The sequence below is a fragment of the Haliotis rubra genome, unplaced genomic scaffold (assembly GCF_003918875.1).
Source record: "Haliotis rubra isolate DU_JTF1 unplaced genomic scaffold, ASM391887v1 Scf479, whole genome shotgun sequence".
NCBI classification, from domain to species: domain Eukaryota; kingdom Metazoa; phylum Mollusca; class Gastropoda; order Lepetellida; family Haliotidae; genus Haliotis; species Haliotis rubra.
The window spans coordinates 12717-217910 of NW_025767167.1; the positions used below are offsets into that span (position 1 = coordinate 12717).

The following is a 205194-nucleotide window of genomic DNA, read 5'->3' on the forward strand; positions in this document are numbered from 1 at the left end:
AATGTGTATTGCTTGGCGGCCATATTGATTACGTCAGATTCTGATGATACTACCTTATAAACAGCATAACTGGTCAGGTTCTGCACAGAAGGCATTCAAACTTGGCAGTATGCATCAACATAGGATGCTTAACATTTCGTGTTCTTACATGTATTTCAAAAGTGTGATCGTTTGGCAGCCATATGGCATTGAAAATTGCACAAATGCATTATGTGTCCAAAACGGCATAAAACAGCATATAACTCCACCACTATTGCTCCAATCGCTTCCATATTTGGTATGTGACTTGGTCATGAGATGCCGATCATTTTGTCTGGTTGTCCCAGATCGATATCTCTAGCCGTTTGGCCGCCATCTTGGATTAAAGTTTTTCATTTTCAGGTTGCCATAACAACAACAGTTGAAATTTAAATGACTTGACTTTTTACAGCATCGTTAGGCACAGTCAGTGGAATGCTGTGTGCAAAATCTCAACTCTGTACATTTGATAGTTCCGGAGATACTAACTATACAGTATTTTGGCGGACAGACATGCGGACAGACGGCGGACATATTTGTCACTAAATCTGACCAGCGCATATGATACATCGGGTCTGGGCAAAGCAGAAACACTAATTCCTTTTACCCTAGAGGCAATAACAACGGCGTCTTAACTCGCCAAAACGTGTTTTTGTCCTGTGACGGACCGGTCAAATGACCTTGACCCCGTGACCTTGGTGACCTTGACCATTAGAAAGCATTTTGACATACTATCAAGTTCCGGGGTTAAAACCCTGAAAACTCCAAAAATAAGCGACTTTATTAGGCTCCTTGCCATTAGGCAGGAGACCTATTGTAATCGTTCGTGTTTTTTATTATTATTATTATTATTATTATTATTATTATTTATTCTTCCGCCGTATTTTGTAACTGAGCTACAGAGAGCAACTGCTGGACAGAATGCCTTGACAAAATCACCCAGATGCCCACCGAGGGGGCATATATATCGCGCTTTAAAATCTGTAGGCTGTAGGACCAATAGCAAAAGGGCAGATAATTCAAAATTAATTCAAAAATTTCAATTTCAAATGCAAATTTCTCCAAAACTAATGCCCAATGTGTGCAAAGTTCTGGAGCAGATGCGCAATCAAAATGCCTAATTTTCGCCTGGGTGGCTCAAGTCGCTAAAATGCACCGTTTGGCCGCTATTTTGATTGAAGTTTTTGGTGATGTTTTTCAGCAAAATGCTGACTACTTTCCTCCCAAAATGTGCTGCACTGAAACTTCAAGAGCTACGGCTTTCAAACTTTGCATACTTTGTGTCTATGCACCTTACTACACAGTAGCATCGTCAAATGTGGCTATGTGTATTTGATGGCCGCCATGTTTGACGCTACTTCTGGGCAAAAGTTGTCTTCAAAACTTTCACGGGCTTCTTTGCCATTTTGTGCCAAACTAAACTTAGCACATACAACACTTTAAACGCTTGTTCTGAAGTGGCCTTTGGTTGTTGAACATTTTCTGTTCTTGGTCCTATGTCAAAAGTCACGTGATGCGGCGGCCATATTGGATTGAAGATGTTTATCGGAAATGTGCAGATTTTGTAGGGTAGGCATTTTCGCAATCCATAACTCTGAATGTATGAACTGCAGAACGTTGTAAAATGAGCCGATGTACAATGTATACCCTCAAATATTATTGCCCATAAGCTGCAAGCGTTGCGATATCGTGATTAGTTACGGATATCTAGATGTTTGTTTCTGTTGTTTATTTTGTACTAAAATGTATTTTCAAAAATGGCAGCGTCATTACTATTTCAACTATGCAGCTAGAATCTGGCAGTACGAAGTACCTTGGTATGTTGAACATTTTTGTTCTTGGGTTCATGTCAAAATGTATTGCTTGGCGGCCATATATGGATTACGTCAGATTCTGATGATACTACCTTATAAACAGCATAACTGGTCAGGTTCTGCACAGAAGGCATTCAAACTTGGCAGTATGCATCAACATAGGATGCTTAACATTTCGTGTTCTTACATGTATTTCAAAAGTGTGATCGTTTGGCAGCCATATGGCATTGAAAATTGCACAAATGCATTATGTGTCCAAAACGGCATAAAACAGCATATAACTCCACCACTATTGCTCCAATCGCTTCCATATTTGGTATGTGACTTGGCCGCATGAGGATGCCGATCATTTTTGTCTGGTTGTCCCAGATCGATATCTCTAGCCGTTTGGCCGCCATCTTGGATTAAAAGTTTTTCATTTTCAGGTTGCCATAACAACAACAGTTGAAATTTAAATGACTTGACTTTACAGCATCGTTAGGCACAGTCAGTGGAATGCTGTGTGCAAAATCTCAACTCTGTACATTTGATAGTTCCGGAGATACTAACTATACAGTATTTTGGCGGACAGACATGTGGACAGACGGCGGACATATTTGTCACCAAATCTGACCAGCGCATATGATACATCGGGTCTGGGGCAAAGCAGAAACACTAATTCCTTTTACCCTAGAGGCAATAATAACGGCGTCTTAACTCGCCAAAAACGTGTTTTGTCCTGTGACGGACCGGTCAAATGACCTTGACCCCGTGACCTTGGTGACCTTTGACCATTAGAAAGCATTTTGACATACTATCAAGTTCCAAGTTAAAACCCCGAAAAACTCAAAAATAAGCGACTTTATTAGGGCTCCTTGCCATTAGGCAGGAGACCTATTGTAATCGTTCGTGTTTTATTATTATTATTATTATTATTATTATTATTATTATTTATTCTTCCGCCGTATTTTGTAACTGAGCTACAGAGAGCACCGCTGGACAGAATGCCTTGACAAAATCACCCAGATGCCCACCGAGGGGTACATATCGCGCTTTAAAATCTGTAGGCTGTAGGACCAATAGCAAAGGGCAGATAATTCAAAATTAATTCAAAAATTTCAATTTCAAATGCAAATTTCTCCCAAAACTAATGCTCCAATGTGTGCCAAAGTTCTGGAGCAGATGCGCAATCAAAATGCCTACAATTTCGCCTGGGCGGCTCAAGTCGCTAAAATGCACCGTTTGGCCGCTATTTTGGATTGAAGTTTTGGTGATGTTTTTCAGCAAAATGCTGACTACTTTCCTCCCAAAATGTGCTGCACTGAAACTTCAAGAGCTACGGCTTTCAAACTTTGCATACTTTGTGTCTATGCACCTTACTACACAGTAGCATCGTCAAATGTGGCTATGTGTATTTGATGGCCGCCATGTTTGACGCTACTTCTGGGCAAAAGTTGTCTTCAAAACTTTCACGGGCTTCTTTGCCATTTTGTGCCAAACTAAACTTAGCACATACAACACTTTAAACGCTTGTTCTGAAGTGGCCTTTGGTTGTTGAACATTTTCTGTTCTTGGTCCTATGTCAAAAGTCACGTGATGCGGCGGCCATATTGGATTGAAGATGTTTATCGAAATGTGCAGATTTTGTAGGGTAGGCATTTTTCGCAATCCATAACTCTGAATGTATGAACTGCAGAACGCTGTAAAATGAGCCGATGTACAATGTATACCTCAAATATTATTGCCCATAAGCTATGCGTTGCGATATCGTGATTAGTTACGGATATCTAGATGTTTGTTTCTGTTGTTTATTTTGTACTAAAATGTATTTTCAAAAATGGCAGCGTCATTACTATTTCAACTATGCAGCTAGAATCTGGCAGTACGAAGTACCTTGGTATGTTGAACATTTTTTGTTCTTGGGTTCATGTCAAAATGTGTATTGCTTGGCGGCCATATTGGATTACGTCAGATTCTGATGATACTACCTTATAAACAGCATAACTGGTCAGGTTCTGCACAGAAGGCATTCAAACTTGGCAGTATGCATCAACATAGGATGCTTAACATTTCGTGTTCTTACATGTATTTCAAAAGTGTGATCGTTTGGCAGCCATATGGCATTGAAAATTGCACAAATGCATTATGTGTCCAAAACGGCATAAAACAGCATATAACTCCACCACTATTGCTCCAATCGCTTCCATATTTGGTATGTGACTTGGTCATGAGATGCCGATCATTTTGTCTGGTTGTCCCAGATCGATATCTCTAGCCGTTTGGCCGCCATCTTGGATTAAAGTTTTTTCATTTTCAGGTTGCCATAACAACAACAGTTGAAATTTAAATGACTTGACTTTTACAGCATCGTTAGGCACAGTCAGTGGAATGCTGTGTGCAAAATCTCAACTCTGTACATTTGATAGTTCCGGAGATACTAACTATACAGTATTTTGGCGGACAGACATGCGGACAGACGGCGGACATATTTGTCACTAAATCTGACCAGCGCATATGATACATCGGGTCTGGGCAAAGCAGAAACACTAATTCCTTTTACCCTAGAGGCAATAACAACGGCGTCTTAGCTCGCCAAAAAACGTGTTTTTGTCCTGTGACGGACCGGTCAAATGACCTTGACCCCGTGACCTTGGTGACCTTGACCATTAGAAAGCATTTTTGACATACTATCAAGTTCCGGGGTTAAAACCCCGAAAAACTCAAAAATAAGCGACTTTATTAGGGCTCCTTGCCATTAGGCAGGAGACCTATTGTAATCGTTCGTGTTTTTATTATTATTATTATTATTATTATTATTATTATTTATTCTTCCGCCGTATTTTGTAACTGAGCTACAGAGAGCACCGCTGGACAGAATGCCTTGACAAAAATCACCCAGATGCCCACCGAGGGGGTACATATCGCGCTTTTAAAATCTGTAGGCTGTAGGACCAATAGCAAAGGGCAGATAATTCAAAATTAATTCAAAAATTTCAATTTCAAATGCAAATTTCTCCAAAACTAATGCTCCAATGTGTGCCAAAGTTCTGGAGCAGATGCGCAATCAAAATGCCTACAATTTCGCCTGGGCGGCTCAAGTCGCTAAAATGCAACTGTTTGGCCGCTATTTTGGATTGAAGTTTTGGTGATGTTTTCAGCAAAATGCTGACTACTTTCCTCCCAAAATGTGCTGCACTGAAACTTCAAGAGCTACGGCTTTCAAACTTTGCATACTTTGTGTCTATGCACCTTACTACACAGTAGCATCGTCAAATGTGGCTATGTGTATTTGATGGCCGCCATGTTTGACGCTACTTCTGGGCAAAAGTTGTCTTCAAAACTTTCACGGGCTTCTTTGCCATTTTGTGCCAAACTAAACTTAGCACATACAACACTTTAAACGCTTGTTCTGAAGTGGCCTTTGGTTGTTGAACATTTTCTGTTCTTGGTCCTATGTCAAAAGTCACGTGATGCGGCGGCCATATTGGATTGAAGATGTTTATCGGAAATGTGCAGATTTTGTAGGGTAGGCATTTTTCGCAATCCATAACTCTGAATGTATGAACTGCAGAACGCTGTAAATGAGCCGATGTACAATGTATACCTCAAATATTATTGCCCATAAGCTATGTTGCGATATCTTGATTAGTTACGGATATCTAGATGTTTGTTTCTGTTGTTTATTTTGTACTAAAATGTATTTTCAAAAAATGGCAGCGTCATTACTATTTCAACTATGCAGCTAGAATCTGGCAGTACGAAGTAACTTGGTATGTTGAACATTTTTTGTTCTTGGGTTCATGTTTACACTTAGGTCTTTAGGCAGTTTTAAAGATTGTCAGTCCTTGCCATTAGGGCAGGAGACCCATTGTAATCGTTCGTGTTTTTTATTATTATTATTATTATTATTATTATTATTATTTATTCTTCCGCCGTATTTTGTAACTGAGCTACAGAGAGCACCGCTGGACAGAATGCCTTGACAAAAATCACCCAGATGCCCACCGAGGGGTACATATCGCGCTTTAAAATCTGTAGGCTGTAGGACCAATAGCAAAGGGCAGATAATTCAAAATTAATTCAAAAATTTCAATTTCAAATGCAAATTTCTCCAAAACTAATGCTCCAATGTGTGCCAAAGTTCTGGAGCAGATGCGCAATCAAAATGCCTACAATTTCGCCTGGACGGCTCAAGTCGCTAAAATGCACCGTTTGGCCGCTATTTTGATTGAAGTTTTGGTGATGTTTTTCAGCAAAATGCTGACTACTTTCCTCCCAAAATGTGCTGCACTGAAACTTCAAGAGCTACGGCTTTCAAACTTTGCATACTTTGTGTCTATGCACCTTACTACACAGTAGCATCGTCAAATGTGGCTATGTGTATTTGATGGCCGCCATGTTTGACGCTACTTCTGGGCAAAAGTTGTCTTCAAAAACTTTCACGGGCTTCTTTGCCATTTTGTGCCAAACTAAACTTAGCACATACAACACTTTAAACGCTTGTTCTGAAGTGGCCTTTGGTTGTTGAACATTTTCTGTTCTTGGTCCTATGTCAAAGTCACGTGAAGCGCTACGGCGTTCAACATTATCCGTGTGAATACAACGTATGGGAGCTAAAAGGAAAAATACTATTTGAGACGAACCCCAAACGAAAGAAAAAGAGTGCCAAACAAACTGACCCACACCTCCAGGCACACCACGCCAAACATTACGCAAAGAGGCTTCCAACAACGTGCCAGTGATCATAAATAATACTTACAGTAAATACCCCAAAGTTTGGACAGATTTAACAAAATAGGGACTTCTTTTATCACCGACGGCCCAGGGATACATTGCCGAATGTGTCATAAGTTTCATCGACATTTACGGCACGGCAGATTACCCGTGCAAAACATGCGACAGTCTGAAGGAAGGCGCAAGGACGATATCTCCTATAAAGAGACTACCACTGCAAAGCGTGGTCCACGTGCAGATATGGGAGACGATGTAAATTTCAATTGACAATGACGAGCGCTAGCGCTACACAAAAATTAAAATACACTGCAGTAGAGGTGCTATTCCTTCATTGTAATTGAATCTTTGTAAGGGGTATGTCTTTAGGCAGCTTTTAAAGATTGTCAATGATTGAGCGTTCCGGGTCAGGGTAAAAGTTGTAGCTGTGGTCTATGGGGAAACTCTGGTCTAGCTGAAGTAAGCGCTAGTAAAATCGTTCAACGAAGACCAGGCGCCGACTTTGCAATGCCCGAAGAGTAATACGCTTTTGCTAACAATTCGGTGCTGTTTGCATGGATTTTAAAACTTCATAGGTGACCTTTATCGAGCTGTTAGGTGTATTTCCAGTATATATACCTGCTCTCGATTCACTATTCATTTGCAACAGCCCGAGTGTAACAGTGTAATGGATACTAATACAAACTACTGAAGTACCTTCATTGCTGTGAAATTACAAGTTCACTTGCATCAGCGTGAGAGTGAGTGAGTGAGTTTAGTTTTACGCCGGAGTCAGCAATATTCAAGCTATATGGCAGTACTTTACATCACCGAAGGCCCAGGGATACATTGCCGAATGTTTCAAAGAGTTTCTCACACATTTACGACACACGGCACATTACCCGTGCAAAACATGCGACAGTCTGAAGAAAAGCGCGAGGACGATTATAGCCGCTCCTTGAAACGCGCTGTTTGTTATCGATTCCACACAAACGCAGACAAGTTGTGCACGTTTATTCACCGTGTCAGCATGGATAGCACTTGAAAAGTAATAGGTAAGTATGCAGTCATAACATCTACATCTATATCTACATATCAACATGTGCATGGGATACCTTGGCGACTGTTTGTCGGCTTAATTTCCCTCATGATATGTCCAATAAAGAGACTACCACTGCAAAGCGTGGTTCACGTGCAGGTATGGGAGGCGAGAGAAGTGTGTATGGTTGCGAAAGCTATGTAAGTGTGCAAATGCCGCGTTTCTTATCGATCTGCCCTTTCCAAGTTTAGATCCGGTTCTGCACCTCTAAAGTTGGAAACAGGCAGATATTCAAATATGCATGTAAATGAAAGAGTGTGTTTTCAATGTAGTGATAAGATTTAAGTCGAACGTCATGTACTGTTGGCATGTGCGCTGTACGATGATCTACGTGAAAGTTTATATTGCCATATGTGTTTCAGCTATCCCAACTTCTTAGATTTATGTGATAATGAAGAAATGATTTTACTATTTAAAGAACATGTTTATTTTACAGCCAAAACCTGCGTTCTTCAAAGAAGAAAACTTATTTTATGCGGCTAAATCCATAGTGTACCTTTTATCATATATGCCACTTCTGTACTTTTACATGAGGTGAGACTTAAGGAAAATATTTGTCTGTCTTCTCAGGACGTGGACAGACGGGTTTCCTTTGATGTCGTCTGTTTTAAGTAAGGGATTAACTGGTCGGGAAGTGTTAAAATCCTAACTGTTACCGGAATTGTGAAGGTTTCGTGAGTCTGTTCACTCTGGTAGTTCACTCTGGTAAGCGTGGTTAGCATGTGACTATGATAGGTGAGTGAGTTCACCAGAAATCGCTTGTAGTGTTGACTGATTTCATAAAATGTGTTCACTCCGATAAGTGTACACGCTAGGTGAGTAATAATCACTGTCAGGAAATTGTTGCTACAGTTAGATTACAAATTACTTCTGACATTTCGAGGCGGAAGATATTTCTGCGTGAATTGACACCCATACAGAATCCTGAAGAGAAGAAGAAATGACTGGTGTTCGTGGCATCAAGTGTTGTAAATCAACTGTATCTACAGGTAACGACATCCTCTCACAACCACCCCGCTGATCCAAATGAAACTGAGATTTGTCGATGTTTAATAACCGTGGGAACATTAGCGTCATTGCCGACACAGTGTATTATAATTTTATTAAAACTGTAAATAAACCCTTGTTTCGTTTCCTTATAATTACGCAGTCTAGCATTGCCTGAAGTCTTGCAATCACAAACTCTGTCTATTGTCTGGCGTTAATTAGCTTAGTAACCCAAAGTGGACACATTTTTCTAGACTTTGCTTTTACACGACTTAGGATGTCCACGTCCCGAGAATACCCCTACTGGAGTACGTTAGTTGCTGTAAAACCACATGTTCACTTGTGTCAGCGTGAGAGGAACAGTGTTATGGATATTGATAAACGCTACCGAAATACAGAGCACGAGTGCTTCGTGTCGACATGTCTTTTTGGTTGCTGTTGATATTTAGATGGAAATGGTGTCTACCAACAGTGCAGAAAAAATCCGCACTAAACTCGCCAGGTACCTCTATCAGTAGGCAATGCACCATAATAAAGAGCACGAAAATGTCATTCTTTCCGTAAAATGGCACATGAGTTGTGTTTACTGACCGTTAAATGTGAATCACGACTTGTCAGCTACATGTGACGTACATTTAAATTCACATAATGTCAGTCACAGTGAACCTTTCAAATTATTTAGTTCAGGCCACAAAATTTTCTGTTTCTCTGACTGTTTGAACAAAGGGTTCTTCTGTTTTGATATTCATTGTACCTAAGTGATATTATTTAATCTACGAAAATAGGATTTTTGATGAGTATATCGAAATTTAATGACCTCCCCAGTACTTCCAGTCGAAGAGCATTCGACTAGCAGTGATATGATTCATATTAACTAATACCATTACTACTTTCATGAGATATGTGAGAGATGCACAAGGCTCCAAAGAAGTAAAGCCAAGGAGCCCTACATCGCTGCTCGCAGCTATATTGTTCACTATCCGTGTCCTGAATAAAGTACCTATACCCGTGAAGATCCGGGTTAGAATTGGTCTTCAGCAACCCATGCTTGTCGTAAGAGGCGGCTAACGGGATCGGGTGGTCAGGCTCGCTGACTTGATCGACACATGTCATTGTATACCAACAGCGCAATTCGATGTTCATGCTGTTGATCACTGGATTGTCTGATCCAGACTCTGTTATTTAAGAAATACTTCGCTCTACCACCATGTATAGTGTAGTAAAACACACTTTTGCCCTGAACTATTATAGTTAAAGTACTAGGACGCTTTAACGTTATAATAGTTCAGGGCGAAAGTGTGTTTTATTACACTATACATGGTGGTAGGGCGAACTGTATTTCTTTTCTAAGATGCCAAATTTAATACTTTCTAAAGATAATTACGATTAATTTAAGGCAGAAAACAAACGACGGTGTCGGTGACCTAAATTAAGAATCCTCGCACAGGGCTAACTGGCGCGCTGTTCTATTGATGTGTCTGCCCCCTACGTTAAGACGAACGTTACCAGGAAAAACAAATGATAACAGTTTGATGACGGTTTACGTTCGGATTAAATATCTTCTCTGAATTATTTTAATTACATCTGTCATTAACGTAAACCATATGGGGCAATATGAACATTGCATTTCTACTACGAGCATAAGTTTAGATCAGTACATCCAGAGGAAGTTGAGTAGTCAAGCGACATTCCACAATTGCATTGTTGGAATGTAAACATAACGAACGTTACCGTGTCGCTGAAAACTTGTGAGTCGAAATGACACATTTTAACCGTCGTAAAACATAAACGTAATGTTTCTACCAGTGATGTTAGCTGCGTGAAGCAACAGCAAACCAAGAAACCGGATGCAACGGTGTAGTTTACTGTAGGAGGCCGTACGAGGCGATGACAACTGACATGCATCGTAACGTCGCTTACATTGTGACGTAATGTAAAATGGTTCGATTACGAGGGGGGCACACTAGAATGGCGCAGTGACGGGAAAACGTCATTCAATTGTTACGTCATCAAAAAACTATACCTTTATTGTCTGATAATGTTTGTTTTTTTCGATTGTTCTAACCGCTAGGCATCTTAGAATTATACATCGCCGTCATATAGATGGAATATAGAGTTCGACGTTATGCAAGAAACAAGTGAACAAATCATCATCATCATCATCATCGGTAACAGCTGCACTTGCGTCCTATTACACAGCTGTATTAACGACTGTGTGTCGAACGTGCGTGGCTTTGCAAGGTGAAGTAGCCATAATAATCTTACAATAATGGACAATAGTGTAGCATAGCATTTATGCCAATATATTAATTGGTTATGAACAAATTATGAGTGTTAGGGAGTTGTACGCCGCACCCAGCAATACTTCAGCTATATGGCGGCGGTCTGTAAATAATCGAGCCTGGACCAGACAATCCAGTGATCAACAACATGAGCATCGATCTACGCAATTGGGAACCGATGACATTTGTCAACCAAGTCATCGATCCCGTTAGTCGCCTCTTACGACAAGCATAGTCGCCTTTTGTAGCAAGCATGGGTTGCTGAAGACCTATTCTACCCCGGATCTTCACGGGTCACAAATTATGAAGAAAACACATTTGTATGACATAATTTTCGTAAGAAATGAAAAAATGTATCACTTGGTTGTCTGGTATAGACTCGATTATTTACAGACTGCCGCCATATAGCTGGAATATTGCTGACTGACCAACCAACCAACCAGATAATTTTCAAGATATCATTTATGGACAAACTGTATGGAGAACACGTCCTGTATTGTACATTTTATTTATCCTTGTGTTATGGGTTTTCGGACGCATAAGAACATCCGTTGTATGTTTCATTTTAGCATTCATAACGATCTGAAAACATGTCAGTAACATATCAAAGGGATCCGACGATAATAAGCATGCACAGAGTTCTAAATCAAAAGCACTCAATGATCTCCCAGAGACGATTCCCGCTTTGCAAAGAGAATCATGATCATCGTTCACAGACATCGTCTTTTTGGCCTGTACCGGCGGCTAGTACGTTGCGATCATGATGCGAGACGGGGCACAGTACATTCGTGACCCACTCGTGTTATTCCGGGACAAGCCGAATACCGAATAACTTCTTGTAGGTTACGGAAAGGGGCGAGTGGTGACGAATGGGCACAGTAGGATCTCCCGACTAAGTGTATGACGTCACCCTGTGTTTGACGTCACTATGACGTCATACTGCCGTTATGGATAAAATGTCATGTACGACATAAGAAAGGTAGGTTTGGATACTTGCATAATGTTCAATACCACTTATTATTATTGCAAAAATAGGTGAGAATGCATTACACCGGACACGTAAGCCATTTCCATGCCGCTTCGGTCAATGTATTTCATTTATTAAGATTGTTTTGAGGGGTGTAGGGTCATGGTTTATGGTTAGGTTTAGGTTTAGGTTTAGGTTTAGGGACCTAATCCAATATGGTAGGTGTCCGGTGTAATCGGTAAGATTACAGAATACCGGATACCTTCCGCCATCTTTGAAAGCACGCGAGTTTACTTTTGGTTAGGGTTAGGGTAAGGTTTAGGGTTAGGGTTAGGGTAAGGGTTAGGGTAAGGTTTAGGGTTAGGGTAAGGGTAAGGGTTAAGGGTTAGGGTAAGGTTTAGGGTTAGGGTGACGTCACACTAAACAATATGGCTGGTAGGTATCCGGTATTCTGTATGAGCACGAAAAAATATATATAGTTTTAGTATTGCATGATCACACAAACTTTTCTTACGGAGGCGGGACCTGGAATAGCTGCAACATTTCTGATGCGGCTTAAAACAACTTTCACTCATTCACTACGGAGGCAGGCTTGCTTTTGTAAGGGCCTTCTCTACATATACGGAGCAAGGTAATCAAAACAAAAAGCCAGATTATTTACCTCTGAAATTTGTAACGACGTGTTGTTTTTTCAGAGGTCGTTTACCACAAAAGAGCTCTGGCCTGAACCCATCATCATCATCATCATCATTGTTAATGAGGGACTATATTAGACCAAGGCTTACTTTGGTATAGCTGTAGTTTCCAGAGGAGAAGAAATCCCTGATGCCGGAAATTGAAGGAAACCGTGACATCAACCAGCTTAATGACTATGCTGTGGTCAGTCATAGATATTTGTGCTCTCGATAACATTCTCTATCAACATGGGGGCACAGTTGATCAAACTCAGAGTTGCGTCCCTTGGCTACACCAGAATACTGTGATCGTGGGTTGGTCTTCGCCCATAATATATTTCTAGGTTTGTCAATACCATGACCCTGCCCGTGGGGTTTACGTCATATAACTGGAGTACTCAAATCTTTGAAGGGCATTTAGAAGTGGAATGCATAAGAAAAGCAAGATTTATGGATGTCAGCTTCTTTATTCTGAATATCACGACCTTTCGGAGTGTACGCTTGCTACTTTATCATCTTCACATGTTAACACGACGTTTCATCAGGTGATGAAGGAGCAAGCATACACTCCGAAACGTCGTGTTATTCACAATAAAGGAGTTGACATCCATAAATCTCGCTTTTCTCACTGGAATACTGTTGAAAGCAGCGTTAACTCAACTCATTCACTCACTCTTATGAACATGGTTTGGTATATTGATACAAAATATGGCTCTCCATAGATTTCAATCTATGTGCAACCTCTCTACTAAAATACCATAACACACATTGCCGAATATATAGGTAAGATATTGTTCTATGAGAAATCGCGGATATGTCAGAAATCACCTGGGCCTAGATTTTCGAAGCTCTCTTAGCGCTAAGATATTCGTAAGTGTCATACATTAACATTAACTTATATATTACGACTAACTAGGCCCTAGCCCCGATTTCTCGAAACAAACTTAAGTTTTTACTCAATTTCAAACTGAGTTTGACAATTTGAAACAGCTAAATTTAACTGCATTTTTAAAATAGAAAAGCCCATACCAAACAACTTAAGTAATCTATCCACCAAACTCAAATTGTCTACTATGTTTCAGTTTAACAAAACTCAGACTTAAGTTTGTTTCGAGAAATTGGGGCCTGGGGTGGTCATGTTAAAAAACCGACAGCGTCCATAGGCCGAAAAATAATGGCATTTTCGTAAAGCCAAAGCTATCAAAGATTCCGCCTGAAACAGGGTCCGCACTGTATCTGCTTATTTACCGGGTGCAATTGGGGTATTTGTTGTGTTTTTTTCGGAGGGGCGAGAAGATTTGGGGTATTTGGGGTTCTTGTTTTAATGTTTTGTATGGGTTTTATTTCCTTTCTATTTTTTTTTCTTTTTTGCCAGTTTGGTTTGAATGTTTTTGATATACGCGTCTTAGACCTACGACGTCTCGGGTTCTTCTCCCACCTTAAGGTCAACGAGCCGTTATCATGTTGCACCCTGTAACTCACTCACTCACTCACTCGTGTTTCTGTATCCCAGGTGACATTTGAAGATGTTCTCGGCGAGCCGGACAGCGTGAAGTCGTTAAACTGTTCGTGGAAGTGCGCCCGCCATGCATTCACAGAGAGCATGCATTGTTGGTACACGGTGCTCAGTACACTGTTAGGACTTCCGGCTGCCATATTCTGGGGGATGAGCTTCGCCTGTCTGTCATTTCAAGCCATTTGGTGTGGGTCTCCGTGTTTTAAAAGCTTCCTTATCATATGGGACGGATGTCGTAAAATGTATTCTGCGATTGTAAGAGGACTTCTCGACCCTGTCTTTGAATCGTTCAGTATATTGTTCGGCAATATTACCATCCGAAATGTGTGATGCTGATATTCTATCTTGGTCCCGATCCACAAAGCATTCGTGCAGTTACGACATTCGTAAGTTTATGTTAGACTACAGTGTTACGACAGTCCTGGCGCTACGAACACTAAAATATGTCTCAAGCCGCAGGCCTCGCGTAGCCTGTGTACTGTACGGCGCAATCGCTGGATGCAGGGCAACGTTAAAAACAAATGGTCGTATGTACATTGTATACACTTTATTAAGCAGAATAAACCGACATATAAAGAGATAAAAACGTTTGTTATGTAATAGTGATGTGCCTACAGACTTTTCGTTTGTTCTAACTTACTGTGTGGTAGAAGCTCCCTTAAAATGTCTCTACGTTGTGTGTATCTGCAACACGAGAATGATTAGAGTGATCTCCCTTTGACTGGGACATCGCTTGGTGATCTGTTTGTGGGGAAAGAGGATTGCTAAATTTACAAATTGCTGCTAATATATTTGGTGATTTTCTAAGTTTCATACCAAGCACAAGTCTAATCACTGAATTTGAAATGTAATTTACAGTGGTGGATCCAGAGGGAGGGGGAGGGGGGTGTCCCCCCAAGACTCCCCAACACACCCTACACCCCCGAAAATGACTAAAGACCACATTGAAGTTAATGTTTTGCAATGGTGGGGTTCAAGGTGGGGTTCGAACCCTATACCCCCACCACCCACCCCCTGTTTTGGTGAAAATTTCTGGATCCGCCTATGATTCAATCAATCTTCATATAGCTAAACCCCACTACTCCGTAGGTTTGTTTCTTTGCACAATATTCCACCTATGTGGTCTGTATAAATAATCGAGTCTGGACCAGTCAGTCATGTGATCAACAGCATAAGCATCGACCTACGTATTTGGGATACGATGACATGCGTCAACCAAGTCAGTGAACCTGACCCTCCCATCCAGTTAGTCGCCTCTTACGACAAGCATGGGTTACTGAAGGCCAATTCTAACCCGGATCTTCACGGGTGTTACCCCGTGGGGAATCGGGGTCTCAACCAAGCTATACTCCTGTAGGCGTCAATGTAACGGATTGGATGGTCAGGTTTGGTGACGTGATAGCGTAACTTAAACCGGACAAGAGTGTGTGCTCGTAATATCAATCACTCGACTGTCTGTGGTCAAACTTATGTACAGACCGCGGTCATACAGAGGGAACGTTTGCTGCGTGACAAAACCAAAATATCCCGGATGGAATGTTATCATTACTATTGTTATGCTTGTTGGTATATTATGTCTTATCTTACACTCCAAAACATATGCAATAAAGGAATGATATATCTTGCGTTTAAAACATGACGGCAAGAATATCCTGTGTCCAGGTATCAGAACGATGTGTGTAGTTCTCGGGTAGTACTGGCTTTACAAATCAAAGAGGACTCCGTGACAAGTACAGTAATATGCAAAAGTAAGTGGCTATTACTAAATGATAAGAGTCGCTTTGTCAATATTTTTTTATTACATCTGTAACCAGGGATAAAAAAATGTTTCTCACACTTCATTGTGCTTTCTTAATCCCCAACAGTGTTTCGTGTAATTTGTATTTTCTGTTTTCAACACTGAACTATAATCTTGCTTAACTGTTTGAAGCGCCCCAACAATGACTTTACGGGCCAACAGCAAGGACCATTTCACCACGATGGTGAAAGATATAACTTTGAACTCAGTCAATATACGGGATGAGTGACAATGTTTTAATTTTACTTCCAGCTACAAGATATATTAGTAAGCGACTGAATTAAATATGTTTTTCAATCAATGAAACATTAATGTTGAACAATGATGATGTCGATCATCAGAGCCAATGTCCCTATGTTCGCGTGTCTGTGTGGAGACTCCTGTGAGTCTGGATCTTCGATTGCTTGTGTATGTATAAGACGAATGAGTATTGAGTGAATATGGTTCTACGCCGCTTTTAGCAATATTCCAGCAATATCACGGCAGGGGAAACCAGAAATGGGCTTCACACATTGTACCCATGTTGGGAATCGAATCCAGGCCTTCGGCGTGACGAGCCAACGCTTTAACCACTAGGCTACCCCCCCGGCCCGTCATATTTTCTGTGAGATAGGCGAGAATAACAGCTATATATGATCCTGTAGTTTCACATTCATCAGTTCAGAACTCAGACACGCAGCTGTGCGATAAGTTTATTTTCATTATCAGTATAGTTTGCATATATCGTCACGGGTCACTACCACTGCCCGACCTGTGCGCTTTCACATGCAAATTGTCGTAGAGGAAGTTCCTTGATTTTACTACTTTTATCGCATCGCCCTCTGTGGGGCAGGGAATATTATCTTCTGACCCGTTGTCAAGTTGTCCACCCCTCTGACCACATGCCTGTTACAAGGCAATCAGCTGACGAGACTCGCGTTATACAAACGCATGCCCTTCGTTCCATGACACTTTCTCTCACAGAACCCGTCAACATGTATTGGCCACGATTGGACAGTGCACTGATCGATAAAGTGTCACCTTTAAAGGGGAATGTGGATTCCCCTTATAACGCTATTTGGGGTACAAATTATGATAATGAAATTAATTTCACTTATTTCTCATTTGTCTATTACGTAATGATTGGCTTAATGGCCGAGTGAATGAATCTTGTTAGGAATATTCGTAATGAATCTTGTTAGGACCCGTATGTAAAGCGGTGGCCCGTATGTAAAGCCAGTGAAGGATAACATGAGCCCAATAACCAATATTACCAGGGAATGTTGACACACCTGGCCACCCGATATCAAAGCTTGACCCACTGAGACCGGCGTACCTACTGCAGGTGTGGTTGGTACAACTTGCCACCTGATGATTTAGTTTGTTTGTTGCCGCAGTCAGCAATATTCCATCTGTATGGTGGCGGTCTGTAAATAATCGGTTCTGGACCAGACAGTCTAGTGATCAACAGCATGAGCATCACACTACACAATTGGGATACGATGGAACGTGTCAATCAAGTCAGTGAGCCTGACCATCCGATCCCGTTAGTCGCCCCTTGTGACAAGCATGCCATGGGTTACTGAAAATCAATTCTAACCCGGACCTTCACGGGTTAACGGATGATTTAACACCCAGCGCTTCAACATGAGCAAATGTTACACCTTCATTTCTCCAGGTAGCTTGTACTGGTAAAACGGATATAATATGTCTTTTGTGAGTAAATAGAGTGCCTATACCTATTGACTCCATACTCATCATTAATGTGTTCAGCATAATTAATAATGACCTCATAAACCATCATTAACACCGTCGTCATCATTTTACTTCAACATCATCATTGATGATGTCATCGCCATTGATAGTGTCTCAAAATTAGTATTATCATCAGTACTAATACCGTCATCGTCATTAGTACTGTGTCATCATTTGTACCGTCATCGTCAATAGTACTGTGTCATCATCAGTATTAATGCCGTTATAGTATCACACTTTCGACATCATCACTGTTATATTTTAGTACAAACCCAGAATGAATTAATTCTTATAAGAATTTTAACACATAACCTTCATTCTGTTTAACATCATGTTGGGGTTCTTTTAAAGAAAAAGGACATCTATTTTTTTAAAACATTGCTATGTTTGAGTCATCATCTAACGAAAAGGTGTTTTTTTTTAATGAGCATCACAAAGAAAATGCTTTCTTCACTGACATCAAACTTCGACGCCAATACCTAAAAACCCAATCTGGGTTTTGGGGGAGGTGGTGGTTGTGGGGTGAGGCTGTCTCCAGGCACACACAGATTAACACAAGTGTGTCATCGTCTCACTTAATTGAAAAGACGCCAAATTTGACTCTTCCGCAACCTTGGAGTGTAATTTGCTGCCAAACAATTTAAATTTGGTTAATTCCCTTGGCAAGAATTCCAGTTATTAAATATGAAGACCCAACGTTCCACGGGAAATCAAACAGGACGGAGACGCTGGCATACCGTGTGCTGACGACTTCGCCGACGCGCCTCTTGGTCTTGACATTGTGAGGGTTATGTGTATGAATATCTGTTGACCGACGGTCAGTAGGGAGGGCCGAAGGTCAGATATGTTGACAACGTTGTCTTGAACATCGTCCCGACACGCTTCCTCCTCTTAGGTCAATACTTGCTCGTCTTGAGTGACAGGTTTGTAGCATTCTCCGGTGATTGACGCCAGCTAGCCGACAACTGGCTTGCAATTGTCAGATTCCTTTTATATTTAAATGTTAAATATCGTTAACTTTTGAATACATTATTCAAGTACATGATAAGCGTAAACTGTTCCAGAACTAGCTATCGTTATTGTTCTCATATTGTGTATTGTCATCTTTATAATTGTTTTTTATAATTTTTTGGGTGGTATTTATACAATTTTGGAGTACGATCGTCGTGTCACGGATGTCAAGTTTCGTATGACCGTTGACAGGTGAAGGTCTCATTTAAGAAACCGTTTAACTGATAATCTATAACACAGATGATATGTGAAAGTATACAGATATACTAAATACATGCGGTCTGTGTCTGTCCCGAGGCCTAGTGGTTAAAGCGTTCGCTCTTCACGCCGAAAACCCGGGTTCGATTCCCCACATGGGTACAAGGTGTGAAGCCTAGGTCTGGTGTCCCCCCGCCGTGATATTGCTGGAAAAGTGCTAAAATTCAACTACTGTCCCCAAAAGCAATATCCTTGGCAAATTTGAGAAGCATAGCTACGCATGTATTTGTACAGGATAATTTAATCTGGGAAGGCACTCATACATATTCTTTGAGGTGAACAAGACGCCTTGTCGCCCAAGGCACTGCAATTCGCTGTGCAGAGTTATGTCCCTTTGTCTCTCCGGAAACCTATGTTCTTGAGTTCGAATCCTGGTTCGCCTTATTATGCCTCTAGGCCAGTCAGGACCATACCCGCTCTCATGGGTTCTCCTGAGTACATTATTAATTCATAACATGTTTCGTTGTCAAAGACGTGTAGAATTAATAGCCATAGATGTGATGTCGAAGTGTTCCATATATAAGACACAGTAGGCGTAATTGTTTAGCTGTTTTGAGCTATCCACCGTCGGAAGCACAAAGAACAGCGTGGCCGTAGCTGCAGTAACATCAGTAGCATCTTCAGTAGTGGTAGTAGTAGTTGTAGTAGTAGTAGTTGTAATTGTAGTAGTAGTAGTAGTTGTTGTTGTAGTAGTCGTTGTCGTTGTCGTCGTCGTCGTAGTAGTAGTAGTAGTAGTTGTTGTAGTGGTTGTAGTTGCAGTTGTAGTAGTAGTAGTAGTTGTTGTTGTAGTGGTTGCAGTTGTAGTAGTAGTTGTAGTGGTAGTAGTAGTTGTAGTTGTCAGTAGTGGTAGTAGTAGTAGTTGTAGTTGTAGTTGTAGTAGTTGTAGTTGTAGTAGTCGTTGTCGTCGTCGTCGTAGTAGTAGTAGGAGGAGGAAGAGGAAGAATAATGATCCTTGCGCGTAGAAGCAACAATGTGCCTACGCCTCCACTGTACCCACCCTGAACTGTTGTACTGCAACGGCAGTAGAGTGACAAACCACCCCCACCCTCCCCCAGCTGCACTGTACCAAGGTTCACTGACCTCCGCCAAGCACCTGCCGTGTCCACGAGGCACCTCTTGTCGGGACTCAAAAGTCTTCAACATACACAAAAGAACGCAACATTTCCCAAATTCCACAGCTGCTATATTGGACAGTAACCGGTAAACGTTCTCCTTTGTTGACAATACAAGGATAATTGAGACAGATGCCTCTGTAGTGTTATTGCACGAGCACGCTGGGTTGTACAGTCGGGTACAAAACCACGCCATAAGGTTACATGCTTTATTAGAATCCTATGCCGAAGCCAAATGTGCCGATGGTGGAGCATGCTGGGCCGTGTCTCCCGACCAGCAGTATCAGAGACATATAAATCCTTGTATTTCAATGATGTCCCTTTTATAGCAGAACCCGCAATAGACTAACGCTTAGGCTCTGAGGATATATAATTTTGATAGTAACAAACAAAACCATTTAAATTGAAAACGGAGACTAGAGATTTAGAACCTGAGCAAATCTAGACTTGCTTCATGCAGGCCTTTAGCATTGCAGGGAGGGCTTGGCAGTAGGGGAAATAATGTGGTTCAGGGACCTCGAGACAGACAACGCCCGCAACTGAAGCATTCAGTTAACCATGGCCTTGGTATATGAGCAGATTTTTTACCCCCCCCCCTTGACTACTAAACACCCTGCTTAAATAGTCTTATTGTTCCTAAAATACTCTCCTTGTTTTCTTTTGATGTTTAACGCCGCACATAGCACGGTAATGCAGTAAAGTACGGTTGTAACGAACATAAAGGGACCACTCATTTTAGATCGTTATAACCATAGTTCGTTATAAACACAAAAATATGCTGGTCGGGACAAAAAAATAACAGTTCGATATAACCGAGTTCGTTATAACAGTAGTTTCTTGAATATAAAAATCCTGATGAAACTCTTGTGTGTTTCCCTCTTGCACTACGTAATGGAATACACAATATATACAACTCAAAAAGTAAAGAGCCACACAATCCTTTCATATGACTATATATAGTCACATGGCAGACTAACTGTACCGAGTGAGATAAAACGAACCTGAATCCTTGACTATTATAAGCAGTAGCCCCACCAAACATTCATGCTTTGTGAATCACATCCGTTAGCTGTTAATGTACACAGATGTCTTAAAACGACTCGTGCATCATATTTTTTAATTTTTTAAACTAAAATAGAATAATTGTTCCATTGTAGCAAAATGGTCGTTTTTTAGTTTTATACTCAGTGAGTAAGCCGTTAACATGCATCAGAAGTTATTTCAGGAACCTCACCAAGACCCAAGTCTAGCTGGAATTCATTCAACGTTAAAATGCATGGAGTTTCATGGAAGATGTACACATGTACTGCTCGACAGAAGTAAAGAATACCCGTTTTGAAAAATACCTAGTACTGTAATTGGTCTGACAGAATAACTTAAGTCAAATGAGAAAATCGGGCGTGCTTTAACCTTTTTTAGTAGTACAATATTAGGCCTAATCTTGTTCTCGATGTTACAAAAACTTTCATACTCGCGTAACACATTGTGGTCTTTCTAAGTTATGATGGGGCGGTGGGGTAGCCTAGTGGTTAAAGCGTTCGCTCGTCACGCCAGGGTTCGATTCCCCACCTGACTACAATTTGTGGAATACGTCCCCGCCCTCCCCTCGCAGGTGGAATATTGCTAAAAGTAGCGCAAAACCATTCTCACTCACTCACTTTATGATTCTGCTATCATTTTTATTTACTTCAACGATGAACAAACATAGCAATTTTAATGCATTGGTAAAATCCAATCCATATAGGTCCATATAGTATAAGTAAGTGCATATCGGCTAACGCGGTATATCGACGGATCTTCAAAGGAATATAGAACACACACAGGTACAACAGGTCATGTGTCTGTAAGTAAGTAAATATTACAGGTATTTCCCCAGGTGAGTCAGAGCGCCAGGTAGCGGTTACCTGTTTTGCCGGCGACCGTCCAGGTATATACACTACAGCGCTGTGACCCATCAGTCTACACCGGAGTGTTTATGACCTATATGTAACAATAACACCCTGTTTTGAACATTACTTACGCGTTACCTACATATGTAAACGGATATTAATGTTAATTTATGATAAAGAAACACTTGTCGTGACAGGTTTACATTTAGAGGTGAAGTAGGTTTGCTTTCACTGTACAACATGCTGAATGATTGATAGTCAACGGTCTTTCTGTTGATATCTCAACCGAGGCTAACTTGTGTGTACGGGAAAGGGTGATTGCTTTGTACATGTTACGGAAAGAAGCGAATTGGGTATAGTGTTATGATTTGTTTGTTTGTTTGTTGTTTAACGGTGCAATCAGCAATATTCAAGCTATATGGCGGCGGTCTGTAAATAATCGACTCTTGGTCCCGATCCACAAAGCGTTCGTAAAGTTACGACTTGTAACGAGTTTATCGTAGGTTTACAAATGCCGTAGCGCTACGAACGCTTTGAGGATCGAGAACCTTGGCCATACAATCCAGTGTGAAGTTGAAGGGACCTACAAAATACTAGTCGCGTCTGGATCAGACCGTCCAGTGGTCAACAGTATGAACATCGATCTACGCAGTTGAGGGATGATTTATGGTGATACAAATTGGACAGTAGAGACAATATGCACCTTTGTCTATATCAAGTCACCACATTCACATATGTTTCTTCCAAGAAGTTAATGATTACCTAATTCATTAATGCTTATTTTATTAAAATGCCACTGGTGAACTATAATAATATAAAAGAATCGTGTGTCCTTTGAGCAGTATATACAATGCCATGAATTTTCGTTCCCATTCTATAGTATGGTGGCTCATTCGGGCCATCGCTTTATCGCCCTGAAAAATATAGGCGACATCGCGACCATACTATAGCTATATTGCCTTTAAAACATGTTTACGGCGCCAAACTTACTTTGTATGACAGTGCGATCTTAGATCTTTTATTTGTTTTATTCGAAATAATGCTATATACAGCCAAACACCGCTGTGTCGAAGTTGAAGGGACCTGAGAAAATACTTCGACTTATCCGCGGTTCAACACAATCGAGACCCGTGAAGGTCCGGGTTAGAATATTGATCTTCAGTAACCCATGCTTGTCGTAAGAGGCGACTCACGGGATCGGGTGGTCAGGCTCGCTGACTTGGTTGATACTGGATTGTCTGGTCCAGACTCGATTATTTACAGACCGCCGCCATATAGCTGGAAAATTGCTGAGTGCGGCGTAAAACTAAACTCACTCACTCAACACAATCGAAAAAGGATGACTACAATAGGAAAACTCAGGGCCTTTATCTTCGCGACAACCATAAGCAAGACACATCAATGTTTGACTCAACGATGTTTGAGTTGTGTTCGCCAATGTTAAAGGTAAACTGAACACTGAGCGAATGCGAAATGGCGAGGGGTGGTGAGATAGCTTAATGATTAAAGCGCTCGTTACGCCGACGACCCAGGTTCGATTCCCCAGGTACAATGTGTGAAACCCATTTCTGGTTTCCACCGCCGTGATATTGCTGGGAGATTGCTAAAAGCGGGGTAAAACTAAACTCACATGCCACCGTGTATCGAATGGCCCTATTGTACAGTGAGTGAGTGAGTGAGTTTAGTTTTACGCCACTTTCAGCAATATTCCAGCAATATCACGGCGGGGGACATCAGAAATGGGAATCACACATTGTACCCATGTGGGGAATCGAACCCGGATCTTCGGCGTGACGGGCGAACGCCTTAACCACCAGGCTACCCCACCGCCCCCCTATTGTACAGACACACTGGGGTTTCCTATTGGTGATCGAGTCTGGGCCTCACAAACCAGTGGTTGACAGCATGGCAAACAGTCCTAGTAGTAGCATGACACACAATCAGTCACGTCAAGTCCTTGCACTCCAAACGTTGCCATCGATAAGCCACCATCGGATTTGGAGACCAATTCTGTACCAGAAAACAGCTTGGGAAACACCACCTAAGACGCAATGGATCCCGTCAAAATAGAAATAATTGCCCCACTCACTCACTCACTCACTCACTCACTCACTCACTCACTCACTCTCTCACTCTCTCACTCACTCACTCACTCACTCACTCACTCACTCACTGCAATATGTTCTTGGTTTCTTGCTGACATACAGTACCCTGTAAGTGGCAAATGACTAACTTCTTCAAAACGGTGTATAACATAACTCACTCACTCACTATTATGTTAATAATGTGTTTGCCCCACTCCGGAATATTCCAAGATCTGAACCAACAATCTATGGACTTACATGAGCATTGATCCACATACTAAGGATACAAACATGAATCACCCGATCTAAATAACACTGCTTGTTATAACTATGGGTCACGGATACAGTCCTTGTTTTGATGACGACGACGACGATGGTGATGATGTGATTGTGGTGGTGTGGTGACTGTCACCGGTTCTTAAAATCCAGTCAAGTCATGATCTTTGGGTTGTTGTTTTGTTTGTTTATTCCCACACCATATAAATGCCTAATGAGGGCTAGTTGTAAATATTCCAGTCTGGACCAGACAATGAAGTGATTGCCATCATGAGCATCGATCGACACAATTAGCAGCCCGGCCACCACATCCATTCAGAAGAATCTTACGACAAGCATAAACATTGATGGGCATATATTCTTACCCTAGAAATGGGACTCCCGTCAAGGTTGTTGGTGGTTGAGAAGCATGGGTTAGTTAGAAACAACCCATACCAAAATGAAATCACCACTGTCAACCTAATTATCCAAGGTATGTACCACGTGTATATCATCTGCATATTTCCCTGTGTGCCGAGGGTGTCACATAAAACCCTCACGACCGAGGACCCCTCCCTTCATTGTCCTCCCGAGTCTATCGGCGTCCATCTGACCATGTTTAGCAATCGCCCAACCCATAGACGGATTCCCCAAACACGACTCAATAGCTCTTGGAAATCTCTCAATGGAAATATGTTTGACCATGACCCTAGGTGGACACATTTGTTGATATTTTCGTATCGTGAATGTTTTGCTTGTAAATAAACCATCGTCCACTAACGCTAAGTCTGGGTTAGACACCTGGCGTGTGTTTTCACCGGCCCTGTTGTCCTCAGGTATACTTGGCAAACGTTTTGATAGATCTTGTAACCTATTTTGGAAATGAATGTGTAGAATTCTACAATTTTAAACATCTATTTCAATAACATCTCTTTCTTGAGTTTCATTTGAAGTCTTTGTGGAACGTAGACTACAGCAACGACATTAAGAATTTATGAATCATAAACATTGTCTTGAATTTATTGCGTCAACAGTTCCAATAGGCGTATAGTTATGTTATTGGGCGAAAGAAATGTAGAAAAGAAAATTTTAAATTTCACTGTCAAACATCACTGCCTCTTTTAAGCTAAAATCGGTGTAAAAAATGTTGGGTAAACGAACCGCCTTCATTCCCACACAATACATAGGAACCATATGGCACGTCCACCACATTGTATTCATTAAACGAGTTTCATTGTTGTTTTATAAACTGTAAGAGGGATTTTAAATTTTATTTTCGTTGCTTTAAAGTTTAATGCCCTTATAAGTAAGTCAGCCTGTATGTTTCTTTTGAGTACACCTAATTATAAGCTATTAGATATTTGCTGAAACATTAAAAGGCGTATTTCATCGGAATATTTCTGTACCATAAATGAAACCTGCGTATGTTATTCCAGTCGGATATGTGATTATGGAATTGTATTAAATCCTCAATTTTATTGGACCCGTGAATTGATCTTCAGTAACCCATGCTTGTCGAAAGAGGCGACAAACGGGGTCGGATGGTCAGGCTCGCTGACTTGGTTGACACATGTCATCGTATCCCGATTGCGTAGATCGATGTCCATACTGTTGATCACTGGATTGTCTGGTCCAGACCCGATTATTTACCGACCGCCACCATATAGCTGGAATATTGCTGAGTGCGGCGTAAAACTAAACGCACTAAACTCACCAACTCACTGAATGACTCATCCAGAAAATCTTCTCCACGTGTGCCCGCAGCATTCAATGACTTTAGTGAAAGTAATGCATCATCGTGTCTTGTAACGTTTGCTCTTAAACGTCAGTAGAGGTATTTAGGTAAAGACTGATTGATTATTAAGCGTGGTTTGACAGTATTGTTGTGTTAAGAGTGTATGATAAGCTGTAGAACGACTTCGTGTCTGTTAGAGGTGTTCATGAGTCACCGACAGACGCTCGCTTGCTTGAACCTTCGAACACCAATAAGATCAAAAATGCTTGCAGACATTACGCTCTAAGATAGCCTTTACGTGCACAGAGACATCTCCCCTATATGTTTCTCTCTCTGAGATATACCCGATTGTTTTTAAATGTATCACAGTGTTACCGTTATGAGCGACTGACGTTTCCGTTTTGACAATATACTTCTGTTTTGCTCACAAACCGTTATCTGTTACTCTTCCCCGACTTCACGGGGCGGTGGGGTAGCCAAGTGGTTAAAGCGTTCGCTCGTCACGCCGGGTTCGATACCCCACATGGGTACAATGTGTGAAGCCCATTTCTGTTGTCCCCCGCCGTGATATTGCTTGAATATTGCTAAAAGCGGCGTAAAACCATACTCACTCACTCCCCGTCTTCACATCCCATGCAATAGTGTCGAGCAGTATAACTTCCCAAACACCTGGCCGTACCTTGCAAAACACAAACCAATCACGAACACACGAACACACGTTAATGCACCTTAAGCTTGTCTCCTCGCGCCATGTACTCTAATAGTGGACAAATATCAAAATATTGATAGTGCCGCTTGTTTTCGCTACCAATTTGGCAGCAAAATATCCACACTGGATATAGGCATACACCCTCTTTGCACAGTTGTGTAACTGCGACAGGAACGTGACGCGTCGTCATGGCGTACGACGACAGCATTACGGAACATGATGGTGATACGGTTTGATTATTGACCAATGCCTGTCCCGCCTAGTGTTTCATGTTGCAACGACGCACTGTTGTATACACAGCTTATACACCTGGCGGGGCTAACTTTAGATACAGCCACCCACTAGGTATATATGCATTACATTTAACATATTTACAACCGATTGATTTTAAGTTTTCACGTGTATTGTACGATTACAGGAAGAACTAGTGTTTGTATTTCAATTATGTTTTTATTCGAAAGCACATCCCATATACATTGCGGGCAAAGATAATATACACCCATGTTTTACGGAGGTTAAATGAAACAAACAACAACTATTTTTTATGGTAATGTAATAATATGGATGTCATAGCTGTGTATTAAATATGGGTATTAAATACATTGTATTTAATATGGGTATCATAGCTTTGTTTTGGGCCTTAGGTTTTCGTTGTTTTTGCGACTGTTTACAGCATACAACGTTTTGGCTATCGATATCAACAGAAGGCCTGTGTTCGAAATATATACATCGAACTTAAGCGGCATTGATAGCTTGACCGAGGTAGTGAGGGTAATGAAGTTTATTCCCACTCGGCTCATCTCGACGCAGTGAGATGTTGGACGTGCAAATCGTGTGCATAGGGCAATCACGTGGTACAACGAACCTGTCGCAGTCATGAACCCTATATGACCGTTTTGGGTTTTGTGTCTGCCTGTAATCATAGTGGGCTCTTTTACTATAAAACACAGAAAAATGTGTCCTCGAAAACAACTGTCGTGCTTATCGAACAACAACGACGGAATCTTTCATCGTTACATGATTCAGTATCACTACGCGTGTCTGCCCGATGTATCAAGTCGGTAGAGGGACCGAGAGAATCCGAATGCATTCAAGCCGAAGCAGTATCACACCTACTATCAGAGTGTACCTCAGCAAAATTCAGCCTCGGTCTACGTCGCATATTCTGATTTCTTCACTTCTGTTGGGAGCCTTTGAATGTTGGAATATGACTATCGTATTGGCATGAATATTGGAATAAGTACATATCCTATCCTTTTTGGCAAGACTACTGTGCTGACGTATTCCTTTAAGCTCATTGTACCATGGTCTAGTACATACAGCGTTTGCCTGGAGAGCCGAGCTCAGTGCTTGAACCTTCTGGACGCGTCCCACCAGTACACAGTTAAAGACCTACTTATTACACTGTAGAGGGGCGGTTTGGTAGCTTAGTGGTTTCAGCGTCCGCTCGTCACGCTGAAGACCTCGGTTCGATTCCCCACATGGGTACAATGTGTGTAGCCCATTTCTGGTGTCCCTACCGTGATATTGCTGGAACAGCACCAACAGCGGCGTCAAACCTCGGGGAGTGACAATGACCTTGGCCTTGGTTTACGTCAGGAAGTTCCTGTCAGAGCCTTTTTGAAACTGTACATGAAACAAGGGTAGGCTAGATAGATATACTATACAAGTTGGTTTGGCAGTAAACTAAACGGGGTTTGAAAGTGAGTGAGTGAGCTTCGTACCTTGTGTTTTCTTATGGGACATTGTGTTTCTATCCACTGAAGAAATAGCTTTTACTTTTATATTTAACTTAAAATACAAGCCATGTATATTGTCACACTTGTTTAAAATGTTTTAAATGTATGTAGTCCATTTCCACTCAAGCGTGAGTCCACTCACTCACTCACAGATCGGTGTAACACTATTTGGAAAAACCATTGACGTCACCTAAGAATCTCTCCAAGAGGGTTCAGATCCCAACGTTCACAGTACTCCAGCCCTCTCTTCCCCTTTTTTTTAGTAGCCCGTGTCAGGAGGGGTAACAGAGACTCGCGGCAATCCATGAACCAAATTAACGGAATCTCAGACCAGCAATAATGTTTAATTTATTTCTTTTCATTACAGTTTAATCGTTCCGGGGATTTCAAACCCAACATGCGCTGTACCGAACATCAATGGCTTTCACAGCAAATTTGCTCAGCTGATAAAAACAGCAGAATCTTTAACAAAAACACCAGAATCTTAAATCTCAACGTTTATTTTTTACTCCACGTTTCGTCGTTGGACAGACGATGCAGTTTCGAAACATATTTACGGTCTTTCATCAAAGCAGGTTTTCAATGTAGCGAATTTAGTCTCGCAAGTAAATTTATTCAGAGTACGTCAGTAGCTTGAAAGGGAGGCAACACATTGGTGAAATATGTCGGATGGTGTTTACAGAGAAACATGAGTTGGCTGACATTGTCCCCTCCTGGGGGTCACGGTTAGCGGGTTACTTATAGACACTGGTCAGTGTGACCTGATACAAACACTCACCCTTAAAGTGTTCAACCCTAAGAACTGGCGAAATTTACGACCTCAAAAAATCTAAAAGAAAGAAGACAATGGGAATGAGCAAGTGTTGTTTTTAGCCGTTACAGCAAAATTTGAGCAAGATGACCGCGGGTTGATGATATTAATGATGAACATTGAAGTACCACGTATTCTTTAATAATGCTCATGGATGTTGAGACATCGTTCAGGTTTACAAAAATGTAACCAGGTGTTAAAGATTAAAAAATATTCAATACACGTCTGGGCTTGTGCGCTGTCGACATTTGTAAACTCATTCATACAAACGCAAACACACATTTTTCAATAAAACAGAGGACCCAAAAAGCCTGTTTTGAAAGTTAATAGGGACGCATTTCTTTAAACATCAAACAAAAGATACATTTTTGACAATCTACATATATTTACGTATCACCCCCCTTAACAGTTCCCACGAAGTTGAGAATCCCCGTGGTTTGAACACAATGGTTTGTATCGTCCAAATACCTATGTGTTATGCGTGTATGTGTCCACCCATCTACTGCCTTGCTGTTTCATGACCCACAGACGCACACGCCCGATTTGTGTATGCTTGAACCGTAGGACCACAAGTTCAAGTTCGGCTACCACGGCTGGGCGACACGCAAACATGAAGATTATTCTTTAGATTAGGGGCGAATTTCTGAAGAAACTCATCAGTCCATATGCCGCGCCAAGAATTCAAACAATTCCAACAGAGGGGAGAGAAACCAGCAAACAAAGAACCCGACCTGGTGCTGGGAGAGCCGTAATGTCAAACGGAGTCCTAATAGAACTTTGTTATTCGCAGAAAACTGTGAAGTTTCTCGGCGACGTCGATTACGACACGTTTTGTACCATATTGGAAGAGGCAAACACACAGAGTAACAGGAGTGTGTGGCAAGGCAGGGTTTGTTTTCAAGTCAGGGCGCAACCGGTTAGTTTCAAACTTACATGTACACGCGAAAGAAATCCAAACATCATTTATGTGGACATGTGTCCAAATCATTTCCGTCAACAGAAAAGGCCACGTTAATTGTTGGCTCATTGTACAAGCTGTTTGCAGTGTTTTTGTGATAATAATTTAAGCCGACCACAACTACTGGTCACTGAGAATGAGTGCCCCAGAAGCTACTTCTGCATTTTTTCTAACAGTTATAGAAGTTCCTATTTATCTCATGCAAATAGCGTGAGTGAGTGAGTTTAGTTTTACGCCGCACTCAGCAATTTTCCAGCTATATGGAGGCGGTCTGTAAATAATCGAGTCTGGACCAGTCAATCCAGTGATCAACAGCATGAGCATCGATCTGCGCAGTTTGGAACCGATGACATGTGTCAACCAAGTCAGCGAGCCTGACCATCCGATCCCGTTAGTTGCCTCTTACGACAAGCATGGGTTACTGAAGGCACATTCTAATATTCTAACCCGGACCTTCACGGGTCTGAGGCAAATAGAAATTGTATATGGATTCTTTTTTCTTTCTTCTTCTTGCGAATTGATAAGTATTGTTTATCGGTAGATAGTAGAGATTGTGTGATAATAATTAATCTAAGAAACAATCTACGCACATCTAGGATTCGAACTCCCAACTGAACAGTACTTGGAGACGCCTTTAACAACTGTGCCATCCGTGCATCCAGAAACTATTTAGACGTTTATCTCCCAGTTGTGGATATCAGTAATGCATTTTCTATCCCCCAAAATGTTGTTACAAGCATTTCAACACGCGCTGGTGACAAGTTTACCGTCTTGAGTCTCTCGGCCATGATGGGACGCTGGGGTAGCCTAGTAGTTAAAGCGTTCGCTCGTCACGCCGAAGACACGGTTCGATTCCCCACATCGGTAAAATGTGTGAAGCCCATAATTTGCCCCCCGATGTGATATTGCTGGAATATTGCTATAAGCGGCGCAAAACTTTAACTCACTCACTCAGTCTCGGTCATATCACTGTACACAAAGTAGCAAATATCTGTGAGTGAAGATTTTAGTATGGTGATTGACCACTGCATTCGGGTCCGCTCGGCTTATTCCGTTATGTGCATATCGAGAAATGGTTGATAAAAAATGAATAGACAATTTGGTATAACTGAGACAGAGGCTCGACAAGAACCATGTGCCCAAAAACATGTACCGGCCAACTTGGACACATATCGACTAACTTGGACAAGGTTCGACACATATCGACTACCTTGGACAAGGTTCGACACATATCGACTGACTTAGAGAAGGTTCGACACATATCGACTACATTGGACACATATCGACTAACTGGGACACATATCGACTACCTTGGACAAGGTTCGACACATATCGACTAACTTGGACACATATCGACTACCTTGGACAAGGTTCGACACATATCGACTACCTTGGGCAAGGTTCGACACATATCGACTGACTTAGAGAAGGTTCGACACATATCGACTGACTTGGACATATATCGACTACCTTGGACAAGGTTCGACACATATCGACTAACTTAGACACATATCGACTACCTTGGACAAGGTTCGACACATATCGACTACCTTGGGCAAGGTTCGACACATATCGACTGACTTAGAGAAGGTTCGACACATATCGACTGACTTAGAGAAGGTTCGACACATATCGACTACACTGGACACATATCGACTATCTTGGACACATATCGACTACCTTGGACAAGGTTCGACACATATCGACTAACTTGGACACATATCGACTACCTTGGACAAGGTTCGACACATATCGACTACCTTGGGCAAGGTTCGACACATATCGACTACCTTGGACAAGGTTCGACACATATCGACTAACTTGGACACATATCGACTACCTTGGACAAGGTTCGACACATATCGACTAACTTGGACAAGGTTCGACAAAAAACGATAACTAAGACAAGGTTGTTATATCCCATATTAGAAAACGCTCGTGGTGAATCCTCCATTTACACCTACCTCGCCCCACATATATTCCCTAGATTGATGATGCCAAACATTAAGGTAAATGGATAAGACATAAAACAAGAAAAAACGTGGCATTATGAAATATTATCTCTCCATTCCGCATATCCCCAAGCGACGCTCTTACATGACATTATCAATCACATTTTAGGGTCGTTAATCACCAGTGTTCTACTGCACACATGTCTATATATCTATATACGTTGTTTACTGACAATCGACAAAGAGCCATCTGACCACTATAGATGTTAAGTATCAGAGCCTACAGAGCTATTTGTCACAGGAATGTTTACGGTATATGCCTAGGGATTAGTGGCGCAAGGTGCTCTCCAACAATACAGACCTCCTGGTCCAACGATTCCTTTCTTCCTGTTAGATTAGAACTATTTCCTAGCTTTGCTTGTAGCTAAATACAGCTGAATAGCATTTTCCTGCCGATATAGACCTACAATAGCATCTTTTTATACCGGTAAAGCATTTCACTTCTAGCTCTCTAGCTCCATACACCTGAAGGTCAAGGACAGTTCGACATGTTTTTGGTAGGATGATGCGTGTCACCTTCAGACAATTTACGATGTCTTCAAGATCTGTTCCTAGAGAATCAATTTTCAAGGCCCCCGTGCTCTTTTTCTTCGAACAAAATAGAAAAGTGAGTCACAATTTGTTTTGTGCGTAAACATCAGGAAGACGGACTATTTTGCGATTAGATCAGGCAACAAATATGTCTTAGACCATAGAAGACAAAACCTTTTGCAATTCCTATTTCTTTTTTTCAAAGCCCTGCGGCGAAAAGGATAGACGGATATATAACAGAGGTAACTGTGCTGGGGTGATACTTCTTCCAGTGAATGTGTATTGTGATGAATGATGTTTTACGCTGCTTTAGCAATACTTCAGCAACATGGCGGCGGGGCACACCAGAAGTAGTCTTGTAGATTGTACCTACGTGAGGAATCGAACCAGGGTTTTCGGAGTGACGAGCGAACGCTTTAGCTACTAGGCTTTCCGCCGTTCTCGTTTCTCCCAAAAGGACAGCGCATACACATTTACTAAGCTACCCCCTCAACATAAACTGTCGGGGAGAGGGGTGGGTAGAGGGAAGGGGGTATGGGTGAACGAGCTGACGGTAGACTATTTTTAAGCGTACCTATAATAGATTATGCATTCTAAAATTGCAAAGCTTGTCAAATATACCCCAAAAACCATCATATAACAAACACATAATCACCTCATGATATAATTTGAAGGATAACAGAATGCGAATTGCAAAATCACTGTTGACCCCTTTCTTGCTGCGGCGTTTCTCTAGTCTTAAGTCGAGTGTGTGATAAGTTCGAATACACCTTTGCCGTTATCTGTGAAATTACACAACATTTTCAAAAGGATGACACGTGGACAGGGTTCTGGTGACACTGATCAGTGACGTATTAAATAACCAGAGCTACGACAAGCTTCACATGATCTTTACCTTACAAATAATTATTGGGCGACGGATAACGACCCAACTGATTAGCCCGAACCGTGCTGCAGGCGATCGTGTCAGCCCGTATCACGTTTGGCTTATGAACACACACGGCGTTTGGTGTAACGCTTACTTACATTATCAAGGAAGATACCGTGTATGTCCGGCGTCGTATAAGTCATATGTAAACAGATATAATTAAGTTAGACGTTCACTTATAATTTCGTTTAACTAGTGAGAGATACCAGAGTGTGTGACCCGTACATTATAATATTCTGCTAGGCGACGCTTAACCGCATAGAAGGTCAACATATTTGCGTTGGTACATGTATCAAAACAGATTCGAAAATTGAAAATTCAAAGCAGACTTGAACAGTATTTCAGTTACATTTAAAGGGGTATTAGACACGGTAGCGATGCGGGTGTAAGACATTTACCTCTGACGTCATCCACCCGTGAAGATCCGGGTTAGAATTGGTCTTCAGCAACCCAGGGGCGACTAACGGGATCGGGTGGGCAGGCTCGCTGACTTGTTTGACACATGTCATCGTATACTAATTGCGTAGATCGATACTCATGATGTTGATCGCCAGATTGTTCTGTCCAGATTCGATTATTTACGGACTGCTGCCATATAGCTGGTATATTGCTGAGTGCGGCGTTAAACAAACAAACAAACAAACTGCTGAAACACACGAGCACTGGTATAACGGTGATTAAACAATCATAAGTTTGCTCTTTTGTCCAAACATCATATACCTTCAGCAAATTCAGCAAACGGTGTCTTAGAGAGGTGTTAAACGTCCTCAGTCACAAGTTAATACTTATTCTTTACAACTCGTAAATATAAAATACAACGTGCAAGAAGTGGCCAATTTACTGACTTTAACCTTGGAAAATTGGCATTTCAGATTGACATTTTAAATACGTTCTAATTCAAAATAGGTTTTAAGTTAAAAACGCTTAAAACGAGAAAAATATCTGAAACACTTGATAAATCCCGTGGATTTTAACGTAAACTGTGAGTGTAAGCGACCCCGTTCGGGGTGTATTAGCACCTTGAATACAAACCCCTAAAGGTATTCTCGCGATGGAGTTCATCTTTTCATTCTACTGATGTCAAAGATCCTGTGACAATTGTTTTTATATTTCGGTGTGCTTATTTTTTAAAGCAGATATTTCTTGTCGGATTTTGGCAACAACCGAAACCACACATGTGCGCTGTGTTTTGAGATGTAATGCCTTGACGTAGAAAGAGCACCTTGCGCAATGTTGTTTCTGTGACGACTTCGCGGCGTTGTTGTTTTATTTGAACAACGACGATGTTACTACACGTTCATTTTACAATTGGCGCAGTTTGGATTGTTTCCATGTCAGGCAGTAGAATTACTTCCCCTGTCGATGTGTACGGGCTGATTAAGTGGATTATCCTTGTGGTGTTTTTATCCATTTTGTTTTCTTATTTTACACCATTAGGAATGAGCCAAGGACCATTTTCACATAAAAGACTTAACCTTCTTTCTGCTTTAAATGCTGAGCCCGTTTATTCAAGAACGGAGAACCTGGATAGCTGCATTTATGCTGTGCGTCACAACGTTCCGATTCACACTTAGTTTATTGACAGTCAACAGGATTGTAAAAAGTCTCCAAGAAGCCTACTTGATCCCTTCTTTAAAAAAGGACTGATTTAATGCTGCATTACATGCAATCAAAGTGATTTTTTTACAACAATAACTCTCTGTTCAGCGTTACTGTTTGAATTGCCACAGAGACTATTTAGTACGAACGATTTATAGCCGTGTTTAAAGACTGCAATAATGTCAGTGTCATAGTTTCTACGGGAGGTTTAGTGATTATGAGATACCAGAATGTGTTCAATATGTTCATACCCTGAGTAAAAAAAGACAGATAGATTTGATTTTACGTAAAACTCAACTATACGGTATCTTTATGTCTCTGAACCATGGACAGCCTCCGTGGTGTAGTGGTTAGAGCGTCCGCCCGGAGAGCGGAAGGTCGCGGGTTCGATCCCCGACCGCGTCATACCAAAAGACGTTAAAATATGGTACTTGTTGGTCCCTGCCTGGCGCTCGGCATTAATTGGTACAACAAGTACTGGTCGGCTCGGAGTCAGTATACTGTGTCTGAGTGGGGTATTCATGCTTCACTGCGGCATGGTATATCAGAAACCAGCTTCAGTCTGGGCTAGTACAGGCAGCCGCACATACACATACACACGCATGCACGTCGTCATATGAGCGAAATATTCTCAAGCACGACGTAAAACCCAATTTCACCTCACCTCACCTCTGAACCATGATCCACAAAACGTCCGTAGCCCTACGACATTCGTCAAGCAACGACAGATCGTAACGTTACGAACGCGTTGTGGATCGGGACCCCGGCATTTAAACTCTCTCCTTACAATGATGGTGAAAGTTGTTGTTTTATACCCCAAACAATCGTTCAGTGACATTCTTGATGTTACAGGCGGTGGGTTGAAATGTTTATATTTCAGAGGAAAACATTGTATTTGTTGTATCACTGACACACGACATTTTCCATTGCACACAAACATCACGTGACACAATTGAAATGTGGTCCTTCCAACATGTGCACGCATGCTGACGTCACAGCTGCATCTGGGCACTAGTCATCATTACAGGGGAGGAGAGATGGGGGTTCATCGTGTGCGTGTGCGTGTGTGTGCGTATGGCTAGGGGGTGCTATGATGATTTTAAGGGGGTCAACAATTTTGTTCTGGGGAGCTAGGGGGTCATCAATTTTGTACACACGTACTGGGGGCGGGGGGCGTGTCATCAATTTTGTACATAAAAATATGTTTAAAATTATGCTTAGAAATTATGGGAAGGGGAGGGGAGTCATTGATTTTGTACATGACATGCAGGGGGGTGTCACATTCACATTGTACATGCTTCTCTATAAAAATCATCATCATCATCCCCGTAAGCCATAAATTATGAACGGCCCCTTATGCCGGTTTTATCGAAGCCCCAATATTAGATGTCAAGTCATGCATTGTTCACCATGGACACCCCAGTATAGCCAGCCTAGTGGTCACGCCAAAGACCCGGGTTCGACATGTCATCGCAATCCAATTGCACAGGGGGCGATGGGGCAGTCTTGTGGTTAAAGCGTTAGCTCGTCACACCGAAGATTCTCAGCATGGGTACAATGTGTGACGCCCATTTCTTGTATCCCCCGCCGTGATATTGTTAGAATATTTGCTAAAAGTGACGTAAAACCATACTCATTCACCCCAGCATAGATACATTACACTGACCCCGAGGTGGTAAGTCCTTGTTTTGATTGTTTGTTTCTTGTTTAAAGCAGTACTCAGCAATATTCCACCTATATGACGTAAATAATGACGGTCTGTAAATAATCGACAGGATAATCTGGACCAGACAATCCAGTGACTGACATGGGCATCGATCTACGCAATTGGGTTTCGGTGATATAAACCAAGTCACCGATCCCGTTAGTCGCCTCTGAAGCAGAGCATGGTTTGTTAAATTATTATATCAATTCTAACCAGGATCTTCACGATGATGATGATGATGATGATGATGCCGACGACAATATAAACACTCTGTGATTCTGAATGAACACATTGTCGCCAACTGCGATAAGCCTTATAGCAAGCAATAGGCCAAATGACACTACTTGCTATTTGTGTATGCACATACAAACATGTATGTCTTCGGTGAGATGGGGACGTTCGATGTGTACTGATATCGTCCACACAGTCGCCAGTCCCCCGCAACTCAAAACCCCGGCCCTTCACGTCACTGAGGGGAAACGTGTTTACCGGACAATCGAGCCAACATGCCCTGTAAATCACCCCCAGTATACTGCCCTCACATTAACGATTTCGACATCAAATCGTGTACTTAACTCCAGTTGCCACGGACCTGCAAATGTTGTCAGGCTGTCGAGTCTGTTTGGATTCACATGACCACATATCCTTATGTTTTAGATGTGGGCAATTCATAATGAATCCCGTCTAAACACGCTCCACATCGAGACACTGGGTGCAAGGGGTTCCGAGTGACCCTGATTGGTCTTGACTCTGCTATTGGGCCATGGACAGGGTAAAGCAAGCAGTTCGGTCAGGGGGACCCCGAAATAAACACCCCTCGAACCCCCTCTATATCCCCATCTTAAGTCCAGACACTACACTATGGACTGTCCAAATTTGATCAGCGAAACATGGCCCTTGTCTTGACAATGTTTTGGCTACGCATGCGATTTGGATAAACTTTAGACCCTTGTGGTTCAAGTCTGACCAGCGCCCCAGGCTTTAGTTAGTAACCAGGGGATCTGCAGTAAAGGGCAAGTGTTTGAGTTCAACTGACAGCTGTTCAGAACCGATGTTTTTAGTTGGTGTTCTGGCAACGTTTGGAGACTGGCTTTAAGTCGATGCCTGGCCACGGGATCGCATAGAGTACACAGAGGGAGTTGAAACGTCTCATCGGCAGAAATTCAGCCGGTTTAGATCATATGAAAAGCCCGTCCACAAAGGACAGTAAGACCTTACCATGTACTGTGGAGTCGGTTTTGATGCAATTCACACCATCAATCTAGCGACATGTTGGCATGTTAAGTCGATAATCCAAATGCACAAGGCCTAGTATCTCATGTGTGAGTGAGTTTAGTTTTATGCCACTTTTCGGCATAAAACCACTAGGCATATAACCACTAGGCTACCCCGCGAGTTGGGTCTTACGCCTATTTAAGCAATATTCCAGAAATATGACGCCGTGGGACACCAGACATGGGCTTCACACATTGTACCCATGTGGGGAATCGAACCCGGGTCCTCGGCGTGACTAGCGAACGCTTTAACCACTAGGCTACCCCACCGCCCCAAGAGAAAAGGAGAGAGAGAGAGGGGGAAAGAGAGAGAAAGAGGGAGAGGGAGAGATTTAACGTGCATATCTATATCATATACACATTTAAATACATTTATATTTTTAGATATGCCCGCTTGCTATGAATCTCCACTCATAAACGATAAGCTTATTACACCGCATGAGCTTCAGATAAGGTTTCTGCTGAAAAATAAAAACTTAGAATGTACAATCAAGTAAAAAGTACCATTCATCTCCAGGCCAAGTTAAGGTCACATTGAATTGACAACAAACATAATTCACATATTCCAGCAGGAGAAAGACGTGAGTTGTTGGTGTAACGGCGGGTCTCAATACATAACCACAGAATGCCACGTCGAAAGGAACCTAGTACTCTTCGTTGATCTCTGAACGTAACATTTCTGACATAAAACTTTAGCATTTGCTAAATTTTATATCTTATCGTAACCGCTCCATGATAACACGACACACTGTTCTCTGGCGTCAAACCCAGCCAAATATCACGGTTTGCATGGACTGCACGTGCAGCGGACACTATCACGTGCAGCACACAGTATCTGCAGTAGGATTAGTACACACGCACTACTTCCAATTGGCTAGAGCTTTAAAGATTGGGTGAACTGTTAATACTGACTGACTGAGTTTGGTTTGAGGCTACTTTTAGCAATATTCCAGCAATACCACGGCGGGGGACATCCAGAAATGGGCTTCACACATTGTACCCATGTGGGGATTCGAACCTGGATCTTCGACGTGACGAGCCAACGCTTTAACCAATAGGCTACCCCACCGCCCCGAACTGTTCATAACTATTTCAATGTTCAGGTGATACTCTCTGGTGAGGGGCGGTGTGATAGCCTAGTGGTTAAAGCGTTCGCCCGTCACGCCGAAGACCCGGGTTCGAGTCTCCACATGGGTACAATGTGTAAAGACCATTTCTGGTGTCCCCCGCCGTGGTATTGCTGGAATATTGCTAAAAGCAATGAAGTGTGTTCGTGTTCTTATTGCAAATATAATCATACAGGACTGAATCATCTTATCTCCAAAGTCAAAACACATAATTATTTGCCCACTGTATGGCAAGGGAGATTTCTCGCTGGATCAGCACAAACAACGCTGATTTGCGCAGAGTGTTAAATTACTTTTCCAATAACTTTAAGTTCCCACCTCGACAGGCCGACAGCTCAATGAATAGATGGGTTCTGTTTCAAGTTACCGGTGTTTAAATGCACGGCGAACTGGAGCGGCACTTGAAGAAAGTTTCAAAGCAAGTTACGTTTTATCTTAAAAGGACCTCTGTTGATTCTCCAGTTAGTCAAGCAACGATAGTTCTATTTTGCTACTTTCTTTTTGTGGATGTTAATTTTTAACAACGTTAACACTACGGTGATTGTTTGAACGCTGCACCGATTTACACTCTCGTCACCCGCTGGGTGGGTGAATGATATGTATCTTGCTTCTTCAATCACAACCACGTGCCGAAGAAATAAAGAATAAAGTTCACCTTTCCTGTTCAGGATTAGTATAGACGGGCGCGTTGAGATGTTTATTCTCTTACGGCCACCCGGGGTATAGCAACCTTGAAACGCTTGTCCGGTGTCGCGTCACATATGACCCTTTTTGTAAGAAATCAACAAACAGGTTTAGATATCGTCTTAGAACGGCCTTTAAACAAGACAACTGGGGTCTGTTCGTGTAGAAAGAACAGTATGTAATAGATTCTCTGTCGCATAAACTGTCTAGTGAGAACAAACACCTGCTGTTAATGACGGTGGTCTGTCCTGGATCCAATGGTATTTGGTAGGGAAAATGGGACTAGCCTATACTCGAAAAGTGCAAAAAGAAAAAAGAAAAAAGAAAAAAACCCACCTTTCCAGTGTTATAAGGCTTTAGTCGTTTTAGTACATGTGTACTTTACAAATTTGGACGCAGCCAAAAGTACTCACTCACTCATTCAGGAGATCTGTGGATTCCTTAATTTCTGTTATTTCTTCATTGAAAAGAGCATACTTCATATGTAACAGACCCGTGAAGATCCGGGGTATATAAAGTCTTCAGCAACCCATGCTTGCCACAAAAGGCGACTATGCTTGTCGTAAGAGGCGACTCACGGGATCGGGTGGTTAGGCTCGCTGACTTGGTTGAGACATGTCATCGGTTCCCAGTTGCGCAGACCGATGCTCATGCTGTTGATCACTGGATTGTCTGGTCCAGACTCGCTTACTTACAGACCGCCGCCATATAGCTGGAATATTGCTGAGTGCGGCGTAAAGCTAAACTCACTCACTCATATGTAACACTAACAAAGTGTTTGCGGGGTGGGGTGGGGTGTGTGTGTGTGGAAGCAGCGGCGGTGGGGTAGTCTAGTGGTTTAAGCATCTGTTCGTCACGCCGTAGATCCGGGTTCGATTCGCACATGGGTACAATGTGTGAAGCCATTTCTGGTGTCCCCCGCCGTGATATTGCTGGAATATTGCTAAAAGCGGCGTAATACCGTACTGAGTCAGTCAGTGTGGAAGAGTGAGTGAGTGCGTTTAGTTTTACGCCGCACTCAGCAATATTCCAGCTATATGGCGGCGGTCTGTAAATAATCGAGTCTGGACCAGACAATCCAGTGATCAACAGCATGAGCATCGATCTGCGCAATTGGGAACCGATGACATGTGTCAACCAAGTCAGCGAGCCTGACCACTCGATCCCGTTAGTCGCCTCTTACGATTGTCTGGTCCAGACTCGATTATTTACAGACCGCCTGGCACAATGTCAAGGAGACGCCAGTCAGTAGTGAAAGGGCAGCGAAAGCCATGGACAGTAAATTTGATACGGGATTTTCTTGGATTAGACTAAAATAAAAAACCGAAAACATGAAACGGGCCATTGTGAGAGCTGTTTTGACACGACTCTCTGTGTTTACATTACATTTCAAACTTCAAAATATCAACAAAAAATAAGACCTATGATACAAAATGCTGACTGTCAGCACAGTGTCTGCCATTGTGAAGAAGAAGTGGGGGTAGCCGTGAAAGGTGTATTGTTGAGGGTTATCACACAGTAGATCAAATATTACATGCAACATTTAGCAGTCTAGACAACTATAGCGTGTACACACGGGCGAGCTCAACAAGTGGCTGGTTGTAGTTGGGTTATATATACAAGCCCTGGAGTAACTCTTTTGTCATAGCTCGGATGTGTTTTTCCGGTTCTTGTCAAAGGCTTAATGAATGTCGTCGTAAAAACGCACTTGTTTATCTGTGTGTCGCTTTGGGGATTACACAGGCCTTAATTTAAGTTAAATAACGATTGCGATATTTTTTTTCACTGTCATAAATTATATGTGTGGATTGAATAGGATCATAGTTGTATTTGATAAAGCTCATGGTGTTAAATGTTGTCTAAGGTAATTCGTGTGTCCAGTTTGTTTTATGGCCAGAAAAATGCAAACATTTTTATCTTGACTTTGCGGGATGCATTATTCTGATTGGCGTGAGTGAGTGAGTTAGTGAGTTAGTTAAATAGTTAGTTAGTTAGTTAGTTAGGTTTAACGCCACAATCAACAATGTTTTAGCTATACCACAGTGACCCGTAAAAGGGAACGGTTTCACAAAGCGATCATGGCGTTACGACCATATTGTAAGTCTCTGTTAGCGAGTGTGACTTTTTTCAGGGTGTATCACAAAAATCTGTTTATAGAACCAGATGAAGTCTCTGAAAATAAAAAAAAAACCACATAAAAGCACCCAGTTGTTAAATTATCTCAAAAATACGTATCATGAAAAGGAGCCCAGAGATTGGCTTCGTGTTCAGAAAGGTCAGTAATGCATATTATATGTATTGGATATATTTATTTCAGTAATGTATATTATATGTATTGGATATATTTATTTCAGGGCCCATATGATAGACTTGACAAGACTTAGCAGTAGATGTAAGCAAGCGATTATCCACGCCGCTGGGGCAGGGGACTCTTCTTGATCATCCAAGTATCAGAGCATGAGTGAGTGAGTTTAGTTTTACACCGCGTTGACCAATATTCCAGCGATCACAATTGGCGACATTAGAAATTGACTTCACACATTGTGCCCATGTTGGGTATCGAACCAGGGTCTCCGAGAAAACGATCTAACCACTATTCTTAGTAAAGCCTCGGGTGAACATGACCATCGTTTAAGTCGAGTTATGTGTGACCAATTCTAGTATTCATTTGACAAATTCTCGGATTCAAGTACAGCGAAGGGCAAAAGAAAGTATATATCACAAACCGTTATCTGTTACTCTTCCCCGACGTCACGGGGCGGTGGGGTAGCCAAGTGGTTAAAGCGTTCGCTGGTCACGCCGGGTTCGATACCCCACATGGGTACAATGTGTGAAGCCCATTTCTGGTGTCCCCCGCCTTTATATTGCTGGAATATTGCTGGAATATTGCTAAAATCGACGCATAACCTCATCCCAATTATATATAAAGATACCCATGACGCCAATCCCTGGATTGCCTGGTATAACTCGATTATTCACCGAATGGCGTTATATAGCCGGGTTCGATTCCGCACATGGGTGAAAAGTGTAAAATACGTGTCCGGTTAAGATATATTGCTGGAAAATTGCCAAAAAGGCGTAAAGCAATACTCACTCAAGAAAGAGAGTTTTATTGATATCATCTTCTTTATTATCCGGAACACATGGTTTTGGATTACATCCTCACTCCTTCATCAGGTGAATGGATGCTATGAGGCATATGCATGTACAGGTAAGACCAACAGAAGTAATACGATAATGGTTGTTGGGTTTAACATCTATAAAACTCTGCTCCTTAAGTGTATCACTTCTAAGTGCCATTCAAGGGCCTAATACTCACTCAAATACCTTTAGGAAACAAAAACACACACAAAAAAACAACACTTTTGAACATTTTTCAAAAAATCAGGCTCAGATATTTTGGAATGTCTTTATTCCGCCTCTGGGCGTATAACCTACTTTCAGAGCACACACCCACTTATTCCAAATTAGAAGGTGGAAAAAGCTCAAGTGCATCATAAACACTGACCTCAAACCCCGTTGACTTGCACCCGCTATTCGTTATTATACTGTACTTCTATACATTCATCTGACAAAGCATTCACCAAATGTAAATATCTTTCAACAAGCTCAAACCCAGCTCATAATTATGAGCTGTTATAGATGTTTTGCAACCGGATGTTGCTGTGCAAGGTTACCGTGACATATGGTAGGTCACTGTGACCTAGCACACTTTCCGACTCTCCCACAGGAACTTATTACGTGGTATCCTATCACTTTGGAACTATGGTATAATATATGAACATTGTTTTAAAAAATGACCCGTAATTTAACTGAGGCATGCTTTGTACAACTCAAAATTGAGATGGATGATTCATATTCACGTCAATTTTCAATGATTTATTGGGTTTTCGTTTTTAATTCGTGTAATGCATTACGTCAATCCAATATGTTGATTTCAGCATGTCTAAATTTCTTTTATCAACTTTAAAAATATTGTACACATCCATATTTTAGGGCTACTATACATGAAACATACAATGATTAATACCGGTATCAAAGTTGTACTTTGTATCTTAAGCCTGAGTTTCGGAGAATGATTTTATCCTAGTTTTGATAAGGTAAACGCTTGTAATTTCTTGTCAGTGTAGTTTTCAAAGGTATGCATTTTTTTACCTGGCAGTTCCCCGGCAGAGACGGCAATAGAGATGGTATTATTGCTTCTGGTAGAATTTTAATACAAATTCTATAACAAAAGTGGGGTAGCCTAGTGGTTAAAGCGTTGGCTCGTCACACCGAAGACCCGGGTTCGATTCCCCACATGGGGATAATGTATGAAGCTCATTGCTTGTGTTCCCCGACGTGACATTGCTGGAAAATTGCTAAAAAGCGGCGTTAAACTCACTCACTCACCATAACATCATCCCCTTAATGCTGAGCGCCAGGGAAACATCAAGGGCCGCCTTCCAACCTTGTTTGGTATGGCGAGGCCTGGGGATCGAATCACCTTCCACTCACCTGGCAGAAGCTGGATCCCATCCAGGGAACCATGGTGCTAAAGGGCGATGTTAGTGGCATATTCTGTTGGAACGTTCTGAAATTATTTCATGTTTCAATAGAAGTTTAATAAACACACGATTCTCTCGCGTAGCTGGTAGATATTGCGACACAAAGCCTTCCTATTGTGGATGTTCTTTAACTTAACCGTGAAGATCCGGGTTAGACTTGATCTTCAGCCACCCGTGCTTGTCGTTAGAGGGATCGGGTGGTCACATGTCATCGTATTACAATAGCGTGGATTGATGCTCATGCTGCTGCTCACTGGATTGTCTGTTCTAGACTCGCTTATTTACAGACCGCCGCCATATAGCTGGAATATTGCCATATTTTACTACAACTAGTGATCTGAACACAAGTAAGATATCGTTTCAGGCTTCCACAACGCGCTCGCTTCGCACTCACACACATAACCCATTTAGCACGAACTGCGGGGTCCTGTGGAAATCTGTGCATGGTGACACCATCACCCGACCCCTAGGAGCAATTGACGACAACGCAACGATTCGGCATGTCTTCGTTGATGTCGGGAAATCATCCAAATGACGAGTTGCTACACACTTTCTATACAACTAACTGAAAATCCTTCCTCATATGACGTCACTGCAGTGCTCAGGCGACAGTTACGTAACCTGTCTGTGGTTTCGTTGGCGGACGCGAGTGAAGCAGGCGACTTTTTGGCAACTTTTAATAGCTCGGTATTAATTAACCACAAGTTTTGTAAGAATGAATTTGGTGTTCCGCATAAGACTAACCACAAATCTTTCATATGTAATACAAAGTTTATTTGTTCTTTAACAGTAAGCCAACCAATGTTCTTTAACTTGTGTTGATATGTATAGATATGTACTAATTCTAATGGTATTTCAAATATTTACCGGGATTACGCCAGCTGACGTCAACAAAGTTTGATGATTAAATAGCTATTTTCGTTAACTGATGCCAAAGAATTTCTAAATTCATATCTAAAAAGGTAATAAGTTTGAAAATATTTCATCTTGTTTTACCTTTAACTTAACTCCGGATTATTTGGAAAAAAATTCCTAAACACAGTGAAACTACAAAGTGGGGTCTAAGAAAAAATGAGTTGCTTCCGGTGTCAGACCAATTTCTGTAAACACTGAAAACCATTGAAATCTTACAACTCTGTTCCAGTGACTCATTGTTGAAAAATATCCACTTTTACAGGCAAAACGTCAACATTTCACTAGAAACCAGCGGAATCGTATGTACATTACGTTCAGGATTTCCACAATCGTGTATGGGATACAACAGTGAATCCATAAAGCGTCTTTCATTCATATCAACGCTGCTCAGATTTGCTGTGTCACAAGTTTCCGTGTGCACCGCGCCTGACAGAACTCCGTTGTTTACCCGGCATGCACTCGTTACTAAACACCTTTCCGGCGCGGCTGGCCATCTAATCCACAACGTCTGGCCGCCTTTAGTATCTAGGAAACTCCGTGACTGTCGTCCGTGAGAACAGACTGAGGCTGCGGTTTTAGAGACAAACATTGACGGATTATCGTCTGCCCGACCGCCGCCATTATGAAAGAAGTCATTCACTGCAGAGTACTTCACGTCCGTTTCCGGTCTGCCTTATGGGAAGTGGCAGGTGCTCGCTACTGCTGTGTGACGTCATTGCACATTCGTTCATAAGCCAGTTTCCTGCCATATGCCAAGCTATGACCTCGCGTAGAACTTTAGCTATTTAATATGAAATGTATTTGTTGCCTCTGTCGTGAATGCTAGTGTATCGTGTATAGTAGAGCTCCGATATATTTGACTATGAGGTTCATCAGGAAATTCAGTGCAAAGGCAGTTTTATGCTAATCCCTGAGATATGTTTCCGTGTAATAAACGGTCGTTCTTTCCTTAGCAAAAGTGTTCAGTTGATAATCAATTATAAAGTATTTCAGATAAATCCACTTTTTTTAGTTTATTTGTTGAATAACGCTGTACTCAACAAAACTTCAGTTATTTTCTACGGCGGTGTGTCATAACTGATGTGTGATAACAACCTGAGTATCGAATTGACCTCTCTTTTTACTTGATTGAACATATACATGTATATGTATATATATATATGTGCATATATATATATATATATATGTGTGTGTGTGTGTGTGTGTGCGTGTGCGTGATATAGTTATGCTAATTAAATCTCTCTTTCTCTCTCTCTCTCGTTAGTCGCCTCGTACGACAAGCATGGTTTGTTGAATATCAATTCTAACTTGGATCTTCACGGGTATTCATCTCTTGATGAAAAAATATGTAATCCTGCAACTAAATGTTGAATTATACTCATCACAATTAAATCATATTCAAAGCTATCACTTTTATTTAAAACACGCGGGAATTTCGAAAAACAGAACCAGTCAGCTGAACTCATCCCAACATGTATGCATTGGAGAAAAAGTTCTGCTTTACGTTTACAGCACAAAATTATTTTTCGCAAAGTAAACGTATTCATCCTAACTCAACGATGAGGGTCATCTCAAAATAGACGTGGAAGTGATCGTATCTTGAAGACGTAAGTTTTTATGGATAGCAGCTTCTTTATTCTTTATTATAAAGGCTTTATATCTTCTCAATCATACACCATGGCGACACAATAAAAAACGCTTTAGGGAGTGTGTTTTTTTAGATGGGTCTGTTTGTAATCCTTGTACACGACGGGGCATAGTCGTGGCGACAATGCCGTCCATGTGAGCGCTTTGGTCACTGTTCCCTGTGAGTAGGAACATACAACTGTGTATAAATAGTTTCCTGGTCGTTGTATAGGGAGCTGATATAGATCTGTGTGTACCGATCCTGTGTGATAACTGAGTATATCAGCAGTCAGTCAGTGCATTGGGAGATATCTGGTATATATCACCGTGGTAGGAGTGTAAAGGACAGTGTTGCAGGTGTCGCCGGGCGGCAGGGTTTAATCTCTAAATACTCAATGATGAATTTACTGGCCTTTATCATATAATCAATAGCCCAATCTGTGTGACATCTGTTCAATCAACAAGTAAATACTTCACCGGCATGTTGCATGTGCGAAATAAAAGACACATTGCCGAAATCTGATGTTGTTGTATGGGCAGTGTACACGAACAAATTGTTACATTTCAATAAGTGAGTGAGTGAAAAATGTTACATAACGTATGATCCAAACTCTTATCCCTCTATAAATATGTCAAGTTGCTGAATAAGTTAAACCTCACATTGAAAATAGTTTTATTTCCTTTTCACTGCTGATCCAATTTTTTCATAATTTTTCTTAAGTCGTTTTTCTCTTGAGAACACTGCAGTGGAAATTATTTCACTATATGAAGTAACTGTGCGACTTAACAAAGTATTAGCGTGGATTAGAGTTGTTTGGTTGTTGGTCTTGTTCCGTTTGCCCAAATCTGACAGATATTTGCTAATTTCCTCAGCGAATGCCAACATAGTCTCCAGCTATGCTTTCAAGCCTAACGTCTAAACAAGGGTGTTCTTTGTAGCAAGTGGGCTTCGTGGAAATCACGCCGGACGTTTGAGGAATTTTTTCTTCGTTTTATTTCTTTGGCAAATTGTCTGTTTTAAGTGTACGTCAAATTCTCTTCAGTTGAATTATATCCTAATTGAGACATAGCCAATCTATTAGTTGCACCTAAGCTTAATATAGGAAACATTTACAAATGATCTGGGTGCTGACGGATCTAAATGTTGTACCTTCAGGAGGGTGGTGAGGTGCATTTACATTTCTTTCGAAACATATATGATAAATATATTTTTGTTCCTTCGTCATTTGTTCAGAATCAGTTAATTCATTGCATGCAATGTCTGAAGCCCATCTGGGAAGGTCGTCGCGAAATTGCTGGAATATTTTTGAAAGCGGTGGTGGATTAGCTCAGCGCTTCAAGCGTTCGCTCATCTCGCCAAAGACCCTGTTCGAGTCCCCACATGGGTACATGTGTGAAGCACATTTCTGGTGTCCCCAGTCTTGAAATTGCTGGAATATTTCTATGAGTGGCGTAAAACCATACTTACTCACGGAAAGCGGCGTCGAGCACGACTCGCTCACTCATTCCATGCAAATTATCTATCCCAGCAATTCCTGGTCTGAATAAGATCCCAGTACCAAGTATATGTATTGTTAAAAGTCGGCTCAAGGGAGTCTGATGTCTAGGGGAGGGGAGGTTGTCTTATTGTTAAAGTGTTCGCTGGTCTAGCCAAAGAGCCCGGGTTTGATTTCCCAACATGGGTACAATGTGTGAAGTTCAAGTCTGGTGTCCCCCGCCGTGATATTGCTGGAATATTGCTAAACGCAACGTTATACTAAATCACTCACTCAGTCACTCACTCTGATGTCGGGTCTGGCTGTTTTCAGTGCGCCCTGGGGAATAACTGGAACAATGCAGACATAGAGATTATTAACCGAGTGTGTTTCCGTATCATTAATATCATATATTAGGAATAAAAAATATGTATTATGCTCGCCTGTTAATAATCTTTTTATCATATTAATGTCATTCTTAAACTTACTCTTAAAAAGAAGCAAATCGTACGTGAATTTATATATGAAGAGAATCGAGCATTCGCGTAAGAATACTTAGCGGTACGCCAAGGTGAAGGTCGTTCATGACGGCGGCAAATGGTTGTGACTAGTTGCTAATACAGTGCAAACATAACTCATGCTTAAGATAAGATCTTTCTGTCAAAAAAGAACAACAAAATCGGGCAGGGTTTTCTTGGTAGTGTTTCTATTTTCATTGGGGGTAATCACCTCATCAATATCAGTTTCTGATACCTGAAGGAATCGATTCGTCGTTGTGATCGATAGATCAAAATCCTTGGTTGGTACCTTTCTTAGACGATAGCCTGTCACTCGTGCCTCATAATCCGTACCTTCAATTTGAACGAAGTTCTCCGTTTCATGTTTTCCAAAGTCAATTACTGCAGTAACGACTCCAGAACCTCTGTCATCAATTTTACAGAATCATCAATTTTAATAATGGGGGCAGCCATGTTTGTTTACAAACTCGTCGACGCAACGTAAACTCACGACGACGTCATCAATGAAGTGTGAAACGTTTTAGGATTCGCGCGGCATGTATGGAGTTTCGAGAAAGTAGTTCGTGCATTGACGTAATTTGCATAGTTATCAGATTATGATACCAAGTTTATCACATTGCTTTATTGCACAAGATGACACCGCCTCCGTGGTGTAGTGGTTAGAGCGTCCGCCCGGAGAGCGGAAGGTCGCGGGTTCGATCCCCAACCGCGTCATACCAAAGGACGTTAAAATATGGTACTTGTTGGTCCCTGCCTGGCGCTCGGCATCAATGGGAACAACAAGGACTGGTCGGCTCGGAGTCAGTATAATGTGTCTGAGTGGGGTATTCATGCTTCACTGCGGCATGGTATCTCAGTGGGCTAGCACTATAAAACCAGCTTAAGTCTTGGCTAGTACAAGCAGCCGCACATACACACACACACACACGCATGCACGTCGTCATATGAGCGAAATATTCTCAAGCACGACGTAAAACCCAATTTCACCTCACCTCACCTCCATTAGATGACAGTGTAACTTTATTCATTCACATATATGGATATTGATAATTATTATCTTTATTGAGAATGATCTGAAAAGTAGTTTGTGTTTGTTGGTATTTCTTGAAATAATTCATACAAATACCATAGATGAAAACGACATCGTCCATTTTTCAGATCATCAGCATGTTGATCAATGCTGAGACCGAGCGACACCAATGACGTCACGGCCCACTATTTCACTCCCGTGATGTCAGTAGCGATAACACACGGGCGCTGAATTGTGTTATCGGTCACGGGTCTGCAAAGGGACACGCCTTTACTCGATAACCGACAAAATCATCATATTGGACGAGGAAACCTTGCAAAATGCCAGCCATACCATCATACATAAGTAATTGATCAGATTTGATTCGTCTGGGTTCGAGTCCCCGACTGGTTTGGTTCATGGGTTTGACCAAACTATGAAATGGCACAACCTCATATTTGGCTGACACAATGTTTTATAAATGAAAACATATTCAAAGGTGAAATTGTGTCCAACACTGTCCAAACTCAGCGTCAAACTCCACTCACCAACCTATCAACTCCAGACCATGCCTGTCGTAAGAGGCGACTTGATCAGACTCGCGGACTTGCTTGATGCATGTTTTGTTTGTTTTTTGTTTAACGCCGCACTTACATGCCGGCGGTCGGTAAATAGTCGAGCCTGGACCAGACAATCCAGTGATCAACATCATGAGCAACAATCTACGCAACTGGGATACAATGACATGTGGCAACCAATCCCGTTAGTCGCACTTTTTCAGCTATATGGCGGCAGTCGGTAAATAACTTAAGTTTGGACCAGACAATCCAGTGATCAACAGCATGAGCATGCGTAAGCAATCAATCAGACTCGATTATTTACAGACCGCCATCATATAGCAGGAATCTTGCTGAGTGCGGCGTAAATCAACACCCAAACCAATCATTTTATATCGGTATTCCTTCACCTTCTGCTTCCAAAGAAATAACTGTTGTCTCTACTAGACAATGAGGGATATTCTCCACCCGAATCCACAATTTCGGAGAATAAAAACTAATAAAAAATATCTGATGAAATAAAACTACATTTTTGATCTTGTCAGTATGTACCCTCCAGCGGTGTATCGGTAGAGCCCTAACAAGCATGGCACCGACTGAAGGGCGCTGTTCCGCCTTAGTGAACGTCCCCACTATACATCTTCTGACAAACATCCAAAAATAACAGAAAATCTCACCCTTCATCATATGTTTTTCCTGTTTATTGTTTCGATATAATGTACACCCCGTATCGGTCAATCTAGTATATGTAACAAGGTAGGGTCACTTGGTACGTGTAAGGTAGCCGGTTATTGAATTTGGAGAAATATACGGAAGTTTGGTGTAGCCTTGCTATACTATCAGAGATCTCCTACTGCCCGGGGGTATCAGACGGCTTTGAAGTCGCCCCTCCCGAGCGCTCCCAGATATATGTATGTGACAAACGTAAGATATTGCCTTTATCATTGATCATTGAATATTCTGAATATTTGAATGATTACTACGACAAAGAAAAACACGCCATTTTCACACTATGACACTGATGGGTTTTTTGTGTGATTTTGGTTCTTTTTTAAAAAAAATAATGAAAATTGTTCATATTGTTTGAAATCTAAGTGTTTCTAATCACTCTTTTCTATCATATAAACTGCTCCAATTTTATTGGGATATTATTGGGGTCTGTCCACGATACACAAAGCCGGTTAGCACAGTAAATCAAGTGAATTTTTATGAATGTGTATCTCTCACTTGATGTTGAAAGTATTTTAAGTTAGCTGAGCCAGCACTCAAAGAATCCAGTTACATGATTCTGTTTTAGAAGTATAATTTTATTCATAACTATAAAAAATGAAAAAGAAAAACCCATAATACACAACCGCTGGCTGATGTGTCAGACATCTTTTCTTTGAAAGTAAATAAATTTCACTTTCAGGTATAAGTATGAGCATGAGGGGTCATGAGATGCAAATTCATTTCTCATCTTCATTAAACTAATTTATTTTTACTCTAAATAATTTATTCTTCACAGATGTTGAAACTGTCCAAACTGCATGCTGTTGGGTGTTTCAGACATTTCATCTTTGACCTCCTCTATAAGGACGGGTTTTTTCAACATATTTTTCAACATGGTAGAGATCAACAGCTACATATGCATTTCTTATCTCAATTCTTATTAATTGGTTTATCGGTATTGATGAGTCAACAATGAAGCATACACATTTTTGGATGATAACTTTTTGTTATTGCGTTGAACGACGTTTCGGAGTAGATTCTTACACCGTTATCAAGATAGTTTAACAAAGGTATCTTTCAACATGTATTATAGTCTGATATTCAGTATCTTGGTGTATAACGTGCCAACTTGGTCCTTAGTGGGTGTATATTTGTACTGGGGGTGAAACGGTACGCTCTTATACGGTACGGTACGTATTGCGGTACAAGGCCTTCGGTTCGGTCCGTTTCGGTTCGGTATATGAGAACTTACTTCCGGGAAAATAGCAGCCGTCTAGTAAAGAAATGCATAGATTTTGAGAAAATGGTTCCATTGCCAGACATGTTTGAAAAGGTTAATAAAACGACGGTATGAAAACCGAAAATTCCGAATTTTTGGATTGCATTGCGGTATACCGAACCGAAGACAAAGTACCGCGGTTCTACTAATACCGCGGTATACCGTTTCACACCTAATTTGTATACGGTAATATATAAGATGAAAATGTTTTCAGACATTCAGAGACAAAACTTATATTCATTGCATAACGCCTTGTCGTAGGAGGCGACTAACGGGATTGGTTGACACATGTCATTGTATCCCAATTACGTAGATTGGTGCTCATGCTGTTGATCACTAGTTTGTCTGGTCCAGACTCGATTATTTACAGACCGTAGTCAATTAACTGCAAAATTGCCGTGTCCTGCGTTAAAAAACAAACAAACAGACATCGCATAACGGTTTAAACGAATATGACATAACTTCGTTACGATTATAGGTGTGTGTCATACGAATTACATGTCAGACTAATTTGGGAATGTATCACACTAATATGGAAAAAGGGAACTTTGATTGCAACAGGAGGGGAATTTGGAAAGCGTAAGCCAGCCCCATGATCCAATAATCTGCCGGGCGTTATCGGAAATACCTGTGTTGACCTTGATCAATGTCCTTTGCAATCTAAGCAACGCGGACTTCCACATTACAGCGACCACGTGGCTCGTCTGTACAAATATGTCAATTATCAGTCTTGAGTGACAGAAATATACACTATCTCACTCGTATTTCCGAGAACGCCAAATAACCCGTTCATCCGGCTCGTGCTGGATCCTCCGTATCATTCCGACTAATTAGCTTCGGAAGATCAAAGGGCGCTTCACCTGTTTTATTGTTTACCTGACAGGTAGACTGTATGATAAAAGGACGCACTGATTTCATTGAAGCTTGGTTTCATATCAACGTTAGACGTATGAAGATGTTGATGTTTTACAGGCAAACGCGCATCTATTTGATGTCAGTCCCTATTCAAACATTATCTGTGTTCGACAGGATGTTCCAGTACACGAAATGTTCGATGTTTCAAGACACTGCTACCAGTTTTAGCCGTTGCATAAGAACAAGAGCAGCCTTTAAATATTAAGTGTGACATATTACAGTTGGCTTCAATTTTCTCAGTTGACAAACCGATTCAAGACACTTATTCAAGGAACGACATCGTTTCAAATGGCTAACACTATGCATGTATTCGCAGCTTTTATAAGAAAAAGATAATATTTGTTCAAGTTTTACCTTTGTGTACGCCAGACACCAAGTCTGTGTCAAGGTTGAACTGTCGCCGACTATAGGACACAGACAGCTATTAGGTTCGAATCCCCACAGCTTAATTGAAGATATTTTGTGAGCTTGTGTTGCTTTGTAATTCGCGTTAACGCCGGTTTCAGCAATACTCCAGGTTTATGACAACAGACTGTATACTGAGAATAAAGTAGAAGTGAATGAGTGAATGCTTTTAGCAATTTTTTCAGAAATATCACAGGAGACACCAGAAATGGGCTTCACACGTTGTACCCATGTTAGGAATCGAACCCGGGTCTTCTGTGTGACGAGCGAACGATTTAACCACTATTCCACCGCCCCTCTTCATTTTGAGGAACTCGACGTTTAGAAGTTGACACACATACATTTTGCCTTTACAATCAACTAGTTAATCTGGATAACCATTCGAAAACCAGCAGCTGGTTTGATTAAACAAGCTACTGGTTATCTCAAGGTAAATAACGTGTGAAACCAACTTCAACCGCTTGGCTACCCCACCGCCCCATATAGGACCCTATAAAATCAACCCTGGAGCTATCAGTCGTCAAGGGAATCTTTTAAGAATGGTGACAGTGCGACAAAAATAACATGATAAAAACAATAGAACATTATGTCTGCTAGTGCTAGGATTACCTGCACGCCATTTAACCCGATTATGTCTCGGCTAAATATGCCTTGATCAAGTTCAAAATTGATGAGTGAGTGAGTGAATTTAGTTTTACACCGCTTTTAGCAATATTCCAGCAATATCACGGCTGGGGACACCAGAAATGGGCTTCACACATTGTACCCATGTGGGGAATCGAACCCGGGTCTTCGGCATGACGAGCGAACTCTTTAACCACTAGGCTACCCCACCGCCCCTCAAAATTGATGCATCAACACTATGCCTAATGTCGTATACAACAGCCACAGTTTGGCCTCATAATTCCTTCATAGCTGAATAAAAGTTGACACAAACTCGGGGTTTTATATGAATTAGAAAGACAATTATCAAGATATGAATGATGCATCTGCGAAAGTATAAATGTTTCAGAACATTTATCACCGTGAATGTTAAATTGTTGCCAAACACAAACCACAAATGTAGATGAAAACATGTCCAAGACTGTTTTTAACTATATATACGAGTTTAGACTATTAAAGGTTCTTTGGGTAGTCTAGTGGTTAAAGCGTCCGCTCGTCACAACGAAGACCCGGGTTCGATTCCCCCACATGATTACAATGTGTGAAGCCCATTTCTGGTATCCCCAGCTGTGATATTGCTGGAATATTGCTAAAAGCGGACTAAAACATCACTCACTCACAAGACCATTAAAAGACAATGTTTGAGATTACTTTTACGGTTAACGCCACAGTCAGCAATGCTCCAGCTACGCGACTGCGGACTGTAAATATTACACTCTGAATCAGACACGATGTTTAGGTTGAGCCGGTCAAATGATGACACATAGAACATAAAAACACTGTTCTTCGATTGACTATAGTGTAGTACTCTACGTCAAGCCGTGATATATCTGGCTTCATGATAAATTAAACATAAAACACTCGCCTACCCCCTGGCCCACACATGCATGCGCGTTCGCACGCACACACTCATTTGCCGTGAAGATACGAGATAGAATTAGGCATTCGTGGTCACTCATGCCAGTCGCAAGACATGACTATTGGAAACGGGTGATCAGGCTCGTAGACATGTCATCGTAATCCGATTGCGTAGGTGGCAGTGGAAGGGGAGTCCAGTGGTTAAAGTGTTCGCTCGTCACACAGAAGGGGCGGGTTCTATTCGCTACATTGTATATTGGCCATGTGTGAAGCTTATTTTTGTTGACCCCGCTGTGATATTGCTGGAATATTGCTAAAAGCGACGTACAACCTTATTGACTCACTCACCCAAACTGTATAGAACGATGCTCATGATGTCAGTCACTGTATGGATTGTCCAGTCCAAACTCGATTGTTAACCGAGTGCAGTCATATACCAGCAATATCACGGCGGGGGACACCAGAAATGGGCTTCACAAATTGTACCCATGTGGGGAATCGAACCAGGGTCTTCGGCGTGACGAGCGGACGCTTTAGCCACTAGGTTACCCCACCTCCCCTTTAGCCTTGTAACCTCTATGATTTGATGGGCATGTCCGTATTTCGTAGGTGTGAGGTCACAGTTTAGTTTTGACCCCGTGATATGGTGGCATATTGTGTGCGGCGAAAAACAATATTTTAAGCAGTTGAAACCCGAAAAGCAAAAGAAGAACCTATGGAGAAAACAGATCCAGCCACTCACTTAGACACCCACCAACTCAGATATAACGCACATTTATGAATGAACGCCATGCCCAAGGACAATCTCACTTGCATACCCAAAAACTCGCCATCTTGACAGATCTTTGACATGACTTGTCAACGTTGACACTTGTTTGACATTATCTGTCGGACAGTTTCACGAGACAATGAGGCACGCCGGAAATGACGTCAGCGTGACGTCAAGATACCCACGTGAGCATCTGCCGAGGCAGCCATGTGGATTTGCCATGACTTGTGAATCATACCGGCGGTTCGTCATGGCCCAGAATAGTGCCGCACGAAGCTGTCATGATATTGACCTTCAACTTGATATTGTCTGAAAAGTGATGTAACTTTTGTAAGAATGTTGTAGCAGGTCTGTTGTCTTACTTGAACTCTGACTAAAGTGTTGGTCGATGGCACATGTGCCAGAGGTTTTACACTTCAGGAAAACGATGAATTTCTTAACTATTTTATCGCTTTGGGGAAAAACACCCCGCTTTAATAGAGAGTATTAACGCTTTTTCTACATCTCAAACGACCGGTTCATGTGTCATTTTGGTACCTTGACGAGACATTCGCAATGGCGCTTTTCAACTTCAACAATTATTTGAAAACCTCTTAGTCTATTAGTGCAAAGAATCAATGGCTGTACCTCCTCGGCCCTTCAGTGGAGTAGGGACAGAAGTGAAAGAAACCCGTATGTGATGCCCTGTTAACTTATTCTTATATATTTATATTGTTTTGTTTATCTTCATATTTCTCCTTCAACCATCTCTTCTCCATTGTGTTGGCTTGCAAGTACTACTAATCGTGTGTATATTAATAAACGGCGCACTCAGCAATATAACGATAATAGGAAGGAGGTCTCATATCTTGCGCAGTCGGCACCTGCATCCGGAGCAGAGTTGGCCCATGCCCACAAAGCATCCTCGTTATCCAGGATCTTATTTATCGATTCTATTGTTCCACACAAATCAACTGCATAATTGGGGGTTGCCAGTAATATTGGGATCGTCTCGATGGAATGGAAACGGAATGTCGTTAAGCACACACAGTCGTCTGCATCACCTGCATCCCTGCATCATCGTAGACGACGTGTTTCATCACAGATGTGTTATTGGACTAAATTCTTCTTGGAAATACACATGAAAAACAAATGGAATATTATGTTCTCCATTCAGTATTGTCCATACACCCAAAACATGCTGCATCGGGACTACGGTTTCTGGCCCAGCTGACGAGATTATTAATATATTATTATATGTATTATATATATTATTATAAAGTTTCTGGGACAAAGCGCTTGTCTACTGACACGGGAAGGCAGCTTCTGCTACACCGACATATGAACACTTACTGGTCTGGGTTCGAATCCCTATAGGACTCAACATAACAAAAGTACTAGAATCTATACTTTACTGAGAAAACGTAATCCCAAATATAACATATTTTACATTTGACCACTTCTAAATGGCATTGTGTATTCACTCTCTAGTGGTATTGAAAGCGTGTTCGCTTCTCTGATCACACCACAACCACGTCTGACTCTCGTCACAAAGTTCACCTGTTGTACGGCCTGGTCCGCTGCCACTACGATAGTAGAAATGTTCGTATGTTTTAAGCACAAAACCTTGACAGGGCCGACTAAGGCCTGTCTCGATGCAATGTGCTCAAATGAAGTCAAACGTCACGTAGCAGTCATGAAAAATTGATTCAAAAATAACTCTGAAGTGTTTCTTTTGGAAAGTCAAGCTTAATTGTGTGTAAAGGTGTAGCATGAGTTTCTCCCCCCCTCCCCCCCTCTCTCTCTCGTATTTGTGTGTGTGCGTGTGCGTATGCGTGTGTTGGCATTTTGCAATGGTAGCAGTAGTAACAACTCATGGAACAAATACACCAATACACACAGGCCCTCGTGTCTTTGCGCGGATTAAAGATTTTTTAAAAATATATAAATATTTGAGATGTCCCCCGACTCGAAATGCTTCAATACCTGATGTATATGTACTGTGAAGCATTTCGAGTCGGGGGTAATCTCAAAAACAATATTTTATAAATCTTTAATCCTCGCGAAGACACGAGGGCCTGTGCCAATACAGCACATGCAAATCTCAAATGTGTGAAAAGTGTGCGCACCTTATTAGAAACAGATGATATTTTCTGTAAAATGTATTCATTTCAGAGAATAGATGTTAGTCTACAGTAGAAGGGGTAGAAGCAGCAAGAGACATTATTAGCTGAGTAACTCTTCATCAACGTGAGATTTATACCACAATGTAGGATGATACAGAGGGGAATAAATCTACATATCAATTACATGTGTGTCACAGATGATGACCACCATCAGACAATACATCCTCTGTTACCTCCCATATACACCGGCTCCTGGCATTTACTGTTACAACAGTTGCAGCGTACGGTGGGAAAAGCCCGGGCGTCTCATTGCGTGAAAATCAGCGTCTCCACGTGTTGCACACTGCATGTCAGCTCGGTGCAGATATATACCATTTTCACAAAGACCTGCATATTTGTTGTCGACACGTTGAGGATTTTCTGCCCTCGGGGTAATCCGAGGGTAACACGATGCCGTAGCATGTGTTGTTCCGATCTGTGGCGTATCGGTAATAAAACGGATAATCCTCGGTTGACATGGCCATAGACACCGCACGCACAATATCGTGTTTGTCTGCGGATTTGGAAATATTGTCTTTTATAACATGAATGGCGTTTTTCTTCACGGTTTGGTGCCAAATATTCAGATTTACACTAGAATTCGTTAAGCGTGGATTTTCTAACAGCCTTGAGAAAACGGCCAATATTTGTCGAATAAGTTTGAAGCCATGACTAGAAAGTGCATTGTATATTGTACGGGGAGATTTAATAAAGGAGCTTATATACTACTCCAAACAAGTTAATAAGGACCATTATACTTAACCTGTCAATGACATGACAGATGAAATATAGACATACGAAAGAATGGGGATTACGCTTAACCCGTTTTGGTAATATATAAGCAGCTTAACCTTTTAGTATTAACCTTATCTATAGTAGTATGCGTTGAACTTATAACGGTATAGGGTATCTTTAATGGGATTGCTTTTTAAAGTCGGATTTCAGTCCTTGATCAAAATGTCTGTCTCTTTCACGGAATACTCGCTTCCTTGGACAGGGTAGGGCGCCTTGATCCCGCTGGGCATCTTCATATCTTCTCTCCATTCTCAATATTCTTGATGATCACAATCAAACGGAACAGACTAGAACGGTAGAGAGACTGACTGACTGACTGACTGAGTTTGGTTTTACGCCGCTTTTAGCAATATTCCAGCAACATCACGGCGGGGGACACCAGAAATGGGCTTCACACATTGTACCCATGTGGGGATTCGAACCCGGGTTTTGGCGTGACGAGCCAACGCTTTAACCATTAGGCTACCCCACCGCCCCCGGTAGAGAGACTGTGGACACAATCGAGAGGTGGAGGGGAAACCTTGCCTCGTCGTATACACCGTTGATGGTGGTGTAGTGGTTGAAGTCTTCAGCTCTTGGGATAGACTGACGTCTAGTCTCTGAAATGAAGATATTTTACAGAAAAAAAGGTTTCTACATTCTGATGATAAAATATAATTAAAAGGAGCACATAAACTTTCTTCATTTTCAGACTTTCCCGATATTCTAGACTTGCATGGGCTTTCTTAGATACAGTAACGGTTGTTTCAGGGTCTGTATGACAGACTACTCTTGGGCCAAAGGGGGGTAGATTTTATGACGTCAGGCCAGGCACCATTAACCTGAGCAACAGGAAGAATAGTCTCTCGTACAGACCCTGAAACACATATATCCAAGAAAGCCCACACAAGTCTAGAAAATGTGGCAAGTCTAGATTTCCTCAGCTTCTGAAAATGAAGAAAGTCTCAGGGCTCCTTTTCATTATATTTTTTTTATTTTACTATGAACTTTTTTCAGTAAAATATGTTCATTTCAGAGACTAGTTGTTAGTCTACAGGAAGAAGTGCTAGGACCGTTGCACTTCAGGACTTTCATGGGAGGTAACAATACAAGTTCCTGAGTTTAATGGTATTATTAATATTTCTGATAGTTTTACTGAAAGTCCTTAAATGTGTCAGAAATTATTCATTGTTTGATAAACTGCATACATTGCATGCAAAAGTGTATCGTCTTTGGAATAATATCATATTAAGTGTGATATTGAGTTAAATATATTTTTATATGTATAGATAACACCGACAGTATTACACACCCATGTTTTATGTATTAAAATCTATTTGATCTCACATTAAACTATGACAATTTCGTACCTCTGTCTCCTTAACTTATAAACATTTGGATACATTGAAAGATGGGTGCATACGAAATAGTTGCCGCAAGCTTAAACAATCCCACCAAGAGAGTATGCAACCGTTTCGAGCGAGTGAGTGGGTTTAGTTTTACGCCGCTTTTAGCAATATTCCAGCATTATCACGGCAGGGGACACCAGAAATGGGCTTCACACATTGTACCCATGATGGGAATCGAACCCGGGTCTTCGGCGTGACGAGCAAACGCCTTATCCACTAGACTACCCCACCGCCCCCACAAACATTCGATGGTAATGAATTTGAAACTGGTATCATAATATGTATGCTGCGTTTCAACGACTTTTTTCAACGAAGGGTTTTAACATTTTCATAAAGCTTCTAATTTTGGCAAAAATAAAACTTTCAAGTGTTTATGGTCTTTTTCCGGCATTTTATTTCAAAGTTGAAAAATAAATTACACATTTGAAAATGTAAAATTGTATCAGCGACATATTGAGAACCATATGCATATCGGAGCCTATAGTTAGTTAAGCAAATAATGTTATTCGAAATCAACGGAAAGATAAGCAATTTTTAAACGATCTTATCTTCGAGGCGTAACGCCTAATTATATCATACCAATCAACCGGGAAATACGAGGGGAATAATGAAAGTAAATCCCCGTGAAACTTAAACACCTAGCACGCAATGTTAGATAAATTATGTCAGCTGTGCACTCATTCTCGAAACAACACCAAGGCTCCGCACAGCGTGTATTACGCAACACAAACACCAGAGTGAGGAGTCTGTTCATGGGAGATAATGCCGCATAAATATTACTGCGTGCCGCTAATGCAATATGAGCGCTGACGTAATTGTACTGGGTTCGGTATTTAGAGTCTTGTAGCGGCTACTTTGTATGTGATTTACTGACACAAAGATTATGGTAATTACCTTGCCAAAGTTATATGTTTATACTGCAGACTGTCTTAATGATTTACGGCCAATATGCATGCTTACGTCAACGCGCAATGAAAGGAAATGTCATCGGTAATGGCGACTTGCTCCATTGTAAAAAACATAGGATTTAAAAAATACCAATGAGTCATACTAAACACTGTTGTCAAATCAGAGTATCATATTGTTAAGGACTGTTTGTTTGTTGTGTAGCGGCAAACTATGCACCAGTTTAGGCTAACGCTTAGACTCTAAAAAGGACCCCCTATGGAAATACAATGTATACAAGTTTGAGTAAAACAAAAAAAACCACACTTCCTTTATGTGGTAAACGGGAGAGCCAGTGAGGTGGGAGATTTAGAAAAGGAGAAAAACCAAGACTTGCTGCATTTATGGGTATGTCATTACTGTAAAACCTAAGCACAGAGAGGGCTGTAAGACATTGGAACTATATGACGACTGTCTGTAAATAATCAAGCATTCCTGACAATGTAGATTGTAATGGAGAAAGAAAATCCCAGTATCCCAACATAATGTTGTTGTTTTTTGTTCCGGTTCTACAATATGATCAATCATTGAGAATGTAGGGTAGGTTTGCTGGATTTGTACACTGAAGTCCCCCAAGCATACGTGTTTGCATGTATGCTTGCAGGTGCGTGCTTGTGTGTGTGTGCTTCCCATACAGTCAATACACTGCTTTACCTGTCCTAGACTCACACAGTTCGAACAGCTGAATAAAAAAAATGATTGCGGCCTAAAACAACACTCCCAAACTTTAATTAGACTAACACGTGGTCGATTGTTTGTGGTATATCCGACATCTGTCACAGACATCTGTTACGGTTACAATCTCAGCCCCTTCATTAGTGCCATGATGCCAGTTTAACCAATGCCATGTAGTGCTATATAACAGGCAACAATACGATGACGTAACACTGACGTAACCATGACGTAAGAATGACGTAACTCATCGCTAGTGAGGTACATGAAATCCTTCGGAATCAGCTATTAGCAAGCGGTCAATGATTGTTGGCCATCCGATGGGATCGCCATTTACCGACACTGAGATTATTTTGTTTTAGGATGCTCGCTCATATACATGTATACATGAGGGCTGGTCTCTCGCAATATGTGGCCCTGAATCCTAAATGGCCCTAAATGACTGATTACGAGCTTGGATATAATTGTGAAAGTATGCCCTGAACCATTGACTTATATTGAACATCGAACTCATGCTTAAAGCATTGGCGGACCCAAAGGGGTGGCGGGGGTGGAGAAGGTTTCAGGGGGGTTCGACATACTAACACACACACACACACACCCAATCCCCTCTGAAAATAACTTAAGTCCGCATTGAAGTTAGAGGGGTGGCGGTGGGTTGGTTAGGTGTGTGTGCGTGCGCGCGCGCGTGTGTGTGTGCGTGTGTGTGTCTCCGTTAATTATAACTTATAAGACTAAGATATTTGCATTCGAACATCAACTATATGATACTAAGAAGTCACACTCTCTCTCTCCGTCATACTCGCGACTGTCGTAATTCCATACTTAACACAAACCTACGACTGTCGTAGCCACATACCATAATAAATACTTACGACTGTCGATATTACATACATAAGATCTTGTCCAAATGTGTAAATCGATGCTCATGTTGCTGATCACTGGATTGTCTGGTCAGGATTCGATTGTTTACAGACCGCCGCCATATAGCTGGAATATTGCTGAGTGCCGCGTTAAAGAACAAACAAAGAAACATAAGGTATTGTTGCTAAGATGACTAAGTAAAACGAGGCTTGATTCTATAAATAACGATCTCTCAAGTTTTTTGACATTGCTAGTGTTGCGACAACCCTTATCTTGAAACCACAGACCCAAAGTACAGAACGCGAAGTCGATGTGGCTCTCGTGACAACGCCGTGTCGTGGCGACCCATATCTGCCGCCTCCACATACAACCAGGAAGTCTTAAAGTGTCTATCGCAGGTTGTTTATTACGCACAAGCCTGTTGTTTTGGCGCAAATTGCATATCATTAACACATCTGATTTATTATGTGGAACATCATATTTTTAAGCCCAGACTATTTGTTTTATGATGTCACACCAACAACACGATCTTATTTGCATGTTCCCCCTTGAAGATCCGGGTGTGAATTGATCTTTAACAACTTGACCTTGTCATACGTAGCGACGGCCGGGATCGGGTGATTAGCCTCGATGGGTTGACCCATGTCATCATATTCTATTTGCGAAGATCGATGCTCATATGTTCATGATGTCAATCACTGAATTATGTGACCAGGCTCCATTATGTACAGGCCGCTACCACATAAAAACAAACGATACTTGCATGTTGTCTTTTACATACATTGTACTGAGAATTCTACAAAAGACATATCTTATTTCATTACTTTTACCAATATATTCCCTTATAAGAAAAATCAATAATGTACATAACGGGAGATATTTATGTATATCTCGCTACCGCGTGTTCTGAACACATTAAACCTTATATACATCACTGCATCATTTGATTACACAATGCCATTTAGAAAGTGGTCAAATGTAACATTTGTTATATTTGGAATTACACTTTCTTAGTAAAGTACAGATTCTAGTACTTTTGGGGTTGAGTCCAAAATCCCATCCAAAAGTACTAGAATCTGTACTTTACTAAGAAAGTGTAATCCCAATATAACTTATGGTACATCATTTGAGTTTGTAAGACTTTTTAAGGAATTAGACACCCACAAAATTCTTTTGTGATCAAAATGGAGACTGTAGATACGACTGGGTAGGATAAGACAGACAGACAGACAGACAGACAGACAGACACACCAACAACAACAACAACAACAACAACAACAACGAAAAAAAACACAAAAAAACAACAATAACAAAAAACCCGAGTCCCAATACCAATATTGGTTTATTATTATGACGGGAGAGTGAGTGAGTGATTTGAACTGTATACCAGTTACATCACACTGCGTCAGCTTAATGCGGGATGGAAGCCTGGAGAGATGCAGGTTCCAGACCTTTTCAACTTTGGTGAAACTCGCTAGGATGGGCACGGTGCTGACAGACCCAGAGACAAAATCTAGGTGAACACGGATTCGAATCCGCGATTTGCTCAACGACGTGGGCCACCTTTAAACGACTAGGCAACATGGGGAGGTGGTGATTTATGATATTACTTTTACTTAGAAATAAGAACAAAAAGTTCAGATTGATGCAACTATAAATAGGACTTATAAATACTCCTAATAACGCTGGTGTAAAACGAGATTCATACACACAAGCACACGCACGCACGCACGCACACAACACACACATATCACCCCAACCATCCAGATCCTCCTCCCCTCTCCCCCTCCCCCCACCATCCTAGTCAGTCCATAATTGCTATGCTCCCTCGTGGCATCAATCAGCTGTCTTTCATCGTTGAATGACCGACCCCTCGGTCGATCACCGGGCACCATATTGCTTTACATGCCACTCATATCTCATGATCGATACTGGATTAATTGGCAATAATATTCTATGGATTTCATGCCAATTTCAGCTGAGTTCTATTTCGCCAGGAGATTAATCCAGCCCTCACGACCCTGTGATCAGTGTGTCCATCAGTGTGTCCATCAGTGCTGAAGCTGTTCTGGAAGATGGTGTACTATTGACAGAGGTAATAGTGCGGTTGACTTAGTTCGTCTGTGTCTACAGATGTTTCCTTCAGATTATTCGGTTGAGCGAAACAAATTGAAAGGGTTGACTATCTATTCTAGATGTAATGTATTCATGGAAGCGCACTGAGGTCAAACTAGCATTCATTTGAAGAATAAGTTCCAAAGTTCCAAAATAACTCTGAAGTGACCCTTTGTGTGTGTGTGTGTGTGTGTGTGTGTGTGTGTGTGTGAGTGTGAGTGAGAGAGATAGAGAGAGGGAGGGAGGGAGTGATTGATGTTCAAATGTAAATATCTTAGTCTTATAAGTTATAATTATCGGTATTATATAAACAGTAGGTACTGTATGGCGTTTAGTCAGCAATTCAAAGATTAAAACTACCAGTTTCGATTTTTATGAAATACACATTGACTTAAAACTTTCAAACAATCGCACAATACATAACTGTTGACATATGGGTATCATAGACAACGTGTCTTTCAATATCAACGCATTTATACAATTGCCATTTCTCGCACACCTGTACATTTCCAACATAGTAGGGGTCTTGTTGCCGCAAATGTATTTCTTAGCCCAATCTCCATTGAACCAAATTGTTTTACCAAATTCCAGAATACAAAGAGTTGCAGGAATGAGTGATGGTCAAAAAGACATATCAAATTAAAGAGGAGTTCGTTTAATTTTCTTACATAAAAAAATCGATATATTTACTCTTTTTTTGGTCTATCGGTATGTATTGGATCATCTTGCTACACGAGGGCGAAGCTGTCCGCTATGGGCGCCGCTACCGTAAGTGTTGATAGAGGTTTCGGGGAGAGTTTGTTGAATACAGAGGTCTAACGTTACTATCATTAAACTGCAGGGCCTCAGTGTATTGTTCAAAAGCTGATTTTCCATCCCAAGCCCCCAGGGCAGGTACATCAGGGTTCTTCACGCTAATCCACCCCTCCCTCTATCCATCCACCATAGGAACCAGATCGGGATGACAAACGTGGCTCCCCACAGCGACATCCCCTTAGCATGCGTCTCCATCACAAACGTCATGGCGTCTCACAACGCCGTCTCCTCGCCTTTACAATCCCTTACACAATGTTGTGAAACCCCGGAGGCTATTAATGTTAAGGGTTTCATCAACAGGCTATTATACTGTGGGATATATGATTTATTAAACAATACTTTGGTTGGTTTTGTATAGCCTTTGATCATGTTTCGGAGGAGACGTGGCGCTGTTCAGAGTTGGGGCGCCCTTTGGTTGTGTCTGGGGCGAACAAGAGAAGCCTACGTCCAGGTGTAACTTGACGTTAAAAGTTCGGAGGAGAGACGCGCTGGCTTCTCAGTTTACAATAAAATGTAACTACAAACATGCATGTCCCATTTTTACACAGCAACACCTGTAATGTTGAGAGAGTGGGTTGATAGTTTTGACTTCATAGTCAGCTAACAGTAAACCGTACTGGGAGAGTTGGCACCTCTATCTGTTTCGTTGTAGACATAATATTCATGTTTCCCATCGACTAATTCTACTCCAGGAAAAATAATAATTATGCATAAAAATGCTACTGTTTAAAAAGAACTAGGTCTTAGTAATTTGAACACTTAAGAAGCCCTCATAATTTTTATGATTTTTATTTGTTATGTTTTGGATTATTTACGTTTATTTTGTTTCTTTTGTTTAATATTTTTATTGTGCTTTTTTATTTTATTTTATTATTTTTGTTTTATTTGAAAAAAGGGAAAAAAAGAAAAGCCTTTTATAAGTCTTCGACTGATATTACAAACCTGACATTGCACTTGACAAAGGTAATCCAGTTCGGGAGTCGCGACACTCACGGTACTGTAGCCCTTATGTAAGTACTGTTACGATAAGTTCATAAAACAGTGTCATTTACCGGAATATCAATAAGACAACTGACGGAAAACGTCAATCTTTTGATCTGACACAGATTGACGTGACTAACATCCTCGTCTGGCACACAGCGTACAGGGCATGAACTAACACAAAATACGATCGTACAGATTCCCCAGTATATCCCCGCGTCCCGAGGCGAGGACTACCCCGAGAGGGCATCAAATAGACTTGATAAAACATATATGATTGTCTTTAGATGGGCGGTGTGGTGGCCTCGTCTTACCGTCGTTGAGGTATTCCCCTCTGGCGCATATCAAAGGTGTATCCTGAGTGGGAGGGGAAGGGATATAGGGATACGGGGGTATGTGAATGTGATAGGGTGGGACATCGGTGTGTGGGGTAGAGGAGATGGAAACATATATTTAGCAAATGTTTACTTAGGAAAGTGAGAAACCTTAAGAAATTAACTGCTGCCATAAATTCATAGATAATACAAATTTTAGAGATAGGTTCTTTAATGTAACTATATGGGTATTGCATAGCGTTCATCTGTACTGTACTCCGAGGAGTATGACAGATCAACATAAGTGGCCAATCAACTCTATGGTTAGTTGTAAAAACCACAGTCTGCAGATCGTACCATACAATCAGCTGGATGAATGCCCGGATCGAGAATGTCACGCTGACTGTACAATACACACAGACAGTGACACACAGGCGCATGACAGAAAGTACACGTTTTGCATTACAAATAATAGTGAGTGAATTTAGTTTTACGCCGCTTTTAGCAATATTCCAGCATTATCACGGCGGGGGACACCAGAAGTGGGCTTCACACATTGTACCCATGTAGGGAATCGAACCCGGGTATTCGGCGTAACGAGCGAACACTTTAACCAATAGGCTACCCCACTTACCCCGGAAATAATACAAAACATGGTGGCCATATAGAAATAGGCATTACTTTCCTTTAAATTATCGCTCAGGAATGCACAGATGATACACTATAAACATCACTTGTGGAACAATATGGTGTCTGGATAACCGTAAACGAAATGGTGTCTCTCACTGTGAAACATACTTCATCATTGTACGTGCAATTATCTCACGACAGAGACAGACAATGATATACCCCAGGGGAAACGCTATGTCTACAACAGTTTATTGGTAATAAAAACCCTACACTATAACGTTTATGATTCATAATTCGCCACCCAGCGCCTTGCTCTGTAGTGGGAGCCGATAACGACTGTGCAGGGAGTCGTGTTACCTTAGGCACATTGATTGTTTTATACCTAGGTATACCTAAAGCACAATGGTGATTATACACCTTTAGACTTTAAAGTTCAGCCTCCCCTCCAAAAAACCCAACAACAACAAAAAAAAACACACAAAATACCACACATGTACACTACAATACTAATTCTGCGATATCGCCGAAAAAACTGATCAATCTCTTAACCTTTGATGTACCGCATCAGTATCCGCTTATAACCAATACAAATTCACATAAAAGAGAAATTACGTCTTGCTTAAGTGGGACTTTCCAAAATTTGCGAACATCACCTGTTGCTCATAGTTACGAAGTGGTATATGCGTTGTGCAATCTGCTTCTCCATGGCAACTGGGGACCAATGTCGTCATACCAGCATCTGTCAGCGTGGAGTTAGCTTTATTTGAGTTTTGTTTGCCGCAGGCTGCATGACAAGGCTTATCAGACGCTGCAGTAAATACTTCACGTGGAAATGAATGATCATATTCCCTACCACGGTGTAATTAGGCTTGTGAAAACTGCTGTCTTGTTTCATAGACCTACTTACACACTTCAGTTTAACAGTCCAGCCAGGAGCTATGGTGCATTTATGTTCTACTGTGAAGCCTGAAAAGTATTTTTAACAAAACCCGGTAACAGTGATCAATAGTGTGAGCAACGAACTATCCGGCGAGATATGTCGCCATCAGCAAGGGAACAGTTGAGAGTTTGCGTACTTTAGCAGCTGTTGTTCTAAGTATACTGAGTAGCCAGTAGAAAGACTTATGAAAGACGAGTGGTCAATAAACGTTCGTTCGTTTCCGCTTCCATCTTTCCGTGTCCTGTAAGAACATTATCCGTGAATCATTTTTGCAGTTGACGGAAAGGAACGAGTGGTGACGAATGGGTCAACGGATTTCCCCGTAATGATATAAGTTGGTCGTGATTGCATTCGTCACAAAAGTAGCACATCACGGAAAACGGCGAGTTGTGACGTGCGGTGACGAAAGGTCAGGAAAGGTCTTGAAACCAGAAAGGACGACTACGCGCGAGATGAAATAAGATACAAGCGAAAATAAGAATCAAACTTCTGTTTCGATCTCACTCTTGACAAAATCACTCTCATGAGAGCAGTAAAACCTGTTTATGGGTTACCACAACAGAGTACCGTCTAGACAGTGCCAATGTTTGTGTTAGAGATATATTCCTTATTATTCCGTTACCATGACGTCGTCCAAGAAGACATGTCCGGATCGTGTTCCTTAATAAGGCTTTGTCTGCTCCGTACATCAGTCGAGTGCCTTTGGTCCACTCTCCCACTGACCTGATAAGTCGTTTGACTGTCTGTGGAAAATATTCCGCCCTAAAGTCTTTGAACGGCATTTAGAAGTGATACACATATAGGCAAGAATCTATGGTTGTCAGCTTCATTATTTTGAGTGAGTGAGTGAGTGAGTGAGTATGGTTTGAGGCCGCTTTTACAATATTCCAGCAATGTCACGGCGGGGGACACCAGAAATGGGCTTCACACATTGTACCCATGTGGCTGACTGACTGACTGAGTTTTGGTTTTACGCCGCTTTTAGCAATATTCCAGCAACATCACGGCGGGGGACACCAGAAATGGGCTTCACACATTGTACCCATGTGGCTGACTGACTGACTGACTGAGTTTTGGTTTTACGCCGCTTTTAGCAATATTCCAGCAACATCACGGCGGGGGACACCAGAAATGGGCTTCACATTGTACCCATGTGCTGACTGACTGACTGAGTTTTGTTTTACGCCGCTTTTAGCAATATTCCAGCAACATCACGGCGGGGACACCAGAAATGACTGACTGAGTTTTGGTTTTACGCCGCTTTTAGCTGTACCCAGTTTTGGTTTTTGGTTTTACGCGCTTTAGCAATATTCCAGCAACATCACGGCGGGGACACCAGAAATGGGCTTCACACATTGTACCCATGTGGCTGACTGACTGACTGAGTTTTGGTTTTGGTTTCCAGCGCCCGCTTTAGCAATATTCCAGCAACATCACGGCGGGGGACACCAGAAATGGGCTTCACACATTGTACCCATGTGGCTGACTGACTGACTGAGTTTTGGTTTTACGCCGCTTTTAGCAATATTCCAGCAACATCACGGCGGGGGACACCAGAAATGGGCTTCACACATTGTACCCATGTGGCTGACTGACTGACTGAGTTTTGGTTTTACGCCGCTTTTAGCAATATTCCAGCAACATCACGGCGGGGGACACCAGAAATGGGCTTCACACATTGTACCCATGTGGCTGACTGACTGACTGAGTTTTGGTTTTACGCCGCTTTTAGCAATATTCCAGCAACATCACGGCGGGGGACACCAGAAATGGGCTTCACACATTGTACCCATGTGGCTGACTGACTGACTGAGTTTTGGTTTCACGCCCGCTTTTAGCAATATTCCAGCAACATCACGGGGGCAGAAATGGGCTTCACACATTGTACCCATGTGGCTGACTGACTGAAATGGGCTTCCACACATTGTACCCATGTGGCATGACTGACTGACTGACTGAGTTTTGGTTTTACGCCCGCTTTTAGCAATATTCCAGCAACATCACGGCGGGGACACCAGAAATGGGCTTCACACATTGTACCCATGTGGTGACTGACTGACTGACTGAGTTTTGGACTGCTTTTAGCAATATTCCAGCAACATCACGGCGGGGACACCAGAAATGGGCTTCACACATTGTACCCATGTGGCTGACTGACTGACTGAGTTTTTGGTTTCGCCGCTTTTAGCAATATTCCAGCAACATCACGGGCGGGGACACCAGAAATGGGCTTCACACATTGTACCCATGTGGCTGACTGACTGACTGAGTTTTGGTTTTACGCTTTTAGCAATATTCCAGCAACATCACGGCGGGGACACCAGAAATGGGCTTCACACATTGTACCCATGTGGCTGACTGACTGACTGAGTTTTGGTTTCCGCCGCAATTTTCCAGCAACATCACGGCAACAACATCACGGGGGGACACCAGAAATTCCAGCATGTGGCTGACTGATGACTGAGTTTTGGCGCTTTTAGCAATATTCCAGCAACATCACGGCGGGGACCAGAAATGGGCTTCACACATTGTACCCATGTGGCTGACTGACTGACTGAGTTTTGGTTTTACGCCGCTTTTAGCAATATTCCAGCAACATCACGGCGGGGGACACCAGAAATGGGCTTCACACATTGTACCCATGTGGCTGACTGACTGACTGAGTTTTGGTTTCGCTTTTAGCAATATTCCGCTTTAGCAATATTCCAGCAACATCACGGGCGGGGACACCAGAAATGGGCTTCACACATTGTACCCATGTGGCTGACTGACTGACTGAGTTTTGGTTTTACGCTTTTAGCAATATTCCAGCAACATCACGGCGGGGACACCAGAAATGGGCTTCACACACTGTACCCATGTGGCTGACTGACTGACTGAGTTTTGGTTTTCGCCCGCTTTAGCAATATTCCAGCAACATCACGGCGGGGACACCAGAAATGGGCTTCACACATTGTACCCATGTGGCTGACTGACTGACTGACTGAGTTTGGTTTGACGCTGAGTTTTGGTTTTACGTCGCTTTTAGCAATATTCCAGCAACATCACGGCGGGGGACACCAGAAATGGGCTTCACACATTGTACCCATGTGGCTGACTGACTGACTGAGTTTTGGTTTTACGCCGCTTTTAGCAATATTCCAGCAACATCACGGCGGGGGACACCAGAAATGGGCTTCACACATTGTACCCATGTGGCTGACTGACTGACTGAGTTTTGGTTTTACGCCGCTTTTAGCAATATTCCAGCAACATCACGGCGGGGGACACCAGAAATGGACTTCACACATTGTACCCATGTGGGGATTCGAACCCGGGTCTTCGGCGTGACGAGCCAACGCTTTAACCACAAGGTTACCTAGGGTACTCCTCTTTATTTTGAGGAACACCACGTTTAGAAGTTGACATCCATAAATTCTCTCCTTTATAATCCAATCTGTTAATCTTGCAAACCATACCAAAACCAACAGTTAGTTTGGTTAAACAAGATACTAGTTATCTCAAGGCAGTAAATATCAACATCTGGAATTAAATGAGTTTCTGTCATTTTAAGTAAATATTTTAATTAAATAGATAATGATGTCCAAAATGCTTTATAATTCCACCTCAGATAATACTACATCTGAGGTAATCGTCAGTATTCAAAATCTTATCTGTTTTGTATTCTTTTGTATTCAAAGCATGTCCTATGAGTTCAAATTTATAAACCAATGAGATCGGCGGGTTTCACTGTGATCCAATCATACAGTTTTGACCACTCTTTTGCCTTTTCAACCAATGGAATCAGTTCCTATGGATACTCGAGACTGGTTATTCTGCAACGTTCACGATTCCAATTTAATTCAAAATTACTGGAAAATGAACTGTGAGAGAAGAAACTACTTCGTATCTAAAATCAATAACATCGTGTCATTGCACACTTATAGCCATAGGAAGAAATTGGCTTTACGTAACCTCTCTTACATATACACAAAAGAGAAAGTTGAGCACCACCCGATGAATATTTATTTTAGATATTTGAAACACCATCACAGTGGGAGGCATCAATATTTGTTTAAACGTTTTGACCATGGTTGTGGACGATCGAACCTGGGGTGTCATAACACTGTATCTTAACGACTACTTCATATTTAAGATTGGAACTAATCGGTCGGAGTTAAAGAACGCACGTTCGTGTAGCATATACATGTATTACAAATTAACTTTAGCAATTTGATGTTTGTTGTTTTTAACGCCGCACTCAACAATATCCGGCGGTCTGTAAATGATTGAGTCCATGCCAGACAATCCAGTGATCAACATCATAAGCATCGATCTACGCATTTAGGATACGATAACATGTGTCAACCAAGTCAGCGAGCCTGACCACCCTATCCTAATAGTCGCCTCTTACGACAAGCATGGGCTGCTGCAGATCAATTCTAACTCGGATCTTCGCGGATTTTGCAATATGAATAAATCTCGAGTTCAATGACAAACTGACAGGAGTAATATGAAAGTGTTCCTGGGAGATTAACTATGGTAATGAAATATGACAGAATAGTTAATGTAACCGATTTTAGTAGAATATGCATGTTTGTCTATATTGATATCAAATTATAGAACAATACTTTCAAACCACATTCATTTTCAACTCCAAGCTAACAGAATCTAAAATTCAGTTTTGAAGATATGTGGAGGTGGTTTATAAGCCACTTGAAATGTAGGCAGGTCGTTATTTATACTTACACAACAGTTGCGTGATATATTCACGATTTGTATTACGTAATGATTACTTTAACCTACTGTAACACATAGCAGACATAACGGTGGGGGTGAATCACGCTCTGTCTACCCGGGGCATGTGACACTGAGACAGAGAGAGCAGGGGGTCACCTCACCGTGTGTCGTCACCCTCCACGTACTGGTCGTGCGCCCACACTCGGCTTGTCACTTACCTACATGTACACATGTCAGACTTAAACAATGTCGTGATGTATACGCTATTATTACCACCCACACAAAGGCCGTTATGTAGGTTAATGTTATAGCTGTTCCTTGTTTTAGAATGTTACTTTATACTATTCTGTCTTGAGGAATTATTCCCATGGAGCGGTTTTAGCAGGGACAATTTTTCCATGACCATTGATTTTGGTCTTTCTCAGTTTTCAAAGAGAATTACGTCCGGTATAAATTTCTCAGAGACAAACCCAACTGAACCCAACACTGATATACATAAATGCAATCATCTGTACTTTAGGGGGCGGTGGGGTAGCCTAATGGTTAAAGCGTTGGCTCGTCACGCCGAAGACCCGAGTTCGAATCCCCACATGGGTACAATGTGTGAAGCCCATTTCTGGTGTCCCCCGCCGTGATGTTGCTGGAATATTGCTAAAAGCGGCGTAAAACCAAACTCAGTCAGTCAGTCAGTCTGTACTTTAGATATGCAAAATGCAAGTTATCAATACTCATAATGTCAGTCGCTTGATTGACTGGTGCAGAATCAATTAGTTTTAGACCGCCGTCATATAGCTTGAATATTGCAATGAATGAATGAATGAATGAACAAACGAACGAACGAACGAACGAATGAATGGGCGGGATACATGTTACACCAGCAGTAATTGTTCCGGGTGGACCTAATTCCATGTGGAACTGACGATCGACGACACTGAGAATGAAGCATGTTTACACAGATACCTCTTCAACTACATGTTATGAGTTTGAAAAACCTAGGGTACTCATCAATTTTGATAAAATAGTTGTTTGGGTCGAATTTCAAAATGAAAACAATTTATACGTTTTAACTATTTGGAGTTTGCGAGTGTAGTCCCGACAACTATATATATATACTCCGTTAAAACAACGGGGCGTCTCAAATGCCGGGGAATCCCCTAGGTCCCCAATTCGGAAGTAAGACTTATTTATAGGGGACCGGGTGCTGGCATCCAATTTTCGTCATGATTTAATGTTATTTTCAAATGGGGGAGGGTTAAGCCGTACCCTATGACCTCCGCAGCCTTGTATCCGCCCCTGTACAAGCACAATCACTCCATTACCCCTCGCTATACAAAAACCTATAGGGAATAACGTATCATTATTTAGTTATTATCATAAACGTACACCCTTCTCTGGAACTATAAACTCCTCTCGAAAGAAGTCACATATTCGTGAAACTTAAATCACTAAGTCATAGCAATGGTCACGGATATCACATGTGTCAGGTTTAAAGAAAGAGTTTTATTTGAACAGCTTGTACACAATTCGTTTTTATGAGCCACCTTGACACTTTTTAAAAGAACAGCGCAAGTGGATTGGTTATTGGCGACTTACTTCAACGTTGTGGCGATTTCCACTCATGTTTTGTTGGCAGATACATATTCTGGCGGCCTTGAGTGTAAGTCTTCTCGCCCTTTTATGATCAGCATTGACAGGTTTTTGAAATCGTTTGGTCTCAAAAGTCGGCCTCCACCGTCCACGTTTAGCCGGCCTTGTGTGTTCAAATTTTGGTTAAACCCAGAGGACATGACGAATTAAGTAACTTTAGGACTCCGGGGGTGCCCTCTGAAGTGGGCTTTTACTGCCGAACAAGGAAAGAGAATTTGGGGACCCGCCAACAGCAGCCTGGAATATCATGAGCCAGAGGCACCTCCAGCATCCGTGGTGCTGGGTATCAAGGACGCTGAATGCAGCAGCCTCTCCATCCCAATTCGATTGTCATCAGGAAGATGAGTGTGTTTATCCGACACGTTAGAAGCAAAGCGCCATCTTGAATGGCTGCCATGTTGGACTTGGCAGCCCTTCTGTTAGATGATCCTGTTCGAGGTGTTTAAACTGACGCATCGATCTTGTTCCTGTTGAGATTTCCAGAAACTCCAAAATAGCATCATTTTGTATACCAAGTGGAAATCTAGCTTACCTTGGTACATAAACTCTCCACGACCTTCGACATTTAAAAACTGAGCCAATTTGACTTATTCTTGTCCGGGGGCCAATGTAAATTACACGAAGCCCCGATCGAGTGTTTTTCACATGCAATTAGAAATATGGTGTTAAATATCTGGCTGATAGATACAGTACCGTGAAGAGGCTCGCACACGAGGCGTTACGATGCTCAGCGGTGTGTCGGCTAAGTCCAGTTTAAGATAACCTAATACCCTGCAACACGCGGCATACCACAGTGTTCGTTCACATGCACTAGAGGGGATTTGATTTTAAAATTGAAGATTTAATACCAATTGACAAGGGCATTCGACTGAAGACATACGTCACATTGGAGCCTTGTGTAAGACCTGCCATTACGCCTAGGTGCACGTTTTGCCCCGGCGGAACGTCTCACCTGCCCAGAGAGCTCAATGCCCAGGATGTTGTATAATTTGTCATCAGTTTCAGAACGGGCACTATTTGTGCCGTATCAGCACTTTTAACAAATCGCGGCATATATGTTACGACACTACAGAGCGCAATAAGTATTAACGTCGCAATCATAGTTCTCATGTAACAAATTTCAAACGTTGAATGTAAAGCATATTGTGCTAATCTCACTGTCTGGAGGCAAGAGCGTCCATTAACCTGAATCAAAGTCTCACAGACACCCTTGCCTCGAGAAGATCGGCATAACCACCCCCCCCACACACACACACACACAACCCCCCCACACACAACCTAAAACTCTCACCCGTAGTAGTTGTAGAGCAGTACAGACGCTACCATCACCAACATCGTCAACGTTACCTACATCAACACCAACGCCAACATATGTACACTACAGCGTTAATTAAGTGTGCAGGGAAGAAAATCACCACTTCAGCGAGCAACACCGAATTTTTAACGGCTCCCTAGATATGTAAGAGTAAGTGAACGAGACACCCGAAATGGGCTCCGCACTATGTACCCATGTGCAGACTCGAACCCGGGCCTCCGCCGTGACGAGCGAACACATTAATCATTAGGCTATCCAATTTACCCCATTTTGAACCTACTTACCACGCTTTTATTTGACTGCCTGCGAATTCTGAAACATTTAGTTTTCACGAATAATGCATACTTTAAAACTCTGTATAATAGATTAAGTTTATTTTTAGTGTGTTTCATTACCTACTGCGAAAACCGTGGGTGGGGCAAACCCAATTATAGGATTAATCCAACTGAAATAATGCTAAAAGTATTTCGTTGCGTGCATCACAAGTATTACTTTTTACTCATATTTCACACTACATATTAATCATGATAAGTTACAAGGGTGTAACCCTTGCACCCATGTGTAGAAACATGATCGTACATTGTAAAGCTATCGGTGACAAAAGGGAAATGATACACATCGCTTGCGAACATTTCTGCATTGACCGCTAATAGGCCCGGACGGAGTAACTCACCCTGCGTAGCGCGACTGGGTTATAAATATACACCGCTGACGCGATAACTGAAAGGAAAAGTAGGGTGTTAAAACTTTATATTTTCCACCCGGTCGGCTAACAATAGAGACACGTTCGAAAATAACCGTCCAGGTATTTGTGATTCCCACCTGTGTGTAATTAGGTATGCGTGACGTCATCTCAGGTATGTTAACAGGAAACCCACTGCGAGGTTCTCCTTGGGTGTTTTATTTTTCTCAAACACTGGAACATAAAACGATGTAGATATATCAATCCGCTTAAAATGAATAGGATATAATATTTATGTTCTTTTCCTTAAAATTATCTTTTGATCACAGGGTAAAATCTCTGAACCAAATGGCCCTCTCTCCATCGTAGCTCCACAAGTGATTTATCTCCTAAAGTATATTTAACATAGACTTATGCTCATCGGAGTGCTGGGATTGCTTCATGAATCGGGAAATAATCTGAATAATTTAAAGATACCTATTATTCATATGGTTTTACAAGTTCAGAAAGGATCATATATAGAGGTAGTAGTAGTAGTAGCAGCAGCAGCAGCAGTAGATGTTGTATTACCAGGAGAGTAAAAATACTAGTAGTAGTAGCAGCAGCAACAGTTGATGCTGATGCAGTATCACCAGTTGATTAAAAATAGTAGTAGTAGTAGTAGTAGTAGCAGCAGCAACAGTTGATGCTGATGTAGTATCACCAGTTGATTAAAAATAGTAGTAGTAGTAGTAGTAGCAGCAGCAGCAACAGTTGATGCTGATGTAGTATCACCAGTTGATTAAAAATAGTAGTAGTAGTAGTAGTAGTAGTAGTAGTAGTAGTAGTAGTAGTAGCAGCAGCAGCAGAAGCAGTAGGCTAACATCTAGTCTCTGGAATGAACATATCTTGCAGAAAAAACGGTTCCTAAATTATAATAATAAAATATCATGAATAGAAGCCCAGAGACCTTCTTCATTTTCAGAAACTGAGGTAATCTAGACTTGATTGGGCTTTCTTGGACGTATTTGTTTCATGGTCTGTATGACAGACAATAGCAGCAGCTGCAGTAGTAGTAGCGGCAGCGATGATGGTGGTGGTGGAAGTTGTAGTGAGTGAGTGAGTATGGTTTTACGCCGCGTTAACAATATTCCAGCAACATCACGGCGGGGGACACCAGAAATGGGCTTCACACAATGTACCCATGTGGGGAATCGAACCCGGGTCTTTGGCGTGACGAGCCAACGCTTTAACCACTAGGCTACCCCACCGCCCCGGAAGTTGTGGTAGTACGCAGGCAGCAGACACGGATAGAGTTATCTCCCCACGCATGTCTTCCATGCTCAGTTTGTAATATTCTGCAGGAAACCTACAAGGACTATACTTTGACACTTATGGTCTCGACCTTGTAATTCCTACTCCAGATCGTGACACACAGACAGACATATATGTCACGATACATGGAATGAAACGCTTGACTCTCGACATCCAACCCCCAGATCACAATGAGCGGCGACAACAACGGCATGTCATGTCTTTAACTCTGTCTGGTAGACAAAACATGTTTTGTCTGTTCTGTCGCCGAGGGATACTATCTTTGAATAATAATTTCATGGACACTAATACATTGGCGAGACGCCTAGAGCGGGTTCAGTAAAAAAATATTTCCATAGCCTTTGTTTTAGACAGGAGCATGACCCACACATATCACGACTGGTTTTCCCATGATACCGAGGAACTGTGTAATGGATACCATAACACCCAGTTAAAAGTAGACGAATGAAAGACCGAAAAAAAATTCAAAGAAAATGTTCTAAATTTGATGAGTATTTCGAGACTACAATGACGCCATGTGCTTCCAGATCCAGATCATTGTGTAAGTATTTCTGGTAATGACTCAAACGCCAGAACAGCAATGACGCAACACTTATTTAAAACCGGTAATGGTGATGACATTTATCTATAATAATACAGCCTTTACGTGGATGTAAAACTGATATAGAAGACATACTGGAGCTCTGGGACAGATATATCTAGTCTGACTCACAGTCCCTGAACCACAATATTTTCCCTGCCTGGAATGCTAAAGCCCGAACTGAATCAGTCTTGATTTCCTCAGGTTCTGAATCTCCAACTCACTGGAGCTCCTTTTCAATTTGAAAGGAATTGTTTGCTTCTATCAAAATTCTATATAATCAGAGACTAAGCGTTATTCTACGATGTATCGTACGGTTCGAAATAAACACTAATTTCTACTTGTGTTGATGAGTGAGTATGGTTTGACGCCGCTTTTAGCAATATTCCAGCAACATCACGGCGGGGGACACCAGAAATGGGCTTCACACATTGTACCCATGTGGGGAATCCAACCCGGGTCTTTGGCGTGACGAGCCAACGCTTTAACCACTAGGCTACACACACACACACACCCACAACCCCCCACCCCACCCCACCCCGCCCCACTTGTGTTGATGAGTCATCTAGCACTGCGTTGAGCAGTTGTATGGAATACAGCATCTGTGTAAGTAAAGAAACATGATCAAAACACTAACAAATGTAACATGTACGAATGAGAACTAACGTCGTCATTTAAACATTAGCATTTTTTGGGACTAAACACAAAACTAAATGTATGCTTTAGGCTGTAAGACTGATTTTAGTAAACTGTTGTTTTCTAGAAGCATTTTTGATGATCAGAACATGAACAAAAGTGTAACCGACGATGATTTTGTTAGGAGGCATGAATAAAGACAGTACGTTTTGGGCAAAGGACTTATAGGTTAGAGTGAGTTAGTGAGTTAGGTTTTACGCCGCTTTTACCAACATTCCAGCAATATCACAGCGGGGTACGCCCGCAACGGGATTCAGACAATGTACCCATGTTTGGAATCGCTTTAACCACTAGGCTACCACAACACCCCCCTTGGAATTAGAATAATCGTCCTTTGTGACACGTTTTACCCATCTTAATGTAGTTGAAAGATGCCCGACGTAAACCTGTTGTAAGAACAATAAAATGGCTCCCTGTTAACCATTTCCAAATGTCAGATAAATTCTGCAATATTATCACAATCACACTGTATGATTTCAGTTATGCCAAACAGGGGCTTCTCGTCTTTCCTCAATGACTTTTGTGAAACTAAAAAGGAAATAAGATGTCCAACCGACCCTTCACTTCAGTATCCCACCAACCCTTAACCTAATGTGGGAACTTTTACAATACCCATTCTAACTCCACACAATCGGAAAGGACCAAAGCCTGAAAGCAAATATTGCAATATGTTTTACATATATGTTTTCTGCACGTATTAAAGAGGTAGTTATCATCGCCAATAAATATATACATCCACCTATTTATTGAAATACCCGTATATATTGTTGCTATATACGCGCAATATCCGTCGCGTTCGTCTCTGTGTCTTCCTTACCTACCCTCATGTCACCGTCTTCTCTACCTAGCCTAACGTCACTTACCTAACCTAAACTAGCTCTCTCTGATCTGATCTATTCTAATGTAATCACGCCGTTAAAAAAACAAACACTTCAAATAACGCTTTATTGAATTACCTCCAGTTTTAAGTGCTTGTTTAATCAGTAATGGTTTTAAAGAAACCGATAGACAACAGTGAGTTTTCAAACTTGATGAACAGGATCGCTTCACCTTTAATTCTTGTCGCCACACCTTTAACTCTTGTCGCCTCACCTTTAAGTCTTGTAGCCTCACCTTTAACTCTTGTAGCCTCACCTTTAAGTCTTGTAGCCTCACCTTTAACACTTGGCGCCTCACCTTTAACTCTTGCCACTTCATCTTTAACTCTTGTCGCCTCACCTTTAACTCTTGTCGCCTCACCTATAAGTCTTGTAGCCTCACCTTCAACTCTTGTAGCCTCACCTTTAAGTCTTGTAGCCTCACTTTTAACTCTTGTAGCCTCACCTTTAACTCTTGTAGCCTCACCTTCAACTCTTGTCGCCTCACCTTCAACTCTTGCCGCCTCACCTTTAACTCTTGTAGCCTCACCTTTAACTCTTGTAGCCTCACCTTCAACTCTTGCCGCCTCACCTTCAACTCTTGTAGCCTCACCTTCAACTCTTGTCGCCTCACCTTTAACTCTTGCCGCCTCACCTTCAACTCTTGTAGCCTCACCTTTAACTCTTGTAGCCTCACCTTTAACTCTTGTCGCCTCACCTTCAACTCTTGTCGCCTCACCTTTAACTCTTGTAGCCTCACCTTCAACTCTTGTCGCCTCACTTTTAACTCTTGTCGCCTCACCTTCAACTCTTGTAGCCTCACCTTTAACTCTTGTAGCCTCACCTTTAACTCTTGTCGCCTCACCTTTAACTCTTGCCACCTCACCTTCAACTCTTGCCGCCTCACCTTCAACTCTTGCCGCCTCACCTTTAACTCTTGTAGCCTCACTTTTAACTCTTGTAGCCTCACCTTCAACTCTTGTAGCCTCACCTTCAACTCTTGTCGCCTCACCTTTAACTCTTGTCGCCTCACCTTTAACTCTTGTCGCCTCACCTTTAACTCTTGTATCCTCACCTTTAACTCTTGTCGCCTCACCTTCAACTCTTGTCGCCTCACCTTCAACTCTTGTAGCCTCACCTTCAACTCTTGTAGCCTCACCTTCAACTCTTGTAGCCTCACTTTCAACTCTTGTAGCCTCACCTTTAACTCTTGTAGCCTCACCTTCAACTCTTGTCGCCTCATCTTCAACTCTTGTCGCCTCACCTTTAACTCTTGCCGCCTCACCTTCAACTCTTGCCGCCTCACCTTCAACTCTTGTCGCCTCACCTTTAACTCTTGCCGCCTCACCTTCAACTCTTGTAGCCTCACCTTCAACTCTTGTAGCCTCACCTTTAACTCTTGTAGCCTCACTTTTAACTCTTGTAGCCTCACCTTCAACTCTTGTCGCCTCACCTTTAACTCTTGTCGCCTCACCTTTAACTCTTGTCGCCTCACCTTTAACTCTTGTAGCCTCACCTTTAACTCTTGTAGCCTCACCTTTAACTCTTGTCGCCTCACCTTCAACTCTTGTAGCCTCACCTTCAACTCTTGTAGCCTCACCTTCAACTCTTGTCGCCTCACCTTCAACTCTTGTCGCCTCACTTTCAACTCTTGTCGCCTCACTTTCAACTCTTGTAGCCTCACCTTTAACTCTTGTAGCCTCACCTTTAACTCTTGTAGCCTCACTTTCAACTCTTGTCGCCTCACCTTCAACTCTTGTCGCCTCACCTTCAACTCTTGTAGCCTCACTTTCAACTCTTGTAGCCTCACTTTCAACTCTTGTCGCCTCACCTTTAACTCTTGCCACCTCACCTTCAACTCTTGTCGCCTCACCTTCAACTCTTGTAGCCTCACCTTTAACTCTTATGGCCTCACCTTCAACTCTTGTCGCCTCACCTTTAACTCTTGTAGCCTCACCTTTAACTCTTGTCGCCTCCCCTTTAACTCTTGTCGCCACAGTTTCTCTATTTTGTATTCGTTGTTACACGCTGTCGCCATATATACATATATTTGGTTGCAATGGCCAGACTCTTTTGAACGTTTATATTCTGAATACATTGAAATGCGTGTTGGTTTATGTGTTTTGTCTGCATAAAATCAGCATGTAAGACACCTTTATATGTTTTAAAGTGTCGATACGTTATGTTATGCTGTGGCATCCCGATTCAAGGCACCGAATTAAAACTGGTACATTGCCTGACATTGTACGCTTCCGATCTTTGATACAGGTGATAGGATTCAAAGGATTTGCTTTAACATTGCGTTTGCTTTACTTAGTTTGTTTATATGGTTTTTTTAAACTCTTTTTTCTTATTATCGGTTAAGACCCGTGAAGGTCCGGGGTAGAATTGATCTTCAGTAACCCATGTTGTCGTAAGAGGCGATAAACAGGATCGGGTGGTCAGGCTCGCTGACCTTTCTGACACATGTCATCGTATCCCAATTGCGTAGTTCGATGCTCATGCTGTTGATCACTGGATTGTCTGGTCCTGACTCGATTATTCACAGACCGCCGCCATATAACTGGAATATTGCTGAATGTGGCGTAAAACTAAACTCACTCACTCACTCTGAACTTTTGTATGACGGAGCCGGCTTACGGTATGTTATCGTATCCCGACAAGTGAATTGGTTTTCATGCAATCTACCATTTGTTTGCCTGTTCAGTCTCTATGGTTACAAGCCGTCGTAATGTGGTATTGGTGATAGTATCTTGAAGCAACATTTCTCAATGGCAGTTGGACCTGTAGCTGCAACTCGTGAACACCAGCCCCTCACAATTTCCTCTTGGATAACATCAACAACACCAACGGTGGTGTGAGGAAAGCAACGTCTGGAAACAAAGGTCAAGGGCGTGTTTGAGGTGACCCTGAACAGGCTTCTATTGTCGACTCCACTCCCGACATCTCCCAGCTGATCAGCCACAAGTCTGATCTCAAATTTCAGCTGAATTCTGCTACATATATTTCAGAGCAAGTAAACTTTATACTTTCGGTTTGGGTTTGTGGTTTACAAGATATATAGCATGGGTGTTTCCTGGATTTTTAAAAGTCTGGATCTTTTCAAAGTAAACTGAATGTCTGGGTTTCCTCAGTAGTGGGTAGTGTCTGTCATGGACGCCTCTCGAATCAGAACTCGACGGATTACGTTTCCGGATTTACGCATAGTGATCACGCCGAAGATCCGGGTTCGATGCCCCACATGGGTACAATGTGTGAATCCTATTTCTGGTGTCCTATGCAGTGACATTGCTGGAATATTGCTAAAAGCGACGTAAAACCAAACTCATTCACTCACTCCAGCTATATGGCGTCGGTATGTAAACAATCGAGTCTGGATCAGACAATATCACATCATAAGCATCGTTCTAAGCAAATGGGAAACGATGACACGAATGAAGGATTGAATCCACCAAGTTAGCGAGCCTGACCACCCTCGTCGTTTCGGCCATTATGGGTGGCTGAAGACTGAGTACAACCACCAACACTAGGGAGGCATTGTTGACGATTAATCGATATACGTGAACGTTCCGGCCTTACACCGCTTGTCCGAAATATGAGGTCTAGATTAAGGCAATGGAAATAACTAGAGTTTCACTGTATTACTGCAGTTCAGCTTGTTGTACAAATGTTGTTTTGTCTTTTTACAACACGCACATAGACGCCTTCAGTGCCTACTCACATACTTACATGTGTCTATAGCGTGCTTGTGAGTTCAGTGAATCCCGTCTTTGAAAGGCACTAAGATGTTATTTAAGTAAACATACACTACTTTCTATTCTTTGGCGTTTCAGAGCTACTTTTTGCCACTTCACCACGTAAACACGTTATAAATGGACAAGACGTATCCCCGATTAAAACCCGAGACATTGTCCCCGATGAAGGGGCAAGAAGAAGCAGTGATGCCTATTCACCCGATGAAGGGGCAAGGCGTATCCCTGGTACGTATTCACCCGATGAAGGGACAAGGCGTATCCTTGATACGTATTCACCCGATGAAGGGACAAGGCGTATCCCTGTTACGTATTCACCCGATGAAGGGGCAAGGCGTATCCTTGATACGTATTCACCCGATGAATGGACAAGGCGTATCCTTGATACGTATTCACCCGATGAAGGGGCAAGGCGTATCCCTGATACGTATTCACCCGATGAATGGACAAGGCGTATCCCTGATACGTATTCACCCGATGAAGGGGCAAGGCGTATCCCTATACGTATTCACCCGATGAAGGGACAAGGCGTATTCCTGTTACGTATTCACCCGATGAAGGGGCAAGGCATATCCTTGATACGTATTCACCCGATTAAGGGGCAAGGCATATCCCTGATACGTATTCACCCGGTGAAGGGGCAAGGCGTATCCCTGATACGTATTCACCCGATGAAGGGGAAAGGCGTATCCTTGATACGTATTCACCCGATGAAGGGGCAAGGCGTATCCCTGATACGTATTCCCCCGATGAAGGGGCAAGGCGTATCCTTGATACGTATTCACCCGATGAAGGGGCAAGGCGTATCCTTGATACGTATTCACCCGATGAAGGGGTAAGGCGTATCCCTGTTACGTATTCACCCGATGAAGGGGCAACCCGTATTCCTGATACGTATTCACCCGATGAATGGACAAGACGTATCCCTGATACGTATTCATCCGATGAAGGGGCAAGGCGTATCCCTGGTACGTATTCACCCGATGAAGGGACAAGGCGTATACTTGATACGTATTCACCCGATGAAGGGACAAGGCGTATCCCTGGTACGTATTCACCCGATGAAGGGGCAAGGCCTATCCCTGATACGTATTCACCCGATGAAGGGACAAGGCGTATCCTTGATACGTATTCACCCGATGAAGGGACAAGGCGTATCCCCTATACGTATTCACCCGATGAAGGGACAAGGCGTATTCCTGTTACGTATTCACCCGATGAAGGGGCAAGGCATATCCTTGATACGTATTCACCCGATTAAGGGGCAAGGCATATCCCTGATACGTATTCATCCGATGAAGGGGCAAGGCGTATCCCTGATACGTATTCACCCGATGAAGGGGAAAGGCGTATCCTTGATACGTATTCACCCGATGAAGGGACAAGGGCGTATCCCTGATACGTATTCACCCTATGAAGGGGCAAGGCGTATCCCCTATACGTATTCACCCGATGAAGGGACAAGGCGTATTCCTGTTACGTATTCGCCCGATTAAGGGGCAAGGCATATCCTTGATACGTATTCACCCGATTAAGGGGCAAGGCATATCCCTGATACGTATTCACCCGATGAAGGGGCGAGGCGTATCCCTGATACGTATTCACCCGATGAAGGGGAAAGGCGTGTCCTTGATACGTATTCACCCGATGAAGGGGCAAGGCGTATCCCTGTTACGTATTCACCCGATGAAGGGGAAAGGCGTATCCCTGATACGTATTCACCCGATGAAGGGGCAAGGCGTATCCTTGATACGTATTCACCCGATGAATGGACAAGGCGTATCCTTGATACGTATTCACCCGATGAAGGGGCAAGGCGTATCCCTGATACGTATTCACCCGATGAATGGACAAGGCGTATCCCTGATACGTATTCACCCGATGAAGGGGCAAGGCGTATCCCCTATACGTATTCACCCGATGAAGGGACAAGGCGTATTCCTGTTACGTATTCACCCGATGAAGGGGCAAGGCATATCCTTGATACGTATTCACCCGATTAAGGGGCAAGGCATATCCCTGATACGTATTCATCCGATGAAGGGGCAAGGCGTATCCCTGATACGTATTCACCCGATGAAGGGGAAAGGCGTATCCTTGATACGTATTCACCCGATGAAGGGGCAAGGCGTATCCCTGATACGTATTCCCCGATGAAGGGGCAAGGCGTATCCTTGATACGTATTCACCCGATGAAGGGGCAAGGCGTATCCTTGATACGTATTCACCCGATGAAGGGGCAAGGCGTATCCCTGTTACGTATTCACCCGATGAAGGGGCAAGGCGTATCCTTGATACGTATTCACCCGATGAAGGGACAAGGCGTATCCTTGATACGTATTCACCCGATGAAGGGACAAGGGCGTATCCCTGATACGTATTCACCCTATGAAGGGGCAAGGCGTATCCCCTATACGTATTCACCCGATGAAGGGACAAGGCGTATTCCTGTTACGTATTCGCCCGATTAAGGGGCAAGGCATATCCTTGATACGTATTCACCCGATTAAGGGGCAAGGCATATCCCTGATACGTATTCACCCGATGAAGGGGCGAGGCGTATCCCTGATACGTATTCACCCGATGAAGGGGAAAGGCGTGTCCTTGATACGTATTCACCCGATGAAGGGGCAAGGCGTATCCCTGTTACGTATTCCCCCGATGAAGGGGAAAGGCGTATCCCTGATACGTATTCACCCGATGAAGGGGCAAGGCGTATCCTTGATACGTATTCACCCGATGAAGGGGCAAGGCGTATCCCTGATACGTATTCACCCGATGAAGGGGCAAGGCGTATCCCTGATACGTATTCATCCGATGAAGGGCAGGGCATAGTACTAATACCTATTCACCCGGTGAATGGCAAGACGTAGTACTAATACGTATTCACCCCATTATGGAGGAGTTGCACTGATACGTATTCACCCGATGAAGGGGCAAGGCGTTTTTCTGTTACGTAATCATCCGATGAAAGGACGAGACGCAGCACTGAAACGTAGTCACCCGATGAAGGTGAAGGAAGTAGATTAAACTGTTTCACCCACTGAAGCGGCAAGGCGTATTGATGATAAGTGTTAACTCGATGAAGGGACAAGGCGTATCCTCGATACGTATTGAAATGATAAGGGGCAAGATGTATTAGGTCCTGATGAAGGGATAAGAAACAACCCTCAGACATTGTTACAAAAAAATAAAGTTATTATGCACAGAAAAGTGTCATGTATTCATGACGAATAGCATCAAAATCATGAAGTGTGACTTATACATCACTTAGGCGCTATGATCCCTCACAAACAACCCTTTGTACATCTTAACCATGCAAGATTCAATTTCCTTACAAATTGTTTAATTCTGACCTCATGACCCATTAAATTGAATTGTCGCAGATGCCATGAGCATAGTTTTGTTCGAGTGTCGAATCCCAGTAACGATTGTATTCAGGTATTGCTTGTCAAACACAGACCCACTGTTGCATTGATTGTCAACAGCGGATCTCATTGAAAGGCAAAGGGTAATTATGGATGGTATTTGCAACCAATGTAGGAGCACGCCCCTCTCCTGATACTTGACTATTCAGAAATTCCCCGAGAATTATGATCAGCCGGGTCATCTAAGCCCGGAAATCTACAGATTGCAAATGTGACTCCCGTCCTCAAACCTCCGACCCAGCTATACGACCTTTGTTTCCGTTCTGTCAACCTGACGACGAGCAGACGATATTTTCGTGACTCTGTGCTTCCATTCTCAGATTGTCACTGCATGTATAATTATTTTGTGAATGTGCAGACCAATATTGAAGATATTAGGAATGCGTGAGATGTTATTACGACGTGGTGTCGAAGTCACGAGATGGGTGGTCCGACTCAAGTAGAACAAAGATGGTGGCAGAAGCAGACGACACCAGGTAAAGAAAGGCGGGAAGGGCGAAGGTCGTTGTAATTGTTTCACGACAATACTGGTAACGGCAAATACATCTGTCAATGCAACAATACAGACAGTAATAACAAAACGCCGGTCTATTGGGTCCCGAATATTACACTCGCCCTTGCTAATTAAGCCCCGTTGATTTGCTTTTTTTGACTTGGCTCAAAGGGCGACAAATACACAATAGAATAAACAATAAATGATAAACACTATTCTGATAAGCATTCATCTTGCATTTGGAATTTCTGTTTCATCCACAGAAACACAATGGTTTGCGGTTCGTTTGAGGTCCAGAGTTATAAGAAGTCATAAACATTTTCTAAATCGTGTTTCAGCAATCACATATCAGCTTGGCTGTGTACGCTGTTTTTATTTTACAACCATATATATGCACGTATTCCTGCAGTTTAAGTAAACTTAGGCTCAGTAGTTTTCGTTACACTGATATCATTATAGCAGTGTAACGAAAAATACTGAGCCTAAGTGTACTTAGACTGGTATTCCTGTAGTATACACACAAATATGTGTTAATATATATATCGCTATAATCTCTTGTAAAATTGAATAAAGCATCAGTTTCCCTCAAGGATATCAGCCTTTTTTATGAGGCTGTAAGGGAAACGTAAGATTTAGTTGAGAATATATTAAACTTAATAAAATTTAAGAGCATGTGCACTTTCTGACGATGTGCGACTTGGGTGCAAGTGGCGGCAAAGTGAATGGACTTGACATATTGTATATCCCTGTATAGTAAGTAGAGAGTACTAGTTGTACAGTGCTTGTAGCAGTATATACCAGATAGATCATGGCGGGGACACAGTGAATGGACTTGACATATTGTATCCATGCATACTGAGCAAGTGGTCAGAGTTTACGACATTTGTTAGGGGTTACACCAGATGGATCACGGCGGGGACACAGTGCATGTTGAGTTGGTGTAAATGAGAAATTAACATGATTTTGAACAGTTATGTCTTTTAGGGAAACTGTCCAAACAGTCCAAATAACGAGCAACAATTTTATTGGATTGGGTATCCCAAACCTCAGGAAAGATGTTAGAGTATGCTTATTAACTCTTTATCTATTCCTCTCTTTAAATAGCAAGCCTTATAGCATCTATGATCAATCACGCTCATGGATAGGCATCCTGTTGACGTGATAACGTTTCTAAAAAATTCGCCCTGTAGCTTGAAAAGCCTTTATCTCGTCAGAGAGCACACTGACATATCATGCACCTTCTCTAATCAGTTACGGTATGCGCAGTGATCGTATATTTAACACGGCAACTGGGCCGGTGTAGACAGTATTTTTAATTTTTTCGTTGATATCAGCGCAGTTAAACTGCCCGATCAGATATGCTGACGATGAATGTGACGTTATTCACGTGATTATTTAACCGGAGGCCCGTCACAAGTCTGATTTACACGTGTCTAGAAAGTATATGTCGACGACCTAAAACTTAATACCCTTCGCATTCACATACGGGATATTGAGTGAGTAACTTACATCACATATTTGGTCTTATCACTCCTCGAACTGACGTCCTGAGATGTAAATAAAACACTGTGCCAAAAGGAAATCAGCATATTCTGCAATATTCGAAGGTATCACTGGCTTACAACCTTGAAGTTTACATTCTCTGTCAAACATTGTGCCAATCTTGAACCGGTTTGTACCAGCCGGAGATAGAGTAAATCTGGTTTTACACAGCAGTTTTATATAATACTGTATATCTGTACAGCCATAGAATTACTTCATTACACTTTTCAATGTCCATCTCCTTGAACTTTGTTATGAAGCTTGTACAACAAGCTGATGCCTGTTCGTACCCATGTGTACCCATTATGCTGGAATAAAAAAAAGAAAAAGAAAGATATTCGAAGGTGGTCTGTAAATACTCGAGTCTGGACCACACAAACCAGTGATTGGCATCATGCTACGATGGTATTCATCAACCAAGTCTGCGAGTGACCATGCACCCCATACCGTTAGTCGCCATTTGCGATAAACACGGGGGAAAAGCCACAACATGATAATAAAATCACGGAATATTTAAAGGGTAAATATGCTCTGCCCTAATGACATCATCATCATCATCATCATCATCATCATCACCACCATTATTATCATCCGGGTTAGAATTGGTCTTCAGCAACCCATGCTTATCGTAAGAGGCGACCGACGGGATCGGGTGGTCAGGCTCGCTGACTTGGTTGACACATGTCATCGCATCCCAATTGAGCAGATCGATGCTCATGCTGTTGATCACTGGATTGTCTGGTCCAGACTCGATTATTCACAGACCGCCACCATATAGCTGGAATATTGCTGAGTGTGGCGTAAAACTAAACTCACTCACTCACTCTGAACTTTTGTATGACGGAGCCGGCTTACGGTATGTTACTCCCAGGCTTACTCCTTGACACACGTCATCGTATCCCGATTACGTAGATCGATGCGTATGTTGTTGATCACTGAATTGTCTGGTCCAGAATCGATTATTTACAGACCGCCTTCATATAGCTGTAATATATAGTTCGACATTAACAAGCGAACAAATCATCATCGTCATCATCATCGTCGTCGTCATCATCATCATCATCATCGTCATTATTGGTAACGGCTACACTTACGTCCTATTACACAACTGTATTCACGACTGTGTGTGAAACGTGCGTGGTTTTGCAATGTGAAAGCTACACTAAGTAACCTTAATAATCTTACAGTGGACAACAGTACAGCATTGCACGTATGCTGGTATCCTATTAGCGCTGGCCTACATATTAATCCAAGTACCCGGCGGCAACGGTCGATAGTCTTTAACCATAACTTGGCATCCAAACCGTCCGAGTTCCGAGCACATTGCACACTAAGTTCCTGGCACTGTAAGCTGTCTGAATGTCCCATACGGATACACCGAGTAATGGCTGTTCTAGAAGATAGCGGTCAGGGTGTATGCATGTATTAATATATATGGTATGCATGACCATATAGTGTTCATGTACATGTATATTTGTGTATACCAGTGAAGATCCGGGTTAGAATTGATCTTCAGCAACCCAGGCTTGTCTTAAGAGGCGAAAAACGGGATCGGATGGCCAGGCTCACTGGCTTGGTTGACACATGTCATCGTATCCCAGTTGCGTAGATCGATGTTCATGCTGTTGATCCCTGGATTGTCTGGTCAAAGTCAAAGTGAAAGATGTTTATTGTACAAAAGGCCTCCGGCCCATATACATTAGAGTTATACATATACATTATATATATGGTGCAATAAGTAGTACTTAGTGATCCAAACAGCAAATCATGATACAGGCAGTGAATTATGTACAAGTGGTGAAATACGATGGACCTACAAAACTTTTTATCAGATTGTTACTTTTAATAAGAGCATAATTGATATAGTACGACAGCTTTATTATTACATGCTGGTCAGTTGATGAAAGAAGTAGTTTAAATGCTAATGTAGGTGGCTTACATAGATAATATTCAGCTATATATTTCGTACGCAAATCTTTATACAAAGGACATACAAGTAAAAAATGGATTTCATTTTCCACATCTATATTACACAGTGGGCACATCCAGATCCGATTATTAACAGACCGCTGCCATATGACTGGAATATTGCTGAGTGCGGCGTAAAACTAAACTCACTCACTCACTATGTTTGTGTATTTTACTATGAGGTTAGGTACTAGTCATTTATTAAGAACGGAGGAGGGATCTGAACGATGGCATGGAAAAATGATACAGCGAAAGAGGGCACAAGTAAAGACAAAGGCATATTCTGTTCTTTGTTCAAATAGTAAAGAACTGATAAGAACAGCGAAGTATACAGTTCTGAGACCAAGCCGATCCTCAGCTTCATACATATATAATAAATACATAAGAATATTGCTAAAAGAGGTGTACAGCTGTCACTCATATAAGGTCATACACACTGTGTATGGTGTATACTGATATATAGCAAAGCAATACACGTGGTAATTGTAAACCGAAAGCCCTCTGTTTTATTTTCTAAATCCAAATCAATCACTGTTCTAGTTCCGTGTGCTGAAGTGCTTCGACCCTCCGGCAAGTCCCTATCTAAATATCTGGTCTGATCGTACATACTGTTTCTCGTTTAATGCTTACTATGTAATATCGAATAAAATTATCGTAAAAAATATTCACGTGTTTTAAACACGATTTAAAACACGTGTTTTCAAGTTTGTAAGAAAGTTATATTTACTGCCTGGTTTCCAATGAGAGTGTTTTTTGCGGACAAGATCGGTATCAACCCAGTATATAATTGAGCACTATATTTTAAAATGAAAATAAACAAGACTACCGACAGATGAAAGTTATGCTAAAGGTGTACTTGTGTTTGACGAAAAGACGCGAGATGTGACTTGCTACAAAAACGCCATGTCATCAAAACTGGTTTTCCACGAAGCGCTGTTTGTAACGTTAATGAATGCATGTGTCAGGACAGTGGACAAGGCCATCTGTTGTGTCCTGAATAACCTTGACCAATGGTTAGTTGGTCAAAACAACATCTGTTACATATGAATGCTTAAAAAACATCTCTCCCTCACGAACAGCGTCTGGGTTCAGTGTCCGCGGCCTAAACCAGAGGTTTCCCGGGTGAACTAGAATATAGGAGCTTGTCGTAAGACGTGGCCAAAAGGATCGGCTGTTCAGGTTCAATGACTTGGTAGACAGCATATAATTGATCGAAGCTCAATATGCTAATAATCGATGGTTTGTCTGGTCCAGATTCAATCATTTACATCATCTAGGGGGAATATTTCTGAATGTGGTGGGGTAGATAAGCGGTTAAAACGTTCGCTCGTCAAGCCGAACACCCGGGTTCGATTCTCCACATGGGTACAATATGTGCAGCCCATTTCTGGTGTCCCCCGCCGTGATATTGCTGGAATATTGCTAAAAGCGGCGTAAAACCTCACTCACTCTGAAAACGGTGTCAAACAAGTCACATCTTCTGGTAGGAAGCAATTACAAAATACTCACAGGAGCGATGACTGCAAAGGTGGATGGTCAGTGATTCATAGTATTTGGTTTAAATTAGTAAAACCATTTCCATAAGCTAGAAAACCGTATGATGTAATTAATACAATACCAAGTTGTGATACAACGAGGTGTTGGTGAATCTTTTCAAAATTGCCTCTGTTCATCCAACAGTGACTGGGTACCCGGTGGGATAAGATAGCCATATGCCTGTAAACCTTCTGGTGCCTCACAGGCAGCTACAGCAGATCATCTGGTCGCTTGAACAAAATTGAAAAAACACGGATGAAAAAGGGAATGCATGAAGTATATATTAAAACGTGGATTGCATTGACATCTGGGGAAGGTAATCTCCCCGTCGACGAGGAGAACATACAATCTGTAGCCATCCATCACTATAACTCGGTGTTTTAAAGCCAGGGAACGTGTTTGTGATACAGCCTAGGGAAATGACAGTATGCTTTCTCTACCTTTGATCTGCCATCAGAAAGTGATGCATTAAACAGTCTGACTTCATCGCACGTGTTAATAGGTACGCCTCAAGACCTGAGACCGAGTCACCTGAGACAGATGATCGACTACATTGTCTCAGTGCCCTTCCGTCTACTTTACTATTCACCTGGAGAAATGTTATGCACCCTTGAGACAATGACTTATATGTCACACAGTGATTATGACAAGTCTGTTGCTCCATTGTAAGGATGTGGCCTTTTTTGGTTGACTGACCATCAGAACTGACCATGACTGACTGACTGACTCCAAGATAGAAACAGTGTGCATTGTTCACCACGATGACATGACTTCAAGATGGAACCTGTTGTTGTCCACCATGAAGCCTTGACTCCAAAGATGGAACCAGTTGTTGTCCACCATGATGCCTTGACTCCAAGATGGAACCACTTGTTGTCCACCATGATGCCATGACTCCAAGAGGGAACCACTCGTTGTCCACCATGATGCCATGACTCCAAGATGGAACCAGTTGTTGTCCACCACGATGCCATGACTCCAAGATGGAACCAGTTGTTGTCCACCGTGATGCCATGACTCCAAGATGGAACCAGTTGATGTCCACCGTGATGCCATGACTTCAAGAGGGAACCAGTTGTTGTCCACCACGATGACATGACTCAAAGATGGAACCAGTAAGTTGTTGTCCACCTCGATATCATGACTTCAAGATGGAACCACTTGTTGTCCACCATGATGACATGACTCCAAGATGGAACCAGTTGTTGTCCACCACGATGCCATGACTCCAAGATGGAACCAGTTGTTGTCCACCATGATGCCATGACTCCAAGATGGAACCAGTAAGTTATTGTCCACCATGATGCCATGACTTCAAGATGGAACCAGTAGATGGAACCAGTTGTTGTCCATCGTTGTTCAAGATGGCACCATGATGCCATGACTTCAAGATGGAACCAGTTGATGTCAACCATGATGACATGACTTCAAGATGGAACCAGCTGTTGTCTACCATGATGCCATGACTTCAAGATGGAACCAGTTGATGTCAACCACGATGCCATGACTCCAAGATGGAACCAGTTGTTGTCCACCATGATGCCATGACTCCAAGAGGGAACCAGCTGTTGTCTACCATGATGCCATGACTCCAAGATGGAACCAGTAAGTTGTTGTCCACCGTGATGCCATGACTTCAAGATGGAACCAGTTGTTCACCGTGATGCCATGACTTCAAGATGGAACCAGTTGTTGTCTACCATGATGACATGACTTCAAGATGGAACCAGTTGTTGTCCACCACGATATCATGACTCCAAGATGGAACCAGTTGTTGTCCACCATGATGCCATGACTCCAAGAGGGAACCAGTTGTTGTCCACCATGATATCATGACTCCAAGATGGAACCAGTAAGTTATTGTCCACCATGATGCCATGACTCCAAGAGGGAACCAGTTGTTGTCCACCATGATATCATGACTCCAAGATGGAACCAGTAAGTTATTGTCCACCATGATGCCATGACTCCAAGAGGGAACCAGTTGTTGTCCACCATGATATCATGACTCCAAGATGGAACCAGTAAGTTATTGTCCACCGTGATGCCATGAATCCAAGATGGAACCAGTGTTAACTTGTTTGAGTGGCATTTAGTGGCAATTTTGCTTGATAACGGTGTTAGTAGCTACACCGAAACGTCGCTCATAATTTATTAAAGAAGTTGTATATCCATGAAACTCTCCTCGTTGTTCAGTAAGGTGTTGTCCACCGTGACGCCATGACTCCAAGATGGAACCAGTTGTTGTCCACCATTTTAGACAACCACCGACTCGCCACAGGACGCCAGTTCATGGATCATATCACCAGAGGCCATCGTTCCCAGGTAGCCACAAGACGTCTGTTCGTGGATCATAACGCCAGACCCCATCGTTCCCGGATAGCCACAGCCTACCTCCAAGGAAAACACCCTGAGTCTGGAGGACGTTTTGGACATATTTAGATTTTATGGATAACAACAAGCAACACTCTAACGTCTTCCTACGACGGAGCCGGTAATGGAACCCCCGAACTTCCCCTCCCCTTCCCCTCGCTCTGCCCATCTTTACCACGGGCGTTCGTATTTAACTCTACAAGTTCATTCGTCATGTCGCGGACAAAATGTTGTAATGGGTCCTTCATGAGATGATATAGAAAATCGGATGTTTTGGCCGCACACCAGTTGTTTCTGCTTTACAAAAAATGTCTCTTTCGATATATGTTTTTAGTTAGAAAATGACAAAATTGAAATGATGTATAATGACTATAGTAAGAGGTGCTAATATTGCATTACTATGGAGGCGGGGGAGGATCCGCCACTACTATGGATCCATGGACATCGTTTACGACAGTTCAGACAGCTATTGTCATCAGTCATCCCGGATCTCCACTCCACTGTAGACGACATACACAGAGGCCCATGTCACTTCATTTTCCAGAAGCCAACGTTCGCTTGACCCAATTTTGAATACCTTCAGGCCCATGATATCATCACCATGACTATGTAACATTTGTATTTGATAAAACCAAGAAGGTCTACATTAAAAGCACGAAAACACACACACACACACACTCTCTCTCTCTCTCCACACACACATATATATACATATCCATACATTCCATATATATATATATATATATATATATATATATATATATATATATATATATATATATATATGTATATATATATATGAGAGAGAGAGAGAGAGAGAGAGAGAGAAGAGAGAGAGAGAGAGAGAGAGAGAGAGAGAGAGAGAGAGAGAGAGAGAGAGAGAGAGAGAGAGAGAGAGAGAGAAAGAGAGAGGCTCTTCAGGTGCACAAAGAAAACTAAGTGTCGTCATAGGCGACGCATAACGGCAGTATCTATGAAGTCATGCCGTCATCAGGAAGAGCCTTTGAACGGCGAAAGATCTTGTGCAGATTAAGGAGTTTTGACGAGTAGAATATCTGAACTCATCTTTTATATATTTATTGCTTATACACTTGCAGAAATCACTTGTTTATACACAATTTATGAAGACATTAGGCATATTTTTAAAACACTTATGCACATACTTCTATTCCTAGGAATAACATGTTTATACAATTCCTGCAAAGTGACATATTGTTAATATTCTTACTTCCTGATCGTTCAGATAATGTTACAACTACAAAGGCCGGTTTACACGCTAACGGGAGCAGCTTATTGACATTAGTTCTTCAGACAAACTACATTTAAAAAGTGAGTATTTGTCAGAAGCTTCCTGACTGTCCTCGCTCGGTACTCGGCGGTGTTTCAGTCATGTCCTGCGTGGTAAGAAATTAAGACGTCTCATCCGCCTGACCTTCAGTGAAGGCCATTAGGCCGAAAAAAACAACTTACGTTTCACTTTAACACAGTGTCAAATGCGGACCCGTTGTGGAATGTGGAAGTCATAATCTAGAACGCAAGGTGTGAAGCATTTTAAAAATATAGTATACAATTATACATTCAAAACTTCTGTAGGTTTTGTGGAAGATTAAACGAAAAGGTTAACCACACCATAATTCAATCGATGACATATTTTCCGAGAATAAACATGAGTGAGTGAGTGTAGTTCTACGCCGCTTTGGGGAATATTCTGTGATATATTCAGTATCACTGCGGGAGACACCAGAAATGGGCTTCACACATTGTACCCATGTGGGAAATCGAACCTAAGTCTTCGTTCTGACGAACGACCGCTTTCACCACTAGGCTACCCCAAAGCTCCTGAAATTACATAAATGATGTATGCAAAATGGAAATCACAAAATGCCCCAATCCCCAAATGACGACGTATCCACGCTTGATGTTTGGTATTTCCGAGCGACGACAAAACTGTGAAATACAAGCTAAGAAGAACAAGCTTTGCCTATTTGTTTTCGACAGTGATCTTGCATCCAATTCTGAAAGCGAAATGTCCATGAGAGCTTTCCAATAAAAACAATTACGGAATGCATGTCGAGCGTCTTTTTTCAGCTCTCAAATCACGTGAAATCCTTCCTGCAGTAATATGCAAGCAAATTGAAAAACCATGTCCTGCAGTGGATGGCGCAGGTCGCGCCATCTTCCCGTCACTATCTGCATATTCACCGGGACAAATAGCAATATTTGCACAATTACCTTAAGTAAATGATGGCTGCGCGTTGTGCACTTTGGCTGCCTTGACCTTCACAGGTCAAAACATCAAATCGAAGGTCACTGCCCGCATTCAATACATTATGTATTTATATTGCGAAATCAAGAATCTCTGAAAGGTTCTAGTTGTGTAAATTCGCGGGAACTAAAAATTGTTTAGTTGTAATGTGAGACAAAAAACGACAGAAGGTTGTCGAGTGGCCCCTTGAGGTTCTAAATCACACACGACACATCCCCGTTTTGAAAGTCAGAACAGAAAGATAATCCCTTTCCCGTGTTGAAATAGACAGTGCCATTTCATCATGCATACCCACTGTTCATGAACAGGTTTCCGATATTGGTGTAATACGGGTTTAGTGTATTCAGTAAGTATTTGACATTGAAAGACAACTGATGAAAAAATACTTAATGATTTTCACACTTAGGATCGTATTAACGTCATGATCTGAATCCATATCATTGATGCATATGTCACGATGTTAAGTGGTCAGTACCAACAATTATCCGTTACGTAACCAGTGAAGATCCGGGTTAGAACTGGTCTTCATCAACCCATGCTCGTTGTAAGAGGCGACTAACGGGATCGGGTGGTCAGGCTCCCTGGCTTGGTTGATATATGTCAACGTATCCCAATTGCGTAGATCGATCCTCATGCTGTTGAGCACTGGATTCTCTGGTCCAGATTCAATTATTTTCAGACTGATATATTATATATATTGCAGAGTGTGGCGTTAGGCCAACCGTCATACAGTCATGGTGATCACCTTGTAGAAACGTGATCAAGGTACTAGGTACCAGATAGGGAATACTTTTTCAGCACTCTTTGATTCGAATCTTGCTAAAAAAAAAAAAATCCTCATAATCATGTTTTTATGCTTCATTGAATGTGAATTTTTCGACCATTCAGATACAAGATTCTGTAATAGACTACCTAAAAGAAGATAAGATCAACTGGATTCTTGTACATTACAATGGTAATCTGCCATGTGGCAATGGTAGAATTAAGTGATCCTTAACTTCTTTTGTGTAGTTTATTGGCCCTTCTGTAAGGAAAAGGTGTATATATGACGATTGACAGGCTGTTCTAACGACCACTGTTTATTGCAGGTGGACATGTGGAGTCTTGGAGTGGTGCTGTATACTCTGGTGTATGGTGCCATGCCCTTCGAGAACGCCAATCTCAAGGTGCTTCGCAAACAGATCTCAAGTGGGGAATACTACGAACCCTCACATCAATCAGGTAATGCTCGGGAGAAAGAATTACAATTATTATTATTACTTAATTAGAACATAATTCAAGAATCCTTATCGCCGTTCCATAAAACAATCTTAGTGACATGATGATGTAAACCAGCATTGAAGTATGACTTGGTTGACGCATGTCATCGTGTCCCAGTTACGTAGATCGATGCTCATGATGTTGATCACTTGAGTGTCTGGTCCAGACTCGATTATTTACAGAACACCGCCATATAGCTGGAATATTGCTGAGTGCGGCGTAAAACAACAAACAAAGATCGTGTACACTGACTTGAGTCTGAATTAAGATAAATTACAATCACAATTCTTAAAATGAAACGAATGATTTTTTGAAAATTTCTTCAGAATCGCTAACATTGGTTTCCATTGCGTCTCATCGTAATTAATTTACCCAGTTCGTCGCCATTTTAAACTGCTTCCTTTAAACTGAGTAAAAGTGCACAATATTCATGTTCACGTAACTGGCTGTCTGACACCAATCCCTATATCACCTGGAATATTCGTTTGCGTGTATTCTGCATATACCTACCTGGCGAAGGTTAACATAACAGGTACTCTCTGTTGATTCAGGGGTGAAGGTGTGGAGGATGCGCCACGAGACTTTCAAACAAATCATCACGACTCCAGTATTTGACTTTCCTCTTGAAATTTGAAACCCACTCCTTTCGCCCGTGCACAACTGTCTACCTTTACAGCTGACTATTAAATTTATCCGAAATTTCATGAATTATTTTTTTGGCGTCAGGTGACCAATAACGATTCCCTTTTTAATGCAATTGTGGGTGATGGGTGCTACGATAGCACGGGACACGCTTACCCTTTTGGCGGACACCAGGTGTCACTGATTTTTAGTGATCCATTGGTGTAATTGCCACGTCTGTTTTGCCTTTTACTGACTGACTGACTGAGTTTGGTTTTACGCCGCTTTTAGCAATATTCCAGCAACATCACGGCGGGGGACACCAGAAATGGGCTTCACACATTGTACCCATGTGGGGATTCGAACCCGGGTCTTCGGCGTGACGAGCCAACGCTTTAACCACTAGGCTACCCCACCGCCCCTGTTGCCTTTTAATAACGTCCAATGAAACATGTTTTGTCTCACAATGCAGACTAAGATGATGACGATGATGGGTGAGTGAGTGAGAGAGTGCGTTGGGATTTGCGCTGCTTTCACGAAGGGGGACACCAGAAATTGACTTCAGACCATGTGCGGAATGCCTTGTGGCTAAATCACGCGGAAAACCAAACTGACTCATTCGTATTGCCTTGGGCTAATGAAGTCAAAGTAACATTCTCCATTTCACTTGAAGTTTCTAAAATATACAAGTTAAACTAATAAAAAAGAAACACATGCGCAGTGGTCTGCAATCACAGAGCAACACAACCCCCGAGCACGTCAAACGTAGGCTACCTTGCACTCAGTCAATACGAATGTATCACCGCAGCCAATAGTGTTTCAACCAAACCTCTCTATGAAGTTTCACCTGTTGTAGAGAACTGTTTGACTTCGTCATTTACAAAGCATGCATTAAGTGTAAATTACGGAGTATGACGGGCGTGTCGATTGTTGCTCAGAGTGAGTGAGTGAGTTTGGTTTTACGCCGCTTTTAGCAATATTCCAGCAACATCACGGCGGGGGACACCAGAAATGGGCTTCGCACATTGTACCCATGTGGGGAATCGAACCCGGGTCTTCGGCGTGTCGAGCGAACACTTGAACCTCCAGGCTACCCCACCGCCCCTGTTGCTCAGAAGACAAGGCAATGCCTTGACACGCTGGTCGTGATGTTAAGGCTATTTCATAATACTAAATGCGAGGTAAAACAATACTGTCAGTCACTATTCAGAATGGAAAGTATATAACAGTATGTAATATTGGACTACGGTCAAATGTACAGAATACATTCTGTATCGTCCCTGTTTCAGGACATGCAAGTTCTCTTCACTGAAACGAGTAAAAAAATGTCCACTGTGACCACTTTTAAACAATACTATTATGTTGTTTTTCCAACCAGCCCCCAACGCTGTCAGTTGTAACGCAAAAGACTAGCATCAAGATATGTGCCGTCCTTACCTGAGTCATATCACTATATAAAAGGATATATACAACAAAATGAAAAACAACAGTTTTTCAGTCACCCATTTATATATTTTTCATTTTCATCTAGTTGGTTATTGCCTGCGTTGACGCTGCATATTTAAACAGTAAGCGGCAACTAGATCGGCTGGTCAGGCTCGCTGACTTGGTTGACACATGTCATCGTATCCCAGTTGCGTAGATTGGTGCTCGTGCTGTTGATCACTGGATTGTCTGGACCAGACTCGAGTATTTACAGACCGCTTCATATTTTAACGAAACACCCACTCAGAGAGTACGTTACCTTGTCTGACACCACGGCCACATACACCCACTCAGAGAGTACGTTACCTTGTCCGACACCACGGCCACAAACACCCACTCAGAGAGTACGTTACCTTGTCTGACACCACGGCCACAAACACCCACTCAGAGAGTACGTTACCTTGTCTGACACCACGGCCACATACACCCACCCAGAGAGTACGTTACCTTGTCTGACACCACGGCCACAAACACCCACTCAGAGAGTACGTTACCTTGTCTGACACCACGGCCACATACACCCACTCAGAGAGTACGTTACCTTGTCTGACACCACGGCCACATACACCCACTCAGAGAGTACGTTACCTTGTCTGACACCACGGCCACAAACACCCACTCAGAGAGTACGTTACCTTGTCTGACACCTCGGCCACATACACCTTACAACCTTATCATTAAAAAAGGACGAAAATTCACTAAAAGTGTTTAAAACGACAATCGGCAGCCGCTTCGGAAATTCCATGGATGCTTGAACTGTTAACGCTAATGACGTCATCAGCGACATTGACCTTACCACGGGAGCAAGATGATCAGTAGAAAAAGGACTGTTTGTACCCTGTCACTGTGATGGCGCGACATCTCTCATTGGAGCGCGGATTCGGTCTGTGGTATGATGTATATATATATATATATGTGTGTGTGCAGGTATTACCACCACACTCAAGGTAACAAGGATGAGGAAATGAATATTTCACATTTTTCATTATCGAAATACCGAGAACAGATTATCTATGAAACTATGCAGGTTAACGTCATCCGTTAAGCAATTATCATAAAGAGAAACGTAATATTAAAATTTAAAATTAAATTATTAAAAATAAAATACTAAAAAGGTATTTAAGAAATGAAGTTTGCTCTACCTCATGTGTTGTGTCACACTTGCTTGTTGTTGAACTCTGTACTCAATATTGCTGCTATTATGACGTCCGTCAATAAATAATCAAGTCTGGACCAGACAATCCAAAGATTCACATTATGAGCATCGATCTACACAATTGGGATACGATGACATGTGTCAACCAAGTCAGCGAGCCTGACCACCCGATCCCGTTAGTCGCCTCTTACATCAAGCATAGGTTACTGAAGATGAATTCTAACCCGGATCTTCACGTGAACGAAAGCCCAGAGTTGCCTTGCACTGTTACAGTGAAATCACGAGCAATTTCTGTCTAAAATCCTACATTGACGTTTGTGAACCGGATGAAATTTACAGTGTGATTCGATTACTTCAACTTAATAATCGAAATTCAATTTATATTGCACCAGGTTCCATTCACATGGATATCATTAGAACCATTCCATAGTTCAGTGTGCACTCAGATGTCATTCTCAGCTCCCTGGGGTCCTTACTAAACTAATCTTTCTAAATATATATTTAATTATGTAATTAACTATGATTAAAGCACGCAAATAAATTCTTTCAAGGGAGTTTTCTTGATCACATGACCCACGTTACAATGAAGAACTGAGAAATGAACGAGTGGACGAGTGCATAAGAAAAACAAAAAGAAAATAGAGCAAGAAAAAGAAGAAAAAACAATAGTGCATGAGTGCATCTTACAACATGTTCTGAAGTCTTCAGACACACATATATAATTTTCAAACGGCAACAGTGTAGAAAGAAAGAGAAACGCTTAGCTTACTGTACAAGAAAAATGTTGAAATCCTATAACACCGGGTGTTTTTTGCCCTCGTCCACAGTCGGGATATGTCACAAATGCCAAGGGGATGTGTGCAGTCGGTTTGTGCGTTCACGGGCATTGAGCTAAGCGAACTCGCAAACCTCCAGACAAATCGGATATAAAACAGTAAGAAACGTCAAAAAGGTCGTCAAATAGAAAATGGCTTGGGACATTCTTCAGCGAATCGCCACGGTTTGTTTTAGAGAGGGGAAACACCGAAACTACCGCCAGAGTACCCTTCCGTGTGAGTTGCTGTAATCCACATGTGTTTTGATCGGGCGAGGTACAAATACTGTTAATCTTATCGCCTTCCACTTGCAAGAAAACTTATTTGTCCATTACACTGTGGTACCCCGTTAATCCCGACGCTACCATTCCTGTTGAGATTGTACGCATTAACAAATTTCCGGGTGTTAGTTCTCCCTTCTTAACCAACGAAAACTTTACAGTGTTACAGAGCAATTCAATATAAAACTACTAGCATTGTCCTTACTTTGTCTGGCATACGGTGTCGAGTCAGCGACGAGCGAATACTTGAAAAGCTGTGTTACCTACCTGCCCCATGTTCAAATATATATTACCGACTGGTAAAAAAAAAGAGAAGTAGTTAGTTGTATTTTTTAAATTAAAACCCTTCAGAAAAATAATGACCTGTCTTGAAGAAGTACTGGGCCAGGTTGTTCAAAACGCTGTTATTTTAACGTACCTTTAATCACAAACGACCCGTTAGCTAACGAAAAGTTAGTTAACGGTACATTAAAATTTAACGGGCTTTTGAGTAACCGGGCCCTGATGAAACCATAGGGGCTTGCAACTCAAATGACTGGCATCAAGGTATATATTGTAACTGAGCGGGTCTTAGCTCGATATAAAGGTGTTAAGACCCCTTCGGTATCTGTAAATACCTTGATGCCAGTCTTTTGCGTTACAAGAGCCTGTGGCTGAAACGACAGACACGAGTGAGTGAGATTAGTTTTATGCCGCTTTTAGCAATATTCCAGCAATATCACGACGGGGGACACCAGAAATGGGCTTCACTCATTGTACCCATGTAGGGAATCGAACCCGGTTTGCGGCGTGACGAGCGAACGTTTTAACCACTAGGGTATCCCACCGCCCCGAGTGAGTGAGTGTATTGGGTTTAACGGTGTTGTGGTTGTATAAGAGGGTGTCAGTATAAAATGAGAGGAAAGCCCGAAATGATGCAGGCTTTCACGTGCAAATAACTGTATCGTACAAAATGCGCACAGAATATTGAGGATCTTCACAGTAACCCCGCCCGTGTGTAATATGTTGTTATCACACAGTCTGCTGCAATCTGAACCTTTACACCGTGCCCTATGATTTGGGTGTTGACTGTATACACATTTCGGGGAACACACTGACAAGTGACTAGAATAGAATTTTATCTCATGTTTTCCTGGCAGGTCTCTTCTTATAGACCCTTCAAGCGATATCAGTTGTACCTCTCACACACTCGCCATCTACTTAAAATACCTGCACTATTTAGTCACTTATCGTTGTTGTTGTTGTCGTGAAAAGTAGACCACGATTAATTGGTTATGTGGTTCGATAAAAACTACTCTTGTCTTTTATCTCTTGCAATGTTCGTGATCCACTCGTGTTTTTCCGGCTTGCAGGTAGCGGAAAGGGGCGAGTGATCAGTGAGTGAGTGAGTGAGAGTGTTGAGTTTTACGCCGCACTCAGCAATATTCCAGCTATGTGGTGGAGGTCTGTAAATAATTGAGTCTGGACCAGACAATCCAGTGATCCCCAGCATGACCATCGATCTGCGCAATTGGGAACCGATGACATGTGTCAACCAAGTCAGCGAGCCTGACCACCCGATCCCGTTAGTCGCCTCTTACGACAAGCATAGTCGCCTTTTGTGGCAAGCACGGGTTGCTGAAGACCTATTCTACCCCGGATCTTCACGGGTCGCGAGTGATCAGTAATGGAATTGGCACATATCATGCCTGCTCGGCAATCCAACGCCAGATCATCGCATACAGTCCCCTCATGGGACGGTCAGTTATGGGGTATTTTGTGTGACAGAAATTTGTTAAAACTATAAACGCAAACCGGAAGTATATAAACTCTCCTATTAGGTTCGTGTCTCCAGCTATGTTTGTGTGCAGCATGATAATAAAGTGGACGAAATGAGAAGAGCCAGGTTGAATCATGTCTGTTCTGAACAGTTTGGCTGCCCTGTGATCAGTTCGTAGCCTGGGCATAATTGTCACATCTGCACCTCTGGGGCAATAACACAAAGTAAAGTTAACCCAGTGAAGAAACTTCCCCAGTCAACAAAAACCGTTAGTCTGGCCTGAGAATACCCCCGCTCCCTGAGGGCTGCAACATATAGAAAACGCCATACTAGTGCATTTGGACCCCATGCACTGAACGAAAAGGGTAAGTGAGTGACTATGGCCGTTTATGGCAATACTCCAACAATATCAAGGCGGGTGACACCACAAATGACCTTCACACATTGTATCCATGTGGGGAATCGAACCCGGGCCTTCGACTTTAACCACTAGGCTACCCCACCGTTTCCTGAACGAGATGCCATGGTAGGGGAGAAACGAGCTCGAAGAACTACTTCTTTCTCTCCTACCATGGCGTCTTCTCCTCCAAATATATGACCTGATATGCACTACTGTAATACTTATCAGATACCCTTTTCACGACACAGACTGTTTTAAACTAACTCTAAACATCACTATTGAATTTCCGCATTGAGGTTACCGTGACCTCAGGGTCACTCCGCGCAAGGGACGTATCACCTATGTGTACGTAAGATCGCATTCCTCCGCCTGACGTCATTAACTAAGTGCTAGCTATAGGCTCTGATCACAAAAGAAACAAAACAGAATATTTGCAAGAAAACAACTTTCAATTAATAATTATCTTTCAAATTTTCATTTGAAATCTCTTTAGAGATCACACCGTCTTTCAAGTCCGGCAGCCGTGCAATACCGAAATCAGCCTGGTTCCCTGAGTCTGTTGCGCCTGCGCTAACGCTCAGGCTGTACCGAAATCGGCTTAAAAAACGGGTTTCGCCTCAGCCCGACGTATTCCACGAGTATACCGATATTGAAAGGACATGTAATAACCAATGACCACAGCATGACCAACGTCTGACGCCATCGAAACATGACGTACCATCGTCCAAGTCACACAACTTGACAACCTGACACACGAGTGAGTGAGTGAGTTTAGTTTTACGCCGCATTCAGCAATATTCCAGCAATATCACGGCGGTCTGTAAATAATCGAGTCTGGACCAGACAATCCAGTGATCAACAACATGAACATCGATCTACGCAACTGGGATACGATGACATGTGTCAACCAGGTCAGCGAGCCTGACCGTCCGATCCCGTTAGTTGCCTCTTACGACAAGCATGGGTTACTGAAGACCAATTCTAACCCGTATCTTTACGGGTCCCTGACATACGAAGTACCACAGACCTATCTACTGGAATTAGGAACGCGGGCCAAAACCGACAATGTTTACCTGGACACATCTCAAGAAGGAATGTTTTATCTCCATAAAATGATAAAATGTGCTTCTGATTTTGGAACGAAAAATATAAATAAGGACATATGGTCAATTTTCAGTGATCGCCTTCCTCCGATACGATATATATTTTTTTTTTTCAAGGTCATGCTTTCAAAGAGCTTTCTTTCCGAGGATTTACATTTCCCATAACCGCAGTGTTATACGATACTTAGACACCGACAAATTACGGGCATATATGTGAAACTAAATTGAGAACATATGACAAATATCGCAGAAAAACAAATATTTGCGAACTCGCCCCCCTCCCATTAAGTGCGACTCAGACGGAACCTAGTCAATATCGCACATGAAACACGTTTCTCAAGACCACGACCGCGCAGCTTTATCTTCCTTCCATCAATATATACTCCTCACAAAAAATTAAGCAACAAGTGTATTTTTGGTCAGTACATATGCCTTTACTCATGATCATTACAACTGAATCAAACATAACAAAGATAAAGCATATCCACACACTTTTCCAACAAAGAAATCAAAATTCATTGAACAATAACTGACTTGCAAATCATCAAAAACAGTGTCAATGAAAAAGCCGTGCAAAATGTGTTGCATCAGGGTATGAAAATGTCTGAAAACACTTTTACTGTCAGTTTTGAGCACTGATCCAAAGTTTAATAACGTGTATGGCCACCATTGACCTGAATACACGCTTCAAGACGTCTAGGCATTGACCAGATGAGTCTGTCTAGAGTCTGTTGTGGAATGTTCTGCCATTCTCTCCGCAATGCCTGTTCAAGCTGATCCAGAGTCTGAGGACGAACGTGGAGGCCGTACACACGCCTTCCGAGGATGTCCCAAGCATGTTCAATAGGATTCAGGTCAGGAGACCTTGCAGGCCAGTCCATATGGGTGATGTTGTTGGTCTGAAGAACATCAGTGACAACTCTTGCTCGATGTGGACGGGCATTGTCATCCATGAAGATGAAGTTAGGACCTGCTTGCTGAGCCCACGGAATGATCACAGGTGTGACAATTTCGTCTCGGTACCTCACACCTGTCATGGTACCTCGTCTGATGACCACAAGATCAGTTCGTCGTCCAACTTGGATTCCTGCCCAGATCATCAAACTCCCACCTCCATACTGATCATGTTCAGCAATCGTACAGTTGGCGTATCGTTCGTTACGGTTTCTCCACACACGAGCCCTACCATCATTGAAATCCAGACAGAATCTTGACTCATCTGTGAAGAGAACATTACGCCAGCGATTGACTCTCCAGTTACGTCGTTGGTTAGCCCAATTCAGTCTCTGTTGACGATGGTGTGCAGGCAGTGGGATACGTTGCACTGGTCTTCGGGACCTGAGACCTTCAGCATGGAGTCTGTTCCTCACTGTCTGTGTGGAGATTCTGTTCCCAGCAACTCTCTGGAGGTCATTCTGGAGAGATCTGGCTGTGGTGAACCTGTTCCGCCGGGCTAGGGTGGCCAAGTATCGGTCCTCTCTGGGAGTTGTCACCCTTGGACGACCTGAGCGTGGTCTCTCAGTCATCAATCCGGTCTGTTGGTGACGAGTGATCGCTCTGGAGATGACGCTTCGATGAACATTGAAATGGTTGGCAACAGCACTCTGGGTCTGACCCCTGCACCATTCCAACAATTTGAGCAACTTCAATTGGTGTCAAGTGACGCCTAGCCATTTCTCAAATGTTACTGTCAACAATTTGTCGTTGCTGGCAGTTTTAACGCAATCAGAACGCATGTGCGACGTGTATAGCACATGTTTTCCATGCATTTTGCATGTGAGTTTTGAGGGTGGTTGCGTTCAGGCGGTGCTAACAATGTTATCAGAAAAACAATATGGGAAATGCTTTAAGTTCATCAATCGTAAAGGGTTCTCCTGCATGGCTTATATGCCAAGTAATAACTTCATATACCCATGAAGAAAATATGTGGAAAAAAATACTTGTTGCTTAACTTTTTGTGAGGAGTATAGTAAAAAAAATTATTATGAAATCTGCGACTGCACATCTGACGTTGTACTCAATTTATACAAAACCGAAACAAGACTTTTTCCCATGTAAATTATCTTAATAGGAAAATCATGATAGAATTCTAATCCACAATTGTATGTATGCAATGCCTGAAGAATGTGCAGCATTTTAGACCATAACGTGATGGCGTCCTGTCGCAAGTGCAGTAGTGATATAAACTTAAAAGAAAACTTTCAAAGCACATTATAGATAAGTTCACTGAAGTACCTTCGAATTCCGCCAGGTAACATCAGTGCCATACCAACAAGTTAATGTGATCCACTTCCGGCTAAAACAGTTGGTCCGGATTTTTGTGGGATAGCTGGAGTTTCTAACCAGGCGCTACACATAGTCTAAATATCGACTTTGAATTTCAACATTAGGTCATGAAAATATTGTGTTGATGGTGTTAAAATATCAGATGGCATGGAACCTGTAGGCATCTTGATCGCTTGTCCATCACTGTTGACACTATAGCATGACTATGCTCTTTATCCAGTATCAATGGATTTTTTGGGCAAAATGCATCTATAAAAAGGTTGACATATCGACCGTTTGCGCCGCCACTTGGCAGACCATTACAAACCAACAGGCGAGTCATTCCGACAACAGCGTAAAGACAATACGACACCGTGGTTTATTTTTCTTAGGATTGTATTAGCCTATCATCTGAGATCACGGGCTGCTTCTGGGGAAATGATGATCGGGGGATTCGCTCGCCATCACGAACGTAACATTGTGAATCAGAGGATATCGACATTTGAACATGTTTGTAGACCAGGGTTAATTGCTTCACAATGGCGTGCGTGATGTTCTGCCCACTCTTCAATCTATCCAGACGCGGGGAGAGAGAACATTTAAACAAGGCGAACAAATTAAACCATTATGCACACTTATTTCTGTTTAATTATTTCATGGAGATATGGATTTTCTCGACTGACTTGCTAAAGCACACGTAAGTGTGTGCCGAATGTGATTTACGAGTATTTCGGACTGCGAATTTGTAAAAGTGAACTTGCCTTGAACTTGAATCTGTGACAAGCTAACGACTTATCTATGAGCATTGTGAGTTTACAAATACGTGTGTGATTTCACTTTCGATTTGTTTTCAGATTTCATTTGGATGGTATTGTTATTTAAATAAATTAAATCCAAATCAGGCCGAGATGCAAATAAGCAGGGATGTACAGAAAACATCTGTGGTAGAAAACTGACTTTTACATCAGGTTGTATTTTCTACGCAAATACCGTCAGGGTAAGTCGGGTTATTTAGTTAACCCTTATTGTATTTATGTGTTTATGTTAGTTTGATCTATTATACAGGAACGTCAAGCAAGGTCAAGGTCGTAGCAGATACGGTGGATGTAAACCAGTGTATTTAAAGTGCAGAAACCCGCGGTCACAGACCTTGATGAAACACACCCGTTCAATTCTAGATCCTTACATTCGGTGTCATGGCTGAAATAACGTCGATCGAACGTTACAATTTCTCTCACTCAGATGCATTGTCACTCGCCACATGTTCTGAAATAACATCAATGAAGTGTTACATTTTCACTCACTCACTTAAATGCACTGTCAGTCGTCTCATTGGCTGAAGCAACGTCAATGGGACTATATTTTCACTCACTCACATGCGGAGTCACACGTCGCAATGGATGAAATAACGTCGATGGTATGTTCCGTTTTCACTCACTCACTTGAATGCATTGTCAACCGTCCCAATGGCTGAAATAACTTTATTGGGATATTCCGTTTTCACTCTCGCCTACAGGCAGTGTCACTCGTCGCAATGGCTGAAATAACGTCAATGTGACGTTACATTTTCACTCACTCGTTTACATGCAGGTCGGGTAGTCTATGACATATTAACTACAGTACCCACAAATCGATGGCGTGGTCTATTACTGGCTGTCTACAAACAATGGTCCTGAATCATTTTTAGTCGCACATCTTGGCTTATTGTAACCTACATTGATCTTAGCCTCGCCTGCTCTGTGCAAGTGGATGGTGATTGTAGCCGAAGCTTAAGCTAAAAAGATCGCGACCTAAGAATCTAAAAAAATGTAGCGGTAAGATTGTTTTGTGCAAGTGGGCCCTGGAATTTTGCCGACCACTGAAACGATTCAAACATTAACTTTGCCAAATTGTCGTGTTTTGGGGATGATAGCTGCATGGCTTGTGTTTGTACTGGAATAGCTCATTAGGATTTGTCTCAGCTTACCAAATGACATGATGCAGAAAAGTGAGTTAATATCACGACACTTGCTTCAGCTTTCTTCAAGATATGACGTCATTACAAAAACTGCGTTGTGACAGGCTATGTTTGAGCAATTTAGCCTTATCTTTGCAGATTTCGACATGCTTTGCACTCGTCAGGGTGAAATGTTAATTGTAGGATAATTTCTTCAAAAACTGAATTAACCAGCAATGCATAAACTTTTTGCGACATCAACTAGTATCAGACTAACACGTACGTCAAAGCAGCTTAAACGAATGAGGCACGAAAAATGAAATAGGTAAGCTGATGTTATCAAAGAGCTCAGTTGTCTCCACAAACAAAGCATATTTCGTTTCAGGTCTTGGTCAATGCTGAATTACGTTTGTTAACGTCGCACTCAGCAATTTCCGAGCTATATGACAGCGGTCAGTAAACAATCGAGCCTGGGCCACCACGTCCAGTGATCAACAGCATGAGCATCGATCTACGCAACTGGGATACAATGACATGTGTCAACCAAGTAAGCGAGCCTGACCACCCGATCCCGTTCGTCTCCTCTTACCATAAGCATCGTTTGCTGGAGACCAGGTCTAACCCGGACATAACGCTGATAGTCGACATACAGTTATGGTTCGGAATTCCGATATCGCTAATGATGCCTTAGCCCCAATTATAACCCCTTCTGTGTAGGCTACAACAAATACAGCAGGTTATCAAGCGTGGGGATTCACCCGTCTCCAGTCAGCCATGTGCTGCTCTGATATGTCTGTGGTTTGAACGTGTGTTCCTCGAAATAATACCGTTACGATAAACACTGTTAAATACCCAAAATCCATTCGAAACCTTAGCCTCGAATATGAATTACAGAACGCGGAACAAATTACATTTGTTTGATCTGGGGGTTATCAAATTGGTTCCTAGATATTACATTGTGATTGCCAGTGGTGGTTTTAAATATTTGTGGTAGGAACGTGTGTTCCATAGTTACCACACGCTTTTTCCTCATCGAGTTGATGCGTTACCCGTGAAGATCCGGGTTTGACTGGGGGCCTGTTCGATTATTGCAAAACTGGTTTTGGTTTTTGAAACTGGTTTCTCCTGTAATAAACGAGTGTCTAGTTTCGGGTACATGGTTTCAAAGTGAAACTAGTTTCTAGTTTTATAAACGAGTGGATGGTTTCACCATCCGGTTTCAAAATGGATACCAAAAAAATGTCTCAGCTACTGTATATGTGGAATGAATTGGATGACAGTATATGTTTTTCATTTTATCAGTGAATTAACCAATAATAAAGAGATGAGATGCTTTGGAGGGAAATATAAATTTGCGTATATGTAATTATACTGTTGCAAGTAATTATATATATACAAGTTACATAAAATAGTCATGATCAATAGACTGGGGTTTTAAATAATATTTTCCTAGTTCTCAGTTGATTTTTGGCATTATTTTGGTTCCAAAAACTGCTGCTCTATTTTGCCACCAAGATCAGCTGAACTTGGCGCTTCGTTTCCGCCATTTTTGTTGTGAGAGAACGCAAAACTGAAACTGCGAAACCTGCCTCGGAGATGGTTTCAAAGTTTCAGAACCCAGTTTTAGGTTTCGACATAATCGAGTGCATGGTTTTCCCGAAACCAAAACCGGTTTAGCATAATCAAATAGGCCCTTGGTCTTCAGCAACCCATGCTTGTCTTAACAGGCGACTTACGGGATCGGGTGGTCACGCTCGCTGGCTTGGTTGACACATATAATCGTATCCCAATTGCGTGGATCGATGCTCATGATATTCATCACTGGATTGTCTGGTCAAGACTCAATTATTTTCAGACTGACACCATATATATAGCTGGAACATTGCAGAGTGCGGCGTTAAACAACAAACAAACAGTTGATGCGTTGGAAACAGCTGACAAACTTCCATTTCAATTTGGTATTATCATTATTATTTTTATACGACCCTTTGACGGCACACAACAACGCTTCTGTGTGAAGGGACTCGCGGTTATGTATACAACACAAAGAAGTTAAAGAGCATCAGGTTATATTTCGGGTGGTATTGCTAATGTGATTCTAGTTAATTTATCATGTCGATTTTATAAAGTTTGGCTTTTGGGTCCATTTTCTCATGTAACTCTATTTAATCTGTCATGCTATTATCGATGCTGACATGTGGTTTCTTTTTCATCTGAGTATTATTAATCTGGCTCGACATCGATACATGTATTTATTACCTATGAGGGCAAACATATCGGGGTTCATATTTTTCAAACGATACCCTAGGGCAAAATATCACTTTACAAGAGGTGTTCCATGTCAAGCCTCGATTTCGAAGGGAACTACTTTTTTCATTCATGAATTTTTACTGTACTTTACTACGTTCATTCACAGCTTGGCATTTCGGAGATAACCTCAACTCGAATTCCGCTTGCCATATTATTGTTATTAAAACAAGGTTGTTCAATTGAGTATATTTTTCAATAAAATACATAAACCAATTAGAAATCTACAATTCTTTACATTTTTACTTACATGCTTGTTACATCGATTGATTAACTAACCTGCAGGCAACAAGGTAAACAAACAATATGGCTGCCCTATCGGTTTTACCGCAGTCAATCAGAGTCATCGATCTTGTCACGATCGAGGTTGTGAAACAAGTTCAAATTAAGACACTGCCTTCAAGTTCTCCCCGAGACTGTCACTCGTTCACTTGTGCCTGGCAGTCTCATAGTTGTCATGTGAACCAGCAACGTGTTCCACCGGTGACGTCACATTTGTGACGTAATCATTGTTGACTTTGCTCTACGTTCTAAAGTTGCTATTTCAAACATACTTCGTGTTTAAACGTTGTGAATTACATACGTACGACGGAAATATATTCTTACGTTATTATTTAAAATCAAGGTTGACAAGTGTGTCGTAAACGTAGTATGACATGGACACTCATACAATATCCTCTATATAGATAGGGTGCTCTTTATCTTCTTTCAAGAAGTGGGGTAGCCAAGTGGTTAAAGTGTTCGCTCGTCGCGCCGAAGACCCGGGTTCTATCCCCACATGGGTACAATGTGTGAAGCCTAGTTCTGGTGTCACCCTTCTGATATATTGCTGGGCCCCGATTTTCGAAGCTCTCTTAGCACTAAGATAGTCGTAAGTGCCATACATTAACATTAACTTTCGACTATCTTAGCGCTAAGAGAGCTTTGAAAATCGAGGCCCTGGAATATTGCTAAAAGCTGCGTCAAACCCATCTCACTGACTTACTCTTTCGAGTAGTATATCAGCGACCTGCTGACGTTTGGTACATAGCTCCCTCCTGGTGTCAACGGATGCAGCGCAAGGTCATCTGTCTCATCCCCTAGGTTTACTGGTGTTATAACAGGCCTACAGCAACCTTGTGTGTGAGAGGTGACTGTATCGATCGGGTGGTCAGGCTCGGTTGCCTGTCATTGAAAGTGGCTCGTATGATCAATAACTGGATTGTCTGGTCCGGATTCATTATTTACAGGTCACTGTCATGTAGCTGGAATATTGCTGAGTGTGTACTTACCAGAAACAAACAAGGCAGATGCGGTTCGTCATTATTATTACTATTATTGGGAGTAGCTTAACGGTTAAATCATTCGCTCGTCACGTCGGGTTCGATTCCCTACGTGGGCACGACCTTTGAAGCCCATTTCTCCAGGCTAGCTATTCTCGAACGTTCGTAGCCCTACGAACTTCTTAAGCCCGTCTTAACACATTGGCTACGATCAAAGTTAAGAATTCTTAGGGTTACGAACGTTTCGACAATAAGGCCCCTGTTTTCCAGGGGTCCGGTTTACTTGGTCCCGTCTAGAAAAGTCATATTTGGCTGTCGTAATTTGGGCCCCGAACTGGATCTTGACTATACGTTTGTCACCCGAAATCTGGTACCGGAAGTAAGCTGGGCCCTGTCTTACAAGTTGCCGGGCAAAGGGAGTCGGGAACCAGCTTAGTACCGGAAGTAGCGCCTCGCGAAGGTGTCTGACCCGTGAAGATCGGGTTAGAATTGGTCTTCATAAAACCATGCTTGTCGTAAGAGGCGACTAACTGGATCTGGTGGTCATGCTTGCTGACTTGGTTGACACATGTCATCGTATCCCAACTGTATAGATTGATGCTCATGCTGTTGACTACCGGATTGTCACCAAATGGATCGCTGCTCACGGTGAGCATATCCCGACACAACAGTGGTTCAAGTTATAGGTTCAGATAGGCAAGATTAGTGCTTGAAGTCCAACAACAAAGTAAACTCACATCAATTTCAGTGCTTGAGGTCCCATCACACATAATCCATAGATCAAGTGCCAAGGTATTCACCAGAGCCACCACTGTCTTCAAGAAAAGACAACTTGATAAAACAAAAGATTCCAAATCATGTAAGAATGGTTTATTTGTCACTGCTTAAAGCTTAATGCTCCAAATAACTCACAATGTCAGGCACGCTAGAGAACGAAGCTCGGGTTGGATGATACAGATACACACAAATAGCTAGCTACTACGGACACCACTGTCTTTGAATGGTAGCTCCACCATATTGCATATAGTTCACACAAGACAGCCAGGCTATGTCCGAGTGAATGACCTATAGAGCAGGTCAGTGTTCTATTGAATGACCTATAGAGCAGATCAATGGTCTATTCATTTGCCTATAGAATCAAATCAACGTTCTATTGAATGACCTATAGAGCAAATCAATGTTCTATTAAATGAACTACAGAGCAAGTCCCTCCTCATGAATACAATCAATAAAATTTGCAGAACATTTCCACCAACTCAAATCAACTTCTTAGACAACATTTACATGACCATATAAAATCTGAACTTGAAATGTTTCACAAGACACATGCATGAATATGTATATCACAATAATCTAAAATACACAATTATTTTTCAATTCTAAAAAATTGTTTTGTTCTTCAGTAATGACCATTTCTGAAAGGAGGGACAATCTAAAAGCATTTCTACTAGCTAACAGTAAGCTCTGGTTCAATATTAGCTGTCCATAAAGACTTAGTGGAGTAGATATCAAAATTAGAAAGGAAATGAGAGCTTATTTTGTCAGTTACTATGGTTACCCTCATAATGGAATATAGGACCTTAACTGCTCATCATCTAATGAAAAATGACGCTTGGTTAAGATAAGAACAAGAAGACACAACAGACCGGCTGTTTACATAAAACTAAATATACAAAAGCAAAGATGTGAAAGTTGAGTTGCTTCTTTGGCAGTGAAGAGAAAATAAATAAATACATGATAGAAATGAACCTCTGACAGGATTTCCTAAAATCATCGATGTCACATAATCTGGAAATGATACAAAAGTTGTAAGAGATGGGAAACTATCAATAAATTACAAGTCACAGATGATACAAAACACATTACAACACAAATTATATAAAAACCGGCAATGAACATGATAAGTTATAGCTGAAAATTCGACTTCTAGGGTCAACATATTGGGGACATCTTACACTACACAACGCCATGAAACACTGACTTGTCAATTCTGCTTCCACCAGATAAATAACCATGTTCTAGGTGGCTGATAAGAAATCCATCAGTAGCTCAAACAAATAATATTGTGTCCTAAAACATGTCCTAAACGTACATGAATACTTCTTCGACATAATATTTTGAGTTCTGTTAGTTGTAACTTCTTCGTTTGTGTCAGACAACATCTTGAGGTCATAAAGGACTTAGATATATTCTCCTCAAAAGAAATTAAGGACACATTCTTTCATAACAAAAGATAGTAATCATGGCAAGACATATCAACTAACTACAGTAACATGAAACAGCCAGGCGATCCTTTGAGTAGTACATAATTAGCATGGTCATACTTATTTATGGTCAGAGGGTCCCTTTAAGACATCTGTATGCTGTGCAATAATGCAACTGGCGTTTTATAAGTCTACTATGGCTTTGCTGCATTCATGTTGAACATGACAATGAGCATGATGTCATGTCATGACAACTAAAATTAACAAAACAATAGTAACTTTATCGCACATAATGGTATTCCTCATGTTAAAAACATGGGATGACAGGTTGTATCTCTGTTGAAACTAGGTTAATACGTAGAATAAACCGTGTGAATTATGAAATTATTTGGATTACAACTTTGGTTTCAAGTACGATTCATTTGTTGGAATATACTGCAGGATTTCCTTTTCATGACATACATGCCAAACCATGGCACACCTAGATCATTGCGAAACTACGAAAACGAGATCAGAATCTTGGCTGAGCAAAACTGAAAAGTCATAGTTCAGTATCCATGTGTACAGTAAGTTCCAAATTAAAGTATGTAACATCCAATTACACAGACATGATGTATGGTGAGAAATACACGAACACAGTGGATAGGACCCAAAAATGTGAAGGTCACTTATTGAAGGTCAGTTGTCACCTTGTGAACTCCACCAAAAAATTTATCATATGGGATTATGTCATAAGAAATGACCCTGAATACAAGGGGAATGTGTTTTGTAATTGCATAATAATATCATATATCTAAAATAGAACCAACTCCATATTAAAACGGAAACGTGAATTTATCGATAGACAACTTTGGTGCAAAATAAATAATTTGTATGTCATTTCCATATGTATAAAATCAGTTTCATGATAATGTGCATTTTGATAAAAATGCATAGATTTATGAACTATAAAATTTATCTTGAACTAAAATACGGAGAGGCACATTGGAAATTGAAAAAGACATTTTGTGACATCTTTGAGAGATATGCATATCCTGCAAAATATCATGGAGGAAATATCCATATATGGACACAACATTCAAATTACATAACGTCAGCGAAGACAAATACATGGCTTAAGCATACAATAATGCATTAAAGCATAAGAAAGCAATGCATCCAATGAGCATAATGTGATACTTCATTCATTAGTGAAGAGTATTGCATTAATGCATGACATTCGAGTAATGCAATAATGCATTACATAAGCATTGGCAAATGCATTCATAATGCATTGTTACTGAATAATTTGATAATGCATTAAGTTAGCATTGCGCAATACAGTAATGCTTTACAGCTTAGAGTAATGGAACATATTGCATTACTTTGTCTTAGAGTAATACAATAGTACTTTCATTATGTTTGAAGTTGAGCAAATCACAATGAACTAAGGAGAGATTGAGAACAAATATAGCACCATGGTAGCTTTAATTTACATTTTACAATCCTTTCTGATGTCATACCAGTGTCTGAACACGGATTTATTGTGGCCTAATGTTCCAAAACAAGCTTGTGGAAAATGACAGTAAAAATTCCCAACATAAATTAAACATTTCCCAATTCTACCAAATTTACAAAATTAACATTACAATAATCCAGTTTTGCAACATCACAATTATTTCACTTTGCCAGCTGACTTGTTTGGAATCATAGATAAATCCTGTTTAGACCTTAGAGATGGACTATGCTTGGGATAAACAGGTTTGTGTGCACCTCAATGCTGTGTCTTGAAACTCACCATAGAATTCTTCATGTACAGTTATTCCCATTAGTAAATTACTTCATGAACTTAACTGAAAATGAATTCAATAACATGTAATTGAAGCACTTCTACTGACAAGCATACACTACAATCAAGGACTATTTGATAGCCACATAAAGCTGGGTTTCCATTGAAACATACATCAGTCTTGTAAAATCTGTTGCACAAAGTCAGTAAGGTTTCCATAGACATTTAACAATGTTCAGCCATGTATTTCAGGAGACAGTCTTTGATAAACTTCAGTCGCAGTTGATCCCTCCTCCACACATACCCCACAGACACATTTGATGCTTCACACAATACACAAGGTCAAGGACACAGTTATACTCTATGGCAGATGTCGAGCGCCTGACGATAAACTTGTCGAGCATCTTCAATATCAAACATTCGGTCATCGTAGAGAACTTTGGTTTGAGGCTGTGACCTACCCTCAAGGTTCAAGGCACTGAAGTCACTGGATAGCGGGAAAGCGTCGAACCTAGGTCCCTCAGTAGCCAGGGGGCTTATGTTTTGACTTTCACGTTTTAAACTCTGACGGTCATACTTTCCCAGAAACTGATCTCCATCTGCACTGTCAAACGAAAGGTCCAGGATATCGGCTGAAGAATTGGAGCTAAGACTCCCAACACTGAGGCGGTTCCTTGGATCCTCCATTGTGGTGCCGCCTTTTTTCAGGATTCCTTTTCTCCGACGCACTACTTTTGTTGTACTACATGTGCAAACAGTTTGTGGATTATTTGAGAAATTTTCATCAGAGGATATACATATACTGATTGAGCTAGTGACGTTGCCGCTCGGCACGACGTCAGTCTTGTTTGAAGGAAGAGTATGGACCACACATTCCTCCGTCACGTCACATGACCCCGAGGTTGGCGTACTGGATGAGGTTTTGGACAAGTCTATATTTATATCACAGTCTTCATAGCTGAGATCTTCACAATCACTTGCACGTTTGGGAGACTCTTCATCTTCTATTTTCCTGGCCAAATCGTCTCTCAAATCACAACCACTGTCTCCGCCTGAGAATTTGCCGCGTCGCTTCAGGATCCCACGACGTGGCTTCTTGTCGCAGTCGAAAACCTTTTTTGTCTCATCCCCAGAATTATTGTCCAAAGTACCACACAAATCCTGTGATGCATTGGACGGCTGGTCATCGGGTTCCATGTGAACATTGCTGGAAGGAGCCGAGATTTTATCACAAGCATCGGGAGACGTTTTCGAGCTCACAATATCAAACAGAGCTTCATCTTCATCGAAAGAACTTTCAACTGTCTTTTTTCAATATTCCTTTGACTGATCCACTCTTGTAGCGGGTCTCGTACTCACTCTCACTGTCCGATGAGTAGCTGTGATGATGGGAGAGAGATTTGGGAGGGATTTGGATCCGGGGATAGGGTTCGAGATTAGGGGTGTGGCTGTAGCCCTCGTTAATCCACCAGTGCCCGAGCACGTCCTCCATGGTGGCACGTTTGGCGGGGTTGACACTTAGCAGCTGCCGGATCAGCCCACCAGCCTCTGCAACAGACATGAGAACATTAGGAACACGTCCTGACAAGATGGTCAAGCACCAAATCCCAAAGCTTTGAAGCTCCGCTCACCATCATCTCTGGATCATGCAACATCATACAAACAGCTTGAACGTAATTCTGACATTGGCACCAGAAGACATGAAACTTACAGCTGCTATATAATCCTCGTGTGATCGGTTTTCAGAACACTTAACAACATCCCATCTTTCTCTGAGTGAGTGAGTGAGTGAGTTTAGTTTTACGCAGCACCCAGCAATATTCCAGCTATATGGCGGTCTGTAAGTAATTGTGTCAGGACCAGACAATCCAGTGATCATCAGCATGAGCATCGATCTACACAATTGGGAACCGATGACATGTGTCAACCCAGTCAGCGAGCCTGACCACCCGATCCCGTTAGTCGCCTCTTACGACAAGCATGGGTTACTGACGATTAATTCTAACCCGGACTGATAATGACCAACTCTCCATCATTACAAAGCAATATGTCATACTAACACAGAAAGCTGATTCCACATGCAGAAATACAATTATGCATCCTCACAATGCAGACAGGCATGACAAAACATGCTTAAGTGACTCTTGTACAAAATTCGTTCAGCAAAAGATATATAGGTCAATGTGATGAAAACAAGTATGACCCGATTCATCTTTTATTGTGGTCACATGACCTGTAGCAACATGAATACAGGTCGCTTGTTCCACTGACCTGTCAAACACAAACACTTCATACCCCAATGTTGTCAATATCATACGTAACCTAAATAACAAATCTACAGCAAGAATACAGTAATAACGCTCAGTATTATTTGCTGGGCCTGGAAAAAAGGTTCATGTTACGGAAAATGAAAGCGGAATCTACAAAATATACTGATGGAAACAACTAAGGTAACACCACTTCATGGCAGTGTTCATTTACTTATTCCGAGATTTCCCCCACAGCGCTATTCAAAGCTGGTGATGAAAACTAGAAAATATTAAAGGAATGCTTGAATTTTCCTGTGTTCCTTTATTTGTTGTTCTCAGCATATACTGCCATGCATCTGTTGTCAATACTTTTTTCACTACAGTACTACCTATGCATAATGTGCACCTTCTTTGAGTCATGCCGTCGTTTGGAAAAAGAGATTTTAAAACATATTAAGCATCACATGCAGAAATGGGAAAACTACACATTACTAACCGGGTATTGCATCAGTATGCTTTACCATATACAACTCAAGATTTTGATAAGTGGGTGAGAAACTACATTGTATTGCATCAGTATTTTACATATACAGCTCAACATTTTACTTATTCCACAATACTATACTAGTACATCATATCTTTTGTTTTTGCTTGTTTGTTTGTTGTTTAACATGGCACTCAGCAATATTCTGGCAAAAAAGGTGGCGTTCTGTAAATAACTAAGTCTGGACCAGATATCTTTGTATCTCATAAATAAAGTTAAAAGCATCCATTTAGTTTAAAGCATTCAAGCATGGAACAACTACACTTTTCTCTGTTTCTCATATATATTATTATACCATTTGTATTTAGTATAAAATACCAACTGACATTAACTGTCAGAGCAAGATCATTTATGATTTTAACCTTAACTTTGCATATTTTTTGTGTGTAGCAGTTCAAATAATACTTATAGTGAATAAAACACTGGTATTTTTCCTCTCAAGATATTTGCATAGAAAATTAAGCGTTATTCAACCCTGATATTTATAACATTGAAATTTTGCCTCATGCCCTCATTTTAACACAGACTAAAAAATTTGATTTGGTTTAAATAATGAAACTCAGAATCAATTACTGTAAATTTTACCACACAGTGATCAAAAATTGATTTCTACACTCAACTTAGCTGAAAGTGGATACAGAGATTTGAAATATAGCCATATTAATGCTTAAAATATACATGCTAAAATGTAGATGCTAAAATGTCAAAATCTGTGCTAAAACATGGAAAAATAGTGGATGTGGTGCTTTGAGTTCTCTGCACAAGATAGCCATGTCCCACAAAACAAACTTATCGCTAAAGTGATCGTAACTCTCAATACTTTAATACATCATGATAGCACTGAGAACACTTTGCTTGTTGTTTTATGCTGCACTCAGCAATATTCCAGCTATATAGCGGTGGTCTGTAAATAATCGAGTTGGGATCAGACAATCCAGTGATCAACATCATGAGCATCAATCTACGCAATTGGGATACAATGACCTGTGTCAACCAAGTCATACTTCAATGCTGGTTTACATCATTATATCACTAAGGTTGCTTTGTGGAATGTGGACAAGGATTCTTGAATTATGTTCTAATTAAGTCATAATAATAATCATAATTCTTTCTCCCAAGCATTACCTGATTGGTGTGAGGGTTCGTAGTATTCCCCACTTGAGATCTGTTTGCGCAGGACTTTGAGGTTGGCGTTCTCGAAGGGCATGGCGCCATACACCAGAGTATACAGCACCACTCCAAGACTCCACATGTCCACCTGCAATAAATAGTGGTCGTTAGAACAGCCTGTCAATCGTCATATATACACCTTTCCTTCCAGAAGTAACGATGGATAACTATACAAAAGACTTTAAGATCATCTGATTCTCTCATTGTCATGGGGGCTGTGGGGTAGCCTAGTGGTTAAAGCATTGGCTCGTCAAGCCGAAGACCCGGGTTCGAATCCCCACATGGGTACAATGTGTGAAGCCCTTTTCTGGTGTCCCCCGCCGTGATGTTGCTGGAATATTGCTAAAAGCGGCGTAAAACCAAACTCAGTCAGTCAGTCAGTCTCATTGTCATGACAGATTACTACAGTAATGTACAAGAATCAAGTTCATCTTATCTAGTCTATTTCAGGAACTTGTATCTTGTACCTAATACTTGAAAATTTCATATTGAAAACAGCATAAAAACTTTATTAAGAAGATCTAAAAAGATTTGCTTGTTTTGTTTGGATGGTGTTTAACGCCGCTCTCATCAATATTACGGTCTGTAAATAATCGAGTCTGGACCAGACAATCCAGTGATCAACAGCATGAGCATCGATCTGCGCAATTGGGAACCGATGACATGTGTCAACCAAGTCAGCGAAACTGACCACCCGATCCCGTTAGTCGCCTCTTACGACAAGATAGTCGCCTTTTTATGGCAAGCACATGGGTTGCTGAAGACCTATTCTACCCCGGATCTTCACGGGTCATTTGATTTCTACACTCACTTAGCTGATTTACAATAGCGATATAAATGCATAAAAATATAGATGCTAAAATGTCAAAATCTGTGCTAAAACATGGAAAAATAGTGGATGTGGTGCTTTGAGTTCTCTGCACAAGATAGCCATGTCCCACAAAACAAACTTATCGCTAAAGTGATCGTAACTCTCAATACTTTAATACATCATGATAGCACTGAGAACACTTTGCTTGTTGTTTTATGCTGCACTCAGCAATATTCCAGCTATATAGCGGTGGTCTGTAAATAATCGAGTTGGGATCAGACAATCCAGTGATCAACATCATGAGCATCAATCTACGCAATTGGGATACAATGACCTGTGTCAACCAAGTCATACTTCAATGCTGGTTTACATCATTATATCACTAAGGTTGCTTTGTGGAATGTGGACAAGGATTCTTGAATTATGTTCTAATTAAGTCATAATAATAATCATAATTCTTTCTCCCAAGCATTACCTGATTGATGTGAGGGTTAAGTAGTATTCCCCACTTGAGATCTGTTTGGCGCCCAGGACCTTGAGGTTGGCGTTCTCGAAGGGCATGGCGCCATACACCAGAGTATACAGCACCACTCCAAGACTCCACATGTCCACCTGCAATAAATAGTGGTCGTTAGAACAGCCTGTCAATCGTCATATATACACCTTTCCTTCCAGAAGTAACGATGGATAACTATACAAAAGACTTTAAGATCATCTGATTCTCTCATTGTCATGGGGGCGGTGGGGTAGCCTAGTGGTTAAAGCATTGGCTCGTCAAGCCGAAGACCCGGGTTCGAATCCCCACATGGGTACAATGTGTGAAGCCCTTTTCTGGTGTCCCCCGCCGTGATGTTGCTGGAATATTGCTAAAAGCGGCGTAAAACCAAACTCAGTCAGTCAGTCAGTCTCATTGTCATGACAGATTACTACAGTAATGTACAAGAATCAAGTTCATCTTATCTAGTCTATTTCAGGAACTTGTATCTTGTACCTAATACTTGAAAATTTCATATTGAAAACAGCATAAAAAACTTTATTAAGAAGATCTAAAAAGATTTGCTTGTTTTGTTTGGATGGTGTTTAACGCCGCTCTCATCAATATTACAGTCAGGATAAGATCAACTGCCCCTCCCTATAATAAATGACCAGTACTATATAAGCAGTGAAACTAAATAAGATCTTCAGGGTTTTAAACAAAACTGATTAAATGGCAGCCAGTATCAATACATATAATGTCCTGTATATTGTGCTATATTCCCCCAAAATGTACACTATCATTTTATTTTCAACTAAAATTCCTACTTGTGATTCATACACCTTGATAATAATCTGTGCATTAAAAGATATTCTCCTTAAGTTTAGTGCACTTAAATTCAAAAAAGGATTTTCTGATTTTAATCTCAAAATTATACTGCATGGCAGACAGACATGGTATCTCGAGAAAGCTTTCAAATTGCGAAATCTAGTAGATCAGGATACACATATTTTTAAATTTTGCAAGTCAGTATAGATTAAAGCTAAGCAAGTCACGCATGTAATGTAGAACACTAGATAGCTATACAAGGTCTCCAGGCTGCAGATCATATATATGTCAGCTGGTTATAGTGGAAATTCTCCCGGAGTGAGTGAGTTTAGTTTCATGCCGCTCTTAGCAATAGTCAAGCAATATCATGGAGAAATGGCTTCATGCATTGTACACAGTCTGTCCCAGAAAAGAGACAATTCATTGAACACATACTGTGTGTGACTTTGGCCTTACTGTGAATTTAGCTATATTACAGAAATAACATGGATGGGGACACCCGAAATAGACATCACATATTGTACTGATGTCGGGAATCGAACCCAGGACTTCACATGACCCTTCAACCACTAGGCTACCCCCCATCCCTGCTCTATCCACAGAAACACTAAGGTAATGGAGTAAGATTTAGTGGCCCTTGGAACATTATATACATTGTATATAACAGTGGGTGTGGTTATTGAGGGAGGAAAACCCAGAGTAGCAGAGATTAAACATGGTTACCAACTTGGTAGAATCCATTAATACCAAAAATGTAGGATCCTGGCACAATAAAGAAATGTAACTCTGCGCAGTGAGTTGTTTTGCCTCAGACCAATTGGGAATCCTCATTCACTGGGGACTGCAATCGGCCATGTCGGACAAACCCAGAAACTTCAGTGACGCCAGACCAATTTTATTTCTTGTTTTACGGATCTGTCATATTTGTTTTGTCGTATTTTTTCAAGAATAAGAAAAAAAATAAAAGTTAGTTTTTCCCGCTCAAAAAATAAAATCATAATGTTTTATTGGTCAAACATGTAAATTTACAAGAAAATCTTTTTTTAGATTGTGTTTTGCCCCATATACACTTCATAAATTGCCAAAAGTAAAATACTTTTATATTTATTAATTTAAAAAAAAGAAAATCCCTCCTGCTGTTAGGTTTTCTGAGGACAAAAATCCGTAAAACAAGAAATAAAATTGGTCTGGCCTGAGTTAGGTTTAACACTGATTGGTCCAGAGTGAAAGGGACAGACATTTACCAATTTGGTGGAACCTAGAAACCTGGCCACAGCAAACCTGGACTCAAACACGCTCCATGTTTCTCGCAACAACTGCACAACGACTTGTAATGGCTGGCTAGACACACTGACATGGCAGAAATAATAAAAGGAAATGTTTCACTGTCACTCTTCTAATCTTAGCACGAACATCTCCCACCTAAGCAATTCCTAAGATTACAGAAGAAATACAAGCAGGTACTCTTCACAAAGCGACATACCATAAATACATATAACACATAAAATTTTAATCGGTGAGTTACTAACTCCACAAAAATGTCTCATCAAAAGGAAACTTTACCACCTGGCTGAAGATCAATCCTACACATCAATCTCATGCCAAGCTGAACATGAAAATGTACGCGCCCTTCAACACCCTCAATTTTCAAGCACTGCTCCAGCAAACCGTATTAGTGATATAGATAGGTCTAACAAGCCAGAACTCCTTGAAGGCTTTCAGACCGTGGAGAACTCAGTTAATGTATCAGACTTTACAGAAGGATGACAATAAGAAACTTCGACCCACCGACATACTGCCGCACCAACAATGTTGCTATCTCCATGGTTATATTTAGAACTAAATTGGTGGAGATGTATACGACAGGTGATTTAGATGTCAGAAGTGGCATATTTGATGGAGGAACATGTCAATCGAACAAAATTATTTAGGGACAGACAGGTTTCTAAGTGCTTAGGGTTATGTAAGTTGTCAATGCCCTAATAAATGACAGAAAGAAAATATCAGTTGTGAATCTTCGAGGGGTATAAATCTGAAAACATATTTCTTCCAACTGCCCCTTAGATCATGTACACAGATATTATATACTAATACAAAACCCATTAAGGAATAATTGATTTTTTTTCACCATAGAGTCTGTCCTGGTGTGGCAGATTAACTTTAGCTATATGAAATAATAAGGTTTTCTGTAACTTTTTAGTTGTATATCTAAAGCTCTTTATTCACTAATTGTGATGTCTTATTCAATAATACTTACTACAGTGTGTATAATACAGTACTGTGATATACAAGTATTATTCACTAATACTTTTCATGATGTGTTATATTTACCGGTACTAATATTTCTTTAATACAATGGGTTTCATTTACTGACAAAATGTACATAAAGAAAAGTAAACATCTGAAAGAAATACAAGTCGAATGAGAATGAGTGGGTTTAACACTACATCAAAAAGTGAGTAGCAAACCGCTACAAAGTGAACACTGTCTGAAAAAAAAATTACTGCGAATCTCACAACGAGGGTAAAGAGATAAGAGCGTTTATGTGTAGGAGTAAATCTGATAATCTTCAAGAGTTTTATATGTTTGTAGTGCTGAAGTCGATTAAACTTGATGTCCTCACAAACGATTTTTGGTCGATATCTAATATACTGGCATAAACTATTCCCCCTGCATATGTCTGTCTACAGGATTATGTGGGTGTCCTTGTGCCGTGACACTAAATACTATAATCCATAGTCACATGTTAGCTTCACCAACCAATCAGTGTCAGAAAGAGGACACGAGAACATTAGACATGACATAATGAACAGACTTAAATGTCACAACTATGTACCTTTCACAAACTCCCGACATTGCCGTAACAATCACACAGCATGAGAATGACCCACGTAGCCACCCTGTACTAATGAATCTGACCCTGTATGGAGTTTTTCTTACATTTCTTAATCAATTTCCGATTTTTTCGACATGGTAACACTGCACCACGCTCCTGTGAGTCTGGAAGTGTTGTGACACTGCAACCCGATCCATCATGTGCTGATGTACAGAGGTCACATTAGCCATGACTACCCCCACTGTGATGGTGATCGAGATCACAGCTGATTATGACACGCTAGATTTCAATCAAGTCCGCCTGGGAGAGGTCGTAGCTACGATAGACGACAATTAGAAGTGTTTGCAATGACACAAGTCATGTTTGTAATTGCCGTGGACACGATACTGATCATACACTTGGAGACCCATGTATAAACACTGTAATCACAATATATGGCATTTTCCCCGATTGACAAACAGGTGAAAAGAGTTTTGTAAAATGTTGAGAATGAACTTTAAAAACTTGATTCATCAGTAACACATCTCAGAAACAATGTTTTATTTGTACTTTCTCCCTTCATCAGTAAAACATCCTGGTAGCAAGGTTTTACTTCTACTTTCACCCTTCATCAGTAAACATCCTGGTAGCAAGGTTTTACTTTTACTTTCTCTCTGCATTAGTAATAGATTCAAGCAACAATGATTTATTAAGTAAAATATCCCATTAACAATATCTCCTTTTTTACTTCTTTAATTCATCAGTAAAACATCCCAGTAACAATGTCTTATGTTTATTTTCCCCCTGCATCAGCAATAGATTCCAGTAACAATTTTTTATTTCTGCTTTTCCGTTTTATCTGTAAAACATCCCAGTAACAATGCAATATTGCTACGTTTCTGCTTTATCTGTAAAACAGTCCAGTGACAATCTCTTAGTTTTACTTTCTCCTTTCATCAGTAAAACAAATGTATAATTTTTAATTTTTTTACTTTATCAGTAAAATATTCCAGTAACAATGTCATATTTCTACCTCTCTTTTTTACTTCATCAGTAAAACATCTCAGTATATATGGTATTTTTCTACTTTCTGACTCCATCAGTAAAACATCCAAATAACAATGCATTATTTCTACTTTGTTCCCTCTTTGGTAAAACATGTCAGCAACAATGTCCTGAAGTGTTCAGTTCCACCATGTTGTTTCCGGTGTGCCACACAAACAAGGATATGTCAAGACACTCCCCCAGAGTTTAATAAACTTCAAATTGTTCATTAATTTTCAAGTCTCATGTTCTATCCCTTAGGCAAGAACCATCAGAATCAATTGATTCCCTGAAGTTCTACACCAGCAGCTGATTATTGTCACTACAGATGCATTTTCTTCTTCATTAAGCTCATGCCTCAAGTACCCCAGCGTGCAATACAGCGTTAGCGATATCAATAGCGAAGAGAAACCACTGGACAATTGCCCCACACTGACCTCTGGACCATGATACGGTTGACCATTCACGATTTCTGGTGAAGCGTAGAGGGGGCTTCCACAGAATGTAGAAAGTAGTTCATTATGCCCGAAATTGTTGGCGAGGCCGAAATCCGCAATCTGAAAAGGACATCAGGCATTTGAACTGGCATAACAATATGACCTCAAAATTATCGTTAACAGAGCTGACAACAGATTCCTCCAGGTCATGTGACTAACTTTCTGGATAATTTTTAAGTTTCACAGATATACATGTGAAAATAGCAGAAAGAGGATCCTGGCCAAGCATTCAAGAGGGACAGAAAATATCATTACGTTCAAGCAAACATTCCATACAAATAACCAACAATTATCACAGAATAATCGTGTTGTGGGTGCTTTTTCAAACACAGCAGTTAAGATTCACATCAATGTACATTCTTGTGGCATTGTCTGCGAGTGAGTGAGTGAGTGAGTGAGTGAGTGAGTCTGCGAGTGAGTGAGTGAGTGAGAGTGCCTCAATTTCAGTTAAATCACATCTGTAACTGGAAGATTTGACGTTCCACCAACCTTGACATTGGACTGCTCATCTAGGATGATGTTCTCCAGTTTGAGATCACGATGAACGACACCATTCTGAAAAACAGTTAACATTGTAGAATGTTAGCCATTTAATATGTTGCAGTATACCTCAGGACAGTAACCTATGTCATCTAATATTGTTCATATCCTGTCAGTACGCATAAAGTCATTTTTATGTCTGATCATGTATACGATCCTTGTGAAGAACCAGGTTAGAATTTGTCTACAGCATCATGGGCTTGTGACTGGTGAGTCTAATGCGATCAGGGGACCAGTCTTGCTGACCTGGTTGACACATGCCATTGTATCCCAGTTACATAGATGGATGCTCGTGATATCAATCACTGAATTGTCTAGTCCTGCCTTTGTTATATACATGGTTGTAATATACTGTGTGAGGCATTAATCAGTAAACTAACTGCTTTTCGCGCAATGTGACAATGTGTTATGATCTGAAATATTCTTTTTTATTTTCATAAACATAAAAAAGTGCCACTGACATTTGTCCTCAGTTCTTAACAACATAAGGATTATTCACCTTCAACACCCTTTTCTCTTCTTAATAATGAAAAAGTGAAGCCACTTTTAAGCCACTTTTAGCAATGGTGGCAGGGGGACACCAGAAATGGGTTTCACAGTTGCACCCATGTGGGGAATTGAACCCAGGTTTTTGACGTGAAGAGCTAAGGCTTTAACCACTAGGCTACCCAACCGCCCTAATAATAATGACCAAGTCTGTAAGGAAGGCTTTAGTGGAGTTGCCTTCATATTGTCTTCCATGGTCTCCACCACTTCCTCACATTAACGGAAGGGTGTTCCCATTGGCGCCAATCACACCATAATCTCGGTGGACATGCTGTTAGACTTGGTTCCCTCTGGCAATCAACTACCAGAGCCGAAATGCCAAAGCAGGAGCAGCAGCCATCAAAACCCAGAATTAAATTAAGTTATCACGATCCCAAAAGGTAAAAAAACGCAAGTAAACAGACAAGAGTGACATAAAAAAACGAGGTTAATATTGGTGACATGCGACATACCTGATGACAGTAATTGATGGCCGAGACGATTTGTCTGAAAATTCTCCGTGCGTCTTTCTCAGTGAGCCGGCGCCTTTCGTTGATGTAGTCGTAGAGCTCGCCGCCGAGGGCACAATCCATCACCATCACAATCTTGTCCTTCTTCTCAAACACTGAAACAAAAAGTATTTGGTCACAAAACTGAAGCGCAACACATTATCAAGGGTCAAGTACTCATTGAACACCTTCTGGCTATACTGCAGCGAAATAATTGAGGGCTGGCAGCGGGTTGTGGGTTGTGGATGAGGGTGGCAGAGGGTGGGAGGTTTTGGCTGAAGGTTGTTGATAAGGGTGGTGGGTTGTGGTTGAGGGTGGGGTGTTGAGGAGGAGGGGAAGATGTTTGGGGTGGAGACTGTGATGCTACAATTAGCATCTTGTATGTCAGTTGACTGAAAAAAATGTGTGGACAAAGTATTTTTTCCAGCATATTCTAACAGAAAAATTATTTATTTTACGTAATGCCCCCACCCCTCCCTACAGATTATATCAATCATACACATCACCCTGGAAGTCAATCACAGATGGCAAACTGAAACATGCCAGCATAGTCTTACGGAAATTGTTTTCAAGCATGAAAGGAGAAACAGGATTGTTCCCTAGAGGTGATTACCCTTGTTGTTCCCCCCTCAAGGCTGTGATTGGTCCCATGCCAGCTGGCTTCACATCATTAACGAGGCATTAACGTGGACAAGGTCCCTGGTGCCAGTAATTACATTGGACGCACACGTCCTTCAGAAGCTGCTGCCTATGGTCAAGGTCAGGATGGATATAATGATAGTAACCCTCATCATTAAAGGGACGGCACTAGTTGTACAGCCACCTGTTAACCCAACTACCATCATATTGCCTGACAAGATACGCCAAGATTAGTTTATTAATTAGCTTATGTTTTAACAAAAGTTATGTCAGGATAGTCAGTGTGAGAATATGCTTCCCTGAATCACATATGACTGAAATATTTTTGCTTGTTTACTTCTGTAAGTTGAAGTCGTTTTGCTTGTTTACTTCTGTAAGATGAAGCTGTTTTGCCTGTTTACTACAGAAAGTTGAAGTCATTTTGCTTGCTTACTTATGTAAGTTGATGTCATTTTGCTTGTTTACTTCTGTAAGTTGAAGTCATTTTGCTTGTTTACTTCAAAAGTTTTGCTTGTTTACTTCAGAAAGTTGAAGTCATTTTGCTTGCTTACTTCTGTAAGTTGATGTCATTTTGCTTGTTTACTTCTGTAAGTTGAAGTCATTTTGCTTGTTTACTTCAAAAGTTGGATGTTATTTTGCTTGTTTACTTTAGAAAGTTGAAGTCATATTGCTTGTTTACTTTTGTAAGATGAAGTCATTTTGCTTGTCTACTTCTGTAAGATGGTGTTTTGCTTGTTTATTTCAGAAAGTTGAAGCCATTTTGCTTGGTTACTTTTGTAAGATGAAGTCATTTTGCTTGTCTACTTCTGTAAGATGGTGTTTTGCTTGTTTACTGCAGAAAGTTGAAGTGATTTTGTTTGTTTACTTCAGAAAGTTGAAGTCATTTTGCTTGTTTACTTCTGTAAGTTGAAGTCATTTTGCTTGTTTACTTTAATACAAACAAAGAAATTATAGACTGCTCTCTAGTACGACATATCTGAGGGTTTGCACAATGAGAGGATATCACAGGTTCAAATGTGACATAAACTATTCAATAATTTACTGACAGAAGACTGTAGCGATTCTGATGCTGTTGGTATATCTGGTTGGTGCAGTTTCAGCAGTGAATTGCCAGAGCTACTCATGACGATTTTTTATAACATCGTGCATTCCCGATGTCATAGCGCCTACATGTTTTAAATGGAGTTTCAAAGGGCGAAATCTTATAGCCATCAAGGATTACAAGATTGGCATTAATGTAAACAACTTACAATCCTTACTTCAAAAGATCACATTCCAGAACATTGTAGGTAATTACCATCATAATCAGCCATTGATTAGTCAGACCATTTAGCTATTGATTAGTCAGACCATTTAGCTATTGATTTATCATAGCAGAAAACCATTGATTAGTAAATGAAAAGAACCATTTGTCAGTTACATAACTGTACCAATTTTAAAGTGATTCAAGATCCAATGATTACTCCCTTGGCATAGATATGACTGTCCCATCTCATGGGAGGTATCATTAACCAGCCTCCCCAAACATGAAGAATGTCATTGATTAAACACGGGAGATGTAGGACAATGGTGAGACCTACACTCATGTCCGTACCTGGCACAATTTCCCTCCATCTGCTGGCACCAGTCTCTAACCACCCAGCATTCCAAGACCCTCTCATTACCATAATCCCTTATCAGCTGCTTTCCGTCTGTCGGTCATTTCAACTCTCATCAAACAGACTAGACAAAGTGGTCTGCATTTTCTACTAATCTTGTCCATGTCTAGAAGGCCACCATCAGACTAGATCCCCAGATTACCATCTGACTTACACCTCCATTGTTGCCTTGTCAGAAGAAACAGGGTATCATCACCTCAGGCGACCACCGGTATCAGGCACTGGACAATGGTCAGTGTCTCCTGTCCATCCATGGTCAAAGGGTACAAGGAGAGGCGAAAATATCTCTTCAGTCACCAAATTTAAAATCAGACCCCTCAAAAGAAAGTATTTAGGGAAATTTCAATCAAAATACCATTAAAATGGTGCTGAGACACCCAAATCACCTGAGGCGGTGGGGTAGCCTAGTGGTTAAAGTGTTGGCTCGACACGCCGAAGACCCGGGTTCGAATACCCACATGGGCACAATGTGTTAAGCCCATTTCTGGTGTCCCCCGACGTGATATTGCTGGAATATTGCTAAAAGCGCCGTAAAACTAAACTCAGTCAGTCCATCTCAACCCCCACCTCTTTTCCCACCCCCTCTCTCCACCTCCGAAAAAGAAACAGTGCAAACAGATGAAACAAGAACAAATTTACGTTATCATATCCAATTACATAATAAGGCCTTTTCATTGTTTAAAGTTTTAAAGCCTTTTCAAAATATTATAAATAATATCTACAAGGTACGATATATTGAAAATGTATGTATAACATGTTGTGATACCTTTCCAAAAAAAATAAAGTGATAAAAAAATAAGAAGAATTTTAAGATTCAGTGTCTTTTTATGCTTGTGAAAAGCTTGTCACCAAATACTATCACAAGTAAGAATCCAGATAGTGAGTGAGTTGGGTTTCATGCTGCTTCTAGCAATCTACCAGGAATGTCACGGTGGGGGACACCAGAAATGGGCTTCACACATTGTGTCCATGTGGGTCAAACCTGGGCCTTCAGCGTGATGAGAGAACACGTCTTGAAAGTGTCTATAGCTTTTGTCCATGCCTAGGTATTGTCTATAGCTGGGACCCAAGCCCAGCTAATATTCTTGGTAAGGCCATTATTAGTGTTCATAATTTCAAGCATGTTTCTGTGAAAAACACCAAGGACTACATTTAACTGATCAAACAGATAAATCTACAAAGTTTTCCTCTAAAGTACGTAGCCCCCCACAAGGGTACAATGTGTGAAATCTGTTCCGGTCTCCCCTGCAGTGATATTTCAGGAATATTACTTGAAGATTGAGGTCACTCACGATACACAATGCCGGTACAACACCTACATCTTGTTTTGACATGAACCTGTGGCTTGACTTATCATTACAATCAGTTCTTGAAGAACCAAGCTATCGGATCTGCCTGTTGCTGCTGAGTTTAGTTTTACACCGCTTTTAGCAATATTCCAGCAATACCATGGCAAGGGACACCAGAAATGGGCTTCACACATGTGGGGAATGGAACTCGGGTCTTTGGTGTGATGTCCAAACGGTTTAACCACTAGCATACGCTCACCGAACTGGAGGAATTATTCAGCTCAGAGCCAGATCACAAGAGAACAATTACAATTAAATCTATAAGAACATGATAACAAAATCTTAACTATACCTGGTGATGTCACAGACAGTCTGCATTTCCCTCTGGGCTAATTGAGTGTCTTTCTGTTGTCTCAACACAGACCTAACTCTTTATCATACTCGTATGTTTCACAAAAATTATTTTTAAGTAACATCCGAAAGGATCCTGAATTTTACAAGCTGAAAATTCAAGAACATGACCCATTCAGCTTGTAAAATCCAGCACACCTCCCCTTCACACAAGACACTTGCAACATGATACTGGAAACTTGAACTTTTTATTTTGCACTTTCATTTTGAAGTTTGAATTTCTCCTGTCTCAAAAATGTTTTGGCTTTTTTTGGTACACTGTAATTGAATCACACTTCAAATAGGTGACCTTGAGTTACTTTCATTCTTCTATATCACAAGAGCAAAGAGTAAACTTTGACAGTAACTCTTTAACATCGTGTCTGATCAGCATAGAATGTCTCAGTAAATGCATGTAACAACCCTTGTGTGACTCTTTCATCATGCAAATTCATGAAAACGAAGACTTATTTCTGAAAGGCAGCATTTGGGGATTGTCTCAAACGTTTTAGGTTCTTTTTCGCATATTTGTGTTCAAATTCATAATTCAGTCCCAGCGTGATGTTCTTTGTTTATCTTTTGTCAAAAGAGGAAGTTAGGTATTAAGAATGTCCCCAGCTGCATATTTCAAATCTTTACAAGCCTCTGTCACACAATACAGCCACAATCTTCTTGCCACGACCCCCTGCCTAATACCCCTGCAGAGAAAATAGTGTGTATTACATATTCTCTTTTCTTCCTCAAATTGTTGAAATATAATTTTACAAATATGAGGAAATGTTTGCAGAAGATTACAATTGTCAATTAGTTTTTCACAATTCTCACAGTCCAGGACATGGCTCTCAGAAATGATAATCTCCAACAAATTGTTACGAGCTAGTTCTCGTAACCTGTTACTAAGATTATCGCAAGTTAAGCTGGGGCTGTTACAGGACTCTCCTTCATCAAATGTTTACTGATTCGTGAAAGTGATATCATGTTCATACTGTTGTGATCACATCTCAAAACAAAGTCCCTGGATCACACACTTGACACTACAAATGCTCACTTAATATCACATAATTCACATTAGCAATATTCCAGCAATATCACGGCGAGGGGACACCAGAAATGGACTTAACACATTGTACCCATTTGAGGAAATGAACCCGGGTTTTCGGCGTGACGAGCGAACGCCTTAACCACTAGGCTACCCCACCACCCCTAGGGAAGCCTAGTGTTTAAAGTATAATGCCCTCTTCCACACAGCGATCGTAGCACTAAGGTGATCGTAACTTCCAATACTTTAACTTACGACTGTCATTTTGTGAAAAGGTGCCCTTGTGTTTTCCCACAGTGGGTTCAATTATTTGTTTTGGGAGGTTTATTTTCAGTCATAAATGTATTTTATAGGCTTGTTGGTACTAAGAAACAGTAAAATTTAAATTTTATTTTATTTATTTGGGTTTGGTGGACTCATGAAAACCGAAATATCCTATTCCTTGATCTTGTTCCCCATGAATGTATTATTCAGTAGCAAGTGCACCTGAAGTCACGTGGTTTCCGTGCAACAGGTTCAACTCTAATATTTAACTGCTTGGTGAGACGTAATTAACTGTTGGCTTCCCTTGTAAAGTCTTCACCTATTACTTGTGTGGTTCTTACATGCATATGTTGCGTCTCACAGGCAAAACCTGGCTAAGCGTGTTAAAATTTAATTGTTCTGGGTACGTTTTTTAGCATGAAGTGTATATAACATTAACATTAAAAAACATTATTCTTTCTCTCATAGCTCTTTTCTTCTTCGCATTTATTCACTTGATGAAAGAGTAAGGTTATTCTCTGAAACAATTTGTTCCTCATAAAAAGAAGCTGACCTCAGTTAAATTCTCTTGCTTACCTGCCTCACTTCTATATGCTATTCAAAGACCTAATGGGCCAACATCTTCATCAAGTATGTCTGTCACGTAGACTCAGACTATCAGCTGCTCGGACTGCTGCAGTCTAGAGTCCTATCATCGCGGTAAGCTTGTTTATTTATTCAGGAGTCTACACTGCAGTGACACACCACCTTGTTTAAGAAACACTGATCTGTAAACACTAAAAGCTACTGTAGAGAGAGTTATCGTTAGAATAGGTCCCAAATTCTCCTGTTTGTCATACTGTGACTAAAATAGCTATTGCATGCAACGTACTCAAGGACGTTGATGACATCAAAATCACTAGTTTGACTAATTAAATTACTTAAAAGACCTTTGTCAAATGGCAATAATTATGTTGACTGCAAATTTAACCAACAAATAACCAAATTTGACTCTGCACCCAGCAGTGAATGGGTACCCGGTAGGATAAGTCATGTGACTATTAACCTTCTAGCACCTCCCAGGCAGTGAGGTTATCTGGGGTGATAATGTCCATTATGTTGTAAGCTCTTAAAGCATTTCACCTGGCATGGAGTTCAGAGCTATATAAGTGGCCTTATTATTTTTATTTTTATCATTATTATTAACAAAAAACATCAGAATCAATCACATTAGTCTTAAGAATATACCAGATAAATCAAGTCAAGTCACAACTGAAATTCAATTATCCCCTTAAATATTTCAATTGATTTCAAACTGACTTCTGTGACAATCAGATCCATGCTATGTTCAATATTGACAAAACAACCACAAACATTCAATACATGCCAAACCCTGTAATCCAAAAGCTGATGCTAACCTCAGTGATCCACGGTATGCTAATTAATAAATTAACACCTCGGAGACCGAATCGTAACAAAAACACCACCTGCGGAATGAAAAGTGGAATTTGTCACCCTATCCTGATAATCCCGATCTTCATTCAGCCAAGCAGACACGACTCTCACCTAAACAACGTATTTTGTAATTGCCTAAACAGACAGTTTGAGGACCATGTGTGCATGTCTAACACGACTTTGATAAGCAAGCAGACATTTTCCGTTTGCCATGCTAGGTGAGAAATTCCTCGCAATTTTGGCTTATCATCTTATTAAGAAATTAGCATAATCATGACATGGAGGCAAGAGGGTGGCCAGCTATAAACATGTCACGAACAGCAACCATTCAAACTATTTTGTACAAGCAGCAGTTGTTTGGAAAGTATTTCATATACCTGTCACTTACTTATCATATTATCACCTCAGCAGGAGGTTGGTTTAGTGGATTGATGAGTGAGTGAGTGAGCTTATAGAACATGTAAACTAGATCACAGTTAAAATGAACTCAAAGGTCCACTAGTTTTAGTTTGTTTTAACTGTAGTTTATTTTGGCTAAAATATACAGCAAGAAGCAGGAAGCAAACCACAGTGAGCTGGGTTTGCTGGAGTTTTACGACGCTTTTAGCAATATTCCAGCAATATCACGGGCGGGGACACCAGAAATGGGCTTCACATATTGTACCCATGTTGGGAATAGAACTCGGGCCTTCGGCGTGACATGCGAATGCTTTAACCACCGTCCCAGACCATTATGACTGTCAGTTTCACTTGAGGAGAATAGTTCAAATTGATAAAGGTTTTCGGGGATAGTCACTTTCATGAAACCTACTAACACAGGCATTGTATTAACAGAACTTCGTCACGCCGAAGACCCAGGTTCGATTCCCCACATGGGCACAATGTGTGAAGCCCATTTCTGGAGTCCGCCGCCGTGATATTGCTAAAAGCGGCGTAAAATTAAACTCAGTCAGTATTAACAAAACTGGACATTCTTTGCACAAAACACAACCTTTAGTCCTTACATTCAGCTTGGCTTACAAATCTACTGGCCTTAAAAATACAATGATTATATACACTTAAAAAAACTCAGGATCACTTTTTAATACAAAAACAATGACTATGTGCATGAGGTGTTTCATTTAATGGAAATTTCACACCTTTTATTCTTTCCACACAGGTAAATTGGTTGCCAATTGTCTTCTAATTACCCACTTGACACAGGTGTCACGCTGAAGGGTCTTGACCAACTGTTCACTGACCACTTAAAGGACCCAGGGCTTCCAAGGCTACACCAAACAGGGGTTAACACCTACTCCTTGACCAGTGATCTGATTGACCTCTTGATGGGACAGCTGGACAAGGCTGACATAAAGTTCAGTTTAAACTTCTTGAAGAACGGGGACTCCAACTGACCCCCCAGTTGCTAAGGCCACTGAATGTCAAGCTTTACCTCTTGACTCACCAATAAATGACCTACAAATATTTGCAGTTGTCATCAGTTCCAATGTTGCCTTGTGTCAGCTCATGCTAAGCTGTTCGTAGATTCCTATGATGACGTACTGCTTCTTGAAGCATCACATTATGTAATTAACGATCACTGCATACAAGCACTTATTAAGTCATTCCAAGTTCCACAAGCTTCATTTGCCATTAATGTTACATAAGAATTCTTCTCCGCCTAATTGATTTTTTGTGGGGAAAAGTCAATAAACCAACTAAAACTAAGATGTCAAGTCAGGTTTTATAATTTGTTTTATTTTCCCACTGCAAAAATGATTTCAAGGTGGAATTCAATACCCCAACTAAAAAGGAAGACTAACAGGAAGACTAAAAGGATAAGTCACATGATACATTATACAATCAAGCCAGTTGCCATCTTGTATATTCTCAACTGACGATACGTTGTGTAAGGTATTTTAGTAAATCAAATTATGAACTCAGTCAAAGCTTCCATTTTATTACGAAAATTGAACTACTGTAATAAGTGCCAAAATACACAACTTTAAAAATTCAAGTGGTTATTTACAACATCTTTTATGAAGTAACAAGTAATACTGACAGACTTTGCTATTATTGACATCCATATTTGACATGTTTCACCTTGTTTTGCCAAGTCATCACATTTTAACTATCAATGCTTGTCGATACTAGTCGCAAAGGAACACATGGCGCCGTCACGTGAGCAGCGGACATAAGGAGCCTTCCGCTACACATTAGAGGACATTAAATACTTTTATGACATAACTGTTTGAGCAAATATTCAAACCATCAACTCATTCATAAACGTCTGTGGAAGTATATGCCACCACAGATCTACTGTCGTGTTTTGACACTATTACATCAGGAAGGCAATAAAACCAGAAGACAACAAACTACAGCTTGTACTCTACTTGACATGAACAATTCTGAAAAACAAATATTTATTTGTTTAAATATACATCAGGGCCCTTATTCTCAAAACATTTGTAGCCCTAAGAATTCTTAACTTTGATCGTAGCCAATGTGTTAAGAATGGACTTAAGAAGTTCGTAGGGCTACAAACGTTTCGACAATAGCTAGCCAGGATGTTGCTTATCACAAAACAATTTATCACACAAGAATTCATTTCCTACTGTCACTGGTTCAAGTCCAGGCACAACACACAACCCTCTCTTATCATGTACGCTTGATAAAATTGAAAAAGATGACATTATTAAGCCTTAGAAATGGTTTATACGATGTATATAGGTCAGATCTCTCTATTCATGTCCAATATTATGGAGAGTTTTCTATGGCGAAGTTGAACATTATTAGTCATCAACAGGTCACTGCCCGGCCAGATGACCTCCTTCAGGTCAAAGACAGCATTGTTGATATACTTTTATTAAATACTAAGCTTCATAACATCGGTTTCAATTACTTGACTGAATACAGTGCCAGTGTACCAGCCTGATAATCTTATTGCCTATATGATTCATGTTTACTTGACTTGAAAATGACATCTTTCATTCATTCAAACATAATACGGTTTTATGCACTTTTGAAAAGCCGTTAATGAAACATGCCTTGTATGTCGACACATAGTATAAATATACCTTAAGATCAATGTAGGAGTAGAAATGAAACATTATGTGGAAAGTGTCCACACGTAACAGAAAATCAATCATGTGCTTTTGTAGCTGATGAATACAAATTACACAAACCATATTTGAAAAATACTGTCCCAGTTTTCTGTAACGGTGTTGCCAACACATATCTGAAGCAGCATTTAACTTGCTAGACACATTATTTTCTTAAATGTTTGATGATCTAACAAAATGAAAAGCAAGAAATGTTTTAAACAACAAAACATTAATTTCACAGAAATGTTTTGTTGAAGCTCTAAACAGTTCTAAAATACCTTAAAATAACCATGATATGAATGTTACTGGAAAAGGACGATGTAACTATAAATATCTACAGTTTAAATAAACATGAAGTTAAAAGTGAAGTTTCAATAACAAGAAATGTTTTAAAATACAAAACATCAATTTCACATAAAAGTGTTGCTGGAGGTCAAAACAGTTTTAAAATAACTTAAAATAACCACATTCTAAATTTTACTGGAAAAGGGTGATGTAACTATAAATATCTACAGTTTAAACAAACCTGTTAAAAGTGACGTTTCACTAAAAAGGGTTGCTACAACCTGAAATGAACTCGTTTAACAAAACCTAATATGCTGACTACATTAACTGCAAAGTGGGTGGTGGGGTAGCCTAATGGTTAAAGCATTCTGGTGTCCCCTGCCGTGACATTGCTGGAATATTGCTAAAAGCGGCATAAAACCATACTCACTCACTCACTCCAAAGCCCAGGTGCAATGTTTGCTCTATCTTAGGTCATAAACATGCCACGAACTGCACAAGTTTGAAATTTACACCACATTAAGTGTTTATAGCAACACAGCCATTCTTTGAAGTTTGAAGAGCTCAGATTTAGATATTAGGCTCTGGAAAAAGAAACGTTGATCATAAATTTTCAGATTTTAATATACAGGAATCTTTAGATACTAAATCTGTCACCTGTTCTTCTTACACAAAACAGTTTGCCTGCCATAATATCTCACGATCTTATGTAATACAGCAGAGGAAAATATCCTCTTGCGACAAAGAAATACAGAATTTGAAAGACAATTAAATATGCAATCTCAAGACAGCACATTTTAATCACTGCCTAGTCAAATATATGCCTTTAATCTTAAACAAGTATTTATACATAAACAACAAAAAACACTCTGCCTTAACATGGCCTCAAGATATATGCTAACAAAACATTCTAGGATGTCCTTTAGCGACATTTAGAAGTTGTATATAGATGTCCAAGATATTTTTTCATGGATTAAGTTTCTTCATTATTTTCCACACAACGTTTCGGGAAATATTATATGTCTAAATGTTCTATTTGTCTGTAACATTTTTTTATGTCTAAAAGGAAATTTTGTCATCAGAGATACTGATTTCTAACCAAAATTGTATATTGCTATTATTAGCATTTTGGTGTGTGACATTACGGCAACATTAACCCCTGTTGCTAGGCTACTTGTTGTCAGGACAATATATCTGCCCACCTGTAGGTTCGTTATCAGTAATACCACCTGTTGCAACAGGTAGATCTATGGACGTAGTCTGTGCTCGTTTCTACAGGTAAACACCAGTACACTCACAACAACATCTGTCACTCATTGAAGGTCGTACATATCATAAAACCGGGCTTAAAATAGCTTCCAGTATCGGCAAAATAACCAAACATGTTTATGTAACTCGTATATCTATAGAAACAGGCAAATAGCATGTTTAAACTGACAGCCTTTTCATTGATATTAAATCATGTCCTTGACTCTAATGGACCAGGTTTCCATTTGTCAGAGTTTGTGTTTGTTTGTTTTCTAATGTTGTATTCATCAATATTTCAACTACATGATCGAGGTATGTATACTTTAATCAGTTCTGGTCCACATGATCCAGTGATTGACATCATGAGCATCAATCTACGCAGTTGGGATATGATGACAAGCACCAATCAATTCAACTAGTCACCTAATCCAGTTAGTCACCTCTTACAACAAGCATGGGCTGCTGAAAAAAGAGGCGATGGGGTAGCCTAATGGTTAAAGCGTTGGCTCGTCATGCCGAAGATCCGGGTTCGAATCCCCACATGGCCACAGTGTGTGAAGCCCATTTCTGGTGTCCCCCACCGTGATGTTGCTGGAATATTGCTAAAAGCGGCGTAAAACCAAACTCAGTCAGTCAGTGCTGAAACAAGTTCAAACACAGATCTTCATGTCTGGCAGTCACTTAAGACTTTGTTAGAACTTTCAGTGAAATGATAAAAGCTAAAGCTTTTGCTTCTACTCTGTAATGAAACTGAGTATTTTGAATTATCTACACTCTGTAACAATTCCATACAGCCAGCTTCTATAACACTTTTACACCTACACAGTTCTCCAGTTCATAACATCTGTTTTGTACAATGAAAATTGCAGCCTTTTCTTTCCTCTCATCTGTTTCCACGTCCAACTTTACAATAATCCTCTAAAGTAATCCTCAATTAGCAAGTCCATCCCAAACACATGTATTTAAAAGATGTTTCTAGTTTAAGTAGCTTAACAATTTCGCAGCAAATAAACAGTAAAAAAGTAAAAAGGTTAAACCGCTGTCTTTGAAATGCACTGGTTTGTCCCACAAGAGATTAGAAATCTTCATGTGAAGAATTTGCATGCAACAGCAGGAAAACACATCAAAGCTTACAAATTATTTTTTTTCAAATGTTAAGTTTTTACCCTGTTCCTACCTGAGGTTAGGCTAATATGGAGTGACAGTATTCACTAATTTATTTACAAACAAGCTGGTATGTTTACTCATGAAGACAAGAAAAACACTTCGGATCTTGTCATTATACATTTGCAATGTTAAGTAGACAGGAAAAACAGTGGTTCATTGTGTGGAGATCTTCTATCTGCTTCAAGGTCTGTTATAGCTCATGCTTATAGCTTGTGTCAAAGTCTAGAATCCCTCTTAAAAGGATTACCTTGCATGACCCTCCAACCCTACTATATAAGAGTCAAAAAGACAAATAGGCCTGTTTTTCAGGTAGACAAGAACATTACAGTGATGTATTAAAAAAACAAAGATTTCTGGGTTAGGATGGGTAAAATACTATTGTGTGTGTGTTTGTGAAAGAGCGAGTTTGTGAGTGAGTTAAGTTTTATCTGCTTTTAGCAATATTCCAGCAATATCATGGCAGGGGACACCAGAAATGGGCTTCGCACATTATGCATTGCAATAAATCCCGGGTCTTCAGCATGAGGAGAGATTGCCTTAACCACTAGGCTACCCCACCACCCCTGAGAGAGAGGAGTAGTAGGTCATCATCCTAAGGCCAATATCGCACACACACCCAATCCAGCCTCCTCACCTTATATGACCCGTGAAGATCAGCAACCCATGCTTGTCGTAAGAGGGGGCTAACGGGATCGGGTGGTCAGGCTCGCTGACTTGGTTGACACATGTCATCGGTTCCCAATTGCATAGACCAATGCTCATGCTGTTGATCACTGGATAGTCTGGTCCAAACTCAATTATTTACAGACTGCCGCCATGCAGCTGGAATATTGCTGAGTGCGGCGTAAAACTGAACTCTCACTCCTCAACTTATAATAACCTGGCTAGCCTTACGCAGCCTCACGACCTTCTAAAGCCCATTCTTAACACATTGGCTACGATCAAAGTTAAGAATTCTTAGGGCTAATAATGTTTCGAGAATAAGGGCCCAGTCCCTTAAAACTTTATACTTTTTCTGGATTACATTTTCTCGGGTATTTGAAAATGAAAGTCTGAACTGCCCTCATCCAAATATCAGGATGTCATTGCCATGGCTGGCAAACAACTGCCTTGTATTTCCAGTCTTTGCACTTTCAAGGATGATATCGCTGAAATGCATATCGAGGAATACTCCTCAGGAAGCTGAGAATGACCATGGAGTGAACACGGTTTCAATACAGGGGGAAAATGTAGCTATTTGAGCATGCTGAGGGTGAAGATTGCCCTTATTCTGAAAATGCACATCATTGTTTTTATTCAGTGAAGTGAAACTGATGCAAATTTCTTTATGTTTGGTTTTTTTGTTTAATACCACACTCAGCAGTTTTACAGGTACGTGACGTCAGCCGATAAATAATTGAATCACATCGTTGGGTTACAATGACATGCTATATCAACCAAGTCACCGAGTCTGTTGCCGATTACGACCACCCACGGTTGCTAAGCACTAATCTCAATCCCAGAATCTCCATGGTTTCTGATTTAGTCACCTTTTAGGACTAGCAATGGGTGCTACAGAACTCATTCTATTGTGGGTGCCCATTGGGTTTATTTCTTAAAAACACACGTGCCAGTAAGAGAGAGTTTCAAAAGTTCATTCATGACAGAATGAGATGTGTTTTTGATAGAATGAGATACTTATCATACACCAAACTTACATGCTGTTAAAATGGACCCAAACTAACTTACTCACTCACACAGTTAGATTTTCTTTGGATTCTAGTGAAAAAATCATTGAAAATATTTTTGCCTATAGAACACTGCTCTTTGGTCTTTTTGTTAAAATCCACAAAACAAGTTTAAAATACATAAAGAAAGTATAAATTCACTATATGTCAATCCTGACAGACAAATGTTTCTATTGGGAAAGAAACTCTCCTGAAAATAGCATCAATCGATTATAAAAATATGTTTGACATGACTTGACATGCGAAAACCGACTGATAAAATCAATACAGTAGGTATTGATTTGGTGTGGTTATTGTCATTTGCGACAGTTTCTGTCGACTACATGGCAACATCGTCCACAAAGACATGATGACATGACACATGGGTATGAAACAATGCCCCACGTCAGCGTGAGTCAATCAATAAACATACATTAGTCACGCTGGGAGACAGCCACCGACCTGGTCAGTCAGCCATGGACGAGTCGGCTCAGATTAACATGTTAAACAAAACACACCTTTCGCAAAACAGATTGACAAGGAGATAAACTGTCCACTGACATCATCATCAGATCAGGGCGGACATGAACTGACAACATAAAATACTACTACCCTAAACACATTATACACTAGGGTATCTTTAATTCTCTTTAGAAGAAGATGTATTATCAGTTAAGGGAAGACAGAACTGACTTACAGCTTTCAATGGCCTAAATGTGTCACTGCAACATTTTGGCACAGGTGCTACTAAAAGTAAACTGCAGAAAGTGTGTAATAACAGCACTGGTGAGAATTGAAATTGAAATATTTTTAAAACATTGAACTCCATAAATCACCTCCCTGTTCATTACACTCAGTCGCCATTACATAGCAATGTAGTGTTGATGTGAGATAAGACTTAACTCACCAATTTAACATGTTGAGGTGCAAAATAGCCTCACCATCATATTCCTACATGAGACAAGTAATATATTCAAATCGAAAAATATTCACTCTTAAACATAAATAAATAAATAAATACATAAATTTAGGGGGAAAAGAAACTCTGCAAGAAAAACAATAAAATACTGATGTGATTTTATTCCTTCTAATTCACTCAATTTAGCAGACTGAAGATGAAACTGGGATTTCTAAGCAATATATGTCTTATAATGTTATCATTAAAATTTAAGAGGAGAAATTCTTCAACTTCAGTTCAGCCTAGCTGAGACCCAGATGTTTGTTCAAGTTGGTGCCTATCACGGTCGTCCGAAGCTGCGTCATCACTATTGTCACAGGCATACGAAGCTGCCCCATCTGCTATGTCAACACATTATACAACATGACACGTCTCTGCAAAAGCAGAATGGTAGAGCCACAAACAAGAATATTAAATCACTTTCATCGTTCATCTTTCCCAAACCACACCTTAGTGTCTGATCGTGAGCCAAATAGTCCACCCTTCTCAATTACCCCTCTTCCCAGCACGAAGATTTAACAGTCGTTTAGCCATTTATGTTTTTCCACAGGATGGACGTATCTTGATTAGATAGCTGAATCTAGTTTCACCCTGACCAACTTCCTGTCACCTCTGGCCAATGTAATTACCTCTACCGTGAGTCAGCCATGAGTTACAGGACGAGGATGCTCACTAGAGACATGAGCGTGAACGTCTCATCAAACAGATTAACAAGTGCACTGTCACACTCCCGTACTAAACATGTGCATCAGAGATGCACGGAAATTCAAAAAGCTCTCATTTCTGTTCATTGCAATTAGGGTGCTTTTTAAGTCTACCATTGCCTTGCTGAACTCACGTTAAACATGACAACAATTGAGCATGACGTCATGCCATGACCATAATTATTTTACAAACAATAGTAACATTATCCTACATACTAGTATCCCTTAACATAAGTACATTGGATGACAGTATGTATCTGTGTAATGAAACTAGGTTAATATGCAAAGTGAGTGGTAAAGTTTTACGCCGCTTTCAGCACCAGCAAGTTGACGTCGGGGATACCAGAAATGGGCTTCACACATTGTATCCACATGGGGTATCGAACCCGGTTCTTTGGCGTGACCAGTAAATGCTTTAACCATTAGGCTACCCCACCGCCCCCAATATGGAGAAATAATGATGATGATTTTCGAGATTTAACACATGCTTTCCGACATAAAGTGTATTTTGCACACGGGAGGTGAAGAAGAAAGTTTGTGAACCTCATTTATATTACATCCCCGGGTGACGTCACAGTCAGAATTCCCCTAAAGATATATAACAATGGATGATCAAAACCAACATAACACCACTGGGTCTGTTTAGTTTTCAGCTGTTCCAACTATCATAATCCATTTTAAATAACATGCCGACGTCTCTTGCAAACAAGTCAAGTTTAAACTTTTTTAATGAAATATTCTATGTGTATTAGTGTAACAATGGCGACTGAACACCTGTTTTAACAAGCCAATGGAAATGCAGTCATGCTGTAAGCGAGGCATTCAGTGAATATACGACCTCAGTGTAATGTACCCAGGAATGTGTGTCAAAATGAACGCCCTGACCCGCCGTCATTGACGACACCCTGGTGTGCATGTCTAAACAAAATGATATTGACATGCAACTGCACTTTATCGTGATATGGAATCTTGAGACAACTCGTTAGTCAATGCATATACTCAAAATAAATTAAGAACACTCGATTCAGGAAGTAAATACAAGGTGATTAAGATGTCATGAATCTCTCAAGGAGAACTGTTTAACCTGTGTTCAATATAAATATCAGTCATGACTATAGACAGAACAAGCTGTCATATACCGTTGACAATAAGTTAACAACACCAAATCCTTTCAAATGACAAGTCAATATGTCATAGACAGCAAGTGCTAATAGTTTTTTGTAGTACACATAACATACAAATGAAGGTTCTCGAAATCACTAGAAAAAATTATCCCTTTCACGATGAATGCAGACTGGAAATAGCCTTTTCAAGTGACAATGTGTTCTATTTAAAAAAAGTCAATCATTCATTTAAAAGACATACTACTCCAACATGATCCTTCTCTAGTTTTCAATAGCAATGATTAACCAAATCCATTTCCATTTTAAATCATGATAAAGTTTTGGTTAAATCTGATCAACCACCCTACCATTTTTCTTTCCATAGTAACGTCTGCAACTTGCTCCAACTGGATAATGATTAGAATCTTGTTCTTGATGAGCACAAGAAGCAGGTGCAAGTTAGGGTAGGCTTGTAGTATAGAAAAAGAAACAGATATACCGCTCAAAAGAGTTGAGGAACACCTCCTAAAATTTACTTTATTTAATCTGTAATAGCATGGCAGATTAACTACTGTTATTATTAAAGAATCAAGTAGTCCTTAACTTAATGGGCTGTGGGCATAGCCCGGTGGTTAAAGCGTTCGCTGGTCTCAACCCGGGTTTGATTCCCCACATGGGTACAATGTGTGAAGCCCATTTCTGGTGTCCCCTGCCATGATACTACTGGAATATTGCTAAAAGTGGCGTAAAACTAAACTCACTCACTCCTCAACTTACTAATATTAGTATAGAAATAGTTCTTTATCCAGCATCTAAAACTGGCATTATCATTGAAAACATGGCATCAAATCATTTAACCAATTGGTTTTTATTACATTGACGTTAATTAATTCAAAATCTTAATCCTGCACAGTGCATTTCACAGTATATCAACATTCCTCTTTTCCTTGGCAAGAGAACCAAACAGCACAGCAAGCTGAAGCACTTTGATCAAAGAAGGCGTTCACCGGTACGTCATGTTGAACACCGCATGGCCGTAAACAAACATTTGTTTATGATGTGTATGGTTCAACCCCTCGCGAGCTGTTATTACAAGGAATGTCTAACAGAGAAACACTGCTTGTCTCACAACCGCCTTAACAATTATAACATGAAATACACACACTGTTGACACGGCCAAATTTAGGTGGTTTACGTATTTGCCGAGTATTTATGAAATCCTGTTTAATAATTGCCTACCAAATAGGCCTGGCCTGACTTTCATTGTTTGAGCTAGGAGAGGTAAGGAATGAGAATAATGCTATATCAAACATCTACCTTTTTCTTAAGGATATGAAATATACACTAAATCAGGTTCCACAAATTTGAAGAAATTTATTAAGACTGACATATAATGAGAAAAAGTGTTTAGAAAACAAAACAGCTGTAAACTCTTCATTGATACTTTTTTTACAACATGGTTCAATATTCAGAACCAGGAAAATTAACGTCAAAACGCCTGAGTGAGGTGTGGTCGACTGTGCAATGTGAAAACAAAGAGAACCGCATGTGCTCATAGAATTCAGAGCATGCATGTTTGCCCTGATTTGTGGTTCATTATATGAAATACAGGTATGATAAATATTTTGCAGAAAAAAATCGTTTTGATTAACTGTGTCAAGGTCATTTGAACAATTTTCATAGAGGTGTTCCATGATTCCTGAGTTGTTGATGGGCTCATTTTCGACCCTTTAAAATCTTGAACATTTACAAACATGAACTTTGTATGAAGTGTTTTTTTTTTACCTTTGATTTGCTTTCATGTTAGACACAGATGGTACAGGTACTGGTAAATTGGTACTGGTATTAGATTTGGTGGTCAGCGTGGTGACTTTGGAAACAGCTTGTTCAGCCCTCATTCAATAATTTGTGAATCAAGTCAATCCAGACATGAAGAGAAAGTGAGTTTGGTTTTACACATCCTTTAGCAATATTCAAGAATATCATGGCAGGGAACACTAGAAACAGGCTTCACACATTGATCCTCTTTAGTGGAACCGAACCCAGGCCTTCGTCATGACAAGCGAACACTTTAACCACTAGGCTACTTCCATCATCCTTAACTCAACAAGAATATCAGGCTTAGGCTTCAAGCTTTCATCTAACAAAGAGCATATTTCCATTAATCACTGAATCACCAGAAATAACATCACGTCCATCCCTCGCATTATATATTCCATAACACCACCTAGTTAGTCAGCAGGCTAATGTATTGCTCATACAGGGGATAGACTAGTGGGCATCCGTTTCTGTGTGGCTGGAACCACTTGCAGAAACTCTGCAATGCCAATCCTTCTTCACAAAGCGTTAACTCCTTAGGTGGTGACATTATAGATTATGTCATGCCCATGTGGGACTTTTCCTGACAAACCCTCACTGACTCATTGTCCTTTGATGGGTATCACTGCTAAAATTTCAAATCTTGAATCTATAATTTATTCCATGGTCTGCCTCATTAAGTAAGGATTTCTTTGATATTGTTATACGTTTTTTTAAGAATATGCATAAATTTCCTTATTATGGGTACCTGGTTACCTTTTGTTTTAATCTATGATTTTTCAAATTGTATTTTTTTTCATTTTATATATTTTTGTTGCTAAATATATTTCTTTCATTTTATATATTATTGTTGTTAAAAACTTTTTTAATTGAATATGTTATTTTTGTTAAAGATTTTATTTATATCTTATTGTTGTTAAATTCATTTTTCATTTTATATATTATTTTTGTTGCCAAATTCCATTTTTATATTCATAATAGCTTGTTTGTAAAATTCATGATTTTTTCATTGTGACTGTTATTTGCTGACATACACTAACACAAATATATGGATATTGATTTCACATCAGTCCCCTGTCTTATCTAACAAACATCCTGAATTTCTGCCAGTCAGTAGACATGATTCATGGTTATTCATGTCGCCAATAATCACTTCATAACAACTGTAATATTTACTTCTTTGTCCTTATATGCAATATTTACTTCCAACCAGGTATCATTTGTACTGCTTATCAAGGTAGGCAGAAAATCTTAATGTGCATTACTCAGTTTCAATGTTGCTGATATCACGTTAATTTCACCTGGTGCATTAAGCTGTTATACCACCAGTAAATCAGCCCACACAGGTAACTATGGGTCTTGGACAGCTGGTGAGTACAGGTTCCGCCTTCGCAACTGACAATCATACAGATATGCTAGGAATGTTGAAATCAATAGCTTGAACATTGATTGACGGGTCTTCATTCGACATGCAATATTGAGTTGGTTAATGGAACAGCTCCGTGGCTGGCCATTTTGTCTCGACCTCTGTTGTGTGTGCTCGGAGATAATCCTTAAGTTAACGTACTGTGTGAACGGAATCATTAATAATGAATGTAACTGGCCTGACAATCTCTTTATTCAAAATATTACTGTGAAAACGCACGCTGACACCTTCTCTGGCCTAGGAATATTAATGTGATGAACAATATCAATATGAATCTTAATAGACTTGAATGCTTTCAGAAAAAAATGTGAAAATAACAATTACACAATTATTACCCATTTTTCCATTTAGAATACATTTAAAATATATGCTGTCTAATGACACTTTAATAAACACCTTTTGCTGAATGTATGTTAATTCAAACATTTTTAAAGTATTTGTTCAAATGAAATTGACCTAAAACCAATAATGACAGATTTCCTGGCATTATGATGTTAAAAAGCCATGGAATGATATTGTTTTATGCTATTATCGTAACCATGGCAGCTGACTCACAATTCATTGGTTATCAGGTGCTTGTAGGTAGTTTGGTGAGTGAGGACACCCGTATATTTACACAGCTGACAAAGTTCTGTGTTCTACATATAACACAAATAATGCTTAACTGACTCCGCTCTCTAAAACAATCTGTCAATTCAACACTATGAAATTGGAAATACATATCCTGGCCTCGTGTGTCATAACAGCCCCTAACATGGATGATAAGTATTCTTATTCAAGATCATAAACATACTTGTTAGCTTATATTCAGAATTCATCTATCAAACCTTTATAATTTTAATATCAAATACTTAGAAATTACAATATCATATTAAAAATCTTCAGCAAAACAGTAGAAGCCCTAAACATGGATATTACTCAAGTTTAAAAACAAAATCCACTTAAGAATTCATTTAATTCCTTTTTCAGAGTTTGTTGTCAATCACAGAAGCAATCAATTTCAACAATGAACACATTTCATCCTCTGACTACAACATGTCTGACGTCAATTCATCCATTATGGAGACCACTGACTCACAGATCTGTCATGATTAAAAGAATATTAAAAAATATACTGTTCTAATCAGATGAGACCATGGTTCAAATTAAAACCTTTTTAAATATATTTTAATTCTTGTTGCATGATTGTGTACATAATTCTTAACCATGCAAGTACGTCCTAGAAAATTATTCATTACATGCTGAGTAAAGGTCCAAACATATAACGTTCATCCATATATTGTTATCCTTCCTTAATGCCCCAACTTCTAAATGCCTCTCAGAGAAGTTATCTGTACAGAAATGTCCCACTGAGAGCTGAAATCCTAAAGCTAAAACAGTCATCTATTCAGAACCTGTTTGCATGTTCAAATCATATTTTATCAATAGCTATCTATGTTACCGATTATTCTATAAGTGAATCTTATTACAGTATCAGTGCAGATCTGGCTTAGAATTTGTCTTTAACATCTAATGCTTGCCATAAAAGGCTGTATGTTTATCGCAAGAGGCGACTGACAAGATCGTTAGGTCAGGCTTGTTGCCTTGGTTGATGCATCACCATGTATCCCACTTGTGTAGATCAATGCTCATGATATTAATCACTGCATTGTAGCGCAGACTAGATCATTTACAGACCATTGTCAAACAGCTGTAGAGTTAAACAAACAAAGAAATAAACACTAATTACATCATCTCGACCAATCCAGTCATCAGGATTCGATTTCCCATCATGCAGCATAGTCTCTATCAACATAATGTATGACGGATGGTGCCCATTTTCATGTTGTGTCGTGACATTTTCAAAACAAAGTTCAACCTTACAGGTCGGTACAAGTTTTTACCACAGTGTGTAAAAAACCCTGTCTGCAGAAGTCAATGATGTTCCCAGGCAGGTCGTCTCTGCACAGGTAGAACTGTTTGGGTCACTTAGTCAAGAGCTGATAAAAACAAACTAATCCGGGAGACAACACATCACCCCCGTCGTCAATGCCTCTACAAACATCGACAGTTGGCTCATTACGCACTATGTCCAATGATTCATTACAGCCATTTTGTCAAAGAAATATTTTTTGCTTCTGAAAGAAAAAGTACCTCGAAAATAAATAGAAAAGCTTTTGAAAAGGTCTTTTTCCGAACATTTTAAAAAATAACTAGAAACACAAATAGCAAAAGAGTTCTTGAATAGATCAATCTGAGAATGTGGGGAGTTCATGTGGAGAACATTTTCAGTGCAGGACTTTTTGACGAACAGATTTAATTGCAGAGAGCTTATGTGTCTGAAGTAGGTATTCTCCATCAATATCTCAGCGAGAGACAAGGGGCTTTACACATTATACCAAGGCTGGGAATTGAACATGGGCCTTAGTTGTGATGAGTGAACGCTTTGACCACTCAGCTATTTCACACCCACAACCACCACTCCACGACCCCAACCCTTTAAATACTGGTATTAAATCTAAAAAGCAGCAGACAGACTGATTCATTCAAAAAATATCCTTGGCAAAATGTCTGATCAAGTTCATCTCTTTCTGTAAAAGAACTCACCACATTTTCAAAACTGAATATTTTCTTTTTATGATGCTCAGGCAAAACAACAAAATTTGGTTATACCCAAACTTAATAATTCCTTTCAATATGATCAAATATAGTTTAATACATGTCTACAACATATAGAAGTATGGAATTTCAGTGTTGAACTGTTTCAAACAGAAGTGTATGTCTGTATGATGGATGAAAGAATTAATTAATACCTTCAACCAACACAACAAATCCTCCAATACCACATGTGTCAGCTTTGACACGATAAAAATCATAGGGTCAAGAAATGATAATGCCGAAACAAACACGAAAGACGCATCATCACACGACAAACGTCAGAAACATGATCCGTATATCAATACGCAGGAGACAGTTCCATCATCACTGGTCTTCTGGAATTCTAACGCTATCCTAAGAACACCACCAGAATTCTTTGTTTATAAGAGCTAATCCAAAAATCTGAACAAAATCCATCACAAAACCTACAACAAAAGACTTTCAAAGTCAACATTTGCAGACATATTTAATAACCATCACAATCTTTGCCAAAAACTGGACAGGCAAATCTAATAAACTCTCACAAATATTTATATAAATCCTGGAAATGTTGTGCTGCGGATGGTTGGAATTGATACAACATGATGCAGTTTCGGCCCAAAGAAACAGTCGGCGTGAGCGTCATTTTTCAGTGGCCGAGCGGTAACATACAAACAGGTCACACCTTGATATATAAACGAGCCCCGATTCACCGCTTTGAATGATCAAATGTAAAACCTTTGTTTTTCTTTAGGGATTAGCCCAAGTTCCACGTCCCCTGCCCTAGCTCTAGTACCGTTCCGCAAATAATGCCTACAGTCTTGACGTCTTACGGAAAATAAAGCCTTTCTTGGACTCTACAGAATCTTCCGATCAAACAGCTAAATTTACACAAAACAAACTGAAGTTAATTCTGAGCTAACCACATCCATTTTGAGATGTTGGGTGTGGTGAAGTAGTGTGGCCCCTCGTGTAATTGGGTAAGAAACGTCACTGCTAATTCCTGACAAACTCAAAGGTGGTTTTGTTACGCGGCAATCCATTCACCTAATTTTGTTTGACGTACAAACATTTTGTTGATCTACCAGGGTGTGATTAGTTGTACATTCAAGGAAGTAACATTGTTATTGGTTGTAATGAAAGCAGTCTCAGGAACAGCTAGAGGACTGCGGGATGTTGTATATCGGAACAAACACCGGATGAAGGTGAAGATGACCTAACGAGAAATAGGACTATAGATACAGCAATCAGACAAAAGAAAAACAAGAGTTAAAACTAATAATAAAATCACACAACAGAGATATTTTTCTCATGGTTCAGAAGATATCAGGCCTATTACGTGGTCCTGTGCTCAAAGCTCAGGTCACAAATTGGTGAAGTTGAGCAGCGTCGAGCTCGGAGAGTCCTTGGATGGGTGACCATGTTTCGCAGCTTGATTCCTGAGAGTTTCTAGGACTTGAGTCCTGCCCCACAACGAAGCACATGTGACACATGTGGTCTCACCTTAGGCAAGTGAGTTTGTTCAAAATTGTCTCTGTTCATCCAGCAGGAAAATGGGTACCCGGTGGAAAAAGTCATATGACTATAACCTTCTAGCGCCTAACAGGCAGCTTGGGTTATCCGGGGTAATAATGTGCTGTGCCTTGATTGTTAGCAATATGAGCATACCTAGAGTGGAGTTTGGCGCTATATAAAAGGACACATTATTATTATTATTAAGTCCTATTACCCCAAGACCTACTACCCCTGCCAACTACCCATTCCCCACCTCCGCCCCTCTCCATCTATTCCCCTCTCCCCTCCCTAGGCACTAGTCCTAGACCGGTTCAGAGGTTTCCACATTCAGATAGTGAATGAATGTTGAGACTCAGAATACTCCAGCAATATCACAACCGTCTGTGGTTGATGGGAACCAAAATCGTCTGTCGGTCGCTTGTCAAGCCACAAACCCAGTTCTGTTTTTCACTTCTGGATTCCCATGATATTTATTGAATATTGCTATAAGCAGCAAAAAACTACATTCCCTCACTCACTGATGTAATGACTCAACTGAAACACTATTCAAAACACAATGAACCACACTCACTCACTCACTCAGTCCATCAGTTTCCTCATTAGGTCCCCAAAAATGCAGCAAATGTTTATTGGGTCAGGGTCAGCTTAAGGCAAAACAAACGAAATCCTTCATACTTCAGATGCATTCTGAACTAAACCCAACACAGAAGGTTTTGGCATGTCAGCAATATGAAACATCATGCTACAAGCAATTCCGGCTCATTTCCAGCTAGCCAGGCTTAACAATTAATTTCCTGGCTCCTGGAATCCTGGTTCACCAGACAGTAACACACAGGGCTGTTGACATCAAGGCAACATGGGGGTCACCTCTTGCAGCAAGACCTCAGGTATGAAGTCACTCAAACGGGTGATTAACCAAATTAGCTGAGGTCAGCCATAAGGTTAGTGGGGTTCCTCTGGCTCGTTAATATCACCTGTGACAGTTATTGACTAGTAGATATGAGAGATACAACACAAATGGAATATAGCCATAAATTTCAATAGGTATGTTATCTGACCAACATGACATACTTGATGGAGATCTATGAGGAAAGAATTTGCCTAGATTAAACAATATGTTTATTTCATTGCTCTCATGATTTTGTTTTTAAAAGATATGGATTTATGTGACTTACATGCTCACATGAAGACGAACTGATTTCTGAGAATTGTACTCTTGCTGATAAACTCAGTCACATGACAGCATTTTCAAAATACAATCCAGATGTCAATGTTCACTGACATTTTAGATAAGTCATAGTACATCCCCAAACATAATTGAAAATGACCCAAATATAATTGAAAATGACCAAAACATAATTGAAAATGACCCAAATATAATTGAAAATGACCCAAATATAAAAAAAAAACCATCGGAAAAAACTGATTCATCATAATTGTTGTAGCTTTCTAGAAACTCCTTTTTAGCATATTCATGTTCTGATCAATGTAACGGTGATCATACTTATGCTTAGTTTGTTTATTTTCTACAAAACAATGCTCAAAACAAACATGTATACAAATATAACCAAATATTCAACATATAAAAAATAATTACATCAAAACTTGTCTCTTTTTTACAAATTTTATCGAACATTCAGAAAATTAATATAGGCTTGATCATAAACAAGACACTGGTCTGGCAAAGTTTGAACTATAAACATCAAGTCTATTATCTACCTCGTGTTGCTAAATACACTAAATATTTTACATATTTACACTTCACATTTCTTAAACTATTTTAATAAAATGTAATAAAAAGGTGCCCAGAGACTTAATTCATTTCCTCAAACTGTAGAAACTTAGACTTGCTAAATAATAGACTTGCACAGGATGTTTTGGATGTATTTGTTTCAGGGTCTGAATGTCAGGGTAGTTGCTAGGTGAGTGAGTGAGTGAGTGAGTATAGTTTTACACCACACTCAGCAATATTCCAGCTATATGGCGGCAGTCTGTAAATAATCGAGTCTGGACCAGACAATTCAGTGATCCACAGCATGAGCATCGATCTGCGCAATTGGGAACCGATGACATGTGTCAACCAAGTCAGCAAGCCTGACCACCCGATCCCGTTAGTCGCCTCTTACGACAAGCATGGGTTACTGAAGATCAATATTCTAACCCGGACCATCACGGGTCGGTAGTTGCTTGGCATAGCATATCTTTTCATACATTGATCACTCAGTAGCTATATTTTAAACGCAAAATCCACCTTCCTGAGCCTGTCCTGAAGCTGAGCTGATCAGCTTTCTGTACAACATTTACTATACTTCATAGCTGACAGGGAGATTTAGTTTGAAGGCCCAGAGTTTTCATAAATGGACAAATTATAAATTGGGCATATATCTTATAGATTTCGTGGGTTGGTTTCTGTACGAACATCGCCCGGGAGGTTTGTTCAACAGACATTGTGGCAGAATGGTTACGGTTTTGATGGATTATAATCCTAGAAACAAACAAACAAGCATCTGGCAGAAGTCACAGCAAATTTCTCAGGAAAATCATGAGATACGTTTGTATAGTGGACAGAAAATAACACTATGGAAATGTGCACTAATGCTTATTTTTACTTTAAACAAAGCTGCAAGTGGTAATATTGAATACTGCTGGTAGGACACCTCAAGGAAAACAAACATGAAAGTGGTGATACTGAATACTACTGGTAGGACAACTTCTCAGGAAAAGAAAGCTGAAGTTGAAATATTGAATACTACTGGTAGGACAACTTCTCAAGGAAGTCAGTCATGTTCGCTCAGTACCTTGAATGAAAGAATATTAAAGCAGAAGAATATGTAACGAGAGGTTTTGATCACAGTAACGTTTTTTGCCCATAGCATGATAGAATATTCCAATCTTAAGTTGAGGAGAATATATTCAAGAGTTTAGGTCACAAGTAAGATAGTTCTAGTGAGTTAGTTTAGTTTTACGCCGCACTCAGCAATATTCCATCTACATGGCAGCGGTCTGTAAATAATCGAGTCTGGACCAGACAATCCAGTCATCAACAGCATGAACATCGATCTACGCAATTGGGAACTGATGACATGTGTCAACCCAGGTGCCTGACCACCCGATCCCGTTAGTCGCCTCTTACGACAAGCATGGGTTACTGAAGATCAATTTTAACCCGGGCCTTCACGGGTCGGTAATAGTTCTATGGATTTACAACTTTTTATTATAACATATGCCACATTTCGCTGTAGATGCTGTTTTCAAGCAAGTGATGTACTGTAGTGTTCGTAAAGCATCAATTTGACTAACTAGTCTTATCTCAATTTTAATGCTTCCATGTCTTTCCTTTTAATACAAATGAAACATGAAATGTAATAACAAGCTGATGGAGACATGCTTTAATGTCCTTGCATAATTCTGTCACCTGGTTCTTTCTACTGGGAAAAAAAGTATAATTTGAGGAGATTTGGGGGGGGATTGAGGACTGAACACAATACTCCATTAAAATATTGCTAACGATCCCCAAAGATAGCGATTATTATGTATCGCAAAAACATATATCAATCGTAACGTTCACAGCTGTGTATCTTCAACTTTGACATGTTTTATACCATGATTGTCACTGAATATCTTCTATCCTGGGCAAGGTATTTCAGCTAACACTTACTCAGTTTGCTGAACATGCTCAAGCGCCAAAAAGAAGAAAAAAAGAACCATCAATTGTTTTGTTTCCATTATACAGTTCGCCCTCACAGTACAAATATCTGCATATTCATTCTTTGTATAGTGTGCAACTGCAGCTTTTATGGTCTGTAGGGGCTGGCTGCCATTGTCAGATCTGTATGCCTCAACACAGGTCTAATATTGTGTCGACATGTCCATGAACTTCAAACTGGTTAAACAAGTTTACTCAAACAACATGTGTAAAGTTTATTATATACATTCTTTGTGAAAAAGAAACGCATGCAGTTCTTTTAAATGTTCAAACAAGTATATATGTCGATGTGTTTTTAGCATGCCAGCACCTACATGTGACAATGGCTGCAGGCATTCGAGTGCTCACTGATGTTTAAATTACGTCTAGCAATATGTACATTAAACACACTTTTATATGTTTATGTAATTCAAAATCCTTTCAGAATAGCATACTTTCTGTAACGCATTCAGAACTAGCTAGCTGAATGAAAACTAAATATATATCCGAACACATCAGGCAATACTGAATTAAACTCAAAAGAAGTTAACGACGGCACGATTTCCATCATTCCATAGCCTATGACTATAGTTAAATTGCCGTTGGTTGGTTGTTTAAAGCCACACTCAGCGATATAACAGCTGTATGGTAGGGGTCTGTATACAATGAAATCTGAACCAGATGATCCAGTGATCAACAGCATGAGCATCGATCTACGTAATTGGGATACAATGACATGTGTCAACCAAGTCAGCGAGCCTGACCACCTCATCTCCTTAGTCACCTCTTACGACAAGCATGGGTTGCTGAAGACCAGTTCTAACCCGGATCTTCACCACCATTTATCTCATTAAGTAAACATGTATAGACTTTCTTTGTGTATGAACTTAATGAGATGATGTAATCAAGATGTTTGGTAGTTAGATGAGTTGGGATGACAATCTAACAAATATAATATATTGGCCTTTTATTTTTCTCGCAGGAAACACCGTAAAAAGATCTGGACATTTTCATAAATCATTTTGAGATGTACAGCCAAAATACAGTCCATTAACATTTTTCGTATGACACAACCTAACACACATAATCACAACATTTCTGCTAAATGTACAAGGAAAACGAGAAGTGACCTAAGGGATTCTCCTCTTGATAAGACCCACAAGAATGGCTATGGTGCATACAAACCTAGAAATCTGGGTAAACTGGGATTTGAACCCATAATAATAGGTGACTGTCTTAACCTTCTGGTGTCCCCCGCCGTGATATTGCTGGAATATTGCTAAAAGCGGCGTAAAACCAAAACTCAGTCAGTCAGTCTTAACCTGATTCTATCTTCGTTGGAATGTTGTAAACAGTTTTCAATATAGTTATCAATGTTTTGAAAAGAGTTTTCAATATCGATACCACTGTATCGAAAGGTGTTTTCAAAATAGTTATCACTGTGTTGAAAGGAATCATATTAGATGTGACAACGAGTCTGTACAAGATATTTCTGAAACTTCCAAGGAATGGGAAAATAAGCTTCTTATGCATTCAATATAACACGATTCAGTTGAGCCAACATTTCATATTGACCGCAACTTGCACGTCTATACTCTTCAGTTGCAAGTCTGAGATGAAAACATTCTGGCTTGAGGTTATTTTCAGTTCTCGTTATCTTCCAGAGTAAAAATTGCCCTCGTGGATAACTCACTGAACTGTACTGACGACCCTTGGAAAGAATGCAGCGCTTCTTACAACAGGCACTGCTTATAAGCCAGGTTAAATCCTGATCACGAAACGCTTTTGTCTTTGATGGCTTCAAAAAGTGACATCACACAATATTATGCGAAAAGTTGTTTCTTTTGGGTTGCAGCCAAAAGCATGTCAAGCAGCATGTGCAACAAGGTATCTGATAAATATATCTTTCTTTCATGTCATCGATCATTAAGGAACTCACTTGCAGATAAAACCATGGCTTGGACTTGGAGTATTTAAGGGTCTCAATAGTCCAAGACCAAAATGTGTAGACAGGGTACAAAGACTTAAAACCAAAGTCATGCATTAGCAAGAACTGGCAAACATGACGTAAGGAAATGCATCCATTTGAACATCCCTGCGAGAAACAGTTCAACTATGCTACCGCCATTCCTTGTCTCACTTCCAAACATTAAAGCCAACAATGTCGCCTGTTCGGTACGAGCGTTTAAAGCCAAGGTATGTGTCCACCTCCCAGGAATTCCTACCCTCCATTATCTCAACATTTGTCTGCTCTGCTGAGTATTAAAACATTTCCCTGCATTGACTGGTTAAATGAACAGCTTCTCTAGTGTGGGACGGTGGGCTGTATTTATAGGTTCCTTCCTGGAAGCCATGACAATTTTCAGCCTGATTCAAATTATGTAACACTCTCTGTGCTTGTTGTTGAATTTCGCACTTTCCCTATGTTGGATTGAACTTCAACTTAATTGCTAATCCGGACGGACATAGCCAAATTTCCTGTTTCTGTCTGAAATGGATTTTCAAGGGCTGTTTTGTTTTCAGTATTGTCTGTCTATGTCAAGTGTGATTGGTTGATATTTGACTTTAGGTGAGAAAAATACTGAATGGTTTTAATGTGCACCTCAGTAACAGACTCCCAACATTCTGTGGCAATATGTGAAATGCTTGAAATTGATGCATTAATAGGCATCTAATTATGTGGCATTACTAAACGATGTGATAAAATATTTTGGAATATTTGGAATAAACCAATTAAAACCGACTTCCTAATCATCAGCCATATATAATGAGAGCATTATTTTCTTGCTCTGATATTAAAACTTTAATATGGAGAATATATACAAACATGTACAAGTAGGCAGTTAGTCTATTTCCCAATAGTTCTGTTCTGCAGGCATAGGTACATATCATCAACTTGTTTAAAACTAAACTGGGCATATACCTCCCACTGGCTCATTCAATATATTTCTTTCAGTTATTTTATTTTCTTAAATTTTAATTGAAAATGCATCAGATTTTATTTTTTATAGATTCCTTGATGTTAGTAAAATATTCATTCACATACATCCCATCTGAATATTTCAGTGATAAAAAAAAATTAAATTGTTAGTTTTCTTCATCTTCAGGTATACAGTAACCATTTTATTGAGGTCATGACACTACCCAGTTGTCATTTCGTAGTTGTCATGACAGTACCACTCGATGTCATTTATCACTGTATTGTCATGAACAGTAGAACTCGATGTCAATCACCTCTATGTAGTTGTCGTGACAGTACCACTTGATGTCAATCACCAGTATGTAGTTGTCATGACAGTAGAACTTGCTGTCAATCACCTCTATGTAGTTGTCATGACAGTAGTATTTGCAGAATTGTACAAGTATTGACAGAAACAGGAAGGACATGATATAAATGTGCGTGATGACTTACCTCCTCTGATATTGACGATGTGCGGATGCTTGAGACTGGACAGGATGCCGATCTCACGACGGATACGGTTGAGGTCCGTCTCGTCATGGATCTTCGTCTTCTTGATGTACTTGATAGCAACCTGCAACATCAACATACATAATTAGAATTGATGAATGAGGAAATACTACCTGTATATAACATGGAGTGAGTGAGTGAGTGAGTGAGTGAGTGAGTGAGTGAGTGAGTGAGTGAGTGAGTGAGTGAGTGGAGTGTTTTCACAATTTTCCAGTAATAGTCCAGTGATTCTCTGATGGAATATATCAAGCTCTTAAATTAACATCTAACCAAGAAAAAAATGTTAATTTTGAGTTTTGGTGTGTACCAAATTTGGGCACATTATGAAATTATGATTGTCTAAAATCAATGACAATTTTGGAAAAACAAGAAGCTTCAAGCACACATAAAATAAACACAATGTCATACCCATGACACTCAATCTAAAACTCGGTTAAACACACTCAGAATTATACTGACAGTTCAGATTCACAGACATGTGACAAGAATTATTCCCAATTTCAATATTTCCAAATTTATCTTTAAAATTATCACATTAATAGCAAGTGCCCTTGGCAAATTTCACAGCTCAAAATTGAAGATTCTTCCCAAAACAGATTTTGTGATAAACATTTGAGAATCTGCACAAGGTGCAAATATTCAAACTGATGACGCAGGTCAGTGCGAAACCTTTGTTCACAGATATCATGTGCACAGGTTGTCGGAAACTACTCTTGCACAAGAACAAACATGGCCACTTCATCGAGAATACCAGGGAACTAGACTGACACAATACAAACACAGACCTAGTTGCGTCTTCCTGTCATTTACGGAAACTTAAAAAAAAACACAATCAAAATTCTGAGGCAAAGTGCTACACATGTTGAGGCGTGTTTTTTCCCCATTCCATATTTAGCTTCGTCTTCCTGAATGCTCTGTAGAAGCGAGCAGTGTCGTCATTTCAGTTTGCATTTCCGTAAAAGACGGTGCTTATGAATGTCCCTTGTTGCGAGCCTGGCTGATGAGGTATTTGAAATATTGGCATTCTAAATAGGAGATGAACTCCACTTGGGGAGTTAAGCACATGGATGTGTTTTACGAGCTGCCAGTATACAGCAGCAATCAGAAATATGTCTTGTATCTCCTTCTAGCAAATGAATTTCTATTTCACACAGTTTGATTAAATACCATGGCACTGCGATGCCAGGAAGTTACGGTTCTCCATAACATCTCTTGGTGTCTTTGACAAGTACAGAAAAAAAGGTTGAGAAGTTGTTCTTTTACGTAAATAGATGCTAAAAAATCGCTGATAAAGCAGTGTGACTATTTTTCAGGTCTTATTAGGCTCAAGATACTTTTCGGATGCATTGTGCATTCATTCACAATGTCATTCACATTAGGTATTCACAGTATATATTTACTTCTTGGGTCATTTGAGAATCTATTTGAGTCTATGGAGAATTTAGAAATCAAGTATGACTAGCTTTTAGAATAATTTAATCAATGTTTTAGTAATATATGTTTATTCTGGGTACAAATATTCAGGTATACCTCATTCAAAGTAAAAAATACATTTATGAAATACAATTTTGATTGTAACATTCTGTGACGATCTGAGTGTTCTGAGCCCCATGCTGCTTGTTGTACAACACCACTATTTAAAGGGTCCTTCTGTTCCTACGTGAGGGTCGTGGACCCTAACACCCGAGCGTGGACTTGGTTGATACGTCATATTATCACACCTGCCTAGATCGATGCTCATGCTGTCAATCACTGGGTCGTCTGGTTCAGACTGGATTATTTACAGACCACAATTATATAGCTCAAATATTTTGTCATGTGACCAGAGCTCCAGATACGATTTAGCTCACGTGGGTACTGTACCCACTGTATTTTTTTGGAGTGGGTATTTATGTTGAGTGGGTATTCCATTTTCCGTTACCCACTGCTTTCAAGTATGTGCATATTTCAGTCATTTTACTCACCTAAGTATTATGTGACTGATTAAGTTTACTTAGCAGGTATGTTCTGCCTTATGTCATACCTAATCAAAACCAACTTAAATATAATGGAAATGATTTCATAAAAAATCACTCATCCTATACTGACAGTACAACACTAGTCCTATACTAACAGTACAACTTGATAGCAATCGATGTCTCTTTCATTACGCAAGCGATTTTTATAAATACATTCCGTACGCATTTGTTTTAAATTTTTTGCGTATCTAACATTTTAAATGCGTAATTGGTACGCAACAATTATTTTTCAATGCGTAATTGGAAATTTTCTAGGCGTATTTTACCCGGATACGCAGCTTATCTGGGCCTCTGTGTGACTCTGAACAAACAGCAAACCAAACGCATATTGTCAAAGTGGTAAAAAGCTTACATCAATCTTTTTCAAAGTGATATCATGAACCCTTATATGACACTGAAATAAGGAATTTGTAGACAGGATCATTTAACTGTCATTAACCTAGTTCTAATGACTATCAAGTTTTTATACTCCAACTCCTGGGATCAGTTGTGAAAGATTTATGTGATGACATGGATGCTATAGGAACATCCTATAAAACCACCCTTCATACAATAGAAGGTGTTGCTTGTCAATGCCGGCAAAAATCTGATGACACTTTGACCGAGACACATCACTGAAAACAGACATTTGTATCTTTATCACTGTAGCAAGTACATGTGTACCAGGTTGTTGATTTCATGTCTAAGTGGTGATGTCATATATAGGTATGGTATTAATCACAAGGTCCCTATCGCTGAGAACCAGGTATACTTGCAATTGACGACAGTGTATTTCACCTGTCGTCAACACAGATCTTTGAATAGCGAAGGTCTCTTTATTTGCTTTGAATGACAAGATCAATTTTCTTGAGTTGGGACTAATTCGTATTTAATTTGGTAGCATGACCTATAACTTTAATAAAAAATTCCTGTGAAATCTTACAATGTTATTCAATAAGATGAAAAATCTTGTAACACAAAAACACAACAGACAAAAGTGTGTGTGGTAAAGATAGTATATAGTCCTACCATGTAACCAAAGATTAGATATACTATTCCTAGTTCTCAGGCTCTCACACTTAATAGGGAAGAATTATATTAAACATTTTAAGGAAGATATTTAAATTAATTCTGATAAGAAGTCAGCTTACAATAGAGGAAACCTGCTGGTCAACTTCTAATACAAATATTCTGAGTCCCAAGGTTGGGGATAAATATGATTGGTTGCTGGAAGATGTTGTCACACAAATAGTACTTGATACTGTCAAGGAACTGACATAATTTCAGCCATTCCCATGATGCAACACCTAGTGGTTCTGTTACACTTCAGAAGATATCCAACTCCCTGTCTCGATTTGACCAGCATAAAAAGTACATAAATGAAAAAAAAAGAGAAAATGAAGATTTTAACACTGTATTTCCTCCAATGTTATAGAAATTTATGTGAAATATTTTACAACAGATTTCTCTGACAACTATGAGGTCAAGCTGTTAACACATCCAAATGCAATCTTCCAGGAAACATCAACCTTGGGTTTATTGCTGTGGGGTGTGATGGTGTATCCAAGGCTGGGGAATGTGAGATGCTTTCTCCATGTATATTCTCAGTTTATTTCACAGTTTATTACCTTTTCCTGAATGTATACACCTAGGGACCAATCAAAATCCATGTTTCAAAATATCTGACCAATCAGAGGAGGGTGGTGTAAACAACACACAAAGCCTGATGACAACACACTGTGGCACATGAAACCATATACCACAGACTGACTTTACTGTGCATCATACAGCAACAGAAAAAGATAAAAGCATTCTTACCAGGTTAATTTGAAATTAAGTGTAATCAGAACCACAAACTTAGTTTTATTAGGTCTATCTGAAGGTCTTCTAAATATGTGAGCCTATTACACTATACAGACATAAAGTGAACACAAAATGAGTGAGTGAGTTTAGTTTTACCCCACTTTTAGCAATACTCCAGCAAATATCACAATGGGGGGACACCAGAAATGGGTTTCATACATTTCAACCATGTGGGGAATTGTACCCAGGTCTTCGGTGTGATGAGCAAAAGATTTAACCACAATAGACTTGCATGGGATTTGGGTATCATTGTACAACTGGTATTAATGTATCAAAGTATTCAGTGGCATCATTGTATGAGCTGGTATCTATGTATCAGAGCATCCAATTGGTATTATTGTATCAGCTGGTATTTATCAGAGTATCAGCTGCTACAAGTCACTGTACCTGAATCAGAGTGACCCCTCAGTAACTGCAACCCCTTCCCCATTAGCCCGGTCCTTTAAGATCAAATGAAGCACATAAAACCAACATGCTGACTAAACACCCAGGACGTATCAAACGTATGTCAATCTGGCTTGAAAGACATACCAACTTGTGGCATATATAGCCATAATAGGCCATTAAAGTCGCCACTTGACAAATGTTTGTGAAGGAGAACTGGTCATTTGTTCGGCCACAAAGAAGTTACTCTCCCTTAAAGCTAACACAGACAGAGGGTGTTGGAGGGGGGACGTATTGTCCGTGGGAGGGATGTTTACCTCGGGGCAATAAACAAATAAACAAACACGACTGACAGCTCGTTGATGAAATTAACAAGTTTAGTGTCAATGTAATATTGAAACGATACTTTCTCGTTTATTCCTAATTACAAAATGGTTTCAGGCGATTTCATTGGTTTTCTTTAAAGTGAATATTTTCCATGAGTTGAAGTATTCCTGAAAGTTTGAAATCATTTTTACAGAACTACAATGTTGACCAGTCTTGAGCTGAGCATCAAGCTGTTATAGTACCTGTACTTACAACAACTACCTGTGTGAAAGAGAATGTTTAACCCTGTTCTGAAACCAGGACGTTTATGGAACAATTTTCTTGTTTAAATGAATGTACATGTACATATAGACTTTGATATCACCTGCATAGATTTTGTATAAACAACTCTAAAGATTGTTAGCTTAATCAGAACACCTTGAAATAGAGAGGGTCTACAAAATGGAAACTTGATGAAATCTTCCTGCAAAAGCCGTGTAATGCATTGGTTTAACACCAACTGTAGCAATGTTCGGCAATATCATGGTGGGAGACACCAGAAATTGGCTTTACACATTGTACCCATGCGGGGAATCAAACCCGGGTCTTTGGCTTGACGAGCCATCGCTCTAACCACTAAAACAACCATTGTCACTAAGGTGACATAATCCCCCGCCGCAAATTATCAAATCAAACTTAAAAAGTAATGAAAGTGAAGGTCGCAATTTAAGATGAAGTTAAATGTCAACAAAAACATGACCAGTCAACCTCTCTTCCTCTGTAGTTGTTCAAATGCACAAATATTTTCAGGACACACTTTGACCTTGACATGAATGTCTTCATGTATGAAATATGCAAAAATAGTAATAAAGAAATTGCTTATTGAAAAACATTCAAGGGAAGTCTTGAAAGTCTATGAAGAAAATCCAGTGAACTGTTCTTGAGATATCTCGCTGACAACCTTAACATGCTGAAATCTTCAAAGTGTCGCCGTGTCCTTAAAATTATGTGAAAGTCACCAAAATCGACTGGAACTTGCACCTTCCCTAGATGAAGCTTGGTGTCAAATATGAAGAAAGTCCAGTGAATGGTTCTTGAGATATCTCGCTGACAATCGCAGGTTAACATGCTGAAATCTTTAAAGTGTCGCCGTGACCTTGAAAATTATGTGAAGGTCACCAAAATCGACTGGGACCTGCACTTTCCCTCGATGAAGCTTAATGTCGAATATGAAGAAAATCAACGTTTCTTGAGATATCTGGCTGACAAGGGTAAAACGTTATAGTCCCCTTGTGACCTTGAAATGAAGGTCAAGGTCACCAAACCTGACTGGGATCTTTCTTTTACTGTGATGAACCTTGGTACCAAATATGAAAAGAATCCAGTCAACGGCTCTTAAGATATTCCATTTCGTACATATGGACGTAAGTACGTACATACAGACGGACGGATGGAGCCTAATACTATATCCCCCGCTTCGCGCTAAACCTGCGGTGGGGGATAATAAGGCTACCCCTGTGACCGCCCCGATGCATAAACAGTTATCTCCACTTGTTCTTCTGCGACAAGGACGACATCCAGCTCATTCTCCTTGACCTTTTAAACTGTTTTAGCCAACAATATTCAAGATAGTACTTATCACTAATAATCCACACAAAGACTAAGACAATCAGCTAAGTACCACATGACAATCACATGGGCCATGTTATCTGTACGTGGTAAGATGATTGTAAGGCTTATACCTTAACATGGACTGAAGATAGTCTTAGCACTGAGATCATAACAAGGCTTGTACTTTAACATCAACTGAATATACTTTTGCACCAAGATGATCATGACACCCACACTATCCTAACACTGCCCTAAGATAGTCTAACAGGATTCTTTAACATCAACTCGAACAATCACTCGAACAATCACTGGCCTGTTCTCATCTCGGTCATATCGATGGAACCTTAGCACGTCTCTTTCAGCTCAAGAACCCCCAGATGGACTTTTAACATCTTTTTTGCCTACTTGTTATAAAACACCTCATAACCTTGTTACACTGCTTACATGTTATAAACCCGAACACATGGATATATTTTCAAAGTCAAGTCTTTGAGCTTACCCTACAATTAAAAAAAACACATGTAAATTTTTAAGCATTATTTCAGCATGCACATCTGCTTTGCCAATCATTTCTACCACTTAAAATTCCATCAGCATGACTACCAGATAACCACTCAATAGAAACTATGCACATTTTTTAAACGGTTTCTAACACCTAAACACCATACCTGTAATCAGTATTGTATTTCAAAGGCAACTGGGTGTAACGACACAGGTACAAGAATTCAAAGGTGTACTGCACTTGCCTTAGTGATTATTGTTATAAACAATAGCTATCACATGTCAAGTCAGCTTTCAGTTAGGTACTTGGTCATGCCAACCAAATTAGTATACTATCGGCACTTAATCTCTCGCATGTAACTGATGAAATTTGAAAGCTTTCAGGTAGTTGTTAGGAATAATCTACAAGCTGAATTTCACAGCGGCATGTAAGACGGGACATTTTGTGAGGGACGATAACCCAATGGAGCAATCAGCCAATCTCCGCACCCATATGGGAAAATCCGTTCAGCTTGGGTTACGGTTATTCTGAGATTATAATCTTCATTGCCTCTGCCTGAAGGATCACCATGTAACTGTATCTGAAAATTGGCTAATGAAATCTCACAAAACAAATTTAATTTGGAAACATTTGGGGTGGTTTTATAAAGGGTTATACAGAAAGTTTTATTGTTTCTGAAATGATCAAAAGCATATTTCCCCTCTAGACTTATATTCCCATAACTTTATAAACAGTTCGTGTTGTTAATAATATTATTTGTGTGTTCTAGATAAAATATTTCATACCATTTCTTTAAATTTACAGTTAAAGGTACCTCTAATAAAAGGCAGGTTATATGATCATGAATATCATTTGAAAATGCTGAGTTGGCTAAAATCAACTAAACACATGGCTCTGAGTTTCAAAAGAAGAACCAGTGGTTCATAGTATGAACAACATTCTACATATATAAACCCGCTTCACCAAAGAATAGGACACTGATCCCTGTCCCAAGTTCAAGAGTGAGTGAGTTTAGTTTTACGCCACTTTTAGCAATATTTCAGCAATATCACGGCGGGAGACACCAGAAATGGGCTCCGCACATTATACCTATGTGGGGAATCAAACCCAGGTCTTCTGCGTGACAAGCAACAGCTTTAACCACTGGGCTACCCCACCACCCGCCTCAACCAGAGAAAAAGACACTGGGCCCTGTCTCAAGTTCAAGAAAATTAAGTTAATGCTTGTTTCAAATTATTACATAACGCTTCCCTGACAAGACCCCCACAGCAACACACTAGAAATCACATCACAACGAACCACAACTTTAAAACTGATAAAGACAAGCACAATGTTTAACAACACCAGGGGTGAATTACGCACAGTCCAGTCTATTGGTCACTTCCAAAACAAGACCCCATGGGGATAAAAACATTCACGACTTGTCCTCTGTTTCAACACCTTTGTCCAGTAATCTGGCCACATCATGCTGAGCTGAAAGAAACCCACTGAAATCCCACAGCTCGGGATTCTCTACCCTTGTAATTTGTAAATATCGTACACGTACCCCCTGGGGTGTAGTGGTGTACTTGCTTATCAGGGGATCAGAGAGTCTTTACCTAATGAACCCCTGATAGACCTACTCCCATGCAGATCAAAGAACTATGACTGACCATGAACTCTCCCAGTCCTTGCCAACCTTTTGCAAACACACATATGAAACCTTTATCAACATCATTGAAGACAAAACAACTCTGTGGGTTTACACGCTGCATGAAGAGGAATCTCATTTTGCAAATCTGTTGTTTGTCATTTCAAAGTTTTAACAGAGCATAATTCATCGGCATACAGTGATGGAATTATATTTGGAATAATAAACGTTTGTCAGTGTTTTATCTTTGGCACAATCAGAACTCATTTCTGGCAGAGGATATAATAATGCATAAAAAATAGTTTTAAATTAAAATAGCAACATCCTCATTAATAAAATTTATTTCAAACTGTGATATTTTTAAATGTTGGGTAAAGTTATTGGTAGTAAATTCAAATTAAATTTAAAATAATTCCAAATTGCACTTTCATAGAAGACAATGTTCTGTTATTTAACCACAAATTTATCATAAAACCAAATTCGTTTGTATGTTGATTAGGTGATTAGTGACCTTTATGACAGTGACCTATAGAAAATCTGGACCAGATAATTCAGTGATTGAAATCATAAGCAACAATCAACAGTGTCCGGGTACTATGATACACAATTAACCAGGTCCCCCAAGCTGGTCATCCAATCTGTTAAGTCACATTGTGACAAACATATAGGTTACTAGCCGTACATTCTCAGCATAGGTTGCTAAAAGTATAGTTTAACCAAGAATCCCCACGCAGGAATAAGGTCTTCAAGAGGCACCATCATGTTCATCTCTTCAAGCGTCAGTAACATAAGTGCCAACACACTCAGTATCAGCATCAGAAACCACCATGGACATCTTCAAGTAGCTCCTTCATCTGACATATGCTCTATGATTCCACCTCAACCCAGGTCGTCCTAACCAAACACTGTGGCCCTTACCCTATTGAACAATCCCAGCCCAGGCTGCCCGAACCCAACACACAAGCTGGCTGATACCTATATCAACATCCTTGCCCCAGGCCATGGCTGTATGAATGTGAAGGCTGAGACTGCTTAACACACAGAGGGCTTGATGTTGTATAGATAGCATAAGTTGTTGCCTCTCAGTCAGGTGGTCAGGGTGAGAAGCTGTATGTAGTGTCAGGTTGCTGTAATAGATTCTCATGTGGATTCTTTCCAGGCCAGATGAATGGAGCCTCATCTCCATCATAAGGATGCAATTATCTGATTGGCTCATGATAGTACTCAAGGTGTTACATTGTACTTCATGTGTGATGGATGATGGTGATAACAGGGACAACCATGATGTGGTGGTGGTGATGATGATGATGATGATGATGAGCATGCAAGAATGTTGCAGAGATGATGATGATGGTGATGATGCTGGTGGTTATGATATTGCAAGGATGATGATGATGATGATGATGATGATGAAGATGAAGATGATACAGGGATGATGATGATTATGCAAGAATGTTGCAGATATCATGATGATGATGATGTGATGAAGCAGGGATGAAGATCATGATATTGCAAGAATGATGCAGGGATGATGAAGATGATGATGATGAAGGGTGATGATGCTCACGCTAGAATGCAGAGATGATGATGACAACAATGATGATGATGATGATGTGATGAAGCAGGGATGAAGATCATGATATTGCAAGAATGATGCAGGGATGATGAAGATGATGATGATGAAGGGTGATGATGCTCACGCTAGAATGTTGCAGAGATAATGATGACATCAATGATGATGATGGCGATGATGATGCTGGTGGTTATGATATTGCAAGAATGATGATGATGATGATGATGATGATGATGAAGAAGGGGTGATGGTGCTCATGCTAGAATGATGCTTTTGCAGAATGCTCTGCACTCAAAATATATAAGCTGTATATTTAACAGCTCATTTATCTTTTCCAATAGATTCTTGTTCATAGTGACGACTATGATCTGTTAACCTCACAGAGTTTTGAAAGGAAGATTGTTAGTTTAGTTATTTTAAATTCATATATTTGATGTTTTCTCATAGTCATCACAATGCTCCAGCACACTTTTCCTTCCACAGAGGTTCAAACCTTCAAGAGTGAGTTTTACGTCACCTTAAGCATTATCCCTTATGTAACAGCAGGACTCCAAGAACTGACTCCAACATTGTACACAAGAACACAAACGCAAGTTTCCATAGAAAGCCATCATTTTAACCTCTCGCCTAACCAATAGTTAATTTGTCAAAGGGAGCTTATCTTCAGGTATTGGTAATGTGACTTTCTGTATTCAAGGAGCAAGGAATGCCTTGCCAAAGAAACTAGAAACTACCACTAATCACCTTGATGTTTCACAGGTCACTGCAAGCATGTGAAATAATGTTGGAGAATGTATTAATATCTCCTAAAAGGGAGCGAGTCATTTAAGGAATTCATAGTAATAAACTTTAAGTACTTTCCAACAGAGACCTCTGTAGGGCAAGCATAGCAACAGGCAATAGCCATTTGCCGTATGCAAACACTTACGGTGTCGGATCATTTCAATCGTCCTTCAATGGAGTAAAACCATAATGATAATAACATTCTACAGTCCGAACTCAGTGTCTCAGAAGGAGGTCAGAGGAATTCTATTAGTCTGTGATGTTAAAGGATCAAGGGTAATGATAATTGGTCATTAAACTGACCATTAGGAATCAAAGGACCAAGTGAACCTTGAAAATCAAAGATGGCCGCCAGTCCACAAGATTATCCAATGAAGCTTGCGGGTGATCCATCATCGTTTGTTCAACAAGAGGTTACGCAGTCACTGAAGACCAGCAACACTGTAGAGGCAAGCTATTCAGGTGATAATCATTGCTTGTGATAGAGGTTGAGAGGTAAACATTGCTTAATACCTCTCCCATCATGCAGTTCTGCTTCAGTTGTTGGTTAGACAATTCCTTGTAACTGACACAGTTTGAACCCAGCAACAGTGAACCCCCTATGGGATGTTTCTCTTGAAGATTTTGCTGATTTGGACTGGACAGACATGCTTAGTCCGCAAAAAGGGTTGTGAGCTATGAAAATTCATTTTCCTTAAAGGTCACATGCAACGTAAAACACAACTTTGCAGTTTCTGATACCTTTCGGTATGGACTTACCGAAACAAATCAACAAAAATGCAAATTCAACTTATAAAGTTGAAAAATAACGCGATGAAAAAAACCGCGTGAAATCGGAGTTCAAACGTTTCATTAATTTTCCCCAGACTTTTCTGGGGAAAACGGTTTCAACAGCTGGGCTGCGCTTATAGCACGTGCGCAGTGAAGTAGGTTCGCGCAGCTTGGAAGCGGGTTGTCCGGTGAATACTCGGTGAAGGCTTTGGTGTGAGCTATTTTCTAATGTTTTGTTGATATCTCACAGGCGCGAGCTTTTTATATGTTATGACAGTAAATTAACAGTTTATATAATTTCATTTGTCTTTTTCACCACACGTTCTTCTTACCGAGTCACTTTCTCAGACTAAACTCAATGTCTTGTTTTATTGACACCTGTCTGCCTGCCTGTCTGCTAATGACAATATTCAATACACAGCTGCTATCACTGACCACATGCAATTTGAACTTAACACCAATCAGGCTATACACCATAAACAAAATGCATTGATTTATGGCCCGAGTTTGGTCTCTGTCACATTATGTAATTACACAGACAGGCAGGCGTGATACTTGAACACATGACATGTTATGATGTCTGTTGATTGCAAAATGTTATACACAAAAAATGAGCATGTATTTACAAAACCCAACATCTCTATATATACACACACAATGACCCGTGAGGGCATCTGCAAATGAACCAGTCGTTACACTTGAGTGCACACCCACCCGCTCTGACTGGGTTCGGTATCCCGGCTGCTTCGTTTCTTGGGAAGTAAACCGAAGTACACAATATTGCACTTTTGATTTGCGATTGTACGCTTATAATTTTGTTTATATGTTTTTTCATAACCAGCAATGTATATTATATGTCATGAATAAGTGATAATTGTGTTTTAATTATGTTTGAATTTTTGGTTGCATGTGACCTTTAATATATATCAGTGAGTGCAGGTGTGTAAGTTCAGAACTCAACATACATTACAATATCCCTTACTCGCCTCATAAAGTGCCTTCTTCAATACGAGCACTATCACCAATCTGTTCGGTATCTTTATAAGCATCCCCCCTAATCCGACATAAAATGTACTTCATAGTCCATGTCTTCTTGAGCATATTACAGATTTTCAAAAACACAGCACTGCAGATTTGGTATAACTGACAAGTAAATATTATGGAATACGCTTCAGTTTCATCATCATTTAAACAAAATGTATTCACTACTAATCCATCTTTATAAGCCCCCTTTCCCCACTCACTGCATAACGTTTTAAGCACCTGGGACACTTATTACGAGAAATACAGTGTTTAAAAGATGAAACAGAGCCTGGTACCTGCTGTCAAACTGTTAAGGTGCATCCACAATGACAGCAAATTAAAAAATGTCTGATGTCTAAAATGTATGCAAACACATAAAACATTTACATTCCCACGATAAGTTTTCAAAGAAGTTCATGTCCCAGGTTTCCACTTCCTTGTTAGATTTCCTCATGACAAATCGATACATTTCACTAGGAGCCTTGACCCACAATCCTTTGCAATGACATTATCAAAAGCATTTTCTCCACTGCACACGCCCAATCTCCTCGAAAGGTCCCAGGCAAATATTCCTGCGCGAGGGTGAAGCTCATTCCACCTTCCTTTGGTCCCCTGGGTTCCAATGTACAATTCCCTTCTTGCAATCTCTCCCGACATGGCCAGCACTTCAACTGGATTCCCCAACTAATACCTGTGCGTGGATGTCGAACATGGCGCTCATTACCTGTATATTCAGGTAGAGCAGCAATCAGGCCACTCCGCTTATCATGCTCGTTACCATCTCTAGTGATGCTTTTGCAACAAATTTAACTTTGGTAATGATGAAAGGCAAGATGAAATGCGTTGAACATTGCGTTCAAGATGTTTGCACCTCTTTAGCATGAGTGAGTTACTGTTTGTAGCTTGGGCTAAGGCCAGTCGCTAGCCTATTAAGATACTATGCATTAGTTTAAAACAAATACCCCACAATAAACTTGAGCTGACCAATCACTGGACTTATTGTCACAGTCTGACTTTGATACTGACTCCGAGCTGACCAGGAAATGTTTATATTGGAGCAGCAGGCAGGGAAACAACAAGTACCATCTTTCAATTTCTTTATGCGGGCGACAGACAGGAAACTAACTGAGTATGGTTTTACGCCGCTTTTAGCAATATTCCAGCAATGTCACGGCAGGGGGACACCAGAAATGGGCTTCACACATTGTACCCATGTGAGGACTCGACCCGGGTCTTCAGCGTGACAAGCGATCGCTTTAACCATTAGGCTAACCCACCACCTCCAGACAGGAAACAAACCAGTTGTACCGTCTCTTGCAGACACTGCATCCCCTATACCACTAGGCCTATCAATTACTAGAAAATTAATAATAGTCACATAACAAATTTCTAGCCAAGATATTGACATATAAAATATCAAAGTCATCAGTAGATGAAAACAAACATACAAGTATTTTCAGCTTCAAATTCAAAGGGTCTTTTTCTATTAATTTTATAACCCGAATGAATATTTTGCACTGGTGATAAGCAAACTGAAAGCAATATCGTGATTTGTTGATACTTTTCATACTTCAGCCAATCACGTTACAGCATGCATTCCTAAAGCTGTCCACCTTGTGCTCTGTTTACCTTTGACCCTAGTGTTACATGACTACGTCCTTCTGTACTTGACCACGTGGTCACTTGTCACCTTAACGAGGTAAGGTATGGTGATACAGGTATCAGATCAACATTAACCTCACATCACACTTGTGTACACAGATAAAACGTGTAAATACACTGGCTTCAGTGACCAAGCAAATTCTAGTGGTTTCAAAAGTCATTCTGGATCTATGTTAAGTAATTTGAAGTTTACATAAAAATTTAATTACTGACAATGAAGATAGGGTGTGACAGTTATGTGTAGAAATTAATGCCGTTTTTGTTTCAATGTTCACTTATTTTCTCAGGAAATAATTACAGATCAAGTGATAAAATATACCTAAGTGGACTAAAAACAGCATAGATTATCAATTCTTTCAGAAAACCAGCCAAATATAAATATCAATACATACTGTTCTTAATATGTCCATGAACTGAGTATCTGGTGCGAATAACTTGAAACACTATGTATTAACACCAATTATGAATTCATTTCAGACAAACATGATTGTTACATTATTTGTTTTCATCATAAATGACTTAAATAAACATGAAGTAATTATTTATCTGACTATGAAGCAGCTTTTTCCTGTTTAAATACTTTAAGGACACTGATTTTGGAACATTTATTCTAACAGAAATGAAAAGATAAAAAACATTATCAATTAGCTGTTCATTTTCATAGAAACATTACGGTATATCACCTCACCAAATCCCGCCACCCTGGTTGGCCGACACAGATTTGATTGGGTTAGTGCCTGTCAATGTGCTTGGGATATTCAGCCTTGTATTGCTTGTCAAACACTAGCTACCCCATAACTTGTCTATCATTGTCACGCCATCAATCAGCAGTTTTTCCGTTTCCGCTCGGTCCTCGGTCGAGACGGTCCGTCGTCAGGCTTCACACATGGGCAAACAGGGACTACTCTTAACAAATTCTAAAGCAATTCATTTTTAATTCTTTTATGTTTGAACAAAGTATGAGCATGAAACGATGAGACCATTTCAATTATGTCCCAACGGGCGGGTATAAGTCTATACTGGCGTGTTGACAAATGCACTCTATAGACATTTAAGGTCTCTAAGAGTAACATCATGTGCATTGAAGATTCAGACTTGAACAATTGTTATGTAAATTTTTCAACTGCAATTTTATTGAAAAGTTAAACATGAAATTCAACTGAAGTCTTTAGAAAGTTATTCAATATGTAGTCGAGTCTGTATGATCAGAGTACATGTAAATACTGGAACTTCTACATGCATAATATGTTCAAACTGGATGTACATAACTTTAAAAGCAAATAGCCTCCTTTTCCGCTTCATTGTGAAATAACCTAGCATAGTAATAATATATTCCAACAGTGTGTAATATCAAACTGTTCAGTGGTGCTTGCATTTATGCATCGACATTTACATTTTTATCAGTTTGCAATATTCATAAAAGCTTCATTCAGTCTTTGTCTGTATTCCACCATCACTATTGCATCAGGCATATATCCACAACACATACCGGGATTTTCCGGAAAGCCGCCCACTCAATAATTCGCCCATGGGCGTTTATTTAGGTGGGTGATTATATGGGGTACTAGGGGCTCTTAGCAAACAAACAGAGAAAAAATATTATTTCTATTACAAAACTCTTTTCGTTAAAAGGTTCTTTCTAATTTTCATGGGTATCTAACACTGTATTCAAAGCAATTATGTTAATAGTTTAAATAATTTCCTCTGTTGGTAGCCTAATAGTTAAAGCATCTGTTTGTTACAGTGAAGTACCGGGTTCGATTCCCAACATGGATACAATGCGTGAAGCCCATGTCTGTAGTCCCCCGCCATGATATTGCTGGAATATTGCTAGAAACATTGCAAGACCATGCTCACTCATTCACTCACTCATTCAGTCCTTTTTAGGTGTCCTTTAATCGATGAAATACAAGTCATCTTGACCAAACCCTCACATTATAAATATTTATAAATATCAACACTGAAATTTGACTATATCCTTTGGGAAATTTTTACTGACATTTGCAGTTGGGTCTGAAAATCCAGATAAATCCATGTGTGTGGTTTGTAAACTTATTTTGATGTTATGCATGACATGCATGATGTTTTATGGCATATGTTGAAAACCTTTGTGTTAGCCAATACCCAAAATATTGAAGCTTCAAGCTGGAGATGTTCTTACTGGGTAAACTGACTCTTCTATTTATAAAACTTACAAATCTTTTGCACTGACTTACATTTAACCTCCCTTAGAATTCTCAAAATATTCAGATGAGCAAATATATTTTTCAGTATGACACAAGTTAGCAGACAATCTGTTTGACTTCTTATCCAAAGAGAAACACATCCCTTCAAACTTAGTAAATATGTGTGAAGAAAAAAGTAGTGAATACCTGTCAAGAGCAGGGAAACCTGTCAAAATACATCCCTTCAAATTTAGTAAATATGTTTGCTTAAAAGAATAGCGATTACTTGTCAAAACCAGGAAAACCTGTCAAAATAAAATGGATAATATTTTAACAATGACGACAAGTTTTTGAGAAATCAGTACATCATGTTCATCTCTCCACTCGTCTATCTTCATGTTGATGTCAGGTGAAAAAGTCATGCTTCCTGTTGACGAAATATGCGTAGGCGATGTATGTTTGATTCTGTGCAATTAAAAACTTCAAAATAGCCTGTGCTGGTTAAATATGGAAGAGCGATTACTCTCCGGTCGCAGTGACCTGGCTGGAGGGAATATACATCCTTGGATGAGGCACTCCTTGTGTCGGTCTGGAGGTCGATCATTTCCTCACAAACTCAGCCTCTGGTTAATACATTCCCTTACGTCCATTTAAGTAATAATGAAACTGAACACATTTTCATGATATTAGAAATGATTAATACTTGAAACACAATTTTCATATTTGTTAAGTTTTCAGTTCTGTGAAAATTGACCACTTTAAAAAGATTTTTTGGGTGTAATATCCAGACCTGACTGAAGTTGAAATATGTTAAATGTAACATCACTATGGCGATCTTGCAGCCCCACAAAAAGGGTGTAAGAACTTGACACTCTTTGTGACAGAAGTTAATCCAGCCTAAATATCAGCTCAGGACATATATGTATGATGCCCTTCCCTGATAAATACCTCAAAATAATTTTTTCATTCCCGAACCATGTTTTTTATTTATCCCTTAAATGCTGACACATAAAATGTATGAGAAAGGTCAATCCTAACTCTGTACAATGCATTCATATTTCACATTGTTGTGAACAAAACTGAAGATGGATATGTTTCCCTGATTGCCCATGGCTACATTACTCACTGATGCAGTTTCCTGAATTTGAACTGGTCCCAGGAACTAATGGATCAAGCTTAGCACATAATCAGACACCATATCATATCTTGTCTCTGATGATATACTACCCAATGGGCATAGATTACTGCTCATGACATCAATCACCAGATTGTCTGGTTCTGACTTGATTATTGTCCTGGAGTTTGTCTTAGAGCTAGGATATACTTAATGCTGTGATAAACATCAAATAGCAAAACTAAAGTCTGATTATATATACATATATATTTGGTCACACTACAAAACTATTTCCAAACATTCCCATATATCTAAGTTAATCTGGTCACTCCATAAAACAGACTTGACCTGGTACCATTCTCTGACTAGTTTCAGCCTTCTAACTGTATTCCATCATTATAAAACAAATCCATTTACATTCCTACCTGTCCCATCTAACTTAATCCACACTATTCATAAAAAAGATAGGACAGAGTACCTCTCCCTGCCTACCGCTAAGCCTATTTGATGTAGCTCCCCTTCCTGTCTCAGCCTCTATTAAACTGTCATCATGTATCCTCACCCATCCCACCTCCCATCAGTCAAACTTTAACCAGGCCTTGAGATGGACATACATCACAATCATCTTTCATATCCTGACTGGATTTAGAACTGAGATTTAGGCTGGCCGGTCATTGTGATTGTATGAACGAGTCTACATGTGTAAGCCTCTGATGATAAGGCTTGTACAAAGATCAAAGATCCACTCTCTCATTATGATTAGCAGACAGTCAATTAGACAAGACGTGGTTGACTTGGTGAGACATAGGTAATGAAAATAAATACTAGGTATGGCTTCATAAAAGAGGGATGAATCATTTGTATTAGGCATCTCAAGTATGTTTCACAGTCCCTCAACCAAATTATTTTCCCTTCCACCCAGATCTTACTGTAATGCTACAGCCCTAAATGAAGCAAGTCTACATTTTCACGTTGTTTTTTTTCAAATTAAATATTGTTCGTTCTTATCAAAATGATTTTCAGTGTTACTGTAGCTGTCTTAAGGCTACTAAACTAAAGCATCTTTATTCAGGGTACCTTAAGCATAACAAACACATTTGCTTGCATTTCATTAACTAGTCTTCTACAGTTACTACTCATATTTGTTGGTGATTCACCAAGGCTGCACATAAATGCTGGCGCATGATTCAGGCTCCTATCATTGAAAGTAGCGTATATGATATTTGAATAAGAGCAGAGGGTGGATATCTCCACCCCTGTATCTGTAACAGCAGGTGGATAAACAAACAGTTCTTTGTCCGTTTGTTCAAATGTTTCACAATGCCAGTTACGTGACAGCAGTCTGCATATAAATAGTCTGGATCAGACAATCCAGTGACTGACACCAAGATCATCGATCAATGCAGTTTGAGTGAGTGAGTGAGTGAGTGAGTGAGTGAGTGAGTGAGTGAGTGAGTGAGTGAGTGAGTGAGTGAGTGAGTGAGTGAGTTTAATTTTACGCCGCACTCAGCAATATTCCAGCTATATGGCAGCGGTCTGTAAATAATCTAGACAATCCGGTGATCAACAGCATGAGCATCGATCTGCACAATTGGGAACCGATGACATGTGTCAACCAAGTCAGCGAGCCAGACCACCCGATCCCGTTAGTCGCCTCTTACGACAAGCATAGTCGCCTTTTGTGGCAAGCATGGGTTGCTGAAGACCTATTCTACCCCCGGTCTTCACAGGTCTCAATGCAGTTTGGATACAGCAACCAAATCACTGAGCCTGACCACCCAATCCTGTCTGAGTGGTTCAAACATCACATTTATCTTTCTACATCATGATTTTGCAAAATATTTATCAGGTAAATTATCCCAGCGGTACACCACAATTTCAAGGGATCACAATTATTTCAAATAAAGACCCAAAAGAAAATTGCCAGTAAGTATAAGTGTGTAAAGTAAACTCATGTTCCGGGAAGTACTGATATTGAAAGTCCAGTGTTTATTGAGACAGATTAGGTTGGCATGCTTATTTGAAACAAGACACACAATAGTGTACACCCTTCATTCTATCCCCAATGTCCTCACAGTGAATGTGACTACTCCACAGTAAGCTTCGGCACGCTTCCTCTCCTCCGTCACTACAGTTGTTAATAGGTTTGAACTGGGGCATCCCTATAATTTCATCAAAACTGATACTTTCCTCGCCAACCGAGCAACTTAACTGCTTTACATGAACATATTACACTACCCAACTCAAAGTTCAAACTGAAATGCCCTGAAATTGTTCTTAATTTACATATCTTGTGCACACGGTTTATACAAGGATAACAATGTTTGAACCCCTGGGTAACACCACCCTATAATCATACTATTAGACACAGGTAAGTTGGGGCAGGTTACAAAACAAGCCTGAGGTATTCGGTGCACGAGAAGAGACATACTTGGCCTCGCACCTGGTTTTAGGTTTCCGATATTTTTCTGACCACAGTTTTTTTCTGTGTTGACATTGCCTGCGAGAAAGTGACACAACAGAAGATAATGTGTGTGAAATTCAATCTTTGCGATTGGAGACAGCTGATAAGTTGACACATTCTTCAGTTGCCTGGAAACAGTGAAAGTAAGAGCGTGTTGATTGATTCATCGAGATAAAAAACCTTTTAGTTCAGTTTCTTTCCTGTCAGTTGCATCTGAGATTTAAAAACTTTGTCTAAGAATGCAGACACTTGTCCCTTATTCTACAAGAATTTATCTCCAGCTGTAAAAGCAATGTCAAGGCCAATGGATATAGAAATACATCTGTATTCAAAAATACACATTCACAAATCACTTAGTAATACAATTTCTAACAACTATAGAAAATATACTTTCATTTCATTACCCACACTAGTCCCTGAACCACAGTATCTTCCCCTGCAGACCATGGAAATTATATTTGAGGGACAGTTACTCATATTTGCTAAGACTGCTATTTACTTGAGCCAACTCTCCCTTTAACATGATTGCACAATGCCATTTAGAAAGTGATCAAATGTAACATATGTCATATTTGGGATTACACTTTCTTAGTAAAGTACAGATTCTAGTACTTTTGTTGAGAGCCCCTGGGATTCAAACCCACACCTCCTTTAACACTTAACATACCCAAGAAAGTAAATGATCACTTCATAAACATCCCAAGCTGAACAAAGGCTTCTAATCCCTGAGAAACATGCCATGGTTACCCTCATAGCCCAGAATCCACCATTTACCATTCTTTTTGTTCTTATATCATTCAGATGATTTAGCTTTTCTTGTTGACCTTCAAGTGACCATCTGAATGCGTAACCTTGACATCGAGAGTATGTGTGATATGGTTGGACACCATCTCTGTCTCGATGGTATTGTAACTACACCGGGTGACCGGGTCAGAATCGGGTGATCAGGTTGGAAGACATGGTTTGTGCATGCCATTGTATTACAGTTGCATAGATACATGCTCATGATGTCGAACACTACATAGTCTGGTCGAGATTAGATAATTACAGTTAAACCATAGTATAGCTGAAAGGTGTAAAAAACAAAACAAAATAAATACCAAAAAAAATGGGAAAAAATATAACTAACATGTAATGATTACAGAGGCTTTAAACATTTCAGAAGGGTGTGTACAAGAACAAATCACTATGACATGAAGATTAATTTTTTGACCCGATATAGAATTCAGTTGCTCCCCCTCCTTGATATGTTTTGGTTTGATTTAGTTGTTGTTTAACTCTGCACTCAGCAGTATTCCAGCTATATGGCAGCTGTCGGTAAACAATCGAGTCTGGACTAGACAATCCAGTGATCTACAGCATGAACATCAACCTATGCAGTTGGGATACGATGACATGTGTCAACCGAGTAAGCAGTGACCAACAGATCCTGTAATGGGCCATGTGCTCCTGTTTGCTAAATACTAGGTGTTGTGATTCAGTCAACATGACATAGCCGCCACAGTGCTTACTGTGACATAAAATATCATTTACCCAATGATTCATGAGAGTGTAGGTTCTTACATCTGTTACTTTGACTTTTACAATGAGCTGTAATATGTCAATGATTTATCTGTATATTGATCTCTAAAGATGCATTTTACTATACTCTGTCAACAACAATTCTTCACAAAGGGCCAAATCTCCAATCTCCACCTGGGGGGTGGGGGGTGGGGGGTGTTTATGGGCAAGGAATTTCATCACGGCTCATTACAGGTTCCTTGGTCTTCACCAGGGTCGCTCGTCAATCTGGGTCATGTTTACATAAACCCATGCCCCTTTGAGGAATTGTGCCATCTAGCATTACTTAACACCTATGTGTCCTAACACCTTATTTTGCTCTTTCACTGCTGGTGATGATTGAACATTTACCCATTATTGCTCCCCAAAGGTCGTGACCCAAGTTGTTCCCCACTTGCAGGGTATCAGTTAGACAATATTACCCTGCCCACTGCCCAGTCTCAAAGCAAGCCCTTCTCCCTCCAACACAGCCCTCTATACAGCTGGCCCCTCCTGAGACTTACCCCATACCACCCCACACAGCATTGGTGACAAGGGGCTCGCCCAGTCGTGGCAGGTTATGCCATAAAGTTGTGATCACATTGAAAGGAAGACATCAGTTTGACCTATTTATGAGATACTGATGAGGTATCCTAGGCTTAACCCCTTTCTCCCTCATTCCTTCCTCTAGCCCTATATCCATTCCCCCTCCCCAATCTCCAACCCCCATCATCCCCCAACACTTCCTTTGTCAATGTTCCTCAAGTCTAGTCCATCTCACGTTATTTTCCCTTCCGCTCAGCCTTTTCTAGACTTAAAGAAGCAAGTCTACATTTTTTTCTCAGGTTCTGTATCTCCCTTCTCACTGGGGCTCCTTTTTAAAAAAAATTTAATTTAAAAGGATTTCTTTGTCCACCTGAAGACTGACAAGTCTCAGAAACTAACTAGGGATTTGGACAAAAAATCCATTCTTAATTACTCAAAACAAAATATACTAGTACTATGACACAAACCAAATTTTTAACATCTTGAAAAAAACAACAACCTTAAAACCTCTAAGGTTTTCAAACTAATACACTGTAACTGCTTCCTAAAAGAGACAAAAATGTTCTTACTTGGCAGATATTTTCTTCTTTTTATTTTGTGATTTCACAAATGTCTCATACAACGACATTTCTTTTGTAGTGAATAAGCACACTATTTTACCTCAACATTCTCTAAAATAGTCACAACTTGTGTTTACTGTATTCAGTTTATGCACTTCATATTTAACTTCAAGTATCACCTTATAAAGTACAGTACCTCCTAAATTCACATATACAGCCAGCATACCCACAAATTCACATATACAGCCAGTATACCCTCAAATACCCATATACAGCTATCATACCCTCAAATACCCATATACAGCTATCATACCCTCAAATTCACATATACAGCCAGTATACCCTCAAATACCCATATACAGCCAGTATACCCTCAAATACCCATATACAGCTATCATACCCTCAAATTCACATATACAGCTATCATTTCCCCTTAAATACACATATACAGCTATCATACCCTCAAATACCCATATACAGCTATCATACCCTCAAATTCACATATACAGCCAGTATACCCTCAAATACCCATATACAGCCAGTATACCCTCAAATACCCATATACAGCAATCATACCCTCAAATACCCATAGTATCATACCCTCAATTTCACATATGCAGCCAGTATACCCTCAAATACCCATATACAGCCTATCATACCCTCAAATTCACATATACAGCCAGTATACCCTCAAATACCCACATACATCTAGTACAGAGCATTCAGCAGGGTACTACCCTCATTCCACCCCTGAAAATCCCATTAGTACTGGGACAGGTCAAACATAAAGCTATTAACCGATCAGCAGTCAGTGACCTGTAATGACCCAGATTAACAATGATATTCAGCAGGTACATAATAAACAACATTACTTTGTTGCTACTTGGGATTAGATTGATCATAAGGTCAATTGACCCTTCATAGTTACTTCCACAGAGATGGCCGTAAACTGGAACACACTCCCTCAACTTCATTGTGCCCTTACTGCCACCCTTTAAGTAACGTTAACAATTAGTTCCAGAAATAGAGTTAATGAAAAATAGGAACCAATGCAGGATTTCAATTATTATTTGGTCTGTTGTATTAACAAATTAAAAGAACTCTAACAAGCTGCATCATTTTGGATTAAACTTGCTCAAGTATTGTTCTACTTCTTGGCTATTTAAACATCATTACAAAAAATAACATACAAAACAGTATACCTCTGCAGTAAAATTATTTAATTGCTTTTAGTTTTTACATTATTCCTAAAAACGTTTTGTTTGTTGTTTAAAGATGCATTCACCAATATTCCAGCTATATGGCTGCGATATAAAATTAATCCAATCTGGACCAGACAATCCAGTGTCAAATTACACAAATGGAATACATAATGTGTCAACCAAGTCAGCGAGACTGACAACCCATTAGTCGACAAGCATGTGTTGCTGTAGACTAACAACTAGTCTCTGAAATGAACATATTTTACTGAAAAAAGTTTATAGTAAAAAAAAATATAATATAATGAAAAGGAGCCCTGAGACTTTCTTCATTTGAAGCTGAAGAAATCTAGACTTGCGCGGGCTTTCTTGGATATATTTGCTTCAGGGTCTGTATGACAGACTAGTGTTGCTGATGACCAATTCTAAACCAAATCTTCACTGGGTTGTCACAAAAAGGAACATGGCAACTATACTGAAATACCTTCAAATACATTTTGAACAAATACTAAACCAGCAACCAAGAAACAAATGTGCCAGTGACAATATGATAATAATATTTTTGGCAAAATTGTTGGTAATTGGCATTGTGGATTCGTAATGTCCGTGTATATCACCCTGTCACTAATCTACTCCCCACTTAATCAGTATAAACCGACACCCATGTGTTGTCTCTGACAAACAAACTGTTTCTTTTCTTCCTAAATAGGTGTGTTCCTTAAATCGCATTACTGAGGAAGTGTTGGGTATTTACAGTGTGCTGAGAGTGGCTGCAGTGGTCACCATGTGTTGACCGAAGGCCCCCCATCCCCCTCCTGGTCACACTGTTGTCTAAACTATTCCCCTCCTATTGACCAACAGCCCCTCCCTGGGATGACCAGAGGGTGTTAAAACCCAGACCTCCGGTCCATACCTCCCCAACCTACCCATCTTACTCTATCCCTGAACTATACATGCCTTCTGTGTAAATGTGTTTGTATGTTCATGTGTAAAAGTGCTTGATATATATGGATGTCCTTCTTTGAGAGGCATTTTTAGAAGTTGGAGAGTCAGATATTAGGACAAACTTTATGGATGAACAATTTCTTTATTCACCTGAATAAAGAAGTTGTTCATCCATAATGTTTGTCCTTATCTATATGGATGTCTGTTTAGACAGTTATATCTGAATATTTTTACTCAGTATGCTATTTCAACTTGAGAATAGTTTTAACAAAATATTGAGTCCCATAGGCTGGATGTTGTTTTAGTATATGAATATATGTGTATATATGTTTGTAAATCAGCATGAGACTCTATAATCAAATATATTTCTTCTTTCATATTTATAAAAGCTTTAATTCTTTATTTTATTTTATTTTAAGCCCTGAGCATTAGCTAAGAAAACTAGACTTGCCAAAGTTTCATGAATGTACTTTGTGAGGCTGAATATTTCTTATGGCAGGGTCTGTTTGTAGGACTACCTCAACCTGTTTGCAAGGTTTGCCAAAAACATTATATCAGAATTTAAACCTAAACTTCAATCTATACTGCTTCGTTCAGAGCATGTTCACTAAGTGTTTCGGATAGATTTGACCTTTTTTGTTGAAACCAGTACAATGAAAAGGTTTTTCAACCTTGCCATTTCAAAGGCACCATTGACAATTTGTTATGTCAAAAAAGAAAAAAATATAAAAAATACTCATTAAACTGAAAATCATAGCATTCAAACTGAAAATGTAATCTTCGATAAAAAAACACTGTAAAACATGTCAAGGCTGGCTTAAGCCCATTGGCTGGAATTTCTTTTCAAATTTGAGCAACTTTTACTGACAGGCTTTCATCTTGCCATGGCAACAAAGACTACCGACAGAGGCACGTGGCTTCATTCAAACGGTCCCCATTCAGATTTCACAAAATTAATCTGGAATTGAGGGGATCCAGTGAGGAGAAACGCCAGATGGCGAAAGTTATTGTTCATGGTCTCCAGCCAGCCAATCAATGGAGGGTGGAATCAAGCACAAGGGTTTTAGCGGGAGGGATGTGTCTTGTCTGGGGAGATGCTCCTTGGCTCAATTTGTCAATTATCCGATATGCCATGATGGGTTTTAAAGAAATATTTTTTAAATCATGTTATCACTGATGAAAAAGATTATTAATTGCCTTAATCAGTATCTTTTGTTAATTTGATATGCCTGCTTAATGTTTCTCATTCAAAAAATGAAATTTCACTGAAAACGACCATGTTTTCATGGTTCACAACACAACAGTCTGTTTCAACAAAAATCAATTGTTTGGCTATAATTGTAATAAATCTAAAAGTTCAAACAGAAACTGAATTTTACTGATTCAAGTTACCATGGTCACCAACTTGTTTGTTCCATAAAAACACCTTTTACAAAATAATAAACAAATAAACAATAACACTCCTTTTGCTTAAATGGAATCTCAAACCTAAGTCAACACCACTGACATATTGATACATACACAGACATAGCAATTATTTGTTTAACAACATACTCTAATTGTACTTAAGACAGTGACATGTCTAGATAGCAATGTAAGTACATCAAACAAAGCTTAACAGCGACAATAACACCTATTATCCTTTTCTACACATCCTTAAACAAACCGTCCCCAATCAAAGCTCATCCACAGATTCCATTGTCTTCATGAACGGCCACAGTAGCCCCCCAGACTGACCAAAGACTGATCTAATAGCTCTAAACCTGATGATAATCCTCTGGTTTTGTTTAATTATTGTCTGGGCAGTAGGGAGTGTGAAAGTCCGTGGCCTGAGGCTTAGCTGCACAGCTAACAAGCTACTGCTGCTGACATATTTCCCCTGGAGAGTGAATGTTTACCCAACTGCAGACTTGTGTGATGTTAAGACTTCTCTTACATGGTTTGTTTGAGTCAAACGCCATCGCTAATTTGTCTTCATGACATGTCATGATTTTAATGCTAATACCAGCATATTCAGTTATTTTGTATTAAAGCTAAAAAAAATAATCTTCACAGCTGTGTATACACTTGGACACCTGTTTTGTGACATTGTAGAATTCATTAAAATACTGTAAATTTCATTGAAAATATCAAGAATTTCAATTTCCATTCATGACTTACATGTTTATCACTTAAACATCATCAATGAATGAAAATATACAGAATATTGTTGTTAGTACAGCAATAGCAACAAATCATTTTCAGTAAACTATCTTTATAATGACAACACTTTTAATAAACTGAAGGATAAAACGAACATTTTGTTTTGTCCCTGCCATTTGCTGTGTAGTGTAATCAAACATTTATAGCATACTACAAAAAACTAAAATTAGTGGTCGCTTGCTCAAAATTGGTTCTTATTCAAAATTTTAGAACTGTGGAACTGTAGAATACTAATGCTATGTGACAACTATTTACACAAAAGGGATTCTTTAATAGTGAGGGAGCTCAGTTTTACGCCACTTTAAGCAATATTCCAGCAATATCAAGGCAGGGGTACCAGAAATGGGCTTCACACAATGTACCCATGTGGGGAATCGAACACAGGCCTTCAGCATGACGAGCGAACGCTTTAACCACTTGGCCACCTCACCGCCCCGGATTCTGTAATAACGTAACCGGGTTCATGACTACAGTACACACGTAAATCAATTCTCGGCACCCAGGCATGGGTCCGTGCGGATGTTTTCATTCTACCATTTTACTAGCTGAATCAATTAGTCATCCTTATGTCTACAGTACAGCCTGCCACTTATCAATATTTCACATCAGAAAGGCTGTGGATGATGACAAAAGCTTAGATCATCTGTCTCCTGCACTCAAACAATGATAGTGCATGCATCGACGGGTATGTATGTCGTTAGAGCTTCCACAGGTACGTAGTCAATCAAACACTGTTTGACATGTTCACGCGGCGGGGAGTAATCATGAGTGTATGGCTCAACGGTTACATCACACAGAAATTTCCAACAGCCTGGACCAGTTCATAGTTCTGGAGGTTAAAAATACTCTGCATTAAAGTGCACAGATCAAGCTGTTACAGCAAGGTGCAAATACATGGATGGCATATGTGGAAATCATATTTCTTAGGAAAAAGTATTGTATGATACAAGTAAAAACAATTACCTTTGCAAAGTTGAATGTACAACCACAAGGAAATGGTACAAATGAACAGGCAAAATAATATGATTCACAATTTGTCCAAACAAGCCTAGGGTTTTAGAAACTAGGGCTTTCCCAATCTTGAGGAAGCAGGGAGTGGTGGTGGGGCCAAACAAGGCTTACAAGCTCCTGGTGACATGACATTCGAAAGTATTGCTGGTACACTTAAATACCAAAGGGCACATCTAAACACACCAGTAGTGCCCTGTGGCTTGAAAAAGCACGAGACAATGTAACTGACATGTAAGATGTTTGACAAATGGACATGATTGTAGACACATCAGTCTTATACCATTGTCATGTTCCGTCTACAGATACAGCAGGAGGCATTCTTCATCAATTGATAATGTACATCGGACATCTTGAAATAGACACCAGGCATGATGATATGACAGATATTAGCATCTGTTGTATTTAGTATCTTACATTCTCTCACAAATCAATACTGCACCAGATTTGAGACATACTTTAAGGCTATTTGCAATCCAACTGCACTTTGATAAGCTGCTCTTAAGCATGGTTTTCAGGTTTTAACACAGGATATTGGCAAAAAATGTCAATAGATAATTTAACATTCTGGAAATATACACCAACACTTAATCCGTTTGTTACCCACAACATTCCACTGTCCATGGAAACATATAAGAATTATTGGTGATTTAAATACTCACGACAGTTCCAAATAAGAATAGAAAGATTTATTAAAAGTAGCCTTAGCCTAAAAACTACCTTGAATGAATAGAGACCCGTCTGTCTCCATGAATCAGGGAAGACCGTTCTGCAGAGTAAATATGGCAACTACAGCCCGATCCCATGCATGTGGAACCCAAAAAAGAATAGTTCCTTCCAAAAGAAGGCATCCTTATCTTTTTAGGAACACAGATTCAGGGATGTGCAGACTTTGATGTGAAACCGAAAAAAAAATCCTGCCCATGTCAAAATCCGACTATTATGTTTGTTCTTCAGCTAATACAGGGAAATGGAAACAAGGACTACATTCTACAAGATTAAAATTATTTGAACATGGATCTACCATCTTCTCCTGTCATGCTGATCCACAGCTTCGGTTCTTTGTTCAATTTATTTTACGTTTAGGAGAACAGGATAACAATGGAGGGTCGTTTTTCCAAGGACAGGGGGTCTAAAGATTCAAGTTCCTTACATAGGCTCACAACCAGCCAATAAAAACATAATCCAAAATAATAAGATACAGCCCATTGCCTTGAGAGTTTATTCTTCAATAAATAGGGACTGTCATGGTACTGCCAAAGACACACGTCTTGTGTTGTAGACACACACAGGAACAGTCATCAGTGATTTAGGTCATCTTTTTCCTTGTTTTCTTCAAATAAGTTTCATTAACTGTCTTTTAACTCACAAGAGAGGCTGACAGGCCCCACTTTTGTTAATCCTTTCTGTTGAAAGATTCCTTTGGTAATAAAGAATGGGCATGTGTGCCAATTTTTTTAAATATTGTTCCCTCTTTTCTCCTTTTCATAAGTTCTATGTTTTAAATAATAACATTATTCAAATAACTTTTCTTACAACTTAAATTAGAATAATTTTTCTTAAAAAATTTAACAAAATTTTCTTAACATGTTGACATTAGGGTTACGATGTCAAATGGTGCAGTTTCTATCATACATACACATACAGCATTACATGTAGTTCAGGCCAGGGTAATGTTGTCATCCTATATTATTGAAATATGTCTTAGTGTTGTCAACATGATACACTATTGAATTTATTTACCAACTTTATATCATTATATTTTCTTTGAACCATATCATATTATTTGCTATTTTGATATGCCATATTTCCCTACTGAAGCATATTTCAGAAGGGGCGGTGGGGTAGCCTAGTGGTTAAGGCATTCACTCATGGCGAATACCCAGGTTCAATTCCCCACATGGGTACAATGTGTCAGGCCCATTTCTGGTGTTCCCTCTGTGATATTGCTGGAATATTGCTATAACCGGCATAAAACTACTCACTCACTCATATTTTGAGAATAGCTCAATGCATGAACACTACCAGTATGTTGTGTGAACACAATGATCTTCAGTGTCTGGAAGCTAACAGTCATATTGCCCTCTTGGCTGTGTAATAAACACTTCACCAGTAGTTAATTGTCTATAGCTGTCCATCAGATAGTGATTGACACCAATTATCAGCTTAGGCCATTGACAATGGTCAGACTGGCTGGACACTAGTGACTATTAATTACAGACAGACAGATCTGTCCTGTTAATGACGACATCAAATGAGACTTTAGAAACTGTCTGTCATCTCTCCTCACAGAGGACCTAGTTATTGAAATGTCTCATAAATTTACAACCAGAAATGACAATTTGTCACAAAATAGAGTCGTAAGAAACAGTGTAATAAAAATGCATATTTACATTGCAACATATATATTTCTTGATCATAATAATATGCAGGGATATTTCATAACCATATATATATTTTTTGTAATTAATAGGGATGTAACTTGGCAGTTACCCCTTAAACTCAAGTCAGTTGATATTCAATTAAAGAATCTGAGGCTTTTTGAGGGGTGTCCTTGAATACTGTCCCTATTAAGCCCAATTATATTTTCAGTGTATTTCCAGCCTTGACAAAAAAAATTCTGAAGAAATCTCAACAAGGTCATAAAACCAAATATAAATTTTACATATCCCAAACACAGCATTCCACTTAAAAGCCAAAGCCTGGTAAATATATGTTAATTCATTTAGCTAATGCTAAGCACATATCACTGGGATAGTATTTTACACAATGAAGTGTGACTGATTACCTTTAAGCCAAAAATTAGCCATTCAAAGGAAAATCAGCAGCCACCCAGTGATGCCAAGGGGGCAGATGACTAGACAATGAAGATTAGAAGAGGAGGCATAATTACATTGGGATATATATGCGATTTTGCCTGGAGTAAGAAACAATAAAGAAACTAAAAATGAAAAAAAAATTTTTTGGGTGGCACTGCAGTTTATTAAATTGTTGTGTTCATTAAAAGAACTAGTGCAACTCGTAAATCCCTATTACCCATGGTTAAGGGTTGGGTGTGTTAAAGGGTGGCTGTCTCAAAAGGAATGGGGTAAGGGTGGATCAAGACCTACCTGTTCTCCCGTATTTCTCTCAATCCCCAACTTGACCTTTCCATACGTCCCCTTCCCCAGCGTCTTGACCAACTCAAACCTATGTTTGAGGTTATGTCTGGTGTGATGGACCGACAACGGTCGTCCCGTGGGTCGCAGCCGTGGTCGCCCTGGGGTGGGGGCACGTGTCATCTCCCGCATGGTATCAGCCATCTCCTTAGACTTCGAAGGCATCACACCAAAGAATAATTTCCGAGCTAGGGTAATCCACCCTCCGATGTATGACGTCCCGGGGGTAGCCGACTGTGCCACCGGGTGTTATGCTCGCTGCAAGTAATTGTCACAAGACGAACACCATTCTACTCCAAGTCGCTGCAAATGTTAATACCTTTCCATTTGCCTTTCGCTATGTCAATTTCCAAACATAAATGCCAATCCACTCAAACAACTGTTACCAATCCGATCACAATGTTCAGCTATGGTATATCACACATATCACACGACCGATACTCCATCCATGAAACAATGCTTCCACGGTACCGCAATGGCCAGACACAGTGGTTGCTAACACATGTATATTCCCCACACGACTGTCCCGATTAGCGGTGTAAAACGTTATGGGACAGTTCACTGGACAATGTGTATCTGATCGTCTCACAGGCCACCTCCTTCCCACTCGCTCGGCTACGGTACTGTTGCGTGTAATTCTGTCTACAACGCTGTCACCCGCGGTAGGCGGAGCTAGGTAAAAATACACATGTGGGCCCATACATTGACAAAGTCGCTTCCTGGTGTGACGTCACAAAAGCCGCGTCATGCATATGCTTCCGCTACGCGAAATAGCGCTCTAGTTTATATCGAGTATGCATTCAACGAAACAGCAGCGGATATTGTCATGAATAAAACTACCTTGGTACTTTTATTCTTAAAAACAGCCTGACATTAAAGAAAATTTAATTCTATTTTATCATAAGAATAGTTTCATTTACCGGCGTCGCTAGCGGAGTGATTTCAGGACGAAATGTCACCTAAGGTCAAAGTTGAGACGATCCACGTGTACCGGCGGCCGTTACTGATAAGTGCTTTATGTCCTCTTCGATCAGTTTTCACCGTGGCATTTTCATAATTTCAAACGAACATTGCAACATTACACCAATCTAGCTGTGACATACACCACCGAAGGAACTTCACAAATGACTGTAAAATACAGAACCTATGGACGTAATTTTTAAAACGTTTATCAACCGAGTGGGTATGCAGTGTAAGTGAAAACGAAGGGACTTCATGAATGACGTGAAAATACAGTCTATATATGAGCGTAAAATGGGGCCTTAAGTGACAGGGTTGTATTCCAATGAATAAGGCTTTTCTTTAAAATTGTTGTCATGCATTCAGTGTTGCGTTATTCAAGGCATTATTGGTGGGATATTTTGCTGTCTATGAGAAGACCCATAAGAAATTTCAAATTTTAAAGTTGGAGTAAGCATAAGTGACAAAACGACATTCGGCGTTTGTACGTTACACAGTTTGGGAGTTAGTGGCGACTGTTTTATGACACGTGAGTGAGTGAGTGAGTTGAGATACCTTTAGTACTCTTCTAACAATATATATTGTGTTGTGGATGGTTCGTTGTCTGGTCCAGACGTAGTTATTACAGTCCGCCGCCTGACGAGGTTCAGGCAGCCTTGAGGTAGCCCCACAGGGTCTTGTGTGATGAAGGAGCTACTTGAAGATGTCCATGGTGGTTTCTGATGCGGATACTGAGTGTGTTGACACTCGTGTGATTGACTCTTGAAGACATTAACATGGTGGACCCTCTTGAAGACTTTGTTACCCCGTGGGGATCCTTGGTCAGAATATATCCACAGCATTGAGTGAGTGAGTGAGAATGATTTTACCCTGCATTTGGCAATATTCCACCAATATCACGACGTGGAACACCAGAAATGGGCTTCACAGATTGTACCCACGTGGGGAATCGAACCAATGTTGGTCATACAGGAACTTAACAGGTGGTAAGGGTAGGTGAGTTGGCGTATCATGGGTAGGTGACTTCACAGGGGTTCGAATCCCCACATGGGTACAATGAGTGAAGCCCATTTCTGGTGTCCCCCGCCGTGATATTGCTGGAATATTGCTAAAAGCGGCGTAAAACCAAACTCAGTCAGTCAGTCATTCACAGGGGCGTGTAACGCTAAAAACTGCCATCAAGGTATAAATTGTCATTGACGGGGTCTTAGTACTATATAAAAGGATCCTTTTATATAGTACTAAGACCTCGTCAGTGACAGTATATACCTTGATGGCAGGTGTTAGCGTTACAAGCCCCTGTGGTTGACTTGACGTATCATTGTACCCAACAGCGTGGATTGTTGTTTATAATACCAATCACTGGATTGCCTGGTCCAGTTTTCATTATTCATATATCACTGTGGTATGGGTGGAATAGTGAGTGCGGTGTTTAACAACAAACAGAACTGAAGTACACCTTTCTACAAACGGGAAAATGACGAATATATGACCAAAGATGTGTGGGGAATGCCTATATTTTATATTCCTGATCGCGATATGCTGCGATATTGTCGATGCGATGTAAACTGATAAACAATAACTCATTCACTCACTCATATTCCGGAGTCAAGCAGTCAGTATGTATGTGACGAAGGATAGATTTCCTTCAAATGTCATATCTACATTTTTTACATACAAAACACAACTTGTTTACATGATAATATGCATGCTTTTCGTAAGAGATCGGGTGGTCAGACTCGCTGACTTTGTTGACATATGTCATCGTATCCCAATTTTGTAGATCGATGCTCATGCTGTTGATCACTGGAGAGTCTGGTCCAGACCCGATTATTCAAATATATAGCTGGATAATTACTGAGTACGACGTAAACCTAAACTCACCCACTCAATTACGTGGTACATGTATTTATTTACACAAACAAATTTTCAAGAAATGTCAAATGAAAATATATTCTAACTAATGCATATGAAAGCATTCTTTGAATTTTTAATAAGGCCAACTTATCGCTATAATATCGCAAATATGAGATATTTTCAGCAGAAAATCAACGTGATGCAATTAACTCAGATGTATATTATTCTTTTATCCGTGAGTATATTCAACATACTTCTGAATTCCTTTCGCAATTCCGGTGGGAAAAAACACGATGTCTTTCCTCCAGTGCCACAGTAAAAGATTGTGAACTAAAACGGGTTGTGAAGAGTACTTCAAAAGTCACGTGATCTGGTAATCGTTCGAGAATCTTCTCTCTCTCCTAAATCCTGATGCAACAAACACCAATAAACGTGTGTTAACTCAGTTTATCGTACCGAAGCTACACGTATATTACACTGTTTATTGTTCTGCTTTATTGAATATTTTCCTTATACATTGTAAAAATATATGTTATAAAAGACAAACCCTCTCTACCATATTGAATGTTATGGCTGCGATCACGACTTTAGCATTATACGAATCGTACATAAAATAACAATTCTTTCATCCGAAGATATAACAATACGACACGAGTTATTCCCCTTAAGTTACTCTAATTTTCGCACAAAAATTATATGAAAAGTTACATTTTCTAAATTAAAATGCTTAAATATTAATGGGTTTGATTCTTATATGACATATAACGCGTATTTATACGTATTGCCAAGCCATATTGTTATAACTCACTATTTACATACATTAAATGTTGAATAAGGCTCTCACGCCGAAGACCCGGGTTCGAATCCCCACATGGGTACAATGTGTGAAGCCCATTTCTGGTGTCCCCCGCCGTGATGTTGCTGGAATATTGCTAAAAGCGGCGTAAAACCAAAGTCAGTCAGTCAATTGAATAAGGCTCATGGTCACACCAACATGTATTTCTGTTAGATTGACATTTTAGATGTTGATGAATAAAAAAAAAGGTATGTCTCTTACTTGACAAGAGCAAGAATCTATACCGAAACGTCGCATGATAATATGATAAAGAGCTGTCATCCATAAAGTATCATACCTTTCTGACATATATTTCCTGAAGATAATTAAGATAAGAGTCATTCACAAACTGTCAGTTTGAAATACGACATATAAATCACACAGCAAATGTGTAGCACTCATTACTACAATATAGGTTTGTGTATGTATCATGATGTCTTTGCTTGTTGTGTTTGACGAAAGTGATTGACAGATTGACACATCTGTAATTAATCACCATGGGAAGCACCTCCGGAAACACCCGAAGCGGGAAGCGGGGCATGCTGAACTCTCGGCAGGTCATGTCTTAACATTGAACACTGATTGTGGAGTTCTATAAATACTGATGTTGAGGACAGTAAACGGTAATAACAAAAACACCCAAAACTAACCTAACATATTAAACGAGACACTAAAAACACTCAGGATCTACACACCTTAGGTCCACATGGATCCCAGCCCATGTTGGTGTGTTTGCCAACGAACATCCGACCAAGCAGCCAAAGCGTCACTTAAACTTAAGATACCTTAAACATAGCATTATCTAAAAACGAAATCAACAGCCTATTAAAACCATATTATCTTCTTAAAGTGGCAAAGTAAATACCAAAATTCTAATTCTAAACTAAAAAACCTACGAAAAACAACACTCAAAGAACTAAAATGAAAACTACCATAAATCTATAAATATTGACAGAACGATAACCAAATTAAAAACAGGTCACACAAAATTAAATTCCCATCTATATAAAATAAATAAACACCAAACAGACAAATGCACCTTCTGCAACGAAACAGAAACGCCCAAACACGTCCTACTACACTACATACTAATGGTGGTCTGATTAATTGAAATAATCGAAGTTTGGTCGCAGTGACTAAACGACCAAGCAATCGATCATATTTTCTCATAATCGAACACAAACAATCCTGGAACACTTTTTGCATTAACAATATTTTTCACAAAGTTGGCTTTGTAAGTTACATTTCATAACCACTTCAAGCTTGTTCCAAGTCATGATTGAATTTATCTTAAAGACTCAAGGAATTTTATGTTCCTAACATACTAGTTAAGTAGTAATCCTTCCAAGATGTGAAATTTGCCTATACCTATTTGTCTACCTATACTTAAACCGGACTAGCTCTACTCTTCACCCGCCTACAATTATAACTGTCACTTACATGCCGACATGAACCCGAGGACATGTTACTCACCACGTATTAGTTTTGAGTAATTATTCTTCATGTACTGTTAACAGAAGTTAAAGAACACCCGTTATATATTACTATAGTAAATGTTGCCCTGCCTTTTACTATATACGGTGGTATCGTAGCCTTGTGGGTAAAGCGTTCGGTCGTCACGCCAAAGACCCAGGTTCGATTCTCCACATGGGTACAGTGTGTGAAGCCTATTTCTGGTGTCCCCTGTTATTGATATTGCTGGAATATTGCTAAAAAGAGGCATAACGCTAAACTCACTAGTTTAACTGTATATATATGTAATTACCTTCTTATAGCCATACATTTTTGTTTTGAGCAGATATATTGTTATATCATATGGAGTAGTCTGTCATACACACCCTGAAACGAAACAAATATGTATCCAAGAAAGCCCATGCAAGTCTATAGAATATGTGGCAAGTCTAGTCTCAGGGCTCCTTTTGGGACCGCCTCCATGGTGTAGTGGTTAGAGCGTCCGCCCGGAGAGCGGAAGGTCGCGGGTTCGATCCCCGACGCGTCATACCAAAAGATGTTAACATATGGTACGTGTTGGTCTCTGCCTGGCGCTCGGCATTAATTGGTACAACAAGGACTGGTCGGCTCGGAGTCAGTATTATGTGTCTGAGTGGGGTATTCATGCTTCACTGCGGCATGGTATCTCAGTGGGCTAGCACTATAAAACCAGCTTCAGTCTGGGCTAGTACAAGCAGCCGCACATACACATACACACGCATGCACGTCGTCATATGAGCGAAATATTCTCAAGCACGACGTTAACCCAATTTCACCTCACCTCACCTCAGGGCTCCTTTTCATTACATTCTATTTTTTTTTAATTATGAACTGTTTTTCTGTAACATATGTTCATATCGGAGACTAGTTGTTAGTATACATATGGAGGTCCTATAATATATATGTAACATGCACATACATATTACCTCTGATGAGGAACGAGTTACATGTTCATGCATATGGAAATATAGACCAGTGGGTCCCGACCCACTTAACATTCGAATAGTTACAGGGGCCTTGGTTGATGGTAAGGGATGTCGGGTAGGAATTAACTAACCATAAGGAATTAACTAACAGTATACACGTGGCCATGTGGTCTACGGACTCCCGTGTCAGCATCCGCTACATGGTTCGAATCCCATACTCGCCCTGGTTATCATCCTAGAATATACTGTTTTTTCCCTTATTTGCTTTCATCTCGTTTTCAGAATGTAGGGTTTGCATGTTGTTTAACGCCGCAGTCAGCAACTCTCCAGTTTAACGCCGCAGTCAGCAACTCTCCAGTTTAACGCCGCAGTCAGCAACTCTCCAGTTTAACGCCACAGTCAGCAACTCTCCAGTTTAACGCCGCAGTCAGCAACTCTCCAGCTATATGTTAAACAATATAGAGATGGTCCAAACGATCCAGTGATTGGATTCATAAGCATCTATCCTTGCAGTGTAGATACGCTATGTATCAACCGAGATACCGAATCTGACCAACAAAACACAGAGTAGACACGTAAAAAAACTACACAAATGTTGTTATATGTCGCTCATTTCAAGAAGTCGAATGCCTTTCTCGTACACAGGAGCTTCGATATGACACTAAATGGTTATCAAAACGAAAGTAGAGAATTATAATTTAACAGAAAATCAACTACAAACTCTAAACAAACTTTGCTAAGAAAACTGTTCCTTTTAGTAGTAAAACTGGAAATGTCTTCAGCGGTATGAGTTCTCTTAAGTAGGTAACAGTTTTTAGTAATATTAGGAATTGAACGCACCTAAGGAATGCATTTCCGTAGCTGTACCACATGTTTACAATCCATGTTTGATGACGAATGTGTAATACATGTATGTGCTATAAGAAAACACAGGAAATGGTTTGGTTTTAATCACACTTCACTACATGACCTTTCGCATGCCTTCATAACACCGAAATACATGGGTATCGTTTTCCTGGTAAATCCCTACCTCAAGAAGGAATTCTCGAAGAATCAGATCCTGGAGCCTACAATTCCAAGTTTGGTTTTAGGCGATGCTGTACAGTGATGACACAGTGTCGTCTATAATGGGATGAGTCAACACGAGTGGGTGAGTGAGTGAGTGAGTGAGTGATGTTTTACGCGGCTTTTAGCAATATTCTAACAATAGCATGGCGGGGGACACCAGAAATGGGCTTCAAACATTGTATCCATATAGGTATTCGAACCTGTGACCTCGCCGTGACGGGCAAACACTTTAACCACTAGGCTACCCCACCGCCCCTCTATTAAAGAAGAGCCAAAGAAACAATTTTTAAATCCCCCAAATGTCAATTTTCATGTTGTTTTATTAAAAAATATTGATCAACGGAAGCGTTATACGCCAACAAACTTAACAACACTTCTACATTGGTACATGATAAAGGATTGACAATAGAAAGTATACACTTAAACGCTCGATTTGACCTAAAAATGCAAACGTTATCAAAAGGCAACTTAGTTGAAAAAAAGTTGCCGGAACAGTGCGAACTTATGGTCCGGAACACTATGATCCGTATGGAATTACAACACCATTAGATAAGTATTTCATGTTTGTTGGTTTGTTTGCTTGCCGCTATCGAACATAGATGTACATAACATTATATAACTATATATGTAACTCTCTCTATATTCTATTTGTGCAGGGCGGTGGGGTAGCTTAGTGATTAAAGCGTTGGCTCGTCACGCCGAAGACCCGGGTTCGAATCCCCACATGGGTACAATGTGTGAAGCCCATTTCTGGTGTCCCCCGCCGTGATGTTGCTGGAATATTGCTAAAAGCGGCGTAAAACCAAACTCAGTCAGTCAGTCTATTTGTGCAATTGCACATGTGCTCATCACTATCTTGTACAACGCACACTAACCAGCCGTGTCAACTCATTACGTGGAGAGGTATTTACATATATAAGCTTTTTTCTCTTTTTTTTTTTTACAGATGCAGCTGTCTTTGGAAATAAAAATATGTTTAAACCGGGCTAGCTATGCTTGAAAGTTACTAGCCCACAAAATACTTCACTAGCCCGAAATCTGAATGTAGAAACTAAGCAAAAAGATTACAAAAATAGATGAGAATAAGATATATGACATGGGTTTCATCATGAAACTGCTATTATGATGGACATATTTATCAGGCCGTAATCTTGTATGATGTAAAAGTGTATTATAACTTAACAAGTCGAGAGCGATATTTACAAAATGACCCATGAAAATTCGCTAGCTAGTCGGGCCAGTGACTGTGGAGATTTACTGGCCCGACTGGATTTTTACTAGCCACGGGCTAGCGGGCTAGTGGCTATTTCGGACACTGGTTTAAACCATTGGAAGGCGAGGAATCTCTCGCACACTGTTTGTGTATGTACGTTGAGGTCACACACAATTCTGATTACACATTTCATGCCGTAGGTTTATATTCATGCTTTCGCCTCACATAACTATCAGGGTTGTTTCTAAATCACGGCACGTCTTGTGTCTGATCTGATGCCAACATCCATCACCGTCTCGGAGTAAGGGTATGTTTTATTGTATAAGTACATGCCTTACAGCTCTTGATGACTAAAACAGAAGTTGTGTCGTTAAGTCCCGCCCGAGGTACCGAGGTCGAGACTGAGGTACAGGTGACCTCACACAGGATATAAACTGAATCACTTACACGATGAAATGGAATTCACCAGCGGCATTTCCTCAAAGTAGGGTTGTGTATAATTGTGCAACAATAGATCGACATTGATTAAAACGTTTTTCTCGGTTGATAAGAGTCAGTTGTATTGTGCAATTGGTATCATCCAAGAAGGAGTAGTTGTTCGTTTGTTGTTAAAGCCGCACTCGGCAATATTCCAACTGTTTGAGTGATCGAGTCTGGGCCAGATAATCCACTGATTGATATGATGGTGGTGGAGGTGGTATTAGTTGTAGTAGTAGTAGTAGTAGTAGTGGTGGTGGCAGTGGTAGAAGTAGTGGTGGTGGTAGTAGTAGTAATATTAGTCGTGGTGGTGTTGTTGGAGGAGATTTTAGTAGTAGTAGTAGTTTTAGTAGTAGTAGTAGTAGTAGTAGTAGTAGTAGTAGTAGTAGTAGTAGTAGTAGTAGTAGTAGTAGTAGTAGTAGTAGTAGTGGCAGTGGTAGAAGTAGTGGTGGTGGTGGTAGTAGTACTGGTGGTGGTGGTATATGTCGTTCGATATATAATTGACTTGTTGTGGAGTTGTAAGATATTATAAGTGTATACTGGCTAATTCAACGATAACCAGTAGGATTTCCGGGTTACAGCTGACCCTGGGTCACGAAAATAACTCGAATATTTTACCGGCGAAGGTCGCATAAGTGGAATATTGCTGCGTTAATAGCACATCCACAATGTTAAACAGGCCATTTGTCAACAGGAAAACCGTATTGCAGTACGACAATGAACCAGCATATATATACTGTATATAACCCCCATCTTTAGCTTTACCAGGCTATTCTCAACCCCTTTTCAGAGTTTTTCTTAACACTCGTGGGTTCCTGCATGAATGTATTTTATGCGCCTGGACAAGACGAATTCGAGACATGCATTACTTCATTGATACTTCTTCATGACACGGTGTGGTATAACTGAAATACCGTTCAAAGTATCACTCACTCACTCACTCACTCACTCACTCACACCACCCACCCACCCACTCGTTCACTCACTCACTCACTCACTCACTCACTCACATAGTACAATAATACACAACATTGCATTTCCGCGCCTTTAAAATAACACATAACTGCTTCGCCTTATGAGAGTGAACGAATTTACACACGAAGGCATATACTCCAAGTATGGATTCGCGTTAGGTCAATAAATTGTGAGAACATAAATGTGCGAAAAAGCGTGCACGCAAACATGCACGTATATGGCGTCATTGATTCAGTGATAGCAGGTGGCAAACTAGGACACATGCCAGTATCTGTTTCACAATTGTTGCCATGGAAACGCAATCATTTCACACATGAATATGGTTTTGTTACGATAGATTTACAACAACACATGACATTTCTCGATATGGTTGAGCAGATGAATTTGAAAAGGCTGACTGTGTTATCATGTTCTGGTGTAGTGTATCAGTGTGTATCATCCGTGTCGTGAACATAACATCTCATGTTGTGATGGGTGTGTTCTGAGTGTGTGTTCTGTGTCGTGAACATAACATCTGTATGTTGTGATGGGTGTGGATGTGTTCTGTGTCGTGGATATAACATCTGTATGTTGTGATGGGTGTGGATGTGTTGTGTGTCGTGGATATAACATCTGTATGTTGTGATGGGTGTGGATGTGTTCTGTGTCGTGGATATAACATCTGTATGTTGTGATGGGTGTGGATGTGTTCTGTGTCGTGGATATAACATATGTGGGATGGATGTGTTCTGTGTCGTGGATATAACATCTGTGTTGTGTGTCGTGGATGTGATGTGTTGTGTGTCGTGGAACATCTGTATGTTGTGATGGGATGGATGTGTTGAATGTGTCGTGGATATAACATCTGTATGTTGTGATGGGTGTAGATGTGTTCTGTGTCGTGGATATAACATCTGTATGTTGTGATGGGATGGATGTGTTCTGTGTCGTGGATATAACATCTGTATGTTGTGATGGGTGTGGATATGTTCTATATCTATATAACATCTGTATCTTGGGTGTGACTGTGTGTTCTATGTCTAGGATATAATATCTGTATATACTGTGTGTGATGGGTTTATGTGTTGTCTTGTACTGTGTATCGATTTCTAATTCTATATAACATCTGTATCTTGGGTGTGACGGTGTGTTCTATGTCTAGGATATAACATCTGTATATATGACGAGTTTTATTTCTTGTCTTGTGCTGTGTTCGATGTCTATTCCTTGGATATAACATCTGTATCTTCAGGGCGTGGAGTGTTACGATATCCTCTGTGTCGCGCTTCATGTGACGGAAGCAACGGTATTGCTGACATTTAACTGCCACGAATAGAATCAAGAGAAAACTTCACACCAAGTATACATTTATTCAGGAAGGAACCAAGCCGTCTATGAATATTCATAACACAATAGCCTAATGAATATTTATGAGCAGGCAGACCGTTTTATCTCTGCCATCTGAGTAATATCCTGTTATATCTGAACAGTATCTACCTGTGACGTCATTGCGCCGTGTCCTTCCCATACTCATGTCACAACACACCTGCAACAACATACACAATAAACTACCCGCCGTGATATTGCTGGAATATTGCTAAAAGCGGCGTAAAACCACACTCGCTCACTAAACACTAAGTTTATAACGAACCCACTTATAACAAGCTGAGGGATATAACGAACTGGGTTTCTCGGTCCTGACCACTTGCTGTTTAATATATTCGAAATGCGTAAAACAAATTACGATTCAAACAAACTAAAAGTAGTAGTCGCTTTCATTTCGGTATAACCGTAGTTTATAGTAGTAGTCGTTTTGATTTCGGTATAACCGTAGTTTATAGTAGTAGTCCCTTTGATTTCGTTATAACCGTAGTTTATAGTAGTAGTCCCTTTGACTTCGATATAACCGTAGTTTATAGTAATAGTCCCTTTGATTACGTTATAACCGTAGTTTATAGTAGTGGTCCCTTTGATTTCGTTATAACCGTAGTTTATAGTAGTAGTCCCTTTAGTTTATAGTAGTAGTCCCTTTGATTTCGTTATAACCGTAGTTTATAATAGTAGTCCCTTTGATTTCGTTATAACCGTAGTTTATAGTAGTTGTCCCTTTGATTTCGTTATAACCGTAGTTTATAGTAGTTGTCCCTTTGATTTCGTTATAACCGTAGTTTATAGTAATAGTCCGTAGTTTATAGTAATAGTCCCTTTGATTTCGTTATAACCGTAGTTTAAAGTAATAGTCCCTTTGATTTCGTTATAACTGTA

The 205194-nt window shown here is 40.3% G+C and overlaps 2 protein-coding genes and 2 long non-coding RNA genes across 4 annotated transcripts; 1 reads left to right on the top strand and 3 right to left on the bottom strand.

The window, feature by feature from the left end:
* Positions 1 to 14971: 14971 nt before the first annotated feature.
* On the bottom strand, positions 14972 to 35812 carry LOC124290961. The gene is made up of 3 exons (XR_006902097.1): positions 35800 to 35812; positions 25694 to 25698; positions 14972 to 15038 (listed from the first exon to the last, which is right to left on the bottom strand). It is a non-coding gene; the product is annotated as an uncharacterized LOC124290961 (long non-coding RNA).
* A 45230-nt stretch (positions 35813 to 81042) lies between these two features.
* On the bottom strand, positions 81043 to 83865 carry LOC124290959 (golgin subfamily A member 6-like protein 22). The gene is made up of 2 exons (XM_046727804.1): positions 83862 to 83865; positions 81043 to 82541 (listed from the first exon to the last, which is right to left on the bottom strand). The coding sequence occupies exons 1-2, from the start codon at positions 83863 to 83865 to the stop codon at positions 81043 to 81045; spliced, it is 1503 nt and encodes a 500-aa protein (XP_046583760.1).
* Positions 83866 to 105011: 21146 nt separating this feature from the next.
* On the top strand, positions 105012 to 111721 carry LOC124290957. The gene is made up of 3 exons (XR_006902096.1): positions 105012 to 105073; positions 105810 to 105813; positions 111550 to 111721. It is a non-coding gene; the product is annotated as an uncharacterized LOC124290957 (long non-coding RNA).
* A 3802-nt stretch (positions 111722 to 115523) lies between these two features.
* LOC124290958 (NUAK family SNF1-like kinase 1) lies at positions 115524 to 193844 on the bottom strand. The gene is given in 8 exon segments (XM_046727802.1): positions 115524 to 119895; positions 119936 to 120188; positions 122559 to 122691; positions 129014 to 129133; positions 129563 to 129628; positions 130612 to 130763; positions 162087 to 162207; positions 193101 to 193844. Coding segments are annotated over 8 exon segments (1959 nt in total). The 5' UTR covers positions 193314 to 193844; the 3' UTR covers positions 115524 to 118994.
* Positions 193845 to 205194: the final 11350 nt, after the last annotated feature.